Source organism: Chlamydotis macqueenii, chromosome 1 (genome assembly GCF_036417535.1).
Source record: "Chlamydotis macqueenii isolate bChlMac1 chromosome 1, bChlMac1.mat, whole genome shotgun sequence".
NCBI classification, from domain to species: domain Eukaryota; kingdom Metazoa; phylum Chordata; class Aves; order Otidiformes; family Otididae; genus Chlamydotis; species Chlamydotis macqueenii.
Genome location: NC_141556.1, coordinates 27258452 through 27546809, shown reverse-complemented (window position 1 = coordinate 27546809; position 288358 = coordinate 27258452). Strand labels below are relative to the sequence as shown.

Here is a 288358-nt window from a genome sequence, read left to right as displayed (position 1 = left end):
CCACTCCTGTGCCCTTTGTGCCACTTCTGTAGCTCCTCAGGACAGAGCATCCTTCCCTCCCCCAGGCCCCTGCTGCAAGCTGAGGGTGCTGGCCAGTTTGAAGGCCAGAAGGACTTATGTCAGAGATGGTTCTGCCATCCAAATATTTTGGACACCGCTGACGTGGGTACCAGATGAATGGCTAGGGCACAAAATCCAGAAACTCTGCTTCCTAGTGCCCAGGGTGAAGTACAGCAGAAAGACTGACTTGCTATGACATAGCTGAACCATTCAATTATCTTTTTTTTTTTAATTGGAACAAGTGGTTAAATTCCAACTTACTCCAAGCTGAAAAAGAGAAGGGAGATAAAAATGTTGTTAGTATTAGTCTAGCTTAACAATCATCTCATAAATATCCCTAATGTTACAAGGAAGTAAGCAAAGTTGGACTACTTTAAATAATTTTCAGCAAGGGCCTGCAATGGTGCTTGGTATGCTTGAAAGTTAAGTATACAGGAATAAATTGCCCCTTTGAACAAGCTTTTACTTATTAATCCTACAGATTTTAGATCTTTCTGATAAAGGACTTCCAACAGCACAGGCAGAATATTAAAATAAGATTAAAATAAGACAAAAAGAGATGTGTACATTTAGAAACAAACCATTTAAAAATATTTGATATATTTAATATATTTAGAAACAAACCATTTAAAAATATTTGAATGATGGAATGCTTCAAACTGGGAGAGAAACTGGAGAAAATGTGACTTAAAAGCATTTTAGTGCCAAGCTATCAAAATGCACAGTCAGTACACTTTGACTTCACATAAAATTCTCTGTATTGAGCCCCCAATCAGAAAAGATTACAGACTGAACCAAACCAACACATTCAATGGACTCCAAACCTCCAAGCTATCAGAATTCACATGTGATGCGTCTATGAGCTATTGTAGACATACATACTTGGTCTGAATATACAAATCCAGCAGAAATACTTACAAACAAAACCATTACTTCTTAACAATCCTTCACTATGAAAAACAATCCTAATTTTAGGCCAAAATTCAGTTCCAGTTAAAGCCATACAGCCACCTCCCAGGAAATGTTTGTTTTCCCTGCATTTAATAAAATGGAGATTATTGAAGTTATTTAAGTCATTCTCCTGAACAGCTTGGTCATTTTTCAGCCCAGTGTTGAAGAAATTATTTGTGAACAAGCCCTTTTTGTCTTTAATTTTGACTCACCAGCAATCAAATGTAGACATGCATAGTATTTCTCCAATAACTTATTTTAAAGCCTTTTTTTTTTTGCCTTGTGAGTCAGTGACTAATATGATTAGAAAGAACTCCGCAGTGTTTGCTCACTTTCATTCAGGAGTGCCACTATCTTTCATTAGAGTGTATTTGGGTACTTTTAGTAATTAACCCAGGACTAGATTACAGTTGTGCATGTGATGCTCTGGACTCCTGAAACGGGCAGGGAGGTTGGGCAGGATCTATAACACTGTTACAGGTAATACTTAGCAAGCTTGGAAGGTACGTTGTGTGCAATGTGTCAGTAAAGCAATGTCATTTTAATCACCCTGCCCTGAATTTTTTTCTCCATCTACTAACAGTTTGTTGGCACAACCTTCAAATCCACTCTGGTGGGTGCTTGCATTGCCAGCAGCCTCAGGGCAGACCCTCCACACTGACATCTGCATTTCAGAGTGTGGCCTGTCCCCACAGCTATTTTGTGCATTTCAAGCACTCCAGAGCATCCTTTCTCTATATAAGGGCAAAAGAAAGCCTATATGCCGTATTTTTTCAACATGTATGACAGATTTTTGTCCTGCTCATTGTATCTTCCGAAGCAAGCACAACAGAAAAGCATGAAGACAATGCCCTTTTGCTTTACTGACCGCAGGAAGGGCAACATGTTTCCTGAAGGAGCTGGAGCAAGTGTCCAAAGCAATTCAGAGAGCAGGAATTAATAAAAACTGGAAGCATCTGAGCTCTCTCCACCTTCTAAACCCAAGGCTGTACCTGCAGCTGCAGGATCTAAATACTTCAGTGGTGAATATCTCCTTCTGCAAAATCCCCATTACATAAATGGAAAGTAGTATGTAGACACATGTGGAGGTACATACCAGTAGAGAGGAACGATAAGCACTCACATCTGTGTTTGAAAATATTCCTCCTAACATTTTTTTCTGGATGCACAGATTATCAGGGAGTCAGTGCAATCATTTTCCCCAGAACAAACCATTTGACAGCTTCTACTGCATGTTGCAGTGGTGTACGTGCAGCTGTTATCATTGACCCTGGGTGTTTCCTCAAGAATGATGTTCACTGTATTGTTCGTAGTGAGTACCTCTGCTTACAAGAATTCTGGAAAAACCACAGTAGAAAGTGAGTAATCTTTTTTTTCCTGTGTTTGCTCTACAACAGGTTGTTGTGCATTTAAGTTAAATCAGGCCAGTTAATAAAATCAGGGAGTGCTGATGAGCAGAAAACTATGTTCTTGTAATTTGAATGTTAGGGATAAAATTAATGACTCTAGAAAACCAAGACATTTTAAAAGGGGCTTTAACCTTAACTGAAATGCCAAGAAATAGCAGAGAACAGCTGTAGTAACCATATTGCTTGAGTTCACCCTGGTGCTGTTTTCTGGATTTAGACATCCACATAGGCAGAGAGTGCTGTAGGATTACCGAATTAAGTATGCGCACACCCACCCCCAAATATGACAAATTAGACTGCACTTATTTAAAAAAAAAAACAAAACATATAATAGTGGATCCTCTGTTAAGCCTATAATTAGAGTTATATTCATGGATCACCCAGGTGCCATAAAATCGCTCAAAGCTAGTCTCTGTTTGTGAAGTGTAAACCTATGATGCACTGGCACAAGCCATTTTCTCTCCAAACCAGCCCCATATTTGCTTGAAAACCTCCACCAAGGAAAACCTCCACTTCCTCAAGGCTCCCTGAACAGCTGTGTACAGGCAAGGGGCTGCCCAGGACACCAACTTTCTAGGGAAAGCTCCAGCTGAACACTTTCTACAAAACTCAGGCAGCTTTAAAATGATTACTGGGAGGTCCTTTGAAGGGTGATTCCTACCAGCAGCTGCTCTGGACACAGCAACGTGATTTCCATGAAACTCAGCCGCTGCCCTCACCCCTCCAACAGCCCTGGGAATCCTGGCAGCTTCCTCATCTCCATGCAGCAGAGACCTGAGGAGCAAAATATAATTACAAATAACCATAAGTACTTAAAAGGTAGCAAAAGTATAAAATACAAGAAAAAGCACCTTGAAGATGAATGTTTCTTAGTGATGGGCAAAATGATTGCAGTGTATGAAGCCCATGAATCATTCTGAGATCTTCAGTCAGATGGATAAAATATTATTATTATTATTCCATGTAAGTTATTGCTACATTGCATTCGAAATGGGTTTGTAATTTCCTGTCTAATGCTACCCTTAGGTCTCTTCTATATTACTGCTTTCCAATTATCTTTTCTTTTTCTTCTTGAATATATATGTTTTGAGTTATTTTTTTCATCTGATGTATCATCCCACAGTTCTCTAGATTGAATCTTATTTTGTTATTTCCTGTCTGCATTTCTACAATTAGGAGTTTATTGCTTTGTAAAGCTCAAAAAAAACAGAAGAAAAAAGACCCCAAGAAAAAAAAATATAAAACATCATGTAAGGATGTTTGTCATATGTTTGTATTTATGTCTGAAAACACACAGCCCTTGCTACAAGAACTTCCTAAAAAAATCTTAGGGAGTTGCCCCACGTTTGCTATCATGCACACAGTCTGTCAGCTCAGATATTGAAAAAAAAAAAAAACCAAACAACAAAACAAATCCAAACTTAATAATCATATATTGCTGTCTAACCACCCTTTGAACTGCAAGGCATACTCATGCCAAAAGGAGGCGGGTAAAATCCAGCTCTGTCAGGCTAAAAGATGGAGAATGTCAAGCTCAGTGGCACTCCAGGAAAATTGTCCTAGCACTGTTGTTTACTCCTTGAAAAATGAAATCACACCATCTCAGAGCACCAACACAAAGCTACAGAGAGATGAATCCCTCTGAAACCCACCAGGTGAGGGCAAGGAACCCCTCAGGAGGAAGGTCAGGTAGAACATCCAGGCATGGAGCAGGCAAGCATCCCAGCCCTGGCAAAGGGACTGATGGAGCCTCATGGCCACCACCTCTCTGCATCTTCACAAGCAAAACTCCCCCTGAGTAACCACAGAGCCTCATCTGTGCTGAAGACTGCGAATTCAGAGCACCAGCGATTTCACCTGCTGCAACTCCCTTAGATGGGGGATAAATGACATTTATTGCATAGAAAAAACAGGAGCTTCCTTATTTCTACATGCAACACTTTTACCCAAACATCAGTGAGGTTGTACACAACCAAACCCAGTAACAAATCTTATGGGAACTTCTTCACAGCTTGGCACATTTAGCATTATCATCATCCTGTGCTACTTCCCTTCAGTCATTCTGCAGTCTGAGTTACACTGCTCATCTCAGCAGAAATGTTAATTAGTCTTTAAAAAAAGTCATTTAACTGATAGTAATTGAGGGTATAGTCCTAACTTAAACTTTACAAATGTTTCTGTTAGTGAAGAAGAGAAAACAATCAAAGAACAAAAAACATAATACTAAAGGCTCCAGAATTAAGATTTTTGCTATTTTCTCTGCAGGATGTATTTTCAGTTGGTTGTTTTTTAAAAATGGGGGGGGGGGGGAATGTTATAACTTTTATAGGGCTTTAAAAATCTATAATTAGCTTTTCTAAAATGGATGCCATTTGCAGGAAGATGGGTAAACAGTATTTAAAAGTAGAAAGTTGATTCAAACTCCTCAGGGGTTTTTTAACTGACTGTCACACTCCTGATTGTGCAAGAGATGACAAGACCTATATAGTGAATTGCTTTCAAGCCTGCTTCTCATTCATTTGAAGTCAACTGAGGGTGGGATGGGCTATTTGCCTTTCTCTGGTTTCTGTTTGCTTTGTTTTCATCAATCCAATGACTTCTGTGTATCTTCCATTTTCAAAGCCACAGATTCCCTAATGAAGTGTACTAATTTAGTAGCATCAGAAAGAATATGATGTTCTAAAATCTCCAACTGACTGTCCTGGGAATCACAGCAGCAGTTTAACAAGCCTCAGTCTTCTCTTACTAATCTAAAATAAGATTTGGCACATAGTATTTGCCAGCTGTTGTACATTTACTGGCTTAACTCCATTTTTTAATGTCGATGAAGCACCATGAAGGACCCACTCTTAGCCTTATTTGGATTAAACTTTACACCATGACATATCAGATCTTTTTTTCATTTGCATATCTTTTTACTTTGTTCACTTATTTTTATTGGACCCAGTGTCCTGTATTCCTTTAATTATTGCAGATCATTATATGTCTGGAAAGATAAGATTTAGTCCTCCTACAGTAGGAGATATTTTAGAATATTTGCAAGTCAAAATGCTGATGTGAGATTCTCTCTCCAGCCCAAAGGAATTGCAAATCTTGTTTGTAATCAGTTTTCATAACTCATGTTATATGAGTATAAAGCCTGCCATGGACCACAGCTCCAGGAGTTCTTAACTGGACATTATTTGGCTTTGCACGGGAAACTTGCAGCTGCCTATCAGTCACATTTTAGCTGCAAACAATATAACTGCTCAGATTTACAGTAGTTTAAATCTTCACCCCTTTCAGTGAGCTTATATAATGATTCTCTGCACATTTTCTCTCCCTGAAGTCCCTCACTGAAGAACGACGGTGGCCACCAATGCTGCAGCAGCAGCAGCATGGGGAGAAGCTCCCTCCCCATGCAAGGGCTGGGTGCCTGCTCATTCCTGGTCTGCAGCCATCAGTTGACGCTGACATCCTGCTTCTTGCGTGGAGAAGCGAGACTTCAGGCCTCTATCATGTCACTTGCCCTGAGCGATCTGCAGGAGGAGCTCAGGGGGACAGCGTGATGCTGGCTGTGTCCATGCCTTGTCCCCTGGGATGGCTCCTTCCTCGCCAGCAGCATCCTGGTGCTGCATGGCTCTCACTGGCACAGTGCAAGAAGAGCCTGGCATCCCTTTGCCTCACTTCTGCTGGTGCCTCAGAGACAAAGCCACTGCATTCGTGTCCCTCATCGTGTTTGTTAGAAATGCCTAAGCCAGCAAATCCACAGTGTCCTATAACTGGGAACATACTGATTTCATGCTGTAGAGCAGGAGGAAGAGGCTGATGTTATAGTGTTTGTAGACTCACAAACCCAAGATATAAATGATAGCAATTTAAATAAGGAATTGTAAATTCTCCTTTTCCCTTCTCTATTGAGCAGTAATAGTAGTTCTGTGCCTTTGATAACATTTGTGAGCAAGCAGATAATTCACCGGTGAGAGATTACACTGGTTTGAAGTAGAAACTACATCTCTAATAAGGCAGATTCAAATCTCAGACACCACTTCCCCCTGTGCAAAACGATTTGCCACTTAGACCTGTACCATCAGCATGATAGAGCAACTCCATCCAAAGTAACTCTTTCTTCCAAAGTATTATGCAACCTTCCCAAGATACTTTTTTGTGTAGTATCCTCCCCTTCTGGTTAACATAGACCAAAGGTTCAGAAAACGGACATTTGTTCTATAGTTGAAAAATGCTCATCTTAGTCAAAAAACTCTAATTGCTGCCTGCAAACTGATTGAAATCCCCTGTCCTTAGCTTGCTCGCTTCCCATTCACGTTCTTATTTCTGCTTCCAGTTTGATGTTCTTCACCTCACAACAAAATTTAGGATAGGATTTTGAAAGACAGTAAGAAAATATGAGAAATGTAAACCCCAGTTCTATATTCAAACCGACTGTAGAGCCTTACTACAAGAAATTTATTGCATATATTCACTTTTGAGGTTTTGACATGCACCTGCTATAGGCGGTTTGAATTGAGCTGTTCTCTCTCTAGCCTGTCTATGAATAAGAAGATATATAGTGTGTTCAGGTGACATTTTAGTTTATTTGGCAAAAAACATTTGCTGCATCTGCCAACACAGAGAGTACTGCTAACCATGGAGTCAAGTTTCAGACTTACACACTATTGATGTAGCAATAGGAAAAATATTTTCATCCTTGGAAATTGCCATTAGCTTTTTTCTTTTGCTTTAACCTTGTTAGAATGTTTTGTTTTCAAGATCATTTTGAATTCTTGCATTATAAATCCAGAGTCTTCTAGTATTTATAGGAAATGTGGCAGCCATACTCTACAGTAATATAATTAGTGCAAGAATCACTCAGTATTATTCATCTGTATGAATATCAATAGACAATGATATTTTCAAGTTGTTTTACACTGGCTTATTTCTAAGGTGAATGAAGAGATCTAAATCAGTGAGAGAACATGGGAATATTTACTGTATTTCCTTGTAGACTGGATTACACAGTAATTATATAGAAAACAGAATGGCTGAAAATCTCCATAGATTAAGATTGCAATGGCAATAGGAGCCAAATGTTAGTTTTAAAAATCCAAACTCCAATAGATCAGTCATTTTGTTTATGTAGCCTGGGAACTGGAAGGCAAAGGAAAATTAAAAGTGTTTTAAAAGTTCTTGGAATGGAAGATGTCCCTGAGAGATGCCTCCTAAACAGAGGGACCGACACAGAGAAGCTGTGTGGAGGGAATTTGGTCCTCTAGATCAGGAAAGCTAAGTGCAGATGAGGAGATATGTGGGCCATCTACCATTTTTAAGATGAACTTTTTCTGAAGTTCTAAATAGGGCAGAGTTTATGGGAAGAGAGAATATCTTTAATAAGTAATTGGTTGATTAAATGATTCTATATAACACCTGAGCTTTATTCTACTAAAAGGTATTCCCATGCTGCTTCTACCCTTGGAACATCACAACCATAGCAACTCTGCAATGATTTTTTTAAAGAAAAGGCAAAACAGTTTTGCAGGGTACTTGGTCAAACACCTGTGTCATCCCATACCCTGAGGAGCTGGCATCCTCTGTGCACGGGAGACACCTCCAAAGGGACAGGGAGGCCTCTGAGCCACATTCAGCTCTCAGACCATAGGGATCAAGGTGGTTTTTAATTTTAATTAATGCCAGCTGCTGTTTAACTAAAGAAGATATTTCTGTGATTGAAATGTAACTGTTTTGGAAACTCTTCTCAATTAAAAATGCTACTTTCTTTGCTATAGCTAAAGCATGTATTATATATATATTTTTTTTTTCAGATATATACCTGAAAACAGCACTTAGTAAGTTGTAGTTCATTATGAAACAGCAGAGGTTGTGCTCTGGGGTTGACTCACAGACTGGGTCAAACACAAGCGTATTAGCGCCTACATCTGTCCCACAACATGCAGTCCCATCCCATGACCACAACCTGCCCGGTGTCCCAGCAGGAGGGATTTTTTGACAAGCAAGTGCTCAGGCAGTGCTCTCTGTAGCTAAAAAGAGCATCATTTGCAGCCCTGACAGCAGCTGTTTTACCTGGCCCCCTTGCTATCAGGTCCGGTGAGATCTAAGAAGGCTGATGAGCAAGCAGGTAGGAAGTCCACTTGGCAGCCCACCAGTCGGGTTTTTTTGCTATTGCCAAATCTTCTCTCCTTGAAGTTTCCTTCAGGGAGTTCAAATGGGAGTTTTCAGAATCTGAAAAATCTCTAAATGACAATTTTCTGAATCAAGGCCTGGAAAAGCATCGACCTTTAGCATTGCTTATTCTTGGATGTGTTTTCCTCCTCCCTTTGCAAATGGTCTATGTGGGTATGTGAGAGATCTGTGGGAGATAAGTTTGGGAAGGTAAGATAAGCCTTTAGAAGGCAGGCTGTGAGACTCATGAAGTCTCATGTGTGAGAATCAAGTGGTTCTTTAAAATTGGCTCTTCCTAACACCAGCTATGATCTAACTGTGAAAAATGTAGAACAGAAACTATGTCATGTTGTCAAAGACTGTCTGAGAGCTAGTACTTTAAAAGTTCAGCAGTATCTCATCCTTAAAAAGTTCCAGCCTAGGATCCAAGCCCAAGGGCCCAATCTGATCCACTTTGGAGCACTGTACCGTGCAAACACTTCAAACTGACCCCTTTTCTGAAACTGAGGAATCTCAGACAGTTTAGGCAGTCTGTAAATGAATTGTCAGATAGCTCATCATTTTGCCAGGTGATAAAATGTCCCCTGACATAGCCTTGCTTTGTCCTTGTCTCTCTTTCCTCTTCCCTTTCATAGCCGTCACAGAATTCCAAGTGCGGTCCACGGTCACTTACAGGCAGGACTGCTCTGGGCTGGCTCTCATCTGCCTGTAGGAACAAGTACATGGAAGTGCTTTCCTGGATTTACTGGGGCAGAAAGAGAATAATGAGGAAATTGGTAGATCTGTACATTTTCAGTATTCACAGCGTTCACCAGTTGTAAGAAGATCACCTCCTGCCCAGTCCATCCTAGACACTTGCCCTGACCTTCTTCCTCCAGTCGAGCTTTTGTTCCATGGTAAACGTCACCCAGGTGGTTATCAGTCACAGTCTGACACTTGACACAAGCCAGAGCTGAAGATCTGCAGGGAAGGCAGAACAAGTTAGGCTAAGGAGAGGAAGAGGATGATGACTTTTTAAAGCAGAACAGCCACCAATGTATTAGAAACCTTTTCAGTTTTAGGAGGTTTTCCCTGCCCTCAACTGCTTCTTCCTCCTCTACCCTTCACTGCCCTGTTTAGGAATATCAAATGTCAAAGCATTTGGTGTAACTGGGTTCTCATGAGAGGGAGAATATTTTTACAGGGTTTTCAAGTCCATTAGCTGCTGTGCTGTGCTCACAAGAAAAAGCTACAGCCTTGGTCTGTACTGCCTCTGCAATTCAAGCAGAACAAACATGAGTTAACAGCTCACAAAAGTCTGGTCTTCTACTGGACCTGCAGGATTTTGTGACTTTGGCTTCACTGCCTTCCTTTGAAGGTCATATTACAGTGTCTATCTCATCTTCATACCACCCAAACAAGCCAAATTCTGAGTGGTTCGTATTCAGTTCTACCATATCTATGTTAGTACCTTCTTCAATGGATTCCTCTAGATCTCAATAACAGTCATTGTGCTTTCCCTTGGCCAACTTCAAGAGCAGAGCATGACTCCACCTCTCTGTTGGGAAAAGTATTTCGTTCATACACAGGAGCATCTTTACAATCTATTTCAATGAGCCAGAGGAACAATCATAAAGGGACGAAGATAGGAGAAAGATTTAGCCTTACCTGACACGCAAGTCAAAGACAGGGAAGAGTCCAGTGAAAATGGACAGGAACATCAATCTGGCAGTCATATGCTGCCACTATGAAGAGACCTAGAAAGCTGGATCTTGAGTTTGGTACCATGATTATCAAGAAACCCTGAGATCCCATATTGTGTTTAACTGTTAGTTCTCCTATGTTTGTTATAAGATATTTATTTATTTTTCATTATGTTTAATATTAGAAAAAAAAAAACCCCACTGATACTGGTCAAATTTCAGCAAAAGGGTTGGAGAGAAAAGGGCTGAAATATTTCTTGATAGTGCTGAAATGTTTCTATCTGGCTACCAGGGTGAGCATAGGTAGTTACACACTGCACTGTCTGCTTAGCTCCCTCATTCCCCCCAATAAGAAATACAATCAGTAGATGAAGCTTTGCAATTTTAGAAAATTATTTGTTTTTTTTTTTAAGATAAAGCAAATTCCTTTCTAAACACCTCTGATTATTATCTATAACATTCAGCAAATCTAAGCCTTGAGTACTGATGTTGCAGATTGGGGAATTCTCCAATTCCTGTGTCTTATAAAACATTTTTTCAGTTTATAGAGAGGATTGTGAAAACTGGTGCTGAAGAGTGAGTGTGAAGTAATGGATGGATGGCGTGGTGTCTGGCCGTGTCAGTGCTGTGCATGGCAGCATGGACACGTCAATGCCACCAGCTCATGTGGAACTGTTCCGGTCATCAGGGTACACTGAAAATACAGGGGGGTAGCCCACTTGAGTTCCTGTTTCCTATATAAGTGTAAAGAAGTATTGAAGTAAAAGCAGGGCAAAACCACACATGATAGACCAAATTTGCCAGATCTGAAGAGTTTTCTTAATTTACTGTACACAGGTGTTTATAATCCACAATTTGACTGGCTTGATACGCCTTTACTAATAACAGAATTTTTTATAGCCTTAAAACAGTACTTGCTTAAAAAAATACATGTTCTCATGTTCTACTCCTGTTGGCAAAACAGATGAGCAAAGATTAACAGTATAAAAAAAATATAATACACCATTAAAGGGTGTCTGCTGTATGTTCTGCCCCTCTTTGTGGAATATTTTTTTGGAAAGCAGCTTTAAACCTGGACTAATTAAGATTTGTAATAGCATCCCCTCAGCCAACGAGTTGTGCTTGCTACATGTAGTATCATGTATGCAAACACACATGAAACGAAACATGAAACCAACACATGAGGCTCTCCATCTGCAGTCTGGCTCTAATTTTTTCCGTGCTTCCTCAGTTCTGAGAAGGAAAGTGGAAAATCTCTGATCTGCTCCATCTGTTTGCTTTGTACGGTGCCACATGCCGATCCCTGCAGAGTGCAGGCTAAAGCACACCAATAAAACTGGCTCAAATGAGCTTGAGTGACTTTTGTTATAGAAAAAACAAGATAAGCTCTTTTAATTTTTCATTTATCTTCCAGCTCTCTAATAAAACTGGATAGGCTTTTTGTGGTTTCGGCAATGGCAAAAGAAAATGCAGCACAAAGAGAACTTTCATTTACTTGGAAACTCGTTTTGGCAGTTAATGGTCTTGGACAGCAAAGTAGCCTTCCTTTTTGTTCATTCACATGGCAATTCACAGCTCTAAGGATTGCTCATGATTTGTAGTGTATCCCAAAGAAATCAGAATTTCAGTTGGAGCAGCATCTTCCTTTAATCTCTGCTAGCACTAAACAAGCACCGTATTTTCACCCATGCTGATAGAGGGAGTTAAAGCAAAACTGGACTCTGTCATCTGTCCCATATTGTCCCTGTAGCATCCTGGAAAATGCCTGGGGCAAGCAGCTTGGGGAGACAGCCCACAGTCAGACCTCAGCCTGCCTGGGAAGGCTTCCTCCAAACCTTCTGGATCTGCTTATCTAAACTGCATCTGAGATCCTGTGCCAGGACCACTCTCACCCAACCAGTCAGCCACAGACAGTGCTTGGGAGGAGTATTTCAGCATTACAAGAGTGTAAGCAAATCACAGTAATGCAGGAAACTTTTGGGAGCTTTAAATAGAAAAATATATATTAGACCTGCTCTGATGCTACAGATGGAAGATTTTTTGTTTTATTTGCTTTTCCTGTCCTACCTTGGCAGGTTTGAAGGAAAGAGGCACTTTGTTCTTTGAAGTAGACAGATGTTGCTATTTCTGATAACACCACTTGGAGTCTTTGATATCTCGGTTTTTTTTATTTAACTAAACAGAATGAAAAACTAGTAATTCTGAGCTATTTAAGGGAAAAAAAAAACCAACAAAAACAAAGACAAAAAAAAATCCCACCAAAAACATTACATTCCCATCTGCTGCCATGGGAGTGTTTACAAGTGTGTGGTTAAAGTGAAGAGTGGTGTCCAGGCGCATTGCTTCTACTGACAAAACCTCCAGCCGCTAAAATTGTACTCGTCCTGGTGTAAACACATGCATATGCATTTAGCAAAGGCAAAGACATTACTCTTGGGTAGCACTGTGCTTTGAGAAGTGTGTCACAATCACAGAGATCACTAATTTTAAAGGAGAAGGAAGGAATTCTGTCCATGTACTTCTTAAAATGACAAGAAAGGATCTGTGTTCACAAATACACGTAGACAAAGGTACACACGCAAGTGATGAAATGCAGTTTATTCTTCCCTTACCCATTACTGGACTAAATAATCCTGATATGCTTGTTCCACAGTCAGAAAATTCTCATACATTATCTTAGCTTATTAATGATCACTTATTAAACTTGTTTAATACTTCAAATGAAATGCAACATGGTTCCTCCTTATTTGGCAGACACTTAGAAAGAGCTGGTAGAGAGCAAATAGCTATATATAATAGGTTTTTTACTTTATTTTGAGAGAAAACTGTAATTTTCCAATAATTGATACTTAAAATGCCAGTAAGTCAAAATATTAACACACAATGTGTGATCAGCTCTTTGTGTATTAGGGCTTTCAGTAAAGTTTATGCTTTTTTATTTCAGTCTACTTCACAGTAATGTTAGCTGTTTGCTTTCTCATCTAACAGAACTCAGCGTCACGCTATTGAACCTGGATCACTGACTCCCTTGGCATGACTCCTTATTAAGACTGGTGTAAAACAAAATCCCATTACCTATTTTTCACTGATTAGTTCACAAGACTATATTTTGCTTTCCTTCTGGAAGCTCATTGTGCAATCTTGCAGCTAAAGCCATTCTGCTGAGAAAATTATTTTCTCTGCACCAAATTCTTTGTATGATACCATTTGTATTGATTCCTTTGCTTTTAATCATTGATGACAGAGCATCTGAAATAAGATTCCCAAAAAGTCCATTGAGAGAAAGCCCTAGAATCTGGCATGGTGCACAGAGGGCAGCAGCTGGAGACGTGCAGAGCAGCTGTGCATTTTGCGTGGGCTCTGCAGTGACACCAGAGGAGCAAGCTGCTGTCACCACCTTCCCAGTGAAGTTTTCTGAAGAAGCCTCCTCTTCAAATAGTTTTGCTAGTCACAGCTGCTGAGGAAAGAAAGTTGAAAGTCAGCTCTAATAGACAGCATATCTCTACCAGAAGAGATGTTTCAAAGCTATGGACTCAACAGAGAGTTTCCCATTTGGAAAGTAATACATTAGAGTGACTAACAGTTGAAGTGGTTTATTTAGTCTGCTCTAATAAATGCAAAATATCCCATTATATAAAACCCTAAGGAGTTCTGGGAATATTTTACCATTGCTTTTAACTACGAAGTAGGAAGGAAGTAAATTCAGCAGCAGAATCCGTGGGCAATATTCTCAAACAAGCACTCTGAAGCAAAAAGCGTATGACTCACCTTTTCTGCTAAAAAAAATTTGTCCTTCCCTCGTGGAACATCACCACTGATGTTGTTACAGCTGCTTCCGTGTGGCACTTTCTGGACCATAGTTTCTCCTTTTTAGTTATATCTGTCGGGATAGTTCTGCTGTATTTGCGGTCAGGCTGACAGGAAATGCAAGCAGCAGAGAGGAGGCATTGCAAACTGTGTCATTCAGCCTGGGGCACCAAGAAGAATCCAGCCAGAGCACTTGGAAAGGCCTCGTTCATATCTGGGCTGGCAGTGGGAGTGTAGGAAGACTTCTCTCCAGGAGGAGGCTCCTGGCTCTTTTTGTCCTACACACTAGTTTTGAATCAAGCTCAGCAGGCTCAACAGAATTCTTCTCAGTTTCTCACCAAGAGATGCTTAAACTACTACATTTACTACTACATTTCTAGGTAGCAGACAGTGGAGAAAAGAATGGAGAATTTTGAAGCTGATTTGGAAGGCTATGGGTTAGGAATCAGTAAACTCTCCTGACTTAAACAATACAATGGAAGAAAAGAAATCCGCCTTTGTGAAACTTGAAATATTCGTGGAAATTTAAAATTAGTGGAAATATTGACAACTTCAGCAACTATATCACTTGATTTTTTAGATCTTTTCCCACTCTTTTCTTGGGGATACTAGCTGAAGGATTGATTTCCTGAAATGCAAAGGAATTCGTAGAAATAAGAATAGGAAGAAGCTTCACTCTTACAGAAAGAAAAAGGTTATTTGATTATCCATTCAGTACGATTTTGTTTGAAGTAGATAGGAATTAGAAGGATGAGAAATACTCTAAAAGTACTATTAAATTATTTTTCCATTATTTTTCCACACTCATGTCAATGATTTCACTGAGTGACTACAAAAGCTGCCTGGCAAGTTACAAACAAATTGAACAGGCTTTGGAACCATGGAGCTATAGAGTATTTTTTTGTCCAGTTGAAGAATACACACAGCAGGTACTGACTGTAACCAGTGTGAAAGTGATCAAAATAAATACATTGAAATTACAATCACAGAAATCTTTTTCTAGTTTTTTTTTTTCCTTGTGTTGGCTACGAAAGAAACATACTTGCAGCATGCACAGCCAGTGATCACAGAAGTGTCTCAAGTTGATTTTTACTTCTGTTCTCTTGACCACCACTTTATTGTGCAGAGTCTTACCAAGCTAGCGGATTTAGAAGATGGTTTATTTCATTTAGTTCCTACCAGAAATATTTGTAATACTACAGCTAACCAATCAGCTCCAGTGGTATAGAAGTAATTCACTACTTGTCCACTGTCTGGACATAGAATATAACTCTTAAGTGGCTATAAACTGCATTAACAAAAAAAAAAACAAAGAAAGAAAGAAAGAAAAGAAAAGAAAAAAAAAGTTGTATTTGGGACACTGCTAAAAAGAAACGCTTCAAAGTTCTTAATCATGTATTCAAAAAGAGCTTCAGCTCTGTGTAGAAAACTAATGTTTACTGTTCTTTATAAATTTTCTTGAAGATGGGAAGAAATGTTGCAGTTGTCTGATCTGGCTCCTGCTTATTATGAGCCGTAACATTTAATTTAATCAACTCCATCACTGACCTGGAAACTACTGTCTGAACTGTAACATACAATTGTGAGATGCAAGTTTAAACTTAAAGACTTCAGGTACAGAGAATCTATTAGCTAGCACCTCTAGTAAAATCCAGTAGTTCATTAACTGTATGACTTTATTACTGTTGTTGTTTCTTACCTAAATACAGACTTACAACTGTATATATTGGCATTTCAGTCCATAAATGAACAGGGTAAAAATTATCAAGACTGTTATCAAATATGCTTATGTTTAGGAAGATAATTAGCACTTTGTGGTACTTGCAGTTACTGTTCAGTTGGTCAGGAATACATTTTCCATGAATAATTATCAGAGTTAACTCAGTAATTACAAGATCCTCCAGCTGGTGCAAGCTAGCATAACTATAGGGGCTCCCTTGGCTTTGCAACTGTTGAAAACCCAACTTATTTTTCTGGAAGTTTCTTATATCCTGAAAGATAAAACCCTTGCTACAATGACAAAGAAAAAACCAAAGATTTAGGAGAAGCAAAGAATGCTCACATTTTTCTTCCTGTCTTGTCAAAATGTCTAGATGAAAAGATGTTTCATAGCTTTAGCTGCCATTCTTACAAGTTTTACTACTGTACCAGGAAGGCATACTACCACAAGATATTAGCACTCCTATTCCTGCAGCTAGTGCATGCTTTTTGATACCTTTTTTTTCTAAAGTGCATATTGGTCTTCCACTATTAAAAAGATACAGGCTTTCAAAAAGGGCAAATGATCAGCCATCTCACTTGGATTTGGATCCAATGTCATACAGCATGAGAAAAAAATGCATTTAGTAAACATACTGCTTTGTATATGACTGCATTGCTTTGATATAGTCTACAAGAAAGCAGATCTGATTAAAAGTTTCTATCCTGTGAGAGCAATTGCCACAGCACGAAAATGGATAGGACAATCTGAACACAGTCGAGACTTCTTCATTCTGACAAAGCATTTCTGCCCGGATGATCTGGTCTATGATGCTGAGTGCTCACTCTCTGCAAATCTGGAGCATTAAACCCACAAGCGACCAGCTTGCCAGCTGTGTCTTTCTTCTATTTGGGTGAGAGCCACAGTTCTACCTCATCAGCCACAGAATAAGTGACAAAGGGTCATTTCAGATCACCTACTGCAGAGTACCAAACCAAAGCAGAGATGCTGACCAAGTAAAGGATTTAGGGATAGACAGTCTGAATACAGTCCAAATGTCCACATCCAGTACATGGAACATTTAGCAAACTGTTGTTAGATGAGACCCTAAAGCAATCTTTAATCTCACAGAAGAAAACCTAAGAGAAAAAAATATTTCAACTACTAGCAGACAGCAGCAGCATACTAACCAAGAAGTTAGTATTAGACCAAAAATGTCAAATGCCACAAAATTGTTTAGTTCCTGACACAACTCCACTGACTTCAGCCTAAGCTGATGGCTTATCCAAGGACCTAAACTTCATTCCATGGCTTCTTTGAGCAACTTGACAGTATTAGAAGTCATAAATATTTTAGAGGATTGCTTCTAAATTGAGCCTCTGAAAAACAAACAGAGATCAGACTAACACTACTGCTATGCAAGGAGGAGGAGCGCAAAGGGGAAGGTTTCCAAGGAGGGCACAAGGCTTTCAAACCCCAGCTCTGCGTTTTGCAAGGGCATGTTACCTGTCACCATGAGTGAGGCTGGATTCCGCACCTTCAGGGTTTGCTTGCTGGCCACTTCAGATTAAAGTAAATTTTGGCTCAAAATCCTGAGTTTACTTCCTTTTACAGCTGAGATTCAAATGGAAATTAGATAAAAACTTCTAGATTTATTTAGGCTTTGTTCATTAAGATACTGAGCAACAGTTATTGATATTTTTTAAGATATACCTTCTGTGAAATGTTGCCAAAACAAATATATATGGCACACAAATGCAGGTAAATAACTCCATATTTTATCTTGCTGATAATCAAATTAGAAAGGATGTTTAAATAGTAGGTGTACCTAGATCAAATTACAATTATAGCAGCAGTGACATACAGAAGACTTTGGTTAGATGTAAAACTTGTTTTATTTGGTCCCTTATTTTCTGTTCTCCTCCAGCTAGAGTGGTGCTGCTTCAGGTTATGTGCAGGTCAAGAGATATAAACCAAAGAAATGATCAAATAAATGATCTATTAACTAAACTGAAAAAAAATCAAGGTCAGATATCTTGGGATTTTGTTCATTTTTTACGGTGCTGCTAAGTGATGGTTACTTACGTTATTTTATGGAAATCAGGCAACATTAATTGAATGACTGGAAAAGCATTACAATCTCTCCTGCAAAATTATTTTCTTCTCCTATTTACTGCATTAAAATCTAGAGACACCATACAAAGTCCCCTGAAAAGAACTGGACAACTTCAATTTACACATTTATGCATTTCTAGGAGCCACATCTAGGCGTTCCTATTCATTACAAATATGTTGAGACTTTTCCTGGTTACACATTCCAGTAAACAAGAGGGAATAGTTTTATATAATGTCACTTTGACCTTAACAGAAGACGAAGAATAAGAAGCAATTTTGAAAAAAAATAAAACAGCAGAAACAAATTATTACAAGTTTAGGAAACAGGTACATAAATTCTGCAGGAGTCACTAAATCGCAGGCAGAGGTTTGATGGCCTTACTTCATTTTCAGTCTCCCAGGTGGGGAAGGAGATGCTGCCTGTGCAGATTGCCCCCACAAGCAGCTTCATGGAGCCTGCTGGGCACTTCCGTGTGGCTGAGAATGAACGAACGGACTGGTGTAACCAAACCCTCACTGTTCACTTCCTGTTATTTCCCCTGCTAATTTTTACTTCTGATTTTAAGCTGAATTTCCAGTGTTGTCTGCAGTTTGCACATTGCTCAAGGCCAGGCAATGCTCTGCTAAAATAAAAAATATGTAACAACTATACTTTACTGCAGATGAATTGCTGGTCCCTAACCCCTGCCTTGTGCATGGAAAAGCTTCCAAGCCAAGGAGACAAACAAACAAACAGAGACTCAAGTAACATAAGCACAGTACACAGAAACATGTGGGTGGAGGCATCTGGAGCATTCAGCTATGAAACAGAGGGAAGGAGGATGGTAAAACCACAGCAAGGCTGCTTGAAACTGAACGGTGCGAGGAACCCTAGAGAAAAAAAGAGGGAGTGGACAAAGGTCTGTGACTTGGATTTGGCAATATTAATTTTGGTGCTTCACAAAGTAGTAATATTCCAGTGGAGTACAGTAGAAAATATTTTAGATAATTTGTGTATATATATATTCCATATTTATAGAGATAATATATTATATTTTTATATATTCACAGCATGCATGCATTTTCAGAAAATTACTTCCACTTTACTTTTCTGGATGACCAGAGAATCCAGGCAATATCTACCTACTCCAAGATCCCTTCATAAAGGATCCACCTGAGGGTACCATCTAGGGTGCAATGAATACCGCCAAATGTATTCTGGTACTTTCAGCACTGGATCTACAGAAGAGCACAGGCACCTGAAGTGGGAGTTAGAAGAGATTTCACCACCTCAGCCTGCTCAGGCTGTGCTCAGATGGCACTTTGCTTCGGGGTCACCCCTGCAGCCCCCTTTGACAGCAGAGTCCCTTAGGGGACTGCTTCTCCATGGTGCCTATGACAGCTGCAGCCTTTGCAGGGCTGAGCATCTCTGTGCGCATCACAAACCTAAGTTTGACTGGCACCCAGCCCAGGGAGGGACTCAGGTTCAACCTGGGGGAGATGTCAAAGCTTCCTATCTCATTCTGACAGCCTTTGAAACTAGAAAGCGAAAATGGCCATAGGTAGCAATTGGTTGTCGGTACTAAGAGATAGATCACATCTCCAAATGCAATTCAGGACAGCTGGCACTCACCAGTGAAGGTGTTCATAGCTATCACATGTGTGATTGGTAGCAGTTACTAGTCCAACTGACTTGAGTTTTTTCTGATTTATCACAGTTGTTCTTGCTGGAAAGAGAAAAAAAAATGAATGAAGAATAAGAGTAAACAAAAATAGGCTCAGAAAAGAGAAGCTCTGTAAGGTGATGGAGCACAGTGAGATCCCGCAGGGAGCATACACAAGGGGTGGGCACCCACCCCAAGCCTCAGCCTCAAGAACAAGCTCTCCGTCCACCGATGGATGAGCTGCCAGCCCTGATGCAGGGAGCAGGAGCCGCTTCCCCTCCCTTCGACGGAGGGTGGAAGGACCTAGTTCGGTGGCTGGCCACAGGCAGAGGGTCCTCCAGGGTCAGGGAGAAGACCATATATTGCAACTCCTTTGCCCTGCACCATTCATTTTCATTTATCTCCCTCAGCCTGCATGGTGGGGATCCTCCACAAGGACCTGAGGCCTCCAGGTACCCTACAGAGCTGGGCTCCCAGAAGCAGCTCAGCAGGCTGGACACCCAAAAGACAGCCACGGCTTAGCAGGACTAGCGTGCCAGATGCAAACAGAAGACAAGATACAACATCCTGCTGACAAAAAAAAAAGAGGCAGAAGAGAGAAAAACAGATGCAGTGAGCTCCGCTTTTGGCCGTGCTCATACTCAGAGCTAGCTGCTGGCTCCTCTTGGTGGTCCAGAGGCAAGGGCCTGGAGAGGAACACCATGCCAGCCAGGCCCTTCTAGTAGCAGCATCAAAAAGTAGAAAAAATGAAAAAAAAATTTAAAATGTCCCAACAAACAAGGGTGAGGAACTGAAGAAAAGAGGAGTAACTTGAGTCTGTAAATAGAACGTTCGGTGGGGAAAGCTCAGAAGTGTAAACAGTTAAAAGACACTGAGAATTTTAGTTGGGCTTTTCTTTTGTGTAAGAGTTGGCATCTCAATAAAGCCATAAACTTCACGGTAGCTCCGTAATGTCCCTGTTTTGCTTATCACTTTTATTCTGCACTCTTCGTTCATGCCAGTGATCCTCTGAGGGCGCAACACATGAAAGCTTCACTCATCTCTGCATAGCCATTAAGCTTCAAAGGGTTGGCTCTGTGTACAATTTAAAATCACTTTCTGTAGTAAAGCGCTGTTATTAGCTCAAGCAAAGGGGATGAACATTCAGGGAAAAAAAGCAGCCCTCTAATGTGGGCTTAGAATCAGCAGGTTAATTTCCCTTTGTGTGGCTTTTTTTTTTTTTTCCCCAAATATTTTAGGGATGTTGATGTTTTCACTAAGCTTTTCATTTGGAGTGACTCATAGCTGTGGCTTCCTATAACAGAAGGGATTCCTATTTGGGCTCCCTACAAGGCACCTCCTTTCTATTTACATATAAATCAGATGCAGGAAGAGATTAGCAGGCTGATTCCAGTAAATACAAGCAATCTAGGTCCTCCAACATTCACATTTAGCAGATTTGCAAAGAACTATGCTATGAGGCATACAAAAGACTCGGGCAGGGGAAAGGCAGTTTGTTTTCCTCTTCCAGTAAAAAAAAAAGAACTGTTACTTGAGCAAGGGATTATGACTGAAAAACCCAGTGGAAATCCCAGAAACAAAAGCAAACCTGTACTGACTTGAAATGCAACTGTGTTAGAGGTATTGGGTGTTTCTGAATTTTCTGCTTTGGATACAAAGAAAAAAAAATGAAGCCAATCTCCCAGGCTTTGATGGGAATGAGCAGCCCTATTAAAGGAGCAATTTAAACCCAATAAAAGCCACTGAACCGCATGAACCAGGGTCATGCTGTTAAGAATCTGGATGAGAAGGTAAACAGAGCATTAATTCAGCATGGAGCTGATCAGAGTGCTGTGAAAACGGGGAAATAACCTACAGGGACCAAGAGATGAAAATGGATGGGGAATCAGATTGAATTTAGAGTAATGTGGACTATTATGTCCAGATTAAAATATCAGAGATGTTTGAAGTGCAGCCACAATCTCCTCCAGCCTGGCTGGAATGGATTTGGCTCAAGGGCAGAAAAATGGGTTCATTCAGTCAGGGCCTAGCAGAGGCAGCTACCCCCTCCAAGAGAAGAGCAACCAGTAGTCCGTGGGAGCTCTGTGTGCACAAATCATGTGGAATAATGTAATTCTGCCAAGAGCAGAGGGGGCCATGGGGTTGTGCAGCCAGGCCCTGACCACGGGACCACGAGTATGTGCACCACTCAGGAAAAAGGGCGAAAAGTCCTCAGCACACTGCTCCCCTGTCCCATTAATCTTAGCCTGGAGTCAAACTTACATTATTAGTAACTCTGGCAGAAGTGAGCTTCCCCACCAGATGAAAATGGTGGGCTCTGAGCAACCTGATCTGGTTGGAGATGTACCTGCTCCTTGCAGGGGGGTTGGACTAGATGGCTTTTAAAGGTCCCTTCCAACCCAAACCATTCTATGATTCTATGAATGTGTGTATAGGTGCTTCACCCGTATGGATATATGATCTCTCTACATAAATTATATATACTGCATACACACAGAGAGTATTATATAAATGCCTAATTAAATATATACGTTGAGTATTATATGACTGTATCTTGACCTTTTTTTTCTCCCTATTCCAGGTCCTCAGGGAATGGCTGTGATCCCACTTCCACTGACGCTCTTCTGGAGCCAGCAGTTACACCAATGCAAAATTGGTATAAATTTGCATTAGAATGAAGCTATTACAAACTGTCCCCACTGAAATATGTGTTTATATCTGATGTCCTGCAAGTTTTTATCAGGAAACTAGTGAAAAGCAAAAAAGCTCTTTCAAAACAATTCCATTTGAAAAGCCTCCAAGTTATACACTCCAGCACTGTAAACAAGGTTCTCTTATGAAAGTGAATTTAAATGTCTTTCCATGAGATTAACATTTAATACAGGTGAATTTGCCATTCAGACTTTCCTTAACAGATTTTATTGTCAGCATAAACATTTATAAGGCAGATTTCTAAGGCATTTTGTCTGTTTAGGGGCTGAGCCTGAAAGAACTTGACAGAGACTGTGTCTATATTACGGTAATTTTTCTTAGATCATTTTCTTATAAGGTGATAGGAAAGATAAAGGGACAAAAAAGTCAAGCTTGTGGTTATAGTTGTCTATTTGGGAGTTTTTTAGACTTCTTGTAGGGTTCCCAAATGCCATCTCTGTGTTTGCATTTCCCTTCTTTAAAATCAGGGTAATACTACTCTCCTACGTACCAATTAAGTTGCTCTCATGATGTGCATTTCTTCCCAGTGGCCTATCCCAGGAAGCAGTACTACTTCACATGCAGGGGCTTAGGGAGGTGAGAAGAGACTGCAGAAGTGATGGAGATGCTCCACAGAAAAAAAAAACAAAAAAAAACAAAAAAAAACCATGGAAACTGAGAGGGGAAAAAAGCAAGAGACTGAAAGGACAGAAGAGCAAAAAGCTGCTGAGCTGATGCTGGGAAACAGAGGGTCACCAATGTCAAAAATCTCACTTGATTTTCTAAAAAATATTATTTCTTGAAAAATTTAAATTGAACAGCATCTGTGTAAAATGCATAATCCTTCCATTTAAAATTTTTACAATACTCTTTCTCTTTATTCTGCTAAAGCAAAGCCACACATCAAATCACTCTACCTGGTTGATGTTATTATCGAATAACAAAGTAATTATCCAGCGCTTGGTTATCTCTAATTTTGACATTTTAAAATCACACTCTTTAAAAAGTGATTTAGATTTTTGGCATTGCTTGATATGATCATGACTGTTCATGCCAACAGTGTTCCAGAACAGTTACCAGAAAATCAAACAGCAGCAGTTTAAATGTATTTATATGCAAATCATTGATTTGCAGGAGGCAGATGTCAAAAGCAGAAAGAAGTGAAGGCTTAGTCATGGTTTACTTCTCATTCTGCGTGTTGTTGCATCCAGAGCATTTTAGATACAAAATAATTTTTTAGGTTATTAATAATGAACAAACAATTGGAAAAATAGAAGACTAAATAAGTGAAAGAAAGAAATATACCAAGATGCCAAAGCATGATACTACTCTACTGGTAAAAATGCAGATATGACATTTGTTTAGTTTTCTGCCACAAATCAGGAAAATAGAACACTGCATAGTTAAGCCATGGAGAAGGAATTGTTTTTAATTACAATAGCACATAGCATTACATTAGTAAATAACAGAAAAACAACCACAGAATCATAGAATCATATAACATTTTGGGTTAGAAAGGACCTTAAAGATCATCTAGTCCAACCACCCTGCTCTGGACAGGAAGACCTTCCACTAGACCAGTGCTCAGAGCCCCATCCAGCCTGACCTTGAACACTTCCAGGGTCAGGGCACCACATCTTTTTATGCAAATCATACATAGCCAAGCTGGATATTTTTTGTTTTTGTAACATGAAAAGGAAATGGTAGCAAATATCCAAGCTAATACCCTTCCTGCAGCCAAACTATGCCTATTCAGGAACCATGCAATCGGATACGATATAATATCATCATTCATCATCTAAGACATTCAATACAACTTCACCCATATCACAAGGTCATTTCTTCCAATGGTCATTTAAGAAAAACATAATTTTGTAGTCCAAAAATATTTATGCTGGCTTCAGCAAAAAAGTGTCTGATTGAAACAGTCCAAAGAGGTCATGGTATCTTGAGGATGCTCAAGTTCGTGACATTTCTCACTGCTGTCCCATGTGAATACAAGGACTTCACAGAGAATCTTCAGACAGTTATGTTCACAATTTCTTCTTCCTTTTCATCAAGGTCAAAGAGATCTGAAGGTGCTCAGGAACTCACTGAAGCAGGATCTTTATTTATAATCTTCTCAGTGCCAGAATGAGTGTCAGCTGATCTTCAGTCCTGTAAGTAGAAAGATCTCCCCATGCTCTCATTAATAAGGGCTGGGAACTACCATTTTTCCTGGCCCTGTGCCTTTCTGAATCAGAAAGAGCCCCAGGCTCGGCACCTACCTCTGTGGTCCCTGGAGACATAAGCTCAAAATATAACAGATAATACAGGCTGACATTGCAAAACAACATCAAATTCTCAGCATTAAGTTTTTATTATTTATTAAACATTATTTTAAAGGTACAGATTTTTTCCCTCTATCCATCTTGAGGTTCCATCCAGGTGTTAAGACATGCTCTGTTTTTTCAGTATTAACAGTTGACTGTGGATGATGTTCAGGGTATACACCACGGATGCAGGACCAGATTCTCCTCTCTCTTTGGCTACGTGGAGGTAGAGGGAAGTAAAGACTATACCTGTAAAGACAAGCCCTAAAAGTTAAAGCTTGCAGTCCCTAGAGGAGAAGAGTAGGATGCAATCCTCATTTGGGTGGGACAGCACATTTTGAAAGTGATTGCATCAGGAACAGGAGAGCACTTGTGTGCAGAAAAAAAATGTCTTACTCTCCTCAAGAACAAAAGGAGGAAATACCATCAGTCCTTCCTTTGGATGTATTTTGTCAGCATCAGATGGAGTTTTGTACAAGTGCATGCACACATGCACAAACACATACAGACATTCAAGATTAAAGTTGCTCAGTGCTCTGGACTAATCACAAAATCACAGTATCTCCTGTGCTGCTTCACTCTGATGAGGAAGATAGAACAGAAGGGAAGGACAAGGATGAAGAAAAGAATAGTAACCTCAGCGAAAGACAGCCTTTTGCTACTTTATTCCCTCTTCTTTTCTTCAAAAGGAGTTTCTGTTACCTCATTAATTTATGATTCTGTTACCTCATTAATTAAGATTCAGCCCTCTCTGTTTTGGAAGAAGCATGCAAGTGTTTTCTCTCTTCCTTGCCTTAGCACTGCCCTTTAATGGCAGTCCAGAGGCTTATTACATTTCTTATCTCTGAAAAATGTTTAATATCGTTGGACATTCTCATGAAAAAAAAAATAACTTAACTCATTAGTCATCTCCTGTTTTCTTATCATGGCTGTTATTCATAACTTTTACTAATTTGCTAAATGGGCCAAAATGGACATATGTCTTCCACTGAGAGTGCTGATGTTTCCAGAAGAGCAGGCACATTGCAGACTTCATTAGTGGCACCAAGTCATCCATATTAATCCAAAACCACAGGTTATGGTATTGCTCAGAAAATACATTACTCATTTAGAGGAAATTCTTAGACTCTGATGCCCACTTCCCAAGCTGTTTACATATTCACTCTTCATCAGAGAACAGAAGCCAAGATTCCCTATTCCTAATACAGCACCAGCCACACGGGAGCCCTCTTGTCTACCTTTTCTTTGGGTTCACGATTTCTTTATCTGAGCTATCGGTAGCCTATCTGCAATAGGAAGGATGGAGTGTGACCCCATCCCAGCCTAGCTTAGAGACTGGGAAATGGGAGGGGGCTGGGACTTCCTCAGGATGTGGAGGAAACTGAATCAGATCTTCCACTTCCCAGGCAAGTGCTTTCCCCCAGGGTCACCAGAACAACATGGCCACTGCCTTTCCCTCTTCCTTGGGCAGTGTATCGATACCCCTTGCTGAACCGGGAGTGCTCAGACCACTTTAGCAAATCAAGCCCTTTCAGAGAGAAGCACTGAACTGGTTAATTTAGCCAAAAACTCTGGCCACATTATGTGTAGCAATGCCATTAAAGGTACCTAAGTAAGCTTTTGGGTCTGAGACAAGTGTCTGAGCACCTATGCTGCTCAGGCAGGCGTTATGTTAATTGCCCAAGGAAGTCTAGTTCCTAAAATTGGGCTTATAAAGAAATGTAGGTGCCTGAATTCTGAGATTAATTGTGAGAAAGAATTGTGAGATTAATTGGCCATTAATCTCTCTGACTTTGTATATATGCTGTGCAAAAACATGAGCCTGAGCACATACTGAAGTCCAGGCTCAGACACAGCTTTAAGGAAACCTTTGGAGAATGCTAGAGGAGAAGAAGGGAAACCCTGAGCAAAATGCATCTACAATGTGAATATTAACACATTACCTTTTGCTTTCACTTGATCACACCTAGGGTAAAGCCTCTGCCATGCTCCAGCCTTGCTGCGAGGATCAGCGAAGAGGCAGTACCTCCACCATTAATGCTAGTGGCTGGTTGACCTTTCACAGAAAGCTAAAAGCATCCATAAAGTGAACTCTCTTGTGATAATTTTCTACAATTTATGTCATTTGGCACTTGCCCCAAAGTAAATGCTAATACAGGTTTCTGCGCTTACAAGGCTTAATTTCTAACGGCACAATATAACAGTTTCTCTAAAAAACCAACATTTGTATCAAGAAGTCACAGAGTTACATCACTTTCAAGATAGGATAATATAATTGCATGGATGTCAAATCCAAGAGAAAGAAGTCAAGAATAAGGAGTTTTATTTATTGAAACTAACTTTTCATTCTTACCGCCTTGCAGGTTTTTACTTGAGATTAAAAACCAAGATTGGGTGGAAGTTCAGAATATGCTAGCTCTTCTTAACCTGGCTCTTCTTAACACTCTGCATTAGTAAATATTTTGAGGCGAGACCTGCACTTTCCTTCTGTAAAATAAAAATAAATCACCTAAAACTAAATATCAAAGATCCACTTTTTCTCCTCTGCATTTGATGAAACAATGGAAAATATAAAATTTTCCTTCATGGCAATGTTTGGGGTTTTTTTTAAACGCTAGTTGAGTAGAGCTGCTGAAGAGGTAGTGAATAGAACAAAGTGAATGGAACAACAAGCAGGATGAAAATCTGGAAGCTAGTCTGGCTTCCATTAGCAGTTTCAACTGAATATAAATCTTCTCAGATATTTTTCAATATCATTAGATCATATTTTCTAATGGAAAATTGTTCTTCTAGAAAATTTCAGTTCATTCCTAATCAGAACAAAGTAGATGATGAGTAACGTCTCAATTGTTCTTTAAACAAGAGCTAGAAATCTAATTGATAATAAATTTACAATTCCATTAAAAATTAAATAGTTTCTTCTTTGACTGTTTAACAAAAATCCTGCTAGGGACCCTTATTACTTTTTAATGATTCAGGGCTTGCAGGACATTATATTTCATTTTTAAAAAGATGACTTAGTGTAAAAAACATTGACTCATAGTGTTTTGTCCTCTTCGTGGGGTAATAAAACACTTCTTACTGCCTTAGACATGGAGACTATTCCAAGATAATGTGCTAAAAGCAAAGGATTTTGACTGTATACCACTGAAGTCGTTAGTTTTGTCACCGACTTCACTAAGAGAAGGACTGGAAACAGAATGAGAATCTTTAAACATAATTCTGTGAAGACCATATATTTAGAATCCATTTAATTTCCATCAAGTCTTTCCTTCCTTATATCCTTGCCACGCACAGTGCTGTTTAGGCCAAGCACCATTAGAAATTTAGTGAATAGGTGTGAACTATGTGCTGTACTCTGAATTTTTAATATTTAAAACAGAATGCCCTGTTCCCAAAGACCAATAAAAATGTCTGCATCCTAAGGGCATTTTATATTTGCTTTTGGAAAATATTCCTGTCTTCACAGCTGCTACCCAGCCAAAAAAACAATGTGTGAGCACAGCCAACAACTTGGAGTGGAAAGGAGCTATTTATTTCCTTGCTATGGTCCAAGGTGTTTTCAGGATTGCTGAATATAGCTTCCTGTTTTTTAGGCAGTTCTTAAAAGTGGACCTTTGGGGAAGCAAATTGTTCTGAAAGTTGCACTAACTTCAGAGTAATCTCATTGATTTCCCTAAATTAGTCCTGGTTTATGTCACTCTGGCTCAGTTTATTTTGTATTTTATGAAATAACACAATATAACTCACCACACGTTCAAGTATAGACATATCCATACCTTTGATATCTAATACTGGCTTCAGTTTTGTGAAGTATTTGTAGTGATCAGGGCAACTGTAGATGACATCTGAGCTATAACCAGGTGTCCAAACATATGTCTTTATCTTTTGCATTGCTCTATTTCATGACAAGAAAGCAGTATTTATTGCCAGGCGTGTGTGCTCCTTTTGCCTTACTGCAGCACAGCTTTCAGTAGGCTATCAGCAGGCTCTTGCAAGCCAAGCAATTTATTATAGACTTTTTATTGATAGCCCATTAATTTATTGATAGTCCGTTAGTCACTTCTACAGAGCAGCTTTCTCAAAATATATCTCAGGAAATGTTAGGAGTTCTGGCACTTTGCAGAGCACAAGTCCCTTTGAGCTGAATCAGAGACAAATTTGAATCTATTGCCATATTACAGTGTTTTATATATTTTTCTGGAGGAAATTACACAGTATGAAATAATCCTAAATTATTAGGTTATATTGATACTCATATACTCCGTTCTCTTCAAATGTAACACAGAGTTATTACATCCCTTTCCATCTTGTTTGCACGATCATTTATTACCCTGCAACATGGTCTTGCCCTGGGCTGAGGTTTCTGCTGGTGGAGAAAAACAAAATTTGATTTCCATACTAAAACAACACATTTTTTTCAGGATCTATGCAATTCAGGGCTAAGTATAGCTCCAGCTGGGCACTGACAAGCCTCTTCTTGATATTTTTCAACACGGCAGCCTTATTTGTGGTATCACATACCTGCTGTCAGCCTTGGTTTGTTACAAAAGCAGGATGGCATCCTTGCAGACTTGGCACTATAACAGGACTATAGTCCATCTTTCTCTCTGCAACTTGTACCTGAATTAGATTTTGAATTCTTGTGGCCTCAGTACTTCCCAAAATTTGCATAACTTGAGTCGTAGTATGCCTAATCATTAATAATGACAGTTATAGTAAACATAAACTAAGCATAGTTCAGTATATTAAATTAAACAAATTATATTTAATAAAGATTGAGTTTAAATGTCACTAGACCCAGGGGAATCCCTGTCTTGTAAGCTTTACTGGTGAATTAGTTTGATTCCTGTGTTTGGGACACTCACTCGTGTCTTTATCTAGAAAACCATCCACAGAAATGTATTCAGTAGGTCAACATTTATCTTATAAGGTAAATATTTTAAGACCAAACAGGGACTGCTAATCAGATGCAGTATTTTTAAAAATACAATCCAATGAAAGATTTTCTTGAAAGATGTTGGCTTGCCTCTTTTACTCTTCAGGATGTGTAAATTCATGCGTAATTCAAGTTTTACCTTTCCTGGAGGATTTCCTAGCATTTACAGAATCAGTAAAATTATCAGATTATAAAGAACTACAGAGCAAAAACTCATTAAATTACAGTAGCTTTAACTATTTTTAATACTATGTTGCTTCCTTCTGTTAATGCTCAATATCTCGTGGACATCTAAGGATAGTGCTGTCCCTTCTACGGATTCACTTGTCCCCTCTTCTCAGCTTACTTGTGCAAGTTTATCATCCTCAACCCTGAGGACCTGAGACTGTCCTTCTATTTACAGAACCAGAGTCAGAACCAGAGTGCAGACTGGAACTCTGAAAAAGATGACCAAAAGGTGATGTTCAGCATTTCTCATGTTCACTATTTTTCTGAAGTAAAATATATAAAACAAATATGCATATAATTTGAAATATATACTAGTGGAGAAAGAGTTTACTGTAGTAGTTTCTATATTTGAGAAAAGTGCACATTGTGGAAGAGCTGAGTGTATAGAGCAAGAAAAACTTGAAAAATTCACCACTAAAATGAATTAATGGAGAAGTTACTGATTGAACAACTACGTCACTTTAGCTACTAACAGATTGGAGACAATTTTACAGTTCTCTATATAAATTTTAATTATGTTTTTTTTCTTTTCAAACACGAATTTACTAATCACACAAACTGATAGAGAAATCTGTCTAATCTATGAATGCTACACAACATTTTACGGCACCTGGAGTGGAAAATGTATTTCTGCATATGTACTAATAATCATCATCAATACCCAATAGAGATTCCACTACTTTAGTAATACTGCTTTATTATTATTAGCGATGCTTAATATTCTGCAATTATATTCTCAAAATATCATCCTAATGATTTCTCAGCCCACTTGCAGTAAAAATGATCTCTACTGCTGGAGTGATTCTTACAATGTAGAAAACAATTATGTTACTGAGGAAAAACTAAAAAGTCAGGAAAAGCAGTGCAATAAATAACACTAAAACCACAACATATTTTTATAAGGAATGATTGTTTTATTTTTCTTTTTATTCTACCAATCTGCAGTTTTAAGAAAAAAGGCTACACGGCACATATTCTGAGGAAATGATAGAACTTCCTGTTCTCTCACATCTGGAACATTAGCAAGCTCAACCTCCAAAAAAATAGTGGCTAAATAATTTACCACGCTGTTTATTTCAAAGATCTCCTTCCAGAATTAAAGGAAATCTATTTGCATGTTTCTAAAGGCATTGTTCCTTCAGTCTGTGATGTTCATCAGTCAGGTTTGCTGCTTTTGTTTTTGTAATCTAAATAAATTTAGTTCAATGGTTTGGAACTCCATGGTTATCCCAGTGGATTCCTCTATATCTATTGTGTAAGGCAGAACTAGGGGAAGCAAAGGATGACTAATTTTGTGAACATGAGATGATGGAAGTAGGTGGAAATCTCTACATTCTGCTACAATCTGACACTTTTTAAGAATCTCGAAAAGCCTAATGATCCAATAGCTTCTGAATCTCTTACAGTTCACTCCGTATATTCCATTTCCACTAATTAATTCTACAATTTTCTTTGACTAATTAGTTTATTAGGTATTTCTAGACACTTAGTAAAACACCTAATGTTTGCTAGTGTTAGGTATGTGCACAAAGGCACCTACCAAACAACTACTGGGTATAAATCGACACTTAGTTTGCAATAATATGTTCACAAAATCATGGCCTAAGTGAGAAACAAGTGTTGAGATAAAAGTGAAACAACCACTGAAAAACAGTGGTTGAAGAGTGAAAGACAAGGGAAACGCAACACAATATGCTAGATCAGGGTGATGAAACAATGGCACAGGTGGCCCAGAGAGGTGGTAGATGCTCCATCCCTGGAAGCATTCAAGGTCAGGTTGGATGGGGCTTTGAGCAACCTGATCTGGCTGGAGATTTCCCTGCTCCTTGCAGGGGGGGGTTGGACTAGATGACCTTTAAAGATCTCTTCCAACCCAAACTATTCTATGATTGTATGCTGACAGAAGGAGTTAAAATAGCATTTTTTTTTTCTGGTATTCTTTAACTTTAAGAAATATTTTTAAGATCAGGAAAGTTCTGCAAAGCAGTTACAGATTACCTAAAGTAAACTATACCAAATTCTGTGCAGTCCTTATTTGTCAATGGTTTTCACAGTAAAGCAAACATCTGAGAAGTTTTATACCTTGAGTAGAGCTTTACAGGAATGATATTTTCCATTTTGTGGAAAATTATACAAAATATGTTTATAACTCTAAATAAATAATTTAAAAATTTCCTGTTATTTCCTATGAATCAGGATGTTCCTGTATTTCCTACCAAAATAGCATTAAAAATGACTTACACTTGCTGAATGTCTCAATTTTTGCAAAACACAGGAAAAAAGATAATTAAGAAATGTTGGTTGGTACAACCTGGATTATGGCACAAAACCAGTACCTGTTCTTCCACTGAAATCAAGGTGACTGTAGGCAGGAACACACAGTGCACAATGCAGGACTGAGCCCAAGACTATACAGACAAAACCATGGAAGTCAATGCATAACTAACACCACCTGTACAACAGCTGAATTTTATTCTAAGCCTGTCCCTTACACTGTCTACAGTCAAGGGAGAGAAACTGGCTCTTAGGCAAATGAAATTGGCTCCTACGGCATTTTAGCCTAAATATAAAACACACATCTAAAATAACTAGCCAAATCACCTTCTGAAGAGCCTCTCCTTCTGCTAACCATAGAAGAACTAGATTAGGCCAAACATCTAAACTATAGGATTTCCAGTTTTAAGACGGTTAAATTTGAAAAACAGAAATATTTAAGTATTATATGTTTTATTATTGACTTGAGATGGCCACAATTTCACTCAATCTTTTTGGCTATTGATGTTTAAATATGTAGCTACTGCCACCGAGAGAACCTTAGAGGTTCATAATACCACTGAAGACCAAATTCTTCCAGGGATCTTCAGAAGATGTCTAGAGTTCATTACCATCACCACACTCTTGCCTGAAAATCATATCTGGAAGATAATATTCAGAGATACCTTGGGGAACTGTTTCTCACAATGGTGCCTAATGCAACATTTGTAGTTCATGAGAACTTTTATTCCCAATTAATAATGTGAAATGTGGTAGCCATTTGTCCCCTTTGAACATCATGAATAGATTAATTAAAACTTAGTCAAACTCATTGTCACAGAGCAGACATTGTATTTCAGCTTATAGATGAAAGGTTTGGAAGACAAAGAGCAAATTTTGAATTGTCCTTAAAACTGTATAGAAGGCCAGTGCAAAGTGGCTGAGGAGAAGGGTGGGACATTTCCATTTCCTTGAGTAAGTCCATGATTTAGCCACTGAACTTTGGACACTGAGAAGCTATGAGACTTAAGTGCACAGAAGTGGCAGCAGGAGTAGTTAAGATGGGAAGTGATTAAGGCATGAACAATGTGAGGCTGGAAAGTACTGCAACAGGCTGTTGGGAAATAATTATTACAGTATCAGAACTGAACTCCCAAATGTGTTTTCTACTAACCGAAGTGGGACCCACAATTTCTTTGTTGCAAAGCACAGCATTGCTAAAAATGAAATCTTTGTCTTAATCAGTGAATGAAATCTAAATAAAGTGGTGTTACCTCCCATCTTCTTGGTGGACACATTTGTGCTATAGGTGGTCGTGGACAGCAGCTCATCAGTGCTGGATTAGTCAGCAGCCCATGTACCTCAGAGTGATTTTCCTAGTGCATGGTGAAGTGTTGCCCAAACGGTTAGAAAACAAGACAGCGTACCTTAGCAACATGTTTCAAGAAGCACACTGAAAATTCACTGGCAAAACACTATATTTTTATAAAAAGGGAATCACTCAAGTGGACCTTTCTCAAGACCAGAGTTTGTGCAATCTAAAACTTGGAAAGATGTTTTGACTAGACTGAGAAATCTGTTGACCTTTCAGAGACATGCTCTTGGTAAATTCATGTGTACCAAAGGTACTGGAGCTGATTTACTATGAAGCAAGGCAATGTCTGCTCAAGGAATGCCTCAATTTCACGAAGAACATAAATTTGCTATTTTTACAGGACCCTGAAAAAGTTATGCAGCCATCTTATATTGTAGAACCCTAAAGCTCTTCCCTATCAAACTATTAAAAACATCTTCATAGATAAAAATTAGCATCACAGATGCTAAAATAGTGCCGGCATTCACTCAGTGAAAATCTTGTAAGCAAAATGTTAAGCATATGCTTATAGGGAACGCTGGGGCTGGAGGGCTCTCCATGTCATAATTCTCCAGCAACTTCAAAAGTGGTTTCATACAGACAGACACACACTCTGCAATTAAGGCCTTTGGAGAAAGCTTTCTACTTCCTTCTGTAAATTGAATTTATCTTTCATTTTCTCACTAGAAGATAATTTTTAAGCTACTGTTCACACTCTGGCATTCACCAGTTCAGTATTTTACTTTGATGTTGTCATGTCAATAAAAATATTCCCAGATGTAGCTACATGCATTCATAGATAATTTATCACCACTTAAAAATGCTTTCTCATTATTCAGTTGTCTCTAAATAGAATCTAAATCATAGAATCATAGAATCATTTAGGTTGGAAAAGACCTTTAAGATCATCAAGTCCAACCATAAACTTAACACTACCAAGTCCACCACTAAGCCATGTACTTGTCACATCTACACATTTTTAAAATACCTCCAGAGAAGGTGACTCAACCACTTCCCTGGGCAGCCTCTTCCAATGCTTGATAACCCTTTTGGTGAAGAAATTTCTCCCAATATCCAATCTAAACCTCCCCTGGTGCAACTTGAGGCCATTTCCTCTTATCTCTTGTTACTGGGGAGAAGAGACCAACACCCGCTTCCCTACAATCCCTTTCAGACCGTTGTAGAGAGCAATGGGGTCTCCCATGAGCCTCTTTTCCTCTAGGCTAAACAATCCCAGCTCCCTCAGCTGCTCCTCATAAGACTTGTTCTCCAGACCCTTCACCACCTTCATTGCTCTTCTTTGGACACGCTCCAGCACCTCAACGTCTTTCTTGTAGTAAGAGGCCCAAAACTGAACACAGTATTCGAGGTGCAGCCTCACCAGTGCTGTGTACAGGGGCACAATCACTTCCCTACTCCTGCTGGCCACACTATTCCTCATAAAAGCCAGGATGCTATTGGCTTCTTGGCCACCTGGGCACACTGCTGGCACATATTCAGCTGGCTGTCAACCAACACCCCCAGGTTCTTTTCTGCCAGGCAGCTTTCCAGCCACTCTTCCCCAAGCCTGTAGCGTTGCATGGAGTTGTTGTGACCCCAGTGCAGAACCCAGCACTTGGCCTTGTTGAACCTCATACAGTTCACCTCAGCCCATCAGTCCAGCCTGTCTAGATCCCTCTGTAGAGCCTTCCTACCCTCAAGGAGATCAACTCTCCCACCCAGTTTGGTGTCATCTGCAAACTTACTGAGGGAGCACTTGATCCCCTCATCCAGATCATGGATAAAGATATGAAGCAGAACTGGCCCCATTACTGATCCCTGGGGACCACCACTTGTGACCAGACACCAAATAACAACAGATGAGGAGCAGTCCCTGTGTTTACTTCAATGCAGGAACCACAATTCAAGTCACCCCTGTTGTAGCATATGTGGGACGGATACCTTTTCACTCTGCACCAGCACCACCTCCCATATCAAGTCCTGTCGCATCCAGCTCACAAGGGTTATTCCTCACCCATGGGAGCTGGAAGGGCTTCTGAGTTGCAGGACCCACAGGCCCAGTCCATGCTCGAGAGCGTGCTGGAGCTGCCCTGTCTCCCTCCCCATCGTGATGTGGCTCCCACGGGAAGGCAGCCTAGCTAAGCCGGCTGGACGGGGGCTGCAGCACATTCCTGTCAGATCCAAGATATAAGACGCATAAACAGGCAGTATAGCCCTTGTTCTATTCTCAGTTATCCAGACATTAAACAACCACCAGACTTCTATTGTGCAGGGACTGTATCTTGATGGGTAGAAGAACAAAGAAATGTGTCAAAACATACAGGAATATTTCTCCCCACGTGTTCGCATTTTCCTAAATGTTAATTAAATAAGCTCAGGTGCCTTTCCCTGATTGTTTACACTTGAACTTTTCATCAGCTTTAATATTCCATAAACCTGAGCACACATGCTATTCATTCATGGATTTTTAAAAAAGGGGGCATTTTGTTTCACGATGCAAATGTTAGTATAATACAGTACTAACATCTCTCAGTACGAATAAACAGGAATCTCTGTTTATGCACGATACAGAGAATTGTGTAGGGAGTTCTCCTCATTAAAATGGTAAACCAAACCCAGCTTAATTACAGCTTGAAAGCCAAACGGAAGTATGTTACTATCTTATCCTGCAGGACACAAGGTAATTTTAAAAAACAGTGGCATGCTAGGGATAATGTAAACAGAAACATAAAATCAAACTAGACAGTAGCATTTGGCATGCTTCATACCTAGAGAGATCCATTTTCATTTCCAGGGGTGATTTGCCGGCTTGGCTACTTATAAAAAAAAAAAAAAAAAAAAAATCAGTTTTTAAAAGCTGTCCTGAAGTACTTTCCATATATAATACTGTAAAATGAAATTAAATATACATAACATACTTTTTTACTCTGAGACAATTTATGTGGGTTCTAGATTAGTGCTCTGCAATGAAACAGAGAGAAAGCACTCAGAAAGACAATTACATTTTCTTCCTTCTAACAAGGAATTAGGAGCAATAAGCTGTCTCTGTTTCCTTTTCTGATGACAAAAGACTGTAAACCAAGAGATTAAGAAACTGAGCCAAAAAGAAATCCAAGCACCAGGATGTAATAATGATAGTACTGAAGACTCCGCTGATGCTGTGAAAGGCAGCATTTTGGACAAATACTTGGTTTCCTTCATTTTTTAATGGATTTTTTTTCTGAAGGTTGTTCCAAAAGGAGCTGAGCACAGTTGGTCTCCCTTGTTGTTTAGCAGCAAGACAAATTCACAGCCTAAACAAATCCCCCTGCTAAATTTTTAAGCTAGAAGTACAGTAAGCTGTCCTTGTAAGTCGAAATAGTGCATCATAACACTAGACTACTTTTGGCATCTAGCTTCTGCTATTCATTTATTCTCACTTAAAAGAAGAATTATTTTCTAGTTGAGTTGAGCTTATGTATCTCCACCTAAAATATGTGCAATTTGCAAAGTAGATGTCCTTGCAGTCAGCGTGTATTAATACCTTTGAGACCAGAACAGCCTGTGGTGCTCTCTACCTTTGCACAATATCATTGTGATTACCAGAACCACCCTATAAATAAGCTTTGGGTTCTGTGTTCTCAGCTTTTTCAGTCTCAAGAGGCTGGAAATTAGAGCCTGCAAATCACAGGGAAGTGCCCTCACCAGCCAACTCGGGGGAAGAAGTAGGATATTGTGGTTTTTACTAGCACACAATACAAGTAATCTAACTGTTCCCATCTCGCTGAAAATTTTTAAAAGACCTGTTTTTATCAAAACTATATAAGATGCCAGTTTTTCAGCTAAAATGGCTCAGCCAAATAAAAGCATGAAGTTAACACCAGAACACCACCCAAGAAGCCTATGAATACAGCAGTCTATCAAACTTTGCATGAACCAAACTTTAGATGTGGATAGTGTCACACAACTGCATGAAAAAAAAAAAATTACAAACATTTTCACATTCCACAAATTGAAACTGTACCCCCCACTGCTAAAAATAAGGGTTTCCTTTAAACGAGTGCAGAGGAACCAGGAACCACAACAGCCGCCCCAGACGCTGCCGCTCTTTGTTCTCCTGGCAGCGGATAAACATTTCTGTTACGTCCCTGGCATTAGCTCCGATTAATAACCATGCTGCAGGTCGGCGCGTGGCCAGCTCCCGTCAAACAATATTTATGTCTCTCTTATCTGGTCATATATTGTCGAACCTGATCTTCTGGCGTACCCAAAACAATTACCTGCCTGTCATAAAAGCATGCGGTGTGTTGCTGGAGGCATAAAAGAGCTTCTCTCATGTTTTCAAACTTGTGCTGGTAGACAAAGTTGGTAGACAGAGAGGTCATCATTCCTGAACGAATAGATGAAATCCTCGATCTTTAATTCTGATGTGGCAAAAGGAATTAAAATACTTAACCAACCACCCAAATAGATGTTAGCATAGTCGTTATAAAACCCGACCTGCTCCCAGAGCTCTTCAAAAACCTCCAGTATCCCTTAGCAGTGAGAACAGTTACTAGCAAGGGAACTGGACTTTGATGGATCACTAATTACAAAGTTCATCTGCTTAACATAGGTGGGCACACTTAAGCACATTTTAACAAAAAAAAAATGATTAAATATTATATGGGTGGTGACAAATATTATTTCTCCTTCATCTTACTGTCCAAAATCAGAATTTAGGGATCAGTGTTTCTCTTGTAATACTCACTGCTGCCTTGCGCCCAGCAAGCAACTTGGCTCCAGTTTCTGCTTTAGTTACCGTACATGTGTCCCCCGTTCTCCTCTGTTCAGATGGCAGAGAGGTGCTGTGCAGGAACAGGTCTTCAGTGATCCTGACTGATGTGCTGGCAGAGCTGACATCCTGCTTTGAAAGTTAGTGTGCCTATAAGAATCTTCAAATAATTATTTTAACATTTTATTTTCACTATCAAACTCTTTGACCATTAATAGAGCAACAAACATTGTTTCAGCAGTTAACCTCAATTACTGCATTATACAACTCATAAACCACAAATTTCTTTTTTCCCAGAGAGTCTTTACTATATGGATTTCTACTTCAGTATCTTTCAAATCCTCCTCACAGAGAAATCAGACCAAATAAGTCTGTCTCATACAGCAAAGAACAGGGGTAGGTGCTCTCAGCCTTTCAACCTCTCCATTCCTCAGGCTTTCAAAAGATGGAGCCATCCTGATTTTCACCTGCAAAAGGGCAGCCCCAGAATGTGAACAATTTATTTGTACTGAATCTTTCTTTGCTTTCGCTGAACTTGAGTTGACATGAAGTATTTGGCTGAGCCCTGTGTGGACTCCAAAGGCCAAGCCCCGTTCTCTCTGCCAGGCATGCTGAGATAAAAACACGAATGAGATTTGTTGTTCCTGTAACTTCTGCACCTGGGAAACATAAAACCTGGGCAACACTCGGTTTCTTTTGGACACTGTGTGTAAAAGCCACTAGACCCAGAGCACACAAGAGGCAAAATTTCTCTCCATCTAGGTGATGTTCTATAAATTCCTGCTATACATATTATTAATGGAGATTTGTGTCATGTTCAAAGGCAAAAAATAGTGCTGCTTTGATATTGGGCTTTTTTGCCATCCCTTTCTTTCCTTTTTACCCCTTCTCTACCACTGCAGCTTGAGTTGTGCTGCTTACCTGCTTTTACCACAGCGTCTGCTTTCTTGCAGCCATCAGGGTGTGAATGCCCAGAGCACACGCGCTGCCAGGGCAGATACGAGAAAGCAAGTTTATCAGTGGGAAGGATGGCATAGCCAGTACTGTATTCTTCTGATTCTTTATTTGTTAGTCATAGTTTGCAGATGTTACAGGAAAAAAAACAAACTTTGCAGTATCTTCAAACGTTGCACGCAGTGGAGGCATGTGGCACTTCTCTGCAAATGCAGGAATGTTTGGCCAGCCTTCCCCACTGCCCAATTGACTTGTACAGAGCACATAGAAGGAAAAGCAAAAGATTTCAGCTGCTGAGAACATACTAATTACAAAAACATGCTTCTGTTAATCATGTCAGGCTTCAGCTCTGCTCCTGATTTTTCTTTAGATTTTTCCTCTCCACCTGCTCCTTGGTGAGCTCTAGGTAAATGCTCAGATTGTCTACTGTTAATATTCCTTGCCTACACAATGATGGTTGGGTTTTGATCAGTGTCTGAACAAAACCACCTTTGCGGGATGGATCATGAGATAGGGTGGAATTTATGAGGCATTTTTCTCCAGATTATATTGCCTTCAGCTATGTTCTGTCAGAGACACTCTGTAATACTCTGTAAATACATGTTCTTTCATGTCACAGTGATCTGGAAACAATGTATCAGAATGGAACAAAACAGAAAGAAAAGACATTTTCTCACAGGCCTGTCTTAAAATGGTATTTTAAGAAAATATCAGAATAACCTGTATCCTACATATGACAGGCAAAGATGAGTTTTTTTTTCTTTTGACATCTGTTAGAGGGACCATTAGACTGCACAGCCCTTGCATTGCAACTGCAGTCTCATTTATTTTTTAAAGATCCGTCCTAGCCAGCCTCTCACAGGAGGCCTTCCCTGGCAGATTGAGTATTTTCAGTAATATACCTGCTGGTCAACCTGCAGAATGCCTAGCCCTAAAGGCTGCACTGCTATTTCTTGTGGCAACAGTTCTGGGAAGGATTGTGCTTCATCCTCTGCACTCATTGAGGGCAGCAATGGACCCTTGTGGGTCCCTTTGCACCTCAGCTTTCCTCCTAGCATTAACAAAGATCATCACAAGCAACAACACAATGGTGAAACCAGTCACCTGTTTTCTAACCATGGGATGGGCAGGCAGCAAGCTAGGAAAAGAGTGGTATTTTTTTTTTACCCTACCCATACCATTGACATGATCTACTGCACGGACTGGGCAAAATATATCTCCGCTGGAACAAGACAAGAACCACTAAATACGGTTACCAGTAAAAACCTGATATGTTACTCTTTCATCAGACTTTGTGGTAATCCCAGACTTGAGTCCTTATTGTATTTTCAAACTCACTGTGAAGGTGCATGTTGCATCCATCATTATAACACATAACAGGCAGAGTCTATTTAAAACAGCTTTCACGTTCCTAATAGCTTTCCCTACCAAGTATGCTGAACAGTATGTTTCCTTATTGCAAATCGGTTCAAGAAGCAAAGGCTATACCAATGAGGCAAACTGACAGAAAAGATTTTGTATACTGTTTCTGAGAATTTGGGTACAGTGTCACCAGGATGTGAGGATGTGGACTATAAAATCAATTGGAGAGAAAAGGGGAATTTGCCAGAAAGTTTTGAATTTTCATGATGGAAGTTTTGTATACAGTATCGTGCAGCACACACTAACGGGTTTCTAAATGTCACACTGGGTCCGTATGGGGTGCAAATAGGTTCATAGGATTAATAAACATAAGCCTGACAAAACTGCATTTCATTCCCACAGAATGAAATGGTAATGAGTCACACAGATAAAGACAGTATAGCACAAAAAGCACAGATGTCTTGCCAGAAGTTATACAGAGAGAAAAACAAAGCCCTGGTCTATCAGCCCTCAGTGTTCAGATGACCATACTGGAGCTTTCATATTCATGTCAGAAGGTCTTCAGAAGCTGTGTTCTCCTGTCTTTTGCTTCTCTTCTACTAAAAAAAAAAAAAAAAAAAATTGAAGTAAACTTGAAAGCCTACAATGAAAAGAGTTAAACAAATCTAAAATACTTGGTTAAGGCACCAAAATAAACCTGGAGCTGCTGAAATGGAAAACAGAATGAGTCATAATCCAAGAAATGCCTCAAGCTTGCCATGCTCTCGGTATAATATGTCAATATTATCTAATAAATGTGATATTCAAAGATTCAGAGTGCCCAGGATATGTTTTAGATAGTCACCAAAACAAAGTATAGATATATGTGCACAATCGTTACTTTGGGGGATGACAGATGCTTCCCGGGTGCTTCCTCAGAAGAGTCAGAGCACGGCCTGGCCCAGCATGAGCAGGATTTTTAAGGAACCAGAGCTCAGGTCGAGGGAAAACTGCCTCAAAGGGCAAGACGGGGCTAAGTCTCAGGAGTAGCCTAGAATTCAGAGTATTGCCTCAGTTGTTTTACCATATATAGCCTGGATACAGTCCTCCAGTACTTGACATGCAAGTCTCTGATTCTGCCCTTATTCCCAAAGGTTCTGCTGGAAAAGCTGGAGCTCTGGCTTTTATTTCAGCTGCAGGACTAACAGGTTTCTTGCTGGAGGATGGGGTTCTTTACATAGAATTCTTTGTCAAAGCGGAAAAGAAGAAAGTTATGAAAAAGTGATAAATACCATCAACGAAGGAAGAAGAGCACACATACACATATTAAAAAAATTACAAAATCTCAGCTATAAATTGAAGCAGTCCACAAAAAGTAAAAAGGGCAGACCTTCAGCTGGCATAAATGGAAGCAAAGGAATCCAAGCATTTATTCTGATTAATCTTAAAGCTATAATGCCTGAGAGAGCTCATACTGAAAAAAAAAAAAAACGTTTTTGTAGTTTTTTGTTTGCAATACAAACAAAACAGTTTTGAGCTGTTCTCACAAACACAACATGACAAAAAGAAGAGAGGTGAAAATCTATCTGTAGATGACCTTACTCTCTGTGTGCCTGCCAGGAATTTTACATGCAGTTATAGCCATCTGACTACCAGAAAGACCGAGGGAGAAAATGGAAAGAGTCCAGAAAACAGCAAAAATGATCAGAGAGCCGGAGAGGCTGATACATAGTGAGTGACTAAAATAGAACTGGATTTTTAAGACCTTGGCTCTATGACAATTAAAGAGATACAGCAATCTACAGTTTGAAAGGCATGAATATAAGAGAGAAACTTCTATAGAAAAAGAGGAAGGGCAACTAAATAAGAAAAGCAAAATGTATGCTAGACTTCCAAAATAGAATAAGTAGTCTCCCAAGCATGGAATGTGTAAAAGATCTGCTAGTCTGGGACTAACAAAGTTTTCTTCTCCCAGCCCTGTCTACGGTAGGTCTCTTAAAAATGTCTTATTCCTGTTCTTATTAGTTCTTCTCCACAATTCAGTGTTCCTTGCTACTAAGACAGCATAGCTGGCATTTCATTCAAGGATCATCTAGCTCTGGTCAAAACAGTTTCGGAGAACAAACTGGCCCCTAACCTAGTCGCTGTTCTCTGCTGTGTCTCCTAGCACTGCTGCCACAAACATGAACATTGAAGGACATTTTAAGATGCTAGCATCCCATTTATACAATTTCTTTCAGCATTTGTTGAACTCACTGGGTGCTGCTGATTCATTTAGGCAAGAGTTTCCTTATTACATCTGGATTTAATAGAAAGCTAAGTGACAGACAGGAAGAGAAAAAGCACGTAGCCTTGGGAGGGAACGGCCTGGAGGGGAAAAACCCCAGAAGTGACCAATTGAAGGTTAATCACAGTTTGTCAGACTTTGACTACTGATCTTGTACATTCAGAAAGTAACCTTGCACTCTACCTGCTCCTCTCTCCTTTCTTTGGGTAAGCTGGACAGAGTAAAATACTGTAATAGATAGATACTTGTACATATAATGTATGCAATCCAATCATCTTCAAGAATGGGAAAAACTACACTTATTTGACTCAAAATAGTTAGCAAAAATAACAATAGCTCACACAGGCACTTGTCTTCTATTTTCTCCTCATCTCTCTTCTCAGTGGAGTTTTCAAAGTAGGTATTTTTAAACTGTATGCCCTTTGAAAAGTATTCTGCAAATTCTTTTTGCAAAGCAGCATCCATTTTCATAAAGGAAGGTTTTAACTTCAAAAATTACTTAATTTATCTAAAGAAGTCAAGATTCAACCAAGCTATCAGATTATAAAAAGATAAATAAAGCATACATTAAGAAAAAAACAACAGTGTTTGTGAATCACTCCTTGCGCAAGTAAAAGTCAGACCCTTATGAACTCTAAGTGTAGGAATGGACAATGCCTTGTAAATTAAAAACTCATCACTCTGTACGCAGTTGACCTATATATATTACTGACTTTCCAATAAGCCATTCTAAAACTATATTATAAATAAGAATGGAAAATATTTTTTTCTATATTTTAGCAAAAAAAAAAAAAGGTTTTGTTGCTTCTCCAAGGTTGGATTAATTTATCGTTGAGAATGTCCCGAATTCCTTGGAGACTTTCTGGCTCATCAACACATTGCAAACAGACCAAAAATGCATTCTTAGGATAAGTAGTTTATCAGATTGTAAGTATTTTTTTAAAGGAACTGCACAAAAGAATGACCTAATTTCAAGCATAACATTCTCAGTATTCTCCTTCCATATCCAAACCATGAGAAGAGCAGAAACTTGTGAGAAGATCAAAGAGATTTCAACATAGAAAGCTGTTAAACAGCAAGTTGCAGAAATCATCTGGAAAACTTAGTGAGAGTAAACGTCTGAAGTGTGGTTTAGAAATGCAAACTAAACCATGCTAGTCTCCATCAAGTGACTGTCACATTTAAAGTCAGATTCCAGATGGACAGCTTTCATAAACAGATTTGAGACATATTTGATCCAGCTGCTGAATGGATAGGAGTCTGCATCTTCAGAAATAATCTACCAGGGTTTGTTTGGGTCTTTTTTTTAATGTGTCCCAAGCACCTAAGCTTGTGGCAGATATTGAAGAGTTGAAGTGTTTTATTTTAATTTTTTAAAAAGTCATCCATCAATGACAGCGCCCTGCTTCATATCCCCAGTCACATCACCTGCTTCTCACTGCACATTAGCGTCCTGCAAAGTGACACTCCATCAGCAGTGGAGTGTCAACAACCACTAGAAGAGACCTAATTAAATCAGAGCATTTAGCAATCTCCAGCAAACATGGTGTGACCCACACTAAAAAGCAAGACTCTCCATCACAACAGCTAATCACAGAAAGTTTGCAGCAGAGTGCAGCCAAGCACAGTTACCGCTTTTATAATGATTTTCCATCAGAATCTGGTTTAACTGTTAGATGCTCATGGAGAAATCACCTGGTCCTTTCTGCAGATCCTACCAGCACCAGAGTTGTTGGCATGTCTCCTCCACAGTTTCCCTTTTCTTTTTTAATTTCAGTGGATGAACAGCACAAGCTCTGAAGTTCTGATCAGCATTCAGCTTCTGGCTTCATGATACACCAAACTTTAATGCCTTTCTTTGCTCTGCTTATATGAATAAACAGTCAAAAACACCTGGGTCACCACATTTTAAGGAGCTACCACCGGTCAGCAGAGCAGCAGCAGGTGGCTGTTTGACCACCGTGCTGCAAGGTTAAAGCAGATGATTTGCAGATGGTTTTTCTCCCCAGCTCCAGCTGGCCTGGAGCACGAACAGGCTCATGAGCTGCCCTCCGGAGCTGAATAACTCTCCATACCCTACATCCCTTTCCCAACATTTCACAATGTGCAGCTGGCCCACTTAGCAGGAATCTGTCTTAAATACTTTCCCAAACCCCATTAGAGTTCCTTGTAATCTTTAACATGCCTAAACACGCAGAAAACATCGATTATAACAGTCCCTATACTGCTGTAAACTTTGGAGTACAAATCCACGTGCTGTCAGCCCCCAAATCCCAACCTGGGACTTTTTTTCACCAGACCATCACTTATTTCAGCACTTGAATACAGGTCCCACTAACTCATTGTGAGTTTTAGCTGGTAACATATGCTGACACATTCATAACAGCTGTGCTGATACATCCTATACATTGCAGTGATTAGCAAAAATTGAAAAAAAAAATTAGACGAGAATGAAATATGAAAACACACTGAAAACATTTCCAGACTTCTACTGATTGAAGACAAGAAAAAAAAGAAATATCTAAAAATATCTAAGCCCAGCCTCTTTGCTGTTCCCCAAGCTCTCCATCTGCTCACAAGGAGCTCTATTCCCATTGTCAGTATTAAACAGCAAATTCTCTCACCCCCTCACTGGAGACCATTTGAGCACTAACTGGTAAATCATCAAAACAGTAACTCAGGAGACCTCATGGGAGCACTTTCTTTCTTCCTTTCTCATATTAGAAATCAGAGCCTCTGCTGAAAGCTACTATAAACATCTCTATTACCACTAGCCTAGCTTGGCTGAAAGAGATCCAGAAAATCCTAAAATCATTTCTGCAAAAAGTTTTTGACCTGAACTCATTTATCATGTCATGTCTACTCTGACCTTCTAAGCAGCTTTCACCCTGACACACAGAAAACCAGTCTTCATAGAAGCTTCTGGCTTAAATTCAGCTGCATTGAATATAATTTGGCAAAATAAATATCAATGTTTAGCTGTGGTTTACATTTGTTGACATTGATTGATCACCAAAACCAGTGAATTTTACAGTCCACAGGGCAGAAAACTACAAGAAAAGCAACCGAGAGCATGGGAGTTTTTGCAGCTTAAACCTCTCTATATATGTGAAATCTGAATATTTAATCTGTCCACTTTGAAAACAGGAAAATCTAGATTCTAATCCATAAATTTAATCTCCAAGATCCTTCAGGTTTTGCCTCATTTTAACGCATGTTGCATATCCCTGAATGCCACGCTAATTTCTCAGTGTACTACATACGCCTCCTTCTTACAGATTTACACCCAGGAATGCATTTATCAGAAGGAAAATTGGGAAAAGGGGTTGTAACCTCTCCACGAACACTGCCTGGTTCACTTCCTGAATTCTTAGCTCTGCAGTTGCCTCTCCCTTCCACCCTCACTTCACAGCCAGCTGAGGGCTGAAGCCAGCATTTTCACACCTCACTCCTAATGTACATAAATATTTAGAGCCCAGCTGACATTTTGTATCCCAGTAGTCCACCTGTGAAATGGTAGCAACATATAAAATTCCCCAGATACATCATAGAGATATGAGGATAAAATAAAAGACTCTTCTCACAGCTCCTCTGAAATCATTAATATAATATTCAATATTGATCTTGAAAAGAAAAAAAAAACACATTTGAAGCACACTCCAATGAAATTGGAGTTAAAACTCCAATGAAATTACAAGATAAATTAATAGGATTCCTTGTCCTTTATCTTTTTGAAAATGTAAATTGCTATGTATATGATAATCATTATGTGATAACTTTAGATCAGGTTAGAAATAATTTATAAAACGGAGAGGGGAAAGAGGAAAAGAACATCCTGACAATCAAACTCATCCAGACAAGAAAAATAGAATAGATGAGGCCCAACTGGCCATTATCCACGCTCCTGTTGCAAATACTGGGGAGCTTTCTCAAATGCAAAGTGTAATTGTGAAAGCTTTTGCTAAAAGTCATATAACTGACATCCTTGCCATGGCCAAAAAAGACAAGTTTCTATCTGTATATAAATCACTGCAATAATCAAAGTAGCGCTCAGAGCTTAAACAGGAGCATCCTTATAAAACAGATGTTGAACGGACTACACATTTCTCAATAAAATTACAAATTGGTTAGAGTCTGAATATAACTGCCTTAACCCATCCTTTGCCACTGACAAATACGAAAACTTCTTTGCTGAAAACTTTCCTTTTCCAAAAATCTGCATGTGAGCTGAGATGTTTCCCCTTACGCTGCACTTCACACCTCAGAGGAATTGCTGTGGACATGCAAGATGCATCCTCATAATCCTTCTCGAAACAAGTTCTTAAAATTCCCTTTCCAATATAATGTGTGAGAAAACACAGTAATAAAACTACTGAGCTTATCACAGCCTTGCTTGTTTCCTGGGATGGCCCATCTTTATGTCCGCATCCTTCAGTCATGCCAGGGCCTATAATCTTGACTCAAACTCCTTGAGAGACCACTTCTCGTTCAATCGTTGTGCGCTCTATGCCGCAATAGCTCTGAGAGACTTCTAATAAAAAGAAGTTGTAATAATGAACAATTTCACCTTTCCACTTTTTAAAAATACAGCAGCAAAGTGCGTAAAGCTTAGAAAATTGAAACACGTTATAGCTCCTCAGTAGCTGATGGGACCTGCAAGTGTAAGTTTAGCACCATAAAGAACTACATCTGGGTCACAGTGTGGAAGCACTCACACATACACAGTCATTTTGCATCACATTATATGATTCTTCGACTGCTACCTACACAGAGATTTTTAAAAAAGAAATTTATCCAAAGGATGTTACAGAACATTATGTAAAACTGGAGAAGATTTCCACCCTGGTTGTGGTCATTGCTCTCTACTCTTACTTTTGTCCTACAAACTGTCTGTCCAGCCATGCTGGCAGAAAGCGGAGCCTGGCAGTCCTGGAGAGGGAAACTGGAAAAATCCCCGCTACTGAACACTGTGTATGCCTCCTCATTTTCTGAACATTTGCCAGAAAAATCAAGGATCAGAGCTTGACACTGCTCAGGCTTTGCCATTAATCTTACATGATAATTCATACACAAATAATTTCCAAAATAACTACCAAAGTTATTGAAAATAGCATATTTTAAGGGGTTCTTAATAAACAACATCCCAAATCACCTGTAGCCTTGAGCTTTTACTGCTTTTAAACAGGCTTTTCATGAAAAATATTACTCTTTCAGGAGCAATTGCATCACCACTTTATTTCAAATCCTCAGAGACTACAAAGGAAAATTCTTCATTTTCCACAGTGCTGTCTTGACAGACATCAATATTTATCAGCTATTACATTAGCAGATTTCAAATAAACAGATGGACATAAACAAAAAGTACTATTTGTTTTTTTACAAAGGGGGGCTGATACTGCAAGACCACTCCCCAGTGGCAGGCTGTGATTTGGGCGATGTTGCAAGAACCATTCTCTAGCTTTTAGCAAAGCTGGAGCTGAGCACTTGGAGCTACAGACTCGCTGCTCCAGCTGGTTGGTAGAGTGAGATGCAGCAGGAGCGGCTGAGAAATGGGTAGAGCTGTTCAAAAGCAGCTTCCTGGTTGTTGCACATGCACTCCGGTCCATGCCTCCAGTGAGGGGGAAGGTAGAAAGTAGTTGGTACAAACCAGTGTGGTCTGACTTCAGTACAAGAGACTCATTTGGGAATCTCTGCTGGTTGCTCCTACCTTACTTTTCAGCAGCTCCAAACCCAAATTCCTGTGCCTGACCCAAGCAGCCACCAGAAGCCTGTTGAATGCCTTTGGGTGGCACTCAGCCTCCCATATCTACAGGCTAAAAAATATCAGTTGCTGCACAGAAGCACCCTGAAAGGTGGGTCTGAACCTCAAGTTCATCAATTGGCCTTTTTATCCCTCCCATTCATGGAGAAAAGAGGAATTGGAAATGCAGCCCATAAATATGTCCTGAGTCATCACACTGGTTCTTTGCTTGCATTTGAACCTGTTGTAAACTTCTATTTGCAGGTTTTTATACTTAATGACCCCACAAACACATTGCTGGATCCAAATCATTTACGTGACACCAGTAACACTAAACTCATCAGCGCTGGAGCAAAAAGCACCGATGTGAGTTACACACAGATGTGAAGCTTTTCTGCAGAAGTTATCCGGTCAAGAACAATGGTCCACAGCATTGTATTAGGTGATCTGCTACGCAAATCTGGCGTAGTTATTTTTATATCACTTTCCTGTGAGCTTTTCAAAGCTTAAAGCTATCCTTAATTTAATGCAGTGGTGAAAATTAAAGAAAGTTACATGTTACTTTTAATTTAACAAGCCTGGACCGTTGATTAGTAATATCCCTTCTCTTTCTGAGAGTGGCGGGTGACCGTGGTTACTGAATGCAGCAAGAATGTGCTCCTGACAGCTCATGAGCTCATGCTGTGTGCCAGTATTATCAAACACTTTTAGCAATTTGCTCACTTTTATATAGAACACTCTCAGGCATAAACCACATTCTGAAATAAAACAGAGAAATTTGTACAGACTGAAGCTAAAACCCAAGGCAGGCATGGCGATAGTTTGTAATGATGGATGCAGTATTTCATTGTGGCAACAATCGGGCAGTTTAGGGCCTATGATCCCGGTAACGTTGGAGTGTGACAGGCTGGTGGGGCTGCACATCAGAACCTCGGCGGGCAGCGGCAACTCGCTTTTCTTTTCCTCTTCTTTTCATTTACCCGCTATGGCTGCAAAGAGGGCAGCAGGTCCACCCCAATACGGCCTAATGCACAACCGCTTCAACTTTTTTTTACTTTTTTTTTCTTTTTTTTTTTTTCCCCCCTGCTGCCGGTTGCCGCAGGGCCACAAACGCCTGCTCCTACAAATCCCAGCCACGCGTGAGGCCGCAGGGTGGGCAGCATGGGACGGGGACGGGGGGGCGGGGAGTGCTGCCGGCCAGGGAGCTCAGAGGGACGGGGAAATCGGACGGGGGTGGAAGGGAGTCCCGACCCGCAAAGCGGCCGCCGAGCTGAGGGGCTGGGGTGCGTAGGGGTGCGAGGTTCTGTCTGCCCCGCGGCGCCCGAACCGAGGCCTGATCCGGCGCGGCTCGGCTCCGGCGCGGGGCGTGTCCCGGGCAGCCCCGCTCCGCCCCAGCCCGGCTGGGCCGCGGCCGCCGCGGACGGGGCAGGGCAGGACCGGGGCCGGGCCGGGCGGGGAGCGGCGGAGCGGCGGGCAGCGCCATGGGGCTGGAGACGGAGAAGGCGGACACCCGCATCTTCATGGACGACGACAGCTTCCCGCGGAGCGGCGGCCCCGCGCTGCCGGAGGCGGAGAAGGGAGCGGAGGCCGAGGAGGACCGCGACCCCCGCGGGCTGAACGCCCACCTGCAGGTGGGGACCCGGCCCGGCAGCTGCTGCGGGGGGCGGGCGGGACGGGACGGGGCCTCGCGGCCGGGCCGGGCCCTCGGCGGGGCGGGCGGGATGGGAGTACCCGGTAGCGTCCCCTCGTCCCCTTTCCGCGTAACGGCAGTGCCACTTCTTCTTCCAGCTGGGGTTCGAGGATGTGATCGCGGAGCCGGAGCTGACCCACTCCTTCGACAAAGTCTGGATCTGCAGCCACGCTCTCTTCGAGCTCAGCAAGTACGTGATCTACAAGATCCTGACTCTGGTCCTCGCCATCCCGCTGGCCCTGGTCGTGGGAATCGTCTTTGCGGTGCTCAGCTGCCTGCACATCTGGTAAGCGGGATTCGCTGCTCCCCGGTGCGTGGGCTGCGTGGGCTGCGCAGACAGCCCCGCACAAGGCAGCACTGCTGCCTGACCGCGGATAGCTGTCTTTGCAACCGGTAGTCAGGTCGAGTTACGTTATCTGCTTTATTTTTAAAGGGAGATAAATGAAAACAATGCTTGCGTTGCAATTCAGTTCCCTGCCTTGCTTTTACCAGCAGCCCGTTGTGTCTGTGTAAGCTTCTTGGGGCAGAGAGCCTGTTTTGCCATTTGTGTAGAATCATAGACTGGTTTGAGTTGGAAGGGACCTTTAAAGGTCCCTTCTAGTCCAACCCCTCTGCCATGGGCAGGGACATCAGGAAACAGATCAGGTTGGTCAGAGCCCCGTCCAACCTGGCCTTGAATGTTTCCCGCGATGAGGCATCTATCACCTCCCTGGGCAACCTGTTCCAGTGTTCCACCACCCTCACCGTAAAAAAAAAAAAATTCCTAATGTCCAGTCTGAATCTGCCTCTATTCTATTTTGAAACCATTACCCCTTGTCCTGTCACAGCAGGCCCTGCTGAAGAGTTTGTCCCCCTTTAGGTACTGGAAGGCCACTATAAGATCTCCCTGGAGCCTTCTCTTCTCCAGGCTGAGCAGCCCAAACTCTCTCAGCCTGTCCTCATAGGAGAGGTATGGCACCTACTGCCGTACATTCCAGCCTTACCTGCCTTCTGGAGTAATAATAATGATTGCTTGGGTTTTTTTAAACTGCTTGTTTTTTAAACGTGTCTATTTGAAATTAAAGCCCTGGGCAGAAGTGTTACTTACACCTGACACCTTCTCAGTACAGTTACCTCTTTCACTTTTGTCCTCACAGACTGAAGAAAGCTTTTGAGGGCCCAGCTGACTTTTTCTTTGCTACTGCCACAAAATCTGCTGTCACTGCCTTGCATCTGGTACGTGGCCACCTCCAGATGCAGTGCCTCAAAGCATTTCCACTGCAGCAGAGAACCCCTGCTGAGCTCAGGAAAGCTGCTTCTGGCCATGACTCAGGTTCACAGGCAAATACAGTAGCCCTCCAAGTCACAGCAAACCTGGTGTACTTTAAAGAGAATATACAGGTAAAATATCAGGGAAGAGCACCTTGAGACCAGAAAGGCAGATGACTGTGGAAAAGGAAGAAAGGCAGGGAAAATAATGAGGTTGAGGAAAGAACTGAGAATCCAGCAGGCTACAGAGGAAGGGGTAAATGCAGATTATCAACATCACTCCTGTGAACCAGGATTTTCCGTATTTATGGGTTTTGGGCAGTCTTGTTTGACTTGGGTAACACTGGAATGATGATGAAGTTTTCAAGGAAACCAAAACACAATCCAGAAACTGAGAAACAAGCTCAAAGCAATAGGAATACATTGATTGTTTGAGCCTGATTGGATGAAGATTACAGTTTCCAAAAGTGGAATGGAAGTTTGAGTTGATGCCATTGTCATGAGCCACTTCAAAAGATTATTAACTTGAATTTCAGAGCATAAAGTTTGCATAATACCTGAAGGAGTTGCAATGTAGTTTAAGCTGCCCACCTGCTACTCCCCAGATTATGATGAGCATTGTATAGTGTGCTGAGACTTTCAGGTCTGTCAGCTGTCACCGTGCGGCACTGTACCATGTTACTGCAAAAGTGTTTGGTGAGCATATAGATTTCCAGTAGTGAAATATCTATGGAAGAATTCATTGATGCCCAATTTATTAAGACTAATAAGTTTTTGTGCTTCAGAATGATCTTGTATCAGGATTTCACAGTCTGGATACACAGACATGAGTTTCACTGAACCAGGACTCAGAAGTCAGTTTCTATTTATGCAAGTAGTCCCTAGTGACTTTCTCAGGAACTGTGGGTTCCCAGTACATCTGAAATAGGACTGTTTGCACATGGCACTTCATTTGAAAAGTTTCCCTTGACTTTCTGTGAACACCCTTGCTTCCCCAGCAACTGATTTTCTTTCCCTACATTCATTATCACTACACAAGTGATCTTCCATTTTGATCTTGCTTGCACCTGGGATGGGTGTGAAAAAATCCTGTAACTCAGTAGCACTATCTGCACTCCCTCGGACCCCATCCAGTGCCACCATCCAAAGCTAGTGCTGTCTTGTCTTCCCACAGCCGCAAGCTGGATTTGTTCCAGCACCACAGTGGAGCACACTGAGATTAAGTTAGCTTCTCTGCAGCCCTCTGTGTTCCAGATTTCCTGGCAGTAAGGAGCTCAAAGCTGCTGCGTTTGAGAGGGTAGCGCAGGAGCAGTGCGGGTATAGGGACTCTAAACATGGTACTGGCTCCCGTGTAGCCCCGTCGGGTCTGAAAAAAATAGTAACTCCTTGTTTTGTGGGTGAGAGGAAGGGAATTCCATTATAACTCTGTCTTCAGCTGTTGAAACATCATGGGAAAACCCTGGGCACACCCTCCCACATGGCTGCCTGCAGGAGGTCTTATCGGAGCTCCCACGCATCACTTTCATCATCCCAACCACTGAGATGGTGATGTTGATCTGCTGTAGAGGAGCCTTTCCTGAGGCCAAATTCAAAGGTGTTTCAACAGCTTCGGAAGTGCTCAGGCACAAAGCTCTGTTGATTGTTACACATGTCGTTGCAGTTTTGCCAGCATGCTAAAAACCCACAGAATTCTGACTCAGCATTCCTCGTGCATCAAGGGCCCCTCATGAGTTGCACCCCTCATACCTGATAGTAGGTGTTGTTGCTCACCAGCAAAAAGATTGCTGAAGAAGAAAGTAAACATGTGAGACCTCATGGAAAGCTAAAAGAAAGCTGAATAAGAATTATATAATAATACATGTTAATTTTCATTTTTGCCTCTGAAGAAGGAACATATTCTGGTTCTGTTCTCAAACTAGCTGCTTGAGCCTTAGTCCAGTTTTACACTACCTGATAAAAGATAACAACAGGCTGAAACTGTGCCAGCTAGCAGGTTGGTGACCTACATACAAGCCGGTTCAAGGAAGGCTAATTCTTCACATTCCTTCTCCTTTACTGATGGCTGTCATTCTCACCACAGAACCACAGATTGCAGAAGTTGTCAAGACTGAGTTTTAACATCTTTCTCTGAATATCTGAGCAACCTTTAAAATGTGTCCTTAGATTGAGGCTGTTAAGGTTATTGTTTTTTTAACACGAGCAGAACACTGCTGGTTTTCCAGGCAGCACATGCAAAATCATGATATTTATTATAGATCAGGAACTGATTCTTGTTCTAAGCCACATTTGCCACCTCTTGGAAATTAACACTTGAATCTCATACATGTTTTGTTGTAGTCTTATCTGAATAATGTTCTGGTATGTTGCATATTTATGCTAAAAATCAGTGGTTCCTCTGGGGATCCCTAACTCCAGTCTTGGATCTGAGATGGGCTCCAAAGCACAAGGACTCAGCCAGCTTTATGCTCTTGTCATCAGCTGGAGCAGTAGGTACTTAGAGCTCCTCTTAGCTTGAGCTTCCAGTCACAGTGCTAGGATGTCACCAGGGACTTATACGCAGAGAAGTAGATATGAACATGCATCCCTTTTTTTACCTTTTTCTCCGCAACTCCATTTACATAACTTATTGCTGTCATACTCAGCCTCAAAGCCTCCTCCCTACTGGCTGTCTGAAATCAAAAGAAATTACCATACAGCTATGCCATGAAGACCCACCTTACGATTTGGTGTTGCTTTGATGCCTCTTCATTCATGTCCAGTATATATCCTTTGACTTCTGAAGAGAAAGTAGGTTGATGTTGTCTTGCTTCCTTTTTTAGTTTTATCTTTTCCAATCTATCCAGGTGCTAGGATATATCATGTTTGGTTTTAATGCACTTCAGATACTATATATGGGTCCTGGAAGGCTTTGTTGGTTATCTCTTGCTCATTCGTAAATATCCCAAGAATCAATGGGACCTGACAAGAAGCTCTGCAACTGCTAGGTAATAGTTATCTGTGTGTTCACAATGCTTGCTTGTATTGTAAAGCCATGCAAGACTTTTTATTCAAAATCATGATGGAGTACATGGGAATACTTGGAATTAGGCAAGTTAACCACTGAATGCTGTAGCATTTGAAAAATAGCATGAGGACATGTCTAAGGTTCCATTTTGAAAAACTTTACAGGAGAAGATGTGATTCTTCACTTTGAAGCAATAATCTGAACTAATATTGAGTGACTACTCCAACCGCATCGCCCAATTCTGTGAAATGTTGAGCTGCTTTGAACTGAAAATACCCTTATCAGTGGGAACTAAATTGTGCTCTGCCATTTCCAAGAGGGGTTTGGTTCTCAACAATGTTCCCTCAGGGATTAGCAGAAAAAAAAAGTAATGTGAGAAAAAGTGAGAAACGTTGATGGGTATAATTTTGTAGATGTCATGCCTTGAACAGAAAGAAGGTAAAATAGGATAGGATGGAAAAAAAAATGGAGTAATTTGCTCTTTTTAGTTCAGCAGTTCCCAAAAGAGGTCATTCCTTCTACTTAGTGAAAGGATGGGTATTTTATTACATATTTACATAGAAAAATTCAATGAGGGTCATATAGGTAGTTGAAATACCTTGGCTATGCTTCAGCTCAGATGCCACATTCGAAAGAGCTTTGATTTTCTTCCCAGTGCTGTGCCATGTGGTCACACTAGTAGTACCAATATTGCAGTAAATGTTGATATCCTTGGGATACGCCGACTTTACTTCCACTCAAGTTAGGCGTTACTCAAGCCATCAGTTACCGTCTCTGTGAATGGAAGTGCAGACTGGGGTAAAACCAGAACACTGGGAGTAAAGGATGTATACATTAAAGTTTATTTAGGTCACTAAAATAAATACATAACTTCTAATGGTGCTTGGTTATTTGTTTTTAAAGTGTGTCTAGTCACTCCACAGAAGACACATTGCACCCTCTGATGATTTGGAAACACTGCACAGTAGGATAATATATCCTATGCAGAACAGGATGCGTACTTATATACATGTAGATGCATATATAGACACACTCACATTTTTTAAACTTGGAAGGTAATGACCTCTACAGCAGTTGCAAGCAATATGATCACTGCTTTTCCAGCCTTCTTCCCTAATGACATCCTGGTGATTCACTACATTTTTATGTGAAACTTTTGCACAGTGTGATATTTGTTTAGTTTGTATTTTGTATGATCCTGTTGACAGAGGGTCCAATAGAACTGTCGGCTTTTCTGCTTCCATACAATTCAGTTAGATTTTTTTTTTTAAAGTGCAGGCTAAATTAATTTTAGATGGCAGCAAAGGAGCAGTGACATAGCCTTTACAAACTAAATGAATGAAAAGGGGTGAAGTCAACACAAGCTGAGTAGCCATTTCTGGTGTTTTCCCTGTGTTGCTTGGAGAAATACCTTTTTTTTTTTCTTTTTGCCCTTCCATTACTGGTGTTTCTCAACTGTATTCTAACATGTGAAGCCCTTATTTTATTCTCTAGAAATTATCTGTTCTACATGCAGTGATACTATAGGTGGTTATCAAACACATAGTTTACTGAGTTCCATTTAAAGCTAGATAGACGTTATCCCAGTAACGCTCACAGTTCTATATGGTCTGTATATTACTAGCTGTTTCAGCAGAGACAAAAGAAGAGAAGGCTTTAGAAAAACTATTCTCATTTAAATCCATCTGGGTTAGCTTAGAGTGCAGCATAGATGTACTCGTATATGGCCTGCATTGTATGATAAAAGCTGAGAATCTGGTTAGACAAACACTGAAAATAATTCATTTTGACTCTTTACATTTCTAAGCTTCAACTTTTTAAAATGTACAATGTGCTTTTCTACTTTGTTTTTCTGAGTGGTATTGGAAATACACAATACTTACATATTTTTCAGACTTATGATGAAACAGTAAATTAAATATTTCCTGGCATTCCAAGCAAAGTCAATGAGAGTTCTGCAATGGAATTATGTGGACACAAGACTGGGATCTTAAATTTTGAATGCACCAGCAAACTAGAACAGAGTTTATTTTCTTTGTCAAGAGAATCCTTATCAAGAGTTACAAAATCACAGAGATTTTTCTAAAACCTTGCTTTAGTGCCACTTCAGTATTACATAGATTATTTATTCATTTAATTTGTCTGCACCAAAATAAGAACACCCAGCTTAGTGAAATCACCAGGGGCTTTGGCCAGTAAATGATTAAATCAAGAGAATCACTTAAAATAGTGTGGTCAGTCATCATGTACCCACTGGCCCTCGTGAGCCGCCCGTATGTGTCCTGCTGGCTCGTCTCCCTTGTTACTGTGCTTGGCTTAAGCCACCGCTAATGACATTGCTTTGGAATTGGGACATATGGGGAGCATCCCCAGATGGTTACTGGTGCTCAGGAGATGAAAGCACAATATTTTCAAGTGTGCACCCTTGGTGGATAAAATGATCTTTCCTCCCACCAGGACTTTTGACCTTATTCTATGTTAGTATCTCACCCACAAATGAAAAACTTTACAGTACCAGCAAGATCCCATTTTTCTGAGGTTCAGCATATGTCTGTGCTATAGTAATCCAATTAAACTGCATATTGCTTTACTGTTTCTGTTTTATTGTAGCAGCTTGTACCAGCGATGTTAGATTGCTAGGAATGAGACATGAATAGCCATGTACATGTGTGCCTGTGCATTTGCGGGGGGGGGTAAAAGAAAGCCCCAAAGAGACAGCAGAGCAACAGCAGAGCAAGAACAGATCCCAAAGAGCACTGTCCCCATGCAAGCAAACTGGCGAACGTGGTGTTTCTGTTAATCTCCGAAGTCCCACGCTCAGATATGCCTACCATGCAAATCAGTCCTTGGCAGATGACTTTGCTCCTCAGCCACAGTGGTGGCATCAGGGCTGCAGCATATCACACACACCAGCCCTTCCAGCAGCAGGGAGAGAGCAGAAAAATTCACTCCTATAAAAGGCATGTCCAAAAGTTAGCTCAGCTTTGGCAATTAAGATGAAGCAGAGACATGATGACAAGAAAACAGGCGCCTCTTGTCCCCTGTGTTGCACTTGAATGATCCTGGCCAGAGGACCATGTGCATCATGGTGCTTCTGCATGTCCAGATGTGAGGCTCTGAGTGAACAAAATTGATGGAGAATGAGTGCAAGAGTGTAAAATCGACTTGTTTAGAGATTTAGAGTTACAAAATCACTTCGTCTTCCATAAGATCTCACTCTTGTGTTTGCTTATCCTGATTTCCCCATGCTATAGCCACAGTGATCTTCAAATCTTCCATTTTCTCTTTTACAGGATTGTGGTGCCTTTTGTGAAAACCTGTCTCATGGTCTTGCCTTCAGTGCAAACTATATGGAAGAGCCTGACAGATGTTTTCGTCGTACCATTCTTTCAGAGCATAGGCCGATGCTTTGCCATGGTTAATGTACGCCTGGACCAAGGGTAAACGTCAGGGATGCGACACTGCTGTAACTGTAGCTGGTGTTATACCTCTTTGCTACCCTAACATAGAAGCACTTACCATTCATTCCAAACTGTTAAATTCCAATGGCTGGTTTAAGTGGGAAGATGCTATTTTTTCTAAAACTCATTTATCGTCAGGGAGATCAGTTTAAGAATAAATAGGCGGTTTTTATGGCTCACTATTTTAACAACAGAGCAAACATGGAGTACATTGGCAACACTTTATTTTAATGGTACATCGATTTCTAGATTGCAGGAGAATTTTCATGGAGGTTCAAGAGTCACCACAGCAATAATGATTTGCATTATTACTATAAATATTTAAATAGGCTGTGATACCTTAGATGAAACTGGTCTCTAGGGCTTCCCATTGATGTGACTACAAGTCCACCGGGGATCATTTTTGGCTCTCGCTATGCAGAATGATAAACTTGGTCCTTTATTATCAGCAGTCAAAATGAATGTGACTCACTGCATAAGAGACAGAGAAAGGAACTGTTGTGTGATTCTTCTATATTGGGGAGGAAAAGCCCCCTGGAGGTTTATCCCTTAAAATAAGGTGTTAGCTAATGACTTGGAACATCAGCTAATCTGTATATTTTATTTAATGAGAGGTTAACTTTGCTGTGTATTTTGTACCTTTGTAAATGGCACTCAATCGGTTTTCTTGGAAGCATTATATCTATAGTGTTTGAATTCTGACCAACTTACTAGGCAGCAGGAGTGAGACACTGCAAAAAAAAATACTTCAGATAACTAAAATTTGGGTTCATAAATTATGTAGAATTTTAAGTGTTGCCGTGCAATTCTAGTATATTCATTATATACGGTTGTGTGTAAAAGCAAAGATTGTAAGTGTTTTCACACAAGACCATGCAAGAGTTGGAAAGAACTTTATAAGTTTATAAGAAATGTTTGTTATTAAAAATGGGGTGTAGTAAATGCAACCCTGCCTATTTCTGTGTATTATCTATGTGAAGATTGTGATATTTAAAAGGATAGACATTATGCTGGCACTTTAACTGGGTAGCAAGCTCTTATAGAAGGCAAGTAAGTGTAATTGGTATCCTTGACTAATTCTCCTCACCTGTTGACTTGACTTTCCATGTTGCTTGTTTGCTACTTTAAGGCCTAACCCATAAAAAAGCCTTTCTTCCTTCTGCACCCAATATGGCTTTGTAAACCAGAATAACAGAACGTATGCAGAGGTACATTAAAATTACATTAGCCTTCTGATGGGCTCATGCTGCTCTTTTTTTTTAAATACAGATGATAAGTTGCAATTGTAAAATGTTTGTATCATTTAGAATCTTATTTTCTAAAATTATATCACAGATTTCTTATCAAACAGGAGATATATAATAAAATAATAAAACATCGGCTTTTTCCTATTTTCGATTTCATTTTTTTCAGGTTTTTCTACTTCATTGTTTCAGGTTTTTCAAGTTTTTAAAAAGCTCTTAAAATGCTAGACAGCATAGAATACTATGCAGTTCTTCCAAACTATGGGAGAGGGAAAATAAGTGAATGAGCATCAACACAGTTCCACTATTATCAACTGCATTTAACTTATTTATAGTAGAAAATTATGTATCTCTGCATGTGATTAAGCCCATACAGAATGATTGTTTTCTCTGAAGCAGGTCTCAAGGTGCGTTATTTTGGCTACATTAAAAAAAAACGCTTAATTCTTTTTACAGGCGCATGCTTTATTTGCAGATGAGCTGCCAGATTTTCCTTTTCTTGCTTATTGACCTACAGAAGCAAGCTGACACTGTATATTCTTTTTACATTGAGAATATCTTTGTACATTAAAATATTTTTACCATTTGTGCCATTTAGAGAGGGATTCATATGGCTTTTCAAAACTGGATCTTAATTATTAGTGCCCATGGAAACGTCTCTGGAGTTTTATTCTTTTGCAAGAAGTTAGCTCGCTGTTCAGATGTGCTCTTCGAGATACCTTTCTTATGTTAAAAATGGAAATATCTCTTTTGAAAATAAAAATTGGTCAGGCTAGGCTTGAATTATTTTGAGAGTTATTTTCTTTTACAATATCCAAGGATTTTTACAGATATTTTCCATGGAAAAATGTCCCCTTGATGAATTAACTTAAATAAAAATAATAATATAAATCAATCAGCACTAGTCCTTGTGTCTAAAAGGAGCCCTACAAAAGCCTAAGCTTTGAGGGAACTCAGGTCTGGATCCGAACTTTGAGAATGAGGCCATTCCCTGGAGAAAAAGGCATCATTTTAGGTCATGCACTCCTGGATATATTCATTCTTAAATAGCTTACTGAAGTCGTCCGGCTCTAGCTACCACAGACCATCAAGTAGAACAGTTTGGTGTGTTCTTACTTTGATTTACTTTTCAACATTTCTCTAGCTGTTACAAGACTCAAGCACCTTGTAATTAAATAATTAAAGCTGTTAGTTTCTTACATATTTGACAGCAACATCTTTCTCTGGAGCAAATGTGCTTTTACTACAAGAAAATACCAAATGGACTGTTAGGCTTAGGGTAAAATATTAGATGCTTGGCAAATAGGCTTACTTCATCCATGAAAGGAGGGGAAGGAGGCGTGAATGTACACAGAGTCTCCAACACTTAGGTGTGAATTTGCCCTGGGCAACTCTGGCTGGCAAGTATTATCTGGATTTTATGAATTTGACAGTTGTGACAGATGCCCCAAAGCTCTGCCACAACTGATACTGTCAATAGCTGACAGCACTGTTGGACGACAGGGACTGAACGGGCTCTGGAACTGAACTGTAATCTTCGATGTCGGGGTAGGTTCCTTAAGTTCGTCTCAAATTTGTTTGAAATGTAGACAAACTATCCCAGCTGATCCCTTAACAGCAACTTACAAATGAGAATTTGGCCAAGAAGGCAAGTCTGGAAACTTAGTCTCATTGTCTGCAACAAATGTAAGAAAATCTACGCCGAATTCAGGTGATCTACTTTGATGCATTTTCTTCCCCTCTATGGAATGGAGAAAATGTTATTGCCCTTAATAAGAGTAGACTTTCTGAGTTTTGAGAATAAATAAATAAAAACTGTGAGATTCCAGCCTGCCTCTAGTACTGCAGTCCTTAGATAAATAATCATGAACTGGAGATTCAGTTCTGTCATGCAAAATATTTCAGCATCTTACTTTTCATGAAGATCACAACTAACATACAGAACTAACACCGGATTTGTGTTTACAGACATTTTTCTTTTAATTAACAAAGAATTTTAACCTGCCTCCTTGTGACAGCTATTTCATAAAATCCTTCTCATCTGACTCGAGAACTTTTATATTTATATCTTTTATTTGCCCACCCTACTTGTTCATCACAAGGACTGGAATAAATTCTTAACAGAATCTTTGACATATTAGTAAATGAGGAGCCTTTTCCCACCTATCCAAAAAGCTCACTTAGGCATACACAGACTGAAAAGTTCAGAACATCCCTGCAGCTCTGGGACCTCAGACCACACACTCATATTTAGTGGAAGCCAAAGAATGGGAAGTTAATTATTTTTACAGGGTGTGATAGTTCCCCCACCTGCAGAGATAAAACCATTGCTGTTAAGTTGTATTAAATCTCTTTTAAAAATACGTGGAAAAATACATGTGTTTGGGGTTTTTTAAATAAAAATGCAAATGGAACAAGGTCAACCACCAGACACTTTACCAGCATTGTCTGGTCGTACACCGTGCTCATGATAATTAGAGCTGAAGACCTCCAGTGAGTATACTGAACGAGCAGTTATGCATTAAAAACTGAGGTGCTTTCTTCATGCAGGGATTTACAACTGAGGGGAGAATTAATAAAGGCTAATTTTAGCCTGGTGACACTAATCTTCCTAAGCTTATTGCAAGAAAAAGAAAATGTATTCTGCAGGGGCACTTCAGAGCAGCTAAGATAGGTTCCTGCTCTGAATCATCCAGAGAAGACTCTGCAGTGATTCATGCAAAATGTTTGGCTTGTGGCTCCTTTCCTCCACTACATAAAAAGTTGAATTTGCTGCAGAAATTGGATAGGCCCTATGGCAGCAACTACAGTTTCTTGTAAGTAGTGGGGCAGGTTCTTCTCTACGTGCTTCTCTCAAAACTTGAGGCCAGGGGTGAGTGTCACCTGTGTTAGGTGATTGGTTTTGTCTGTTCCTTGGCTTCCCTCTCCAACTGCACGTGGGAGAAAAAAGGACCCCTTCACAGGGCACTGAATCAGATCCTACTTTAGACACTTAAATGGAATAAAAAGTTGAGATTCACACTTCTATGTCAAACTTTGAGGAAAGCTTGTCTATTTTTTCAACTGCCTCGGTTTAATAAGAGATACTTTTGCACCCCAGGTACCTACCACACCTTGCTTTTTACTTCATGCTGTCAGAGCTATCACAGTGCTACAACTATGATTCTATGATTCTATAAGCTAGGGTTGGCCAAGACATACTTAGACAGTAAAGTCCAGTGACAAAAAGTCCCATCCTATGTAAGCCTCAAGGAGCAGGTGTTTAGGTTCCATTAATGAGACTAGTTCTCACAGTCTGATAGTTCTGTAAGACACCTGAACAGCTAATATGTTGGAACTGGCAGAATGGTACAGAATGGTGTTGACAATGATCAGTGTTCATGGTCCAGCTCGGTATTTGTCAAGGAATTGGATATTGAAAAGGGTTAAGAGTGACTTGAATGCACAAGGTCTGGCAGAATTAAAGCTTTCAATCTCTTTGCCTCTCCAGCCAAGACGGTTACGAGCTATCTTGATTGAGACCTACAGGGACTAGCTCTAATAAAAGGTGTACACACCTACCGCAGAATTGAGAGGAGAGTCAGGAATTTAAATCCAAATTAATAATCTCTGCCCAGCTGCCACCCAACCAGGAGCATGTCTAAACTCAGGAGGCACCTCCCATTCACGTAACCTCCCCTCAGTACCTACAGTTTTACTTTGGTCATGCCCAGAACTGCCCTTGTTTGAGCAACTTGGCATCTTACTCGCATCTGAGACCAGTCAGAATCCCAAAAGAAGGGAAGAGATTGTCTCGGACCCCTCAGAATAGACTTACCGCACATCAGCAGAATGGGGCACTTCTCAAAATATGCTTTCCCAGGAGTGAGTCCAAATGCATTAGTACACCTCAGACAGGCAAATACTGATTTCGGGTCTCTGAAGTGTTGCATTACTTCTTCTAGCCCTCAGGCTATTGTGAAATGTGTTATGGCAGCAGTGCTTCCATATGAAAGGAAATCACTCCTAGCTAGAAGTTATGAGAAGGAAGGGATGTGAGGGGATCTCACCGTCTCTTTGACGCAAGGAACAGGCCAAATAACAAATGCGTACATGAAAATGGGGTCCTATGTACTGGTGGTGAGAGGCACCCATCTCAGTGGAAAAGTTATGATTCAGTGACTTACAATTTGAAACACAGAAATTCTCCAGAGACTGGGGACAGGATGACCACCAGGAATCCTCCAGGACCTCAATCATGGAATAAGCAAAACATTGGCCTACATGTTAAACCCGTCCCAATTCTTCTTATCACACAGTGGGGTGAGGACAGTGAAGCGGCCAATAAAAGCTCACTACCAACAGTTCTGGCAGCTCAGGCTTTCGTCCAGTGAAACATCCAAAAATGCACATAAAAGGATGTACTTAAGCAGTTCAACAGAAGACACTAAAAAAAAGCAGAGGTCTTCCTTTCCTAAGCCTCAGGTTTTTAAGTGCTCTGCATAAGGCAGGCTTCTCGCTGACAGCCCCTGCTATCTGGCAGCCTCACCGCTGTTGAAACGATACATAAAGAACACAGTTTCCCACAGCTGATTCTGATCTTGCTGACACTGGAATATATCAGGAGTATTGCTAATACCATAATTGGAATAATTACAAAAGTTTTTTTTTAAAAAAAAAAAAGGAGGAGGGGGTGTTTGATACCAGACAAAGACACGCAGCGAGCAGTCATGCACATTCAGTTCATTTTCATGACTCATTTTCTGACAGTTTTTTGAGGAATTTTGTCCAGTCCTTTTTTTCTTTTTTTTGCACTGGTTTCTAGGAAGATGTGTTTCCTACACATCCCAAAACCTTTTCGCTTCTCAAAATGGGCAGCTCATACCTTGCACACACTTTGCTCCATGTTTAGAGCAAGTTCTCAATTAAGATAATCCTGAGGTTTGAAAGGTCAGTTAAAGCAAGACCTTGAAGCACAAAAAAAAAACTTTTTAAAATTAGGCATGAAATCCCTAAGGCTAGTGTGATGGAGAAAGAAGAAAGGCAGTGAGGTGGTCAACTAAGGTGGCACATAGTCCTGCTTAACAGCTGACCTGGGCTACTAAAGATGCAGCAGAGCTCAATAAGAAGACAGTTTGAGTGGTGTTTCCAAGGCTAGCTTGGGTGTCTAAACCCCTGGCAATTTTAGGTCACCCCTGGATAATTTATTCAAAGTGAATGAGAGGGGACCATAACCTTCACAGTTTCAGAAGATGCCTGCAAGCCTCTACCTGGCCCTTTCCATCTGAGCCTCCATATGCGACGGGAGCTCCTCGCAGAGCTCCTGCACATGTCCATGCCAAGTCTCTAGCTGTTAAGTTTGTGTGCATTTCTCACACAACAGGCCTTGAGGCAATGGGCCGTGGTTCTATCCCTATCCATCTCTGCAGATGGAATTTCCTCCCTCTCACAACTTGGTAGCACCCATGCCATTCTCTCTGTAGGTTGTCTTCTTGGTATTTAAGCTCAAGTAAGCACCTCTAAGGTTCGTCAGATGGGATGGTTCATGTCAGTTCATAGCAGCCTATTCTAGGATTCATCTAATAAAGTTTACAAATTCAGCCAGCTTCCAATATTCTTCTAGCTGCAGTACTGTTTTGTGATTCAGAATTTTTTTTAAGCGGGCTGTGGTTCTGCAGAAACCATTCCAGGACCAATTCAGCATTTCAAATTAGTAAATATATCTCTTTTTTTTAGTCATCCTTGAGATATGCTGACTAATGGGTTAAAATCTTCTGATTTATGTGTGGGACACTGACTAATTGAAAAACTTTCCTAGGTGTGAAAAGAAAGAACTTTCTTGTAGGGTTTTTTTCAGATGGGTTGAAAAATTGCAGAGACTACGTCCTTCAACCCACCCATTTGACCCTGTGCGCACACTGAAATGCTTGGACAGCCAGATATTTTAATGATGGTCTAAGTGAACTGTTGCATCAATAAAAAAAGTTACTTTTAAAAATTACAACTTGGAAAGTTGGAAAACATCCATCCAAGGCATTTGTTCTAAAGTTTATGAGCAATATAAACTCATAAAGTTCAGCACTAACTGATGACCGTACCAGTGATACGTGTCCATGCGGACCGCATTTTCAACAGGTGCAGTTATTTACATCTGTGGAGGCTGCATCCATCTCAGCCAGTGATGGCTTTTCAAGGTCACTTCTGTGTTGAATTGCCAAAGCCAAATATATTGCAGTCAAGAATTTTCTACTTCTCTTGCTGCAATTCTGTGCTAAATGGCATAACACCAAGGTCACAATTTTTCTGTTAATGTCATAAATCTTTCAGCATGCTCTGATTTCCTAACAGAAAAGTGATGGCTGCAAACATCAGGGGAAAAAAATAGGGTAAAATATAATTCATAGTTTGTAGACGTATAGTGCCATTGCAACCCTAACTTGGACCATTTTGAGTACAGTGATGAATCCTTACGGCTTTTGCACCGACATATGTCCCTAAGCTTACGAAGGACCAGAGAACAGAGCATGGCAAAACACTGGTGTCCCACCATTCCTCTTAAAAAGTAAATCCCGGCGGTTAATATGCACGGCAGACATACATGGGTCACTCTCTTCCCGGGAAAAAAATATAGTGCAGTTGAAGTGCAGGACTGTTAAATATTTGCATAGTTTTGAAATGAACCAGTTGAGAAAAATCTCTTCTTCTTCATCCCGAGGATGTCCAAGTTTCCACAATTGTTCCTGGGGCAGCGATGAGTATGTGTAAACTACTGTCCATGCCGAGGGGAGGAAGGGGGGGAGGCCTACAAGCGCCTCGCTCGCTCTGGACGTGAAACACAACCAAAGTTTTCCATCCCCTCATTGCTTCCTTGCCCCCCCTCCCACGTTCCTCCCGCCCCCCAGGCGGCCAGGACAGGGAGGGCGGCGCGGGGTTGGAGCGGGGGGGGGGAAGGCAGGCACCCTCTCCTGGTCCCTCTCGTGTCTCCGTCCCCGCTCGGCTTGGTCCGAGCATCCGGCACCGGGTCCGGCCGCTTCCAGGTTGCCGGGCAGGGGCTGCTTTCCCCTCCCACCCCCGGCGGCTCCCGGACGGGCCCTGCCACCGCCATCATCCACCCCGGGCAGAGGCAGGGAGCAGCTCCTGGCCGGCGCCCAGCCCCTCTCTCCCTCCCAGCCACCTCCCCGCCGGGCCGGATCCTCCTGCCTCCGGTCCTACGAGTTACAGCGCAGAGAAACGCGCCCGCAGAGCCGGCAGCCAGCCCGGGGCAGCATGTCCGGTACCAAATACGTAGATTCGGAGGTAGGAACCCCCCTCGGGCGACGAAGCCGGGACGCTGCCGGCTTCCCGTCGCCCACGCACCCGACACCGAGTACCTGCAGCGGCTTGGTCCCCTCACCGCCCACCGGCCCAGCGGAGGAGCGGGACCGGGCGGGAGAGGGGGGCAACTCGACGGCGGGGAGGGCGGACAGCTGGACACCTGCGGGCAGGGACGGCGACGGGGACCGCGGGACCCGGGGGTGGGGGGGGGGGGGGGCGGAGAGACGACACTCGTCCTCTGCGGTAGGGACCAGAGTCCCAGTGAGAGCGCCGGGGTGGCGGTCGTGCGGGGTGGACTCTACGGCGTGAGGCGACGGGCGGGAAGGGGGGTACGGTGAGGGCCGTACGGTGAGGGCCGTGCGGGGAGGGCGGTGTAGTGAGGGCAGGACGGGGAGGGCGGCGGGGTGGAGGGGGGGCAGAGTGAGGTGTGAGGGCGGTGTGGGGATCCCCGGCCGCTCCCCGCGCCGCCCGTGGGGGCCGCGGCTGCGCCCTCCCCCCGCCGAGGGGCGGCTGCGCTCCGCCCCGGGGGCAACGCCTAGGGCGCGGAGCCGGGCGCGGAGCCGGGTGCGGGGCGCGGAGGGGCCGGGGACGCCTGGCGGCAGGATCGGGATCCGGATCGGTTTGAGGAACCAGCACACTGTCCGGTGCGGCGGGGGTGTGGTGTGCGCCCCGCCACCGCCCTTAAATAGCCGGAGCGAGAGCCGCCCCGCAGCGAGGTTCCCGCCGCTCTGCGGGACGCGGGGCCGCCTCCCCCCCCGCCCCCCCCAGCCCGCCCCCTTGCCCTCCCCGGCTGGGCTCCGCTCTCCCCTCCCGCCCGCTCTCCCGCTCCCTCCCCGCAGGGCTTTCTGTACACGGCGCCCATCAGGGAGCAGGGCAACATCTACAAACCCAACAACAAGATGATGGCAGACGAGCTGAGCGAAAAACCGGTGCACGACGTGCACACCAAAGAGATCGACCTGGTCAACCGAGACCCCAAGCACCTCAACGATGACGTGGTCAAGGTGAGAGGTGGGGCGGGGGGCTTGAGGCGGGACGGGGCGGGGGGGCGATAAGGCGACAGCAGCCCGCCAGGCGCTTCCCTCCACCTGCTGACAGGGGGAAGGCGCCGGGGGGGGGGGGGGGGCAGTGTAATGTCTTTGTTTTTCTTTAATTTTTTTTTTAAAGAAAAGGGAGAGGTGTAGGTGCGGCTGCCCCTGACTGGGGCGCTGACCGGGGCGGGGGTTTGGGCAGCCCACTCGGGGAAAAGGCTGTGGGTCTATGTGCCCAGCGGGTCAGTCCTGTGGCCGGGACATCCCTCCCGGCACCGGGGATGCGGTGGGGGGGGGGGGCGGGGGAAAGTTGCGTGACACTTGTGTAACTGTAACACCGGCTGAGGGATTTTGCCTTCCCTCGGGCACCGAACCCGTGCAGGCTGAGGTGGCTGTGCAGACCCTCCCGTGGGTGCAGAATCAGAGGTCCTGGTGGGCGCTTGGGTTTGTTTCCTTGTTTTGTTTTCCTTGGTGTTTTTCCTTCCTTCGAGAAAGTGGAAACAAGCTAAGCAAAATCTAACTGTGCCCTCGTTTAGAATTTTTTTTCGTTCAGTTTTTAATTCAGAGTTCAGCTGTTTTGACAAATCAAGGTCGATGGAGATTTTTGCTTGAAGTCACTTTAGTCAGAAAAATCAGAGAGATTATCTTTCTCTTAGCAGAAGAATTTTATACTATACATGTGAAAATTGAGGATGCTATCATCTGGGCTCATCAGAACCTAGGAAAAACAGGAGTTGCCCAGCTGTAGTGGGTGACTAAGCCACTAACTGGCTTATTTAGTGTCCTGCAGAGTCAGAGTGTGTGCAGTTCACCATGTTTGTTGGTCAGGAAAACCTGTTATTGAAAAAGAGAAATATTGCATTGTTTCCAGAGAATGAAAAGGTTGGACTCCGGTTCCTGAATGTATGTCAGTTAAAATGATTCATGCTATGTGCAGACAATATAGCAAGGTCCCAAGTAACCTCAAATTCCACTGACTTCAACACAAGTTGAAGGTGATGAATATGACCAGCCACTGTGCTGGATCAACAGTAAGAATTATCCCTCAGAGCAGGCAGAAGTGTTTTTAAGGAGCTGTTGTCAGCTTTGCAATCTAGAAAGAAAAGGCATAAAGTTTTAATTTGTTTAGAAAAACATAATCTGTGTACCTAATGGTACAAAACTTCCATTAAAATGGTTGGTTTTAAAAAGGAGAGAGCAATTCTTTTTTCTTCTACCCACGGAGGAGCAGCTGAGTAGACAGGGAATGCAAGAGCTGAAGAATGAGACTGCATCATGGCTTGTTGCGTACATCAACAGAAGAAGTCCCCAAAGCAACCAAACCTTCTGAGGATGAGTCACAGCCCCCAGGCTGTCGGAATCCGGGTGTCCACATACTTAACTAGGGAAAGAAAGATCCTGCTGGGAAAAGAGGGAGACCACTGACGGAAAAAAACTCCTAATGGACTTGAAAGAAACTGAAGCGTACGGAGCCCATCCTGCCTCTCTGCCTCCCACAGGGGCAATGATTAAGAAAGTTTGTTACGTTCAATCATCTGAAAGAAAGTTGAAAAATAAGAATTATAGGAATGAAAAAAACAAGCTTTTCAGTTTATCCTTTTGAAATAATCATGGACCAACACATTCACTGAAAACCAGCAAACAGCCAGAATACTGGTACTGCCCCTGTGTCAGCAAGTGAGCTCCTGGTAGTGCACGTAGTCACATCAAGACACAGGAGTGAATGTATCAACATGAATTTGATGTCAATCAGACAGCATCCATTTTGCATCATAAAAACAACAGCATTTGTAAAAAATGTGGGCATCGTAAAATAACATTTTTCTGTTTTGTTACAAGGATAAGGAAGAATTGCTTTGTTTTTTGGATTTTGTATTTCATGGATAGGTCCAACCTGAAAAGTAGAGAGAGGAATTTTGCCAAAATTTGAGTTTATTCGGGCACTACTCTCAGGTTCAGCTTTTAGAAGTAGCCATAAAATTCAGAACCAGTACCTAAGGCATGGACTCAGATTGGAGTGAAGATACACAGATTCAGTTACTTAGCTGTCAGTCTGTGGTCCCCTTCCGTCATGTAGCTGCCTTTACTTCAGTTGTAAATCATCCAGGTAGAGTGTAAAAAATGTGCTTGTATAGCAGAAGGAGTCCCCAGTCTCGGTCGGGTACTGAAAGACAGAGAAAAAAAAATGTTCGGTGATATTGTAAACCAGAAGTATGGTTCAGGCTTAGCTCAGTTTTGTTTAGAGCCATAGCATTTTTTCTAGATTCAGAACCTTCTGCTTTTTACCCAGCATTTAATGCATTTCTTCCCACTTGACTATGAGGCACAATAGCATAGAAACTGGGGACAGATCAGTCAGCCATGAAACAGAAATGATTAGACAGAGAATGAGGAATCTGCTCTGTAAGCAGCTCTCTAAAAGGCCTCAGTGTTGTCTGCATTCAAATACTTCCCATAGCACATTTTAAAAATAACCCTTGCTTGTGAGAAGCGGGAGACATGTTCCCTTGATGTGCCACACATGGCATCTGCAGAGCTTCCCCTGCAGCAGATACACGGTGCGGGCAGCAATAGAGTAGGGGATCCGGGCAAGAAGGAGAGAAGCGGGCCAGATCCTTGGGTAAGAACTCAACACACGGAGCAGCTTCATACCGAAGTTACTGGTGGCCTCAACGTTGCTTACGGTTTATCTTCAGATTAGCTATCAAGTGGAAACTAAGTGCTGGGAGGTTTCCAGAAAAGTAGGGCAAATGACTGGATTTCTGTTCAGAGAGGGATGGAAATGAGGCCTTACCAAACCTGAAGTCTGCAGACAACGGAGTTGGCAGCTCTGGGCTCAACAGAGCACAATCTAGTAAAATCACCAGAATTTCCTTCCTGTTCCAATTCCTTCAGTGGGGAGCAGAAAGGGAGGAGTTTCTTCCTCCTAGGACTGCCCTCATGTCACCTCAGCAAGGGGAGAACGTGCAAGGGTGGTCCCATGCCTTGAGACTTTGGCTTGTGAAGTTGCCTAGTGATGCAGGAGGCAAAGGAGGGAATCTAGCGAGGGAGGAACAGCCTCTGTGCACCTGGGATCTCCTTACGAGTCATTCTGATGATTCTACAGCTGTTTTGCCTCACGGTGGTATCTATTTCATATGTCCTTCACTGGATAATTCTACTCTTGGACTTGTGTCCCACAGGTTTTATTTAAGTGTGATAAGTCGCAACAAACAGGATAGAAAGCTGATCGTTTTTTTTTTCTCTCATTCACTCGTTGGTGATGCAGGATTCACACGAAGGTGCGTGGAGCTCAGCTTTTGCTCTTCCTCTTTCCCAGCACAATATTTATGTTTTCCAGAATATGGCTAAATTACAGCCTTCCAACTCTCTGGAGTTCAAAGTTTCTCAAAGTGTCTGTGGTCAAGTCTGCACAAAGTTTACTGAATTTGGAAGAAGCAGAGGAGGGAAACAGGGTTCCTGCAGCTTGTGCTTCTCGGTACTTCCTTGCTGAGGATGGGATCGGACCTTGCAGCCAACCCTGCAAAGTCTGCCCCTTTGGGACTAGCGAGGACCAAGCATGCAGTCACATCTGCAGCCAGATCACAGTTTTTTCCTACAGTGGTGTGCCAGGAAGAAAGGCCTGCGCCTGGTCTACCATCCAGAACATAATTATTATTTTGTTTTAAACAAGTGGTGTCTATCTGCTGTTTGTTGCATAAGAGTCCTTTTCTCTCTGGAAAAAGAAAAAACCCAGTACTTGGCCACACATGTAAGGATGCGGAGCTTTTGTACCAAGCTTTAAACAGTTACGTATTCGTGCCTTCTACTTAAAGCTAATGCAGTTAAGGGCAATTCAGCTCACTGCAAGGGAAAATCTGGAATTTTTAGTCAGAGGTTGACAAATACCATAACACCCTTATACAGGCATTAGGGAGGAAAGCATTACTCAGCCATTTTAAAGCCATTTACAATTTCTGCTGCTTTCTAATAAAAAGAGAGGCTTTTTTATAAAGCAATTTGCCATTTTATTGAATCCTTCATAATTACAGTCCCTACCTGTTGCTCTGAGCACAGTATAATGCTCAGAGTGATGGCTGGGCAGAGCAGCTCCCATCTCCGCACCTGAGAACCTCCTGGAAGGAAAGCAGGTGTCATCCTCCACCCTTTTTGGATGGGAGGGCTAAGGCGTTCAGGGCTGTCACTCTGATACAACAGCAAGCGTCAGCCTGGGGGGAACAGAGTTCTGCTCTTCAACATGGAACAATGAGAGAAAAGCAGAGCTCAGTCAGGTGCTTTTTCTGAAACAAGGAATTACATATAATGCAGATCCTTTTTCTTTGTTTTCGGATATTGTTTAAAGTCCTGTGAAAATAGACATATACTTTTAAATACGTCAATATAAATATGTAAGTTTAATTGCATTAATATATAAATATAAATGTGTGTATGCTCTAATCCAAGCTTGTCATCTGAGCTCTTGCTGTTGGCAGTGGTGGCAGTTAGATGCCTCTGAAGGCAGATTCCCATCACAGAGTTTAGGCCTAACTGTAGGACGGAACGAGCAGTGCTCCCAAACTGTGTATTTCTCTCCATTGACGATAACATAGCTTAGACACAAACTTTACTTTTACACATCTGCATTTAAATGAAATTATTCTGAAACTTTGTGTCATATTAATATCCAGCTGTGGGGTTTAGAATTAAAATGCAAGAATATTCAATGGTTGACTTTGTCTCTCCGCAAGATACAATTCTGTTTCAAATGTTTCTTCCAAGGCTAGTCTAGGAGTGAGATATTAAAAACTCGAGCCGTTATGAATGTCAGTTTATACGAGGACTGAACAAGGTCTTAAGAGTTCTGAAAAACAGTTTTCTTGCACATTAATTAGGAGTTTCCAGACATGGAATTTCTGAATGTCCATAAGATTACAGATAATAATGGCATTTGTTCTAATGAAAGCTTCTTTCTCAAAAAAAATGTGTTTGCGTTTGAGCTCATAGTATTATTAAAGCCTTATGCACTGCTTTCCTGCTTAGTATGATGAACATGACTCATAACTCCATAGGAAAATGTTCATTTGATGGCCATGGGGACAGAGCCAACGATTCAGCATGGACGTTCCTTTTGTTAGAATTTTTGGACACTATCACAGATTCAGAGGAGATAAATACTTTTAGTTTCTGATAAATTCAACAAAATTTAGATTATATGTTAGAAAATTTTAAGAACAATTTGAATTAATTTTAGAATTTTTAGCCCACTATATGTTGCAGAGTGTATCAATGTAAAAAAAAATATGGAAATCCAAAACTCTCCAGGGGGAGGAAGGAAAATGTGTATAATAGAGTGATCTGCTCATGAAGGCCCCAGAGAAAATTTCATTTTTGTATTTTAGGCAACAGAGAGAAGAAAATACAAATGAACTTGGATGGTTCCCTAAAACTTGTGATCTCTGGAAAACTGAAGAGATATAGTTCTGAACTAAGATAAGCTTGTATCTCCCACAGCTCTCAAACACTCTTGTAATAAACAATCAGTGGGATGAAATCTACACTGGCAATTTATTTTTTGAGCTTTTTGATCCAGAACATCCATCTCTCTTTTCTTTTCCAGACAAACAACAGTAATAAAAACCATCTTGGACTAAAAAGGATTTGTTATCTTGAAGATGAAAGAAAAGATATGCCATTTAATTTCATTTATTGGGGAGGCAGGTTTAACTTTGTAACTCCTTTTGTATTTTTCTGGTAGCTTTCTTATGAAAATGTCTTTTGTTCGTTTCAAAAGAAACTTTGAATTTTATGCAGTATTGCTCTTGCCAGAAATTATGTCATCAGATTAGCATTCAATAGGACAGATATTTTCAGTACCACTGTCCCCACTCTAATGAGCATACTTGCAGCCCAGAAGGTCAACTGCATCCTGGGCTGCATCAAAAGAAGCGTGGCCAGCAGGTCAAGGGAGGGGATTCTTCCCCTCTACTCCTCTCTGGTGAGACCCCACATGGAGTACTGTGTCCAGTTCTGGAGCCCCCAACATCAGCATGTGGACCTGCTGGAGAGAGTCCAGAGGAGGGCCACGAAAATGATCAGAGGGCTGGAGCACCTCTCCTATGATGACAGGCTGAGAGAGTTGGGGCTGTTCAGCCTGGAGAAGAGAAGGCTCCGGGGAGATCTTATAGCATCCTTCCAGTACCTAAAGGGGGCCTACAGGAAAGATGGGGAGAAACTCTTTAGCAGGGCCTGTTGTGATAGGATGAGGGGTAATGGTTTTAAATTAGGAGAAGGTAGATTCAGATTAGACATCAGGAAAAAATTTTGTAGACAGTGAGGGTGGTGGAACACTGGCACAGGTTGGTTGCCCAGAGAGGTGGTGGATGCCCCATCCCTGGAAATATTCAAGGCCAGGTTGGACAGGGCTCTGAGCAACCTAATCTGGTTGGAGATGTCCCTGCTCCTTGCAGGGGAGTTGGTCTAGATGACCTTTAAAGGTCCCTTCCAACCCAAACTATGCTATGATTCTATAATTTGTACCTGATTTTGTTCAAAATAGTCAAGGAGCTGTGCTATAGATGTTAGTGGGGCTGTACAAGAACAGGGTTTGTCCATACTCTTCTACTTATCTGGCCTGCATACTTTATTTTCAAATAAATGGTAACCATAAATTCAGCTTTGTAGATAAGAAGTGAGAAGATACTGTCACAGCTGAAGCAAGCATCACATTCCCTGTCCAGACTCCTGCTGTGCTGAATTTGTACTCTGAGTTCCAAAAAAGCCTAAGGGAGTCTCATAGATTGCAACACTTCCTTTGTCAACTTTGAAATCCCTTCTCGGAATTCAAACAAATGCTACCAAAAAAAATATCATTTTTCCTTCCAGATCAGGTTAATATCTCCTGTAGACCTCAGTTGTAAAGTCTCCTGTTGTTTTATGAAGTCCAAGTTCATATATCTCTGTTCTAGTGCAGTTTATTACAAGACCAGAACTGAAGAATAATGATATATTGATTTTTATGAAATACTAAAGAAACAGTTACCTTGTATTTAAGGATAAGTAACTTAAGGTCTCCCATAAGAAAGGCAACCTTCTAACAGGAGGAATGCAGAGGCAATTTTTTTTTAAGAAATGGAAAGGCAGCTGAGCATCACTGTGCACTCACTGTCAGCAATAAGCATATTCAGGTAGAAATGAAGGGAAAGGGCAGAATGAGTTATACGGATTTGCTGAAAAGAATTGCAGCAGTAAACAGGAATGTGTTTGCGGGTAGTATACCTGGTTAAGTCTCCTCTCCTTAGACTCCCTTTACAAATGATAAAGAGAAAAAAGGGGTTTCCAGATCCAAAGCACCCTCCAAAGGTGCCTGTCTCTCTCCATGAACAACTAAAGAGTCTAAGGTCACTATATTTCCATTTCCCATTAGTGCCTAAATTTAGGAGGGATGAAGCTACATCAAGTTCTAAAAAGTCATACTTAATAGCAGTTTATTACCTTAATAACAGGTTTGTAAACCTGCACTGCAGGCAATATAATAATATAATATACATATTTTATATAATATGTATAATAAATTAAAACATAGTATAAAAATCTGTTTACATAGTATCTTTACTTTTATTAATGTTTCTGGATTCTAATTAACTGCAGACCCTACTGGACTCAGTAAAAGAATTCCCATTATCTTTAGTGTAGTCAAAACTTCACCCTAGCCTTCATGTTGATGAATCTGTCTCTTTAAACATACAAAGAGACAGACAGATAGACATATTTGGTCACACATACACGCAGATGTTTGTGGAAGATGAAAGAAATAATAAAATGAAGAAAGCTTCTTAATTTTCTCTTTGGGAAAACTGCAGTAGTTTCTCAGTAGCGCAGTAGGGAGGAAAATAGCCACTTTAATTTCTGACTGCTTACTCCGACAGTATCAATGTATTTTCTGAGGAACTGGCTGACATGATATCCCCACCTGCACAGGGAGTTTGGCCGTGTTTCAGCGGAGGGCAGATGTCTCCTTGAAGCTGCTGGTCTTTGCTTCTGCTGGGCTTTATTGAGACAGGACAGGCAAGCGCTTCAGGAGGAGATCTCTGGAGAATGGCTGGTTACTGCAAATGCTGACCCATTGGCATCAGTTGCATTTTTCTCATGAGTACTTCTGCAGATTTCAGTGAGCCTGCCCTGCAGATTTCGATGAGTCTGATAAAACAAAGCCCATCACCAGGGCTTTTCTGGTGTGTAGTCAGTAATTCAGCACAGGCAGGGAGCAGGAGGTTGTGCTCTCAGTTATTAGTAGCAAATTATTTTTTGGCCATTTCCATTGATTCTTGCTTTGTGGAATGGTGACCTGCAATCACAACCTTTTTCTGAATCATGATGTTCTTTAAAATTGTCCACAATCTATTTGAATATTGTTATGTATGCAGTAGGAGTCACTCCTGACCAGACTGGTTTTCTTCTCTGACTAGAAGAGTGTAGTCCTTCAAATCTGTTTTCCAATATGAATATCCTTGCTTGTTAAAGCATTGTTCGATTTTCTGGCATACTCTATGGTACTTAGGAAAGACTCATGATTTCCATTAAGAGATCTGCCAGCAGAAAACTCTTTTTATGCCGTATTATGGAAAGCAGGCACAGGGAGACAGGGCCTGTAAGACAAATTTATTGGTCAGTTTGAACAAGTAACTGGGGTGGAACAGTTCTACTTGCTTGTTTAGGGTTTCATTTGCCTAGGAATTACTTGTTTGTCATTTTTCTTCATTTAACCAGCTTTACACAAAAGCTGTGGTCCTAGCCATCTGCACTCGTGGCATCTCTCATTTTGTGCAAAGGAATGAGTCTCGAGCCCGCTGATCTGGCCAGTTCCCACAACAGCAATATGCTTTAAGATGGAATTAAAGGTTGACAGGCAGACCCTAATCTTGCTGCAATCCAGCCTAGAGGGGCTCTTGGGGTTCCCTTGTTAGGTGCTTGCCACCATACCCAGAGTCATAGAATCATAGAATCACTAAGGTTGGAAAAGACCTCTAAGATCATCAAGTCCAACCATCAACACACCACCACCATGCCTACTACACCATGTCCCAAAGTGCCATGTCTACATGTTTTTTTAACACCTCCAGGGATGGTGACTCCACGAGGTGATTTCTTGTCTAGGTGATTTCTTGTCTTGTGATGCAACTTACCCATCTCTGAACACTGCTGGATGTTCATGTTTTGTAATCACCCATGCTGTAGCCTAAGGCTCCTACAGAATAGAATGAGTTTTACCTTTATAACACACCTCATGATACCTAATGTTTGCTGTTGAAAACAGTGATTAGTGAGGAAGTGGAGAAGGCATCATGAAGGTGTATGTTTTCAGGAACAAAGTACCAGTTTCTCTGCATAACTGCAGGTAAACTTTTGCCAAGTGAAGATTACACAATGCTCTTAAAAGGATTTTTTAGAGTAGAAACAAGTGAAGACACTGTTCAAGTTCTGTAATCCCATGCAACCAAGGCATGGATGCGCATCCTCAGGGAGAGAATTGGACCCCTTTGCAATGCTGACAGCCAAACGTTCTCCTGCATCTCTTTCATGTAGCCTTGCAGCCATGAAGTGCTGCCATGTGCTACACCCTACATCTTCAAAATGGTGAAATCTGGTGTTTGAGAGGTGAGGGAAGGGAGAAGTGCAGCTTTACGTCTATGAGTCCCAGCACCTTCCATACTCTTTCCCTTGGCTTCAGTAGGAAAAACCTAATATGCTTTTTCATAATTTTCTGATAAACTGTGGTAGTGGTCAGGAAGACAAGCACCAGTAGATATAGAAATATGATATTTCAAAGAGTCAAGGAAACATTTAAATGTTTAGCTGATATCACTGATTTAACAGAATGATTTTGGAGCTTATTGCTTAGTGGTCTTTTTGCTTCTGCTGTAATGCCTTTGTTTTCCAAGCACTGTAACTGTCAATTTTTAAGATTCAAATAGTATGTGGATGTACAAAAACTAAGAATGATTTCATGTGCTCATGCATTTTCTAATTTTTAGTAACATATATCACAAACTTCTCTGAAGTTAGTAGCGCTGTCCTGAACATGACTTCCCAAATGTGACTCATGATCCTTTATACATTTTCTTTTGATGCATGTTTCTTTAAAGGACATTGAATGCATTGGGAAATTTTACAAATTGCATTTATCACAACAGTAAAAAAAATAAAAAGATAATATCTGCTTTTTATTTACATGTCTGTTTCAAGTCTTACAAGGACATGCTATAATCTGGTGAAACAATATTATACTTACAGTCTTGGTATCAGGGAAAAGCCTGTTTAAAAACAGCACAAGGTAAACCGTAAAGATGGCTTCCATATCCTCCGCTAAAAATGTAAAGAAAACTAGCTTGTGACTCTTTCTTGTATGAATATATATTCAGACTTGACCATAGCCCTGCTCTGGCAGAGCCTGTAAGCATATTGGCATCAGTGGGACAGTTCACACTTTTCAGGTTGTATGGTTTGCCTGGCTGGAGTTACTAGTGATCAATCAAGAGAGATCCAGTGAGGATCTGCGCATCCTTTCGCTAACTTCAAAAGGTACTGGTGGCACTCAAAAATGTGGGCATCCTCAGTGCTTGTTTGGGTTCCTCCTCAGTGGAGCAGGGGTGGTGCCTGTCTAAGCAAGCACGGTAGCAGCACACAGCTACTACACATGAAGATCTGAATAATTATAATTACAATTACAGTAACAGAAATAGAGATTAGGTCAAAGCCCCCATAAAATACTGATGGCTTTAATAATGTTGTTCTGATAGACCAGCACAGTAAATTTTTCTGTGTCATGGATATTATGTACCTCAAAGAACAAACTTTTGAGGAGAAACCCAGGTGTTAAGTAGGCAATTTAAGGTTGGCATTTCAACACACCTTTCCAGCCTGCTAGGTTTTAATACTTAGGGGCTAAAGTGGCAAGGTCAACAGGCCAACTGTTTTCATATGTAAAGCTTATATTCTTGAGTCATCTGAGGTTTTTTAGGAAAAAAAAAAGTAACTTCACGTTGCTAAGCTTTTTTAGTGAAGCTTTTTTCTTTAAACAGACTTTGAAAATAAAAGACAAATTCCCCATACCATTTCCCTTTCTTGTAAATAAATCTCTTAGAATCAAAGCAGGTGCCTTAATTTCCTGGGAAAAGTTTAATAAACATATGCAGAGCAAAAGAAGCTGTGGTAATTCTCATAGCAGAATTAGACAAAACCTTCAAGCAATGTAAAATCTGGCTTTACCAAACTGAATAGTAGGAAACAAAGAATAGCTGAAGTCAGGAAGTGTATTGTAGGCATGGAACTGGAGTTGATAGTGTTTAATAGCTTTGGCTGGAACAGAAGGCTGTAGCAAGTTGTTAGCATCCTTTAGAGGGTCAAAACAAATTTCCTTTACTTCTCTCCTTGTCACAAGTAAACATGCCTGTATTTCCATTAGCTTGGCAAATAATTCACCCTGATTTCACAGCACACCCTGGCAGCTCTAGAGGAACAAGCTGTACACTGAACTTTCAGTCTCCCAAACAAGACCTGTGCCTAACCTAAGCATGCCTTTATGTAGATAAAACAGAGTTCTTTGCAGACTTACATCCACGTGATGCTTTGTCAAAAGTAGCCTCAAGAACAATACCCAAAAAAAAGATATAAAGATATCTTATCCTTGCAAGCAAGTTAGGTTTATTTCCAGAAATTAGAGTGTTTTTCTTCTCTAGGATCATATTTCTGGCCACTTCTCTTTCTCCTGTCAGTCCTATTTTTACTTTACTCAGTTCAGTTGGACTCCCGTTATCAGTCCAATGACACTCACCGTCACTGAGTGCTACCGAACTGAAAACCAGAGGACAGCAGGAGATGAGACTGAGGAGCGAGTAATCCAAGTGATGCAAATGTAACCCACAGCAAGGCAAAATGCATCCAGTCACCTATTCCTCCTGCTGCCTGGGGAGGACTGATCTCCGAATTAAAAACAGGATTTTTCATGGGAGTGGCTCAGTGCAGGAAGAATCGGGGTGAAATCTCAGTTCCTGCAGTGTGAGGACTTATCTGTACTGCCTGAGCAGTGAAACAAATGGAGTGTTTCCCTGCCAGTGGATCTGTATGTGATCTGTTGCGAAGCAGAAGAGCCCAGATTACCTCAGCTCTTTGCCTATCTTTCTTTAGACTGTGCACTGCTGTGGGTAAGTCTGGGTTTGGACAGCACCGCAGAGGTTTGCGTTCCGGTCATAGCTGGAGTTTCTTGCCATGTACATAATTTCATATCGTTCTTATGGCATTCAGGGAGATAACAGCTTCATTTTAATACTGTATTCAGCTGAGAGTTTTTAGAGTGTTTCTGTCTTTTCACTCTCAAGTTCAGTTTGATATCTCCCTTATACAAAGGGGAACATGGGTCTTGAGGGATCATGCCTGATCTAGTTGAAGATGTCCCTGCTCCTTACAGGGGGGTTGGGCTAGATGACCTTTGAAGGTCCCTTCCAACCCTAACAATTCTATGATTCTATGAAATGGGAAGGATATGATAGTGAGACATCAGCTATGGTTCCTACAGCACCATCTATTGAGTATGCGTTGGTAGAAACATTCCTACAGCTGTTAAAATTACTCTGAGAACGTAACCTCTTGACAACTTTTAGTGGCACAAATACATCGCTATTACCTTCTTGCAGACAGATTGATTCTGAGTACTTTTAGGACAACTGTGTATGACTTGAGCTGGGAAATCCTGGCCAAAGATATAGCATAAGTGTTCTAATATTAGCATCATATTCTGGAATGAAGGGCTGTCCATCTGGAAATGTTACATGGCATGATTCTTCTGTCAGCTCCCCAGGATTAACTCCATGGATGTCTTGGAGCACACTACAGGCTAAAAACATTAGTTTCTGAGAATCACAGTTACAGAAAGTTTACTGTTTGGTTTGAAAACCAATGAGCTTACTGGCTTCAATTTTTCAGGAAAGCATTAATTGTAAAGATTTTTTTTTAAAAATAATGAAATTACAGGCCAGTCTTACTAATTATTCTAAAAGTTCTAGGAAGTTCACATTAACCTATGGTTTCTTTCTGCATGCCAAAAAAAAAAGTGCTTTGCTGTTAAAATTAAATTCCATTTAGCTAAATTAAAGATGTAACCATGAAAAGGCTGATGGAGTTCAATGCAAACTTGCTTTCCTGTTGAGATTTAAGCTTTCCTGTATGGGCCAGTTGAAAAAATACAGGATAGACTCCACCACAACTGAACTGAACTGAATAAAAAGACTTTAGGTGTGATGCTGAATAGTCCTCAATGCACTGAACTGTAGGGTAATGGCTGTGTGCACAAACCGGCTCTGCCAATGTTTACATCGGCTGGCAGGGAGCATGCAATAAATTGCCAGAAGTTTTAGAATAAGAGGACTACACTTAACCTATGAGAAAAAAAAATAGTCTTCATGTAGTAGAATTTTTTAAAAAGCAACTTTTTTTTTTTCTGTGATCATCTTGGGGTTTGCCATCACGTGCATATTTTTATTACCTGATTTCAAGGCAGGTGTTAATGATAAGCTAAGAACATACATTCACTTTGAAAATGAGCTAATATAGGACATGGGCTACAACAAAAAAATTTGGTTTTGAATAGCCACAGAAACAGATACTATAAATATGCTTGCTTGTGTATTCCAAAAAGAAAAAAAAATATATATATAGGCCCAGTAATCTGCTGAATTAAGCCAGCTTGATATTAGACATTCAAGATATTTGGTATCACAGCTGATTCAGAAATGTCCTCCCAAGGAGTTTCAAGCCCTTCAAGTAAATGGCACCTAGACTGTCAAGTTTTGCTTTAGAATTCTCTTTTTTTTAAAAAAAAAAAAGAAACTGGAAAGTCCAGCAGTTTTATAGTATTTCCCCCTTTGTTGGTAATTTCTGTTTGGAGGCGACTGAAGATTCAACAGGAGAGAGGGAGGAGTTCTTTCCAATTATTATATATATTTTAGAGTAAAAGAAGTTATTGTGAGCCTTTTCCTACAGTATAAGCAATACTTACACTGAGTGTATGCATATTTACCTCCTTCGGACATGCTAAGCTACTGTTGCCTGAGTTTCTGAGGCTGCTGGCCTGTATTGTACTTACCCTACTCCTGTAAATCTTTGCTTACGGCAGCATTACGGCAGCACTTTGAGATCCAGTCCCAGGAATGCAATTTATCTTTTTTCTTTCTTCTGATTTAAACAGTCATTTTGTTTCTTGCAGAGCAGTAGCATTGTGATGTTCTCTCCCTGTTGAATGCAGTACCTATACAATTGGCTGTGCTAACTAAGTGAAATATAGAATCATAGCATAGTTTGGGTTGGAAGAGACCTTTAAAGGTTGTCTAGTCCAACCCCCCTGCAAGGAGCAGATCTGTAGATCCTGTATTGTGGGTTATTTCAAACACGTTTGTATGACATAGAATTGAACTATCATCACAATTCTGTTAATTTTCTAATAGAAATGTTATGACAATTAAGCTTCCTGAATAGCTCAGTATTTCAACAGAGCACGGTAAAATATGCCTGTTGGAATGCACTGTTTCTTAGGTGACTTTTTGAACGACTTATGAATAGTCAAAACTATGACGTACGTGGAAGAGTGTGTTCCTTCTAAATATTAATATGTTAGCCAGGCCATGTCTTTCATGGATAAAGTGTTACCACACAAACAGGATAGGCTAGAACAAAACGGCTCTAATGTGAAGATCCTCCTTCTGTTTAATAAGATGAAAGAGCTCCCTAACCCTTTCAGATTAAGGAGGAGCTCCACCTGATGCAGATCTAAATCCAGCCTTTTATTTTTCAGTCTACTAAGAACTATCTATGCCTGTTTCAAAGTATATATTTAAATAGCTACCCTCACCTTTTATTTACTGTCAAAATTCAGCAAGGGTATAGAAGGAAGGATGGGAAAATTTGGACAAATAAAACCATTTTGTTGATGCATGCTTGAGGTGTGTAAAAAGTCAAAGTAGTGACTGCATTTATTCCATTCATAAAGACATGAAACAGTTAAGTTAGGCCATGACAGCATGATGATTCTGTTCCCCTGGTTTGTCCCTTAAGTAGACTTCAAGGGCACTGCATACCCTTAGGGCAGTAGGAGATGAGAAAAATATATTCCATTTTGTGGACTAGAAGTTAATTGTCTAATTTTGAGCTAATCATCCAGGCTCCCAGATACTCACTGGAAAAAGATAGTTACTGAAGATTCATGGCTTAAAATGATGTGTTAAAATGGGTTGAGTCATGTTGGGATGTAGGAAGTACATGCCTCGATGTGTCGTTGCAGGGGACCATTGCTCTCCAAGAAGGGTGTTTCTGGACTCCATCCTTGATGCAAACATCTGACTGACCTGACTTTGTGTTCTTTGCTGCAGATTGATTTTGAAGATGTGATTGCTGAGCCAGAGGGAACACACAGCTTTGATGGGATTTGGAAGGCCAGTTTTACCACCTTCACTGTAACGAAATACTGGTTTTATCGTTTACTGTCAGCACTCTTTGGCATTCCTATGGCTCTCATCTGGGGCATCTACTTTGCTATTTTGTCATTCCTGCACATCTGGGCGGTGGTGCCGTGCATAAGGAGCTACCTGATTGAGATCCAGTGCATTAGCCGCGTCTATTCGATCTGCATCCACACATTCTGCGACCCGCTATTTGAGGCCATAGGCAAAATGTTCAGCAACATCCGAGCCACAGTACAGAAGGAGATTTGAGGGACATTTCAAGGAGAGCCATCAGCCTAGGAAGGGGGCGGGGGTTTTGTGTTGTTTGGAGTGTTTTGGTGCCAGTTTCATGTTTCCCAAAGCAACATACAGCAACTGGTGGTGGATATACTGGCCCAAAACAAAGAATCACTTGCTCAGTTTCTTTTTCTACTGTTTGTTCTTACTGGACTACTTGATTCTTCTTTCTTTTTTTTTTTTTCCTTCCCTTTGTTTTCTTTTTCTTTTTTTCATTTTTTTTTCTTTCAGTCTGCATTTCAAACTAACCTTAAATGGGTATTCTTCCATGCCAGCTGCATATCATTTTGCTGGCTCTTCAATTCAGAGACTGAAGTGTTGTTGGATGCCTTTTTATCTCCCTCTTCATTCCTTGTGAGATAAATCCACAGTGATACTGAAGAACGACAAAAATGCTTTCCAGCACTATAAAGCCATTCATTTTATTGTGGCCAAAGAGCACAGAGCTGTTGCAGCAGAATGAACGTGACCAGCTGGCAGATTTTAGCAGAATGTTCTTTTTCAATTGGATTGTCAGTTGACTGCAGCTATTTACAGTCATGGTCAGATATGGTGCACTATGAATAAATTAGTTAAGTAAACAAATTACTGAACTAATATATGTCCTAAAAGTCTAACACTTTATCAGGTTGGAGACATTGACACATGAAAGCTTTTCATGCGCATGAAAAGCTTCGGTCAGTGCCTTTCTGTCTCATTCTCCCTTGGAAGTTTGCATCCAGTCGTTTCTCAACCTTTGCTAGGATTGCAGAAGCAAACTGCAGTTGAGAACTAAAACTGGTCATTATGGAAATGTTTTCCTGACTGTGACTTATGACACATCCCTTAGCAAGCATTTAGGTGCTTATCTGATAGGCTTCTTTTTTTTTTTTTTTTGCAAAGCATTCATATAAATACGTATCACAGGTATGCCAGAGATAACCCTGAGTTAACAAGAAGAATGAAGGTGTGCCAAATACAAGCCACATTAGGCCAAGGAGGAGCTGCCCCTAGGAGAAACTTCTCTATCAGCTTTCAAAACTTCCCTCTCAGCAGAAGTCAGCATGCCACTAGCACACAGATTATTTTCAGGAGAGTTGATGCTTCACTGAGTCTAAACTGATCCATCACAAGAGATGGTTTAGAAACTTTGCGTTTGTGGGTTGGTTTGTTCATTTTTAGCTGAGCTGCAACATCAGCAAGTCTTAAACGGAGGGTGTTGTGTGAAACTACCGTGTCGCAAAGTGCAAGGCCTAGAAAGCAAAGCCTTTGCGACGTGTTCTGATGCTGTGACCTGCAGGAGCTTTTTGCCCTCGTGACAGTACTGTGTTCAGAGATGCTCTCTGCATCCACATATGGTTTGCATGAAGCATCTGTAAAAACAGTTGTGAGGCTAATCAGCTTTATTGTAAACCAACTTGGGGCTTGAGCTTGCTCCAGTTGGGACCTCCAGCAAACTGCTTCTTGACCTCGGAGAGTGCAAGATTTGGCCCTTGGGATGAGCATGGAGCTCTCTGGTACACCTACAGCTTTTTTTTATTTAGCGCTGATATTTCACATACTGCTTTACCTAACACGAGAGTGCCTTCGGTTCAATTTCTGCCAAAGCATTGAAAACTTTAGAAAATGCTGCATTTTTTAATGGGGGTGGGGGGAGGAGGGCAGAGGGGAGAGGGTGCACAAAAAAAATTACAAAGCTATTAACTACTATTGTTTGCATTTAAAACAGACACTGGTATGGATATAGTTTTATGTTTTTCTATGTACATAATGGAGAGTGTACTATTATAGATTTTTTCAGAATTAAAACGAAGTGAGATTGTAAACAAGAAATATTTTATCTTTTTATGAGGAAAATCACTCTGAAGAAAACCTTCTTGATTTACCATATAAACTGTATATCCTGAAAGATGTCTGTTCACTTAATTAGTCCCTAATCCAAATACATTGCTGATCCAAGACATTTACATTGTTGTTATACGCTTACAGATATAACTGACACTTTTTTAAATTCTGCATGTACATTAAAGACTACAATAAAAAGATGTGTAATGGTAGCTCCTGTCTGACTTCTTTTTCCCTGAAAGTCATGTGAACGAATCTCTGAAAAGCCCAGTATTTCTTGATAAAGAAACAGAAAGCGATGTCATCTGTTTCTCAAGAAAGAATGCGCGAAACCGTCTCAATTTGTGGTTCAGGATCTGTCTCAGGAAGGTTCTTCCCAAAAAAAAAAAAAAAGACATTTTTTTCCACCAAGTAAATATTTTCTACTGCTGAATGAGTAGGCAGTAGGACTAGTGAGTACAGCATTGAATAGGGAGCCTAAGCTGGTTTAAATGCATGATGTTCCTCAGTTTCCCTACATTTCAAATTAGGATAATGTTGTTTACTTGAGACAATTTTAATATAAAAGAATAAACAGAATTATATCATAATATAATGAGTTGTTTATAGTTCATTTTATGTAAAAGACTTTGGACATCCAAAATTCAGTCCTGGATTGTCCTGATGACAGCTCTTCAGCTAAAATTGTTTAAAGCTTTCTTTTTCAGTCCAGTGGAAACAGGATTGTTCCTATTAAAAGCTCATTAGTGTAAGCATTTAATGTATGGAAATAGGGGAATGACAGCTTTTATCCAGCTGTGTATAGACCTAACTTGTGACAGAACCGTTCTTTTCTGTGGAGTTATTGCACAATACCTGACACACCATTAAACCAGTACACAAAAGTCCAACAAAACAAGCTTAATAGTCTGTTTTGGCCTACAAATCCATTAACAGTATTTTAATGTTCAAATGGCAGATACCAGCTTAAGGTAGTCTGCAATATGTTTCCCAATAGCAGCATGGTGTATTTAATGGCAGTTAATAGTCCAATGGTAGCAAATAGTATGTTGAATTGGACTATGTGAGATAATTTAAAATATTTTAAAAGGTAGAGGGGAGGTTTTAATGTGAAAGTAAAGCAAATGAGCCTTCTGGTATTCAAAAACATCTTGTTTTGGCAAAGAGCCTGATAGATTCAGGACAGGCACATCTATTCATCTTAACCACTTAAAATATCACGTCTCCAAGACTCTTCATGGGAGAGACGGGCAGATTCACCCTACGATTGCACTGCCCCTGGCACTTCACTGGGCAGCGGTCACAGGGCTGTGCTTGGGTGAATCTCATACCCGTGCTTCCGCCAGGCTCTCAATGCAATAACACTGATGACCAATCCCACAGCCGTGATACATCCCATAGCATGATCTAGGTCTGTCTGACGGGGGACTAGACATTAGCTGGTAGACAACGGGATCAGGCAATCTTCTTCCATGGCTGTAAATGTGGTGCAGACAGTCTTACACTGCTAGATATGAAAGTCAGTGTCATAAGCTGCCTCAGGACCAGGTGCGCTCAACACCACTTTTTGCTCCTACCAGAAAACTTTATTAGCTGTCACTGGTCACTCTTCTCATCCTCTGAGCCACCAGTTCTTAAATTGTGCCATGTAGCTTGAACTGTTTTCTTTTCAATACCCTGAGATAAAGGATGAGGGAGCTGGACACTCCAATTAAAATCAACTGGAGCACTCAAGTTTTGAGAAATGAAAGAGTGTGAACTGCTTGGTTGTGTGGTTGCTCCCTCTGAATTTGATAATTTAAGAACAAACTAAATACAGAATTTTTTTTAAAATGTATTTATTGGAATGAAGTTGCGACAAGATATAATGACAAACCACAGGCTTTTATTAACAATGGAGAATTTCCACAGCTGCACCCAAGCTACCTTTTGAGCCTCTCTTAGGTTAAACTAGAACTGTTCTCTTTTCACTTGTTTGCTTTCATTGCCTTGTGCATCTGCTGCATCCTTTTCCTTTTTTTTTCCTTATCTCCTGAGAAGGGGGAAAGAAGTACAGAAAAAAAAAGTCTTTGCTAAGCTAGAACACTTTTGTTTTCTTCATTTATGTCTTACAAACCTTGATTTTTTCATTTCATGTTATCTGACAATGGGACACCACATGATAAAAGTTATATTATTTCCATCTTGCTTTCTTCTGTCAAACTTTTTAAAATTTCAATTGCATAGTACAACTATTAGATCCTGTCTTCAAGATGCTTTTCTCTGTTATGGCCTTCTGAAGGCACAGTGGTAAAGTGTTGTACATTTGACAACTGACAATATATAAATGGATAGTATTTTCACTAGATTTGTAACTGCTTTTACTAAGGATGTCAAAAGTGGGAAGAGAATGGTTAGACTCAATACAAGCTTGTGTCCTCCCTCAGAGTCAAGACACATTTTAGTGTTGATTTGAGACACAATCCACAAAGGACCACAGGCTTTGTGTCAGTAGGTACTTTGCTTCTGTTCTGAGAATAGGAATTTACACAACCCTGCAGACACCTGAATATTCTTGACACATAATTGTTAGTAAAACTCTCCAAAAAGCTGCCCAGCTCACTCCTACACACTGCTGGGACGTACAAATGAGATGTTCCTGTGGATGCCACCTTCTCCTGCAGGAACTGGAGATGATAGGTATTCTCAAGGATCGCTAACAAGAGCTGGGAAATTATGCCTCTCTGAGGTATCTCACTCCTTGAGATAGAGAAGACTTAAAACTCCTCTCACTGCACTCCCAGGTGTAAACTTAAGCCCCTCATTGGTCAGTACGCAGACTAGTATGGACCAAATTTTTATAAGACCAATTCTCCTTGTGTGCTGTGCAGGAACTAACTATAGATCTCTGATGTGGGATGGCGGCTTCCAATAGGTGCCAGGTCACCTTAAAGGCACTGCCTGAGCTTTGTGACTCCATTGTTGATCTAAAGTCTTCAGAATGCAGATTTTCCCTTCCATCAAGCGGTCATCAGTGCAGAGGGGAATAAAGGCATTATGGGCTCCAGTTCTACCACTTCTAGAGATAATTCTCTTTTCCAGCTTAAAACACTAGGGATCTAGGCTGAAGGTTCTTCTATTTTCTGCAGACTAACAGTAGCTCTCAGGGGTTGTTTTGGCACCCAGGGATTAACTTCAGCTTAAGGCTGTCATAGCTGCAACATTCTCAGCTGATTATATCTCTGAACATTTATCCAGGATATGGAGTACCCCTACAGCACAGCTAGGCATTAACAATCTTTTCCTGACTAGTTATGCTGAGCTACAAAATGCTTTACACCAGAGGATCAGATCAGAGGAACCTTAAAGGACCAAGGGATCTGTAGTTGTGTAACTTCTTGGCAACTGTCAGAATATAGGCGTTCATCTGTGACTATTACTCATTGAAACATTCAGCCTGCTGGTTTCCAGCAACCAGAGCTCCAGATGTAGCTTGCCAGATGTACATGTTGCCAGAAATCCTACTGGCAGAAAATCCCAAGTGGAAAAAGTGACATGGAAACTAAATAGTTGGTGCTAAGAAAAAAAAAAAGAAGAAGAACGTAATCAAAAGTAGCAGGTGTATTAGAATCATAGAATGGTTTGTGTTGGAAGGGACCTTTAAAGGCTATCTAGTCCAACCCCCGTGCAAGGAGCAGGGACATCTCCAACCACATCAGGTTACTCAGAGCCCCATCCTGCCTGGCCTTGAATGTTTCCAAGAATGGGGCACCTACCACCTCTCTGGGCAACCTGTTCCAGTGCTCCACCACCCTCAGTGTAAAAAAAATTTTCCTTATATCAAGTCTAAATATGCCTCCTTCTATTTTAAAACCATTACCCCTCATCCTATTGCAACAGGTCCTGCTGAAGAGTTTCTCCTCATCTTTCCTATAAGCCCTCTTTAGGTACTGGAAGGCCGCTATAAGGTCTCCCTGAAATCTTCTCTTCTCCAAACTGAACAGCCCCAGCTCTCTCAGCCTGTCTCCACAGGAGAGGTGCTCCAGCCTTCTGATCATCTTTGTGACCCTATATTCTATAGAGAGAACAAGAGGATGAGAAAATCTCAGGAGTCTGCCTTTCATACTCAAGGAATGAGGATAAGCTATGCACAGCAGGCACATTCCCATCTGGAAGTGACAGATGGAGACTTTTGAAAGGAAAAAAGGAGAAAGATGACTCTTCATACCTTTTTTTTCAGCTCCCACTTGTAACGTTTTGCAGGTAAATTCTGAACCAAAAGAGAATAATACAGGAGATCAGATATGAAAAGTGCAGTGACAGGCATCAAAAGAGACAGCAATAACCAAGGCATTAATGTATTATCAAGATGTGCAAAGTCCTACTTAAATGTGAGTTTTCTTGAAGGGGAATGACCATAGGTATGTTTAGACAGAGATAGGTTTAAATGCACTGACAAGTCAGCTCAGAACTTGCCTTGGATGTGGTATTTATGACCAGATTCACACAACAGGAGCCTGGCTGGGCAGACAACCAGGTCTGGAAGTTATTTCCCATCCTGGAGAAGCACACTGGGAAGCAGGCTGGGAAATCACCCTATGCTGCCAGCATCAGTCACACTCATGCAAGAAAACTGTCTGCTTGCAATCCCAAAGCCCAACCCAAATGTGCTGGTGGGCAATGCTTAGCCTGTGTTCCTTGCGATAAGCATATGCTGCCTTGCCAGACCACTCATTTTATAGATATGCTCTATCTCACCGACAGAAATCCTCTGATGTAGTTGAAATTCCTTGTAGGACAGTAAATATCCCAAGAATAGGCACTGACAACTGAATAGAGCATATGAGTTCTTGTACGTTTAGACAAGTGCCTTTGACGTTTGTTCATACTTTGTCATCTCCTGACTTTTAATCTTCTGGCTTCTACAGTATTTTATCTCTTTATTTCATGATGTGTAGACTCTGATTCAACTGTTGAAGACATCTGTCAATTCAGCTGTTTTCTCTTAACAAGAGCAGGTGTTGTTACTCCCTATTAGACAATGATTCAACTACATTTGGAAGCAGCTAAAATTCTGCCTGTTTTGTCTGCACCAAGTTTCTGAAACAGTTCAAAGAACTTCTTAGGGACAGAGAGCTGGAGCTGGTTTTGTCAGATTTTAGCACGACTGGATCTTTTGGTCTGAATTTTAGTGTCTTTGGAGCATCGTTTCTATAGTTAAAACAATTCCTTTGTGTATCCCTAACAAGCATCCTTTGAGGAAGGCCAAGGATAATACAGATTTACTTCTATAGGTTGCAGAATTGTCTGACCAAATACCAGTATTCAGCACAGAGAGGTCAAAGCCAGCGCTGTCCAGCTCTTCAGTGGGGTGGGGAAAGCCTTTCTGTAGTATTCTCCAAAAACTTGGACCATTCCACGTATCTTTTTCCTCCTTCCTGGCTGAGAGACTGAAAATGTTACAGTTGAAACTATCCTGTTGGTGGATAGTCATCCAAAATAAGAAAAAAAAAATCTTCATTATCTGTGACCTGTTGAATCACGGATTACTGAGGACTGAAATTCAAAGCAACCCTATTGCTGATGGCAATGAGAACCGGGCTTAAATGCAGAGGGATTCCTCTTAGCACTAGCAAAAGCCTCCAGTTTGAATTCTCACCTTGAGTCCTGAGGATGCTGAACCCTGACTCTCTTGATAACCAATATTTCTCACTTAGAAGATTAAGCCTATACAGAGACAAGGGAAAGTAAAATAACTTGGGAAGAATTAACAATTAATCATATATTTGTATTAACATCGATTAAAGGCGCATGGTGTACTTCTTTGCACTGAACTTTTTACTCAGTTTCACAGCCACAACCATAGTGCTTGTCTCAGCTATTACCCTTTTGTGGTCACCACTGTCATTTCAGACAGCCCTATTTCACTGTCAGTGGTTACATCGCTACGATGTCCACGAACTCCTTCATCCACACAGACATGTCGCTAGCTCATAGGGATGCTCAGCCCTACCTCACTTATTTTTAAGAGACTTACAGGGAATTCACAGAGGTGCTCTGCTCAGTAGCTTCAGCTCAAAGGTGTTTGTTTCCCTCCAAAGTCACCTCCACATTAGCTCATCACAATGTCTGCAGAAGGTCTACAACTTGTAGGAGTCTTAAAGAAAGTCCTTGCCCTGATTCTGTTCTGATCTCTGTTCTACTCTGCCTCTATTTCAGCATGAGCTTCCAGCAGTTATGTAGATGATTCTGGATAGAAAGCTTATGTAAATAAAATCACTCTCTAACTGCCCTTCTTCCCATTCAATAGTATTTCATAACCTTCTCCTGGGTGGAGCTTATGTTCTTCTTTGTCTCTGTTTACAAACACCACCTAGAAGCAAAAAGCCTTTACTCCTTTAAGGAAACCACATTGGAAGTGGTTAAAATCTACTAGATAACCATTTTGTTGCTTTCCTTTTAGTCCTAGTACTATTGTTGTGGTTTTGTTTAGTGAGGGGGGGGCTAAGGTGGTAGCTTCTGTAGGAAACTGCTAGAAGTTGCTCCCCTTTGTTCAGTGGACTCGGACAGGCCTAGGGCGGACCTGCTGCTGGCCAAGGCCAAGCCGATTGGTAGCAGAATGTTCCCGTGATAACGCCTCTGCGATAACATATTTAAGAAGGGGAAAACAGAAAAAAGAAAAGAATAGAAGATGTGAAGAAGCTGAGAGGGGGCAGAGGTGCAGAGGAGGAAGCGCAGGCCTCATGGGCCTTGCAGGCCTCACCCTCTGGCCTCTCGCCAGGTGGCCGACTGGGCCCAGCCTGGCTGCACGAAGCGGAGAGGAGATGAGATGGATGATGTGAAGAGATTCTGAGAGGTGTCTGCCAGCCTGTTGTGAAGAACATTTCTTGTGAGCTGCAGACGCCAAGGTCAGTTCAGAAGGAGGGGGAGGAGTAATGCGACTCCTGGCCAAGATTCCCCTGAACCTGTGGTGATGACCATGGTGGAGCAGGTTGTCCCGCTGCAGCCCATGGAGGTCCACGGAGGGGCAGAGATCCATCTGGAGCCCATGAAGGACCCCACACTGGGGGAGGTGGATGCCTGAAGGTGGCTGTGGTCCATGGAGGGCCCGCTGGGACAGCCATTTTGGAGAGACTGCACCCCGTGGAAGAGATGACCCATGCCGGAGCAGTTTCACGAAGGACTGTGGGCCGTGGGAGGGATCTCACAATGGAGCAGGGGAGGAATGTGAGGAGTTCTTCCCCCAGTGATGACACAGTGTGATGAACCGACTGCAACCCCCATTCCCACTTCCCCACCCTGTGCCACTCGGGGGCAGGCAAGGTAGTAGAGATAATGTTAAGCTTGGGAAGAGGGATGGGTGGGGAGAGGTTATCTTGTTCTCTGTCTCATTATCCTGCTGGTTTTAGTAATAAATTAATAGTTTTCCCCAAGTCAAGTCTGTTTTGCCCGTAACGGTGACTTTAAGGATTTCTCCCCGTCCTTATCTCAAACCTCGAGCCATTTTTCTTATATTATCTCCCCCTATTCTCTTGGAGCGTGAGGGGAGTGAGACAGAGACTGCGTAGTCTGGTCCCGATCGGGGCTGAACTATGACAACTATGTTTCCAAATGCCCATCAGATAACGACCAATGTCATCAGATAATACCAATGTCATCAGACAATACTGATGTAATCAGACAATACCGATGTGACCAAATGATACCAATGTATTAGATCCAGTTCTTTCAATACATGATGCTGCTTGCCATGGCCCCGTGAACATGGACTATGTCAAATGCAAATTTTAAATTGCTCCCCAAAACTAAGCTGTCCTGCTGGGTTACCAAACACTGCAATTGATGAAAGTCTGTTAAGAAATGACACTTTTATCTTAAGAAATGACAGTTTATCTATCGACCAAGGATTATGTGGGTGGTTGCAGTCCAGACGAGCAGCCATGTTGATCCCTTTTCATGGCATATGCTATCAAATTTCAGTATGTTTAAACACTAAATTATTTTCTAAGGCAGAACGTAAGTCCCTTAGGAGCTTTACAGTCAGCAACTTAATTCTGCATAAAGAATGTAACAGGTGCAAATAGTTGGCATAAAACATGTCTGAATATTTCTAAAGACAGTTCAATAGTCTTGGAAAAGGGCATGAAATGGAATAGTTCGCACAAAACAAGTTGTCTATTTCCAGAATAAATATTGGTACACACAACAGACATAAAAATGCCTTCATAGTGCCCTGCAGAAATGTCCAACCCGCGTCTCCTCAAAAAACTGGTTCTCGTAGTAAAGAAATAAGCTGCAGCATTTTTTAGTTCTTACCTCTTCCAACACTGATGCTGTTGTTCTGGTAATTTCTGTGTTGTGTGGACCTCAGACAGAAACTGGAATCACTTCTGCCATGCAAACCCTTCCATAGCCAGAGAGTAGTGATGTGACCACGGTGAATGTGATGTGAATTTAAACTCTGTACTCTGTGGTTCTCTAGCGTGTGGCACTTCTCACAGCAATAAGCTCTGTTTATATCATTAAAGTTACACTGATTTATTTTGCATTTCTTTTACTGGCAACTTATTTGCAGTTAAACACCAAAAAAAAAAACCACAGAAAAGTATAAGTGTAATCTAAAAAGTTTGACTGAAAAATTTGTATAAGATACATCTAGTTCAAGGATGCTAATCCATGTTGTAACCACATCTACTGTACAAAAATCTCGGGCTTGGTTTCTAACAGAAATATTGCAGCAAGCCACAAAGTCACATGGAGCTTGTACAGTGCAAGTGTAAATCATCAGCTAACAAAATATCTCCCGACCAAAATGGTAATCCAGCCTGACCGTAAGTCTGTCTTAATCAAGTATGGTCTCATATAATTTCCTGGGAAAACATATGTATTTGACACCATGTAAAAGCCTTGCTGGAAATGAGTCTGATTCATAGAAACGTTTTGTCACAGTGCTGTTACCGTTCTGTAATGAATTCTACATGGAAACTGAAGGTGGAAACTGGGACCAGAGCAAATGTCACCTCTTCACTAGTGGATGCCTTGAGGCAACACGGAATAGCTTTGAGTCGAATGGAGAACACAGAGCTCTTGAAGAAGTCAAAGGCAAGCCCAAAGTAGGAGATTAGGCCCCTTGCTACTCCCGCACAGCTCTATAAAGCGCCCAAGATGGGGATGAGAGCTCCCCAGGACAGCTGATGGGAAGGGAGCCAGCGCCTTGCTGAGAACAGTGTCGCTGTGTCAGAGCTATGCATAGCTGATAGACCCCAGTAATTTGTGTTCACCACTGCTATTCCACAGCCACATGTGTTGACTGGTCCCAAGCAGGGGTTGAACACCCTCACAGAGACCTAAAAATACTGCTGGCGTGCTGATTAACCTCCATAGTGAAATATAGTATAATTTAGGATGAATTTTTCTGGCTCCCATGACATCAGAACCCTTCTGCTGTTGTATATAATTATAAAAATGTCCCTCTGACTTCTTGTTGCTGAAAATACCCAGGCTGTTTTGTTTTCAAAAAAACAACATGTTCTCTCCCTCTTGTTTTTCTATTTTTGGCAGGTTCTACCAAGAAAACTGTGGCGATTACTACAGCTGAAAGCTCGAGCAAGACTTAAGATTGCACCCTGTGTGATGGAGCTTTACAAAGGTACCTACTCTTTAGCTTCCCTCCCAGGACTGATACTGGGTCTTTTTTATCTGTATAGTGCTCCTAAGCAGAAGATGAAACACACTGCTTGTTTGTACCTGGTGCTGTCTAAGACCTTACCAGCCTTAACCACAGAGTAAACCGTCCCTGCAGAGGGAGAAGCGCAGTGGCAGAAAGGGAGTGGGCACTGAAATACACCATGCAGGAGCCTGAGTAATGGGCAAAAAATGGGAGTGTAACCCTATGACCATATTTAGTTTCCACATGTGAATCTTGGCTGGCTGAAACCTACCCCGAATGCCAGTTGAAGCCTGAGAAGCTGGAAATCTTTTGCTCTGTGCATACAAGCAGAGTCATGACTCACACAGAAGAGAAACAGTTTTCTTTTGCGAGAGGAACATTTTTCCTTATTGACCAGGGAGACACTCGAAAATAGCTTTGCTTTCTGAGTGATTCTGTCAGTTTACAGCAATGCTGTGGAGGTATGAAAACCAAAGAAGCATTTACAGCTCCAGGAATTTGCTAATAAGATGTAGAAATCTCTGTTTAAGGACAGCCAGCCAAATTTGCTATATTAGTCAACTCTTTGACAGCAATGCATTAAACCGAGACTAACTTGGACTAGTCAATAAATACCAAATATCAACAAAAGAAATGAAATGAAGGACCAAATAATATTAATGCAAGGCATTTTAAATGTTGTGCAATTTAATCTCTTTGAGTAGGGAGCTCAGTGCATAATCTCATTTGCACCGGGCTTTATTTTTGATGCAATGCATTTTCAGCATCAAAAGTGAAGAAGCATTAAACTTCTGTGAAAGATAGAGCACTCTTGATCGCAAAAGGATGATGTTTCCTGGAAAGGAAGGACACTTCTGGGAATCCCAGATTATTGGAGTTTATTTCCACCAAAGCTGCTGGAATTTTCCGAGTTACTTCAATGGAAACTGAAGTGAGCCAAGGAAAATCCCACCCCGTACTGGAGAACATCATTAAAAGGTGTCTGCAATCACAGCAAGGCAAACAGGACTTTTTTTTCTGCCTGATTCGCTCCAGTGACCCTTTTCTTCTAACATTTATGAGTGACACTGATCCAAACCAGGTGAAAATTGGGCCCTCGTCAACCAGACAGAGCTCACCAAGCCTCACACGTCTCCCACTTCACCACCATCCCGCTCTCCCCAAAGTGCTGCACTTTATCCGCGACAGCGGGAGCAGCCCCAGGGAGCACTCCCGAGGCCAGTCCCCTGAAAATACGCCCCCCTCCCTTTTTTTTTTCTTTAAACCCATGACAACACTCAGTAGGCGATATTTTATTTGTACACTTCGGGAAGGGAGAATTTCCACTGGGAATGGGAGCGGCAGAGCAGGCGCGGTGCGGGGAGCCGGGCATCGCCGTGCCGAGGCTGCCACCTCCCGGCTGCTCCCCCGGCAGGAAAACCGGCGGTAAACGCTCGTTTGGAGCCCAAAAAGGAAATTCATTTCATCCCGCTTCAGCCCGGCATTTGTTTATCATAACACCCCAAAGCACATCTAGCAACAGGGCTCTCCTACACTGCCTCTGACTTACCGAGGGGTTAAGGATGCAGTTAAAATTATTCATCAGTTTACATGATGTCTGCGATAACATTCCTTCAGTAAGGAATATTCTAATATTCAGAGGCAAGATCCTAACATGAGAAGGAAGCCTAAATACAAGAAATCAGAATAATCAGACTGCAGACACTGGCTGCAGGAACCAACTTTGTAAAAGCACATTAGTGAGGTTACTTCCACTTCCACTTCATCTGGTGAAACAAATTGTCAACCACTTTATCTGTGGAAATGTACGCTCTACCTTCATTCTCATAGCAGTGTTTCAGAAAATAATCTATTACTGTAAGTGTGGAGGGGAGAGTAATTGAATAAAGCCCTCCCTTGAGGACAGCAAAAACGGATCCTGCAGGATTCTGCTTTGACTGAAATCAGCACTGGGCTTTTCGCACCAGGAAAGTGCAATCAAAAAGAAGCCAGGGAAAGCACAAAACCAGACAAGCAGACCTCCCACCTGCTAATCATTGACAGCAGAGGGATCAAGCCAGAGCAAGCTTGAAAATATATTTTTATTTGGGTTTTTTTTCTGCTCTTTTCCCTGGAAATTTTGGCTGAGGTTGAGCTGAGCCAGGGGGTCCAGAAACACCAGGCAATGCTGTAGTGATGGCAATGCACCAGGTGAACCTGCTTCAGTCCTGTGCTGTGCTTGCCAGCACAGCACAACGCAGCCACCCTATGAGTCCTACAGAGTAAGTAAAATACATTCCCTGAGGGAAATGACAGTTTTACCTGTAACTGCTATTTTTTTTGCCAAAATAAGTGATCCTCAAGGGGAATAAGTGTGTTTTGAGAAGCCCAGCCCTCTCTGTCAGAAGCAACAGTGCTGCTGGCAGGCAAGCTTAGGCAGCACCACGGTTGCTCGAGTTTTAGAGGAATAACAGGCAGGATAACACTGAGCTTGAGTTGTTGCTGATGAACATCTGGCTGTTTCATGTTCCTTCCAATATCACGAAGCAGCCCTAGGCCTCGGCTCGCCGGCTGGGTTGAATCAAGTAGGCAGATCCTCTGTTTTCAGTGCTGCAGCAGGCACCAAGAGCAGATTGGTGACTCTGGCACAACATTTATTAATAAATAAAAGCATCGGGCTTCGCATTTGAATAGCCCCTTTTCTCTGGCAGATCTCAAAGTAATTTCTAAAGAAGGGCAAATGTTATTATCTCCATTATGGGGGTAGGTTTTATGACAAGCTCACAGTCGGGGACCAGGCAAGATCTTGGCTCCACAGAAAGCAACAGCTGCTCTCTGTCGTTAAATGCCGCACACCAGCAGCCCCGAAAGTTGTCAGGTCCTGGCCAAGTGCACAAAGCCCCTTAGCCAGATGGGCAAGAGCAAGCGCTAGAAAGTTGGTCCCGTTACCCAGTCAGTTCTTGAGGTAACTAAAACTTCACAGAAGACTTGTCCAGCATCACAAAACAAGCAGCAATAGTTTTTAACACAACCTGCCTTTCATTCAGCTTCTTTTGCTTTCCTGTATTCAGTTTTGTAATAGTCCTTACTTTTCTTTAGGCAGGGACCCAAACTTACCTGCTGCAGGGAAGAAATAGTCTTTTTTTTTTATTTGAAAATGTCCTGTTGGGGAAAGTTTTGAACCTGTTTCTATTTTGTGGGTTTGCTACAGGCTTTTGGATACTCCTACAACTCTTGAAAACATGGCATTCTTGCAGAAATTCTGCTTCACATGCTTTGTATGTAAACACCATATATAAACATCATAGGTGGTGGTTGAGGTATTGGATCATGTTATATGTTAAATGAAGGACTTAGCACATTAAATGAAGGACTTAGAACACTCATTTCGGATTCTTAGTCAAGTTGTCAAGCTGGCATCTCTCCTGGATCCCTTTGCAAAATATAAATAAAATTTATTTCCAGTTAATAGTTCATGAAATTGCTTTGACACATACACATTCACTTGGCCTTCTAGCTAGTGAGTCAGAGCAATGCAAACTCTGGTTTGCCAACCACAGCGCAGGGTAATACGCACCTTTCCGTGAGCCGTTCTGTGCATTCGCCACCAAAGAGCAGAAAGCTGCTTCCCGGTGCAGGGGCAATTTGGAAGTTACATGTGCATGGCACAAACACATACATATGATGAAAACAGGCTCCTGCCGTTGGATACTGGCATTCATTGCCATCTGACAGCTGCTCTGAACCAGATGGGAAGCAGCCCTTCCAGTTCTGCCCTAAGCCACATCCCAACACCAGCATCACAGCAGACTCCCAGGCTGGCATCTTAAACAACAGGCAGCAGGGCAAGTGGGCAAAGGAGCTAAATCTCCTCCCGCTGCCAATGCCATCCCTCCAGGAAAGGACTGAGGTGTATTTGGTGTGGAGGGGAGAGAAACAGGGAGCAATGTGCTTTCAGATGCTGCACTTGGAAAGCTACGGCCACAATCATTCTGTACACAGAGAACGTCTGGGTCCAGTGCTGACAATCTGGCAGTGACTGAGAACTGTCGAGTTAGCTCAGACGTGATAAACGGAAGAAAAAAAAAGTAACAAGTCATCACCAAAAGCAGTAGTTCCCAATCCATGAGTCAAGCCAATCTAGTGAGACATGACAGCATTAAAGATAAGATACAGAAGAGAGAGCAGAGGTGCTGCTGAGACTGAAGAACAGAAGAGAGAGAACTGTTGAGTTTATTGTGTTTCTTCATTCTCTTTTTCACTCCCAGGTTCAAATCTCAGAGAAAAAGAACGTGCTGCTTGGTGGTAAGGAACTATAGTGCTATAGATCTCTGAAGGCAGGGACCCCAAGGAGTCATGGGTCGTGGGGTGATAGAGGAGAGGAGGAAAAGAGAAGATAATGAAAAGCTACAGCTGTGAGGCATGCTTAAGACAGATTTGGTATTACTGCTCTTAAAAAAAAAAAAAAGTATTAATCCAAAGCATTTCCATATTTAGAATAGTAAAAACAGCCAAATCTGAAACATTCTTATTAAAACACGTCCTCTTTTGGTGAGGGTAAAACCTATTCCACTGAATAACAAACATCTTGTAGTTTTGCTTAGTTCAAATCTGTGTCTGTTTTATGTCTTAATGGCTACAAAATGGCCAAAATGCACCAGGTTTTGCATTGGAATTCTATCTTTCCTTTCACAAATACTACAGGGGAAATCATAAAAAAAATTGGGTGTTAATTGTTCATTGCCTGGACCCTATTTTTTTTTACTCAGCATCTTCATGCTCCTTTGGGGATAGCTGCTTTAAATTCCACGTCAGGCTTAACAGTGCTGTAGCACTGATGTCCTGTTTGTCTGCCCAGCAGTTCCAGCACAATATAAATGTTAGCTCTTGGCCCTGCCCCTGTACTAAAAAATCAGGTGATTTGCAAGATAATCATCATTCACCTGTAGGATCAGATGCAAGCCCATAAATTCAAGGGGATTTTTTCATTGACTTTGGGGTTAGTCACGCATCTGCAGTTCCTCTATCGAAGCTGCCCTCCAGGATCCATACTGTTAAATGCCTGTGTTGTTTATAGTTCACATATTCTAGTCCACTCCTTTTAATGCCTTTCATCCAGTGTGGGCCATGTCTAGTCTTGAAAAACCTGCTTGCAAGGAAAATTGTGGTCATGAAACACATAAAGAGAAAGAATGCTACGTTCAGTTCGGCTATTTTTGCTCTTATGGGGTCCCGGGACTCACCTCATCAGATAAAGAGGTGAGTAAAGCTCTCCTCCTACATTAGCAAAGCAAAAGCCAGCAAGCTTCAATGACCTACTACAAACACCCATCCCTGGACAGCTGTCCTCCCAACTGCTTTAGGCATCTCTTGTAGGGTGGGATGTCTGTGGACGGAGTCTCTAGAACTGTGTTTTTTTCACTGACTACAGAAAGAGCCAAGATTATAAACTTGGACTAGCCTGACTTTACTATGGTCAATCACAGGTGAGATGGATCCCAGCCACTGGATCCAGAGATGTTCTTCACTATGTTGGGAGTGCTCCCGATCCGAGTAAATAGTTCAGTCAGGTGAAATACTTTTTTTTTCCCTTTCATAATGGTGGTGGAATATTATCTTGAATTCATTTCCAAAAATCAAAACCTGAAATAAATGTTCTCCACTGGGAAGCAGTGCTGCCTTCCTTACCTGACGTATGATTCAAATGGCAGACTGCTGAGAAGTATTAACATGCAGATAGAGACATACTGCATGCAGAAGAACAAAACACAGCATTAGCTCATCTTAGTGTCACATGGACAGGAACATGCTGCACATATATGAAGAGACAAATACATTAACCTGCTTGCATGCACACAGGCACACACACCTTGCTTGTTCAAGGATAAATTATATTATCCTCCATATGTAAACAAATACACACAAAATTAAGGTGCAGCCCAGACAGGAATTAACAATTAATATAAATGGCCTGAACCCATACTCATACACGCAGAAGGCACATACATAAATAGTAATAATCCATAATCCTTTCAAATGCTAATGACTAAAAAAACTGTACTCAGACACAGAAAATAGCCAGTGAAATTTTCTGTGCCCTGGTGACCGATGCGGCAACAGTTTGGGTCCCAGCAGGTGGAATTAGAAAGGAGAAATCAACAAATGGCATAGGAAAATGCACTTGTCGAAGGTATCACTTTGATATGTATTAGGCAAAATGAGACATGACAGCCATGCACTGACCGAAAACCTTGGGAGGCTCCTTCTGCCTCAGAAGTCATAAGACCAAAAAGGGCACTGGAATGGCAGCCCTGGCAGGTTGGAGGCACCGAGCGAGCTTCCCTGGGCCATGGCTGGGTCACGGGGCTTGCGACAGGTACAAAAATTATTACTTACACCGCTGGAACTGTCAGATACAAGGACTAGAGACATCAAGTACCAGGCAGAAAAACAAAATTGAAAAATCCTTAGCCGTGATAATCAGCCCCAACTTCTGGGGCAGGTGCAGATGTTGGGTCCCTCTGCACCGTTCCCCACTGCTGGGGTGAGTTCAGCTCTCACAGCGCTGCAAGGACGGGGGTGAGGGTGATAAAATCAAGGGTCCTAAAATCAGAAAGTGAAGCTGTGCGCAGCAATCTCTGCTGTCAATTAACTTTCCTCTGGAAAATATGCACACATGGGTGGAGCAGACGGCAGGGCTGCTGTGCTCTCAGGAAGGATGCTCGGCCTGGGGCAGTACTGCTGCAGGGAACACAGCAGGGTCCCTGGTGGGGGTGGTCCCCAAAGCCGCAGGAAACCACACTGGTCTGAGAAGAGGAGTGAACTCAGTAAGCTGTATTCGCACAATATGATTGTATTCAAAAGTTAGATGTGGAGGAAGTGCCACAAGCCAGTGTTATTTCAACTACTTGAGGGTGGTGCAACACTGGCACAGGTTGCCCAGAGAGGTGGTGGATGCCCCATCGCTGGAAACATTCAAGGCCAGGCTGGATGGGGTTCTGAGCAACCTGATCTAGTGGGGGATGTCCCTGCTCCTTGCAGGGGAGTTGGACTAGATGGCCTTTAAAGGTCCCTTCCAACCCAAACTATTCTATGATTCTGTGTGGAATAAAACCTGGATCCCTCAAAATAACCATGGATGGGATTTCTAGGCCCAAAACAAGGAAGACTTAAGGATATTTATCAAGGAAAAGTGATAGATGTTTGTGGACTGAAAAGCAATGGAGAAGTAATATTTTCCATATCAATAATAAAGACAATTTACTCTGTGCTTTTACCTGAGCGGATCAATAAAGGTTACAAATGTTCCGGATGAAGCAATATATTCTAGCCTGGGTTCACTGTTCAAAATGCCAAGAGTTTAGGCAGAGAGCCAGGTTTCATAAAAATGAAATAGAAGCCATGGTTTGACTAAATCATTCTTTTGGATTTGTAGACAACGTTATAAAGTGTTAGTGGCTATAGTAAAGAGCATTTCAAGGGCGTGATTCATGGCTGTTTTACTGTGGTTGTACACTGGCCGAACATCCCTGGACTCAATAAACTCCTCAGTGAATCAGACATGAAAGCTGTTAAGAAAAATGAAATGCAAAATGCAATTATCTTTATCACTAATTATCATAATACATGGATCTTGAAGTCGTGATGGAGGACTTTTGTGTCAGGCACATTGTTACCAGTCTTGAGCTTTGATTGCAATTTTTGTTTTCTTTGTCGATCTTCCTTAAGCTCCCAGGTGCTTGAGTCACACGATTAAAGAAAAACTAGTGAGTTTGTGTTCTTATTTTTTTTAAAGAGACTCTCTGGCCCTCATAGGGCTGCTAGCAAAACCTGAAAAATAAAGTTCAGAACTGCAAGAGACAAATAAAAAGCAACAATGGTTTTACTGTCCCTGTTTGCAAACCCTTCTGATTTTAAGCCACTGTAATCCTGGAAGGCCTTGATACAACATTTCGTAGAGCACTACACTGGAGCACTCACTGATCTGGCATATATGTGGTCAAGTTTTAATATTTCAGAGTTAGATGTCGCTTGTTAGACTCTGAAACAGTTAAAGTTAAGGAAGCATGACCTAAAGAAAGCTATCAGTCCATCAGACATGGAAAACAACAAGACAAACCAGTAGCACAGATCTACCTTGATGATTTAAAACCTCACTTTGCTGGATTTATTGCTGAGGCCATTAACTGCTATGCCCAACTACAGAAACTAATGAGACCATTAAGGGGAAAACTAAGGAAAGACAGAGACAACTTGACTTCTTTTGTAACTTACTGCTTGTAAGTAGATTGTTAAATTGTTAACATTGCCATTTAGTATGCATTTACTGGATTTAGGTAACCTCGCTGCCTGGACTCTGGAGCTATTAATACAAGGTAATGGAGGGATCTCCTAGTTAACATGGCAGAGAGCTCAGTCTGCTGGGGAGAAATAAGAATCATGCTAAAGGCCATGATTCCCATGTTGCAAGAAATTGTAGGAAACGTTTGGCTAATTAAATTTGGATCAGTGGGCTACGAACAGAAAGTTTTGGAAGTTGCTTGCTGTTAAGTGTAAAACACTGATTCATGATGCAATCTGCAGCTTGTGACCAGCCCTTTTTCTTGTATCTAACTCACCTTCCCAAGGTAGAAGATGTTCTGCAATATCCTGAAAGAGTTCAGTGCAAAGTGTAGTTTCCAGGACGGGTTCATGCTCAGAGGCTTTTCACTGATGTTGTCTGTAAGAAGTCTGCTTGGGACACCAGCAGCCCAGGGACCTGAAGACTGGATGAAGACTGCAGATGCTTTAAGAGCCTGGTGATCCTAAAAAGATTTGCAAAATGGGTGCTACAGAGGGTAAACAATTTTATTTTATTCATTTAATTCAGTTACACAACCAGCGATATATTCAGTGCAAACACTGTACACTCAGCAGACGCATTTCTAGGTGTGTGTGAATCGGCGTCAGTATTCCCACTTGACGCTGGATAGCAGTTTTAATGCACTCTTATATGTTTTTCAGATTAATTTTCAAGCCAATCTTCAGTCCACAGTGATGCCTGTATGCTTCAGATGAGATTCATTTTGGACTCATTGGCAGCAAAAAGTGACAGTAAGTAGTTCTGTGCTGGGTTTGCTCTTTTGCTGATTAGTTATCAGTGAGGTTTGGAAATGTTACAGTGGAGCTTCCAAATCATCAGGTGTGTAATGGCTCTTTTCAACTAAGCCAAAATGGGAGCTTGTGCTGCAAGGATGTTATCATCACAGAAGAACTTATCACAAAAATGTAGATGTTGAAGAGTGGAGGAGCAGGCATGGACCTGTGGTAAGCCTTCTCTAGCACATCCAGATGTTCATGCCTGGTCAGAAGACTGCAGTTTAGATGGTTGCCCACCAGTGCAGCCAGCAGTGTACGACAGCAGTCTGCACGGTTCTGTGTTCCTTCACACAGCCAAATCCATCAGTGCTATTCTGGTTGTTAAAGCAGTACAATGTGCCTAGTAAAAACGTAATCTTGCCTGTAAATTTTTTTGGACCAGCCAGCAAAAATTCATCCATGAGCTTACAGATTGTCAACAGGAAAGCTACCAAAATAGAAGTAATATCACTTGGTGACTTTCCATGTTTGAGAAGAACGAACATCTCTACCCTTTTTGAGTATACCAGTGAGAAAGGTCTAGCACCTCCTAGCAGCGAGTGCATCTATCAGACACATTCATGCTATGACTCCAATTTTTTTTAAGAAGTGAACCCCAAATTCTTGTCCCAATGGCATAAAGGCATTTTTTGTATCCTCTATGGCATATAGGGAGAAGCAATGAAATGGCCAGGCTCTGACAGACACTCAGAAGACATCTTCCCCAGATCTTCTCTACAGTGAGCTTCTCTCCTTGAGCTGCAGAGAAGATAGGAGGTGACAGGAGCAGCTGTCACTTTTGTTTGACAGTGCTTTGCCAGGTCAGCAGCTTCCAACTCACGGGGGAGCACTCAGGCTCTGCAGGTGCCGTGGGCGAAGTCGAGGCCCTTCACTGTCTCATTCCATCTTTTCAGTAGAGCAGGGTTCAGCTGCTCTGGTGGAGATTTTGCTGCATCCAGATGACCGTTCACATACTTTTAAGGGTACTTCCACTTCTAGGTGTCAGTGGGAACTGTAGGCCTCCTGTAGCCAATGGGAGCATCTTTCCTTGCAATTGTGCCATGGCTGTGTTACAAGGGTCATCAACGTGATCGTAGTTTCTGGGGCGTACACATCTTATTTTTAACTTCTGTTAAACACAATCCAGTGTTGTTTTGCTGTTGATACAGTTGGCAGACCTTCAAAAAGTATTGTGTAAAATGGAAAGCTTGCAAGAAAAGTTCCTTTCCATGTTCATGAGGCTCACAAAGGAACATTTTGTTTCTGTGTTTCATTAAAAGTCAAAGGTCCAGAAAGTCATCCATATAGCTGGGAAAAGCCTTACGTACTTTAGAGACAAGAGCAGGAGAAGTTTCGAAAAGAAGGGTTGCTTGCTTACCAACTGTATCCCCACAGCTGACTGGGGAGGAGTGCACTGTTTGATCTTTAATGCTCCACTATTTGTAAGTTTGTAGATGTCCCTTATGGTCAGTTACCTTCTTTTGGTCATTGTAGTAGAAATTCACAGCTTTCAATCTCTCCAGAAAAAAAAAAAAAAAAGGGATCTCTAGGCCAACTCTGGCCCTCTGGCCTACATTTTAAAATGTCATAGCATTCAGTAGGTCAATAGCAAAGCAAGTGGTCTCCTTAGGACCTCAATATTTTTCATAAAGCGGCAACATCATTGTTACTTATTACTTTCAGAGTTCTTGAAAGCTATTTCAGGTTAACAGGTAACAGATTTGTACATTAAGTTAGGAAAACTGCAGTTTATCAGCCGTGCTCCACATACAGACTTCTAGCAAATGTAGCCTTCACTTCATTCTGGACAGGGTATGGGTGGAGGGGGTGCAGCTCGCTTCCAGTGGATATCAAGCACCTATGTTTAAAACTGATTTTTTGTCTTTCAAGTATGTATACCTTATGGCTGTACAATAAACCTGTAAAGCTGAGCCTGCTTGCCTTTTTGAAGAGCTAAGATTTGTTTTTCCAAGCAATTAATGAAGGAAACATCACTGGGCAGTCACAATGTTCTTTCTGCCACACAATATCCTCTGGTAAATTGCTGATCATCCCCTTTCTACTGCAAAAACTGATTATGTGGGGTTGAGGAAAATCTATAGTGAGGTGTTTTATTTACATATAAACAGGAGCCTTTGTATATATTTATATAAATATTAATATAATTTATACAAATGTAGGTGCTGTATAGCACCTAAATCCTACATTAGGTGCCTGTATTTGCAGGCTGTCTTTCCTAGGCACCCTGCCAGGGGGAGGAAGGCTCCACTGGACGACCGTGCAATGCACTCAAGCTGAACTTTCCTTCTGAACCACTGGCTGCATTACCTGTACCCAGCAAAGACTCCTCAAAAAAAAAGATTTTTTTTTTTAAGAAAGGGTGTACAATGTCAAATAGTGTTGCAAATAACCAGCAGGATTCAGTATTCCAATTGCAATTGTATTTTTTTCTGTTGGAATCAGAGTTTCAGGCAGATCAAAATATTCTGTGGCAACTTTTAAATTTCATTGGAATTGTAAATTGAAAAGCTAGCTGCAAATTAATTTCTGCACTGTTGAAACAATTCACTGTTATCATTTCAGCTTTTCTGTTTCATATAACATGCATTCTGAAATGTTTCACTATGATCATTAAACTAAAAATATAGGAATTCCTACAGGGCAGGACTTCACTTTTCCAGTCTGCTTTAGAGCTGGCTCTAAAAATGTGCAGGACAGAGAAGAAATCTTTGCACATGTCCCTCTCTCCAGAGGGAACCCTGTGTAAACAAATCTAACATTTATTAGACAGTCCTAGGACTGAAAACAGAGAAAAAAAAGACCTGGAATATAGTGTATAACAATGTGTTTTATGTATTTATGAAATCCTGATTGCCATAATTCCACCAGCTTTGACTGGAGCAGGTTTAAACTTTATCTGAGCATATGCAGTCTGTACCTCATGGCCAGCTTTGCAGAACTGAGCATCCTCCACGAGGCACTAAGCACTACCCACAGGGATCCTTTTCAAGAAAAGTTGAGGGTGTCCTGAAAAAAAAACACTTGAATCTGCCTGGAAGTAACTTCACTTCTGAAAATGCAGATAGTTCTTTGGAAAACTTAAGTAATGTAGCAAATCTTTTAAATTTCCAAAATTCAGAAGAGGGCAAACCCTAGTTCCTGTCTGTGTCCATGCATTAGTAATTAGACTGGCTTTTCATTGCCTTGTGAGGGAAAATTATTGTGTATCACAGCACATCTGCCACACTGCACCCTGCCCTCATGCCTTCTCTACAGGCACACTGATGTCTGGTGTCCCATGCTCACCAGGTCCCAGCTGAGCCACTCATAGATGCTATGGGAGGTGAGATTAAGGTCTCATGCTAAATGCTTCTGGTCAACACCTGACTCATATAGATGCATCTGGACCATTTCAGGAGTTGCTGGAAATAGAATCATAGAATAGTTTGGGTTGGAAGGAACCCCTGAAGTTCATCTAGTCCAATTCCCCTGCAAGGAGCAGGGACATCTCCGACTAGATCAGGTTGCTCAGAGCCCCGTCCAACCTGGCCTCGGATGTTTCCAGGGATGAGGCATCTACCACCTCTCTGGGCAACCTGTTCCACTGTTCCATCACCCTCATTGTAAAAAAATTTTTCCTAATATCTAATCTAAATCTACCTCCCTCTATTTTAAAACCATTACCCCTCATCCTATCACAACAGGCCCTGTTAAAGAGTTTCTCCCTATCTTTCCTGTAGGCTCCCTTTAGGTACTCAAAGGCCCCTACAAGATCTCCCCAGAGCCTTCTCTTCTCCAGGCTGAACAGCCCCAACTCTCTCAGCCTGTCCTCATAAGAGAGGTGCAGTAAGCCTCCTAACTGAGGCTGAAGACAGTAGAAACTCCAAGCTCTATTATTAGGAAAGGTTTATATCACAGGGACTGGGGAGGGTAGCTTGTCAACGAATGGCTGCTCTCTCAGAAATTATTAAATTACTGTGGAAAGCTGCTGGCAGTGCTGTGTACTGAGATGGATAAAAATCAGAGCTGGGATGTGTCATAAAGAATTTAATTACAAAATCTCTGACTATCAGTGTCAGAATTTTGATTGGCTTGTCAATGGAAAAATTAATGTTATTGCTGTAGAATTAATGCTGTTTTAATTAGAAATAATGCTTTAATTAAAAATGATGATAAATTTCTCATTGTAAAGGTGCCATGGTTGTTACACTCCATCAAAATATTTTTTGTTTGAAAGTGAATAATATTATAATAATACCTGTATTTTACCTTTTATCAGTAGATCTCATTAGTGTGACCCACTACGAACAGGATGATCTTACAAAAGCATTTGAAAGTGTTTATGAAACATTAATGAGTTCTGTCCACAACAGAACCCTTGGGGGGAGAAACGTGCTCTTATAACAATTTAACAGTTGGATAAACTAAGGCAGGTGGTTTATGCAAATTATTAGAGGTCAAGGCAGAAAAATAGCACCTTTTGCATCCTGAATGCTCGTCCTCAGCAAACAGCTCCTGTACTCTTTGTATGTATATTTATTCTATTTAATTACAGTTTAAAAGACTCTTCTAAAAGGCTGCTGCCATAGCTGTAGGCAAGGTAGTATCTGGAAAAATACACAGTAATACCCTGATTAAATATGAATACATTCAAACAGGTAAAATGCTAAGCAGACACGATTCTGTAAGAAGTCCATCTTCAGAGCCACTGGAGGTGACACACAGGCTTTAAAGCAGAAAGGGGAATCAGCTGGTGATAAAAACAAACTTCAGTTCCACATCCACCTCCTTATTTCATCCCATATTCCTCCTTTTGTTGTTTGTATTTAAAAAAAAAATAATGGACAAGAATAATTTGTCACCTGAGTTTAAATGGGAATGGATTAGTGATAATCTGCTGCCTAATCTATTGCATCTGGGATCTGATTGTATGTCAGAGCCACGGGCAGTTATTCCATTTTGCTGTTGTACAACAATTCAGGTAGAAAGGACTTTTCGGATTATTTTTTTTTATAAATAGGAAGAGGTTGAGTGTGTGGATACCTACATATTTATCTAACGAAAAGAAAGCCTCCCCGAGGAGCAGCTCATTGGGGTGTTGTCACGCACGGCAGGGACACGGAGGGGCTGTGGTGGGGGAATCGCGCAGGGTCCTCTTCTGAGTGGCACCGCTGCTCCTCCTGGTTTTTCTGAGAGCACCCCTGTGCCTGGCAGCTTGTTTAATGGTTTGTAAAATCACCCTGACAGAAATTTAAAGTCTCTTCTGATGGGTAAATGAAGTTATACCTTCGGAGCTGCTATTTAAGCTGAGCTAACAAGCTGTGTTGCTATCGGCCGGCTTGTAAATGTGTTGAAGAGCCATTTGACAAGCAGGAGTGATGACATTTCTGAAAGATTGTCACAACATTAGTTATTTAATACTGTACTGAAGTCAAAGACACTTGCCTGTGCAGGGACATGTTTCTATTACAGATGCAGCATACTAAATACTGGGTATTGACTGGATTACTAACAGTTGCAGGTAAGAACTAATTTAAGTAGAAGTCTAGAAAGAAAATCTTTGTGGTATTTTGTTGAACATTCTTTCATAGATGCTAAGCCTAGAACATAACCAGGAAGTGACTGAAAACATAAATACTGTTCAATTATAGTCTCAGTAGTTATGTTCTCTGGTTATTTTTAAATCTGCTGTAGCATTAAAGATACATGTTGTGATTTTAAAAAACACCGTTCAATTAAACATAAATTGATTAATTTTAATCTTTAAGAAGCTTTAGGTAATTGTTTTGAAAAGATAAAATAAACATGTAAAATACCTAGAGGTTTGCAATCACTGCAGTCCTCTTCTCAGGGAAGCAAGCATCAACATTCATATCTATGTTGGACAGAACAAACTAATAAATTAAAAGCATCTGAAAGGTTAATTTGTTCTCCAAACTGCATCTGCACAGCAACTAATTTTTTTATTCAGAAGGTGCTGTGGTCAATTTAGTAGATGGATGCCTGCTTATTTTCTAATCACGACATGCATTCACTACTCTACCATGCGTGGTTCTGCAGAGCCATGATAGGCACCTAAAGAGATACCCAACCGCATCTGCCTCTGGTGATGTAGGAGCTCCAGCACCCTCAGATAGGTTACAGAGGCAGAATCCCTACAGCTGACATGAGTCAGGGAGAAGCAAGCTGGACTTGCCCATGCAGATGAAACACCTCTAGGTCTTTAGAAAAATAGTGTCTTTGAATTTGAGATTTTGGTCATGTCCCAAACAGTTAGCAAACATGGGAGCTAACACTGCAATTCAGACACTCACATTTTAGAGTAGGACTGTCAGTTTGGTTATCTCCCCTCAGCCAATTCAAGCTCTTTGAATCAAAGGTAGATCTTGCATGATACAGTCGCTTATAACAAAGGAAGCCAGACTGACTGCGTGATCAGTAAACTAAGAAGTTTACCTATCAGGTTAGCAATCAAAATAAATATTGTAGAAGAGCAGCCTCCAGAAATATCCTGAAGGCATTTTTGTCCTGGCCACAATATAATTACATAATACCACTGTGAGAAAGACAATTGTTGTATTAAAATTATCCTGGCAGCTGTAGGTTTTGCTACAGTAGCTTTATTAAGGCAACCAGAAAATAGTATACCAAGTCATCTTGAGAGTTCATAGCCCAATTTGGCCGTGGCTTTCATCCAATTGACATCACAGGAATCACTGAATCGTGTCTGCTCCATCAGTCTCACAGGAGTAGGAGAAGGGGCAAACAAAAGACATAAGGTATCTTGGAAGACACAATGATTTGTCTTCACGATAAAATCAACTAACATGCCTAAATCCTGTCAGTTTTCTGTGAATTCGCTGTTCCTCAGTGCTTGTTACCTTTAAAATAGTAGAGAAGTCCTTAATTGGCCTGAAACTCTAAAAATTTTACACTTGATTTCTACTAAAGAACTCTTTTTTTTTTTTTTTTTTTTTTTTTCCTGCTCTGTGGTTAAAAGGTGAGAGGGAATAGGGGTAGAAAAAAATGACCACAGAGAAGCTAGGAAATGAGAATACTTCACCAAGCAGTTTGGTTGACATGAAAAACACAAAATTAACAGAGATCATACATGCACAAAGCATTTTAGACAAAGCCAGAAGGCCCAGCAAATAATTTTATTACAGATGGAAAATCTTTGATTCTCACAAAGAAAGAAAAGTTGGCACTAAGCATACCATAAAAGAATGGATTTTAAATCCACAGCATGGATAGAAGGAAACCTTTCCCCAATTTGTTCTTTTTAGCATTGCAAAACCTGGCTGAGGTAGCCCATAGCAACAAAAAGGAGGAAAATCCTTAGTGATGAACTCAGGTAACTCAGAAATCGATGACAAAGTGCACAAAAGTATGAGAAAGTCCCATGTGTGTAAACAGCAACGTGAGGGACTTGAAGAGCTGGCTGAAACAGGGAGAGGAATGTGTTTGAGAACATAACAACAGGATCTGCTGCTGCCACAGGGCAGCCAAAACAACAGGCCAGGTTCTGAGTTAAAAATACAATATATTTATTTTTTTTAAATCTAAGACCATACAGCAAGAATGAGAACAGAGACAGGAAAATAGATGACAAGAGGCAGTCATGCCAAGCCTTAACAAAATAGTACCCAAGCAGGTTAAGAAAACCTCCCATGGTCCAAATACCTTCTGGTCCAAATACCTGGAAAATCAATCCGAAATTGTTTGAAAGCAGTTGTGGCTAATGTAAAATGCTCCGTATTTTCTGGCAGTAAAGTGCTTAGCCTATAGGTTCATTATGGAGCAGAAGAGTGATCACCCAAATGCAGGTGGTCATTTCACATTTTCCAGTTTCCATTGTGTTCAGTACTTTGCATATGTAGGCCTCAAATGCAGCCATTTGTAATATCATCAAGTGTAAGTCTTCTAAACCTTCCTCTGGTGTGGCACAGACCAGCTCTCCGACAGCATTATTCCTCAAAAAAGAAAACCAGTTAATAATATGCAAACTCTTTTTATGACAAGTTTTCAGCTAAATTAACTTCTTGGTGAGAACTATCCATTTCCTGGACAAAATTTCTTGTTTTTCAAAAAGTAGATTACCAGAAATCTAAATTAGTTTTTTTTTTCTTTTTTTTTTCCTTAAAGCAGATAACCAGAAATGTAAATAATATTTTTCTTTTCTTTTTTTTTTTTCCTTAAAAAATCAAAACATTTCAGGATTGTCCCTGTGGTGGTTCATGAAAGATGTAGCTGTCTCCAGTCCCCTCTGTTGCCCAGGTTTTCTAGCTGGACTAGATATCATATAATGAGTCCTACAGCCGGGAACTCATACAGGAGGTCAAGGGAGGAGCAGTTTGTTTAAGAAGCCCACACAGCTGAAGGTTTTGCAGTATGAAGCATGCAGACTACTGCTCCCATGAGACGCCTGAGGTATCAAAACAAAATCATTCTCAATTGAAAACATGAGCTTCATTTTTCATCGTAAAGCATAATTTTCATTAAGAAAAATAATTTCTGAGCTGCTCCAAAAACAACAGTCCAGTGGCATACACAGTTCAATGGCTTATTAAAACTGAAGTGGGGAATTTGCATGTTATGAAATTGGTGCGTGGCCAGGATATTCTCAGAAAAAAAAGAACCAGGGGACGTTTGCTAATCATTAACAGTCACGGATGCCAGTGATAACACCTCGTCCAAAACCTGTTACCTCCAAAGTGCTGCACCTCCCTAGGGCCCTGTGAAGAAGGTAATCAGGAAGGATTCAGGGGAAACTTAGCAACTAATAAATGCCTATTTTTGCCAAAGCTGAGTAAAACTCCTTTCTTTTGCCAACAAGTGAATGATTCAACATGTGTACCTCTTTCTCCGTCCGTATTAAGATGGAATAGTCTTTCCTACATTTGATTGCTGGTATTATTAGAAATAATAAATCAACAGACAAGATGCATATTAGCAAGAAAAGCATCTGACATTTTCAGCACAAACTGAAGCAGCTTCCCCAAGTGCATGTTTGAAAACCCAACAGAGTGCGGCACAGAACATCAAAGCACATTAAGATTACTAAAAAGCTCTTGTTCCCTCAACATCAGAGTTGTTTACCATTGTGGGATTTACTGGCAGCCGTGAACTTGTAAAGGCTCTCGGAAAGCGGGCACTACCTTAGAGTCATATTGCAACATCTTAATGAAGTTTTTCCAGCAAAATATTTGCTACCCAATGGCTCTAACAGTGAGGACCTTTCTTTTCTCTCAAAGATTTTTTGGGACTCTCTGAGAGTATGTGAGGGGCAGGATAAGAGGAAACGACACAGCCCTGAAGAGCGTCATCAGAAGGTGGGTGACTGTCTCGGTAGCAATCTTCAGCCTCCAGCCTCACAGGCTCGCACCCTGCCCAAGCACTGCCTTCGGCGGAGGAGTGTGAAGGACAGGCAACCAGGACGGACAGGCAGCCACGAAGCAGCCACGGAGTCTGTCCATAATTGCTACAGGACTCCTAATATTTCAGCAGCCCTGGGATGGAGAAAGACTGACTGAGGTACATTAAGGAAGGGTTAGATAACAAAGGCGGTAGCTTGCCAAGAGTAGAAGCCCAGTCCAAAGAGGAAAGCCTATAATAGCTGCTCAAATCCATATAATAGGTCAAAAATCTGCAGGAAAAATCCCCCATTAAAAGATTATAGTTGCAGAGTTGTGTAAAAGAGGGGAATACTTGAGCCTTCCTACATTGCCATTCACTATAAACTTCCTATTACTTTTTCTGGCCCATTCAAACTTTCAAGACAGATTTTTTTTTATGCAAGTTCTGTACTTACAGAAACAAAATGAAAAAAGATGCAAGAAAAAGGTTAAAACGATGAATGGTTCATTGCCAAGCTGTCTAGTGTTTGCTGAGTTGCATTTTTTAAGTAGAATTTACAAATAGATTACTATATTTATAGTTCATGTGTTTATGTTTATCTTTCTGTATTCATTCTACCTTGGACTCTAAAAGATGTGTTGGAGTCAAATTCCTTTCCTAAAAATTATATTTCTTCACTGATTTACATTTCCAGTGTTCCTTCAGGTAAGGGAAAGTCCTGAAATACAACCTTCTCTTCCCCAAAAGCTACATTAAAAGTATATCTGCATACTATTCTCTAAATTCCACTTGTAAGTGTTCAGTCCTTTAATGTAATTATTTGCTGATAGGTGAGAAAAACATCAAACTTCACACTGTTTATGAATTCATAAGCTAGTGCTTGACCTCTTCTTATGCCACGAGATTAAGACAGGCTTGCAGACAAGCATAAGGACATTAAGCCTCATGTCATGCTCTCCATCCATGGATGGATGCTTTCCATACGTATCTATGCCTATTAGTTTCACTCAAAGCACCCATGCTTAAGGCAACCCATGAATAAGCTTTATCCATAGACCCGTCCGTGCTTATCTATTCAGGTCACCCAAGAGGGCACAGGTACCAAGGCAGTGACCCGACCCAAGCTTTTCTCCCCCAGATATATGCCAAATATCCATCTGAACCCACAGCAAAGCACATGCCTGCTCATAAACAACATGGAGGCTAGGCTTGAGCAAGGGCTTGAAACTAAAATAGCAGGTTGGACATGTCAAAGGAGCTGCTTCTATACATGGCTGCAGCAGTGTATTGCATGTCACTCGTCCATGCCCACAATTATTTCCTCAAGAAAGAGCAGGACTCTGTAAAATTCACTTTATTTGCAAATGTATATGAAGAAGATCAGTCAGGCACAGTAAAGAAAAGTACTACTTGGATGCAAACTGTGCTGCTTGTATCTGTCTGTAACAAAAATTAAAAATGCAACACTTATGTGAAATTGCTGACTCCCTAGTCTTTTGGTTTTAAAATATAATATTGATATTGACTTTAGATCTTGCCTGATTTACTTTGATTTGAGCCGGGCCTCTACAGAAACCTGTTGCCTAGGTAACAAATGCTGTGCACCATAATAAGGCAAATTGCTGTTGAAATAAATAGTAATTATGGCCCTGGTTTCAAAAGTATTGTCTTTCTCTTTCTTTTAAACTATCCTTGGGTAAAGCTGTAAGCACCGGCTTTGTTCGCTCGCATCATCTCATTGCGCAGCGGCTGGGAGCAGGGAGAGCACACACTCACCTCCTCCCTCCGCTCCCCTGGCAGCACTAAACGTGTAGGTATAGGTATTTTCAAGCAGTGTTTAATTCCTCAAGGGTGCATCAATACAAAGTGTAAAATTCTCATCAGGAAAGAGCAGGAGTTGACGTTATCCCTGTTCAGCATCTTTTATAAGAATTGCTTACATATGAGTGCTGTCTCGCAGTCTTTTCCACACACCCAGCAGAGTCCTGCCCTGACCTGCGGCCTTGCATACCCGTTCATATCCATCAGGTGCCGGATTTGTTCAGCATATATGGCTCTTCGTCCAATAGTTTGGTGATTCACAGACAAGTATGAGCTCGAAGGAGTGAATAACAATATCATGCCTAACATTCATCTATTTGTACTCATGAAGTATTTGCACTGGAAAAACAAATATGGAAGGGAATATGGATGGCTGCTTTCACTTTTCCCCTTATTCATCAGTTTTTGGTCAAGTGTGGTGGTCTCAGCTCTTCTAATGTACAATGAGCAGATGTAGTGTCGTTGCCCCATGGGTGCCCCAGGTTAGCCACAAAGGAGCACTGACTGCAGGGAGCACTTGTTCACATGCTGCCTGGGGCTCCTGCCACAGCCCACCACAGCACACAACCCAGCCGAAGTCCCACATTCCAGCTTCCTCCGTAGTAATCAGGCCCCAGAGCAAGGAAAACTACTACCAAGTAGGTATGTGAGAAGTAAACCTCAATGAGACCACATGAGAGACTGTAACCCCATCACACATGGGAGCCATCAGCCAACACATCTGCAGGAAGGAAGCATACAGCCTGTCTCCCTGCTTGGTCCTACCACCCACGCTGTACAAGAGGGATGCTCAGGTTTTCACTCCACACATCGGCTCCTCTACAATCTGCTGATGGGAACTGATGTTCCCCATGTTTCCCTCTGCAGGGATTGGGGTGCGCAAGGCAAACCTACTTGGCTGTAGAAGATACCTGTCTGGAAAGAGTGGCAGTAAGCCTATCCCTAGGTATACTTTGTCCTGACACCAGATTCAAGGGGTGCAAAGAATTAAAAAAGCTAAGCTGTGGTCCTCCCAGGCTGATAGACCTCTTGAGTGGTGGCGCTACCTTTAAAACATTCTTCATCTTCATGATTTTCTTGTGATTTCCCTGGTGTTTCTACCCCTGTCATAAGTTTGCTTCCCAGAGTTTTTCAGGTGTTCTGCGTGATAAACTACCATGGATCCCAATTTAATAATACTGACTTGACAGCAGCCAGGGAAGCGAGAGGGTATGAATAAATGTTCAAAATGACATTTTGCTCAGGAAGGTATTTTCTTTACATTAGGAGGAGCTAAATCCTGAGTTGAGGGCAGCCTTGGATTCAGGCAGAAGGTGTGAGGCCCATCCTCCTCTTGGCTTCTCTTCCAGTCTTGGAAAGAGCTGCAGCCCATGGGGACACCCCTGCAAAATCACATCCTTGCATCAGTTTTTTCCAGCATGGCTCAGTTTTGGTCAAGGCTCCTTTCAAATGGGGCCAGGACTACATTGCGGTTGTCCTTGTACGCCTATTCCTGGTAAGCTTTGCACATATCTCTGGAAATTCAAGAAGAGTTTTGAAAGTAAATCGAGCCGAAGTGGTAGTTGTTGTGGTGTAAGCTCTGGGACGCTGCCCAGGCAATGGGTGCTTAGTCAGGCTTTAAATGCTCCATGCTGAAAATAAAATGATCAGCCATGGAAAGTGCATTTTCACCTACTTTGGCTACTTTTTGAGACTTCCAAAAATGTGCAGAGCAAGGATTCATTGCCCCATTGAGAAAGAATGACATTTGCTAGAGCTATCAGCCCAGCTTATTTAATGAGCCCTGAAACCACTTTAAAAGTGTGTGTATGTGCATGCATGCATGCGTGTACTGGAGGGCAGGGAGGCAGAGGGAATTAGAGACGCTTTATCGGAAAACATGATCTGTTCTTTACGGAGGTTGACACACACAATCTTATCTAATTATTCAGAACATTTAACATCACCTAACTCCAGATAAAAATCTCTTTCCTCCTCCCCTGCCCACTCCTTGCTGAAACTTAATACATGCAGACTAATACGGCACAAAACCCACTCATTGAGTGAGCTTTAAGATGTAAGACGACAACTCGTGACCTTTGCCATTGATTGCCAGCCAAGTTACATACGTCTCAGAGCCTCAGCAGGCCACCATTTGTCACTGCGCTGACAGTGAAATATGGCTCAGCCTATTGTTCTGCAGAAGTAACCTCAGCCCGGGTCGGTGGCAATGAGGGGCTGTTTGCAGGACCTTGTGCTGCGTTCCCCAGGAGACCTTGTTGTGCTGTGTACCCTGGATAATCCGTGGGGTTTGGGAGAGGCCACAGCCATCGGGGCGATGAGAGAGCTGTTCCTTGGAACAGCTTTGGAAACCAGGAGTGCCAGCATTGCCAGCCCAGAAAGGGTGAACAAACATCATGCTTTGGGAAAGATCGTTATCGCTTGGATGAAAAAAGGTTTCCTCATCAGCACAGTGTATTTCTGCAGTAAACTGCTGTTTGTGAATCCTGTGCTCTCCAAATTGGGGGTTGCTGAGTCCCTTCTATGCACATTTCATTTTAGCAAAGGAAAGAAACTCTGAATCAGACTGTTTACTTGGGTGTAGCTGCCCTTCCACTGTGCTGGCCAAATTTGCCTTGTAGGCTTAGAAACATAGCTAAAGGCCAAGCAGGCTGTCAGACAGCTATTCTTTAGCATTTGGTGCCCACAACTGAACAGGCACAACTGCTAGGACGCTTCACATTATGTGAAAGAGGCATGCACACAGTCCAAGCAACTAGGTGCTTAATCTGACTTCTGCTGCATGGGAAAGACCTTTGCCTCCAATTGCTATCCTTACAACAGGATCTGAGTCTCCTGTCTGACTCCTGAAGGCCCAAATTAAGGTCCTTCAAACATTTAACACTAGAGATCATAGAATCATACAATAGTTTGTGTTGGAAGGGATCTTTAAAGGTCACCTAGTCCAACTCCCCTGCAAGGAGCAGGGACATCTCCAACTAAATCAGGTTGCTCAGAGCCCCGTCCAGCCTGACCTTGGATACACATCAAAAAACTTCCTGACTTTCTGCATTTCTGCAGATGAGTGTACCAGAACCACCTACATTTTGGCAACACTGAACTGTCTGAACACGGTCCAGTGCCACTGGTGTTCTCCCCAGCAGAGACAGTCTCTAACCTTCCAACTCTACCAACTGGACTGCTGGATCATCTAAATAAAGGTTCTCTCAGTTATTCCCAGCTGAGGATGCTTCTGATCACATGTGTAAAATATTCAGAGGAGGCAGAGACTGTCTCTCCTACAGCCTATGTTAAAGTTCTAATTGCTGCTCTTAGAATGCTCAATATTTATGCAAAGCTGAACAGAAACAAAAGCACAAGAGAAGATGGCCAGAAACACCTTGGAAATGGGAGATGTGGAATCCCATCCCCACAAGCAGTGGAAGGATTTTGGTGCTGATCCCCCTCAACTCAGCTGAGTACCCAGACTGCCAAGCTACCAAACAAAAAGAGAAGGAAAGCTCTCCAGATTGGTTAAGAGAAACAAGATGGGGGGACCCCAGCTCCTAACTTAGCTAAGGTTTCCAAGCTCCCAGCCCTCAGAGTAGTAGTACCCTGAATGTGGTACCTTCCTATCTTTTAGCATCCTAGGCTGCCAAGATTATCTCACATGTGATTCTATATTTTAAAATGTACAAGCTCATACGCTTTGGTAAAAGAATAAAAGCCTTAATTCTAACTGCAAATATTTGTACTTCTGCTTCTAAGCACTATGGTATTTGACACTGCTCAAATTAAAGCCCCAAATGTTAATCCGAGGCTCTAGTAGCAGCAGCATGAATACAAGCTTTCTTCTTTGTTTTCCCAGTGACCTTAACCATTTTCTCTAGAAACAAAAACTCTTCCCTGGGATGCCTCCATGATTTCTAGCTCGTCAAAGGAGTATTGCTGTGATAAATCCAGTAGGAACTCTCCTGTCACATGTAAAAAGACTGACCATTTCTCTTTCTTGTGTTTAGCCATATATCATTGCAGAGCAAGAAGGATGGGAGTTTGGTGGGGTTTTTTCTCTCTTTTGGTCATTGATCTTTTACTAGGGAAAAACCCTCATAATTATTAATTATGTTGGGTTTTGTTATTCATGTTAGTATTTTCAGACTCTAAAAAATAATTAGATTAGTGTCGTGGTTTTGTTAGTGAGGGGGGGCCTAAGGTGGTAGCTTCTGTAGGAAACTGCTAGAAGTTGCTCCCCTTTGTTCAGTGGACTCGGCCGGGCCTAGGGTGGACTTGCTGCTGGCCAAGGCCGAGCCGATTGGTAGCAGAATGTTCCGTGATAACGCCTCTGCGATAACGTATTTAAGAAGGGGAAAACAGAAAAAAAAAAAAGAGGAGAGAAGATGTGAAGAAGCTGAGCGGGGGCAGAGGTGCAGAGGGGGAGGCGCAGGCCTCATGGGCCTTGCAGGCCTCACCCTCTGGCCTCTTGCCAGGCGGCCGACTGGGCCCAACTCGGTCTGGCCCGGCTGCAAGAAGTGGAGAGGAGATGAGAAGTGAATAAGATGTAAAAAAGATCCTGAGAGACATCTACCAGCCTGTTGTGAGGAATGGCTGCAGATGCCAAGGTCAGTTCAGAAGGAGGGGGAGGAGTAATGCGACTCCTGGCCAAGATTCCCCTGCAGCCTGTGGTGACGACCATGGTGGAGCAGGTTGTCCCCCTGCAGCCCATGGAGCAATCAGAAGAATATAATAAAGGCTGCACCATGTCAGATGGATAGGTCCACACAGCCCAGTAGTCTATCTGACAGCAAGCTAACACCAGAGGCCTATGAAAGGGTGTTGAAACAAGGTGTTGTAATACACCCTCAGCATCCAACAATTTGCAGCTGCTGAGCTTCAGTTTGCACATAATAAACCTTGGTGGGTTTTTCTTCCTTGGGTTTTTCAGGAGAGAAAAGTCATGCATAAGACTGGAAAATACACTGAGGAAATGAGATAAATATCAGAACTCTGCTAAAGTCAATAGATTTACATTTGAATAAAGCTGGTAGTAGAGAAAAAAATAAAGGTACATTTTAAAATAGACTATGGATAGGCAGAAGAAATTGTCTTGACTGGAATCAACAGGAATATGTCATGGTATTTTTTTATCCATCTTCAAGCTGACTCCCAGCTTCATAATATAAAATCCAAGTACTCTATAGTTTTCCTACATACAATTGTACATCTGCACTCTTCCATCTGATCTAATCTCAGTGTCTTTGGGGTGGTTTTATCACATAAATAGTAAGATCTATAGAAGTACAATTTGCATTTTCATTTCTGTTTTAAATGAAGCTAGTACCTCTTGGATATAATGCACATCCTACAAAAAAAAAATAATAATACTGCCATTCACGTGCATTGTAGGTAGAATCATAGAATCATAGAATAGTTCGGTTGGAAAGGATCTTTAAAGGTCACCTAGTCCAAGTCCCCTACAAGGAGCAGGGACATTTCCAACCAGGGCAGGTTGCTCAGCGTCTCGTCCAACCTGGCCTTGAATGTTTCCAGGGATGGGGCATCTACCACCTCTCTGGGCAACCTGTTCCACCACCCTCAGTGTAAAAAATTTTTTCCTGGTATCTAATCTGAACAGAGGTTATATTAGAAAAGTCAAACCATCTCAAATAAGGTAATCAACTGACTTCTGTCTCCTCTACGCACAGAGATGCACCAGTGGTGTGCAACACCCCTAACCAGGTGGGCTGGCCACTTCTGAAAACTGAGTGTGATGGCCCCACCATCTGCACCCTCCATTCCCTGTTCTCAGAAAGTAGGGAAGCAGTGAGTGTGCATGGCTTCTAACTTAGCCTTGGGTGCACTGCAGAAGTTCAGAGGAGCAGGCAAGAAGCCTGGCAGCCAGGGATGGGACAATCTGGAAAGTGACCATGCAGTACTGGCTAGGTTTCTGCCAGCTCCTGTGCCAGGAATCTCTGGAGGATTATCTACAATCTGCCTCCTTCTGAAGATAGAACAGTTTGTTGTCTTACCCTTTCTCTCAAGAATTATGCAAGGCACAGCTGTATCAGCAAGAATGGAGGGTCGTATTATGATGGATATGACATAGAGATGTATACTTTTACTATCACAGTACAAAACCAAACTGTGCTGTCCTCCTAAAAGTCCTTGGATATGCATGTGTCGAGCTAAAAAAAAATTCTGAGAAAGGAGAAGATTTTAAGTGTTTCCAGTCCTGAGAGATGTTTCCAAGTTAGTTTTAGCTTAGTTATACTGACTACTGACAATAACAGAGCTAAGGAGGCATGGACTATAACAGGTCAAAATACTTAAATTCCTGGCAATTTTACAGTTCGTAATGAAGCTCATTACCAGAAGGGCAGTTCCTTATTGCCAAGAACACTGATCATTAGGTTGTGTTGTGTAAAACATGAAGAAAAGGTTCAGTCCTGGGTATAGCCATCCATCAACTTCTGTCTTCTGAAACCATTTCAAGAGTCATAACCCAGTTTGAAGTGAACATGTTCAGGCCACGGAAACACTGTCACACCTTCTATCTCACCACATCTCCCTTGAGCAGCTCCAGAGGAGCCGTCCTTTTGCTCTGAGAAATCGTTCCTCTGTCAGAGCATCACAGTTCATTGGTGCAACAGTGTTAGGCAGAATGTGATTATGTTCTTTAGAAAGAAAGGAAAATTCAGACTTACAGTGACATTTCTCCAGGGAGTAAAATTTTTAAAAGATGCTCCCTGTTTCAAGACTATAAATAACTCAAATTTCTAAACTTCTTATGCTGTAACTGCCTGAAATAATATGTGTTCATCTCCCATGTTTCTTAAAGTAACAAGAGCAATGTTTCTGTGCAAAGAAAGACAGGATAGCCAGTAGAAGACAAAGTCTTATCCATTAACTTAATTGCATCATTACAGTTGAAATACAATCAGAATTTTTGCTATACAGAAAGCAAATAAATAACTGCAGAGTTATATTAGGTATCTATATAACATAAGAGGTTCTCTAGCCTTCACATTCAAGCAAAGTCAGATTACTTAAGCAGCCATCTACTGCATACCATTCTGTTCATCAGGAAAAAAAAAAGAAGTGTGTATAAATATATATATTTTTATATATTTATGCTAACCATAAAGGTAATTTCAAATAAAGAGACACTGGTATGTACATGTGCGGATGACAGTCCCTCTGGTCCCAAGCTGTGTCTTACAACACTCTCTGTGAACTATTTTATGGAATACCTGTGTTCAGGTCTCTTGGTGCTGTTTCAGAGGAACTCAGATAAAAAGAGGTTCTTTTTAAACAGAGATGTCTTTCCTGTGATAAAGGAAAGATTGGATTCATTGGTGAGTATAATGGTGGCCCTTCATGCAGGTGCCTTGAAAGAGAAGATGTGCAGGTAGTTCTGTCCCTTAGCATTGTACATTATAGACCATTTACAACTCACACTGCATAATTTCATTCAGTGTGTGTTTTCCTATATTTTCTAAAGCACGAGTTAGAATGTATTATGGAAGGTGTTGGTTATAAACGCATAATTATTACCTGGAACTTCTTTCTAAAACAGAACATCAAAATGGCAGGATCAGACTTGAGATGACAGTAATCACACTTGTTCTTAAACTGTAGTATTTATTTAAAGTATCAAGAAATCAACTAATACTTAGGCTAATTAAAAAAAAAATGAGCAGTGACAAGCTCAAGGTATCCATTGTTATAATACTTGCATCATCCTTACAGAAAACAATATTCTTTTTAAGATATCAGGGAAGTTTATTTGGGAGACAGTATACTTTCCTCCAGAAAACAGTTGTTTCTATACAGAAAGGTAAGTCACAAAAAAAACTGCTAAATCATTCTTCAACACTCACTTTCAAAAATATTCTATTTATCCAAATTTGCAAATTTCCTTTCTAAAATGAAGTATTGCAAAGTATAACAAAACCCATGAAGCTGACTTCCATGAAGCAAGATGATTAAATCTCTTTCTAACACCCTTCCAAAATTATTTCCAGCTCTCAGATTTCTCCAAACTACTGTTTTAAACCCAGTTCTCTATCAGGAAAAATTTTGTTATCAAACTCTGCAACAAACTAGTTTTATGGTTGTCTGATCACATAAGTCCTCACTACTTCTGTCAAAAACATTGTACCTCTGTAAATAGTTCATTACAGTTGTAAGATTCAAAATATTCTCACAGATATTACAGTTTGGTTTGGCTTCCACTTTTGCCTGCAGTGTTCTATTTATTTTCTTAGTTTCCTTTTGTGTTTTTGACCTGCAAGGTTCTTTCTGGAATTCATGGTGTCATCTTGCCTCCACACAGACTTTTATAGCATCTTTCAATTCTCTGAAGTATTATGGTAGTTTCTTCAGTTTATGTGAAGCATTGCATTAACCGGTGTTTTTCTATCTTGCAGTGCTGGGAGTCAGTCTTGAGACAAGAGCCACTGCCCTAAGGAGAGGTTAGCCTCACAAAGACCATTTCATTTATCATGAAGCCTTGCCTCGCAGCACAGCCGTGCAACCTGTGAGCGCCCTGGACCAAACCTGCTTGTTGAGAGGTAAGGTGTGGCCCTGGAGGAAGGCAGTGAAGGCTGGAGTCTTCTGAGGATGCTGCACCTCACTTCGTCCTGCCTCAGAACTCAGCTATGCCAGAGCACACGTTCACACATCCACCTGCAGAGCTGCCGGGAAGTAAATACATACCAGTTCTGAGAAATGCCGAAGGAAAGCTGAAGCTGCAAGACAGCTATGTACAATGTCCAGTACTTGCTTTCTGGGAATCATTGCTGACTTATCTTTTTAATTTACATCTTCTGGGTTGTACCTTTTTTTAAGACTTTGAGATACGACCATTCTTCCACTCTTAAACTTTGCACTTCAAGTGAGGAGTGCAATTACAAACTAACTCCAGCTTCCTTGAGAATAATGAGACCAGCTAGGTTACGTGTCAAGTTTCCCCTTAGATTTCTCATTTGGTGTAATCTTGTCCTCTTTACAAGCAAGTTTGTTTTCCATTGAAGTATCAGTCCACGATGGCTCTCAGTATGGAAATCACCTAGCATCAATACTAACTTTCTAAGAAGTCAACTCTACAGTTGCTGTTTGGGCTGCTGAGGGCACGGTAGAGGTGAAGTCTGAAGTAGGTAGAATGGTTGCTATCCATATGGATCCATCTTTCTTCATTGCCTACAGAAAGGATTCAACTAGTTTACATTACATGCCAGGCTTTCGCACTCTCAAAATTAGGTGAGGTGAATCTAATTTTCAGCAATTATAGCAGCTTGAGCTTTACATTTTGAATTCTGAGGTGATGAGCTCTTGTGCAAAGCAGCTCATCAACAAAATCCAGGGGCCTACATCAGCTTACCAGCTCTGGTGGGTATCAACAGGAGGCAGATCCAAGCACTTGTTTTTTTTCTGAACCCCTTGCTCGGTACAGAGGTGTTGACCACCACCCTTTGTCTTTGCTCCAGGTTTTAATCCAATTCTGGGCAATTTTGTCACTATAACTATTTCAACAAATACCAAGCACAGGAAGGGCAATAATAGCAGAAGGTTAGTAAAAATCTTCACCGGAATAGCCTGTGAAGACACAGCAGTATAAACCCAAGCTCTTATTCAAATTTTAACCCTAAAGTCCACCTACACACAAAAATAAAAAAAAAATTACTCTCCTTTGGAAATACCTTGAGAGCAAGTAAATTAATCCACTGCAGACTACAGTTAGACTCGTATTGTTTTTAACCTGGTATTTTGCAGCGAGGATGCTGACTAACAGTCGAAAGCTGATAGTCTGCCAGTACTTTCCCATAATTTCCCTTGAGGGATAAACAGATTCTCCCCAAATTGACTGAGGAAGCACAAGGGCTAGAAATTACACAGCCAGATACATGCAATAAATTGTAAAAAACAATGAAAAAAACAGTTGTGCACATGTGGGTGTGCAGTTCACAACCAGCTTGCATTAATCTGGCTTCTGGGACCTGAGTGATGAACTCTTGGTCCAACTTTGAAAACACACTCCAAGAAAACCCTATATACTCTCAAAATCTGAAATGTTGTATTATTATTATGGAAAGTTTATTGATTTGGAAAATATTTGTTTTCATGGGCTTCTGAGACTGTCATTAAAACACAGTGGAACTAGAAAAAGGTTTTGAATACAGTGATAAGGATGGTGTTGAAAAAAAGACTAAATTGATTAGGACTTGCCAGCTTGGAAAAGTGACAATGAAGGGAAAATGTAAGAGTTAGTTACAAAAAAAAAAGTGAAAGTAGCACAGAGAAAAACAATGTAAGGAAAAAAAATTCAGTATTTCTAAAAATACAGGAGAAGAGATCAGACAAAATGATAAGGCAGAGGGGTTAAAACATACAGGAGGAGGTGCTGGAGGTTTTTTTCCACACAGATTCTAGTTAAATGGTAGAACTCATGGGCAGAGCACACTGAAGGCCAGAAGTATACACAAATACAAAATGTGATAGGAAAAAAGGATGCAAGAAGTGTCCATCAGGAACAATGAAAAAAAAGCCCGAGGAGCCAACAGCTGGCTCAGGAAGTCCTCCAACAGATAGTTGGAAGCTGGGCGGAAAAACTGAGGAAAATGTCCCTGTATGTTTGCCTTGGTCTTGCACTTCTTCATATGCTGTGGGTGACTGGCAGAAGTTTGATGAGGTTTTTGGACTTTTGTCCTGATCCGGAATAGCGATTTTTATATACTTCTGTAGTTGATGTCTCTCCCTGGATCTCTCTTACCTTACTATGGCTATAAATATTTTCTGAAGTTTCCCAGTGTAACTTCAAGAGCATTTTGTCAAAGCTGGTGAATTTTCTAGTATTTCCCAAGTCCATTCTTCTTAAGGTATCTATCAGGCCTTTGTCTCCACAAATTCACTAACTTTGTCATACTGAGGACTCTGATCTATATTTCTCAATACAAGCTTTGGGATACAATGAGACTTCCTCTTCACATGTGTTCTGCCTTAAATCTTGTCAAAACAAAATGAATATTTTTTTTGTGAGAAAAGTCAGAAAAATGTATTTAGTGATATTCTTGCCAATATTAAACAACCAAACTGCAGTAGTGAGTAAGGATGTTATGAATACCAAGTAAGGCAAAAGCAACGATTAAAATAAATAAACAGAAAACTCCTTTCAGCAATTTGAGGACCATATTTGATGCAATGCATTTGTTTAACTAGCCAGCAGAAGTGTGAGTATGAGTAAGATGCAAGAGCTAAAACCAAAACAATAAGCCAGTGTTCAGACTTACAGAAGAAGGAAGTATGAGCAACCTAAAAAGCAACTCAGAACTGGTAAATAGAGAAAATAATAAATGCAGATAAACCACAGCTGCAGAGGGAATTACAGAAAGTTAAATGTTTGATGATGTGAAATCTAAGTAGTTTAATTCTAAGTGTTAATTATTTCAAGTGCCTTTTGCAGCAAGCTGAGTCTAGTGAAACAGTATGAATCACTGTCTAGCCTTAAACTGGAATTGTAATGGAGTTTATGCCAGTGATGGTGTCTGTTTTCCCATTTTTGTACTAAAGTAATCTCCAGGCACTGTTTATTTAAGGGGTTTAATGCCCTTTCCCTAGCTTCTGGTTTGTCTTTGTACAGCACAACTACTTTTCTTTCACAAATGTCTTCATAGCTGACTTTTAAATATGCAGAAGTGCTATTTTTCATTCCCCTAAAGGGAAGAGCTGTCTAGATACAAATATTGATATCACTGGTTTATTACAGCTGCCAATAGTTTGGTCTCAGAAGGGATTCATGCTGCACATCAAGCTGCAGCAATGTTTTTACAAGAAGCTCTGCTTCAGACGTTGATTCCCACACGTATGGGATTTGGGCATCCTGGTGCTGTTCTCGGTAAACTCAAAAAGCAAAACCAGCACTGAAGTTGTTGTAATATCTGGGTTTTCTCCTCATGCCTTCATTCAATAGGCAGTCACTGATCTGCTGAAGGAAAGGTTCAGATCCTTCAGAAAAAAAAAAAAAAAAAAAAGAAATTCCTTTGCTTTTTTCCCTTTTTCTTTATTCACTGTGTCCAATAGAATAGAGCATTTCTCAGTCCACGTTATTTATACACCAGAATACCAGAGATGAAAGGAATCCTAAGTGCACATACCCCAGACTTTCTCAGAGGTGTATTATGAAATTCAGTTTATATTACAATGAACAATTACACATGGAGAAGGCTTTTATTCCTTATATTAGCAACCTTCAACAATTTTAGAAGAATTGCATCCCAGGCACAATTTGCAAAAATTACTGCATCTCAGTGTAGCATTAGCTTTTGTGGATGCTATGGAGGAACTAAGTGGCAAGTTTAGACTGACATTGGTTTTAAAGCACTGCTTCTGTGAGAATGTACCTCCTAACTTTAAAACAGAAAGGAAGTGTTAGGAACTTCTCTTAAGCAGTTGCTTACATAAATCATAGTATGATGTTCATCTGTATCATTAGAAGCTTACATGTTTACAAGAATATGGATTCTATATTTCAAAATTCTGTGGGTAAGAAATGAGCTATCATTTGGCCATGAAGTGTGGCAGACATTTACGCCACTATGTAAATAGTGATGGTAAAATATGATCTAGATATTATCTCAGAATCCACGAGGTGGCAGTGTCATAGTTTTCTTAGTATCACACCCTGAAATGTTCATTTTGTTTTAAAATATCTAAATGTCATTGCGATATTTATCACCTCAGTTTTGAAAAATTTAGGGAAGTATTTCATTTCCAAAACCTGACAATGAAAAATTATTTTCCTAACAAAAGGCAGAAACTGTTGTATAAAGATGAGGAGCCGGCTTCCCGTGAAGCATCTGTCATGCTCATGGGTGTTCGGTGCTGGGGTGCCTACGGAGGCTTGTGAAGGATGCAGAATTCAGACGTGATCATGTCCTGCAGAGAAATCAGAACATCGCACCCTGAAATCAGCCAGTCCTCAAAAACTACTTTCATTTACAGTAGTAAAAGTAAAATTAAAAATTAATTGCAATTTCTCCTTGTTTCAGATTTATTTAGAAAGCCTTGACTTTGTTATCTAGCAAAAATACTGAAATGTTAGGCCTATGTTAGCTTAGATCTCTTTCATTAAAAGTTCTTTATTTAGAAAGTAGAATACAAAATATGCCACTGTGTTCATTAAAATACAACTTCATTTTATGTTTAAAAATACTAACCAAGACAGAACTACTAAGAATGTCTAAAGGGAGAAATACCCTTGTCCTATTCTGGTCTTCCCTAGGAAACACAACATCGCTGTTGCAAATGAAGGAAAAGGTCATGTAAAATTTAACAAGTGGTTTCATTTGAATTCCCTGGCTGCTGTTGCCTTCGCACCCACTGTAAGGCTGCTCGTGGGCTGTCTTGCTGTCTCCCGATGGCTGGGGTTGTGGCCATCACCCTGGCTGCTGGCTCTGTGCCGAGGCAGAGCTGGGTGGCCCACGCAGAGTTGTTGTCACATTGAGAACCTTAATGCAATTGGATAGATTGCCTCTATCAGGAGGGTGAGTAATTAACGTAATCTTATTCAAACACAATATATCAATTCCAAACTTTTCTACATCCAACATGAGCTTTCCTCCCTTACTCTAGCAAGTCCTTCAATAGACCAGAGCCCCCAACATAAGAAGGACTTGGACCTGTTGGAGAGAATCCAGAGGAGGGCCGTGAAGATGATCAGAGGGCTGGAGCACCTCTCCTATGACGACAGGCTGAGAGAGTTGGGGCTGTTCAGCCCGGAGAAGAGAAGGCTCCAGGGAGATCTTATGGCAGCCTACCAGTATCTAAAGGGGGCTTACACAAAAGATAAGGGGAAAATCTGTTGCAATAGGAGGAGAGGTAATGATTTTAAAATACAGGGAAGTAGATTCAGATCAGATATCAGGAAAAAAATTTTTACAATGAGGGTAGTGGAACACTGGAACAGGTTGCCCAGAGAGGTGGTGGATGCCTCATCCCTGGAAACGTTCAAGGCCAGGTTGGATGAGGCTTTGAACAACCTGATCTGGTTGGAGATGTCCCTGCTCCTTGCAGGGGGGTTGGACTAGATGACCTTTGAAGGTCCCTTCCAACCTAAACTCTCCTATGATTCTATGAAATACCAGGGATGTGAGGCTATGAACGTGCAAATTGGGTTGTTCTCAGCAGAGCCAGGACTGTGATTTTCTATCTGCCTCTCAGAGCAAGAGCTGCACTGTCAGCTAGCTCAACCTGTCAGCTCCTTCCAAAATGACCAGCTAGGCTCCATGGCAGCTACAGTCCTCTTTTTGAAAACTCACATCTGTGACTGTACCTTTTCCTTCTCTCCTGACCACTCCTAAGGGTGATCTTCTCCTCTTTCCTTTTCCAGCTTTCCACATGGCTCTCCCTCTTAATCCTCTTCTCTGGTCTTTCTCCCAGAGTAATCTCGCCCACACACATCTCAGCTGTGATCCTAGCTCTATTGCCATTCCAGACTAGACCTTAACTTAGTGATGAAGACACCCACCTGGAGGTACCTGCTTGCAGATGTCTGCATGTGAGCTGGGTGCTCAGGCCACACTGTATGGAGGTGTCAGCCAGTTCAGGAAAGATTCAGACACCTAAAATGAGTCTCATCATATGCAAGACATATCCCTCTGTCCAAGTCAGCCTTTCAGCTTCTCTGTGGACATCTCCCATCTCCAGCAGCTTAGGCTAAACCTGGTTAAGACACAGCTTTCAGCCTTCCTCTGTCACATGTGTCCTGCTGCAAGCCCAAGGCATGCCACCACCATGTGCCGTGCCCACGATCAGCCTCCAGATGCTCGGACCTGCCTCCAGATGCTCACACCTGGCCTGTCTCTAAATTGCAGGTTCAGTTTGAGTGAGATCTCTGTAGCCTTTTGAACGCATCCATAGGTCCTCAGAGCAGCAGTGCTCAGCTCTAAGACCAGGCAGGGGTATCAGGACAAGTAGAACCTGCTTTGGATCCCTGCAAAAGCCACAGAGCCTGCTTCCCATCCAGGAAAGAGGTATGTGAAGCTTACACCCAAGCCAGTGAAAAAACATCAAGGTTTGATTAGGAAATCTCTTACTGGAAACTTTCAAATTTAAAAATGCCAACCTGCTCCACATAAACTAAATGTTGATCAGACTGTTGTAAGTGCCACGATATGAACAGTGGAAGAGAAACAACATGGTCCATGAGACAAAATCTCTGCCATCTCTTGGTGTCCGTTTAAGGGCTATCTCCAAAACTACCATGGCAGAAGCAGATTGGTAGTCCAAGTGTATCTCATTAGCCATGCCTTTAATGAAAATTTAATGACATTGTTAATTATCACAACTAGTAAATTTATCCCTGTATTTTTTTCTACCTCTTTAATCTTAAAAAAAAAAAAAGAGAGAGAACTCTACAGTGAGGTCTAATTTTACCTTTAATAATAAGAATAAAACATTAGCAGTCTTGGACTAATAAATCTAGGAGAAATTGAGGAAGTGTTGGGGTTTTATGTTTTATGTTTTCATCTGTGGATTTTGTCTGCTTTCTCCCTCAAAACAAAAATGACCTGCTTCAAATCAAAATTACCTGCTTAGACAATACTGGAGAAAACAAAACTTAGCTGGAATATTTCCACTCAGACTGTCCTGGTTTTGGCAGGGATGGAGTTAATTTTTTTATCAGAATTAATTGGTTTTGAAACTTCCATCTCTTGTATTTGCCTCAGTGCTTCCATGGTAGCATGCAGGTGGAAACGCTGGGTTCTTCTTGCCTGACTACCTGTCTGTAACTGAGACCCAGGTAAGAAGCATTGGATGTCCTGCATCTGGTATGTAGTATACAAAGAAAATTAAAGCAATTCATGTATTAGATGCATTGAATTACATTCTCAGGTATTTTTCTCTGTGCTGCTCTTTACTATAAAAGGAGATCAGACTGACAAGATCCCCAGCTTGGGCATCTCAAGAGACATGTGAAGTGAGCTGGGCCTTGACCAGGTAAGGGGAGAGGCTGCCAGCAGAGGCGAACCCACCTCTAACACAGAGGTCACCCCACGGCGGGGTGACAGAGCTGGAGACCTTCCTTTCCTTCCTAAAAAGGAGCAGCCTTTCCTTTTTATCTCCAGCCACACCTCCACCCCACCCACTCCCCTGACATGTTTGGGTTGAGATTAGGCCTCTTCCCTGATTAATGCCAATAGGATGTGTGCAATGAGACACATCGCAGCCTTCTAAGATAATGTTAACAGTTATTACATCATTATTGTCATTAAAGAGCACTAACACATACCAGCAAAATGTTTGCAATACATTTTATCTCTGAGAAAAGCATTAACAACTACTTTAAGATGTAAAAGATCTGTCTAGGCTTGCACATTCAGAGGAAATTGAAAACCCCCCAACAAATGGCCAATCTTTCTGCATTGCCCTCAGTGTAACTTCTGAGAGTTTTGCAGAACAGTTTCTTTATTTCTCAGGGGACTCAGAGGACTGGCTAAAGTGACCTGGATGCTTCAAAGTGGCAAACTGACCTCACAAGCTGACTTGACCAAGGCGACCGAGGTGACCTCCTTCATCTGGTGACCAGGATGCTCAAGATAGATGATCCAAATAACTCTGATTTCTTCCCTGTTTCTCAAGAAACAGTTGCATACAAAAATCCCTGGATTTCACAAACAAGCAGTTATGTGAGCAGCCAGCTATGAAAACAGGTTCCTTGTAATTTATATTAATGTATATATTAACAACAAAGCATTGTCAAAAGAAATATTTTCAGAATTATCTTCATAACTCAAGGTCCCGAATTCAAAGTTGGCTTTTAATTTTTATTTTCACATGAGGCTTACCTCCCTGACCTATTTAGGCATCCAAAAAAAATGTTCCCTTTAGGATTATTGGACCTTCAGAAAGATGATTCTATATTAGACCTACTTTCCTCCCTCTGCCTCTCTAGAGGTTTCCTTCCTGTCTTACCTTAGACAAGACAGTGGTTTTCTCTGTTCATCAGTCCCTTGTCAGTAAAATGAAGCTAATAGCACTTCTCAGCAATGGGTTTTGGGGAGGATTAAGATAGCAGGTGTTTGAGATGTTCTTCAGTACATTAACATGGGAGACAGCTATAAGGGGGAAGAGCATACGTAAGAAAGAAGAAAGAAAGGGTAAAATCTTTCTTGCCTCGTAGCTGGGAGTCAAACTTTGGGAGCTAATGTGGGAGTCAATCAGAGCTGGATTTGTCCTGATGGTAATTGCAGCTTTTATAGGATCATTTAAATTGTCTGTCAAAGGAAAATATTTCTGTATAATGAGCATGCTATTAAAAACACCCCTGCCAAACTGAGGGCAGACACAGTCACCATACCTATGAGGGACTGGCACAGATGTGCAGGTACCACCGAGCCAGGTAAAGAGCAGCACAAAATGCCTGAGCCTTCCCCAACCCTCTGCAAGTGGGCTGGGCAGGTTGGCAGGGTGACTGCTGCAATTTAATTTGGAAAAAAAAGCATCACCTTCCAGTTCCTCACTTCTGATGTACTCATTATATGGTTAAATCTTCTGAGCTGGATGGGTTTTTTCCTACTGGTCCCCTCTTTCCTGCTGCCCAGTTCTTGGCGGGATGCTTTTGCTCCTTCTTAGAGATAAAATTAAACCTATGAAAGCAGCCAAAATCAGAAGGGTGTTCTTACAAAACCCACATTTTAACTTTGAATTTTGCCTTGAGACCACTTTGATAACAGTTAGAGGAAAATGAAACATTAAATTACAGTGCTGAAGTAATCACTTTTGGTTTGGCTCAGTATTACCTAGAAACTTCTTTTTTCATTTGATTTGAAAATGTTCCCAAACTCAAAGTTAAACTTTAAACTCGCCTGAGTCCTTGCTGGTATGTTGAACGTGCCTGTCCTCTGAATGTTGCGCAGCCGTGTTACTAGCTCCCAAAGGAATAAAAAACGTAATATTTTAATAATAATACAAGGATTCTCTGATTTTTGCTTTTTTTTTTTTATGAAGAAACATATTGCTATCAGTATAGATGTATTGTTAAGGGCACAAATATTTCCTGGCTACACATTCTGGGTGTGCTCCTGCCTAATTTAAAATAATGGGATTTTAACATTGACTTCATTCTCCATAGTATTAGATTCATAATCAGCACATGTATCTAATTAAATTATGAAAGTTATTGAAAGGAATAATGTCCTATCAAGATTCTTACGAGTTGGGCTGTATCCTAAACCAGTCTTATGAAATACGGCTGTTGGCAAATACCATATACTTACATCACTATAGAATCAACAATGTTATTCTAAAGTCAACTCTAAAATGCACATTTTTTTATGATAATGAACCAAATCCAGCCCTGACTTACAACAAATTGGCTTGGTGACAGAACATGTTTCTTTATTTTTAAAAATGTATCAAAACAGGTATTGTACATAAAATGCAACACACTCTAAATCACATCTGGGAAATAGCTCATATTTAACAACATTAAGTAAAAAGCCACTATGAGTTTTTAGAACAGTGTTCCTCTTCATGGCCATGTAGAAGACAAATTTGATACACTCATGTGTTCATAAAGGAGCTGGATTTCCAAATCAACAAGTAATTCTGTGTATAAGCCCCTAGAGGTGGTGAAAAGATGATGAGGATGAAACACTGACACAGTTCTTCCGAACTAAGCATGCCAGGCAAATTCTCACTATAAACTACACCAGTCTGAGGTTTTGCCAAAGACCTCAATTTTGGTAGTTATGGGGAGCTAAGACGCAAGCTCCCAAGTCTGCAAACACTTATGTATGCAACTGATTTCATTACCAAACATGTTCTGTAATGCCTCTCCTTTCTTTCCACTTGACACCTGGTCAACACTATGCCAGGGAAATATAGGTCGATGCAGGATCTATTTTCCCCTGTACTCCTTGGCATTTTGTGGAAGTTTTACAAGGATGATTTCTGGTTTTAAAATGCTTTCCTCTCTTTCACATGTTGAAAAAAATTATTGAGGAAAAATCTTTGAGTTAATCTGATAACTGGCAGAGTGCTATAAGTGCAAGGAGTAAGTAAGCAGAAAATAGAGGGTTTGTTGCTTTTTTTTCTCAAATCTCTCTCCATTTCACTCCTCTGAAATAGAGCTTACAGCGGCATTACCTTAGAAAGTACCATTCTGAGATGCTTCCAGACAAAGGAGAAATCTGAAGGTGATGGTTCTCCTTCAACTTGCAGGAGCTCACCAACGCTTGTGCGAATGGCGCACTGCAGACCTGCGTCGTGACCTACAGCGGTGGGCCCAACCACAGGAACCAGGCTGCAAACCCCCTTGGTGCTCAGCGTCACCAGCCTTAGGTATGTGCTTAACTTCAGGCATCCAATTATCTCTAGTGAGCCTTATGTCCTTCGAAAGTAGGCTGAATCAGGACTGTGTTTGCTCAAGCGCGCTCACACGTATGTTAGTAGAGTCACACCCTTCCCCTGCTCACCAGGTGCACGCATAGCTGGAGGCAGGGTTTGTCCCTGGGCTCTTAAACAGGCAGATTTTCTACTTCCAATGATCTGGCTGCTATGACCTTTGTAAACACAAATAGCAAACCGAAGGAAAACAAGGGCTGCACCTGAGTCACGGAAATTGGACTGAGAAGAGACTTTTGGAAACTTTCTGGCGGTTGTTCCAAAAATAATCCTGGAAATGTCATAACCAAAGTGATTTTACTACATAACAAATGCAACATGTTTACTGTCAAAATAAGGGGAGAAAATGCTTTTAAAATGTACTGAGAAGACTATGAAGATGCAGTTACGCTTATCAGACCATTTTAAGACAACTAAATGTGCAATACCAGCGAACATATGAGTACAATATACAGTAAATTCCCCACTTTGCAAACATTTGACTTTTGAATATCATCGGGCTCATTTCCAGTTATACAAACAAATCTACTGTGCCAAAGTGGCATGTATGTGATAACTGGGTTTGGGTTTTGCCGCTGTGCTTTGCTCAAAGCAGTTCAGGATGAGCTCTGCTACAGCAGTCCCCTGCACTCTGTGCTGGAAAGCCCTTGCTTCTGTTGTGTGAGCTCGGCGAGCACACTGAGGGCTGCTATACTTGTATCCATTTCAGAGGCGTGAGCCTAAAATCATAGACTGTCCAGCTTTCCACCCCTGAAATTATTGCTGGGTTTTGTACGTTCAGAGAGAGTCATTCAGGGATTTAACGCATCTCAATGCTGGTAGGAAGGCAGGCGAGGCAAAAGTGGGGAGCCATGCTGCAATCCAGTCCATCTCCCCCCAGTTCCTCTGCTGCTTTCCAGAGAGTGAGGTGCCTCCTTGATTTAAACTAACGTAAATCTCGGCTGCTGCAAGCCCACCCTCCTCCTCAGTCTCTGACCTCGTCCTTTTGCAGGCACTAGCACTCATGTTACTGCATGGCAGATGGATTTGAAGAGCTGGTCTGTCTGTAAACTAATCTTCGTTCTTCTGAGCGATTAATTTTTACTGGATTCCTGAACTTCACATACCAGCTTCCCACCTGGTCACGGAGGCGCTGGGGCTGGCACAACAGGAACATGGACCCACTGCAATCCAGACTTCAGATGCACTAACCCCATCCATATTATCCTCCGTTTTCAAGCAATCCACTAAGTAGGTGCCTGCACCATTCAGATTTTGAAATCGCTCTTTGCGATGCTCGGCTACAACCAGAAAGACAAATAAGGAGAAAACCACTGTCAAGTTCAACAAAGGGCTTCTCTTTGCTTAGTCAAGAAATAGAGAAAAGAAAGCACCTGTAATACAGAGCGCAATTAGTGGAAGCACGTTTGGTTACCATCTGTGTTTCCGTACAAACGGAGAACAGCCCAAGGTAGCTCAGTGGTTAGAGATCAGGATTTCTAGCTGGCGATTTCTATTTCTGGCTTTGCAAGGGGCTTTTGCAACCTTTAGCCACGGGCTGAAATTTCTCCTAGTGCCATTGTTGACCCTCTTACAAACAAACGGAAAGTACTTATTTAGCTTGCAGAATCTACGGGCTTAGTTAATAAATGCCTAGATAATTAATAAATAGCCATAAAGCGCAGTGATGATCAAATCTTTGGAGCCTACAGTTCTAAGCAGCAATTGTGGTTATTTACCCTGGTTTCCAGAGGCAGAACAACCATCACAGGCATGCTTTCTCCAGAGCCCAGTTCCCCAGTCCACATTGCCTGTCTCTGCCCACCATATGTTTTTTGAGCCAGGGGAAAACAGAAGTGAAAGATGGATTATGTCAGAGTGACTTCCAGGGACAAAACAGCCACAGGGAACTGTGCCTCAGGCACAGCCCCTTCCCCGAGCCACTCCTGGCATTTGCAGCCAGGCTGCCTTCCAGTAAACAAGGGTCTACAGGAATTGTAGATGCCCCATCCCTGGAAACATTCAAGGCCAGGTTGGACGGGGCTCTGAGCAACCTGATCTGGTTGGAGATGTCCCTGCTTACTGCAGGGGGATTGGATTAGATGACCTTTAAAGGTCCCTTCCAACCCAAAACATTCTATGATTCTAATTACAGTTACACATTACCCGAGAAGGCTATCGCACTAGTATTTTACCTTTGGGTCACAGGTCTGTAAGACAGTTGGGTTGAGTGGATTCATCTAAGGCTCTTTTTTAGCATATCACCCTGCAGGGAAAGTCAGCCTGAGCTTCTTCCTGCCAGTCCACGTTGTGGGGTACCACGGCAGGAGGGTACCTGATAACCACCACCGCTAAACTCAGGTCTGAAGATCTTTGTCTCACGTGTTCTTAAGCATTAAAATAATTCCTTTCCACTGTCTTGCTCCTTGTGAAATCATTTACTCATGAGTAAGCTCCACTAAGTGAGAAGTCTCTGGAGTCTCACAATGACATCTGCATTTTATATCTGCTCCCAAAGGTGTGAATGAGTGCAGCAAAGGACAAAGAGCAAATCCACTGATGGCAATATATGGCTGTGGTGCCATATAGTATAGTGTGGTCCTATAGAAAGGCTGTTTTTTATTTTGCAGGTTTAAAAAAGGCAGCTAGATCCCGATTCACAGAGATATTTAAGTATCTTCACCTTATTGAAATTAAATAGGAGTTGGGTACCTAGCTGAATCGGGTCTTCGGACTCCATTTGCTACCTGTAGTTATGATAAACCATTCCTTAGGCTCTGAACAGAAGTCACAATCAAGCCTATGGGACTGAACTGGGCTCCTTCATGTATTGTGGGTGCACTACTGCCAATACAGAGAAATATAAATAATCTTGCATTTTCATTTCTCATCTTTACTTTTGAAAGTTCAACCTAAACATAGGCTTGCAACTCATTTTTCTAAGTGTGTCTTTGTATTCCTGGACCAGTGATAGTGTTTGCTCATCAGCTCCCTATCTTGAAACACGTCAGGGCTGGGATGCACATGTCAATACTCTCCCCAGTCTGTTCCCGTTCTCTCAGTGAACTCTCCTGTACAGTTTTGAATCGTTTTTTCCAGTGCCGTCAGCTTTCTAAAATGTGCATACTATCACATTTATGCCAGATGTCTCAAAGGTGTGCAGAGGACCAGCTCCTTTTGGACAGGAGAGAGAAGGAAATGGTATAAGAAAAAAAAAAAAAGAAGGTCATAGTTTCTTTTTCACCAGTTCCTGCACCTTAAAGGTTCCTCAAGCATCTGAGAAGCTGTTCATGGTGCATAGACATCACTGCAAGCACGGTGAAGTGAGTATCTGAGGATTATCAAAGCCCTGCTGCAGTGTAGTTGTCTCATACAGCTGACCTAAAATAACATGGCATTGGCATGGTCAAAATGAAAAGGAAACATCTGTTTCTCCTTTTTATGTTAGTGACAATCCATTTGTTAGCTTTAGAATAGCAGAGGCTGTCCCACTGATAACGGCTCGGGCGCTGGCTGTTCAGCCCGGGCAGGTGCACGGGGAGCTGAGGAGCAGACTAAGAACAGATAACATGGGGCTGTCCTTCAGAGGATCAACACCAGACTGAAATCTTTTTCGTTATCCCTTTATTTCAAAACTAATGAGGAAGATGCTTCCAGATCTGGTGGAACTGTATGGGTGCACACTGATTAACTGTTCGCTAGAGGAAGCCCAGTTACCAGCATGATTTAACCATGACCATGCTTTTCCATCTAGGGGCTGGCACTGGGCGTGTTGCTCCTCAGTCTTCCTTTTCTAACTCCTGTTAATTGAAGTAAAGATCATTGAAGTAAACAGACAGATTTTCAGGGACTTCAAACAAATGAGCTCAGATCAGTCAGAACATCTGTAATTGCTGGCTAGTTTTTAGCAATTTCATCTTTCAGGGAGCAGGGACTGGTTTTATTTTCATTTTGTCTAATTTTTAGTGTGTTGCTAATGCGCATGAAGCGAGAGGGCAGTAAGTATAACCCCACCTGTAGCCGTCGTACACTTCCCTTATAGAAACAGGCTGTCTTTTTTGCTGTCCGCTGCCAGTAAAAGATACTGCTGAATGAGAATTTCGCAAGTTGGACACATAAAAGGTTACGTGCTGCCTCGATCACACATTTGTTTTTTGCAGAGAATTGGTTTGTAGCAAGGTTAGATGTTTTTATCGCTAGTGCCAAAAAGCCCATAGGAAAGAAGAGACAGATAAACAAATTGTGAAAGTGCTGCTGATGCAGATTAGTGGAGGGCTGGCTAACTGCTTTTTAAAAGCATTTTGTTCTGATGTACAGCTTTGTCTATATGTACATCACAGTGACATCCCAGGCCTGAACCAAACACATACAGTACTTTATTTAATTTTCCCCTCGAAATGTTTTGATGTAAGGTCTGACATTTTTCCCATGGTTAATCCTGAAAGTGGGCAGTGCTTCTTACAGTTCCTCGTACTTTACTCGTGCAAAACATTCATCCGTTTAACTGGTATGATTAAGGGGAGCAGAGCTGGGGCCAAAAAAGGAAGCATGCAACAGGAAAATAGATGTCTCCAATAACTTCTATTGGAATATGGAGCCTTTCACTTAAAATCTGGTTTAAATCATCAGCTGCTGAAACTCATTACCACAAAAAAAAGATGGGTCCTCTGGTGCAGGCCCTGGTGCTGAGACTTTCAGTATCCCAGCGGCCCCACCAATGTACATGGCATCGCTCAGCACCTCAGTTTCCCAGCGCCTCTGAAAGAGAAAGCCGCTGTCTGCCTTATGAACATCGCAAGGGAGAGACCTCAACCCTTGCTGGGTTGCACCCTGTAGGATGCCAATATAGAGGGAGATGATGGTCTAGATGAAGTGAGATAATTTACTCCAAATTAGACCTTTAGATCTTCAGAGCACAGCCAGCACTGTCACTATGACAGGGGCAATACCGGCTGGATTTGTTCTCCACTACACTGCCTGGGGAGGGGGGGACTGGGTCGGGGGACCAGCCTGGATGTGCCAAAATCCTGCCCACTCAGGGTAAGGCTTCAGCATCACTCCAGGGCAGGCACCTGACGGTGCCCAGTGGCCCGGAGCGCGGAGGGAGGGAGGCTCTGCCCGCACGCCTCGCTCTCCGCTCGGCATGAAAACGCCCGGGTGCGGGGTAAGGGGCCACCGAGAGCGGCCGCGGCGGGCACCCTCGCGGCTTTGCCGGTTTGTGGAGTGACAGCCACCCCTCCTGCCCCCAGGCCGGGGGAGCCTGGCCGGGAGGGATGCGAGGGAAGGAGGGACGGAGGGAGGGGAGATGGAGGGAGGGGGCGCCTCCTTCCCTCCCTCCATCCCTCCCTCCTTCCCCCCGGCGCGCAACCGGGCTCCGGCGATGTGGTGAGTCACAGGCAGGTCAGGACCGCGAGGGAGGGGCGGAGGGAGCCGAGGGGACCGGCTGATTTACCGCCGGGCAGCCGCCACCGGCGCGGCGGAGGCTCTGGAGGGGAGGGCGCAGAGAGCCGCCCCGCAGCCCAGGTGCCCGAGGGGAGGGGAAGAGAGGGGAGGGTCCGGCCCTGCCCGCCGGGGCGTGCAGCCCCCGCCGCCCGCAGGTAGGGACGGCAGCGCGGGGCCGGGGGGGGTCAAGCCCGCGGGGGCTGCGGGGAGCGGGCAGGGCGGCGGAGGTGCGGCGGACTGCGCCCCGCTCCGCTCCGCCCCGCCCGGGCTGGGCTGGGCTGGGCTGAGTGCCGGGCGAGGAGCACAGAGCCAGCTCGCCGGGGTGCAGTGGTCGCCCCTCCGGTGGCGGCGGCGGCGGCGCGCAGCCCGCTTCGCTCCGGTAAGGACCGGCAGCGCGGGGAGGACGGGGCAAGCCGGGGGACGCGAGGAGCGGGATGAGCCGGGAGCTTGGGAAGGACGTGGAGCGGCCCGGGTGCTGCGCTGCGCCGCGCCGTGCTGTGCCCCACCCGGGAACTTGGCGGGAGCGCGGTGCCCGGGGCCGCTGCTGCCCTCCCCGGGCCGCGCAACCTCCGCGCCGGGCGGCCCCCGCGGGGGCAGGTGAGCGGCGGTGCGGGGCCGCCGGCTCCGGCCCGCCCCTGCCCGGCTGCGCTCCGCAGGGCGCCGGGACCGCAGGGCGCCCGCGAAGTGGCCGCCGCGGGCAGGGCAGGGCGGGCAGCGCTCCCCGGGCTGCTCCCCGTCCCCCACCCCGCCCCGCCGCCCCTTCCCGCTCCGCGGGCGCGGAGCGGAGCTGAGGCGGCAGCACTGCCCGCAAGCCCGACGTGGAACTTCCAGCTCGGAAACGGTGGCTCCGACGTTGCAGGGGGGTAGGGGGTTTGTGGTGACCGGTGCGGCCGCCTCCCGTGGGGCTGAGGGCTCGGGGCGAGCCCGTGGGATTCCCTCCACGCGCTGGGGATTTGTAGTTCGTGGTTGTACGGCGTTCGCAGCCCTCCTTGCACTCGTATTGCAGTTTGGGATTTTTTTTTTTTTCATTTTTAAAAGCAGAATGTATTTGAAATGGCAAATAATTCACATCATTTAATGGCATTCCACCACTGTTTCCCTGCCAGCATTAAATTAGGTGGTCTTTGGCTTTATAAATACTAAATGCGCTTCTTAGAAATTGGAAGTTTCACACGCATCTCTTAAAACAGGGATCAATAATCAAGTAGCAGTGATATTTAACAAACTGTGTGTTTGTAACCTGTAGGAGGCTATTCAAGCTGGCAGTTCATTTGCTTTCATCCTACAGGTGCTTTTTGCATTGTCCACCAGCGAAAAGAGGATGGTGTCTTTTTTTTCCTTTTTTTTTTTTCTTTTTTTTTTTTTTCAATCTGAGAGGTTTGGTTTCATAGTCAGGCAAGATAAAGCATCTCCCATGTTTCTCTAAGAGCTGATTAAATGTTTACAGATCATACACTGGCAGAGCAAAAAGCTAGCCTTTGGCAGGAGCTGCATGTTGAAAACAAAGTAAGTTAGAGAATGACTGTACCGCTTGTTCTTTGTGTGCCCTAATCCTTCTTCAGCACTGTATGATTCTTTTTCTGACTGTCTTCTAATACAAACTGAATCATTTGGAGAAAGGAATATTTGGGAAAACATTCATCTCTCTATTTACAGAAAAGAGAGTCAGATTTTTTGCCTTTCTGGTGGGGAGGGAATGAATTGTCTGTCTTTATTATCCTATAGGGCTTTTTTTTTTTCTTTTTTTTTTCTTTTTTTTTTTTTTTCCCAAAGCATAACCACTGCATAGCAGTTCTTTACTGGTAAACTAAACTGCACGTGTTGTGGCTGGAGAGTGGCTGGTGGAGGTGTTGTTTGCTGAGGGGAGATGGCAGTGCAGCCTGTAGATGGATGGGAGCACACTGAGTCAGGGCCAAAACTCAGCAGAGGCTCAATGAACAGCTCATAAATGCAAAACTGAGCAGCAAACGTTGTCTTCCCAGGATTGCCTTTCCCATCCTGATTTTCCCAGATTTTTTGGTTTTCTGGTATCTTAGCTGAGGACGTGTAACCACTTCCTGCTAGTCCAATGCAACTGAAGGGGCAAACACACCTACTCTCGTTCTTCTATGACCTGCAAGGCTGTTCTGTATTTTGCAACTCGGAAGAGATGCTGCTGCCTCCCAAATGTGGTTTCCAGGACTCCAGAGAGCACAGCTGGCTGCAGTGCAAGAGCATCAGCCTTGCCTTCACAGCCACAAAGGGAGCCTGATGCCGGCAGCATGCTATGCTGGGGCAGCTGGAAGGCCTGAGCTGCAGCAGTGGGAGTCCTGTACCTCTGGATGATCTGCTTTGTACCACGATTACTTCATAGCGGTGATGCGCCTAGACTATTCACTTCAGGCAGAAGGCAAGGAGGGGTTCTGCATCTCCATATGTGATTGTGGAGTACCTAGTGTCAGGGAAATCCTGCTTAGGCTCTCTCAGCGCTACAGAAACACACCTCATTTCTTGAATGAGAAAGTGATGGCGGAATAGAGTTCTTTGAAACTACAGGAACATAAACCCCGAAGCAAGTTACAGGATTTGTTCCATGCAAAAGAGAAGAAACAGGTTGCAGTGTGTAATACTCCAGACAAACCTTCCTAAGATGCTGGGTGGCAGCCACACCTTTGTGGCCGGTTCCTGTGAAACTCTTGTGTCCAGGCTTCCCACTTCCCCACTGCTGCCTCGCTGGCCTGCCTTCGCCACAATTTCATGTTTCATTAGGCTGTTACCATGAGCTGCAGCATCAACCCGTGCATCTTGTCCGCCATGGCCACAGCCTGTGATTGCCTCCCACTCAAAGTTTGTACCCAGCAATTAAGCCCGTGGTCATGCCATGGCAGCTGCCACAGGGTGCCAAGCAGCGCGTCATCACTGAGGAGGCAGGACCACGGCTCTGCTGAAGATGCCGGCGGATGGCACCTCTTTGCCTTTCCCTCCCCACGCAGCCAAGCCAGGAAGGTTTCTGTTGTTTTCTCCTTGTAAAAATGTTGCGTTTTTCTTGGCGATGGTTTTAACAAATCTGTATCTCATACCTAGTGACTGGTGCGAGCATGTTAGCAGAAGCCATTTTTAAATCAGTTTCCTTACCCAGGGGAAATGTAGTATAGACAGGGCCTTCAGGAAACGAATAATTAGGTGACCTTTTTCCCCCCAGAATATCAGGTCTGTTTTATGTAGAGCTGTTTGAAGTCACACAAATTTTCATTACTCTCCAAATCTCTAACCTTGCCTTGTTTAAGATACCTTTTAGGAAATCAAATCAGTGTTTCAATCTAATTTGCAAAGGCATTCAAACACATGGTATGTGTGCTAACTTGTTTCCTCTAGCATTAACAAATCTAGCAAATTGCCAAGCTATTTGCCTTCAGGAAAACTGTGGTGTTGTATGAGAAGATAAAGTATCTTTTTCCTCCAATTTTAAACATAAGAAAAATAATGAAGAGGTAAAGTTATCAGACCAAACTGATCTAGGATATAACTCCTTTGAAGGAAACGGTGTTCCCAAGTAGATTGCCACTTTTATTTGATCTCTTCTGAGACTTTTTAGTTGTGCTGTGATCTTTTTCAGACACTTGATGTGGCTGGATGGTGACTTCTTTTTCTTTTCAGACACCTCGTGGCTGAGGTGGACCTTCCTTGAATTAGTTGCGATTGAGTACACCAAGTATCAGAGTGGAAAATAGAAGTGGAGATAACGAATATGAGGGGTTTATAACCCTCACATTTTAAGGATTTTATAACCCTAATGTTTTAAGGAGAGGCTATGTGCATGACCCAGGTGCAGGGCACATGTGGTGCAAACACTGAGGTGGTGGATGCCCTGAAACCCTTCTCCTCTGCCTTTCCCCCCGGCACACCGGTCTCCAGGGAAGCAAATGCCTTGGAGCATTTCATTTTTCAAGCAGGTGTCAATAACAGAAGAGTTTCTGTAATGCTGAGGAGTTTAATAAGCTCAAAATACTTAAATAAAATAATTTTTTGGCCCATCCTACAGCTCCATGAGAGTCTCTTCTGCTTATCCCAAGACCATGAACATACACTTGTCCTTTTGTGTGGAAGACAGTAGAAGGGATCTCATTTGAATTCATGATAAATTTGGTTGCAAATGCATGTGAAAGGAAAATTGCCGAATGCTTTCAGAAGATTTTCATTTTGCTCAAGTGTTCACACCACGGCCATCGCCATGGTACTTGATAGCTATCCATTTTGTTGTGTACCTTGAAGCTTTAACCTCTCTTTGAAGGGTCACGTTGGCGTATCTTTTTCCCTGTAGTCACAGAGAAATAACAATTTATATGTAAGTTGCTTTCCCCTACTGTAGCTCCTTCATTTTGACGTTTATCCAACTAAGCAGTATCAGAATCTTTTTGACATGTACGGGTATCATTTCTGCGAAGGATCAGTGACCTAGCTTGATAAATTTAAACATCAGCACTATAACTAAATATGTGACATTTATTGAAATTCATTCTTTGCCGTGGAGCTACTTTCTTTCAAAAATATTGAGAATAGTAAGGGATTGCAGCTGCAATTTGATTAAATCTACAGTTGTTACCATTTGCCTTCTGAAAATTGATTCCCTCCCCTCCCTGTCCCCCAGTTTGACATGCTTATTGATTAAAAACTCTGCGCTGGCCTAAGCCAGCATAGATTTGTTAGTGTTTGTGTGCTTCCCATGCAAGTTTGGACAGGCTTTCCACCGTGGAAGCCGACTCTACTCCTCAGCTGTTGGAAATGGTAAGGTTCCTTAGCAATTGTTTCAAGCTATATGATGACACATCTTTGAACCCCATTGTACGAAGGAAAAATACCTTCTGACTGGAGAGAGATTTCCTGTTTATGTGTGTGTTTGCTGGAATTAAGCCTTCCCCTGTGTGTTGGCCGAGTATTTTATTTTTTGTAATCCAAAATGGCAACATGGCAAGTCACCTCCAGAGTTTATTTTTTGGACAGGATACAGGTCTTTTATTTTCAAAATAGCATGGCTCTGGAGTTGATGAAGAAGCGTAGGGGCCTCTCAGTTACACTTCTACAAGCAGACTCAGTTAATTGAGGCTGCACAGTTATAGAGACAGCTAGATTTAGGGAATAAGTAATTAACTTTTATTGACAATTTTATACAATGTGAGTTGTTCACTTCCCACACAGGATGTTTTTGGCTTCAGGCAGATGTTCTTTCAGCATAAGGATATGAAATTTGCCAAATGTATAATTTATTTTATAAAATGTTTAGTATCATAGCTTTGGTTGGGACTGAAGAGAGTGCCGTAAAATCTTCTGATTCTTTTTGTAGAGCAAAGAATGGCCCAACAGGTGGCCTCCAGGCGAGGACCCAACTGCTGGAGGATTGCATGCGGTACCTGAAGGGCTTCCAGCTGTGTAGACATGGGCAGGTGACCAGAAAATAAAGCATATATAACGATCCTGCCTCTGGCTATCTGGAGTGCCTATATTTGGGACCTTCTAGCCTGCCTCTGCACCCTACATGCCATAGCTGAACCCCCTTCAGAGAGGAGAGTTGGTGTCAGGAGACTCAAAACAGGCATTTTGCCTATAACAGTAATGAGGCTGGACCACCCTGAATTTAGGCAGCAAAGTTATAGTTATTTATTAAATACAGTGTTAAGGTTTCTGGTTTGCTTCAAATGATGCTCATTTTAAACAACTGTCTGGGACTGGGAGAAACCTGGACTAATGCACTGATTACGCCGAGCGTTTGTCAGAGCTGAGCGCCACATGGCCCCGGTGTGGGATGTCCGCGCCCAGCCCCAGCTGCGTCGGCTGCTGCCCCTGCCCACATCTGGTAGAACATTGGCCTCAGCTGAATTCCAGTCCCTCTGTCACGCACCACAGAGGCTCGGACCTACGACACACGTGGGTCTTAAGTGACTTGCTTTTCAAACCTCCTTTTGTGGTTGAGCTACTTGCCTGGTAGGAACCATGAGCAAGACTGTGGCCTTATGGTCATCAGTTGGAGCTTTGCCACTGACTCTTCATGGACACTGGGTTTTGCTCTGCCTTTGTGCATGTTTGCACAGTATTTGCAAAATTAATTTCCTCTCTGTCGGCTTAAATAGAAGATTGAGGTATCTTTTTCCACATGAATTTTTTTCTCATTAATATTTGTACAAATTGACCGTTCCTGCAGGAGCTATTTACTTTTGTATAAATTTTGTGGAAACAGAAATCCTTTCTGAGCATGTCTAATGAGCAGATGAAAACAATTACCAGCTACAGTTAGAATTCCAAACTTACTTATTTTACCCTTATTTCAGGAGATATTACGTCTTTTGTTTCTCAGTTTATTTTTTAATTTCTTTGAGCTGGATGCTGAACCTCACCTTTTATTTACATTGTTTTTTCCATATTGCAGGTGTTCTAGCTAGCATGGTTTCAAGCTTGGTAGAGGTCTATTGTGCCATGTGAATACCTAGAGATGCACATTGGGTTGGTTTTTTTTTTGTCTTTAGCATTATCATGATTAACAAGGCTTTTTGGATTGCTTGGCCCAAACTAAATCACCAGCATTTCAGGATCATTAGAGATATTTATTAAGACATTAGGATTTGCTCCTCACCTCCTCACACCCACCCCATTGATGATCTTATGAGGATAAAGGTAGCAGGTTTCTGAGTGACCCCAGCCTTTGAGCAAATTCCCAGATCTGTGGGTTGTCCCAAATGCATGACTAGAAAAGTACATTTTTTTCTCTGTAAAACTGAAATAAATTCACAAGCTTCAGACATGTGGTGGGGTAAGTGGTGCTTGTATTTTTCTCTGTCTTTAAGACTGTTACACAGCCAACATTGTATTAGGATTTCTGTTATGGGAATTACAGATCCTTTTATCTGTTATTATATATCCTTCTATCTGTTATGGGTATTATTGTATAATTTTCATGTGTCTTCATGACCTGTGTCTTTTTATTAAAAAATAGCAGATTGTATTGGTTAGGTCTGAGGAAGCACGATAAAGCAGAGAGGCAACTTTACTGGAGACAATGAAAGGTGTTGGTAGTTGAATTCATGTCAAAAGTTGATTAATTCCTCCTTCCTAATGTCATTGAAAATGTTAAATGAATTACTGGAGTTATATCCAGTTTTCCTGTCTACTTCTAGAAAGTGGGTACTAATTTTAAATGTTATATCTTACTGTCCTGCCAAACCTTTGCTTAAACTCTGTAGGTTTATTCCTTTTGCTTTTTGGATTAAAGGCTAATATTTTTCCTAGGGAAAAATGTTTCATGTTAATCCTGGGTATTTGATATCATTCTTACAAGTTCCCAAAGCTGCAGTAAAAAAAAAAATACAATCGCACTATTAATAATGCCTTAAAAAGAAGGCAGAATGCAAACAGTATTGGACTCCAGTGAGGCAGTGAGCCAGTGTGAAGCTCGCTATGTGATTAAGTACTTTGCATCAGAGGATATAATCCAAATTTGAACCTGAAAAATGTGTTTACCATCCATTCAAAACAGTGGAAAATGCTGTGCATGTTTGAGGATGCAATTTAGCCCACAGTAGCTGACTGAAAACTTTATCTTAACTGCTGTTTAACCCTTCTGATGAAGGCAAACTTTGGCATCCACTTTGCTGTTGCCTTCCCGTATGTGTTCAAGGACAGAGTGCTGCCTGATAATGAGCGTTATCCTTGCTTGTGTTTGCAGTGCTTCCAAATAGTAAATGGGGGTGTTCCCGCAGCCAGGATGTAGGTGCCTGAGGTTAAACTCTGTATAAGTACATTCCATCACCTTCAGTGGAAACTGTGCAAGTGCTGAGAAGGAGTAGAGGACCCACACTTGTACTATGGCTTTATTTCTATGCTTTGCTTTGTTTTCCCCATTTCCTAGTATTTAGTGTTTATTAAGTATATTGTAGTCAGAAGCTGAAATTCCCAAATGTCTGTTTTTCCTGGTATTGCAAACGCTGGCCTTACATATGAATCACCAGAGAACATGGCATGGTGGCAGCAATTCACTGTGTCCTCTGCCTTCTCAGAGGATTACATAGCTCCTTGTCTGGGGATGTCCTCTCCTGTGACATTCTCCAGATCTTGCCAGTTCTCTACCTTGGCTAATCAGTCAGATCTGCACAATGGGAAAATCCTGTTGAATTGGCCCAACATGGGAGCCTTCCTGTAAGGTTTTGAACTATTCTATGAAATTTATTATCAATTCTGTTCATGCTTCAGAACTGCGATATGTTAAAACCCCGTTACATTTCATCTTCCATTAAATCCCATAGAATTCAGTTCCTCTTCTTTGTATCAAATTCCATTGGATTTTTGTCCTTATTATCCCAACCTTATGTATACAAAAGAGATGGATTGCAAGGCATGTCCATTTGTGAGAAAGGGATGGTTCCCTCCCTTTCCTGGTTATATTCAGAAAGACCTGTCCGACAACAGTTATCTTTTTTCCTGGATAACTGTGGCAGGCTACGTGAGAGGAGGAGCTCTGAATGCAGAGCATCCTAACAGAAGGTGGGAGAGATGAGAGCCAGGCAGGAGGTAGGTAAAGTCAGCACAGAATGCATGAAATCACAAAAATCATTAATGACCTTCTAATTGCAGAACTGAATCCCGTGTTTTTTCTGCAGGGCTGAAAAGGGAATACACTGTGCATGGTTATTATCAGTCAGGAGGACTATTTGCCAATTCTTTGGAGTTTTCTTTCCTTCTGAAAACACATTTACAAAAATAAGTATGTGTTTGTTCTTCTTCAGATGTAAGCTGCCATGATAAAATCAGCTTGGGGAGAGCTCAGAGACATCTTTGCTGCTTCCTGAAAATTGCTATGTGGGATTTTTTTTGTTTGTTTGCTTTCAAATTTAGAGGTTTTCGTATAACATGCTTTGAAATAACTCCTTTTATGCAAATAATACCACATTTCTCTCGTAAACTAAACATAGGCTGGGCCAACCTCTGCCTCCAGATAAGCACGCATGGCTTCCAAAGTTCCCCTGACTGCAGCGGGAGGGCTTCCTGCTTATCTGAGAGGAGAGTCCTCGCCTGGAATCCCTGCAGGGCACAAAAATAAGGTAACAACCAGTGAATTGTTTTCACAGTACAAAAAAGACTTTCAGGAAGCAGCAAGGAGCAATAAGAGGTGGCTGAAGGATAAGAAAGTACCCCCTTCCCTTCTGGAAAAGGCAAATGTGAAGGTAGGTTATTTACCGAGACCTCCGTTGCATGCTATTAATAGGGGTGAAAGCCCATCAGTCAAATATTTGAGTAGGCATGGTTTATAGGGATTTCAAAGACATGTGAAAAGATAATGCCTGTGTCCATTAGCTAGTTACTTGGAAATGCAATGTAGGTTAATTCAGTCTTTCTTTAAAGAGTAATGATTATCTTCATTAAGAATATATAAGATTTTTAAAGATTTACTCTTCTGCACCTATCATCCCCATAAGTTATGCCTTCTGCATCTCAGTATTTACCCTGTATCATCTATTGCTCATTTTAAATGAGGTAATATTGAGATTCTGTCATGTCAACAGATCTTCTGCCTTTTAGGCTGTTTTAAGCACCCCATTTTCTAGTCCTTAGTCAGCTCAACTATCACAGGAATCGATGAGAATATTGTTTGCATAAAGACTGCGGAGTCAAGCCACCTTGGAAAAGGTGGTGGCTTCACAGTAAAAGAATGTAACTTACCCTGACAAACTTTAGGTCTGAAACCAGGCTTTCATGTGAAAATCCAGGTGTGTAAGAATTTAGATCTCTCCCATCATCACCCCCAACAGCTGTATCTTGCTCAAATTTAAATTGCTCAAGTGAGTAATTATTAATCAGATAAGCAGTCCATTTTTTTTTATTTGAACATGACGTACATGGTGCTAGTAAGCAATATAATATAAGTTGAATATTTGAAGTGGGAGCAGGAATTTAAGAGAAAATGCTCTCGTTAAATGAGTGACCTTAGGTCAGTGCCTGAAGTATTGTATTCAGTGCTACCAACTACTTAACAAAACCTCATGCTTAGGAGCAATTGTTGTAATATAAAGTCCTAAATTAAAAACATACATTAACTGACATTTCCAATTTTCCTGCTGCCGTTTTATTTTCCTTTTGGATAAGCAGACCAAGCTTAAAACTATGGGTAAGATGCCGAGAGGCTACTTTGGCATCTAAAATAGGGTTTAGGGTGAGTTCAGGGCCTAAGTCCAAGAAGGGGAGCCAGAAAACTAACACTCACTGGGCACAGAGTTCTCAGGTCCCTCAGTTAACCGGTGCCTGTGGTTCATGCTGAGTATGCCCTGGATCTCCCCTGAGCTTCAGCTCCACAGGAGAAGGAATCACATGGAGCAGTAAGAGGCCCTCGGTCCTGGCTGGGTTACAGCTCCCAGCTAAGCTCCTTTGCAGTCTCCAGACAAGATGGAGCCGGGCACTGCAGACAGGTCCTGCTGCTGACAGGCAGCCTCCAGTCCCAGCCGAAATCCTTGCTCTTCTTCCTGGCCCAATCAGCTCCGAAGCGCGAGGACTGCTTTGCCTGGGAGGATTCACATCCGTGCCTTCCACTGTCTGCATCTTCCCATGAGGACAGAAGGAGGAGGACGAGGAACAGCTGTCAGGGTGGGATGCTGGATCTCTTAGGGCAGAAGGGCAGGTGGCAGAGAGGGGCAGAGCCAAGCCCTAGTCCCAGATTTAGACTTTTGGCCAACCTGTTCATTCAGGGATGAAGACCACAGTTTTCAATCAATTCCTTTATGGCGGGCATCATCCTATAGCTCAGCCTGGCTGTGCTGTGCCTGTTGTAAACACCAGCATTAAGCTCTTCATATTTTGGAGGTGTTTTGTAAGAATGAGCTAATTTATCCTCATGTCACCCCTATGAGAAAGGTAAATATTCTCTGCAGTTTGGAAACAACCTCTTTGCTTATCTCACAAACTCCTTGAATCTGGCTCCAGATTTCCAAAGGAGACACTCCAGGATCTGAACAACTCCAAAACCTGGTACCAGACCCTGTGTAAACAAGAACCCCTGAGAGCAGGGGCTGCACATTTAAGCTTCCCAGGTCTCCTCACAATGAGGGGAAAGGCTGAAAGCAAGTAAATGAAGCAGCTGGAAAATGCATTGGGGGAAAAAAAAAAAAAAAACAAACTTCATTAGCAAGAAAAAACTTAGACAGCTCAGCCATCCCTGAACACCTTCTTCAAACTATTGAGCTTTTCAGCATCTTCTGAAGGTCAGCACAATATTTCAGAATAAAAGCTGTGGCTGACAGACCCTTGCTGAGGGAGATCTGCCAAAAACCAGGAGCTGAGGCTGCTCCAGATCAGCCACTCTACTGATTGCAGCTGTGACACTGTTGCCTCTGGTGAGAGCCAGGATGTCAGATAGGCTGGTCCCAGGCCATTTTGGGATTTATGAGCACCAATACCGTAAAGTCCTTGGAAGCATATCATGAATCACAGGTTCGCAGCAAGGCAGCAGTCATGCCAATGAGCCATCATTAACTCAGCTTCTAAACTGAGTGAAAGTAGGGCATCAGTTAAAGTGCATTGCAATAACATAAACTTGCAGTGACAAAAGCGAGGTCAGCATTAAAAAAAAAAGGTCATAACCTCCTAACCAAACACAGATGGGAAATGAACACTATCCTTGACATTGCTCCTGTTTGATTATCAAAAAGCTGCTATGAAGCTAAGTAGACCATCAGGTTATTAACTTTGGTACCAGATAAAGGATGTGTTCTACTAAGCTGAGACATAAATACAGACTTCATTACTTTCACTAGGTGCTTTACAAACACAGCCAATTCAGTTTTCTCTGTAGCTGTCCTGAGGGTCTGCACCACATTTTTTTTCATGAGGCAAAGAATTAGTTTTGCATAGAGGCAGTTTGTGTTTGGCAGGGCTGGTTATCTCAGATACAACATTACACAAGCATGGTTATACTGCTTGTGGAGCCAGCCTGGGCATGGAAGAAGTGCAGTCTGCTTTCCAGCACTAAATATAATGCATATGGACAAATCGCAGTATCAGCCCAACGGGCTGTGCCAGGCCACGCTGGTTCAGCAGCCTCACGAAGGCTGCTAGATGCAAGGAGCTCGCTCTTACAGATGTGCTGATCTCGCTGAGACCCTGCACAGAGTCTGGCCATGACATCTCAGCCTGATGAGCTGTGTATCAAGCAAGGCATCAGCAACCTAGTGGAAATCCTTGACCCTAGGTTTTGTCACTGATTTGCCTTGTGGCCCTCGGAGACACACTGACTGAGAAGGGTGAAGTTACGGCACCCAGTGGCATGCTTTATGTGTGCCTGCGGAGCAGAAAAGCCGCTGCCTGACACCGTCCTGCCAGCTCTTTCAGAGGAAAGAACAGAGCCAGCACAACTCCTTTTGCTTGGTATCCTAGGTATTTGTACCACACCTTGGAGGAATTCAGGGACTTGCTGGGTTTTAGTTGCTGTTATTATTATTATATTTATTACATTTACTATGACATCAAAAGGAAACTGAGTAACTTGGTATGCATGTAGATCCTTTGGTACAATTTTCATATAATATACTTTATCATCGCTATCTATTGATGTACAGAATTTTTTTTTTTCTTAAAGAGACTAATGCTTGGCTATGAAGGTTTATTGTCTCAAGGACTCCTAAGAACCATTAGCACCAAATGACAGTTAAACTGCAGGAAATGCCCTGCATCAAGATCCTTCATAATTGCTGTTAGAACGTTTAGATCCAATCTGTATGCTGTCTTGGTTACTCATGGCTATCTGCCTTTTAATCTTTTTCATTTTATGACCCATGCCATTCCTTTAATTATCACAGTATGGAAGGCTGTTAGCTTGACAAGACAGGAAAGGCTTCCAAAATCTGCTCTGCATATCAATACAAGAATTCAGGTAGATAAATGTTATAACCATAAAGCATAAAGCAGAAAAATCTCAGTAAGTTCTGAGAGTAGTTAAGGGAATCGAGCTAAAACTGTGTTTGCAGCCAGGTTTGCCAACTTGGCTCTTTTAGAAAGGAGGAACTACATTCCAAGGAAATTACACTGTCCCTGTTCTGTACAGACAACCACAAAATGCTCAGACTCATGCAAAAAGCTGATCAACAGGATCAACTCAGAAATACAAGAAAACTGCTTTCTCCTAATGAAAGGTAGTTTTTATACGCACTGGAAAAGACTTGCATCTTTACCTGAGCTAGTGTGACTTCCTTGGTGAACCAGGGCACATTTCTGCATTTACCTCTACTGGCTAGAGTCAATAAAGGTCTTTGCTTTGCGAAGGCAGTGAAAATACATTAAGATATTCATTGGTCTGTCCAAACACGTGAAAAATTGGGAGTGAAACCCAGATATCTCCATATTCACTCACCTGAAAGAGAAGACCAACCTTACCCTGTGTTATTGGGGGTGACGTACAATAATCAACATAACGTAGTATTCAACACCACACACAGCTCCTTTTCTCCTTGGACTGAACACTTGGACTGAGTAAGATTTTCACATGCCAGTTGTCGGGCTGAATCATTTGCTGTAGATACCTACCTTAAGTCTGTGCTAGAACCGGATTTATTTTACTGCCAGTGTAGTGGTGAAGAGCCACAACAGCATCACAGGTATTTTCTTACTGAAGCTCCACTATTTTTGGCTTGCATTTCAGGTTAATGGAGTGGATCAACAGTGCTGTGTTGTTCAAAGTTTGCTTTCTATTTTCCTGCTATTTCTAAGCAATATAATAATTTTTTTAAAAAATCCTCCCATCCTTATGCATCCAGATGTGGAAAGCTGTCCTCCTGTATTTAAAGATCCAAATCCATCTGGAAATATAAGCATAAACAAACAACAAAGGACCTACCTTACTGTGGGTATTTCCTTCTTTTCTAGTTCCTGTTCTTCGTGGAATTGATTCCTCAGCCCTCAGAATGAGTACTATTTCCTCACACGAGAAATTTCCCTGAATCCCAACAAATGCTGTATACCACCTTTTAAATTAGTCTTTTTGAGCAATGTATAGCTCTTGATCTGCTCCATTCATTCGTAATATATCAGTGAATGTTTGCTGCGGTTTGTTATGAAAGAGCCTGTAGTGCCATTGCAGCCCATCACAACAAAACGTGATTAAAAAAATCCGTTTGTGCTACAGACCCAAGACATGAGTTGGCTTTAGGATGTTAAGATCTGAAGCAAATTTCAGAGAAAACACTCTACACTTTATTGCACTGTAGGAAACCTACAAAAATAATGGTAAATGAGTATAAGAACAACATTTTCTCCACTGTAAAGGACAGATTAGTGTCCTTGTGTTTTAATGCCTGATAAAAATAAACCTAGCAGACAACAAAAATGCTTCTATTGATAGCTGCTGTGAATTACAATGGTATACTGGACTCAGTAATGGACCATGTATATTAAGGAGTATATTTTATGCTGGGAGAATTTAGATTCTTTTTTTTTTTTATTTGCATACTGTAAGAAAAGACTTACGGATCAGTTGAACGTGCTAATGAAAGCAATTTCTTCTGACACACACGACTGCACTGGATATGTAGAGGATTTAGTTAATGGTAGATCCTCCAGCAAGTGCCTAAGCTGTTCCCAGCCCAGCAGTTCCTCACCATCAGCCATCTGCATGCACACACACCTCTTGGGAGTACCATAGAAACCTCCCAGCTCTGTTATGAATGAATTTATGACCTAAATCACCACTGCTAAGTCCTGTGACTCCATGCACTGGGAAAATGCATCATGTTAGTGTACATACCATGCTGCAGGAAAGTTATATTCCCATCCTAGTCAGGATGAGTAACCTAAACTACAGTTAAAATAGTGCTGAAGACAGGGGAACATGGATTTTAACTCCGATTAGCCATTTTAATTCAACTTGGGTATTATTTGTATGTTTGTTACTGACTTACTTTCTCAAATTTCCATGTTCTCTCTGTTACTTTAACTCAAGGGAGCTAATTCAGGTCAGCAATTCTGATTTACAAGCATTTTTAATCTGTGGACATAGAAAATAGATTAACCTCAATAAGTGTTTCACATATAACCAATCTTGTCTACAGATGCAAATGGTTAGTTGAAAAGTCTGATGAAGACACGTCCGCTGTGAGCTTAGTCTGGTGAAGCGGTTGCCAGTGCTGTGACAGATTTGCAATAACAGATTAAAGTTGGATGGATGGAGCTGTTACCATCTCCCCCTCTCAGTTGCCCTGTCCCATTAAATGATGCTGCTGTCTCCATGGCAGGGCATCTGACCCACAGGGAATCAGGTCCTGAACTGGCACAGATTTTCGTCCAGGACAGTAAAGCAAACTGAACTCTCAGGAGCAGTAATCACTATTGTTATCCTATAGAAATTTGTCACCACGAGTCTGTCAGAGCCCATACTAACAAGATGTACCATCCCACTGGAAAAAATATAAAACTATACTATGAAATATTTCCTTAAAGAAGGGAAAAGGCTACCATTTACTGACAATAGAGTTTGCGAAATATGAATTAACATGGCTCTGCTATTACCTAACCTGGAATAACCAGGTTCTTGTACAAACACGCTCTATGTGGGATATGCAGGACCCTGTCATTTCCTTTCCTGTAATAAAGCAAGGAAAAATGAGATACACCAATCCACCTACAAAATGCTTGCTTTCGTGTCAGCATGTTGTCTTAGCTTGTGCAGCTCCATGGAGTGCTTTTTAATCAGAGTTACATGGGACCTGAGTTGTTGAAATGAGGGCTAGGAAAGCACGCATGACTGTGTTTTCTGGCTTCCTTGCATATGACAGCTTGAATATTATTCCACAATAAGGCCAGGCCTGACTTGTCACTACAATGGCAAACAGTGTGAAGAAGAGACATGATGTTCAACATTTACAAATTACCACCCAGGCCATAATTAGGGAGAATGAAACTTGTAGGAAAAAGATTGCCATTGGGAAGCTGTTAATGGTACACAAACACTCAAGACCAAGCCTGGTGAGAAGCATCAGCCATAGCACTTGAGGTTGCCAGGCACACTAATATGACACATCATTACTAGCCACTTGCAACGGTCAACCAAAACCCAGTTACGCAAGCTAGTGTCTGCTGAGGGGTGGAAAAATGAGCGCATCATGACACAGGCTTTGAAAATATCTCTTACAGAAGAAATAATCCATCCACAACTATTGCTTGCTGATAGCTATCACAAGCCAAAGCTTACAAGTCTTGTGTAGACACATGAAAGGCACCCTGACACACGAGTCATGGGAAGGTCACAAAAGAATGAACAGCATCCAACATTCAAACCAAGTACAGAAACAAAGGGATTACTTGTTTTCCTTTTGCAACTGATAGGCAGCAACCAGTTCTTTGACCTCTATTTAAAAAGCGTATCTATAGCCCAAGTATTTTGCTTCTAATTCAGCAAAACTCTTTTAAGTGCTTAAGTTCAATTGAAATTACGTTTGAGTATGTGCTAAGGAGAACTGGGACTATTGGACCTTTGGAGAGAGATGGGACTGAATTTTTAATTCTCTGAAGTTTCCCTGCTTCTTCAGGATGTATTCAAGTGAAGCCTGTTTGCAATGACCTGGGCTGGAGGTTACAAAAAAAGCAACTCCATGCTGGAGGCTGCAGCAGTGGTATAGAGAAAGACTCTGGGTCAAATATAGCTAAAAAGAGGCACCAAGCATCACAGGAGTCTCGCTGAGGAACAGTGGAGTGTGAAAAAACAAATAGCTAAGAAAAGGAGTTGCACACTGTGCTCTTCACATAACTCCTGTGTCCTCCCTAAGCTATAAATGTCTCACAGCTGAGCATGTGTCTTCTGATTTCAGGCATCTTGAGGAAAAATACGCAGTGTGCTGGAGACATGCATTGTGGGGAATCGTCTTCCCTAGAGCTGCCCATGAGCCTGAGCTTCCCATAGATGGGAATCAGCAGATTTCTATCCGGGAGGATGCTTGAAACACCTCAAAAGCATACAAAGGAAGACACAATGATGGAGCTCGGATATGAGAGTAAAGATGACTTGGTTTTCATCTATTGCTCTTATTTTCCTTCCTGTTGTAGTGAAATACAGTACCTATTATTCCTGGCATCTTTTGCATGACACTGAATCCTACCCTTACTCTTGTTGTTAAGCTCTTTGCTTCGGATTTTGTTTGCTAACAAGGAGTGGAGTCTAAGGACAAATTTTCTGTCTCCAGAGCATGGGTTCAAACCAGCGCTGTTTCACCAGCTGCATGTAGGCAGAGTAGCCTATCCGAGGACAGTGGCCTCACATCCAAGATGTGGTTTGAGGGAAAGAATAAGTCAGACAGCATTTATGGCTCTAAATCCCTCTGCAGTACACACTGGTATTTACTGTTGAATAGCAAGGGATCCTCTTTTTCACACACTGGAAGAACGAGGAGGATTGTAAACTGAAGACTGAGGGACGTACTGGGTGGGAAATCTGGCAACGTGTTAAAACAAAAACATGGCACAAAATATACTGCAACAAAGTAGGTGCCTGTCAAGTAACCTTGCATCTTTTTTCCTGTATTGGTAGTCGATCATCCTCATCCTCATCTAACTATTGTCCCACCTATTGTTTTCTCCTTCCACTGCAGTGCCACCTCTGTTGTGTGGGTTTAAACTTGTTGCAGTAAACACTACCTGCCTCTGCGTTGTGTTAGAAATAGAGCACTTTTGGAATTTGCTGCTTAATCTAGTATTTGTCAGAACACGTTGACTCGTCAGAAGGGAATCTGCAGGAATGTATCAGTTTTAGCAGTTTCTTGGGTGGAAGAGCTGGCTGAGAGGAGGCAGTCAGTCAGACCAGGCTCCCACTCCTCCCATTGCGGGGACCTTTGCTTGGCGCTGGCAAGGCAGGGACGTGGAAATGGTTGTTCTTGGATCGGGTGTGACTTCTGGGTGTTCCACACAAACTTTGGAAGCTCTTGGTTTCGTCCCAGCACAGAGCAGGAAAAATTCTGTAAGAGTAAGAAGTTTCAGAGGATGAGAGAACAGTTTCCTGCCCTATACAATATAGAAATCAGCACTCTGCATACTGGGGGTATTTTCTAATTATAGCAATATCCCTGCTCTTTTTCTTTTCTTTTTCTTTTAAACTTAAATCCATGTTTGATTTGTTTCCAGGATTCTGTTATCACTAATTAATATTAAAAAAGAATGTTGTTGGTTTGAAGAAAGATCTTAATTTCTTGATACCAGAGGTGTAACTTGTTCTTACCAGCTAATACTTGCAAATAGCCTGTGTTTCTGACTTGTATCCCCAGCTCTCGATCATGATTCTTATCAGATAACAGGGAGGAAGAACAATTCTTTGTTTCCAAAACCTATTATTTTGTGTAATTAATGAAGTAAGCCACAGAAAGAGTTCAGTGGATGCTGAAATAAAATGTCACAAGGAATGCAAGAGAATTATTGATGGATTGTTTTAACCAATCTAGTGAAAACACTGAATTTATTCACAGCTGAAACAGTTCTGGTCTATAGTCATCTTTCCATTCTGCTTAAAGTCTTAATGAAATAAAAAATCAATACCGAGCTCCTGGTTCCTATTATTAGTTTGTAATTTTCAAGGTTTTCTATGTAAAATCCTTTCATTTCTCTATTAGCAACGATTGCTTAACTATAGACAAACTATAAGTATTTTCCCAACGTATGTGATCATATTGCTGTTAGAATGCATAATTGTTTTCTCCATGAAGAAGCTAAATTTGGGTAACAACAGTGTCATGGCATTAACAGAAAATGTCTGGTGTGACAGGGCATAGCGTAGACACTGCACTGAAACGCTCATAACCACAGTTCGTTCAATTGATCTTCCGAGGGGGTGAAATATCACACTCGTCATCTGCCTTTGGTTTTTCAAGCCACATCAAACAATTGTGTGGAGAAGTAAAAAAAAAAGAAAAGTGCTAGGTTTTTTTATTTCATCAGTTAATGGCTGTAGGTCACTTGATAGCCCTTTGTTGACAACACACTGATACGCCTGTATCTTGTAAAGGTTCACCAGAGTGACTTACTGCTGTGGTACAGGGCCTAAAATAAAACTTGCACATGCCAGGCACCACATGATGCAGAAAATATTCTAGCAATATATTACAAAACCTTGTCAACACTAGCGAAAATTAGTATTCCAAGAAGTAGAACTGGCTGGAAAAAAATGTTCTTTTTCCAAAAACGGGCTTTTATGAAAGACAATGATTTGGGGAGCTGGAGGGAGGGAAAGAAATTTCTTCCTTTGGTCTTGTGGAGAAAAGTCTCTTCCTTGGTTAATCAAAAATGTCAAAGGAATAAAAGAGAAGCCCATTTCCAGCTCAGATCTTTACATTATTTCATTACTTTCCTATTTCTTATTTTTGAGCAGCTGTGCTAAGAACCAGCTCAGCCCCTCGAGGTACTTGCCAAATATCTTCTGTCCACACACTGAAGCACTACAACTGCTTTGTGTGCAGTTCTGTCCTGAGTCTCCTGAGCAGATTTGCTTTCACCTACCTGTGTGCCATCCTCTTCTAAACCGTATCAGTCAGCTGGTGTAACGCCAATGTGGAAGGAGTCATCTCTTTTCTGTTGCTGTACGACACACCAAGGGGTGTTGCAAAATTCAACATAAGAAAATCCATCTACGAATTGTTCTGAAAGCAGTGAAATGGGTACCAACAAAGAGCAGTAATCATAGCAGTTTCTAGCACAAAATTAATAATGACACTAAGCAAGATTATGACACTTCTTAAATGGAAATAGTTCAGCTAATGCATGCAGCCTAGGAACAAATTTCTGTTGACTGATAAACTGATGTTTTAGTATATGAAATGTAACCGCTCTTTCCTTTACATATATTTTGACAGATTAGATCTCTGACAATGAAGCCTTTTACTGCATATCCTTCTGGGTTTATCGTATTCCTGTTTGCCTTGCTGCAGAGGAGCCATGGACAATGCAAAGAAGCAGCTAAAAAATCAGAGATGGATTTGAGTGTAAAATATGATCTTCCTAACTTCGTCGCGGAAACACCGATTCAGAATGTAGTTTTATACAAGCATCATGTTTATATTGGAGCAGTCAACAAGATTTATGTATTAAATGAAACTCTCCAGAACATTTCTGTGTACAAGACTGGGCCCGTTTTGGAGAACCCTGACTGCGCACCATGCGAAGACTGCAAAGATAAAGCCAATTTATCTAACAGCGTGTGGAAAGATAATATCAACATGGCACTGCTCTTAGAAACTTATTATGATGATCAGCTCATCAGCTGTGGTAGCGTGTCTGGAGGCATCTGCCACCGTCACATCATTCACCCTGACAACCCTGCTGACATCGAAAGCGAGGTGCACTGCATGTATTCACCCCGGGCGGACGGAGAAGCAGATAATTGTCCTGACTGTGTCGTAAGCACTTTAGGAACCAAAGTTTTGGTGACTGAAAAGGACAGGTTTGTCAACTTCTTTGTTGGAAATACTGTGACATCTACATTTCAGCCTCCTCATGTGCTGCATTCAATATCCGTTAGAAGGTTAAAAGAAACACAGGATGGTTTTGAATTTCTCACAGATCAGTCTTATATAGATATCCTCCCTCAGTTCCGTGACTCATATCCCATTAGGTATGTCCATGCCTTTGAAAATGATCACTTTGTCTATTTTCTGACTGTCCAGAGAGAATCTCTTGACTCCCAAGCTTTTCACACCAGAATTATCCGCTTCTGCACTTTAGACTCAGAGATGCGTTCTTACATGGAAATGCCACTTGAGTGTATTTTTACTGAAAAGCGGAGGAAGAGGGCCATCCGAAAGGAGGTATTCAACATTTTGCAAGCTGCCTACGTAAGCAAGCCAGGTGCAGCTCTAGCCCACGAAATGGGCCTTGGGTTGAATGATGATATTCTCTACGGCGTTTTTGCACAAAGCAAACCAGACTCTTCCGAACCAACCAACAGATCTGCTGTCTGTGCTGTATCCGTGCGAACCATCAACGAGTTCTTCAACAAGATTGTCGACAAGCAGAACATGAAATGTCTCCAGCACTTTTATGGGAAAGAGAGCAAATACTGCTTGAATAGGGTAAGTGACAAATAATTTGTTACATTTTGGGACTTTTGTTCTCTCTCTGACTACTCCACTGCCAGGTAGCTGTCCCTTAGTTTCAGTTACAAAATGTAAGTCCCTGATCCTTTCAGATTACTTAGCATTGCTGATGATTCATCTCTGTAAGGATTAGTTCCTGTAAATTGACTGTTAAAATTGCTGAGGTCCTTATGGTGTTAACAAAGTATTAGTGGAACTGGAAAAAAAAATCCTTTTTTTCTTATAATTTGTAAGTAATTATTTTTTGTGTGTGCTTGAGAGACTGTGATGCAGATAAATGGAACATGTAGGCAGTTATTTCTTTCACTGTCTTTAAAAGGTATTCATTAACATTCGTATCCGTGTGCACTGAGGAGTCCCTGAAAATATCACTCATATTTTAAACTGTGTTAATGCTGAATCACTGCCCTCTTTAGAAAAAAATGAAAGAGCTCGTTTGGAACACGCCATGAAGAGCCAGATTGTAATACAATTACTCATACTCGATACATAAATGGTCCCACTGAAATCAGTTTTCTTAATGAAAGAAGTGTCTATTAAAAGTGTATCTGAATGAGGATACCAGCAGTCTTAGACGGGAGGGTTGCCTCTCTGTACACTGTGTGTTCAGGTGGTTGCTGCCTTCCAACCATCTGAAATATTGCGAGTGAAGGAAGTACAGAAGTTATTTCTTCCCTTCTGGTGTCTGTGCCACTGTCAGGTCTTGAAAAGGAAATACAGAATCTGGGAATCCAGTACTTTTAACATTTATTTTGAAATACAAAATGCTAGAGCTTTGAATTGTACCTGCTTATCCAGCAGGGTCTTAAACGTCCTCTCTGGGGAGCTTTCTCATCTCAAATAAAAGAAAATTGGAGCTCAGCGGTGGTACATTGTCCTCTACCAGAGGGCAGGGCCAGAGCCATTTTGATGGGGCTCTGCTGGGCCTCGTGAGCCAGGATGAGGCCTGTGTGAGGGCAGAGCAACAGCTCACCCTGCATTTGGGGCTGAATGGGATCCATCATGTCCCATTCTTGGGCTGGCTTGGGGTGAGGGTGGGAACTGCAGGCCCCAATACCACCAGAGTCCTCCTCAACATGGCTGCCCAGCACAGAGCATGACAACAGGGTGGTATGGGGAGAAGGATCTGTTACAGAGCCACTGTGGCTTCTCCCCAGTAGCAGGAATGTGCTTAGAGTGGGGGTCTGACCCAGTCCGAGCATCATCACAGCCACCTTGGCATTTGGGGGACAACTGCTTATCACAGGCTGCAGGTGTTCAACATAAACGCAGTCATTGCTGGATGATGCTGATAACAGCAACCACAACAGATGGAGCATTTTATTCCCTTTTTTTGAGGGGAAGGCAATTTTCAGGAACTAAGAGCAAGTTAGCAAACATTCAGCACAGTAACTTTTGATCTTTCTTCACTGTGTTATTGCTGTCCTAATTTTTCATTTCAGGTCTTAATATCCTTTTTTTTTTTCATTTTTAGTTCATTTTTAACAATGAACATTGTTCTTCTCTGAAAGTACCTTTTTTCCTTATTCCTGGGGTATTTTATTTGTGAGCGACTGTCTTTAAAGCTCGTAGCCTTTAACTTATCTCGTTCTGTTCTTGCCTATACACCTGTTTCATAAGGCGATCTTTTCATAGCAAAGTATACCATTAAAATATTGACAGAATAATTTGCCACTTTTCACATGCTGGGAAGTATTTTCCTGTTTCAAAAGCTTTTCCAGAGTCTGCTGCTGCTTTGCATATCAGAACTGAATGTCTTATACTGCAGACGGGTTATTATAGTTGCCCATTTTCAAGAAATGTCATCAGAACTCTGATTTCTGCTACATTAAATTGATAAAGGGAAAAATGTTTCTGTGATTTCTTGTGGTTTCTTTAAATAGCGTGAAGGCAGTCAGAAATTTTTGTCCTGATTGTTTGCTTAACACTGAAATATGAAGACTGTCAAGTTTTGCCATTCCATTTCCTTTGCTTTATTCCAGAGGACTCATTAAGGCTCCACTGAAAAGTGTCCTGTGAGTTTTTTGTGGTTTCAATTGGCCAAAAAGATTGGCAAGAATTTACCAGGCATCCTTTATACACTTGTTTTTCTCAGGTGTGTAAAATGGACCTGCAAGGTTGGAAGGTGAAGGAAGGCAAGGAGCAGGCAGGAGGAAAGCCCATTATATCTTATGCTTATGCTTCTGTCAGGAATGCCAAATCTGGTCTTCCTGGATTTTGCTTGAGATAAAATAATTGCAAAAAGAATCCCAACCCTACAACTCTTCTTAGGCCCTTTTTGTACATTATAAAAACATATATGAGGGCATAACCTGTTTTTTCCCCTTTGTAAGTCACCTTCAACTTAAAAGAAAGCTGTTATAAACTGTAAGAGTTTGTCACAGTTTCTTTTGGCAAAATTCAGAACTTGCTTTTTGTAATGTAGCCAGGATGATCTTTCTCTTTGATGTTGAAAGAATGAAACCACAGACCACTGATGCAAGTGAAAGGCACTGACCACTGTGAGATTAAGTCATAGGACAGTGAAAAGAGTGCAGCAGTGAATATGGTATACCACTAACTTCAACATTAAAAAGAAAAATGATCCTTTAGCAATGTTTGCAAGGGAGTGCTATGTGATAATTTACAGTTAGAGTCTGATTGATGAAGGCCATTTTATGCTATCAAAAAAAGTCCCACAAGACAACTGTACATAATTTTGTTGGACTTTGGGTAGTCCATCTTTTTAAGTGGCTGTCCCTCAGGACTGTTTAGTCTGAGGCTGCTAGAGGTAGAATTAGACCAAAATAAATCAGAATAAAACATCCAAAACACTTCCCCAACCCATTCTTCTCATATTTTAAGCATTTAAAAAAAAAACCCTTCAACTCATCTTGATGTAGTTGACAAAATTTGATAGTTTTTAGCCTTGTTTTCTGTTAGTTTTCCTGATAACTTTAACAATAAGAAATCTTAAAGATGTGAATCCAAGTGTGAATCCAGAGACACATCCAATATACACGCAGGCTGTGGAAAGCAATGAAGTGTAAGGAGCCACTTTTTAAACATCGGAAGGACTCACAGGGACCAAAGCAGGTATTGCTCACCCATGGGAAAAGTCCATCAGAGCTTAGTTGGACAGCAAAGTCAACCAACCACAAGGTATAAATCCAGACGCAACTGTGCTTCACTTATTTCAGTGCTCATGGAAAACTTTATAAAATCAAAATTAAACATTTCCAGTCTTGTTTAAGTGAAATACATTATAAGCCAAAGAGCCTGGACTCACTGAAGTCAGTGTTAGGAAGAGTGAATCCGATGGCGCATCTGCTTGGTATCAGATGTACTTCAGCAGAGCTGTGACCAGTTAGCACTTCCTAATAATTTCCTTCAGTGAAGAGCCGACTGTCACTTCAATGACAGCAGGGAGGAAACAGAACTGGCTTTGCATTAAAAGTCATAGTAAAGGAGTTTTATTGCCCAAGTCAGACCAAGGATATCTGAAAGGTAGCTGCTGCAGAAGGTTTTGAATCACTGTTCAGGAATCTCCTCACCCACAATTAAGAGAAAACTGGATGTAGGCTTTTAGCAGAGTTTATTTGATCACAGTTAGTCACTATCAGCCCTGGTGTGCCACTTCTTAAAGTGGAGGAGTAGTTAGATGAGGAGACAAATGCTGCTTACTTCATTTGCAGAGATGGTCTAGTAGTGCGCACCATGGATTAAATGTGATTCTCCAAGTGAGGAAGATGAGTTGAGTTTAGCCTTGACAATCTCAACTGTACATTTCAATTGTCATTAGTTAAAGCACGATCTTACGGGCTTTGTTTAGCTTTTCTGTATGTCTTATGTGCTAAACAATTGTGAGCTCAGTTCTCCTCTGATACCCAACTTCGATCACTATTGATTTCCATGGAAAATCACCTCTAAAAATTAAATCCAAATTCAGCTCTGCACAGATCCTAAGGCTTTGTTTCTTCTACAGATAAGTTCAGGTGAAAGACTAAAGTACTCCATTCACCTTACAGGAAAAGAGAAACCACAGAATTTTGCCACCATGTTCCCAACAAATGTCCTAAAGCAAGACAAACTGGTCACCACTCCCGTCAAATGAAAGTCACACACAGTTGGAAGAATGTGAAATGGAAACAGAAGAACACCAAAACAAAAGATAAAGTGACAGTAAAATAAACACATGGTGATGCTTCTTTATTACCATTACACATATGATAGATGAGTAAAATTGGGTTATGCTTATATTGTAATGGAAGAAAATAATTACTGCCTTCTATCAGAAAACCGCAAAGGCACTTATTGATCTGTCATCCTAAGGATATGTCTAAGAATATTTAATAAAATAAACAGAGACAAATAACTCTTTTGGGGCCCTGTAACCGTAATATCCCACACCATTTGGCTTAAATTTTTTTGGCAGGTTTAAAAATAACACCACATCTCTCTGATTAGGAAGGGCTGATGTGGCTTATTTAGATAATCTCACAGCATGGAGGAAATGTTTATATTGCAAGTAGAATGTGCCTGAATATTTTCTCTCAGTGTCAGGCACCAGAATCTGTCGGATGGGTTCATTTATTCCTCTAGAAATGCTGTATCAAATGGCATACGGCACTCTGCCTGGGCACAAAGCCTGCTCCCATCCATACAGATTTTGTGTAAGCTTCTCTATGGGTTCTGATGTCTCAGAAGAATAAACAAAGAAGGACTGGGTAATGGGCAATGTGTACTGACACCTTTTAAAACAGGCTTAAGCCATAGTAGTAGGGTGTCAGTCTGCATCCATGTTCCTGTTCTGTGCTCACTGCCTGTCCGGTGAAAGCCCAGGTGGTACCTTGAGGATGCACGTTGTGGCCAGTATGGTAGAGTGCAAGGCAGGATGTGCTCACCACCCAGCTCCCCTCCACCGTTAGGTACGTGGACATCCACCTACCTGGCCATGCAAGACCTGACTGGGGCAAATAGCATGGCCTAAGGGATTGCAGGAAGAGTCTGAACTCCCGTTACGCTGCATATGAGAGAGGCATGGGTATAGGTATGGGTATGTGGGGTAGGGTATGGATGTAGGTATAGATACAGGTATGGGTGTGGTTATCTCAGGCTGGGCCAGATTCAGCAGACAAGTAGAGGTAAGGGCTGTTCTGTCCCTGAGACCGGCCACCTGGATGCCATCACAAGGTAGTTCCCAAGAAAAAGGCAATGCAGGGGAAAAGGCAGGTCAGGGAGTTTCTTTGGGAAGTACCGCGCTGCCCCGAGTTGTGGGCATCTTTGTGTACTCTTCTGAGTCCCAGGAGCTATGGGTTTTAGCTGTTAGTCCTCAAGTGCTGCAAAAACTACAGGGAGTTTTCCTTCTGCTCTCCTCTTAGGGGCTTGTCTCTGTTTGCCTCCCAGTGCCGCTGCTTGGTGTTTTATCATTTTCTCGATGAAAGCTGGATTTCTGTATGAAAAAGCAGTATCTGTTAAACTACCTTTTTTTTTTTTTGCAAAGGGCACTGCTTTATCAGCCAAAGTTACTAACAAAGTTCAATTTCCAGAGTTTTTAATCAAATTCTTCCATCGAAGGCAGGGTTCCCTATTGGTTATTAATGTGGAAGAGTGACTCTCCTGCCTTTCTCTGGAATTGCACAGAAATAATTTTAGGCAGAAAGTAACTTTTATTTTTTAACACTGATATCTGGATTCTCTGCTCATGTGTTTTTTCCTGTGTCAGAGTTTCTGAAGGCCCTTAAATGACTCCAAAGACTAGAACTGGACACAGAATGATTTTCTTATCCTATGTAACTTTGCAAATTTGGAAAACTTTACAGTCCCACAAGAAGAGGTGTCCAAAATGTAGACTAACATGTATGCAGCATTAAAGACACTCACTAAAGACGTGTAATATTCAGATCTAGGACTATTTCCTGGGTTCAAATTCTAAGGCTCCTTTGCCCCAGTTTAAGTTCCTGTCTAGTCTGCTGATGGCTATTCTGCAACAGGACTGTGGCAGCCGCTCCTGAAAGATGTGCTTGGATTTCTTTATAAACAATTCCATCTTCCAGAGAAAGAGAAGCTGATTCTGCAGCGCACTGCATGCATATCTAAGTCCTGGATTCATCCCACCTGGCTTTGGTAGGTAATTGAGATATCTAAGCAAGCAATGAATTTTCCTCAGGGTCTGCTGCCAAACAAGAGAGACACACAAATAAGTCCTGACAAAGCAGACATCTGCCTTTCAGCTCACTCAGCACCAACCTTACCTCAGCAGTTTCTCTACTTACTCTACTTGATCTGACTCAGGACCACATATTGCCGTCATTATTGCTCACTAAAGCAGCAGTAGGTAATTATTATCCAGGAGACTGTTGTGTTACTTGGACTTTCTAGGTGGCATGTGGGTTTCTGATCTCAGACAGCTTTTGCATCAGGATGAAATTACTCCTCATTTCCATACATATAAGTAAAATCGGAGTCAAATCCCACAGTAAATTAAAAAAAAAAAATCCAACCCTACTGCTAAGGAAGAACATCTGTGGCATAAATGGTTCAGAAAGCAAGTGTAGGTCGCAAAGAAATATTACTTGCACTGTCTATGGAGTGAGTGAAAACAATGAAATGTTAGAGGAAGAATCTTGAGGGAAATAGTAATGTGAGCTTCATTTTCTTAAGGCACATGTTACCCTGCTTTTAGACACAGCTTGTGGAAATTAGAGCAAATTGCATGATTTTCTACTTTCTGGACTCCTTTCTATCCCACACATCTCTTACACCACTGTTTTGGCTAGACATGCAGTTGTTGTGCAATGTTGTCTTGGAATAAGAGTCTCGACACTCAGCATTATCTTAGGATAACTGGTCTACTTGGAATCCACAGCTTTTCTATTTCATCACAGCTTCCACGTAAATAAGGACTTCTATGAAAAATGCACCTGATGTGCAGTACAAATGCACAGCCAAACTGCTTTTATCAACACATCATCTGCAACGCATTACTTCATTTCTTCAAAATGTGCAATTAGTCAACACTTCTCCTCTGGTAATCTGTATACTGAGTTAAATGTTAAATTAATACAAGGGAAATCAGCAAAATACAAAGATTACTTAGGTCCATTTTATCTGCTGAATCAATAGGATTTACTTAGCGCTAACGCACTAAGCAGATTATGAGAACTAATGCAGTGCTGCTCAATGACAAAAGCAAATAACTCTTTGAATGGTCTTGACAATAGAACATGTAATCATCTTAATTTGTATTAACTAATTACATTTAACATGGATGTCTTTTTGCCTATTACCTTAAGTGGAGCATCAGTACAATAACTTCCTTCCTCTCTCATTTTAGCAGTGAAGTAGATCAAAGCAACAAGTATTAAGAGTTACTGGGATGCTGCTATGTAAAATTTTACATCAATGGAGTTCTTGAAAAATTTCTCTTTCTCTAGGGGTCATAACAATTTGTGTAGTCTTTTCATAAACTAAACTGAGTTCTAGATCAAGTCCTTGAAGTTGAAAGTGTAGCTTAAAGGTAATTAATCCTTCAGTAATTCCCTCTGAATTGTTTCTTATTTTGCAACAAGTATTTTGAAGGGTTGGTTTCCTGTGGAACCAGGGGCAGTAGCAATACCAGTGGCCACTGAGTAGTTAGGATTGCTTGATTGTTTCCCTTTTAAATGACTGTTTCAAATTCCTTGCTTTTCCTTCAAGTCTCCTGCTTTGCAGTTGAGATTTGAAAAGTTTATTCTCAGAAAGGAAACATACTTCTGTATTTTATAAAAAAAAACCCTTTGAATTGCTTTCAAATACATGAGGAATAATGGGAAGAGGAGGAAGGAAGAGGGAAACAATTCTTTGTTTAAAACAGAAAGAGGAAAAAACTCTTTTACCTTTTAAAGTAGACTTCAGTGCCTCAGTAGAAATTCTTAGAAACAGGAGAACTCAGTCCCCTGTCCCAGACATGTTCAGTTCTCCGTGACCACTGGACTGAGTTCACAGCACATACACTCTCAATGTGTTTTTCGGTAGTCAAGAAGAAACCAGAAGCACAGTGGATCTGCTTCTATGGGAACTGTTTAGCACATAAATTTGTGCCCATTGGCAACACTGAGTCTTTGTACCACTTCTTCTTCTTTGCCTTCCTTAGGATTACAAGAAGGGCTTGGTAATGATGTCTGGTACTACTGTGCAGAAATCTGTTTAACAGAGCACATAGCATTTTGAAAACTGCGTTGTCAAATACTCTTCTTCTGTGATGTGACTTCTGAGTGATTTCTATTCCACTTCCCAAGAACATGGAGTCCTTGGGAAGAACAAGTTAGTTGTTTGATAAAATAGTGCTTGAAGAAGAAAGAGAAATTACAGCATACCTAGTACCTGTCATGGCCACATTAACATGGAAATTAGCTGTCTTTCTGTGCTGTGAGAGCAGCAGACTGCTCTAGTCTAGCTTCCGTGTAGTCTTTACGGCAAATAGTAGCTGACTCATCCATTTGAGATAGCTCTTTCTGAGCACTTACTGACCCTATCAGTACAAATATGCGCAATAGTTTAACATGAAAGACTCAATCTCTTAATTGATAATATTTGATAAAGGGAGTGAAATGGGAGAATATGAATGTAGTGCAGTCTTGGTGCCAATAAGGAACACTGTTCATGTGCATTTGGCCTGCTATCAAACAATACCCATGACTAGTACTGATCTATGGCCATCTCTGTTTACTTACCTGCAGTTGCTTCCCTTGGAAATGCAGCAGCAAGTTTTGGGAAGTCACACTGCTCTCATGCTGACCTAGGGGGTGAGGAGTCTCGCTGTGGATTTGCAGCTGATCATGTTGGCAAAAGCCAACGTGCTACATCCAAAGGATTTCTGTTTCTCATATTCCTCAATTCTGGCTGGCTTCTCTTCTGCCTGTTGTACAGCACTGGAGTTTGTTCACAAAAGATTCTTTTCTGGTCACTTACTTCCAAAAAAATAAATGTGTCCATATTTTTTCCATGTATCATCATTGAATGTGCTCATAACTGTAAAGGATCATACACCCCATGACAGTTATGTGTAGTGAGAACAATAAATGTGACTATGACTTTTTAGAATTGTTAGTAGTAAAATTTTGTCCTTTTCACAAACTTTCTGTCTTGCAAATTGCAGAGGAAAAATATTGCTTTGTGGCATCAGAGTAGAAAGCTATTTATATATTTCTCCTCCATTACGCTTTATTCACTCTGGCCAACTATGGCATGAAACCGTGTGGGAAAGGAGAAGGGAGATAGTCCTTTGCCAAGGGAACTGACGGAAGAAGACATGAAGGGAATAGTCTGTAAATGTGCCAGAAGCCAGAAAGATTGTCTTGGTTATTTTTCTCCTCTCCCCATTTTGTCAAAGAGCTGCAAGTACAAGGATCTTAGTAGTCATCTCTATCTGAGTCCAGGATTAAAAAGACCATTATGTGATGGCTGGGAATATTTATGAAGTTTATGAAATTTAAGGAGTAATTCCTTTCAAATATAACAATGACAGACAGGCCACATTTATAATGTCCCTCACTTTTATTTACATGGGACTGGGAAACAGACAATACAGGTTCTAACTCCAGCCCTTTAACAGACCTCCAGCATGATGATGATCAAGTCACTCATCCTCTTCAGGCAATACACTGGCTTCACTGAGTTACTGGGGCAAGAATTTCGCTTCTTGTATTTCACATGGAGAGAAGCAGTGGTCAGATGCATTTGTCACCTGAAGAGACATACTGCAAACTACACAGAAAATTTAAATGTATTACAGAAAAGCAAAACTGTGTTGGCTGAAAACACACAAGAAAATTTAGAGAGGAAAATCTGATCAGGTTCTTCTGTGTTCCTCCTCTGTTCAAAGTCTGCTGTACACATAAATTCTTCACCATTATGTGCTTGATTCCAATAGGACACACTTCTGAAAACTGTAGTTTTATTATTCATCTTAATTAACTGACCTCCACAACAGGAGAGATAAGCAACTCATACACCTCCATTTTTAATTGGCATGGGGATCAATTTGTTATGTAGACTTATCTATTCATTCACTCTACAGCAGTTTCTTTGAAATAGGATTTTTTGCCATTTGCAGATAGCAGGATCCAGTTCATTCAGCTGTAGCTCATTTTCCCCTGTTCCATGTTATGCCATAGTAACGCTCAAAAGAGAAACATCATCGGCATTTGTTGGTGCTAACTTCTCTTGAGGGAGAGTCCTAGGATCCATAGCAGAAAACAGAAGTTGATACTTGGGAATTTGATGCCTGACAGCCAACAAGTTAAAAGTCATATAAAGAAGCCAGTAGGAAATAAGACTCCTGCCTATTCCCACATTTACTTGAGTTTCCCTTCATAACGGTAATATTTTACAATTGACAGTAAGAAATTTTTTCTAGTTACTTTCAAACCATTTCTTCAATTTCCCAAATTAAATTTTAATTTTAACGATGTCCTCTAAGCCGCTCGCAAGACAGTATGAGATGTTCTGCAGTGATTAAGTCATTAATTTCTAGTTTATTCAAGACATTAAACATAATATCAAGACATTACACATAATATCACTTCTAATTGAGCACTACACTTAACTAAGAAGAACAAGTTTTAGCTAGTTCTAGGAGGATGAGCCTGGAGGACTGTTTCTCCAAACTGCAGTCACTGCAAATAATAGAAAAGCTACAAAAAAATCTTTGGTTAAAATTTTGATACTTTTTTTTTTTTTCCTCAGTCTAGCTACTAACTAGACTAGAGACTAGCCTCTATGATTAGTTCTGAAACCGACCTAACTGGGTATTTTTTTTGAGATTTCTATTAGTGGCTTTAAGATTTCCTCCCGACTTAGCACTTTGGCTTCAAATATGCAACTCTGTCTGAAATTTTATTTTTATGCTCACTGAATATGATCAGCTGCTAATCATCAGTTAACAGCCAAACAGCAACAGCACCTGATAGCCCAGCTCAACAAAGTCTAGAGACTTTTTTGGTGTGTTCTTCTTCTGTGGACCGAATCCAGGGTAAATTCCAAAACACCACAACTTCCCCTATGAACAAACAAGATACCGTTGGTTATCTTCTACTCTTGTGGACAGGGCCGAAAGGCAGGACTTGCCAACACCTCATTGCATTCCAGTGGCACACCTACACCAGCTTCACAAAACCTATGAATCACACACAGTTGGCACCTCTCCTACAAGAGAAGCAATATAGCCCAACCCAAGCACTTACTCGCTCTCTAATCGTCCATTTCAATAGTTGTGTGATTTGTCACTGGAACTTGGCATAATATCCAGAGTGCATCATCTGACATCAGTTATTTTTCCACATTGACAGCCAAATGGATACTTATGTGTATACTGGGAGGGAGGGAGGGAGGGAGAGATTCAGGCTTCAAAGAGTTAATTTAAAGCAGCTTCTTTGCTGAAGTTTTCTGTGTTATCAATCTTCCTTTAGTTTTTCTCAGCAGCCTTTTAATCTCTGCATTTCTATTCAAAGATCAAAGCCTTCCTATTTCTTAAACCACTAACTTTACATTATGGTTAATCCATGAAGTGCCAAGTTTTGTAAGAGGGCCATATGTGGAACAATCTGCAGGTTCTTGGGCAGATACCCAAAATTACGACATCTCTGAGGAAGGCTGAGCTGACTTTGTGGCTGAACTGACTTCAGGGAAGCTAGAAAAGGTGTCAGGGCAAGCAGGAAAATCTAGCCACTTTTTAAAAAGAGCTTGAACAGAATTTCATGAGGCATCTCAGGATGTTCAAATTGTGTTGAGATGGCTACATAGTAGGAAGTACTTTTTTAAGGTTAGCACAGAAACATCGCTCCCCAAAGTTGTTCACTTATGGGAAAAAAAAAAAAGGAGTTACAGTAAAGACCACAGACCCTGAGTTGGGGGAGGGTAAATTCAGAAATCTGCCTTATTTCAAAAAGCATGAAAACTGTACATCGTTCTGCACTTGAACTATTCATACTCATTGTATGAGTAATCTTTGCACAGATGTTTCAGAAATACTTTTAGACTGGATAGGATATGAGTGCAAAAGAATAAAGCTTTTAGCTTGTTTGGTGGCCAAAGCAAAGGAAAGTTAATTTTATTCCTTGCTGATGATTTAATCCAGTCAAATACTGGGTTAAAATATTTAAAATGTATTCAATGAATGTTCAGTGCCTAGTGGAATGTGTTAGTTCAGTTCCTGCTGAGCAGAATACGCATACTTTAATAGTTAATACCAAAACTAATACATCAAACGGTTTAGCATGTGGATTATCAAACTGTTGTGTGTCAGATCTAATCTGAAAGCCTTCTTTCTGTATCATTAGGCAGTGCACAGAGATTTCAGTTGCTCTTGTTTGGTCTTACACAGGTTTTTACCTAAATCATAGAGTAAATTGACAGGGCATCTGGAGAAAAGCTGGCACCACTGCTGACTGCAGCTCCTAGGGATCATAGAAACTTCACTCACCAGTGCTGTTGCTGTGCACAGTTCAGAAGCATTGCAATTCAACAGCAAAGGACTGAACTGTTAGGTTGAACATTTTGTTAACAGCATTTTCAATGTCTTGGGTTTTTTCCAGAATTAACCAGAGTCAAGCCAGCAAGAAATTCTTGGTTCATTTCTTGCTTTCTCATAGTACTTTGAAGGAAAAACATCTGAATCTAGAAAATAAGAAAAGAAAATTTTACTTCTACTTGCTCTTTAAGGGTATGATCCAGATCTATTGAATTTAGTGGAAAGACTCTGACTGTCTTTAAAAGGTTTAATTCAAGCTTATAAAAAGATTTTTTAAGAACATGTTTGTAACTACAACAAATCAATTAAAAAATTAGGAAAAATGAAGTTCTCTATTGATTTCAACAGAGGGAACCATCATATGATCCTTTCCGTTTCCTTACATGTTTATTCATAAAGTATGTCACAGTGGGAACATGCTAGATGACTTCCAAATTTAAACTGGTTACAGATCCTTTAGGGGGTTCCTTGTTATAATCTGTAGGATCTCACCAAAACAGATGATGTGGTATCAATGGTAATGGAATTATCAGTTAATAGGTTACTATTGAATTGTCAGGACAGCAGGTTATATTCTTCTCGAGAGATAACTTAAAGTGGACTGTTCAAGAATTTTTCCAATGAAAATTAAAAACATGTAATCTCTATTCCCAAACTGAAATAGAAAATCCTGCAAATGCAGCAACTATTATAGCACACACGAGGCATATAGAGATTGGACAAAACAGTGCATGAGCAATAGACGATCAATGCAATAGCCTAATTATAAAAACCAGAATTCTCCATAGTTTCATTTAAATATACAATCAGAAACATTTTTCCTGGCTTACCTCCTTTTTCTGCTTCTCCATCTTTTTCTCCTCTTTTCTGTCCTATCACTGAAAAAGGTGGTGAAAAAAGATTAGAAAGAGAAGAATACCGAACATCGTTATTTTAATGCAAAAAAGGTTAAAAAATTTGCAGTGTTTTTAGGAATTAATTTTCTAGGAATCTTTGTTTTAGAAACAGGTGTGTCTGTGGGCAGGCTCTGCAGTCAAGGAATTCTGAGACCCTTGAAAAAGAAACAGGATGGAAGTCACAAAGAGAAAGGATACCTTGATATATGTGCTTATATAAATATCATCTGGTTAAATAAAGACCCTGTAGTCTTCTTCCCAACAGACAGAATTTTTAAAAAGTTAAAAGAAACATTCCCATAACATTAAGAAGTCATTGCCTTCCTCATGGAACATCGTAACTGATGAAGCAATTAAGTTTGAAACATTTTAAAATACTTTTGGTCAAATGCATTTGTGCTAAATGACTTCACTCTGACAAAGATCTATTCCTCCTCATAAAGACAGTGCTCATCTGTACTTCATTTTCTAACAGGCTTTTTCAAGAAATGCTTCCTACTGCAGAGCACAAGATGATGAATATCGCTTAGAAGTTACGACTCCTTTGCAGAGGGTTGACTTGTTCATGGGCCAGTTCAACAGTGTCCTGTTGACTTCGATATCTGTCTTCACCAAAGGGAACCTTACCATTGCTAATCTCGGAACTTCAGAGGGCCGCTTCATGCAGGTAAATATTACTACGACACCTTCACAATTAAAAAATCTACTGGAGTTTAGCAGGATGGTGGAAAGTGAGGAGCAGTATTACTCCAGTTTAACAAGCCATTAGAAAATTGAAGTTGCTGAGTAAAATAGAGCTTCTGGAATAGAAACAAAGTGCCTAATAGAGCATTCAGCATTTTGAGTGTTTACATGGGCTTTGTGGTTTGGAGCAATGGTTTTAGAACAAATTCCACCATGATCTCCACTTAGTCCAGCTGGTTCAGTTCACAGAGCAGTTTTGGTCCATACAAACTAGATTTCTTTCAAAGGAAAGAAATTTTCTTTCAAACTGAAAGCTCTGTCTTGAATACACATCAAATATGCTCCAACCCCAGCTGGGGCAGAAAAGTCCAAAACAGTAATTGATTTTTCAAACAGCTTCAGATATACACTTCAAATGGTCATTTGGTCTAGAGGATCAGATTAAACCTAGTCCAAAGTAAAATGCCAAGACATTTTGTAGTGTAAAAGCAGGAGCCTTGGCATTACTTGTTTCTGTATACTGATCCACTCCTCTGCCACCAAATTACTTGCTAATGTACCCATAGCCTATGACTCACAGCTGTAGAATTGAGATTAGCTCCTTCTCCACCTACTTCTAAGTCTCTCTGAGTGCATCTTAGATTTTTGGACTCTTGCTCATTCTCTTCTTTCTCTGTTCTTTTGAACAGCAATTCTTCCTGTCCTAAATCAAGTTTTCCATAATAAGTGGTAAATCACACCCCTGAGAAGCCTGTCTCCCTCCACTGAGTACGTAACTAATCTAGACAGGTAGATTACACTACATGACTTCTTCTTAGATGACTAACAAAATAAATCTAATCCACAGGGCCAACAGTCTTAAAAACTTGGCAGGCAAAATCAAACATCAGAAGACAAAATACTTTGAAAGCATTGCTTTATTCACCCATCTTATTTCAAGATGTCATCCTGCAATGACTACCTTTGAAAGTTGGCTTCTCCAGATTCCATAGGGTCCAGCCTGGATATGCATCTCAGCCTGGATCCCTCTTGCACCCAAGGACCTCTGTTCTTTTACTCTGCCAGTATTTTTTGTATTCTAGTGGGCTTCCTTGAAGTACTGGCAGTCTTCGGCCCTTCTTGCTCTGTAGGCTGCAGAGCGTCATCCAAGTTAGTAGTGTTGTCCCCCAATCATCATTAACAGAAACCTGATGAGATTTGCACCCTTCCACTTTTCCCATTTCCCAAAACTTTTCATTCAGGCAGTTGCATCTTTTCATAAAAATCTTTTGTCTGGTGTAAGTCATCAGATAAGATTACATAACAAGCTTTCCTTTTCTTCTTTCCCTTCTTCTTATTCTCTGTCCTTGTCACATATAGTAAGTAGGCTTACATATTGTCTCCAGTATTTGTTAACCCACTATTGGCACCCTTTTTGGACAAAGCAAATCCTATGTCTCCATCTCTGTCTTCTGCATAGAGTGGACGTGGAACCTGCCTCATAATGCAAAATCTGTAATGCTCCTACAGGGAGGTCAAAGGATTTACTAGAAAGAACAGGTGAAGAACTGGAGAAAATCATGTTTCTCTTTACCCCTAAAAGATAGGAGTTTAACAAAATGTTAAGCCTACTGGTTTTACCTGAACTTCCCATGATGACCTTGTTATCTTTAAGCTGCAGTCAGTCTTCAGCGCAGGAAAGGCAAATGCTAAGAGCTACACGCTGCACACAGGAGCAACCTACACTCTGTTCTTAAATGTAGATACTGGTTCACACAGCAAACATGAGCAATTTGTTAACCTTTCTGAAGCCATTTCCTTATCTACAAAATACAGTTAATAACAACTACTGTCTTACTCATGGCATTTCTTCTGGGCTGTCACAAAGCTTTTAGGGAGGTTTGGTGAAAAGCGCAAGGCAGTATTATTTTTATTTGTAACATTCTTTAAATTATTCATTGAAGTCCTGCACCACACACTTCATTCAGACATTTGTCCAATTCATGGAACAATTAAAATATTTCCAGAATACGTTTCCCATTGCAGTTTCGGTTACAAATCAAAAGAAAGGCTATTGTGTAAACTGCACATTGCCATTAGCAGAAATATTCTCATCATTGAATTAGATTGGCTTGAGTTAGAGGGGGAGGTCAGCATTGGGCTCATATTGTAGTAAGTAGGAGCTCTTTCTCTGAGGGTTTGGTACAATCAGCAGGAGATTAAGCATACTGACGGCCTGTAGTGACTCTACCTCCAAATAAAAAGGTTCGTATATGGAATGATGCCTTTAAATGATCTTGGAAGGGATACTAGGTCTGTAGGATACAGCAGACACAGCTTTTTGCAGAATTTAATGTTCACTTACATTAAATAATTTTTTTCTTTTTTTTTTCATTAATAGCTATCTAGGAAGTGCTTTCAAACATGTTCATTAGCAAATGCCCAACTAAAGCAGATTTGCAGTGTTTCTATGGAAATATAGCTATTAACTGCAATAAGATGGAGATCATTAAAAATTGAGCTATTAAATGACCATTACTGAAGTAAAATGGGTTTAAAAAAATCAGGATAATCTAACAATTACTTAATTTATCAAAAACGTATCCCCAAACACTTCCCCACATTTCTTTAGCAAAGAAATATAATTACATTCTTTTTTGTTTAATTCACAAATCTACTGGGACATATTACAAAGAATCCTCAGTTTTTCACTTATTATGTGCCTCACTTTTGCACAGTAATTTGCACTCATATTTTTAGCTCTTTGTACATGCAAATATTGAATTTTTGTGTGCAATCCCCTTGTAGCTATTCAGAGCTGACTATATTCCTTCAGAGGTAGGTATGCTTTCAGAGACAATTAGTTGCAAAATTCTACCTGTCGGGGAACCTGTTTTAAAACTGGTTATATTGTATTAATACCTTGCAAACATATTTTCATGACAACTATTTAAAAGCAAAAGAAAAAATCATATATAGGTTTCTAAAATAAGAATATAATTTCGGCCTTTGCAGTGAATCCAGTTCATCTTGTATCCTCTCTGAAATACCAAACATTACCATATTTAGACAATTCTGTTTGTGACATAAATTTCAGCACTAGCACTCATCCATGAGATTAAAAGAAGCAGTAGTACAGTACCTCTGTCTCTGACAACTGCACCCTGAAGTGCCCAAATATGAAACAGCTTGGTGAAAGTAATGAACATTTAATTCACAGTTTGCTGTATTACTTTAGGGTTTCCTTTAATTGTTCTGAAACATTTTGTGGGGGAAAAAAAATATTTAAAACATAATGATCGTATCACCTAAATTCGGTTGAAGTTCCAAGCCTGGGCTGGGGAAGCCAGTAAGTGCAGCAGCAAGCTACTGATGCTCAACCCAAGAGAAATTTATTTCAGAATGTTTCTCATATTCTCCCAGTATACTTGCTTATACTTGATCAGCAGCCAACCACTTGATTCTCCTTCTTTTTTTTTTTTTTCCCCTTTTCATGCTGTCTTTCATCTCCTTTTGCACTTTCTTCTGCTCATCACTTTCTGCATTCTGGCCAACCCCTCATCTCTGACTGTTTCCATCTCCATCCATTTTTCTCTCTTTACCACATGACTATAGCACAGCATTGCTGCAGAATTCAACAGAAGGTTTAACCTGTACTTTCTGAGAACAAAGTTTTTTCTTCTGCAGATGATGGCTGCCTGATTCTGAGGTTTTTATGTATTTAGAGCTGTATCACAATGAATGGTTCCTGTCTTTACAAGTGAGACCACTGAAGCTGATGGCTTTAACCATCAAAATTGTGCTAATGACTGAACCAGAATATAGCCCGTATTTTGCTTATTTTTTTTTTAAAAGTCATCTAAGGAGCCAGTAATATTCAGAATGCAAAAGCAGGCAGGTTCATCCAAACAAGGAGTAGTCACCTGTTGTTGTCTGCTTGTGCTTTTAGTTCAATTAAATAGAATTATTCACTTAAACAGCTCTGGAAGGTACTAATACTGGAAAGCAAATGCAGCCTCCTTCACTAAATGGTTGTTGGTTTTTTTTTCTAGCCAAAATCTAAAGCTAAAATCAAATCAACCTGAATGGTCCAAATACAGAAGATTCATGAGTTCTTTTAAGGAGGATAATTGGGGCCAGGAGGTGAATTCCAAAGCTCTCCTGGAGAGTAATTGCAGCCCATTGACATACTGAGCATGTTTTGGCTGCATCAGAAATGTGAAATCTGTATTTGGCCATGAAGAGATTGGAGTTTGTAGTGTACCAAATATTGTGGAGTTTCTGTTACAAAACAGAGCAGTAATAATTTTTCTAAGACAGCTGACATGCATGAGATGGAAAAGAAAAATGGTTTTACTTCCTTCCTAAGCTGGAGCCTGACAACAAGCTTTTTTTCTCTCCCCCTTTTTTTTTTTTTTGTTGTTGAGAAGTTGCAGCTGTTTCGGGCTTTCTTATTGTGCTTGTTTTCAGAGTGTGACCGGGAATGCAGGCTGAAAGTACAGCTGTTGGGTGCAAAGTGAATCAGGTATTTCACAGTGGTTATTTGATTAGAAAACAGGACCCAGTCACACTGCTATAGTTGAGGAATCAGATTTTCAGCTGGTGTAAAGCAAACAGCCTTACTCTGCTCAAGCCAAAGAAGGTATGCTGAGAATACGACTCACAACTGGAAAAGACAGTTTCATATGCTTTTGGAAAATATTTTTTGAAATTACAGTTTGTCAAAAAAAAAAACAAAACCATGATATATTGAGATATATTTTTCCCAAGTTCCAAGTGATTTTTTTATTATTTTTTTTTAATCTAGAGCTTGGTATTATTTCAGAGAGTGACTTTTGAGTGATGAAGAAAAGAGCAAAGTTCTTCAGGAAGAGGAAATCTTTCTGATAGCTCTAAGGAGAGTGGGATATGGGAAAGTTTTACAAGATTTATTCTGAAAAGCTCACATTTGGTCTGGTTTTAACAATGAACAAGAGACCGATGCCTTTGACATATGCAGAGGCTATTTTTTGGCATAACACTGTTTGGAAGCAGAATACTTCATGTGCTTCCTCCACCTGAAGCTGTCCTTACCGAGGTAAAGCCCAAGCAAATGCCCTGCTTGGTGGTGACCTGCTTGAGGAAGAGAGGGACAGGAGAATTTTCACTGTACGTTTTACAATTACCATGGGCAACCACTGTCTTTAGATGCAATTTTGGCAACAGGGCCATCTTGACTATACCAGTGAAACTCAGTGCACAGTGGGGCAACACTGGGCTATGTGCGGAGTGAGGAGGTCCCTCATGTGCCCTCTCATCTTCACAGGGTAGTAAGACATCCATCCTGTAGCTTCTGGAGGTGAGGAAAGGGTCTTCCCATGGGTATACGTACACCCTGAGTCAGCCACATGCTGGCTGCAGCCCTGTCCAATCTAGCTGGACATCAGCCAGATCTAGCTGAGAAGCCAAGCGTTAGCAAAACATGGTCACACACTGTCGTGTCTGAACAGATTCTGGACTGAAAATGGCTTAGGGCACGAGAACCAAAGCATGATGGCACAGATAGGCCTCATTGGAGTAGAGCATGTCACACAATAGGCCACTCACCCTCCTCAGGGCCTCTCTGCACTTGTTAGACATGAAACAATACACAATAATAATAAGCCTTATTCTAGGGACCCATTATATCCCAGTATTTTTAACCAGATTTTTAACTAAGAAAAGATGTATGGGGTTAGAATAAAGGTTCAAGGAGTGGAGTTTCCTATCTCTGGCTGGGGCTAAGATGCATGAGGGACAGGTATGAGGCAAGTAAAAGCACATAGTGATACCTCTCCCAGTACCATCCTGCTTCTGGCACTCAGTGGCCCAGAGATTCCCAGAGCTGGAAATCGCACCCATATCTGGCTTTTAATAGCCCTCTATGAACTTCTTTTCCATCAATTTTGCTTATTGTTTTTTGAAATTATTTGTTGTTTTGTCCTCCATGATACGCTGTGACAATGACTTCTATAATTTTGTTCTGCTTTGAACGATGAAGAGCTTCCTCTGGGGTTTCCTTATCATTTCACATTTGGAGCCCCTGATTCTGTCTGATGAGGAGTAGGGATGGGGCTCTCACAGAGCAATAGTTTGGGAAATTTTCACACGCTGAGCATGAACCTGTTGGCTTTCACATCCAAGCAGAAAGAACACTTGATAGTCACACTCATTTCCCAGGAATACTTATGATTAAAAACAAACACCACCACCACCACCCAGCTTTAACACACATCTCATTTCCCTGAAAAGAGAAAAATTAGCATGTGTCATAGCTGCTTTCCTAGATTACATGCCAGGGAACATAATGCATGCTACAGAAATTAGTATAGACAAAAATTATCACATCTGCTTTTTATTTGTAACTGCAGTCAAGGCTTGGAAAAATTTTTCCCAGAATTCAGCAAGAAGAGAGCCAAGCCTTCAACATTGCTCTCCGCTTGCAAACATCAAAGTGGCAAGGCCTTGCCACACCAGGAATCGAGGCTCAAAGCCATGATGCCTATCAGCAAAATGAGTTGACACAGAGCAACGAAGTGCAGAGCTTTGCATTTTTCAGCATGGTCATTCAAATCCAGTTTTTACCATAGTCTACGGAAAGCCATTTCTACCTTTGAGTTGATCAGACTTCTTTTGATCTAGTTCCTGTCCCACTAGACAAAGGTAGTCGTAACAAAACCCACCAGTGCAAGTGGTAAACCATGTTAGAAGCAAGTGCGAGGAGGTCAAGAAATACTTGGCATGGACTTTAAACCATATAGAGCCAAATGGAGGAAAGAGTGATGGGATGGCTATGGAGTCATTGCAAAGGCTGTCCGCAGTGCCCGCTGCTGTCCTGCCTGTGTGATCCAACAATTCACCTGGCTTTTCAGTGCTGGCAGTCTGACCCGTTTAAAGCTAAATGCAGACTATGCACACATGCATTTGTAGGAATGCGAATAGTTGCAGTCTTTCACATTTCATCATTTTTAAACCAACAGAAAACTGTGGCAAACTCTAGATAAGTAACACCTATCGCTCAACTTTTAAAAGTTTTATAATAGCAGTTCCTTCTGTGGTAAAGAATGTATCTTGATGCTCTCAGAAAAAAAAAAACATAAAATATTGCATAATGCAAAATCCATGTAGTCAAATTAAAATTAGCACCTGGTGCCAAATAACTGTTTTGAGAGCACACATGTTTTAATATTCAGTTTAAGTAGAAAAGCTCACACCCTTCAGAGGAGATCCATTTTACTCTCCGTGGATTAGAATGATGTACAGCATTTAGAGAGCTACATATGTGCCCTTTGCAAGGCTACGCTGCATATCCCAGGGCATTTGAGGCGTTACACAATAAAGTTAACCCTGAGCCTATCTCTGCTGGGTAATGGCCCACACCTGCCAGACATCTAGGGGAAAAATAACAATATGATACTTAGATGGGATTGCTTTTAGAAGGCCTCTCATTTTTGCAGAAGATATTTCAACGTGCAGACAGTAATATTTGTAATTCAATCCTGCTGACTAGTAGAACTGAGCAACAGAATGATTTTTAAACAAAGCTGTTGCGTACTGTTTTTCAACTCAAGTTATCAGTCTTAATTTGACATATTATGCATAAATGAACCTAGAGTCTTCTTACTTACCATTAATAATAGATTATGGCAATGAAAGAATATTTAAATGAATTATTTTAATGTTCATGGACCTAAGTGATGACTGACTTCCAGTATAAAGGATATATTAATTAATATATTCATTAATTAATTAACTGTTGGCTGTTATCTTCATGGAAGTACTCTGAGCTGTGCGGAAAGACCACATACTTTTCTGTTTTTCTCTTAAATAGAGGGACATAAATATTGTGTTTGCTTTGAGGAGGATGTCTGCGGTTGTAGTTACTGATAACGACTGTGATTCTCGGAAGGGTTATTTGTAAGAACATCAGAAGAGCCACATGAGTTTAAACGAAGGGTGCATCTAGTTCAGTGCTCTGTCTCCAGCGCTGGTGACAAGTGGATGCCTAGGGACCCAGGCAACATAGGTAATACCTTCTGCTTCAGGCCTCCAACTATTTTCCATTCTGGGGATTTCCTGAGCTACTGGGTTTTGTCTGTTTAGCTCTTTCCATGTACATGTCGAGTTTCCCTTTGAATGTGTATTCCTCTTGCATTCACATCCTTGAGTAAGGATTCCCATAGGTCATCACATATTGCTAGGAAGTCTTTCTCTTTTGTTTGCTTTGAACCTGACTCTCACTTTTGTCTTTTCATTATGTTTAGTACTTTTATTAGAAGAGAGTAAATATTCGGTCTCTTCCCACTCAAGATTCTGTATGTCTTTTTCACAGGGTTTTCACACCTATCCTACTCAGTCATTGTTCATTACAGCCTCTTAACCATCTTTCTTACCCTTGTCTGAACCTTTTCCCATTTTAACTTACTTTTTTTTGTCATAAAGAAAACAGAACTGCACAGAGAATTCAAGGTTCAGGCAAGCCATGAATTTGTATGACATCAGGATAGTTTCTGATTTGTTCTCTAATCGTTTTCTAATAATGCCTCAGTTCTTATTTGAGTTTTTGACTGCTACTGAGCAGTGAGATGATGTTTTCATGGAACTATCTATCATATATCACTTTAAATTCATCATCTTTGTTGTATTTCACCTGCCATTTTATTGCCTTGACGTGCTGTCTTGTAAAGTCCTTCTGCCATCCTTCATAGTCTGTCCTCATCCTTATCACCTTGAATACCTTCAGAACATCAGAAAACTTTGTCACTGGACTGCACAACCACTTTTCCAACTCATTTATGGGTATGTTGAATAGTATGGATCCCAGCACAGACACTTTGCAGAACATCTCTTGTGACTTCTCACTGTTGCGAGGACTGACCATTTGCTGCTAACACCTGTTCGTTCTCTTTTAGTCAATTATTTGTCTGTGCAAGACCTTCCCTCTCTCCTAACTGCTTGAGTGCAGGCGCATAGATATACTTTAATTTCTCTTATGCTCTGGAGAAATGCTTGGTTATTAAATAAATTATTAAAAAACCCCAACAGCCCCTCCTCCAAAAAAAAAAAGAAAAAACAAACCAGCACTTTATATTTTCTGTAAGGAGAAATCCTTCTGCAGTATTGAACTATTTTCATGGTAGAAGTGGCCCCTGTACGGTGATGTGTCCACAGTAGATTAAAGCCACACTGTACGCATACCAGCCCAGTCTCAAGCAATAAAAATCAGAGGTTTCTGATGCATGACACTGGAGTCCTAAGTAGCCTCTTCTTCCTGCTGTAGAAGCTGTCTTCAGATTGCCTTTTTCTTCAGGATTATGTTGGATAAGGGTGAGATAGAATTTCAAGGACGGGGCTGATGCATGCAAAAACTGCACAGTTATATAGACCAAAAAGAGCAACTTTGCATCTAGCATCTGCTACAGCAGCACTGTAGGCTGGTAGATTAATTCTAAGCAAACTCCAAACTTTTATTCCATAGTCCCAAGTGAGTTAGGAGGCATAATTTGAGTTCCATGTATGTCACGAGGTCAAAGTCTATTCATGTGGGCTTAGAGCAGGTGAGTTGATTGTCAGCCTCAGTAAAATAAAGGTTGGTCAGTGTTTAAAGTACTGAATAACTTTTCCAAGATTGTAGATATGGCATCCAAATTTTCATGTATTGCTCTGAGGTTGCAATGCACGTGTGTTTAAAGGGTTAACACTGTGGCTCAATCAGAACAAATGCTTGGCAATAGGAGGAAGCCTGGATTAATGATAGAAAAGAATTCTTAGCATTTTATAGCAGTGGGTATTCGAGATGAGACATGGCTAATGATCAACTAAAAAGGTATTTGCAGCTGCGGTGCTACCTCTCCCCATAATGCCAACATTAATCAAGCTTTTTCATGCAGCTTTGCAGTCCATTCTATTTTTCATTGTCCTGAATATAAGAACAGAGCTCATGCCCTAATACACTGAGTCAGAGACCATGCTTCTGTGTCACCGAAAATGATCAGACCTTATCGATTTCAAAATGCTGCACTTTCTGTACTGTGGAACAAGCCCATAGCAAAGTCTTCAACAAAGCCAGTTTCATTTTAAAGAAAAAAAAAAAGCCTCTTGTTACCCCAAACTGTAAATACCTCTGGGATGTGAAGCACTTATCACCATGAATTAACTGCTCATATATTTTATTTAAGTCTTGAATTACAATAAAACATCAGCTGTAATTACAGCAGCTCTAAGTCTAGTTTTGGAGTCGGCCATCTTGTTGAAAGACCTTGGCAGTGTGAAAAGGCGGTGAAATCGTGTAAGTCAATGTTCTAGCTGTTCTGATGCTGCCTTCGGAGTCAGAAGAAAAGCTTCATTATAGTGAAAAATTAAACATTTGACATACAAGTTATTTTCAGAATGGCTTCAATCTTTTTTAAATAATGAACCCCATTGAATCTCAACTTCTCAGCAAATGTTGATTATCTAAATTCCTTAAGTAAACTACACGTGATGCAGCTTTTGAAACATGAACATGATCTTCCCTTGTGTAAACAATCCTCTGCCTTTGTTGCCTGATGCTATCTATCATATTTGGGCGCACATCCCTCTGGACTGTAGACCCAAGCCTATAAAATCTCGCTATCGAATATCCACCCCAATCTGCAGATGCTTTATGCCTGTGCTTAACAGCCATGACTCATCCCATTAAAGTCAACAAAGTTACAGTAGTAAAGTTAAGCGTGTGTTTGCAGGAATAGACCCAAATTCTCAGAAGTATTTAGGTAACTGAAGATGCAGAGAGATGACTAGTGGGGGAATTTCATACTGGTGTGACTAATCTTCCTAAGATCTCCTAAAATCAAGAGAGAGAGAGAGAGAGAGAGAGCAATAGAAGGGGGGGCTCTTGCAAAGGGGCTTTAAGACAACTAAATTAGGCTCCTGCTTTGGAACGTCTTCCAGAGAAGCCTCCAGCTCTGCCTGTCATTTAAGAGGTGCTTTGAGGGCTCTGTCCTGGACACCCGACTCCTGCAGAAATCATCAGGAGCCAGATCTGGAGGTGCCCAGCCACATCTTGCAAAGAGCTTGTCTGTAGCAGGGGCCACCTTGCCGGCTCTGGGAACAGAGGTCTGGGTACCAGTGGCTTTGCAGAGCTGCTCGCAGTGCAACCTGCGCTTGCCATAGCTTTGCACTCCAGTGGTCCCACGTGCACCAAGACCAGGTACTGCTGACACAGGGTAAAGTTTACTTTTCAAGCTGAGGGACCAAAGTGAAAATAAATGGAAGTATCTTTGACTTCTGAAGGCCTGGAGTTTTAAGATTCTTTTAAATAGACACTGTAGGTAAAATCCTTCTTAAATGTACAGGGCTGACTCAATGACCCATCTCCATTTTTTACGCTTGGTTTACAAATACCTGAAATTAAAGGACTAGAAAACATGCAATGACTCCTTCATATTTTAATAAATACAATGTATTTTGAGGATCCTCCAACAGCCATGATTTTGCTGTGTTAAATAAAGTAGATTTTGTAGCGCTTTAATCAGATCATGATGGAACATTATGCAAAATATTATGCACTGTAATGCAAAGTAATTAATGCAAGCAGGCAAGTGGTAGGAACATGAGACTGCTTGAGCAGCATGCATTTGTGTCACACACTGCCTGCTGATCTTCCCCATTTCTTTCTTTCTTAGATAGTGGTTTCCCGTTCAGAGCCCACAGCTCCACATGTCAGCTTCCAGCTAGACTCCCAGCCCGTCTCTCCCCAGGTTGTTGTCGAGAATTCGTTAGCCGATGATGGCTACACCCTGGTAGTGACTGGGAAAAAGGTGAGTGGTTCATAATCTAATCCTTCTGTGTACTGTGTAAACCTGCCTTCAGAGCAGCAGCTTTCAGCAGGAGCAACTATTCACACTGCTGCTCTATGCTCTGCATCCTCCCAGCCTTGCCATTCCCTTGGGAATGTCGGAGGGGCAAGTTTCCTCCAAGATTTTTTTCCCCCCCAATAAACAAACTGACAGTCTAATATTGAGTAATGTTTAAATAACGTAAGAGCTGTGATATAAACCAACAAAAGCCAGGAAATGCAAATTTTAAGGCTGAAACCCTGTCCTTAATTCAAGCGCTTGCAAAGAAAAAAACACACAATGGCTTAAGGAAAGAATGGTGCTCACAGTTTCCTGGCTTTTGTCATTTGTGTCATAACATTATAACTTTTTAAGGAAGGGTGTGTGTGCAAGAGTTAGGTGGGTGTGTTTAAAATTGGGAGTCAGTGTTGATAGTAAGGTTTGAACGTTGCTTTAGCATCTAGTCTGCAAAGGGTTAATAAAAGATGAAGAGCTGTCATAAATATGCTATTGTCATAAGTAGATATGCATTGTAGAATGGGTTTAAAACATCAGCAGATAATATTACAGATAATCCTAAATCATAATCGTAAGCAATAATTTGACCCCTTGAGTTCTGTAAGAATTTACAGAAATACATCAGCCATTACTAAAGATGGTTATTAATCATTTACTAGAAATGTATGAGATATTTATAAGAGTAATCATAAAAAAAATGTCCAAAATAGATTTAAGAAAGGTACTGAAGTGTAAAGAAGTATGATGTACTTATATAGTAATGTAATTATATACTAATTTTAATATTTTGATTAAAACATATTCTTATATATTTAGAGTGACTATTATCGTAACTATCTTGACATTTTAAATAATATAAATTTTAATTCATATTTTAGATACAAGGTTTTTTATGATCAATGTTAAAAAACAAGTACATGGGCAGCCACGTGCTGTAAGTGTGTCACAGATATTAATAAAGGCTCGCCAAAGTTGAAATAGCCATCATGCCTATTTTTACGAATGCATGAACTAAGACATACTGAGATACACTGTTTTTTCCAAGAACTAGTGCAGAATTGGAAGAAGCACACTGCTGTTTTCTTTTTCCATCAGCAAAAAATGCTATCTTGCTGTAAACACCAGATGCTGGCAGTAACCATATATAACATTAAGATGCCTTTAGGGTTTCTCCCTAGTGAATTTAAAATCATGTCAGTTAAATTACTTATAAGATCCTATAATTACTGAGCTAAAGAGAAGTCGAACCGCAGCTTGCACATCTGAAATCTGAGTGGCACCGCAGCACGCTGCATAAATAGAGGCTCTCCTTGCTGCTCAGTGTATGTATTAAAAGGGTCTGTGTGTCATGCCTTTCCACTGACAGATAACGAAGATCCCGCTGAACGGGCCGGGCTGCCATCACTTCAGGTCCTGCAGCCAGTGCCTGCTGGCACCTCCCTTCATGCGGTGCGGCTGGTGCAGTCAGCGGTGCCTCCGGTCTCCAGAGTGCCCCGGCGGCACCTGGACCCAGGAGACCTGCTCACCGACAGTTTATGAGGTAAACCCATGGATTTCTCGTATTTATCTCTGAGGGGAGAATGCAGTCTGCGCTCTGTGGACATTGTCTGTTTATTTTTATGCAATTACAGTAAATGAAGCGTCTGCTCTCCTTGACTTCCCCTCAGCCTCAGCGTCCATAAAGTCTCCAGCTGGATGCACATGGTCTCCCTGAATGCTGTGACTCAGGTGCCATGGGTGGACAGGTCTGTCTGATCATCCTGGCCTGTCACGGGAGGGCCTTGGCCCTGCCATGCACTCATGATGGGTAAACAACATGGGTCTGAGCCAGCCTGGCAGGGGCCTGACGGAAAGGCCGGTCACAAAAAGGAGCACCCTTCCTCTCAGACCTGTCTCAAAGGGAGGAGGTGGAGGAAAGCACTTCCCACCCACAGCTGACACAGCCTGACCCAACACAGGAGATCTCCAGCCCCCGCTCCTCAGCCGTTGCCGTGTTGGCTCCAGCCCAGGGGGAAAGGGTTGTGTTTCCCTGTGGGGAAAAGTCCCTCTTTCCCCTACCTAAGCTCTGCAACGGTCAGCCCAACACCATCCTGGGGGAAGATGTTTTTTCTATCGTCCCTCCCTGGCTCCTTGTTCCCATGGGTCCACTCACCACCAAGGGGGACGAGCCTACAGCTGCACGCCTCCCTGGGACAGGGGACAGCCGGAGGCTGCTGCCAGCCAGCTAAAGCCCGTCAAAGGGCGTGAGAGAACGAAACCCCACGGAAGAGCAGAGCACGGCATTAGCACATTTCTGTTTTAATTTAGCTATGGTTGCCGCAGGATTCACACTGGTTGGTTGTACGTGTAACCGAATCATCCCCTCTGAAGTGTGACATAGCTGTGAAGGTGGAGGTTTATAGGGCAGTTAACAGACTAGAAAACTGAGGAAAGAGCAAGCATAAAACTTTCTGATAGTACTTATACCCATTTACTTTTGTTCGTACATTTAAACTACACCATGTAGCTAAAAATACAGTTTCCCTCATGGGCATACAGCTTATCAACGGAGATGAAAATGTGACATGTTAAACTCTCAGACAGAAAGGGAGACAAAAGAGTTTTTTTAATAAATAATGTATTTCTTTCAACCAGGCAGATGATTTCATGTACAACAACTTTTTAAAGAGTAGACAGGCAAAACTGCTAATAATCTAGAAGCAAATCTAGAAACACATGTTTACAGGGTGTTTTTTTTTCTTTTTCATGTTCACCTTTCAGGTACAAAATTTAAGACTAACACAGGCAAAATTCAATGAACAACTAATGAAGCATTATAGGGATCAAACCCGAAAGGGGTGTGTTTGTGTGTTTGCCTTGCCTTCTGTCGCCATTTACCTTTGGACAAAGGAGATGTAAAAAAATTGCTGATGCAGAATGTGAATAGTTTACTTTCCCTTTATACAAAACCACATTTATTTCAAAAAGGCTGTATTAGATGATCAAATAGTCTTTTCTGGCCTCAGTTTGTGTGAGACCATGAATCACCAATTCAAAGGGATGCATTGAGAATTAGTCCTGATACCTCTGCAGGCCCAAGCTGCTCACCTATCCTGCACAGCTTGTTTTGCCTTTCCTAGAGTTCAAGCATTCGTAGCATCCCTGAATGTTTTCTTTTTCTTGGCAAAACTTTCCAGCAGTGGTTGTGTATTGCTATGCCTCCAAAAAAGATTTCTAAGGCTTTGAACTGCTTAGTTTCTGATTTTCAGAGATGCTGAGCTCATATAGCCCTCTTTAATTTCAATTATGAGTCTGTGCACTCAGCAGTTTTAAGAACCAAGTGCCTGGAGCCCATGCAGAGACGCTTAGGCTGAGAAGTGCATCCCCACCTCTGCCATCCTTATGAAGTCACTGGGAGGACTCTTCTCCAGTGGACTGGGGGGGTGGGAGCAGGCATGGGGCTGGCTAGGTGCTCCCCTTCCCCATTCGGCTCAGCCCTGCCTGCTCAGCACAAGCCCTATCTACCCCTGTAATGAATATGGATCTGTGGCACTGATGGATCTTAAAGTGAATCTCGAATTACAGCATGCCCATGCTGGTAGAAGTTGCTTCTAGAAGGCTTGTAAGGAAAAAAGTGCATCTGAGTACTTAAATCCCTTTGGATTGCTAGCTGTTAAGACAGATTTCATGCTCTACTGGACCATGACATTTAACATTATTACTGAAAAAAAATATAAAACAGATTATTCATCATCTTCTGATCTGTCTTTAAACCCATATGCATAAAATATGAGAAACAAGCTTGTTTTGTTCCTAACAAACAGAGGATGACCTGCTTTGCATAGTATTTGAAATTCAGTCTGAACTCCCCCTAATATTTTGCAGCTTTCAGAGGGACAGACTGCTGGAGAGATGTCATACGATCCCTTTAACCTGGGGGGAATGCAAAGCTTCTCCGAGGGTCCGGTCCAGGGGATGTTAGCTAGCGAAGTCTTCAGCAAAGTTTTCCCAGGTTATTACGCAGAGTGGTGCACAATGGGGGAAAAAAAAAAAAAAGCCATAGGATTTTCCTCTCAGGAGGGATGGCAGAGAAAAAACCCAGTGTTTTCCCATGGAATCCTGCACATCCTTTGTCTCTCTGCCCTGCTTTAAGCACTTTTCCTCGGAGCTGCCCTGCATTCTCCCTGCTACAGACAGCGTAGGAGGGCTGGCACCAGCACAGGTCCCCACCGCAGCCCAGCTCCCACCCCGTGCACGCCTCAGCACCATACCCCGCTCCCATCCACCGCCCCTGCCAATACGAGGAGTGTTTTGTCAGCCTGGACAAGTGGTGCTGGAGGAAAGCCGAGCGACTCGAGGGAGTGTCCTCAGAGATCGGTTGGTGCTGGAACAAATTGCAGGCATCTGCGTGCAGCGTTCGGGTCACGCTGAAAGGTGAACGGCGTAAAAGAAGAAATAAATTGGTCTCCCTTTTGATTCTTTGTTGTGGGTTAAAACCTGACATGGTTTGCTGTTGTTTTTGAAGTAAGTCATTTTAGCTGGCTTTTGTCTCAGATGTATCAAGGACATCAGGCCTTCTGCTGCCTATTTAGGTTGGAAGTTTTGCTGGGAATATCACATGTGGCCTGTACATGTTCTTGCCTCTTAATTAAAATGATTCGGCCCTTGAAACTTTAATAAATAGATACTTTCTTCTAACAATTTATAAAGTATGTGAGTGGATATTAGCATAATGTCTGTCAACATAAACAAAAGGAAAACACAATGCTTTAAATTTTTCCAAAAATAAAAAGTTAACTTTCTCTCCCTTAACCCGAAGTCCTGAGAGCAGCAGGGACAAGCAGAATGGCAGGCCTTGCAGCAGGACTTGCTCCCTGTTATCTGTTTCCTTGCTGTAGAAAACTGAATCCTGAATTTCATAGCATTTATGCTTGGGTTTTGCTTACTTCCTGTAACTACCTGCTCGATGTAAGTACACAGAAGATGCCTACGTATACCTCAGTTCAAAGTCCAGAAGGTTCACTGTTCATTCCCCTCGACTCTCCCAAGAACAAGTCTGGGAAACCACATTTGACTTTCAGAGGTTTCATGATACAGAACAAATGGAAAAAAACCAAAGATGAATAAAAACACTCTAGAAGCACTTGTGCAGAACTTAAATACAAAAGTTTAAGATTTGCTTTATTTTTTGCTGTCTACTTAGAAGTCTTGCCTCCTAAATTTGCTGGCAGAATGTAGTAAATACTTTTACTCTCCCTCAATTAAGGCACATGGGCTGCTATCACAAGTCTCTTTTGGCAGACAAGATCAACTCAAAACCAGTCAAGTGCCTTTGGTTTTCCCTCTGTATGGCTTTGTGAAGCCTGATTTTAACACCCTTATTTTGCTGACTTATGGATTACATTTCAAACTCTTCAAATGCCAGACATCAATGCATTATTGTACAAAACATCAAGACATCCTGTACCCCCACAGAGCAATTTCAGTTTCTGCTAGGGTTTTGTTACTCCAAAAATAGTGCGCTGAGATATTAAGCAGAGTGGGAAACTAGGATCAGAAGTCAATCCAGATTTCGGACAAAAAAAAAACAAAGAGATAAGAGAAAGTTAAACCTGGGAATAGCACAGGCTCCACAGGGTACAGTACTGCTCCACAATCTTAGGTGCAGTGTTGTATGTCAGGGGGCTGTGAAAGCATCACCCTTTTTTCACAGGATTTGTGCAAAAGTACCATTCCTGCATAGGTTCCCTCTTCTTTGCTCATTGAGAGCTGATTCAAAGCTCATTAAAACAGGAAAGATTCCTACTGGCTTCAGTGCATTTTAGATCAGACTCTTTGTCTGATTTCTAATGGGGGCAGTAAATTTCCTTATATAGAATATATGGTATAATTCTTTTGAAGTATTCTTCAACTGCCTTTCTATCTACAATAGTTCATTTGTGAGAGTCTTGAAGCACAGTTACAAGAAAGCTGAAAAGAAATGTGCTGTCTTACTGGATTTCCAGATGAAATAGTAGCCAAGTATCTCTCAAACACTTTCCTTTCAGCTTGAAAATTAAGTAGAGTCCTTTGAAAGGCACAGCTGTATTGCATTTTAGGGGCAAAATTACTATCGCTAAAGCATTAAGTCTAAGACATTTAGGCACTATGACCACAAGTGTAAATTCAGTCTTTCGTTCTCTGTTGTTTGTCCAGTGGTACTGGTATGTTTGAGAATTATGCAGTATTCTTAAAAGCCCCCATAAACCCTGAACCAATGTCTTTTTTTTTTTTTTTAACTAGCAGTACTGATCAGTACTTTTACTGAGTTTTGTAAGCTTTCTATAGTGTTTCTACGTTTTTCCCACCATTGTTATATTTTACAGGACAATTTACAATATACTGAAAAAAAAACATTTCCTTTGTAGATTGTCTCTGTGTTTCTGAGGGGTAGTTTATTTTTAACTCGGAATTAGAGGTGACCAAATGTAAAAGAATTAAAGAAAGAATAGCAGAAGTCACGTTGACTTTATCACAGCCAACGCGATATCGGATTATGGTGTCTTTGAAGCTACTTCACTCTGAACCTGACTTTCATGGAGCTGACAAAAAAAATGGTCATTTTGGGGCTCTTTTGTGTTCAGCATTCAGCTTCTAACAAAACAAGTACATTGTAAGTTTAACATGCCAGAAATAAGATGTGAAAGACAAGAACGGCAGGACTTAAAAGTCTATTACAATGCACAGCTTGTTCAGTGCCCCTAAACACTATCCTTCAAAGCTTTCTAGTATAGGTTTTGTTATTTATTTCTACTGTCAGAGAAAGCTCATAATGTGACAAATGAAAGGTGAAGAACAATTAAGATGAATGGCAGGACATAGTCTACCAGAAGAAATGCTTTTCTAAAATTATTCCTTTGCACATTCTTTAACTCCATTTGAAGTTTAAGGAAACCTGATGTAACTAGCACAATATTTTTTTAACAGATTCTCCCAAGCAGCGCTCCCTTAGAAGGCGGGACAAAACTAACACTGTGTGGATGGGACTTTGGATTCAGCAAAAACAATAGATTTGAGTTAAAAAATACAGTAGTCCATATCGGAGGACAAATTTGTGCTCTGGAAGCAAAATCTAGCAACAAAAACAAGTAAGAAACCTAAAATATTAATTTCCTTTTATACATATGTTCTTTATGTGGTATAAATTTTTTTTACAATATAAACATTCAATCTGTAAGTGTCATGTCACATTCTGAAATTTTAAACAGGAAACAATCCCTTGGTTTGATAAGTTCCCCAAGAAAAAAAGTGCTCGAAATGGAGATCAGATAAATCTAGTTAATGCCGACAGCTCCTGCAGCAGCTTTTTTCTGGCTTGTCTGCAAAATGCTGTTCAACATCTGTGGGAGCTGGCAAGAACAAAACTATTCAAGGGTTTGAAAAGGAGGCAGGTTCCTTTGGCCAGGATCCTGCTGGGCTCAGTTATGTCACCTCCGTCTTCCTGATCTGTGAAGCTGCTGGAGAGAAATGTGAGAAGATGCGGGTATTTCGTCATCCAAAGGCTTATGACCTTCAGCTGCACCTCTCCTCCTCCTCCTCAGAAATAAGTATTTGAGACAGTGGGATAATGGTGTGACTTTAACGCAGAGGTTATTCCACTTGTTATCTCGGAGAAATAGGAAGCTCAATGAATATCCTGTCTCAGTTCAAAGCATATGACTATCTGCTACCAAAGCAATGTGCATATCACGGCACAGCTTCCCTATTCATATATCTAGCAGCAAAAAGATCACCCTCCAGAAGTTCTAAGCACTCTCCTAACTGCTATTCTGAACAGTCTTAATGCAAACACAATGAGACTAGCTCATATATGAGACTGTGTAAACGTAATGTCATACATTGACATATGCTGCCACAAAAGTTCAAGTTTAATTTTTGATAATATTTAAACTTATACAACAAACTTGTGTATATGATGCATTTTTTTCTAATCCTAATGTCTGACAAAATATGGCACTAAAGGAAAATTCCAAAAATCAACTCAGCCATTGAATGGGAGGTATTTGTTTTCTCTAGCTTGCTTCTTTTTTTCTGAAATTTATTTGATTTACTAAAATTATTTTCTCTGACCAAGTATAAACACCACAGTGTTTGTATTTAGTATTAAAGAAGATGACCACAGCTGTTATTTCTGAAATGTCCTTGGCGTGCATAGATTGATGATTTGTTTAGTATGGATCCTCCATTATTATGAGTTTGAAGTGGTTCTATTTTAATACAAAAATTCAAGCCAGAAAAAAAATGTAATCCCATCTTTTTCCTTGTTTTACAAAGGCTGGAATGCACAGTTCCTGCAGCAAAAAATTCAAGTTTTAATATATCCAGTAGTGTTTCTGTCGGACATGGCAAAACAGCATTCAATACATTTTCGTATGTGGTAAGCACTATGATTAAAGCTTTATTGTCAAAATTATCTTCAATGTTAATTGGAAGGAAATTCCTCAGGAGTCCAATCCAGCATGGCAATTCGGTATTCCTGTTTGCTTTATTATTACTTCACATAAATGCTAATAAATGTTTTAAGATACTTCCTCCTCACATTTTGAAAATAATTTAAAAATCCACTGTTCTTATTTTTACCCCCTCCTCAGAATCCTGTAATAACAAGTATCTCTCCTACCTATGGCCCCAAATCTGGAGGAACATTGCTAACTGTATCTGGGAAATACCTAAACAGTGGAAAATCTAGAAGGATTTTTGTCGGTGAGAAGCCGTGCACCTTGAAAAGGTAATAATGTACTTACTAAAAAGTGATGCCTGTAATATTGAAATTCTTGGAGTTAAAAAAAAAAAAACCCACAAATGTGCATTGCTCTCCTTTCCTCATGTTACATATCAGAGAACTGATACTGCAATAAACATTCAGTTCTGGATTCCATCCTGAGCTTAGGGTGTCTGAAAGGTTCCTAGAAGGGACTATGGTTCCCTAGAAGACTTGTTTATTCTGTAATGCCTTCATTAACCTCATTAAAAGGTTGCATAACGAAGCAGCAAATCAGCTTCTAATGGACTAGAAACTGTCGATTTCCCATCATTTTTGTCACACTGACCCCCCCAGTTCTCTCTCTTATATTAGCAAGAGCTGCTGTTCATGCAGCAGGTCCCAGGGAGTGTCCAGTGGGTGCAGGTTACCGTTTCCTACTGGGTTTTTTTGGTGGAAACCTGACCAGTGTGGGAATGTGTATCCTTTGCACAGGAGCAGCTATTTCTGTGATACTAGGCTGGAGAACCTCTCCTATGAGGACAAGCTGAGAGAGTTGGGGCTGTTCAGCCTGCAGAAGATAAGACTCCAGGGAGACCTTAGTGTGGCCTTCCAGTACCTAAAGGGGGCCTATAAGAAAGATGGGGACAAACTCTTCAGCAGGGCCCGTTGTGATAGGACAAGGGGTAATGGCTTTAAAATAGAGGGAGGCAGATTCAGACTACATATAAAGAAAAAAATTTTACAATGAGAGTGGTGAAACACTGGAACAGGTTGCCCAGAGAAGTGTTGGATGCCCCATCCCTGGAAACATTCAAGGCCAGGTTGGACAGAGCTCTGAGCAACCTGATCTGATTGGAGATATCACTGCTCCTTGCAGGGGGGTTGGACTAGATGACCTTTAAAGGTCCCTTCCAACCTAAACCATGCTATGATTCCATGATTCTGCTATCAGTGAACAGCCTCCAAACCAGAGGCAGCATCTGTTTGGGACTTTTCCTGGTATATCTAAAATTGTTTTGAGGATTAAGCCGGAATTTCTTGTGGCTCTGTACTGGATCCAGGAGGAGCTCAGTCAAGAAACTTTGACATGCTCTGTGTGGAAATGCCTTCAGTCCCAGCTGAATATAAATGTTAAATACCAAGCACAGATTCTCTGCTATAGGTAGACAAGCATTCTGAATTTGGTAGCCATTCTACCATGGCGCAATTCTTTCTTAGTCCTAGTTTCAGGTATCGTAGGGTTGCTCCCACTGGAGTGAACAGAATTGTCACCTCTGCAGCCAGAGGCAGAATCTGGCCCATTGTGTTCCAGGATCAGGATGTCCAGCAATTCCTTTAAAATTTGAGTCTGTCCTAATGATTATGGAAAGTTGTAGTGGTGAAACATCACACTTGCAGAGAACATAGCGATGCAATAGCCTATTAGTTAATGTCAGACTCAAATTTTATTCTTTGCTGTTAAATGATTTATTTCATGCTTTTGATCAAATCAGCTAAGTCTGACTAAATCAAGAAAGAGATTTAGGTATTCAAGTCTGATATTTAATCACTACAAAGATCTTCAGCACTTCTTTTTAGTGGTAAGTTAATAGTTTAGGGTGGCATTTAGTGATGTCATAATCTCAACTGGTCAACTAATGAACAAATATATAAACCTTTCGGGAATGATTCATCTGATCCATTTGAGACACCTACTGTGGTGGTGAGATGACAGCCAGCTCAGAGACAGACATCTGCTTTACTCAGGTGGACCTCTAGGTATCGAACCGCAGTTGGGGCTTGTCAAGCAAGCATCCCCAATACCCCTCTTTCTCACCAGCCAAGTTGTCTGGTGACTTCTACACAGGCCTTAGCCAGATTCTCAGGGCTGGTATTTCACTGCCTAAACCAGCAGCTTTCCTCAGTTCTGAGGACAGCTGGACTGAAGGTTTATTTTTTCCTTTAAAAGATGGTAAAAAGCTTCCAGATACATATTAAGAAATCACTAACCCCTACAGCATACAGTGAACCCCAACTTCCTGGAAAGCTTCAGAAGCAGCAGCAAACACCCCTTTTGTCTCATTTGGAGACAATCTCTCAGATTCTTTGAGAATGGCCTCACTTGGAGGGCTTCTGGATGTGGTTGGGTCCAAGTCACTGAAACCAGCTGGTAGAGTTACATTTACTTCTCCAGTCAGTTGTTACCCTTGCCTCTGATGTGCCCTGGTCCCTGCGGCCACACTTCACATGCTTCAGGTTTCTGGATCCTTCACCCCTCTGCTGCCACTCAGCTACTGAGCTCGATACAGGAAGAGGACTTCCAGGGCCAAGGATGAGAGAGCAATGGAAAGATGAATACCCTAGAGACTCTGCTGCTGTGCTGAATTAAGCCAGCTCTTCCTGAATTTTCACCTTCTTCTCCCTTCTCTTTGCCCCCCACCTGCCCCTCAGCAGCGCCTGGAGTCAGCAGGTGCCCCCCAGGGCAGGACATCTCTAACATGCTGGTGCATTCTCCACCAGCACCTTTTCTTGAGGTTTTTAACACAGGGTACATCCTGTGGATTGGAAAGAGAAATCTGTTATCCCTTGGTTACAGCAGAACAAGCCATTCTCCTTAAATCCAGAGCATGCTGTCATTTTCCAGGCTGGAAGCTGCCTTTGCATGGTACAGGGGCTGAGGTGGCTGTGGCCAGCACTGGGGAAACACCTTCCAGCAGGCGAGGTGCAAGTCAACCAAACGAAGATGAATTTTGAGCCAAAGCAGTAGTGTTGCTGTTTCTACCTCATGCCATGCTTGTGTGTTGCAATATGATCATCCAGTGTGGGAATCAATGATGTGTTTTCACAAGCGAATCCTTAGGCGGGGTTGGAGCTCGCTGATGGACAGTGTTTTAAACCAAGTACATGTTCTACAGTGCTGACAAGCGAGCCTTTTTCTGTCCATCCAGTGTATCGGTGAGCTCTGTGGAGTGCTACACTCCGGCACAACGAATTCCCCAGGAATATCGTGTCAGTCTGGGAATCGACGAAGCTATTCGAGACGCGAGCGGTCATTTCACATACAGAGAAGACCCTGTTGTTTTAAAAATTCATCCAGCCAAATCTTTTCTTAGGTGAGTAAAAGTTTCTTATAGAAATAAGAAAAGTAATGAATGAAAGAAGAATGGCTACACTGCGCAGCAATCTATCAAAAGAAATTGCATTTTTATCTCTATCTGCCATGCCAATTGCTTCTATTATGGTGCCGTTGCAGAGGGCAGATCATTTCCTTTCAGAGGTGAAGGAGAAGGGAGAAGGGCCCCTCTTTTCTTTCTGTGATTTAGCTCCTAGCTGCTGCTGAGCGTACCTGTGATGTCCTGCTCAGATACCTACTCTACAGCTAAGTGTGTCTGCTGCATCTGGGCATTGCACTGATTAGTGAGGGAAATCATTTAATGTGACAAGTCAGTGGTACTCAGGAGAGCAAATGGATTTTAAAATAGTCTAAATCCAGCGCTACATAAATATTATGAATATATGTGTATGGTAGCATGTGTGTGTTTTTAAGTGACATATTTATGGTCTCAGTAGCTCTAATCCAAGCCATCTGCCTTTGCCAAAAAAATGTCAGCAGTAAAAAAGACACCTTTTTCAGCATCACTGAAAGCAATAAGTTAAGTAAGTTAGCAAATGCTAAGTACAAGCATACAGCCTCCTTTAAAATGTATGCATTTGTTTGATATCCTGGCATACCGCAATTTTTAAAATTATTTTTCTTTTCTTATACTTGATTAGTTGTTACAGCAAGTGTAAAATTTGTTTCCCAGAAAAATAATCTCACTGCTCAGAGCTATGTATTTGCATTCATCTCACATATCCCTAATTCTGGTTTTATGTTGTCATTTACAGTAAAATATAATTTGTAATTAAGATTAACATAGCAGATGTATCATTATCCTACTCATCTTTCTTTTTTTTAAATTATTTTTTAATTTTTCCTAGTGGTGGAAGTACAATCACAGCTCAGGGAATCAACTTGAACTCAGTGTGCTTTCCTCAGATGGTGATTACTGTGCCTAAACTGGGAATGAACTTCTCTGTGGTGAGTCAGTCTTGGAGAAGACAATCTGTTTTCTTGTCATCTTCATGTGGTGAATGGCACGGAATTTTCAATCAAAATACTTTGATTTTTGCCTTGAAACTTTGGGGCTTCCACCAACATTTTGGTGTTTTCTGCACAGATTGTTTCCACTGCATAGGCAAAACTCAACAACAAATTTGAAATTAAGCTGGGGGTAGAACAACAGTTTCCAAGGAACCTCTTCCAAATAAATAAGGCTGTTACAGTATCTGATAACAAGACTTTTATATTGCAACTTAACAATGCAAATTCAGTGACTAAACACAGAACAATGCAATACAGGTAAGTCAGATTGCATGGCAAGTTCAAGTGCTACTGTGATAGGTAGGAAATATATTCAAATGCTCACTGTGGATATAAAAGAAAATGGAACAAGCATCAAAGAAAGAGTAAAAGTAAACGTAAAATCAAAAGCAAATATTTTTTTTAAAAGTTTCTGATTGCCAAATTACCTACTCGGACAAATCTTTCCTAACTTATCAAAGTTCACCAACTAAGTTTTAAGAGAGGTTTGGATTTTTGCAGTTGGGTGCCTCTGCATAAACAGGTCAGTGAGGGATCTGAGCTTCTTTTGTTGCCTGAGCTGATAATACACAGTGTCTAAATCTAAAAAAAGGTGTTCAGATATGAATATGTTATCTACTTTCATTTTTATAAGGCAAATATGACATTTATTGGCTAGTTGTAATGGAACTGTTTCCTTTAAGCTTTTGCCTACACATCTGTCGTGCATTTTCTTATCCTGTAAGGTCTGTTTAGCCTAACTGAAGCTAAACTGACCTACACTCTTTATGACATGCTGCGTTACTGCTCATATTCTCAGCTTCTTTCTGATGATCATCATACACTATTTCCTGAATTGAATTCTAAGTATTAGACCTAGGTGTGCTCAAAGCATTTTAAACAGTATGTCTGCAAATTTGCAGTCCTTTATGGCTTCAAGGTCATAATATTCTTCATTATTCTAATTTGTACATTATGGGTGTCGGGACCTGATTTTCAGCTGGGTGTAGTCATGACTTGTAATTTAATGGGTTCAGATTTTAATCTGAAAATCAGTACCCCTGCAATGAAACATGGTGTTCAATGTTCTCAAAAAGACACTTTACCCATGAGTCGGAAAGCAAAACATTTCAGTGAAATCAACCAAACTAAAAATTTATTAGAGTTTGAGTAATGGGGGCATAATTATTTCTAAGTACAAAGGATTTCCAAATAAAAGACCATTGCTGCAATCAGCTCTTTAGATTTTGCTTTGTATGGATTTGAACAGTCTTTCTTTCGAAGTAAAGATCATTTGCATACTTTCTCTGTTCCCTGGGAGAACATGCAACATTGCTTCTCTTCAGGCCCTAATTCTGCATACCTTTCTTGTCAAATATTCAGGACTTCCTCAGAATTTGAGTAGATTTGAAAGGATCGGAAGTTTTAAAGAACTAAATCCACGGTCCAAAAGTGACTGGCAACTCCAGGCAATGAACACTGTGGAGTTTACTCTCTCCCCCAAATATTGGGCAGCAGCTTCTCCTTTGAGCAGAGGTTTGCTGCTATCCTGCCTTTTAACCTGCTGTTGAAAAAAGACATGGACATAGACAGTCAGAATTATCGCCCTTATTCTTTTCCTTTTCATACCTTGCAGTGTGTGTGATATTTGCCAGCACACAAGAAGCGGCAGGTCTGACCCTCCTTTTCCTTGAGGACATCTGTCCCTTGCCACTGCTGATCTCTAAGAATCTGCCCCAGTGTAAAAGCAACTGTACACAAGTTCATTCTCCCTGCACAAAGGGTGGAATATAACATCAAACAGATTATAAACCAGAGTGTTTTATACTTTGACACTGCCCAAGCAATATATTTTGGTCTACTGAAATTAAAGGCTTTTGGCACTCAGTGGCTTTCCCTGCCTCTGTGGCCGGGCAGCTCTGCTCACCATTTGTTCTGCCACTAGTCTTTACCTCAAGCTTATTTCTCAAGGAAGGATATTAGTTCTCAGGGAGAAGGGGAAGATTTATAAGTGTCAAAACAAGATTGCACTGTGTAACTGAGGAAAGTGCTGGCAGAGGATGCCTATGGCTGCAGCCTGCCCCATCCTGCGCTGGAGATTCTGGGCCCTATGCATGAGCGATATGCCAAAAAAACAAACTTTCATCCAGTCTTTACAAAAATACACAACAATGAGGAACTATTTCCAGCAGGGATTCAGAGCACTGCAATGACCAGCTATCTTGTTTATAAAGAAGAAAACAGGTTGTGTTCTGAGTAGACCAAATCCAGACAAATCATACAATACAAACCAAAATGATCAGGACGTCCCATAGCTGAGGTTATATATCCTTTTGCTTCCTTAGTTTGGGAGAGGAGAGCTAACTGAGTCATTTTTTTAAATTGTTATTTAAGCCCTTTTTCTTTTCACTTTTCTCTCACCAGCCTCCTCCAAGAAGCTGCTTCTGTCAGCATTCAGAAACTCTGGCTCTTGGGAAAACCAAAGCCAGCCCTGAAACACATCCCAGAGCATCAAAGGAAAGTACAGCTGGGAGGGACCACAAAGACCTAGCCTGGCCCGCTTCCCTGCGGCAGGAGCAAATGTACCCAGACCGCTGCCTGACAGATATTTGTCTAGGCTGTTATTAAAGCTCCTTGTGAAAGAAATTTCACAACTTTTCTTAAGCAAGCTTTGGAGAGAGCTGCTCTACCTGCTTACCTAGTGGTTTGGAAATACTTCTGTCTAATAATTAACCCAAATCCTGGCTGCTAATTAGCTGTCTTCTTATTTAACCCTCAGTGGAGACAAACAACAGATTACCAGTCTCTCCTGCTAATTTTACATATTTGCAGTACGTTATGATTCAGCCTTTTTCTTTTCCAGTTAAAACAAACCAAACCGCTCCAAATTCTCCGGAGAAGTGTTGTTTCCTAGGGCTCTGTTTATTCTTTCTGTGACCTCCCAGATCTTCTCCCATTTGCCTAAAACTGGTCGTGCCCAGTTTAAAAGCGATCACACCTTTTCCAGTCTGCTATCTGCCCCCAGACCCTTAATTCACTCCCTGAGGCTTAATTGTGGCCTAGAGCCCTGATGGAGTCACAGTGTGAGTGGAGGGTCACTTCTGTAAGCAGCAGGAGCTGTTGGGGATGCTCTGCATCCCAAAGCCTCAGGGAGCAGAGCCAGCAGATGCGCCCTGGGGCATTTGCTCTCCTCTCCCTTTTTCTTTCCATCCAGGTGGAAGTGATGAGAAGTACAATTGGTAAAAGAGTTTTTTCTGGAACAACTCTGCATAAGAAATGCAGTTTCACTGAGACTGAAAAGTCCTGGGGGCAATATGCCAGCCTCCTATAGAAGAAACATTGAAGCTGAGCTTTTCAGCTTTCATGTTTGAGATTCAGTATTTCTGAAACTTTTTCTTCTATAAGGCAGAAATGCCTTGCTTCAATTTTATAATTTTCATTTCATATTTATGTAAATTTCCTTAAAATTATTCAATACTGTGTTCATACTAGTTGTGTTTATATTACATTCTATATTAACACTATCAAAATAATATATTTTGCCTTCTTTGAATTTGGTATTTCAACAACTGAAAAAAACATTCTAGAGTTATTGAATCACATGTTTCAATATTTGCAATGTGTTTCTTTTTCATTTCTATTTCATGAGTTCTTTTGACCATTTGTTCTGACTAGAAACGAAAAATAAGAATTTAGGCAGTGCTGCATAAATTCCTGACAGCTCTAGATAAAGCATAAGGATACGCAAACCCTCTCACTTCTGCTCACACATCCAGTTCCTATGTCAGGTGCACAAGGAGAGAAGCAGCTCATTCCTTCCTTTCATTTGCATTGTGCCTGTAAAAAAGCTTTGCACAGTTTGGAATGGTGTTTCATCAGGAGCTTGATTACAAAATAAGTGTCTTCTAACCTCTCCTATAAGTTGTGCTAGATGATTCTTCTGTTTCTAAAGCACTTGAAGCCAATATTTTATCTTTGAAAGCCTGTACCTTGCATTAATTGCCCAATAGAGAACAAGTGGTTATTTGTAGATTCTTTGCTGTAGTAGTTTTAATATTCCATCCATTAACTAATTTGTGTGTATATTCGCACTGCTTAATATCTTCTAACCATCAATGTCCCAAGATATGCAAGGTTGCAAAATTAGGGAGAAGCACCTTTTAATGGATGACCTTCAACAACTGACCCTGTAGCTATGAAGGATCATCTGTTTCCACAGACTTTTAACTTTCTCTTCAGTAAGTAGTGTCTTGAATGATCTTTAGCATTTCTTAATTGTTACCTGCTAGATGTCATTTCCTGCTGTGTTACAGGAGAATTTTAAAATACCCTGAAGTTCTTTCGGCGTTTACAAGTCCGTGAACAATCCATACTCAAAATACCTAGAATTCACCTGTGAGTGTCTACCTTAGATTTATTAAATAATAGAAGAAATTCCCTGGAAATTGTGGATGGTGAGCATGTGATTATCGAAGATACTCCTGACTACCTATCCAAAGACACTCAGAGTTGGATCCTCTATCTGTGTTGACTCTGTGGCAAAAAGCTGCCACAGAAGCCCAACAAAGAGTTTCCCTCATGAAGGGGAACCAGTGGCCTTTCTTTCTGTGCTGGATCTGTAGCTCATGCATATCTCCTCCCAAGGAAAGAGTGCAGCAGGAGGTGTCACAGAAAAGCTCACGCTGTGAAATCACCAGAATGCCAGGGATGTGGTTCTAGTGGGTACACTGACCATCCCAAGCCCAGGGAGGAATTTAGACTGCCAGTCAGTATTGGTCATGTTGTGTGAAGGGCTGGCTCTCAGTCCCAGGAGCAGGAGATGTTTTACTGTACCTTCTATTCCAATGATCTGATAGACTGAAAGTATCATCTCCCATGCCTTAATCCAAGAAGATAACTAGAATAAAAATGCTACCGATCCATTAGGGCCATTCATTGCACTGCCTGAAATGGCAGCAAAAGCCAATGAGTTCTCCGAAAAATCTTCAAGATACCCTGCTTGAATGTCACTGCTCAGTTTCTCATCTACACAGAAAAGCCTTCTGAATGAGCTTTTCCCAAGTCAGACCTGAATTCTCATCTCTTTCAATTGAGAAATCATCCTTTGGCAAAGATGATTAGGGAGTCTCCCAGTCTGTCTTTAACCTCATTCATCTTTCATTCCTCACTGTAACTCCAAAAGTTTACTTTTTATGAAAGGACAAAATGGCCCTTTTCTCTCTTCTGACTGCTACAGATCCTGTAATACACATCCAACAGTCCCTCTCTTATCTGGGTCAGCTGCTGGGAGACCTCTTGGGGCTCAGAGATCCTCCCTCAGACTTTTCCTGTTGTTCTGTCAGATGAAAAAAAAATTGAATTGGGCACCGAAGTTCAAATTCTGTATAGGTCAGGTTTGAAATAATTGCCTCAGGGATCATATTTTACAAATGAAACAAGAATACATACCTTTAAGTGGTGAGTCATATGCATTGTATAATGGATTATTATTCCCTTTGGGGTATAGTATTTACTTATGCTTGTGAAATGCTCCATAATTTTTACATCTTTTCTTCCTTATTGTCTTCAGATGTAGATTATAGTCACAAGAATAATGTAGGCTTAGCTTTTAAAGTGAATGTACTTTAAAGCCTAATTAAATAAAAGTTAAAGGTGCTGGGTGATAGGCAGTATCTTAATTGAGAAGGCAATAGATTGAATTAGGGTTTTTTCTTATAGATCCTCAATCCAATATTTCTTGAAAACTAAACCGTCATATTCTTCAATTGCTAAAACCAATTTCAAGGTAAAAATGTCATGTCAAATCATGTACCAATAAGGGCATTGCAAATAAGATTTTTCTTGACCTTACCAATCAGTCACATTGCATCCTCTCCAAAGAGTATTATTAGATTTTTATCATTTTCTGAAAGCTTCCTCTTCAGAGACGAGCCTGATAAAGTAAAGTATCTGATTCTAATAGATAGCCACAAACAAAGTTACGAATACCACTGCTATTCATTTAAGGGACATCACTGCTCTACAGTAGATAAAAAGTCTAATGAATTTACATTAATCAAATAAATATAATGATTACTTGGGACATATTTGTTTTTATAATTATATATATTTTAGTAATCCCTTTTAAAATCTACACAATATGATAGATAACCTCACGAATATTCATATATCATGGAAAATTATGGCTTGATCATCTGTTATACTAATGATGCGTCTTATTATTATCACACTGATTCAAATGAATTTCTAGATCCGTGTGATATAACAAAGCCTGAGATACAGTCAATGGTGTATAAAAAGGTATTCAAAAGAGGAAGAACAGTCGAATACTGTAAGCAAATGGAGCAAAATTCTGCCTTGTCTTGTGTCCCACAGTTTACATTGTTGTAATGGGGGTTGCACAAATATTTCTGAATTTGTGCTAGGAATCTAAATGAACTGTTAGATACATGGGTGCAAGTCCCATTAGCATCACTGAGAGCTGCACCAAGTTATTTAACTGAGTGCCGAACTCACAGCTCACAGACATGTAACCCTTATAGTAGAGCTCTAAAACTCAGGTTCAGAGCCTTGAAAATGTTTCCACTGTCAGATCTGTGATATTATGCACAGAAATATGAATTGTTGTGGTGATAAGAAAAAGTTCTGATTTGTAGATAGCTAATTTAATCTCACTTTTCAGCTAATGTGAGTATGTAACTGATATAGCTTGAACGGTTATGTCACTGATTTGAAACAGCAAAATTACATTGCATTAATTTAGCATATTAGAGACAAATTTAAACTAATTTCACAGCTCCTTCAGGCAGCATTTTGTAATGAGAATCAACTTAATTTGAAAAACAAAACAGAAAAATATATATTTTTGGCCTTCTCTAGATGCACAAAGGTATTCAACAGCACTGTTGGTTTTACAGGGAAATTTCTTGTAGAACAAATGTGAGATTTATGATGACTAGGAGCCAGGTTCCATTTATACCAGGGCACATGTCAGCCACTCTATTTATTATTTAAAAAAAAAAAAGTGTAATCTCTGCTGTCAGAGCATAATGTACAGAGAACAACTTACAGAAGGTTTATACAGTTGGAAGAGAAATACTTCTGTGGAGCTGCTGTTTGTGCTAGAAGTCCTTCAAGGCAGTGTGGAAGGGAAGCACGGTGAAGGGAGTACACGACAGAGTCACAAACAAGCCACTCTGCCGTTTGCGTGATGCTGCCCAGCACCCACTGTGCCTCCCATCGATGCCTGTAGATGTGCTGCTGACATGATAATAAAATTAGTCATGTAGAAACCTTCACAGTCAAGAGAGAGAAGTTGACCCTTATAGAGCACCGTTAATCGAATTAAAGCTGTTATCTAAAATGGATCAGATTAATCCCACTCCAGGTCAGCCTGTTTCCCTCTGTTGCCTGTAAAGGCAGTTTGTACAACTCCAGCGCAGGTGTTTGGATGCAGGCTGGATGAATCGCATCTGCAAGGATTCATATAGTCCCTGCAAATTGCTTAAACTCAGCTTCAGATCAGGCTGCCTGCAAGTCCCCCTGTCCTTGCTTGCAACACAGCCATCATTTCAGGAAGGACCTGAGTCCGTCTTGCCTGTTACATGAGTCCTGCGTCAAGGCGGTATCAGAGAGGGGGAAGCACCCTGGCCAGACATTTCATGCTGGATCACACTCCCACAGCACAAAGCATGCTCTGGCAGGTCTTCTGGAGTGTGGGATGCGCTATCAGCTTTCCCCCAGGAAGCACCTCCAGAGCAGATCCTCACAAGGAGTAACGAGAGAGTGAGGGGCAAGTGTGGCTTCAGGCCTGTTGTCAGGCAGCTCCAGCATTTCAGTGAGAGGCAAACATCTCATCCTCGTTGGTCCAAGATACAGCGTGATGTCCCACAGTCAACACTCCCAGGAGGGACTTGCTTGACACGTCAGCACCGAATACCACACATCTGGGGCCTTACACATCCATTTTTAGAAAGAAGACACACTTTGCTGAGTTTTCTTGGCCTGGAATCGCATGGTGGTTTTGCTCTAAAGTGCTTTCTCACAGTGCATCCGTAGTGCCTCTCTGGAAACATAGCGAGTTAGCTACGCTGTGTGTAAACGGTGCTTTACTTCTGGTTTCCCGTGTTTCAGTCAGATTCACTGGCCCTGCTTTTACCTTCTCCTTTGGTCCCTTGCTATTGCTTTGGTCGTAAAAAAGGAAGAGAAATCCATGTGGCAGTTACTCTGACATAGGCTGGGTAAGCTGAACTATGGCTGCTCAGTACATCAGACTAGCCTGCTGATGGTCCTTGGCTTTGGAAACAATTTTCCATTAATTATCTGCAAAATATTTACTTTAAAAATGCTGTGAACAATCGGGCCAGGAAGCTTGTTTACTTGAACATTTCCTCAACAAGAGTGCAAACACCATTGACACGAAGTTTTTATACTTTTCTCCCAGCTCTAAATAAATGCAGTATAGCACTGATCAGGATTTTGCTTTGGGTAAAGAAGAACGAGACCGCTGGTGTTTATTTTTTCAATATATGTGTATTGTTAAAGAACAGTCACGTTCATCAGTGACTTCCTATGCACATACTTACTCCAATTACTTCTTTCTTTCTTTCTTTCTTTCTTATAGGCATGTAGCCACCGCTCTAGCTCAGAGATAATCTGCTGTACAACTCCTTCACTGAAAGCCTTCAATCTTCAACCACCCTTTGTAACCAAAGTGTTCTTTATTTTTGATGGTGTCAGCTCTTTGTACTTTGATTTTGATTATGTGAATAATCCTGTATTTAAGCATTTTGAAAAGCCAGTGTTCATGTCAAGAGGCAACCAAAACGTTCTGGAAATTAAGGTAAGAAATGTTGAAGTAAATTTTTCAATTATTTGCAAGCGCACATCAGCAGCGTAGCATGGAACAGACATTTTGATGAAATAAAAGAAGCCCCAAGGAAGGGAGGGCAGAGACAGCAGTGTGTTCAGTACTGCATTCACCTGAGCCTCCAGGTGTCACAACTTAAAAGATGCAGAGCTGAAAACAAAGATATACCAGGGTGGTTGTTAGCATGAGGTGCGGTGGGAGAGGGGCTTTCCTCATGCTCGTGGCAGGACCACGCTGCGTCAGCTTCCAATTGTGATGAGCTGCGTCACCAGTTCAGGATTAAACATGGCCAGCAGCCCAGAAACTGAAGTGTACAATCTGCGCTTGAGTCTCAGCTCTTACTTTTTTGTGTGTGTGTGTCCTTGCTCACAAAAGATGTGGCATTGCCTTTAGAAAGTGGCCTAGCGGCTTTGGCTCTCTGGAGCTGAGGTAAACGCTGGCCTGTGCTCAAAGTCACTCATGAGGATCAGCCACCACTGTAGCATAAATATTTACAGATCCATGAGAAATGCAAAGTTGATGCTGAGTGCCTGTTAAAGGAGCACTGAGAATAGCCTCCACAGCACCAAGAAACATCTCTTCAGAATTCAGGGCCCTTGCAGGCACAGGCCACTCTCTACTAGAGTGCTGTAGAAAAAGTTAAATCCATTCTGCAAGAGACAGATTTCTTGAAATCTAGTGCTTTTCTGAGTTAGAGTATCAAATAGAAAGAGTATAAATACACATACTTCTAATTTACAATTAAGTTTATGAAAATTTATTATTATGTACATGTAATTTGTATAGAATATCTATAATTTATATAGAATATAATCTATTAAAAATGCTTTATGGAAGAGAATCAGCCCTAATGCTGGGGTCATCTCTTTGTGTAGCTGCTGCATAGCTCTGTAAGCCAAAACTCCTTTTCCCTGTGACAGCTATGAAATCTGGAAGCCCTGAGGTCTTTGACTCCAAGATGGTCCAGTGGGCTAGCTCCTGAGCTGCAGGAAATCAGAGGGAGTTACCTCAGAGCCTCTGTCAGCCATGCTGGCTTCCAGTCAAACTCTCTGAGTATTGATGTGTCTCCACAAAGTGTTTTAGGAAAATTCCAGAGAATAATCAATCTGGGATTTTTTTGTTTGTTTGTTTCGTTTTTCTACTAGGAACTTGTGACCATACAATCACCCCTTCCTCAATGCAGAGCAATTCTCCTGTTTAGTTATGGAGAAATGCTAGAAAGAGTTCTGATGTGTAGGTCAACTGAGAACTGGGAATATATAGCTGCTGCATGGCTCAGTGCCTCTGTGCAGTTACAGCAGTGTTTTCCAGTGTTTTCTAGGTCATGCGTATCAACCAGTTGGAAAGAAGACCAATTTGAGAAGAACCATGGAATAACTTAGATTGCAAGGAACCTCTGGAGGTCTTTGTAGTCTTATCCCCTTGCTCAAAACAGAGCTAAGATAAAAATTAGGTCAGGTTGCCTATGGCCTTTTCTAGATGAGTTTTAAAAACCTTAAAGAATGGAGATTTTACAGCTTAGAAAAAATCAGCTCCACTGGTCCTGCATTGTGCATCCTGTGCTTCAGCTCTCTTCCTAGCTCAGTGGCCCTCTGCTGTACTTCATCCAGTTTGTAAGTATCTCTCTTGTTCTGTGGGGTTCAAAACTCAACACAGTTCTCCAGGCAGGATCTCACAAGTGCTGAGCAGAGGAGAGCAACACCTTCGATCTACTGGCTTTGCTGATGCAAAAGTATGTGCTGAACCTTCATCACTACGACACACTGCTGTCTCATTTCACCTTGTGGTCCAGTATATCAGTCATTTTCCTAAATTTGTCATCTGAAAGCGCAAGGACGGTGCATCCTATCCCTTTGTCCAGGTTGTCAATAAAAGTTGTAAGCAGTATTTGTCCCAGTATCAGCCACTGATGGATTCCACTTGTTAGGCTTCTAAGATCTGAGCTGATAGCCAGTCAATTTTTCATCCACCTTATAGTCCACTTGTCCAGTCCATATCATCCCAATTTGCTTTCATTGCTAGGAGAGATTGTATTGTAAATCTTGCTAAAATTAAGGTAAATATTGTCCAGTGCTCTCTCTTCATCTACAGAGCCAGTCATCTCTGCACAGAAGGTAATCAAGCTGCTCAGGCAAAATCTACCCTTGGGAAACCTGTGGTGGTTGTTCCCAATTGCATTCTTGTCCTTCCTCTGCCTGGAAATGCTTCCATGAAGACTTGCTCCATAATCTTCTCAGACACTGAGGGTTAAATACTAGTTGGTTTTTTTACTTTCTTCTACTCTTGAACCTTTTATTCTCTCTGAAGGAGAATTCCCTAGTGCTGTTTATCACTGGGAAGAAGCCATTCAGATGAGAAACGCTGGCTGAGGACTGTCCCACTGACAACTGACCAAAGTCACAATTTTGTAGTATTGATGTCACCTGTAGTCACGGCACCCAAGGCAGATGTCTACCTAAGCCTAATGCTCTGGTTATTTCCTCACAAGCAGCTGAAGAATAATATTAGTGAAAGCTGGCCTCCTAGAACAAAGCATGAACAAGCACCAATTTAACATCTTCCTCTAAATAGAATTAGTTATAGTGGGATGCTTCTATCAAAACACTGAGGCGACTTCCAGAAATTATAGTCGGGAGCCAAAAGATCATTACAAGCCATATTGGCAACACTTTTCCCTCGCCCCGTACCCGCATTCGAAAATACACACACACAAGTTTACATGCCTCATGGTCATATTTTGTGCAGTAATTAAGCAAGCTCAGCATGAAATTAAATGGCAGCTTGCTTCAGTGAACAGTCTGTTCTACCAAACCAAAGTTCTTTTATTTTTTTCTTAATTAGTTTCAGAAGGGCGGAGGGACCTTTTATCACAAGTTTTTCAATCAAACTAATCTAGTGTGACATATTTGGCTTTCATCAAATGATGGAGGGTACCAATTGAAAGGTTCTGTTTCGTTTCCCCTGATGACCATAAGATGTTTTTGTAAGAAAATGTTACTCACAAGAAAACATTAAGTCTTCTGTCTAAAACACATTCAGGGCACTGTGTGCCATGAATGCCAGCCCTTTTGTCTCCCACACTACCGAGCCTCTCAAGGTCCCACATCATCACTGTCCTCCTCTGCCAAGTATGTGGCTCTCTGAAGTCTCTCAGTGCCCACCATGCCGCAGTCAGAAAGGTCATGGCAGAGTGGCTTGAGGCACTTCTCTGCTTCAGCACCGTGAAGACAGAAGCGTTTGCAGAAGTGCTGTTGTCTCCTGCCAACATGGGAAGCTCTCAGGGCAGGAGAAATTCTGATGTTTCACTGTTGGGAATGACCAAAGACCTGAGTCTGCTTAAGAGGACAGAATCCACTCACTGCCTCCCGCAGGAGCCGCTGACCCAGATCTGCGAGCTGGCCTGCTGACAGCCCAGTGTGTCCTAGCTGTGAAAAAAAAAAACCGAAATAAATAAGGAAAGAAACAGCTTCTTACCTCAGTCAGCCTGGAGGCCTGGCCTGGTCAGGGGTTGTGTTCATGTACCAAGTCGGTGCACAGTCTCTGTGTGTGCTTCCAGAAGAGGCCTAGGAATAGGCCGGTAGGTGACTAAAGTGTATTTCCCACTAGAGAAATAAGCAGCACAATTGTCATTTCATGTTAAACATCACATCTCAGATCTTGGCTGTCCTGTGGCACATCTGTCCTAAAACTAAGAGCAGGACAAGACTTACTAAACTGCCTACTCTATTCCTAAGCCAGTACAGAACATTCTTTATGAGACAATCTTAAGGAACACTTCTTGTCTATTTATGAGTCACTCTATTTTCAGCCTTCCTCCACATCACATAGAAAATTGTTTCTCTCAATGTCTGGTCCAAGAGAGTGCAATATGGAAACTCTGGTATTTCTGAGCAAGCTGAAGTGGAAGCTCTGCAGCTGCAGTAACTCCTTATTCTTCCCAAGTCAACCTGCTCTGCTTAGGAACCTCAAAAACTCTTCTGATACCAATCTTAAAACTTCCATGACTTGGTTTGTGGTGCTTCTACGGCTTCTAAACTTTCACTGAAATGATTCCCATCTCTCTGAAGTTGTGAGGTAGTAGATCTAGCAGATTGGTTTGCCGCAGCTACTCAGTCCAGTAACAAGCTTTTCCAGCTTGCATGCAAGGGCATTGCTCAAGAAGGTGGGTCATACACACTTTAAATAGGAAATATTGTTTCCCAGTTCTCACAGGAATCAGTTTCCTCCTTTTCTTAGGCAAATGTTGTGGTCCTTAGAAAAGCAAAACTGCCACTGAAAGAGTTCTAAAACTCTTTATATATTGAGGTATTATACTGACTATATTAATTGCAATGTAATGGTAATTGTAGTAAGTGAAAAATGCTGTCTTCATTATAACTGGCTACGGACCACCTTAGAAAATGTCAATATATTTTTTTTCTTTTGGTTAAGCATCAGTTTTGGTGGACAAAAATTCTAAGATTTGGTCTAGAAAAAAAAGAGGCCACTCACCCACACTCTCCAGGATAGTATATTTATCCTGAAAATGAAAGGCTCAAATTCAAGTCTCTGAGGTACTTCATTCAAAGGAAAGATTTGAACAGGAATGGCTCACAACCTGCAGCAAGCCTCCATACTAATAAGCAATAAGCAGTCAATCACATGCTCCCTGGCCCATTGAATGTTTACTTAATTAACACCAAACAGAATGGCTCCAAGCAGACAGAAGACAGAGTGCAAAATTGGCTTTTTTGGCCAGCAATTAAAGAGCCCTCACCTGGTGCGTGGCTTTGCCAGTGAAAATAAGTCGTTAAACTGGCTCTCCTATATGTTTATTAAAATTTTCCCAGGACTTAGTCTGATTCTGCAGCAGACCTAAAATGTATTCCAAAGATTTTTTTTCTCCTCAGACTGGGATTCTCATTTTCTTTCCGGTACACAAGGCCTCACAGCAGTGTCAGCCATGATGCCTTCCTCCCTTCTTGTGAAAAACTCCCAGATTCAGCCTGCATAAAGAGCCTGTATTAATGTTACTCCTCATCCTCCCTTCTCCCCTTTAAATCCCGCTTAATATGCCCATTCCTTCATCTTAAACTGGGCTGTACACAGGGTAGGGCAGCTTCTTAAATGCTGCACTCCTGCGCACAAAGCATCCTGAACTGGGCCTTTGGACACTACTATCACAATACCAGAAGGAATAATGTTTCTTCCAAGTGTGGGATGTGAAAGCAGGTTTTCTGAGTGCACTTTTCGTGCTGTCATCTCTACCAGGGTTTGTTCCTTTTTGGTCTGTGGAACACAATTTTAACAGATTTGTGTGGTTTTATGAAATTAATTAATTAGTTCATTTCGAAAGCTTCATTCTTGCTACCATAACCACTTGCAAAACAAAATGTTTGAGATGCCTTTAGTTTGTGGATAATATAATGCCAGTTTTGTATAAACAACAAGGTCACATAATGCTTCCTTTCTTGTGCAAATTATGCAAAAATCAAACAAGACCAACAGGATTTATCCCCTGGACATTTACATTTTTAGAAGTCTGTATGGGCTCTATGAGTATTAGTGACAGCACGTTTTATCTGTAAACTTTATCATCCCTCTCTGGCCTGTCTGTCAAACTCCCATTTATGTGAAGAAAACTGATATATGCATATTGACAGGGCAATGTAAATTTGCATTAGTCTTTTATTTCACAATTGTTTTTCCATTAAAAACATTTTCCAAGGTAATAAAGGGACTTCTCCTTAACTTTTATGAGATGGTTATGTAATATTAATTTTTTTTTCCAAGGGAAATTATATTGATTCAGAAGCTGTTAAAGGAGAGGTGCTAAAAGTTGGAAATAAAAGCTGCGAAAACCTCCTCCTGCAGTCGGAATCAATTCTGTGTACGGTTCCCAGTGATCTTCTGAAATCCAACAGCGAGCTAAATATAGAGGTGAGGCAGCTACACCACCACACATGAGATATTAATGCCTTTTTAATTATCACTAGTCACTAGTGAACCTATAAACTTTAAATGTAAGCCTAAGCTTGTGTTTACAGAGATATCTCTATCCCTGTTTGTTTTGGATGGAAATTCAAATAATATTGACTATTTTAAAAGAAATATTATCATCGTTCTTGTTATTACCTGTTTGTACAGAGACTTTCTGGAGCCTTAGGCACAAAGTGGGACATAAACTAAGCACAGAAATAAAATGGTAGTTATTAATCCAAACACAAGAGGAAACATGGGGAAGAACGGGAAGCTATAATGGAGTAGGTTTACTTTGGAGCTCACAAGTCCTTTTTTCAGCAAAATAAAATCTGCAGTCAAGAGAATCAGATCCTTTCTGAAAGAGTTTTTTGTCTGTTTTTTTATAATTTCATTTCAATTATTTTTGTAAGATGCAGACACTTAAGAGAAATGTTTGAGTTCTGCTAAGGTTCTAAAGGTGGTCTCACTAGAGTCATTCAGAGTGCTACTAAAAATTTAGACAGTTTTGACCTACTGATTCATGGAATAAGACACAAATCTTTCAGTATCTTTGTATTTTTTTAAATATAAAAGAAGAAAAATTACAGCAGAAGGGGATTACCTTTAAACTATGAAATTTGCTGATTGTGGACTCTGATTCGCTGAAAACAGTGGAAACTTTGCCAGTGATGTAAGTGTGACTAGGATCAATGTCTATGTAAGCTCTTTGGAGAACGAACCATCTGGGTTTTTTATGTCTTTACGGCATTCATCCTCAGTAGAATCCTGGGCCATGAATAGTATTCCTATGTGCTGCTGCAACGTAAGTAAATAGTAATAACTACTTTGCTTTATTAATACAGTAAATATTAATTTATTTTAATATTGCTTTGTTTTGAAAAGTACAAGTTAAATTTCTTGGATGTATCAGGCAAACTGTAAAATTAAATGCAGCTCTTCTTTTGGTGTGTCTGTTTCCCAGAGCTGTAAATGCCTAGTTTTATATACTGAGCATGTGTTGCATTCTGTACCTGTTCATACTTTTACATATGCAACCAGAACTGGCATTACATTAAATCAGTTCTACTATGTGATATTTCCTTAACTTCTAAGAAACAGATATTTGTGACGTGTTTTGCACGTAGAAAAGAACACAACATAAAGGGGTTAAATAAGGTTTCTGCTTGTTTACTGGCAAGGAGCCTCAGAAATTGCAGTCTGCCCAGCGAAGAAGAAAATTTGCTCTTTTGACGGGCAAATCCATCATTACAGTACCCAGAGGAATGAATTCCACAGGAGGAAGAGAAAGGATGGCCAAATGCATTCCAACTGACTGAGCTAGTGCCGTGTGACCTAAAACAGTTTTTCCCTGTTAGCTGCTTGGCGTTTGTTTGGTTGTTGATTTTGGGGGTTGCTTTTTTGTTTTGTTTTGTTTCTTTAAACTGTCGACAAGCTAGAAGCTGGCAAGGGACAGGCTCACGTGACCTTGGGAACTAAAATGCAGGCACGCTGTCAACAGAGAGTTTGATGTTACAGTGTATTTATGCCAGAAGGGAACATATTAAAGACATTTGGGCTAGTTTGTTGGTTTTTTTAACATATGTCTCAATCCATATATCCATAGGCCCATACATTTCCCTGCATCATTTGAGTAAAAGTATGAATTTAGCATTTTGAAATAACACCTGGCAGCACTGGGACCCTGTTACCCAGAGCGCGTGTGTGAGTGCGTGCTGTGTGCGTGGTGCAGCACATACATAGCTGTGTCACTACCAGAGCTCCTGAAGGCATGTAATGAATCATAAAAATGTAGGTCTCCTGCGTACACCAATATAATAATTTCTCCACTCCCAGTGTCTTATCGCAGTACAGAATCATAAAGTCAAGATTTAATACATATGGGACATATCAGCTTATACTTTAGTACTAATAATTTACTTCTTACTTGTCTTTTGAAATCAACACACTTTTTTTTCTTTGTTTTTTTTCAGTGGAAGCAAGAAGTTTTGTCAACAGTTATAGGAAAAGTGCTGATTCGGCAGGATCAGAATTTCACAGGACTAATTGCTGGAGTTGTTTCAACATCAGTTCTAGTTTTGATCTTTTTGGTGTTTTTCATCTGGAGAAGGAAGAAGAAACAAATTAAAGGTCCATTATAGTCATTGCCATCCAATAACTCTGTTATTGTATCTTAGATTTTAAAAACTGACATCAATTTATGGTTTGCTTAACTGCCATGCAATGCCCTGTTGTAACCTGTCAGCAGATGTTTCACAATCAAGTCCAATGTTCTGTTGCATTTCAGCCCTTGGCTCTTGCCTGAGCTGGGTGAAGGGCCATCCAGCTATGCCTAAAGGAGAAGGATTTCAGAGGAACTCTGAGCTATTAGGAAAACTTAGTAACTTCTCTTCCCTAGTCAGCCTTGGAAGAGGGGATGAATATATGGCATGCGTGGAATCTTGAGTACTTCAGCTTCATCCAGTTGCCTTGTAGTCCTCCAGGCTACGCCTAGGTTGTGCAAGACACAGAATGCTGCGGTGTTCTGGTCTCCTGTTCACCCAAATCAAGAACTTGGCCAGAGTGTGCCTCCTCTTTGGCCCCCATGTTTGAGTTTCCTTTCACTGCACTACATAAGGGGGAGGGAGGAGGGAAACTAGTATTGTTCTGGTGTGGTATCACAGACAGATCATGAAGCTGGCTCCAGAGGCTTCAAAGCTCTCTTGGATCTTCCACTGTGGCGAAGAGGAGGGCTTTAACACAAGTTACAGCAAATCTTGTGCTGTTCAAGTAGTTGAAGTTCAGGTCCTGCATGCATCTGCCTCAGCAACAATCTGACCCTCCTCCCAGCACAGCGGAACACCTTAAACTTAAATAAATACCTACGTGAATGTTGGCGCACAGTAAACATGAGAATTTTCCAATATTTCTTTCTTCTCCCTCTTCAGATCTGGGAAGCGACCTGGTGCGCTATGATGGCAGAGTGCACACTCCTCACCTGGACAGGCTGGTGAGTGCAAGGAGTGTGAGTCCAACGACAGAAATGGTTTCAAGTGAATCTGTAGACTACAGATCAACTTTTCTAGAAGGTACGCCTCTATTATGAGTCTGTATGGATGATACTGTTTTATGCATCTTGCTTTTCATTTCTTCAGATTATAGCTATTTTGATCAGTATCTTAATTTCACTTTTTCATCTGGTTTGTCTGTCTCCATTGTTTAGGACTTTCATGTGTTCACAGATTTGCTATTTGAACTGACCTGCTCAGGTGCTTCCCAAGATTAAGATGCAAAGGATTTTTATTTTTACTCAGGTTGGAGGAATATACAAAATACTATTAGTAGAAAATCACTGTAAGTATGCTCCACAATTAACTAGGAGCTGGTGGATATCATGATTTTGAGTTATCAAGAGGTTCATCACACCATGCACAAATCCACTCTGGAAAAGTGATTTTAAGGATAGCACCAAGCAGCTGTAGGTTTAGTATGTCTCAGTGACTTCATGCAGTCATTACAAAGCTGTTCTGTCAGCCCAACATGGGACATGAAGTTTAGTAAACTGATATTCTTTTGTCTGTCCATGCATTTCCTATAAAATGTCATGTTGCATGATGCAGAAATGTTAATTTTCAAAATTACGCTAAAGAGATGTGAAAACAGTGACAGATTGAGTGGAGGTCCATGTGTGCTGGGATATCAGGCTCAGAAAACATGCTGTTCACTTTCAGAGGTGTGGACACAAGGGAATAATAACCCTACGCTGAATATAATTTTGTGCCTTGTAACACCATTTTAGAGTAGGTATTCTCTGCCACACTTATCATGCGACTTTAGGCTGAACATGTCCTTTAAGACGTGTGGAGCACATGTACTGTGATTAATATCAAAGAGTCTTTAACTATTAAGAGTTATCATATTATGATATTTGAGATACCACAGATACTTGTTAGTCTTGGTATAGACATAGTCTTGCACTATTTCAGGTGCTGCCATATACAACTCAATAGAAATCACTTCGTATCCTTATTCCACCTTTGTAATTCCCAGTCGTGGAGCTTTTTGAGGGCCAGGCCTGTTCCCAGTTTCCTTTATGATTCTTTAATTGCTGCCACTAGCTTGCACAGGAAGTTTCTTGATTGAAAGATTCCCAAAGGAAAAGGAAAGCCTGTGCCACTGCTTAGAAGGGAAAGTGGTACACGAGACAAAACTATGCAAAGATCCTTGCTGGAAGGTAAATCTGCAGTGGTCCTGGGGCCACTGTGCCCTGGCAACGCACAGCAGACAGGATATCAAAGAAGGAGGTGCATTCACTTAATGTTCCTATAGGAATGTTCAATTACCATCAAAGAATAAAATGATGGGAGCATTAGAAAACATGCAGGTTTACATGTATCGGCTGTAAAAATTATTTTGCAAACATGGCTAGAGTATTTTACCGTGATTATTAAATAGATATTTGCCCTTGGTAACATAAATGTGGCTTTGTAAATGGAAGAGTTAGTATTTTTCCTTCTAGATAGAGCAGCACTGAGTTTTTCTCAGCACCTAAACAGGTAATAGCACTATATGAACAATTCCCAGGTTTTATACATAAATATATAAAGTATGTCTGTGCAACACCTTTTTTTCTTTGTGATAAAATATCTGATATTTTCTGTTCTTAAATTTATTCCTTTTTTTTTCTTTTTGACCTTGGGATAAATTCTGCTTATTCACTCCACTGTAATCATTCCAGACTGAAATTGGTGTCAATTAAACTTAATTCCATGATTCTATTACACCAAATACTAGAAAAAAAATCTTTTAAACAACAGCTATTTTAAATACCTGAAAAACGTGCTGTTGACAAAAATAATTTTCTCAAATAAATACTCTTGACTTGACTGAAACATTTTAATTTCTGCTATTTTAAATCAGCTGGCTCATGTTATTTTCATGAGTAGCACCAACTGTATTATCTTCAGCAGTTACAGGATATGAATCACCTCTAGGCATTTCCCTGGTTGAATATTTACCGTTGGATAAATATAGCTGGTCACCAGCAGTTTGGAAACCTTCATGAAATTTAAAATTCCCTACCAAATTAGAACACGAAAATAATAAAGGATTTCATGTTTTTAATTGTTCACTACTTCCTCCTCCCTTATCGCTGTCATTTTTCCATTTGCTCTTGTTACTCCCAATTACTAGAAATGCTATGACCTACACTTGGCAAGAAGTGACAAGAGTTCATTCGATCCTCTCAGAAAAGTGGAAGTTTTGCTGTTTACTTTCATAGAAGTAGAGCTGAGACAAGCACAAATTTCTAGTGGCATGGTTTTCCTGGAGTTTGGCAGATTAGCAATGCATATTTTCATTTTCCCTTTGTGACCAAAACTTCTGCAGAGCCAAGCCACTTCCAAGCTGATAAACTCAAATCATGCTTACCAATGAAATAAAGCTCTTCATTTTCCAAGGTGAAGTCTGAATAGATTGTAACAGGTTCTGTTCCTCTTGCAGATCAATTTCCAAGCATGTCTCAGAATGGATCGTGCAGACCTGCCCAGTATCCTCACTCTGACCTTTCCCCAATTCTGTCTAGTGGAGACTCAGATTTAGCGAGTCCGCTTCTCCAAACTAATGTCCACATTGACATCAGTGCCTTAAATCCCGACCTGGTCAAAGAAGTGCAGCATGTGGTTATTGGTCCTGACAGTCTGATTGTGCACTTCAGCGAAGTAATAGGAAGAGGTAGGTACCGCGGCTCTTACCTTGCAAACTGCTATTCTTTTTGCACATCCATCCATTATAAACCATTCTGAATAAGATGTGTACATGGAGGTTTTTCAAACTTTTTGTCTCTTAGATCACTGCATCCCATGCACCAAATCAAGGGGAGAACCAAGGGGCTCTCCTTTGAAGTTAGATGAAGGGTTGTGCATTTGCTCAGTTGGAGAAGACAGCAGAGAGGGGAAGGAGTCTGCCAATTAATGGGGCTCCTTTGAACTCAAAGACTTGCTGGATCCCCCTCAGCCACCTCACTCTCACCCTTTTCTGAGCCATGGAAAGGCTCAGGCAGGGCCTGTGATCCACAAGGCTGCGGAGCAGGAGGGAGGCTGCCACAGAACATTGTGCGAGCCTAAGACAGATGCCTAAGTGGCAAGGGATGCCGAGGCAAGGGCACCAGCAACTTTAAACTTGGAGCCTGAGAGCTGTCAGGATTGCTACATGACACTGAAGACTCCTTCAGTCACTACTGCATTCAGTAGAAGTCCCCATGGGCCAGGTGAAATGCACACACCCCTTTTTGCTCCACATGTTTCCCCCAGCTCTGAGGAATTCCCTGTTTGTTTCCTCCCTCCAGAGTCTCTCTGTTCACCCTCATTCCTCTCTCCCAGCTGCAGCAATGCGTAGCTCCTGATTCACTTCCCCTTATTTTTGTCCCTGATATGGCAAGTCCCCTATTTTTCTGACTTTCTCCCATGACCCCTTTTCCTCTACATCTCTGTAAGCAGGTTCTCTCCTTCTTTCATAGCCCAAGCCAGCATTTCTACGACAGGGGCTATCGAGTACCAAGTAGAAACTGGATTTTCAGTTCTTCTGCTGATCATGCATGAGAAGTCTCTTGCTAAATATCAGAATACTGATAAAAATTTGGCTATAAGTGATATTCCTAATGCCTTTTCTGCAGGAAAATAGCCACAAATCAAACAGTCAGTGTGCTTCCCTTCCATGTCTTACACTTCATCATTCCCAAAGCAAGGGTGGGCCTTTTTCTTTTCTTTCTTGATTCAGAAAAGGCCAAGTATTTTCCTTTTTTTTTAATGTTGAAAAATATCAGGAATGACACCAATATAATTAACCTTTTTAAAATTTTCTCCTCTGTAACTAGAAATGGGCCAAAACCAAAAATATTTCAGACACACCCGATCCGAGCTTTAGGATTTCTGCCCAGGCTCCAAACAAGCTGTGGTCTGATGGGATTTTAGTTGCTTTTATAAAACAAACTTTATATTAATTTTATCCCAAGCCAAAATCAAAGCCAACTGGGCTCTCACCAGCACATAGGACTGGAACCTAGTAGAATTAATCAGATAGTCTTGTTCTCTCTGCAGAACTCACATTTGACAAAAAGCTATTTTGCTTTCTCACTGCAAATATTAATATTTTAAAAGTACTCAGTAAACACTATATCTGTGAAGGAAAGTCACCATTATGTGCACATAATTTGATTCGGATAAATTAATGCACATGCCTGGAGCTCAGAGTTCTCTGTTTCCCATACAGGTAAACCTGACTTCTCATAGTAGATTTCCCCACTCTGCAGACTATTTGCTTGATGGGAAAGCACAGGATCAGGAAAGATTTCTGTGTCACTGGCAGTTTATTTCACTGCTTAGACCACCAGCAAGAAGGCAGATTTCACTGATCATCTTTTAGTGATATTTTGCACTAGGAACTAAGCCACAACAGAGACCGTAGACTGCCGCTTAGTGATGTGGTCAGTCTGTAATCAGCAGAGCGACTCCCAGACCATTCATGGCTCTACACCACTGTTAATACTCAACATTTTCCATGGAATAGCAAGACCTGAGACAGTAAGCCTACAGTGACCCTCCTTATGCAAGATTCCACCGAAGGTGCATCAAGGCTGTACAGTCCTGTGGACCACTTAGCATGGGCTTGCAGACCACTGGGAACCACCGATCCAGTGGTCACAGCAGCTCCTTCTAATTGCTTCCCTGTGCCTTTCAGTGCCCTCCTTGGGTATATACGGGAGAGCATGGCGGGAATGGGCTGACATGGTTTTTGTGTGCATAGTCATCACAAGACTATGAAGCAGTTGTGGCACCAGCTTTGTCATTATTTATACTCTCCATCTAGGTAAAGAAATATCAATTATGCTGCAAATAGAGTTTTTATTTTATGTAATGATGGTTTTATGTAATGGTGGTTTATTGTAACAATCATTTTATGTGTTAGTTATGAAGTATACATTAGAAGTATTGGGAATTGGACAGAAATGGAGTGTGATCACTTTCTTAAATCATAATTGCGACCCAGTGGAAAATACCAGAAAGCTAATTGTACTTATTAAAGCTAATCTTGCTCATTTTTTACACAGGACATTTTGGGTGTGTGTACCATGGGACACTGCTGGGTAATGATGGCAGGAAAATTCATTGTGCTGTGAAGTCACTGAATAGTAAGTTACATGTTTAATAGTGAGACAGTACCATAATTCCAAAGATAATCGGAGTGAACTAATTAACTACAGTGAAGTATACTTTCACAAATAAAGATTCTTAGTTGCAGCTGGATCAGATTTATTTCTGGAGCAATTCCAATAACTTTAGATTACCATGAGGCATTGGTATATATTTGTGCGTCAAATGAAATGCCCATGTATTTCCTCTACAAAGAAAAGGACAATGAAAAATGAGGGAAAGGCAGTGTCATTTTTTATTCTTCTGACTACTGAAGATTTGTGTTTGGAAATTAAATTGCTAAAGAGTGGACAAAGCTGCTGGAAAAATAGGAAAAGATTATAACAACATTTATTAAAGATTTTATTCAAGTGTTATTGTTGTAAATAATTCATAATAAGAAAAGGAGAAGTTGAATTAAAGTCACCAACAAACTGTATTTAGTCATTGTAAGAAAAACTATGTACGTAACCTAGTTGTAATGTGGGAGGTGGGGATCATGTCTGTAGCTTCTCGTTAACACTTTGTTGTGCAATGACATGCTGTACAGAAATGAACTGTAGTTTGTTTGGGGTTTTTTTAATGATTTCATTTTATTACTGGATTTCTAGGGATTACAGACCTGGAAGAAGTAGCTCAGTTTCTGAAAGAAGGAATAATCATGAAAGATTTCACTCATCCAAATGTTTTGTCACTCCTGGGAATCTGTTTGCCCAATGAAGGCTCCCCCTTAGTCGTTCTTCCATACATGAAACACGGAGATCTTCGAAACTTCATTAGGAATGAAACTCATGTAAGTACATGGTGAGGTCCGCAAAATGGTAATGCAAGCCTAGCCATGCCCCGCTCCAACACTGCAGGTTATGAGCTCTGATAATTACATTACATCTATAACTTGCTGCTGTTACTACACCTTAACCTTTAGCACTTGCTTAGGCTGGCACCAAGCCTGACCACAGGGCTGCCACTCCCTCCCTTCCCCCTCAAATTCCTCTCTAGAATGTTTCCCAGAAATTATCAGCAATAAGTATTTCTCATTTCCCATCCATAAGCCTCTTTATAAACAAATGTGTTTATGAGATCTAAGTCAAGGGGCCCAACCATCTGCTGGTTTAAACTGGCATATCTCTGTTGACTTCAGCACAGCTGTGCCAGTCGTCACCATCTGCTCTTGCAACTCCTAGGTAAGGGATCTTCATGTCCAGCTAGAGAATGTCACAGCTTCGTTATTATCAATATTTTTTCTTTTTATCTTAAGAGAGAAAAACAGCAATTGTTATATGAACTATGAGTACTCTCTTATCAGAGATTTTCTCAATTTTCATTGAAAGACTGCAGACTTCTCAAATGTGCCTCACTGCTTTCTCTCAAGTATGAGATCACAGATCTTGCCTCAGGCAATGTAAGCCCACTTTATACTGTAGGATTTCACCCATTTCACAGTGCTAAGACAATGTAAAGTGACTTCTGAGGCAATGGGATTTCACCTCTGCCTCTGTGGCAATCAACAATAGACAGTGAAGCAAAAAAAAAGTGTATATGGAAAAATTATTGGGGGAGTTAAGCTTTCTGAGGTTCTTTCATTTCTTTTGAGCTTCTTTCATTCTACAAGCATCAGGGAATCTGTGAATACTGTCATGGTCCTTCCTGAAATGAACGGAATAATGCCACAGTTGAGCAGGATTGTTCCACAGAAGAAAATTACACAGAGCAATGGCAACAACACAAAAATCTGTTGGGCCATACTATTACATAACAAGACATGATATGAGCTAAAAGTATTACAGTTTTATGCTTATATTTATTTCCATATTTAACATTTTCAGTAAGGTCTCACCTTGTAGACCAGCAGAGGAAGTTACCAATCTCTGCAGAAAATGTTGCTCAGGTAACTGCTAAGGTCTCATTTGCCTTTTCCATAGCATCCTATTGATGATAGCTTGCACTTATTTTGCCCCGAATAGGACTCTAGTTTCTTGGTCATTTCCAGATTATGAGCTCCAAGTGCACAGTTAGCACCTTTTACAGAGTGTACTTATACTCTAAGTTCACAAATGTGAATTTTGTGTATCAGCTGTGATGCTGAGGTTTCAGCATACTGTTCTACTTCCCAGCCCATGTCATGCTCCTTATGCTGCAAACTGCACTCTTCTGGAGTCTGTCAGTGTTTTTTTTATTTCTTAGAGTGTATTTCCTCACTGGAGGTAAGAACTTGACCTAAACTTATGCCAGTTTTACTACAAGCACCAACCTGTCTTGATCATTCTGGTGGCAAAATAGGTGTGTCAAAACCTGAGAGTCACAGTAAAAAACAGTCTGCTCCTTGGGCTTCTGCATTCATTGTATCACAAGTGTTTGTATTTTACAGAACCCAACAGTAAAAGATTTGATTGGATTTGGCCTTCAGGTTGCAAAAGGGATGAAATACCTTGCAAGCAAAAAGTTTGTCCATCGAGACTTGGCAGCAAGAAACTGTATGTAAGTATAAACATCTAATTCCAGACATGCTATCACACTCTTTTCTGCAAGACAGTGAGATGAGGTAAACAAAAGTTTCCAGGATTCTCCTTTTTTAGTCAAAATAGGGTGTTTATTTCATTGTTCCATAATTATACTGACGTTTGTCTTGCATACTGATGAGCTACTCAGCTTGCTAAGGGCTCACTTCTTACACATAAGCCTTTTTTGAGTGTGGGAAATAAGAAAAGCTGAGGTGAAAATGTAGTCTTTCAAAATCATTGGTTAGAGCATTTAAAAGGCATCTCCTAAGGGAAGTTAAACTGTTGTTGTCTCAACTTGCTGTGCTTCCACCCAGCCTCTTCAGAAGCAGCACATCTCTGCTGCCGCACCTAGCAAGAGGGAGAGGAACACAGGGGCACTTTGTGAGAAAAACAGGAACACAAAGAAACACCAGTGAGACCTCTTGACAGTAATCTTTCATTACATGAGTATGAGCTTACTTTGGCTCAATTGTGCACACAGATTAACATTAAAAAGTCAGAGCATGCAAAGAATCTTACTAGTGTCTGGGTAGCCAACAGTTCAGTTCACACAAAGACTAACTGATACAGGAGTTGTCATTATCATTGCGTATGTTGTGAATTAATGAGTTACAGGATTAAGTGTTAGAGTTTATTTTTAGCACATTCATAATCTGGAACTCTAGCTGCAAAAAAGTTATACACCTGTAACATCAGATTTCTTATTCTTTTTGTTGTTCATAGAATCATAGAATAGTTTGGGTTGGAAGGGACCTTTAAAGGTCATCTAGTCCAACCCCCCTGCAAGAAGCAGGGACATCTCCAACCAGATCAGGTTGCTGAGAGCCCCATCCAACCTGGCCTTGAATGTTTCCAGGAACAGGGCATTTACTACCTCTCCAGGCAACCTGTTCCATTGTCTCACCACTCTCATAATAAAAAAAATTCTTCCTTATATCTAATCTAAATCTACCTCCTTCTATTTTAAAATCATCACCCCTACAGGCCCTGCTAAAAAGTTTGTCCCCATCTTTCTTATAAGCCCCCTTTAGGTACTGAAAGGTTGCAGGAAGGTCTCCCCGGAGCCTTCTCTTCTTCTGGCTTAACAGCTCCAACTCTCTCAGCTCTTCTTCATGGGAGAGGTGCTCCAGCCCTCTGACCATTTTTGTGACCCTTCTCTGGCCTTGCTCCAATGCATCCGTGTCTTTCCTGTACTGAGGGCTCCAGAGCTGGATGCAGTACTCCAGGTGGGGTCTCTCTCACCAGAGCGGAGTAGAGAGGGAGACAGGATGCACAGTCATGCAGCTGAACAGCCTCTGAAAAAGAACATTTTCATACAGCTGCTGTTTTTTTTAAGGGAGGAAAAAAGACACAAGCAACATGATTTTCAGGTTTCCTAAGAAGAAAGGAATTGGGTTAGAAGTCCTGGTTCATCTAATCAAAGTTCATCTAATCAATAGTGGCAACAAGACATGCCCTCTGGCCAACTGGCTCTTCCATGGGTGAGGAGGGAATAGCTATCAGGATGTCTCACATTGCCAACTGAATGGCTGCTTTTGTACTTCTCTATGGCTCAGCACCTCAAAGCCTGAAGAGCTGCTGCCACCCAAGAGGAAGATGTAGGGCTGAAGATTCACATGCCCCAGTGACCATGTGTACTCCAGCACTCAGAAGCAGAGCCCTTGCCACAATGGCAATGCCCATCAGAAAGGAGGACAGGATGCAAATACAGTCCTCGTGGACTCTTGACTCTATTCCAATATCCTAGAAGAGGTGCAAGAAGCTGCTATGGCATAAACTGTCCCCTGTTGACCCACAAAGTTCCCTCCCCCACCCTTCATTGATAGTGGTTTAGTTATTACATCAGTAAATACAGCAGATGGTTGTGTGTCATTCAGAAGGACTTCAACAGATCAGACAGTCTCCCAGATACAAATCTCATAAATTCAAGACAGGGAAATGCAACATGTAGAGGCTGAAAGATGGGATTGGCTGGAGAAGGCTCAGGGAGATCTTACTCGTGTATAAATACCTGATATGGTGGAGTAAAGAAGATGAAGCCAGATATTCTTAGTGGTGCCCAGGGACAGGTCAAGAGACAGTGGGCATAAATCAAAATAGAGAAAATTGCATTTAAACATTGGAAGAGATGCTTTTATTGTAAGAATGACTGAACACTGGCACAGGTTGCCCGGACAGGCTGTGGAATATCCATCCTTGGAGATATTCAAAACCCAACTGGTCATAGTGCTGGACAACCTGCAGCTGGTGACCCTGCTTTGAGCTGGGGAGGTGGTGGTGAACTAGATAATCTTCAGAGGTCCCTTCCAACCTCACCTGTTCTGTGTGTGATTCTGTAAAGAAGCGCAAAAGCAGGTGTTTGCTGTGGCTAGCTCTGCACATATAATGAAGGATAGGCTTAAGCATGCCAACACCCATGTTCTATCTGTTTTCTTATAATGATAACGCTTACCAGGACAAACACTGAGCCTAGGAGGTGCAAAGCTAGGGAGATCTTATTGTATGGCTGAACTGTAACTCCAGCAGAACTCTTCTTATGCCACCATTCTTTCCCAGTACAGACACCAAACACACCCTTAGTTACAGGACTACATTATTATATACAGGCAGTCACTGAGATAATGACGAGTCCTTCCTTATCCAAATTGAGAGTGAATAGGAAAGGTGATGCTTTGACTTTGAAATTAAAATGAGGGGTTTCTAAAGTTATGGAAGAAGAAAGCTGTGGAAGAAATTACGTAACAGTCAATCAGGATGTTTAGGCTATTAGCAAAGATCTTATTATACAGAGCAATTGTTTTAAAAGAACTGTAATTCAAATTATATTATCAAAACAATATCAGTAATTTCCTGAGTTCATTCACTGTATTAAATGGATGTCAAATATACTATGCTGCACTTTTTGTTTCACTGTTACATTAGTTAATAGGTCCGAGATAAAGTACTGCCTTCCAAAGTCATGGTCTCAAAAATGCAAATCACTCATAACCCACCATCACTGTAAATCTTGCCTGCTCAGTTGCAGATAATACTTTTTGTCATTTCTCTAGGTTGGATGAAAAATTCACTGTCAAGGTTGCTGATTTTGGTCTTGCCAGAGATGTCTATGATAAAGAATACTATAGTGTGCATAATAAAACAGGAGCTAAACTGCCAGTGAAATGGATGGCTTTAGAAAGTTTACAAACTCAGAAGTTCACAACAAAGTCAGATGTGGTAATGTACAAACACATTTGTATCACCTATTAATTTCTCTTATGTTGCCTGAGGCATCTCTCTAGTATTTAATGAATGGACTAACTCCAAACCAAAACTTATATTTGAATCTAACTTTAGTTCACGTAAGAACAAGAGACTGTTTCTACATCCAGGAAGGCTATTTGTCCCAATCCCAAAACAACTAGTTGTTGACCTGATTAGCTGTTACTGCTCAGGAAAGAATTAGGAGTTTAATCCCACTCCAAGGGAAACTAAGGACATTCCAAGAAGCCAAGCTGGAGTTCAACCCTGCTATAGGAGAGGCTCTGGAAAGCTTGACAAAACAGGTTAACTTTGACACTCCTAATATTTAATAGTTCTCAAAAACTTTATTTGCTTTATAAATACTTACTGACTGCCTACAGCAATCTCAAGTACTACCTGGACATTTATGAAGAAAAAAATCATAAGATGAAGTCATTAGTTGTATCACTTTGTATTTTAGCTCTCCTTTCAATCCAGATTCAAATTAGCCTGTGATGCATAGAATTTTCACCACATATATTCTCTTCAGTATCTATTTACGCAGAGTTAGTCAGATCAGCAGCTCATGTGAATTGGCAGAGCTCCATTAACCTCAAAAGAGGTCTTCCAATTTATACTAGCTAAGTAGCAGCCCTATAAGCTTTTATTTTCTTTCATTTACTTAGTTGAGTTTCTAATTTAAGTGGCTCCTCAAGTCCCTACAGTATTTATTAGCCCACTTGAAAGGAACCTGAATGCAGTAAAATAACTTTTCAAAGGCAAAATCCATGCATTTGAATGCTTAAATCTGTCAAACCATCTTCTAAAACTGGACTGTAAAGCCCTCCAACCCTATCACTTATTATTTCTTTGTTTTCTTAGTGGTCCTTTGGTGTGTTGTTATGGGAACTTATGACAAGAGGGGCACCACCTTATCCTGATGTAAATTCTTTTGATATAACTGTTTACTTATTACAAGGAAGAAGGCTGCTACAACCTGAATACTGCCCCGACCCACTGTAAGTAAATAGTTTGCAAAGCCTTCTGCAAATGCTTTTAATTCTGATATTATAGTAAGTGAAACTGTGGGAGCAGAGGGTTTTTTTTTCTTTTTACATGATTTCATAATTGAACATTTCTTTTATTTAAATTGCAGGTATGAAGTTATGCTGAAGTGCTGGCATCCAAAACCTGAGATGCGTCCAGCATTTTCTGAACTTGTTTCAAAAATATCAACGATCTTCTCCACTTTTGTTGGGGAACACTATGTTCATGTCAACGCTACTTACGTCAACGTGAAGTGCATTGCTCCTTATCCTTCTCTTTTATCATCCCAAGACAACACAGACATGGATGTTGACACATGACGAGTATGTCTGAAATAGAGGAAAATCCATTCCTGGTTGTATGAACAAAAAGTGAAACATTTTGTCCACTAGTTTTTACTGCCCGGTCTTTGTGAGAACACTGTTGCACATGTTTATGTTGTTGCCCAAGTTGCACTAGTACAAGGACACGATATCATATCATTTAAGGCGATGGGGTTCCATAAACCATCAGAGTAATTTCCAAGTATTTGAACAACTGCATCAGTTTACCAAATGGAATCGTTGTGTGCTACCATCCAGAGCTAGTTCACACTAGCCCTCATTAATGTGTGCTCAGACCCAAGAATGAAGATGCATCATTAATGCCTGGAAGGAGCAAGCAGAATACCAATCAGTATGGCTGGAAGGACTGTTACTGTTGCATGTACGTTAGGATAATGAGCAGTGCAGAAATGGTTTTCACACAAAAGCCTAAGACAAATGCTGACAGTTTCAAGAGTTTAAAATGTATTTTCCTCCCGCACAACCCAAACTTTGTATTTTTGCACTACATCCATAAGGTTTCTTAGAACATAGACAGCCAAGAGAACCAGCTTTAGGTAAATATCTTAACAGAAATCAACATCAAAAAATGGTGTGCAGTAAAATAAGTGTGTCAGCCTAGCCAGTCCTCTGGTGTACTCACATGGTACATAAAATGAAGGGAAAATCGTCTAGCTTAAAGCATTCCTAGTGTCAACTTTATTCCAACATTCAAAGTTCTTTGAGTCAAACAGCCTATATCAACAGATCTCTTGCTGAAAAATGCGAAACCTCAATTTCTTTCAATAAAGAACTAACCACTCTTTGAGAATAAAAACTTGAAGGCATCCATATTAAATGGCAGGCTAATCCCTGGGATGTAGTAATATGGGCTGCATTATTCTTGAGAGGAATAGGAGACAGGCAGGCTGGCAGCCTTATGGAGCTGCTGTCTGGTGAGTCACACAGCAAGTAGCTCAAACTCTGCCACCTACCCTGGGGTGGAGCTGCCGCCAAAGGTGAGTAAAAAGCAGAGGCGTTGCAGCAGCCCTGACCTAAAAAGACACTGCCATAGCAGGAATGTTGATAACTTCTTTGTGCCAACCCTAAAGAGCTGAGAACACTGATCAAAAGAAGAAATAGCTTTAGGTCTCCCTAGCCTCTTCTTAGATCACACAGCCCAGTGAATAATGACACCTACTTTTATTTCTAAATTATGACCAGAAAAACAATTTTGAAAAGAGATAGTAAATCAAACTTTCATTCTTTAGAGAAGAGTACTATAGCTTTAGGGCAAGCATCACATGTCATTTCTGTTCCTGTGGAATTCTGTGCATACTACTGTATAGCTTGTTTAGTATAGGATAGAACTGGGTTTGTTGGTGTAAACACATAAAGTATTCTATTTTTATATTAAAAAAAAAAGTTTATTTTTAATGACATTTACAAAGTTTGGTTAGGCCACAAAATACTGCACTGTGAACATTTCAGAAAATGTATGTCAACCTACATGATTCATAAATTGTAGCAACCTTAAAAAAATACTGTGTAAATATTAAAAAGGAAAAGAACTGACTGTAAACACACTCCACCCTAAGTATAATATTTCTGTTGCTGCGAGCCAACCATTTTAAGATCTTCAAAGAGGTAGTGCAGATAAAGAACTGATATATTGTTCTTGGGAGACAGCGTTATAACTGAAAGATTTATAATGGGGGCAGAGTGTGTAGGCAAACTATGAGCAGATAATATTGTATTGTGTTTCATCACCACTTTCATTTCAGAAATGAACTTTCATGTCTGCTGAGAGCAATACTAATTGTAGATTGCTCAAGGACAAAAGGTTTTGCTGCAGGCAAAAAAAATCATCTCTATGGTTGTTAAAACAGCTAAGGAAGTTTATGACACACAGATTTGGAGAAGAATCTCCAAAACTTGTACATACATGCTTGAGGAACGCTGCAATGTGAAACAGAGGACATTTTTACTATTTATGAACTTTTGCTTAATAAAGTTAATGTTGTGTCTGGGACACCTGTAAGAATACGTGATTCTGATAAAGACTTGATGTTAGTAAGTTCATATATCTGAAAAAAAAGCTGAATGGTACTTATGTTTATAGTTGTTGTTATGACCTAATAAACATGTTATTAAAATGAATTATTGTAATACTTTACACTTCTAGTGCTGTAATTACTGTTAACATTTGACTGTTAAGCTGATAAAAGTCAGTACACTTTTTCTGACTAACACGGGAAGAGCAACTTGTGGAACTGTGTGAGAAAGAGGAAACAACTTAGAAACACAAAAAATATGGAGAGTGCCCCAATAAATCAAACACGCAGTTCATCAGCCTCCTACCCATTAATAGATGCCTCAGCGAAAAGTGCAGAATATTTTGTTGTGAACAATCATAGCATAGTCCATTTGGTTAGCAAACCTCTTCCCTAACCTCAGCTGCACTGATGTAGAGCCTTAAAATTCTTCATGCCCATAGTGTTGGGAGTGACATTGGAAGCTCATAAAGAGCTCATAAAGAGGCATCATAAAGAGTCGGTTTGGCCCAATAAGGATCCCAGCACTTGCATTTGGCACCCAAGCTCCCTAATCAGTCATGATCCACAAGAAGGTTCAAGCACCTGAACCCATGTCCCATGGTCATCCATCACGCATTTCTTCTCTGCAAGGTGCTGTGGCACCTGAACAGAGAAGGCATTGCAGTCCCCAGGGGTCTTGGTTCTTCTCGGGGAATGGGAGCCATCCCGCTCCTCTGCCACGTGTTTCCTCCTAGTTACATTAGATGCCTCCCACTGAATTCACAAGTTCACTTCTGTGAAGTGTATTTTAAACGGGTACCCCACAAACACTGCAATATGCACTGTCCTGTGCCACTCCTGTGCCAGACAATTCTAAAAGCTCATTTCTTCAGCAGCTTACCTTAGGGGGACATTTCATACTTAACTCACTCAGAAATATTTTAATGCATGACGTTTCAGCCTATTAAAAACAGCATTTATACACTCTTGTAATTTCAAAATATCAAGCAAACTAACATGAAAACCCATTTTCTCCAGACACGTTTACTTCTTAACAGAAAATGTATATGCTCAGTTTCAACTCAAAGTGTATTTTGGGGAAAAAAAAGGCATTGAAAATAGCAGGAAAGGATGAAAACATTTTTCTGTTGTGTCACAAGCCCAGTCTCGCTAAAAGAGGTGACTTTTTTATTCTAATTATTTACATCTAATGTATTTTCCAAGACATTCTCAAGATTTCCCGAAAAGTCAGTAAAAAAACTCCAAGGTTTTACTGCAGTCTGCTATTAATACCAGGGTCTTCAAATCTAAACCAGCATCATATAGAGCCAAATGATGGTCTGAACCTAAATACCAGATTTGTAACACATTCCTCTGATTACTTCTCATGATTTCTAAGGGATGGCTATATATTGCCTTTTTGAAAGGGTCAACAGAATCACAAGCTTCCCATGCTCAGTTTTTCGTCCTGGTAACTTTGTTTATACCAGGTACGCACTGCAGCAGATCTTCAGCTGACTTACACTGGCAGCCTTCTCCCAGCATGCACATTAACAGTGGACGTGGCCCATGGTCAAAAAAATTGCATAACAGATACCCTACACAAAAGCCAAGAGGTTAAAAAATAGGGAGGGATATCCTCACCCCATAGAAATTTTCCTGTTGATTTCACACACACTTTTTTAGTGCACTACTAGCTCAGCCATTTTAAATAATTTGCTCAAATTAAGGAAGATCCTTAATACATCCAACAATATTAAAGGTTTCTAAAAACCAAGGAAAACTGTACACTGGGTTGCTAAGAGTTTGCATATTGCTAATTTCCTGTCTCTCTTTTTAAGTTCAGTCATGAAGAACAGACCTAAATGCCATATGTAAATAAACGAAGAGGAAAGGTACGTTGCAATCGTTACGGTGGCAGAAGCAATACGGGTGAGCAGCTGCAAAAGGGCATCAAAATAACTTTAAACCTAAACATGAAACTCTCCCTTCAGAAATTTCATTTCTGGAATTCAGCCATAACACTATATCACAGGAAAAGGTCACAGCAGATAAATGAAATACAAATCCTAATGGGTTTTTTACTCACTAAACAAAACATCTATTCCTAAGAGATTCCAATTTCCATTATTTTTAACAAACAGGTCATGAACTGAGTATTCCGAGCATCGAAGAAAGACACAGGAAATCTTAGGATTTTGCCAGACTGATTAGTAAAAACATTTACAAGAAACTGTGATCTCACAGACAGCAGGGAGAATTCAGAGCAACTTGATTGACTCCACGGAAACCAGCCCAGAGGAGATCAAGTCCCTCACCATGGAACTGGAACTATGTGCCCTGACATTAAACCTGAATTTGCCTTTTGAAATCCCCACCCACCTGCTAACACTGAAGGTGTAATCCCTTCCAAAGAAGATGCCGACAGACTCTTTTTCTGGTTAAGGTCAAGCACTTGTAGCCACTCCGCGATCTCCTGGGGAACAGAGAAAAGGTTGCTGTTTTGTAAGGAACACTGCTTCCCTGGCTGGTGTCACTATTAACTTTGGTGCTTTCCTGTCCAGAGCTGGCAGCCTCCTCACAACACACCACGCTTGGGGAGAGACCCTCAGCCGAGGGTAAATCCCTGCCAGGGTCAGCCCAGGACGATCCTCCAGGCTGCAAAGCAATCGGGGGCAGACCAGCTGAATCAGGCTTAAACGGGAGACTCTGACATGCACACCAGGCTGGGCTTTTAGTTTTTCAGTCGATAGCTTATTTAGGCTTACAGGAGGAGGAGAGGTATGTTTAGATTTCTTTTCCCCCTGCTATCACCTCATTCCTTCCTCCCTAGGTCTGGAGTTGGCACAGAAAGCCTTGAGGCAGCAGACTGACCTTCTGGGTCTGCACCCTTATGAGGCTCCTGAGTTAAACAAAGGAGCATGGCTCTAGTTAGGGATTTAGAATCATAGATCCATCAAATAATTTGGTTGGTAGGGACCTTTAAAGGTCATCTAGTCCAACCTCCCTGCAAGGAGCAGGGACATCTCCAACCAGATCAGGTTGCTCAGAGCCCCATTCAACCTGGCCTTGAATGTTTCCAGGGATGGTGCATCCACCACCTCTCTGGGCAACCTGTTCCAGTGTTCCACCACCCTCACTGTAAAAAATTTTTTCCTAATGTCTAATCTGAATCTACCTCCCTCTATTTTAAAATGATTACCCCTCATTCTATCACAACAGGCCCTGCTGAAGAGTTTGTCCCCATCTTTCTTATAAGCCCCCTTTAGGTACTGAAGGCCACTATAAGGTTTCCCCAGAGCCTTCTCTCCTGCAGGCTGAACAGCCTCAACTTTCTCAGCCTGTCCTTATAGGAATTTATTTAAGTGAACATAGCCAGAAACTGTAGGTCCAGTGTGATAGGATTTCATGTGCACAATCCAATGTAAAACACCAAAGAACAATGATGTATTTAATCTGGTTTCCGTGGTTTCTGCTTTTCCCTTTCAGTAGTAAGTATTTTGCCACAGCCTGGAGTTGTTTAGAGGTTCATCAGTATCTGCTGAACACCTTCTCTCGTTCATTATTACAATTTAACAGGGAAGTCATCCTCACTCAGGCCTCTGAGGCCCTGTGCGTTTCTACAAACACTATTTATTAACACTTGCCAAAGTTCTAATTACCAAGCACACGTTGAGACCCTCTCTGGTACAAATGACAGCTGAATAGCCTCCTTTAGGATGTGAGGAGTGTTATTGCCAAAAACTTTAGGGTGCATGACCAAACATGGACACCTCAGCTGCCATGAGGTTGCAGCTCACTAGGGCAGTTGGCATGCTTTGCAAGTGCAACAAAACTGAACTCAAACGCTAAAAATACAGTGTAAGCTTCAATTAGGCCTTCAGACAACAGTGGTATATTCCCTATGTTTTGTGCAGCTCAGAAAAAAAATAAAGGCAATTTTAAAAAGACAGCAGAGCTGCAACCTGTTGGAGCTCATGGTGCAGACTTTATGGCAAACACGGGAGATGACGTGACAACACGTATACCCTAGTCAGTAAGTGGTTCATAACAAGGAGTGAGTCACATCCAACTCCAATTGTATGTTAATGGTTTTCTTAAGAAACATTCTTTCTTAGAAGAGGTCACTCCTACAGGAAGGACAACCATCTTCAGAAGTCAGAAACACTCTCACCATGTAACTTCTGTGTTTTGTTGACAAATATAATTATCTGAATAACTTCTTCATTCATTTTCAGTTACTGGAAACATATCTATTGAAATCAGCTTGTCAGTTAAATTACTAGCCACGTCTATGTAACACACTTGCCATCTGGCCACAAGAGCCGTAATAGCATTCAAAGTATTTGCCTCAAAAATGAACAGCTCAATAATTCTAAAAACATTCCAGCACTGCTTGGGTTCTCCGTACACCTCTGAGCACCAAATTGTTGCAGCTATTGGCAGAACTTTTGAACCGCCACTCTGAATCGGATGGGAAGAGGGTAAAAGTTTGGCAGGCCCACGCAGTGTGGAATCGTTTCACTGAAGTTATGAAAACAAACTCACCTCGTTGACAAGTGTAAACCTGGGCTGCTGCATCAAATGCAGGTCAATAAAGGACATCTATGTCAGCACTATTTCTACTTCTTTTTGTGAATATTAAGTTTACTCAAAAATATCCTGGAAAAATACTTGTACATCTGCAACAACAATGATAAAATACATTTGCTAAGTATCTTGATATTAATTTATACCAGGAGGATTTCCTTAAGACCATCACAAAAATACAAAGTACATTATTTTAAAATACATTTAAGTCTATGTCAAATGTCCAGGAGAATTAATGCCTTCAAAATACATCTGCACACCTATTTGGATAAATTAAAAGAATTGTCTTCTGTTAGTCATTCTGGACATCTTGAAATAGGTTTTGCTTCTTCTCAAAGCTGAGTTGGTTGGAGAGCAGTCTAGGGAAACTGACTTTGGATTATTTGGCAGAAACTAGAGTTCTCTGCAGTACTTGAGAGTTGTTCTGTCTGCCAGAACTGATTTACCAAATACTTTGTCCTTTCTCTTGTCTCTAGTACCTTCACACTGCCAGAAGACATCACAATATGGAGGTCCTGTGTGCAAACCTAATATTCTATGGAATATTCTTTTCTGTAGATAATCCTGAATCGGAAGATAATGTCTGGGTGGTGATGATCAATATGAGCAAATTCTTATTGCTGCGCTGCACAAATCGCTATCAACACAGCATTTTTCCCTTGCACCTCCTTCCGAAGTCTCTATAGTACTTACTATGACTGCATTAAAATTTATGTAGTCCTATATTTTACTGCATAAAACCCTGAATGGTATTAAAATAGTAACTTCATTGCAGGGAAACTGGTGTCCATGAAGGCTAACAGCCCATACCGAAAGCCAATAACAAATGTCCTTCCCTAATGAAATGTTTGGTTTAGATCATATTTGCCATACTGTACTTACGCACTAGTCTGTCAAGCAGATATTATAATAACAGAGTCATTTATAAAGTACAATATACAGTAGCAACACTGTGGTATTTTCAATCTGAATTCAGACTAACAAGGTCACATGGAGGTAGATTCAGACTGGATATAAAGAAAAAATTTTTCACACTGAGGGTGGTGGAACACTGAAACAGGTTGCCCAGGAAGGTGGTGGATGCCCCATCCCCGGAAACATTCAAGGCCAGGTTGGACTGGGCTCTGAGCAACCTGATCTGGTTGGAGATGTCCCTGCTCCCTGCAGGGGGTTGGACTATATGACCTTTAAAGGTCCCTTCCAACCCAAACCATTGTATGATTCCATGATTCCAGTGAAAACTAAAAAACAAACAACTTCCTTTACCACTTGAATGAGAATACAGAAACTTTATCCATCATTCATATATTCAGCCACAATCGGGAAATTAGAGACTGCAATGAGATCAAAGGATTTTACTGCTCAAGGTACCCAACACTATTTTCTACAAGTTGAATATCACTCTTCCCCAGCCCCCTTACTCAGTTATATACTACTCCTAACAGCTAGGTCAAATTTTATGAGAAGCATTTCTGAAAGATGGAAGAACTTTCTCTGGAAAGAAGCCATCTGTTTGAAGCATTCAGCTCCTTCAAGATCTGAAATGCTTCCCAGTGTTTTTTCGCTTCCCAGATATATTGCAAGTTCCAAATATCTAAGCAGAAAGTGACAGACTTGCACAGTTGCAAGGGAACCTCTATCTAGTGGTAAAGCACAACTGAGAGGTAAGCTGTGTCACTCAGATATAGGGGATCTGAATGAGGAGGGCTGCTGCTTTGGCTTATCTATGTTTTGCAATGCCAGTGTTGTATTTTTCATGTACGTGAAAGGTATCCACAACTTCAGAAGCTTATGTTGCGGAGTGGGTTTTCTTTAAATACGGACTGCATCCATAATACTTTTTCTCACAGAGCCAAGCTACATTTAGAGAACAGGAGAGATGTTCCTCAGCCTACAATAATTTATAGCTCAAGACAAGGGAAAACTGATAAAAGGTGGCTGAAAAAGAGGCAAATCCATCCTACCTCTGTGATTAGCTGAGATAACATCAATACATTGTCCAACATTAAGGCATTATCCAGTAACAGGGACCAGAGCACACAGCTCAAAAATCAATCACTCTAAGGAGGACTGGTTAAGGAAATTAATACCAAAATTACTCATAATTAGGAAATACTGAAACACTGGGAGATTTTCCTAATAGAAATGTCATCGTAAAAACCTTCTTGTTTCCTTTCTTGATGCTTCTAATCAAACACTCCTCTGTTTAAACAGCCAGTGACTATTTCAGCCTGCTATGATAATGCCTAGTGCGAAGGCCTGGGGAGGAAAGCTGATCAGAGAATGAGCAGAAAGAACCAATTTTGGAGATAAGAGTTTTCCTTTATAACTACACCAAGAAGAAGTATAGTGAATAGTACTACCCAGTTTGGAGATAGTGCTTTCCATCAATAAATTTCAAAGCATTTGCATAGAAATATAGGGCTGGAAGAAATGTCAGGAGATCATTTGGTCCATCCCATGTCACTACGATAGGGTGAATGCACCTAAGCTGCCTTGACAAACATTTGTCTAATGTTTTCTTTAAAAAAACCACCTGTACAAGATACAAGGATTTCAAGGCTTCATTCTTTCTATAGTGCTAAACTCTTCCTGGGTTTCTTCTCTAAATCTTCTTTGCTGCAGCATGAGACCCACCCCCCTTCTTTTTGCCTCAATGCTGGCTACATAGCCAGCAAATAACTGTCATGTTATTTACAGAAAAAAAATTAAGCAAAGATATCCCATCTTAGTCTCATCTTTTCTAAGCTAAAAAGTTTTTTCCAACTCTTAGTCATATCCTTTATTTTCTAAACATCTTAACTTTCTTATTGCTGGTTCTTCCCAGCCTATCCACATTTCTTAAGAGTGGTGCCAAGGATGAACTCGGTACTCTCAAAATGTACTACTTTGTAGAGTGATTAGGTCAGCAGCTCTGTTGCTCATGGCTAAAGAAAGCCACTAGTAAACTGGATTGTAAACCCAAGTTCTCTGGAAAAGCAAGGGACTACAGCACATTACACACTTTGAGGTTTTGTCCACAAACAGATGTAAATGGAGAACCATGGCTCTAGGTTCTAACAAGGCAAATTAATAACTTGTTTGAGGATCTTTCTGGTTATACAAGTTAGATGGGCCTGCAATTCTCTAAGTTTTCTCTTCATTAAGTATGTATACTACATTTGTCTCGGGACAATGTCCCTTCCCCAACTAATTATTTTGTGGTTACCTTAGCTGAACCACTGTGGTCAGGAAAGATGTCTCACCAGGAGGACAGCTTTCACCCGAAGAGCTACAGCAAAGTCAGGAGCAGGAACTCAAGTTAGTTGGAGCCCCAGTCCTTCAATCCCTTAGCTCGCATTACCTGACCAAATTCGCTTAAAAGAATGATAACTTTTTATATTTTTGATGCAGATGTATTCTGTTGCTTCACTTTACTTTGTGTCTATTTTAACTAACTTTGATCAGTTAACTTGGAATAACTTGCATAATCCAGCCAGGCAGTGCCAGAGAACTAGAGATCTCTGGCTTTATTCATGAGATGGATCAGGCAGAAACCAGGCCAAATCCGTGGAGCAGAGCAAAGCTAAGAGCACAAAAGAGACATTGTTTGCAGTGCAATAGGAAGTTATGATATTTTGAAAGATGGAAACATCAGACTTCAGCAGGTAAGGGGGGAGGTGCACTGAGGCTTCGTGTTTGCAATGTTATACGAACACTATTGCCAGTTTCTCCTTCATGTCAAACCTGATGCATGGAAAAATGCCCAGGGGCCTCAAGAGGTGCCTCTTTCTAACAAGTGCTCTCTAAGGCCACTTCCCCTGCCAGAGGGTTCTGTCATGACTGCAGCCGGTGGGCACAGACGCAGAGGTATCCCCCTCAAACCGGTGAGAGAAGAGATTTATTCCATAGTGCTTACACATGCACTGGGAATGGCTCATACTGCGCTAAGACTGGCATGGCAGTAAAAACTCACACCCGCACTCATTGAACATCAGCTCCCTCTACTGTAAATACACCACCTCCCAAAACAGTCTATTTTGATAGAAGTACTATTCTGAAGCACTAAGATTACTGGAAAAATGCATCCTGCAGAACCAACAGACAGAAAGACAGCACAGATTTTTCTTTTCAGTTCTTGTGGTTATGGTAATTGAGTTTTCAATCTTCTTGTATGCTGCAAATATCCATCTCTAGTTTGTCTGAAAACTGGAATAAATTTAATGATCTTGCTCTAATATCTTACAAACAGCTGTAGACTACGGTCTACAGAGCAGTCTGCTGCAGTAACTGCAGTCTCGCCTTTATTAGTCACAATATTCATTTCTGACAGAAAATGTAACGGCATGGACCCTAACCTCTGCTGATTATTATCCTGCTTATGATGCTTTGTCTTCCTGCAAAGGTTAAAAATCTGACAAGTCTCAATAGCTAACGGCTGTGCCCATCCATACTGAGGGCTATTCTTGGTTCCAGCAGAAACCAGAGACGTTTGCAGCACAGCTCAGTAACACAGCCCCATTAACTGATAAGATTTACTCAAAAGCACGACTCAAAAGGACAGAAATTGTTCTTCAGTTCAGATTGAATTCAACTAATAGTTTAAGCCCAAAAAGACGAGAGGCTGGCTTTTTTTTCAGAGAAAGGGAAATATTTTTTGTTTTGAAATTGACCTTATTCTTTCAATGTTAGACTAAACAAAAGTTTAATTTCAGATTAAACCAGTGCTTATGGTTGTACTTGGCATGAAATCCAATTAAATGATCAAAGTATTAAAACTGGGCCAAGAGATCAAGAAAGATGAGGGTAGCAGAGAAGCTCTGAGACTTCCCCAAGAATGGATAGATTTTCTAGTGAAATTTCAATGTAATGGAAAGTACAGACACTAGATCAGAAAGAATCCAGACACCTGGAGAAGTGATCAATAGCCTATCCATGAAAATGGCCCATTTACTGATTGTAAAAAAAGAAGCAGGAAGATGTTAAAGTCATAAAACAGGGATGGAGAACTGAGTGTTGAAACTGTAATTTGCCTGAATGTTGAAGAACAGGGGCAAGGACGAAGATGAAAGAGAGAAAATGGATGAAAATATGATCAAGAAAGGTCAGCTTAGGGGACAAGGAAGCATCCAGGGGACAGGCTGAAAGCACTAGAAGTATTGAGCTAGCAAGTATCTCCAAGTAAGGAACCTGAGAGATGGACATAGCTGCTTGAGACAGCAGGAGAGAGGGAAGGGAGGCCAGACATCAGTGTGCCCCACACACATGGGTTGGGGGAGAGATTTCAGAATCCCCCAGCTTCTTACAGTATCCTATACCCTGTAGAGCTGCTGTAGAGAGGGTCACATCTCATCCTTAGCTGTGGGCCCTCCAGAGCCCCTGAGGACAGATAATGAGAGAAAAGGGATGAAAAGCAGAAAGTGAGTTTGATCAATTTAGTGTTGACTTTGCGCCATTCCTTTGATAGGAACAGAATAGTCAAAGCAAATAAAGCTGCTTTGAAATAGGAATTGACAGGAAAAAATATAGCAAGTACATGAGAGGAACTTGATCAGAATTATGCCACAACTCATTAATCTGTATCACAGTAATAATGTTGCTTTAAAGTTAACACCAGTATTTCAAAGCAGAAGGTCTTCTGGATCTCTAGCAACTCACTGCAAACCCTTTACAGCTAATCAGTATCAGTGCTTCAAAAAAAATTAAACTGTCTCCACCCAGTAACTCTACTGGCATTTGATCTACAATTGGCTTGAAGTTAAAAATTAATTACCCTTCCAACATATTGATTACATGACTATAAACATAAAAGCAGCAGCCTAGAACAATGTACACTGACCCTCTGTTGAAACAGCATGTTTGTTTTCAAAAGGAAGCTAATTAAGACAAGTTCCCTAGAAGAGGAAGACTGCAGTAAAACTAAAACCAACAGTGCCATCTAGTGCATCACTGTGCTCAAAGAGTACCATACAGAATCTCTCACACCATTCTTTATTTCAGCTATTTCCTAATTCTACCGAAAAAGGACTGAGAAGTTACTATCACACACCATCTACCTGAAGTCTCAAGTCTTACCATCGGGGAATACATGACTTCCAGACGAAGAAAGTCTTACATCATAGTTACATTTGTATAATTAATAAAACTCTAAAGATAAATCTACTTGATTAGTAGATTCAACTCCTAACAGTGAATTAACTGAAATAAATAAAAGTTCTACATTGACAGTAACTCTCAGGCTTCTAAACTGTTCTGTTTCAAAACAGCTACACTGGAACATCTCTGTTTAGATGGTATCTCTTTAATATGCAATAAAATACATGAGTTAAGAATCTCTGGATATCTTTCATGGCTTTTTATTAGATGTATATGTATACACACCAGTGAGCAAAAATAGAAAGCAGAAAAGGACATTACCATTTTATTTTTTGTAGTAGAGTAGTATCTGTTTAGGGTCTGATAAATTTACCCCTTGCTAATGAATGCTCATCATTTTTATCAGAAAAGTGTAAGCCATTAAACGTTTTTTTGCCCATATGTCACTGACAAAGCATGTAGGGCTTGCTTCTAGACCCTCTTCCCTAGAAGAGCCAGGGTCCAGTTCACGTGAGGACCCCTTGCAGAAGTCACGATTCCTCATAATTGCTCTCCCATTTTGTTGCCCCCCATTTTTGCTTCTCTCTGGCTGCTTTAATGTCCTCTATTATTACATGTTCCCTTTCAGGAACACTGAATACTGACTTAGCTTCCTTTTCCCAAAACCCTGTAGAGTCCTTCCACTGCACCTAGCATCATAGTTGGCCCTCTCCACTAGATTAATGTACATTCATTGTCAGCTCTTAACACAGATTGCCTTCAACTACAAAGGGGAGCCTAAAATAAAGGCTGTATATCCTGCAGCAGGAAAATAAAGATTACAATCTCTATGCCAATTGCCTTGGATTCCTTTCTACCCCAAGGACTCATATTTCACTGGGGTTTTTGCACCCATAGCCTGGTATCACTAATCTTTAATCCATACGAAACAGTGTCAGGCACGTCTCAGATGACATTGGGCGCACAGATGTGTGCAGCACGCACAGAAGTCAAGCACACGTCCTTCAGATTTTGCAGCTTAGACAAGAAAGACTGAAATTCCTTTCTATCTTCTTCATCAGCTCCTTTGCTGACATCAGGGGAACTAGTCCATTGACACCCACTGAAACTCCTTGACTATTTGTTTTGGTTTCCCTTTTGTTTTGTTTTGCTTGGCTAACAGAAATTCTTGCAGATGTTAAAACACAAAACAAAACCCTGTGTCTGCCTGTGTCTCGCCACCTCCTGCCTACTATAGTTCTGTCTAGGTCTTTCACAGGTTACCAAAGTCTCACATCCTGCCACCATTACATTTTCAAGAAAACTCTTTGTCTTCCCCTGTGTTTCACTTGAAACATACACAAAGGCTCCTTGCTGCTCTCCTTTGCCTCTTTCCCTAAAAATGTCTTTTGAGTCTAGGGCCACAAAAATTTGAAAAAGAATAGTGAGAAGAGAGACCTCTCTCCATCACACTAGATGGTGTTACCTTACATATCTGGATACCCCACTTCTGTTTCTATCTCTTTGTCATCTCATCCTACTCATCACAGCAGGGATGAGACTCCTTTTGCTGTATATCCTGATTTGACATAGGAGACTAAAACCAGAAGTTCAAAATCTTCTGCTGAGGAAGGAAGTGGAGCACAGTATTTGCACTAACTTTCCACAGACTGCGAAAGCCTGAGCTTACCATCTGGAAAGAAAGTACGTGAGGCTTTCTGTCAGATTAATGATTGTATCAGTCAGGGATATCATTATAACAGCAGCAACAGGAGATAAAATGGGCTCGGATACATAGCAAATGCAATTCTCTGATAATTAGAAAACTGGTTAAAACACATGTGGAATAAAACTTTGTTCCCTGTCCAGGATCAAAAGCATTTTCTTTGGTTCAAAATAGTTCATCTAGATATTTAAATTATTTAGTGAGTTATTAATTACTACCAAAATACAGTTCTGGTTTTAATATTTTCCACTCCAAATTAGTTCACACAAAATGCCTACTAAAGAGCATAAAGAGGAAAATGGCAGCATTTTTTTTTTCAGAATAAGCATAACGTTTTAATCCTCTCTGTGTTTCTTGAACATGGAGAAATGAAAGTAGTATAATCTGACCTTTAATCTTTGTGTTACTTTTGTTCTGAGTTGTTCTACTTAACCAAAAGATTACCTCTTGGGGGAGCATTATGGTGGGATGCATTTCCTCTGGGTTTGCATTACACTTTTGTCAGTTGTCTTCCACGCCAGTTGAGGGAGAATTTGACCAACCATCCCTATATCTCAATTTACTGCAACAAAAAAAAAAAAAAAAAAAAAGCCATATTTTTTCCCTTTTTACAAACTTCTTAGGAACAGAGAGAACTGCTAACCTAATCAAAATCCCATTCCCATAGAGATAATCAATAGCAGAAATGCTTGGGGGAGGGGTGGGGATTCTTCTGTCTAAACCATTGAATAAAGGGGTGCCAATATGAAGCTGATCATAGCAAAGTACAAAACAAGCATGAAATATAACAATGGGTAATTCCTGCATCAAGCTTTGTTACACTTCTGATACTAATTCTGCTCTTTGCAACAGACCTCCGTACCATTATATAACCCAATTAAGTGTAAAATTGAGGCCTCAAAATAAGAAAATGGGGGTTTTTTTTAAGTCAAACAAGATAAATGCCATCTTGAGAAAATGTATAGACATGTAAAACTTGGTATTCCCTTCCACAGGCACACTGCTCATTTGTCTGCAATCTCTTCTCTTGATTCTCAGTCATTTAATCTTAACTGAAAATGCCCATGGTCATCATCAACTTCAGAATCCAAATGGGTGAAATCCTGGCTGTCTTGTAGTCAGACAGAGACCTAATAATTTCTAGAGCACTATAAAATTATGAAAAATGCAATTATTACAGTCATATATAGGACTATTAGTGCTAAAGGAAAATGGACCAGACTGGCAGTGGTTTGGTGCAGGCTCTGGAGGAGGTAAAGGCCTGAGCCATAGCTGGGCCAAGAACTCCTCTAGTTTCAAGCTGTTCTCGGAAAACTCGCAAAGGAGCAGAGTGGCACAGTGAGCATTGAGCCATATAAGCTTGGAACATCAATCGTGCGATTGACACATGAATAGCTGGTGGCTTTCCCGCTCATTTATCAAGGAACAAAGCAAGTTGTGGGTACAAGGAGTCTCATGCATACCCTTCCCCATCACATGTAATTTGACTACGAGCCAACCACTTTATTCCATAAATATGGCAGCCCAAGAGGGCCTTCTGAGAGCTCTCCCTACTAGGCAACATGGCTACATAGTGGTGATCTCCCCTGGAGCTGGGATATCCCTCAAGGTTGCTCCTCGAGGCAGAGAGACCTTTCACCAGTGGCAGATCTTTGGTAAGCGACAGGTATCGCATATAACCCTGTAACAGGATAACTATGACACCTTGGTAACTTTGATTGCATGCTGCAATGATGCTGAACAGTGCAATGTTACACAAACTCTGTATAAGTAATCCCTAGGCACAAACGGTTGACCACATCTAAGGCCAAGTCTGGACGTAGCCACACCTAGACTCCTGTCTGAGAAGGACTTTGGAAAGCAAGAGGGTCCACTCTGAACCACTGACTCAATGGGAGGGCCCTTCCTACTCTCTGCATCTTCAGTCTCTCTCTCTGAATTGTTCTAACTCAAGTGTAACTCAATTTTCCATTGTATGCTTTTCCATGCAGACTGAAACTTGCCATTGAATTTTATTAGGTTGCACTTTTACAATATCATATTAAAACCACTTTTGTTAATACCTTTAATAGTGGTTCTTTAAGTGTTTAAATCACCCATTCACAACAAATAGGCATAGTTGGCAGGATCCTAAATCTCCCATTTGCGATAATCTCCCAGTGAAGCAGATCTTGGGCTCTAAGACCACAGGTGAGTTCTGCAGGATGGAGTTTACATGACTGCTACAGGCAAATTGCACCACCATCTGTGCTAGTCTTCCATTAAACAGTGGAGAACAAAAAAAAAAAAAAAACACAACCCTATTTTAAGATATTAATGTGATCTATCAATACACAACATGGCAACTGCTTCAAAAGTAGATGACTGAAGTTACGTTCCCACATAAACATTCAGACAATGTCCCAATTTTCACAAGTATTTAATTCAGGACTTTTAGTGAAGTCAGAAGCAAGTGTACTCAAGTACTAATTTTGTGCACCATTCCAGAGCCAAACAACCAAAAATAAAATCACATTACTTCAAAATCCTAACTCCTCTTCCTCCTGTTTCTTCTAATACATGACACAAGGTCAAAAATTAACAACTACTGTTATGCAGCATGAAGTACCACTGCTTCTGAGGCATTTTTCTCTACACAGGCACAGAAATTCTCAGCCCTTCAGTCACATCTGCTTGTATGGTTTACCTTTATTGAGATTTTATCTTCATAAGACATTCAGTTCTACAGAAAGCAACAGAAGAAGGAATTTGGACTCCTCCAGTGAATCTCAACTTCATTAAACAAATCAGCACATTTGCCATTTCCTGTTGAAAAATAAAATTGGCAAACAATGTCCCTTTTAAAATGAAAGTAAATAAATCTAGCTAGAAGACTACACTTTCCTTTTTGAGAAGGGTATAACTAAAAATATAAACAGGAACTAGGCTCAGTGAGAGGGAAGGAAAGGAATTTTTGTGTTTTCTTATGGAGCTTTTCAAAATCAGGTGGCTGCTCCATTCCTATGAGTAAATGCTCTGTTCCTGTAACAAGCTAATGGCTGGGGAGAGCAGTGCTCCAGCTCCTTTGCTTTCCTCAGTTTTACTTGCTTCCTTCTAGCACTGTTGCTGGTTTCTCCTGGTCCTCCTCTCTCTTCCTAACATATTCCGGTACGGAGCAAAGGCAAACAAATGATGTATGCCAAAGGAGAGCTAGACTGGATCAGGCTGGAGAAGTCTCAGAGCTATTGTAAGGCACACACTCATTTTAAAGGCCCTCTTCAGCCATTATGGTGTGCAGAACCCTTACACTTTGATTCTTCCCCGCTTCTTCATCCTCAGCCTGTCCTCTCCCTTTGTTAATCCTAATCCTGCTCTATCTCTGTATTATCAATAGCTATTGATACAGCATTCCTGACATCCGAGTAGGAGCTGCAATAAAAGCAGCACAGAAGTACAGCCCTCTTAGTACAAAGTCCTTTGTGGATAAGCGTGTGATTTACCTCCCTGAGTACAGGTTCCCAGAGGAGCACAGAGCAATGCTTAATTACAAGTGTAATCTTTTCTCCCTTCCCTGAGCCTTGTAACTTCAACTATCCTTTGCATTCTTCCCTTAGCCCTTGTCCCCCTTCCTTGGTCCTTCACCTTCTTGTTCTTTGATCTTCTAATACTGAAAGGAGATTTGGCTGTCATAACACAGGCACCTAATATTTAGACAGCTGGGCCTGAACTAGCCACCTCATTAAAGCCAATAATCTTATTTTAAGACAGACGTCTTAAGTAGGTCAGACGAATTTCACCCTTGGAGAGCTTATTTCTCCCTGTTGATGTAATGGGAGCCGAGGGTCATCAGCTCAGACTCAGCTGTTTATAAGTTAAGTATCAAAAACAGTCCACAAATAATCCCGTTTCAAATACTCTGCTAAACCTTTTTACAGACCTCCTATTTGACCCTGGTCTTCCCTGTTTCATTAATATCCACCATAACCTCAGTAATATTCCTGGTACTTTTTCTTTGCTCTCCTTTAAAATCCAGATCTCCTTCTGTACTCCATCCTTGCTGGCTCCAGTTCATCACACTCCAATTACACTCCCTCTTCTTTGGCTCTTCCACGAAACCACCTCCATTCTCACTTGGGTTTCTCTCCATCAGTGGCTGAACAGGAAAAGGGCTCAGAGAATCACGTCATACAACACCAGACAGGATTGCTTCAGGATCTTTCTTGCTACCTTCTTCTGCAACACAGGCCATAAGACTCCTTAAGTCCTTCCTGAACTGTAGAACACACGTTTTAGAAAAACAGTTAAGTCTTTACTCTAAAATTGCTAGTGCCAATGTTGCCTTGGTTAAATTGTTCCAGTAGTCAACTACTCTGGCAATCAATACTAAGCTTATTTATTAATACTAAGTTTATTTTTAGCCTGAATTTATCCTGTTTTAACTTCTGGCCATGAATCCTGTCATATCCTAATACATCAGAACACCCTATTAACAATTTTCTGATCTCCCAAAAAGTACTCACAAACCTTTAAGCTTTTTGCTCATAAAGTAACCAGATTGGATTGCTCACATTTTCCAGTCCCTGATTATTCTTTGAACTCTTTGCAATTCATAAATATTCTTCTTGAAACCCTCTAGCTGTACCTGTCTATAGCTAATTTATTTATCTTTGAAAAACAGGCTGTAAAATAAGACATGCTAATACTTTTCTTCCCAAAGCACTGCCACAGCATGACTATGATATGATTTATTAATAAAATATTTATCACTGTAGCACAGACTAATGTTTCAGTTTTCCACAGACACTGTAAACAATGCTAGAGAAAACTTTTCCAGTTGTCCTATTTTTTCCTGAAAACTTGAGTTCTGTAATTTAAACCCCTAAATTTGCTCAGTATTGTCAATCTATCATGCACTTCTAACTGCAAGTGTACTTTTAGAATGCACTTTTACTACGGTATTGTTCCTTACATTGCATCAGAATTTTAAAAAATTACCACTGAGAGAAGATATTCTGTAATGAAAGATGTTTTATAATCAGTCACTAATCTTCTTTGCTTGACTACTTAATTTTACTTTTCAGAAGGAAAATACAATTCTTTCATAAGAGAATTTTGGATTAAGTGCTTTTGCAAGTCTGACAATTTTATTAAACAATACACTCAAGAAGCCAAAGGGCAAGTAAAAAAAAAGTTGTCAGGTAGAGACAACATTTTAAAAGGTAACGCTGTGGCTGTTAAATAGTTAACATACTCAGATAGCAAAGATAACAAACATGTTAGGAGAAACCTACTGATACATTCCCCATGTATGAAGATTACAGGCTTCAGAATCAGTGGAACATAAAATTTTTTGGCATCTCTGAAAAATCTGTACATAATTTGGATTATATAAGCATTGCTCCTCTCAAAAGATAGCTTGGGACTGCTAGAACCAAAAGTAGATGTTTCAGTATGCAGCACTTCATCCTTATCATGATCTTGCCTTCAGCTCTCTGCAGATGCTGCTGCACTACTGCCTGTTGTCTTCAAAGACCTGCAACCTCCTTATCTCTGCTGGAGCAAGAGTAGCAGCCAACAAGACTTAGATGTATTTCCTTCCTTTGGTTGCCTTCCTCTAAAATGCTCAACACTTGCTCTTTTTCACTCTACTTTTGCACATTCCCATCCCTGAATAAAAATTTTCTGTCACAAATAAATAATCCCACTCTTAGTTCTTAAAAGAGCGCATCTGCTTCGAGGCACCTCAGTTTATGGAAGAACTAAATCTTCTTGTAACCAGTGAAGTACTGTGACTGTGACTACAGTACAGTGACTGCTTGCCTGCATTTTCAGATAAATCTAAGAAACAACATGGGTATCTAATTCCTAAAACATAGACATGTCAAAAGAAAGGCAAATGCAATACTCGGAATTTGAATTACATAAGGCAAGATATAAAGCTGACTATTCTTGAAGGGGATGGGGTGGAGAAAGAAGCCAAGAAAACTCCCAAGAATAGAAACAGAGTAGGAAGTTACAGAGTAAGGCTGGATTGCTGAATGCAATTCCTAAGAGGAACCTAAAAAGAGCTTCTAGGGTAAATGTGGTAATAAAGGCCCTTAAAATTGACCCCAAAAAAATCCACTCTAAATATCGAGTTCATCATCTAAATAATTATGACATGCATAGTCTCCATGGAAAACATAGAATATAATGCAAAATTAATAAAATTTGTAAAAATATTATGGTTGTGAAGCACAAAGAATGTTGTGACAATCTTAAAAATGCCACACTGAGCAAGACCATGAACCTGATGAGCAAAGAAACCAAAGGATAGTAAATTCTAAGGTATCAACAAAAATCTTGATATAAGAAAGACATTTTTTGCAGTGCAAACAATCATTAACTTGAACTCTCCAGGAAAGTGGTAGAGTCTTCGTCACTGGAGGTTTTCAAGATGCAGCTGGTCAGGGTACTAGATAAACTCACCTACACTCCCTTTCCCACAAAAGGCTGGACCAGATGATCTTTTAAGGTCCCTTCCAACCTGAGCCGTTCTATGACTCCAAGTGGGATCTCCACAGTAAGTGAAGGGCTACTGAGTCATTCTCTTGAATGCCTGTTGTGGCCTAAAAGATCCTAAGTGTTATCTAAGAAGGAAGCTCAGTCTCAAGTTTGCTCTACAGTTGCACTTTATTATAGTTTTCTTCCCATAACAGCTTTCTTTCCAACACTGTTGTAAGGATTTAACATTCAGCTTCTCTAGAACAAACCTATTTGCTTTCGCCGCGAAGGTTCTACAACATACAAAGAGCAAATTGCGAGGTTTGCAAACACCAACTCCCCCAAAATACAGACACAAATTGGCAGGAAATTCCCAAGGCCCTATAATGTGATACGTATTTGGGAATCTTTGGAACTGGAGTATGCCTCCCACCAACCTGCAGGAATGTGAGGATTTATACAAACAGGTATCAGGATGCAGGGAGACGCTTCCCACAGAAAGAAGCAGGAGCACGGACACAGCCTGCCACACCTTTCTGGGCACTCCTTCTGTCCCACTGCCAGCAGCACCATATGAGCAGGGCTCAGAGCTTGGCCAGAGTCCACCTTTGTCCTAGGTGTAGCACATCCTCCACATTAAACAAGTAGGCACCAAATATACCTGTCATCAATTTGTCCTCTGAACAGCTGCAATAGGTCAAATGTCAATAACCTGTCTTGAATAAGAAGAACAAAAATGTAATTTTTTTTTTCTGTATCGTTTATCTCAATCTTTAGGGCCAGTGCAGATGGACAGAGGAATTGTGCTGTGCTAACCCCTACGTCCCACTGCTTCCTCACTTGTCTTCAAGAGTTAGCACAGAAACTGCACTTCTCTCAAGCCATTTTGACAGCCCTGCAAGTACACCTTGCAGGAGGGATTGCTGTGCCCGTCCTCCCAATGTTACTCAAGGGCCAGGAACATTGGCCCTTGCTATATACTATAGTTCACCGAGAAAACATTTCCTAAGTCACTTCTTAATCTGGACATCATTAAGGCTCACATCCTGAAATTTGTTCTGCATCTTCCGGATTATTTTAGTCCTCCTTTAAAATCCCTCTGAAATTTCCATATTCTTCATGAAAAGACACACAAGCACTCCAAAACACTGAGTCACAAGCCAAGCACAGTACTTATTTCTGCATGATTATTCATTTCCCATCAAGTCCTATGGTCAGAGTTAAGCACCTGCCAGGGTACTACGCAGAAGGTTCCCATTAGTATCTATGATGACTGCACAGTCCTCCTCTGAATCATTCACTTGATCATGTTAATTTCAGCAAACTTTAAGAAAAAACCTGGTGTAAACACAGTACATCCAACAGATAGACATATTAACTTATGAAAAAACTATTCAAGTTTATCTGGTAGGATCTACCTTTTTCAACTATCCTCTTAATACATACTCAATAAAGCAACACCCATGGCAATATCCCCTAGGTGGAAAATGCCAAGGTCTGTCAAAAATTAACAGAGGCATTTCACAGACCTCCTCAGCTAGTTACTCTTAAGACTCCTGGGTGGAAGTTATAAAGCCCTGTTGCGTGAAACTGAATGTTGCACAATGCTTTCTCCTGCTACAGACCATTATCTTTTATTATTGAGTCCAAATCACATATACGAGATGCTCCAAAACCAAACATCCTTTAGATATACCTTCTCTGCTCTACGCTTCACCACTCTGCATCTAGCAATGGCCTTATCAAACATTAGGTTTGGTTGTCCTTTATTTTGTTCCTGACGTGGATAAGCTACTGTCCATTACATTTATCCTCCATGGCTACAGGTATTTTAAATCTCTTGTTTACTTCCCTGAATTGGTCATATTGTTCAACTTGTACATTCATTATTTTGACTTCTTTTCATTTTCATCCTTTGTTCATATATTGATTTTCAGTGCCATTGTCATTTCCATGTATCCATTTGACTGTAACAACTTCTTGTTCAGTATCACTTTCATTTCCACGCAACAGTCCTGTTAGGTCACATAGAATGCTAGCCTTGAAAAAATCTACAGATACTGGCAATATTTTGCTATACTGCATGTGACAGTATTAATCATTGTGTACAAACACTTATGCAAGAAAGATAGATATTGATGAACTCTATAGCATAACAAGATCCTTTAGCTGGAAGCTGACTACATGCATACCACTAACCATGACTGATTTAGATCTTGACACCCGTAATTTTCCAGTCAATGATCAGCTTTTCCTTGTCTGCCGTAACTGGGGTGAAGTACACTATGCTGGACATTAAGAAAATGTGTTTTTTACATGTTACCAAAGAGTTATCACTGGACATACAATTTCTCCATCATACTTCCTTCAGTTTGAAGTAACAATAAAAACTTTATTCTTTCCACACATTAGGAACAGACCATTAAGAAGTTCAACTTATTCTCTAGCATCAGGTGGTTAATGGAAGACCATATTTCATTTAATTATTTAGAACTTTAACTTATAAATAACTAAGTTCTTATTCTTCTGAAACTTCTCTGATTTTGAAACAGCTAATGGCCACTCTGGCATAATACACCAGCCTTTTCACCTTTTCCATCCTAAAGAACAAGGTCTAATCATCAATTTCAATGTCATACAAGACGATAGCTTTGTTATACTATCATACAATCTTTCTCAAGCTCCAAATTGTCTTACATATTTGAGCTTTCTAACATTAATAGGCAGACATTAATAAACTGAAAGACACACAAATGTTACATTGTTTGGAAAAGGTATTTACTTCATAATTCTTTAGCGTTGTCCTTTTGTAAAATATGGAATGAGGATATTTATTTTGTTTTCTCAGCTGCCCTTGCTCTTGTATCATCCAGAAAACTGGCACCCATATTAATGAGATGAAGCCTACAGACACCCGATTTTATTCAGATTTTATCCCAGTGTTCCACAAAACCCAAACACTCTACTTGGCTAACACCAGTATTTCCCATGTTCTTTCTACTTTTTGATCAAGGAAGAGGAAGTATTTATCAAAAACGTGATCTGAGTCTCCTGGTTTCCTTTTTAGGCCTCTGCAGTTTTTCACCTTCTGCAGAACAGAGTCTGTGACTGTCTCTCTGCTGCTGGAACAGATCATTATCAAAGCAGCTTCTCCTGCTTATCTGTTTTCCCAATCTGATTTTGCTCCTGGAAGAAAACAAAACTTCCCACTGTCTACCTGACCCTTGAAGAACAGTTCAACATTCTTTGTTAGAAGGAAGTCACTGAGGAGGAAGACCATCTTCTACACCACAGCTGCCAGCGAGGAAGCATTCCCAGGAAGTGCCAACACATACTGCCTTGTTCTCTCACCACTCCCATCACCCGGGGATTTACCTGAGTCACTGTTGGAAGAGGATATAGAATTTCACTAGTTTGAGCTACACAAATGTTTTCTTTCCTCTATTACAGCTTTTCTTAAACTTCTATTGTCTTCTTCCAGGCAATCTTTGCAAGCTGCCATATCAAATGCTTCTCTGTGCACCTGCAATGTCACACTGCTGGAAGAAAGCCTTCACATTTTCTTATTCTTGTGGTAAAAAAAATTTCCAATCCATTTATTTTTCTTTTTCTTCCAGTCTTCCAGTTCACCACATTCCTTTTTCCATGTTCAATCTTCTAGAGTTCCAACCATCTCACACAATCTATTTCCTCAGTCTCTGTTACAGTAACAGAGATCTCTACCATCTCTCTGGGCTCCGCCGCCCTCCGGCACTCAAATCCGCTAACCCGCATTTGGGTGCACAGCCAAGGGGATGCCTGAAACCTGGCAATTCTCAGTTCTGCTTGCCCAGATTTCCAGTGATCTTACTTAAATAACTCCTTTTGCTATTAAAACACAGATGGGAACCCCTACTGCTCAATATGAAGATGCCCTAAGGGGCACAGCGGGCCCTGACACCCTGCTTCCCCCCCCGTTCCCTCTGCCACAATACTCAGCCACCGGCTGAAGCTCCCTACTTCCCCTGAGCACCACGACAGGGACCATCTCGTGAACATGGACATGGACATGGGCACACACGACACCCCCACCCCTCCAACTGCCACACAGCACTATCCCCGCCACCCCTGGCCTGCGCATGCGCAGAGACGCCACCTCCCCAGCGAGCCGCGCAACGAGCCGGGGGGCCCCGCCCTTCCTGCCTGGGAGGGAGGAGACGGGGGCGGCGGCGGCCGGAGCCGGACGGGAAGATGGCGGACCTGGAGGAGCAGCTGTCTGACGAGGAGAAGGTAGCGGGGGGGTGGGGGTGCTGCGCCGGGCCAGGCAGCTCTTTTGTCCCCCCGGCCCTCTGAGCCGGGAGGCCGCGGAGCGAGGTCGGCTTTCACCGTGCGGTTCGTGGTTTTGTCGTCGCCCTGCAGCCGGGCCCGTCGGTCGGGGGGCCGGGAGGAGGGTCGGCGGGGAGGCCAGAGGGGAGGGCTGGCCCCACCGCCGCGCCGGGCCCGGCGCATCTCCCGCCGCTCCTTGTACGGTGCGGGCCCGGCGGGGGGCGGGGCCCGGTGTCCGGTGGAGGAGACAGCGGCCGCCGCCGCTCTGCCGGTGGGCACGGCCCCTGCTTGCCGCCCCCCCCTCCCGGTGTGCGCTGGGGGGGCGGTGAGCGGAGGGCGGTAGGGAGAGGCAGAAGAGGCGCGGAGGGACTCTCTCTTCCCCTTCCCCCACCTCCACTTCCCGTTTCCGAGGCGCCTTGCCCGTGCCAGCCGGCTGCCCCGGAGCACCGGCCCCGTCCTCCCGAAGAGGGGCTCCGTGCCGCGGCCCTGGCCACAGAGCAGGGCCGGCCTTGGCCATCGCCTCCCCTTTCACAACCCCGCAGGCTCCGGGAGGAGATGGGTTACGGGAGATTAGGGAGAGGAGGGAGGGTAGGGAAATGAGGAGGGCCATTTTACTTCCTATTAGAAGACAATAATTGGGGAAGTGTAAGGTCAAGGAGCAGAGGGTCTGTGTTACTGAGATGTACATGTCATCTCTTTTTATGTAAGGTGGAAACTTCTTACGTTTAGGACAGATTTTTCCAGAAAAATCTCACAAGAAGCAGAGTGTCTTGCAAGACCTCAGTATCAGTACTCCTTGTCTTCTTCTGTTGGATCTAGCTTCATAGGAGCGGCCTGTTTCAGAGCTGGGGTGTGGTGTTTTGTGTAAATGGTGCTGGTGCACTGCTCATGTCTTTATGTAATACATGGTATTATTAATTTCCAACTTGAAAAATTGAGGCTTTTCTGGCTGTGGAAGCTGTGAGATGGCTTAAATGTGGGAGATATCAAATAAATTATGTGTCATGCTTATCTGAAGTTAGAGGAAGGAAGTCTTAAAAACAGCTAAGTAGTTACAATAAGGCAGATTTTCTGCATGTTTGAGATTAATAGGACCATTTTGCAGAACTAGAGATGCACTGATACACAATGAGATCCGTAGCACTATGGGACCTCACTGTCTTTTTCCAGGAGGCTTTAAGTGTGTCTTCCTCTCCTTAATTCACGTTCAAATACTGCCTATCTGTTGGTACAAGTAGTAATGGAATCAAGAAGCATATGTGGTAATCCATGATTCTTTCAGGCCCTTATAGAAAACACAGGTAGCGCTAATCCAGTATGTTGTTCGTAGAGGGTATGCTTGAAAATACCTAGACTACAAGTTATCAACCACAGAATGGTTGAAGTTGGAAGAGACATCTGGAGGTCATTTTGTCCAACCCCCTTTGTTAAGCAGGGTCATCTAGAGCAGGCTGCCCAGGACCATGTGCAGATGGCTTTTGAAAATTTCCAAGGATGGAGACTCTACAACCTCGCTGGGCAATCTGTGCCCATGCTTGGTCACCTGCGCAGTAAAAATGTGTTTCCTTATTCTCGGATGGCTCCTCTTGTGTTTAATTTTGTGCCCATTGCCTCTTGTCCTGTCATATAAAGAATAAAAGATACGATGACAGTTTTAATTTGCCTCTATTTGATCTGAGAGGTAGTGTCTGTGCTTTTGTGACTGATGGAGTTAAGTTCTGACTTTTTTTTCTATCCATTAATTCCAGTTTTTCTTTTCTGCCAAAATGGATGCAGAGGTGCTTCTTGCCTCAGTACAAGTGAATAGAATCAGTGCTCTTCCATTGTAAATTTAAATTAATTCCTTTATCCACTTCAGTCACGTATAAATTTGATTATCATATATGAGCGGAATTTTCCAAGCCTGGCAATGTATTTTATCATCTGATAAAGTGAAGATGGGTAACACTACAAACTCTTGGAAAAGTAGGCAAATATCCATGCAGATCTTGTGATGCCTCAAGATTTTCATTCTGATGTGTTTTAGTTGTGCTATCATTTTACAGTAAAAATGTGTACAACTTAAAAGCTTTAATAATTTTCTGGTGGTATTAAACTAAGATCTAGATACTTGTGCACTCCAAGTGGATTAAATAGCTGATAAGTACTCAGTTTAGGGTAAAATATTTTGGGGAGGTATAAGTTACTGTGATTTTAAGTAGATAGATTTGCGCTCTAGTGAGTTACTAAATGAATTCTGTGTAAGGAATTAAATTTAGAAGTGCAAGTTCTCAATACATGTGGAGATTTTGAACTTAATTTCTTCAGCTTTGATTAAGTTCTAATGTCTCCATGGATGTTTGTTTTGAAAGATTTCTGCAAGTATTTTTGAAGTTAAAGCTTGTGTAATTCCATAAAAATGTTTTCTCAAACATTGAGTTTTACTGAGCTAAAAAAAAATCAGCTGGATAACATTTGAAAAGCACACCCTTCTCGCCCATCCAGTTGGGACTATAAATAAGTGTAGGAGTAGGGGCAGATGGACAAACATTCATTTGCATGGTGATAAATCACATTGCTCCTTTATATACTCTTCTCCTGTGATATGGAACTGATAGTGTCGAAGGCTGGTGCGGGGGGTGGTGGTGGTATAGTTTTGTAGGTAATTTCAATAGAGGCATGACTAGAACACTGGCCAAAACTGCTGAAATTCAAGGAGGGAAGAAGGTAGACAAAATTAACAGAACTCTTTTGTACCAAGCTCCTAATAATGCTGTAAAAGCATAAGTAAATAGGAGATCAAGTGATGTAGTGATATGGCAAGTTCTGAAAGGTCTTTGATTCATGTCTGTCTTTGTGTATAGTCAGTAGATTTAGGAGTTGCAGAGGTAATAAGCAATTCTGCTTGCAGCGGCTATGCCTTCCTGTTGCTGTCTAGTAGTCAGTTTAAGATGGCTGTATTTAACTGTAACATAATTCAGGTTTAAAACTTGCAGTGTTTAGCATAATTGAGAATACAGAAAGAGCATGAATTGGAATAATGGCAAAGCAGAGAGTTACAGTTCCAGTAAAGAAGCTCTAAAACCAAGGAAGTAGAAGAGCCCATTGCCAGAAAGAACATAATTTCAATATGCAAGATTGCATAAGTGGTTTTGAACTCAGTCTTGTTCCTTAGGTTCACATTTTAGCATGAGATTTCTGAAGCCTTGCTTATCACTCAGGGGTGATAGTAAGTGTGAGGATAAATTTGAAAAAGCTTTTTTTAAAAAAAATCTGATAATTATTTATAGTAAATACGCTAAGATTTGTGTACATCCAAAGATCTGAAGTTGGGCCATTGCCAATGAATGTTACTGGCTTTAGTAGACAGTACCAGGGATTTTCCAGTGCTAAAACCAGCTTTTGTGAGACAATGTTTTGTAGTTGCTTTATTCATGTAAGTCACTGAAAGCTTGAAAGCTTCTAGATAGGTGGAAAAAAAAGTTTGTCTGCTTCAGTCTGTAAATAAAAATGAGGTGTGAGAGGTGGAAATCTTGAAACTCTGAACTCTTAAGGGAGATAGCAATGAGAAGTCATCACTTCTGTCCCTTTCCTATGGGTAATGCATCCTCACTTAACAAGTTTTGAATACAAAACCTATTTATTTATCCAGCGTATTTGAAGCAGTTTGTTAAAGTCTAGTAACCTTTTTTTTGCAGTTTAATTTTATTCCAGTTTCTGTAGAAATTGTTTTCCTACCTGTGGCTATGTCGAACAGAGAAGCGTAAATTAAAATGTTTTTAATGAGCATATTAGTGTGAATATAAAAGCTACAATTTATCTACATGAATATAGACAATGATTAATGGAACTTACTGTTTTTACTGTAAAAATTATGTTTAGTAATGCAAATATTCATTAACAAATAATAGCGCAAATGCAAAACAAGACTAAAACTATTTAAATCATAAAACTAGTGTTCTGCAGTCCATTTTTGTGACTTGAAGGGATGTATTTACTGTGGAGTTGGTTTTGGTGGTTTGGTTTTTTTTATGCGTATCTTTTTCCGTACAAGGCACAGGAGTTAAATAGCTGTGTTGATATCAAGATAAAGCCTGAGGAAGTCAGAGTGCCTTCAGGGAGGAAAGGGGAGAATCCTTGTAGGAAAGGACAACACATCACATTTTTTAAATGCAAAATTAGCTCCTGCATTCCATAAAGTTCTGCAAATATTAATATGGGAGGTGTCAAACATTATTCTAGAAAAGGAACCACACCTCTCAGTGAGGTTATGTCTCAGTGGTTCCACTTGTTCAGGGAGGCTTACTGGCTAAGGTGGGGTTTAACAGTAGGTCAGCTTGCTGTATGTAATTAGAACAAAACTTCTCTTCTGATAAGGAAGTAGTCCCATTTGTGAAAATGAGCCAGCATAGCTTCCAGGTATTTCCTGATGCATTGGGTAACTTTGTAACTTCTTAAATTAATTGCAAAACCTGCAAATGTAAGTAATAAGAGTGAGTGTCTTACACCGATAAAATTCTGCAGTGTATTTTTGTCAGATTGTTTAAGGAAAACTTGTTTCTTCAGTCAGTGCTCTGAGATGAAAAGTCTATGCCAGTAAAATGCGTTCTCTCATGTGTGTATCTTGGTCTTTAAAACATAATACATTGACAGCAGATCTCACTTGTGTGTACAAGCCTACCAGTGCAGGAGGTTCAGGTGTTTCCTTAATGCAAACATAAACCTTTTTCCTGAAACTGCTTTGGAAGCATTAGCAGATTTTTTTTTTTTACAAAGAAACTGTTACTTTAAAAAAAAAACGTTGTGTGTTTAAAACAATACATGTGCTCTAAATCATTCAATTTGGAAGGATCTTGAATTCTGACTTTCGAAATTGCCCTGAATGAGACTTGGAGACCAAAGATGATTAGAAGCCAAATGTGTTGGAGCAGAACCAGGATTTGAATAGCCTTTTCTGGGTATACTTGCGCTGTAATCTGTAAGGTAAACTTAAGGTAAAGTTTTGCAAGTGTCCTTAATGTTCTTTCTTTATATTCATGAGTGTGTGCTTTGTTTTATATTTAAAAGTGGATCTTTGCTAAAGTGTCTAGCAGGAGGACCTTGTGAGGTCTCTGGTTCCTGTTTATATTTGCATTCTGAATGGAACTAGAAATGCTGTAGCATGTTCCTATGACAGGTTGAAAAACCTTTAATACTTAAATGTGAAATAACTCAGTCACTGTTTAAGCGTATCTTCTGTTTAGCTTACTGCATTATCAGAGTTGGGAGAGTTAACATTTTTGTACAAGTGAAATGTAACAGAAGTTGTGTGGAGGAAATTCTTTAATAAGAATGATGAAGTTGGGAGTGCTTCTCGGCCTGACATGTAATTCTGAATATAGCAGTCCTTCCAAGACTGAGGTTTGTATGTGCATCCTGAGATATCATAGTGTGTGGCCTTGAGTTAGGAATTAATTTTTTAAAAAATGTGTTAATACCCTTGAGATTGAAGGACAGAATAGAAATTTTAATCACTTTAGGAAATTACAGAAGTGTTCAACGCTGTCTGAAAGAAATGATCATATACTGTATGTATAACTGCAAATAATAACTTCATTTATTTGTAGAGTCATGCAGGCTGGAAGAAACTTCTGGAGGTGACCCAAATGCTGCTTGGTGAAAGCGGGCCAACTTAGATCAGGTTGCTAAGGGACTTGCACTTTGAGTTTTGGATATCTCCAAGGATGGAGACACAGGCTCTTTGGGTGACATGTTGCAATGTTTGACTACACCCATAGTCATAAACTTTTCTTAATATTTAATTGTTGCAACTTGTATCCAATGCTGCTTGTCTTTTCACTGTGCATCTCCACATAAAGTTATTATGCAAAGCAAAATTGTCTGCATTTTTGACAAGTTAAAAATAATTTTCTGAAGCCTGACAATGAATACAAATGAAACCTGTTAATCTAAATATAAGATCAGTGATTTCTAAAACTGCAGTTCCTGTATTCTTTTGTTCATGGTAGTTTGAAGAAATTAGGTACTTTTTGTGGATTATGACTTACCACGTCATGGAGTATTTATAATGCAGTAGCACCTCAGGACCATCAAAAGCCCCGTTCTTGCTGCCTTTGTGCTCACAGAACTCTTGCAGAAGCTTGCTGATTTCCTCTTACCATTTAAGTAGATAAGAGGAACAAATTGAATCAAAAATAGAGGAGGGTAATAGAACAAATTATTGACAAATACAGTAATGAAATCAGAGACAATAATTTGTGATATAACAGATAAGGTTCTGTTGCCCACCATCACAGTCATCTACCTGCAGTTCTGCTGTGAAATACCATCTTTGGTTTATTTCAGTTTTTGGTGGTCAAAGAGGAGTAGGATAAGGATTTTAGCCGCATCATTTAGCCAAACCGGTGTATTTTTCTCAGGCAGCTTGGTGTAAAATTCGCTTCCAATTTCTGAAAGCAGAGTGTAAAGGAATTTGAACTGCTTATGCAGAAATGAGGGGTAATGATTTTAAAATAGAGGGAGGTAGATTCAGATTAAACATTAGAAAAAAAAAAATTTACAATGAGGGTGGTGGAACACTGGAACGGTTGCCCCGAGAGGTGGTGAATGCACCATCCCTGGAAATGTTCAAGGCCAGGTTGGATGAGGCTCTGAGCAACTTGATCTGGTTGGAGATATCCCTGCTCCTTGCAGGGGATTTGGACTAGATGACCTTTAAAGGTCCCTTCCAACCCTAACTGTTCTATGATTCTAAATAAAAGCACATTTGTCAGCATATGGAAATTACTTTTTAACTTTGAGTAAAAAGCTTCTGAAATGTAAAACACTTCAAATACTTTCTTAACTTGACAGAGGGCATTAAAACTTTTGAACAATTAGGTAGAGTAGAGAATTTTAAGACACAGGTGCATACAGTTAAGGTGGCACCTTATTCTATGACGTTTAATAAAGACATTTTTCATACAGCAAGCTCTGATCTTGTTCCTTTTCTCTCCCTGCTGCTATTGAATCCAGGCTTGGTGTCCTTGGAGTATCTAATTATAAATAATGAAGTTGGAGTAGTAGGAAGGATCACTTTAAAAATTTAGGCTTTGTGGTGGAAGAATGCTGTGCAAATGTGAACCAAGTGCTTTTTATGTTACAGTAGATACCCCTCTGTAAAGACTGCTGAGGAAGAGGGGTGTGGTTGCTGCAGCTGAGGAGCACCTGGGCTGAGTATGCTGGGCTGACAGAACGTCTTGATTCTCTATGTGGGAGATGATGCTATTGCCTTCTTTGTTTGTGAAGTCTTTGTTGGCTGCTTCTTACACCGTTCACTTTTCAAACAAAAGTTAATGCTTTTGCTTTCCACTAAATGTAAAATTGTACTGCTTTTCCAGTTTGCAAATGACTTTTGCAAGGAAATGCTGAGATTTTTTTTTTTAATGCTTATTATCTGTTGTCTATCTGATCCATAAGCAAAGTATGCAATTGCTCATCTTCTAAAGGTTTTATGGATAGGATTTACTCATAAATTTACATTGGACCGATGACTGCACTAGACCTTTGTCAAATCATATGAGATTTCCATTTAGCAAAGGGAGTGCTAGCCTCTGGCATGCTTCCCAAAGTAATATTTTGCTTCTTGTGTTGGTTACATATGCCGAGACTTGAACCTGCAGTTAAATGGAAGTACCTAAGAATCATAATTTGAGATACTTATGTTTTAAAGCACCCAATATATAGTCTTCTGAGACTGGAACTTAATGCTGCTTTATTGGACACACCTATTCATCCTTTTTTTGGGTTGGCTTTTTTTTTTTTTTGTTAAGTTGGTTTTTTCTTTGCTTTTGTTCTCAGAAAGTCCTTTGGAAGTTACTGAAAGCAACTTTTGTCTGAATTGTGAACCTGAGATGTTTTTAATTCCCTCTTACCTTGTTGCTCATATTATGAGCTTTCGTGTACATATCTGGAAAAAGGACTACTACATTAGAGATAAAAACTTGCAGTAAAGACACTGCAGGAAGAGTCTTCTGTATAACAAATTTGGGACATGTAGTGCTATCACTAATTTTAGAATCACTTTTGCATGTATGTAGTTTTCTCAGCTTATTTGTTTTTCAGACATCTACTGAGAAGGCATAGGCTTTCAGAGAAATACAGATGTGGGGAAAAATAATACAATGTACTCTACTGTCTGTATTAATAATAAGAAGGAATTTTTTTTCAGTTCGGAGCTTTTGGGAATTGATGGTGATAGCTGAAGCTGAAGTTTCAGGTTGATCTTGCTCCTTTAACATCTGCAAACATAACATATTTCTTTCACTAATTTGAGACCAGTACAGTTCTTTTAATATGTTTATGAACTAAAATATGGGAAATGCGTGACGTAAAAATGTGTCCAGTTAGGCATAGTTAGGAATAGTAAAAGTAACTGCAAAATGACATGGGGCAGATTTATCTACTCTAATTTTTTTTTTCTAGTTCAACCTGTGTGTCACCCAAGTAGCCTACATTGCTTTTGTATTCCTCTTTGCTATCTGTACCTGATACAAGGTTTGGGTTGTTTTTTTAATCTTTCATCTTAATGTAATGTGATGTGTAAAGTGATTTTTAAGATGGAGACTTTAATATTTAGATACACTGCTGTTGAAAGGCCCTACAGTGAAACAATCATCACCTTTCAAAGTGGTTCTTTTTGTGAAAATAAATCTCACTATCCAAGTCACTTCTTCCGGTAGAAAGAATGCAGCTAGACTACCTCACACTGTGTAAGATTTACTTTTTGCACCACTATTAAGTGCTGGTACTGTTACATACTCTTAAATACTTGTGTTTTAAAAATAATTGAGGAAGACGCACGTTCTGGAAATGCAATGCAGCTTCAGGCATTACTATGAAGGAAATGTCTGTTCAGTCAAAGCCATAGGCGTGGAATGTGCCCCTCCTTTCCTGTGCCACAAAACCACATTTTTGCAGTGTTTTCTTCCTCAGCTCTCCCAGAAGCAGAAGTGAATTGAATACTACAGTGCATTTTTCAGTTGAGCTTGGTAGGAAAGCAGTTGCAACAGTACATCTTACATTAATTCCCTCTCTACCAGAGTCACTGCCTTTGCTCCCTGTTTGTGTGAGGTGCTGCATGTTTCGGGATGCTTCTTCGCTATTGGAAATTATACCCACAGGTATAGGTGAGGTTTCATGAGATGCTGAGAAGACAACTTGCTGCTGACATGGGGTACTGCCTTTCTCACATACATGTTCTCAGTGCTTATCTGGCCATTTGAAGGCTTATTTACCTCGCAAAACTGTTAGCAGCAAGAAGCAATATTTCTTTAAAGCTCTCTTAATAAGTATATTGGTTGCTATGTTCTTGCCACCTTCTGAAGCTGTTCTTTAGCTGGATCAATTTGCTTCTCGGGATGTTCACATAAATAGATGAGCACTGGTGATACAAAGGAGTTTGTAAGAAGGAACCACAGGGCTTATTTGGGAAGAGAGGCAGGGAGATTAGTCCTTTCGGTGGTTGCAGCAGAATGGTATTAGGTCAGTTTATGCCACTTATGAAACACTCTTAGCTCTTTTTTTTTATTGTAAAAGCTGTATTGTAGTTGCTGGTGTAACATCCTGGGAAGTATCTAACCTAAGAATTTAATGAGTAATTGGAGCCCGTAATACCGAGTATCTACCTGTTCAAAGGAGAAGCCGGTTGTTTGGTTGTTTTTGTTTTTTTTTTTTTAAACATTGAAGCGTTTGCAAACTCACAAACTATGTTGATGCTTGCAGTACTGACACATTATCAGGCATTGTGTCTTGAAAAATGACTGAACCTTAGACTGTGTTCCTTGCTGTGCTAGATGTGTCAATGCAAAACTAATTTTGACTGTTAGAAGATGTCAGAGCAGTTTGTTCATTAGAAAGTGTACATATTGAAAAATAATGGCTCAGCTGAACTCAAAACATGAGTCTGAATCAAACTCAGAACTCAATAAAACTGAGAAGTCTTTTGTCTGGTATCACTCCAGGTGGTACAAGAAGGATCCCTGAACGACTTGCATGTTATTCTGAGTGTGAATTGCAGGGTCTTGAGAGAATTTGAACTTTTGTTCAGTTTGAATCAGCTTAACTGTGTTAATATTTCTGTAGCTGCAGGCTAATTGTGAAAAACCCCTGTAGCTACCTGTAAATAGAGTTCAGTGGGTCAAGACAAAGCCGTTTGCTAAGTTGCCTGCAGAAAGCCATCGTGAACCAGCAAGAGCTACGGCAGAAGGCATAACACTGGCAATAGGACTCTTCGGACTCTTTACTGTTCCTAGAGCAGAAGCAAAGAGCTGCCTTCTCCCAGATGTGATGTATATCTCATCTAATTTTTTGTCAAACATAGGTTCCTGTGAGTGGAAGATTTGGTTGTTTTGTAAGGAAGTAAGGGTGCGTTTAGGAATTGGGAATATAAATGCACGATATACAACACCTTACTCCTTCTGTAGTACTTTCTGTAATCACCGATAAAAGTAACTGCTGGAAACTCTCTCTCTTCTCTCCACACACCACACCACCCCCCCCCCCACCCCCCCCCCCCCCGTGATTAGCAACAAAGTTGTCTTTGAGTGGAAATGTATCAGAGGTCTTCTGTTACTTTTTCATCCCTCCGCCTCCAAATTTTAGTGTATTTTTAAGGTGAAAAGGGCTTTTAATAACTACTTCACTATTTTTATTGCTCTGGAGCAGTAAACTTTAACCTGTTATGAGTGTAGAGGAAGGGTGGGTCTCCCTGCTGCAAGGACTTCACAGCTGAACTTGAAATAAGTGATGTGTAGGAAAGAGTAAGGGCAAAGTATGTGGTTTCACAGCATCTTGCTTACCAGTGTGTTTTTTCCTGCACAGCGTGGCTGATGATTGAAGGAGTGAGCTGTCAGAGTGCCTTGGCAAATACAGCTGTATTTCAGTTAAATTTAAAAAGGGAAAAGAAAAGGGGAAAGGGAGGGGAAAAGAGAAAAGCTAACTGACGTTTTAATACCTCTTTTATTGTTAGGTGTACCCTAGCTGATTATCAGGAATGAGCATATCTTAGTGGAGCTGACAGTGGCACGGCGTTGCAGGAGCCCCTGCACTGCTGCGAGCACGTATTCATGACCATATATAGGCACATACAGTGCAGAAGGTCAGGCTTTTTCAACCAGTGTCAGTTCCGATGTGCCAGGAACAGGAAGAGTGGTTTGGGGGCATTTGAAGTTGCTACATATAACTTCTTCGAAATAAAACAAACTTCAGAATGTCTCAGTATGGGGAAGGTAGAAAAGTAGGATTTCTCTATGTATGTCATGGGTGTAATGCCTTGAGATAATAGATTGCCTTGTTTTCATATTTTTCCCATTGTTTCACAGATTTAGCATCACTGATGCCATCCTGTACATTACTACCTCTGTGCCTGTGTAATCTGAAAACTGCAAGTGGACAGTGTAGGCATTTGTTGATAGACCAGTTGTTTTAATCTATAGCAGAATGAAGAATTAGGCATTATTATGCCTAATATCCATGCTCACTGCATACAAAAACCTGTCCTTTTCTCTTTCACTAAGCTTCTCTAGTCTGAATTTTTACCTTAACTGAAATAGTTTACTTTATAAAATCAAAAAGCTTGTAACTGATGTGATGGGTAGCATTTGGCTTCGCTTGAATTGAGAAAGTAAATCTCACTAGCTCTTTCCTATCAGACTTCCATTTAAGCGAGAATTGATGACTGTGACTGGTGTTTATATGAAAATTGGATAGAGAACACACCTGCAGTGGGAAATGCTTCCCTTCTCAATGTTTCATGCTTTTTGTGAACCACTGATGATCAGATGTTCTGGATTAGTGAACTCTGATGTTTATAGTTTCTTGCAAATTACTCTGCAGACACGTAACTGAAAACAGTGGCTGTAAATCTGATCTTGGAAGCTACGACAATAAAACACTGTCTTAAACTTCAGGTGGTGTTTTGGGAGTAACTATGGTAATAAGTGGAAAAACATCAGGTGATTTCTCGGTCTTAGTTTTTGAGTTTCCTAAAGGAATACTAAACTAACCTACTTTTTTGTTACTTCCTGATATGTGTATAAGGCTCTTGTACTGTGTGTGAAGGTGCAGTTCTCTTGACTGAAGAAGGTCTTATCATTTAGATTTTTTTTAAATGTTATGTTGTTTCTGTTTTAACTTGTTCAAATCAATTCTAATCCATTTTTTAAAGTCTGAATGTATTGAATAACCAGCATTGGTTTCAACTGTAAATGCATCTGATTGAAGTGTTTTCTTAAATAGTTGTCAGCAAAAATAACTTTGTATCTCAACCGGACTATATTGCAGTTGAGTTTTTTGCCTGTTGCTTCATATTACAAGTAATACATCTCCTGTTATATGTGCATTTTATTTTTTTTAATTTGCCCATAAACAGCACATTTTCTAAGGACTATTCTTCTGTTTAAATTATGCTTCCTCAAGTGATAGCTGAGCCATTTGCTTTTTACTGCCAAAAGGGGGAGATCATCTCATTGAGACTCATGAAAGTGTGTTCATTTATCCTTCAGTATCAGTCTGGTTTTCGAAAACAGAAAAACAACCCTTAGAGCACTTATTTCTGGAAGAACTCAGTGGCAATAAAGAGGCTGTAAGTGCTTTTCAGTTTTAATGTGTTAAGTGAGACTACTGGATTTAATTTTTATATGGGCTTCTTGTATGTGTGAGTCAGGGAAATACGGCTTTTTCAGATACTCGTCTCCATACATAATTTGGTTTAATTGCTGGAGAAAAGTGAATTAGTTTTAAACGGGCTTCACAGAGGCAGATCAGCAAAATACAGTGCATGTCTTAGCTGGCAGACTCTCAGCTTCTGAAGACGCATTAGTTTTCTTGCTTCTGTAAGCATGAATATACTTCTTGATGCGATGTTCATTGCAAATTTGCATGATTGTGTTTGTCTGTCCTGTAAAAAGTGGCCTCTATTCTGAATTATCACACCGAAAAAAAAAATATCATTAAGGAATTGAATTTACTAGTAAAATGTTCATTAAAAGCAATGTTTAGGCTGGTCTGTCCTGAGGAAACATCTGTAACTGAATTCTTCTGAAGGGATATTACTCGTACTATAGCTAACCAGACTGATAGAGTAGTTCTTATTGATAACAAAAAAAAAAGAAGCAAAACCAGTTTTACATTACCAAAACAGCTGAAAATGAGGTATCATTCCAGTTTTAGTACAGACTAAATATCTTACTTTACAGATACTACCAGTTTAAAGCACATGGTCATTCAGAGTGCAATTTGGGCACCCAAGTTTTGCTTAATTTTGCTCATTTAAATAAGTCTTGTTTCTTCTCTTGCCCAGAGCTAGCCTGGCCTTGGCAGGGGTGGGTAGGTAGTTCTGTTCATGTCCTGAAATTGAATCAGAACTGAGAAGCGGCGTTCCTTCATCTAACTTTGAGCTGGGAGTCAGCCTGATAGTCATGCTGAAAGCACAACTAAATTCCTGCTCTGAAGTGTGACGCCTAAATTCCAGTCTGATCCCAGACTTTGTTAATTGGTCATTTGATAAAATCTCCTGGTAACAGAGCCTTGGAATCTGTCTTGCCCTTCTCATTCATGAGTGCTTTAATAGTACTGTAGCTTAGCTATATTTCGCGTCCTTTAGATAGCTTTGGATTGAGTTGTGTACAGAGTGCCCTGACTTCAGCAGGAGATCTGCAGAGTATGTGCCAGTGTATAGACTGGTGGTTGGGGTGATCTCTGGCTAATGCAGATGAGTTTACATTCTTTTGGGTCAAAGGAGACAATCCAAGTCATGCTTTCTTAGCTGGGCAAGTGCTGTAGTAAGCTGCTGTAGAAGATGATGCTCTTGTCTCTGTGTGTCTCGTTTGAGAAGAGTAAACCTTGTGGCGTTTATCTCAGAATAATGCAAATTTATGTTTACGTGGAAAGAGGAGTTCTGATTTAGGTATTTGAGGCAGCAGATAAAAGCTGTCTGCAATCCAGAAAGTAGTATTCCATTTAGAAATTTGGGAACTTGACAGCCTTAAAATTTCCATTAGCCAGGGTGTGCTGACTGTTAGTGAGCAGAAAGCTGCCTGGGCTAGTCATTTGGGATCTCATTGAGGTTTGAACACTGCTAATGAGGCAGCTAAGTGGGCTCTCAAGGCACTCTAAGGTTGAGCCACCTCTCCTAGAGACAATTGTCTGAAACTTGGGCCCAGTTAAGAACCAGAGGCCCGAACTGGCTGTATTGCTACCCTCAACTGTAAAAGCTATTTACAAGTCAGTTCAACAGCTGTAGACAGTTCTTTTATAGTTTCAAATATATACAAATGTGTAAGTGTAAAGCATTCTTTGGTTATTTTTAGGTATTTGTTAATGGAGGATGTGCTTCTCAAACACCTTAATTTCAAGCAGGAAGCCCAGAGAGTGCAGACACTGAATCTCCCAGTTTTGATAGAAACAAATGAATGTGTTAGAAATGAGAACTATGATTGAGGTAGTATCCTGTGTTTGAACAACGACATTGTACCAAGGATGCAAGAGAGCTTTGAATGTCTCCTGAACTTAGATTACTGTAGAGTGTGACAGATAGGAACTTTTGTCAGGCTAAGTTAGGAAACCAGCATCCATTTATTTACGTTTAGAATAGGTGCCCTTAACAATTTAAGGGAGAAAGAAGAGTGAATGAAAGCAAGTCTGCTGAGTGACATTCTACAAATAAGGTAATAGTTGAAAAATTTTAAGGTTGCTTCACATTAAAAAAAAAAAAAAATGTTTCGTTTGCAAGCAGATGTGTCTGCAGCTGTGCATTGAACCAATTCAGGGAACTAGTCTGGAGAAAAAAAAAACAACCTTTCTAATTTTGCTCACTGGGCAGTTGTACAAGTGCTTGTGCAAGCAGAAGGATGGGGAAAGCCAGGGCAGGTGCACATACTTTTAGTGGAAGCACTGGTTTATACTGCGTTTTGTCTGCAAGAAATTAAGCTGAAGAAAATTGTTGGAGGACTTACATTAAAGTAGTTGTTAAGGTGTTGTTTTTTTTAAACTTTATCTGCTGATACTGTGTTACTAAGCGGCCTTACAGGTAGACGCAGATGAAATTACATGCTTTAGTGTCTGCACAAGTATTTTCAAGCTTATGTAATCCATTGATTACTGTCTAGCTGTGGGCCTTTTGGAAAGTTTAGAACCATGGAATGTGTAGTTAAAAGAGAGGAGAAGCTTTGAAGATCTCCTGCTCCTTGCAGAGGGGTTGGACTAGATGACCTTTGAAGGTCCCTTCCAACCCTAGTGATTCTGTGATTCTAAGATTGGTCTTCATCATAATTTTTGGCTCTCTTGGAATGTGTTTTGATACTCAGGCATCCATGGACTGAAAGTTGACATAGATTGTGAATGTGTTATTGATCTTATTTGTTACATCTTTTCTTTTTTTTTTTTTTTTTTTTCTCTGGCAGTAATACAAAACATGAGTGGCTCAATATCTGCTTCCATCACATATAATCTTCTCTATTCTGTTTTAAGAGGTGTAACTTTATATTCTGTGTTTCTGACAGAGTAGTTTAATGTAAACAAATATGAAGCAGTGGGAGTTGTACGATTTCATGTCTGGGTATTAAAGCTGTACAATGCATCTTTGGTTTGAATAGGAATGAGTAAAAGTGTGTACAACCACATAATTGTTTTTGTATTTAAGGTGCGTATAGCAGCAAAATTCATAATTCATGCTCCTCCTGGGGAATTCAATGAGGTGTTCAATGGTGAGTCTGTCTGTTCTGTCCTTTCTTTTAAGGTATCTGTATCTAAAATTGTATTGCTGATTACTTTCCTGAATTTCATGTAGCTTGTATTTTAGTAGCTCACTTGCTGTGAGAGCTCGTTTTGTAGCTTGGCATAATAAGCTTTGCAGTCACAAGAGAACTTGGAGCTTAAATGCAAAAGGGGGGAAATACCACTTGGCTTTGGGATGTGAGAATGAGCTTTCTTTCTGTTTTTAATTGGTCATTAATTAGCAGTTGCTAGGGTTTTCTTTTAGAAGACACATGTTTGGTTTTTTTCCCCCAGTCTTTGATAGACTATTACATTTTTCAACAGAAGTTAAACTAGCTGAAATTAAAATGGTCTTTTTTTTTTAAGAAGGAATATGATTACAAAAACTTAACCTTGAATATACAAAGTACTACTGATTGATGCCAGTTGTGGAAAGAATATTAATCATCAAACATTTTTAACCCTTAAATTCTGGACACAGCTCATTTTACTGAGTGTACTGGTAAGCTGAAAGGAAATCTTAAATTAGCTTCTGAACTTTACCTAAGATGTTATTTTTCTTCTAAATTGTTTAAATTTTCTTTTAAAATTGTTGTATTTGTCTTGCATTAAGATATATGGGCATATGTATCACATAGGAGGGCCTGCATTTCGTAACTGTAGCTTACAGATAGCTCTGATGCTATTTAAGTAAAGAGGTATGTTTAGTACACTAAACTTTTAGTCAGTGTCAAGCTGGAGAAAGCTTAAATTTGTTAAAGGATGTAATGTTTTTAGAAGTACCTTTTTCTTCAGTTAAACTGTGACAAGGTGATTATTATTTAAACTTAGCTTGTGCTGCATTTGTGAAATGAACTGTTGGTGAGCAGCTCATTAAACCAGCTCCCTGAAGGTTAATACCATGTCTTACAGCAGTACTGCTGTAAACGTTATTGTTACACTAGTTCATAGTTGCAACTACCTGCTCAGTAACAGAGTATAATGTGTTTGAATACACATAAAAAAACATTTGATCATAAATGTGCGACCAATGTTCAATGAGATTCAGACTGACTTCTTAAAAAAAGAGAGAGAGAGCTTTAAATTCCAATTTTATAAATTGTGATTTTATTCATTTTGGTGTGGGTTTTTTGGGGTTTGTAGGGTTTCTTTCCATTTGAGGTGTTTTATTGTTTTGTAATGTGGCTTTATTTTTGTTAGGGGGGAGGTGTTGCTTGGGTGGGTGTTTTTTGTTGTTTTTTGTTTGGTTGGTTTGGGTTTTTTTTAAGGAAAAAATACTTCAAATATATTCCAGTTTATTTTTTCACTTGCATGATATCTTGGGAATCTTCAGAAGAGTTTCAAATGTTATAGCGAGATTAATGATCAATTAGTTAATGATCAGTGCATTAAATTGTTATTAAAATAGTGCCTAGTAAATAATAAGCTGGTAAGTCAAGTGCATAAATAACACAGTAAGAAGTCATTCTAAGGAGAGTATTAACTTTATTCTATATTTATACGTTTCTTGTATGGTGGTAGAATAAATGATATTGTGCTCTAAGTGTCATTAAGGAACGAGAGCAAAAATAGTAAGGTTTAAAAAAATAAGTACAACACATACCATGTTAGTGTAGTCAAAATACAGTAATCACTACCATCGATACAGCGTGAGGAACTTGGTAGTTTACATCTTAAAAGTGAACTCATTTGAATCCTATGCTGTTCTCATTCAGAACTTCTCTAAAAACTAGTGTGACAGCCTGTATAATATGGCTTATATCTGCTTACCATATTGTGTTGGAAGGGATCCATTTCCATACTCCTCCCATTTTATTCAGTCAGAATTACAAAATGTGAAGCAATAAATTTTCTACCTAGTAGTCTGTATGGATATGTTGGGTTTTTTGTTTTGTGGAGTCTGATATTTGTTATGTGACTGAAGCAAGTCTCTGAGTTAACTGTGCTTTTATCTTGTAAATATCTCCTTTCAGATGTTCGATTGCTGCTTAATAATGACAATCTTCTCAGGGAAGGAGCAGCTCAGTAAGTACCAGATGCCACATACTTAGTTGCATAAAAGCAAGATGTCTTTCAGTAAGACTTTCACTGTCAGTGATTTTTTTAAAAAGATGTGTGCCTGGCAAATAAAGCTCTGTTATGTGCGTTGTGCATCTTTGATCAAGATTTAATTCTTGGCAGAGGAGAGATCTATATTGTATCCTAATGATTAGAGCAACTGTTTTGGAAATGGATGACCTGGATTTTGGAACTAGTCTCCACCTTTTTGGATTTCATTTTCTGCTTCTTGGTAGATGTTACAGGCACTGAACATCTGGAAGATACTGCTTCCTTAGACCCTACTTTAATATCAAAACATTATGCCTATTGTATTTTATGCCAAAATTAGTTTCATCTGTAAGAATGGAAATGTCTGGCTTAGTAGGTTGGATCCCTGTGGAATTTAAACTTTATCTGTTCCTCCAATTTCTATGGGTTACTGTAAAGCTTATATGATTGTCTATGTCAGTTTGCTTTTGAACACAAATTTTTCTGTAATGGTGGTTGGAATCTATATAATATGAGCACTGAATGAACCAAGGTGATTCCAAGAATTTGAGCCTGCTAGATACTGAAGCATTGATAGCATTTTTTAATGCATCACTGCCCAGATTATCAGCTATTATTTAAATCTTTTACAGCTATTAAGGAAAAAGATTGTGCTTGGCACAAGCTTTTGATTATTTTTTCCTCTCTTGTAGTGCATTTGCACAGTACAACTTGGACCAGTTTACTCCAGTGAAAATTGACGGTTACGATGAACAGGTATGAATACAGTGAAATACTTGCAATGTTCATTAAACAGTTAACAAAGTTCTGGTGTTGGAACATTATCTTGGCAAGAAAATGAAAGGAAATGGTAAAATATAGAGATTATGGCCCTCCAGGAGCACCAGTTCCATAAGTTAAACATTAGGACATCTAAAGAGGTTGAAATTTAATTCTGTGTTGTCGTCCTGAATTCAGTCAGACCTAACTGGAAGCTGTAGAAACAATTTGCTCCGTCTTTAGTACTAGAAGACCTGAATTTCTGTATTGCATTCTTTGTTGCAGTAAGAGAGTAAAATGCAGGATTTTTATTGCAAGTCAGTGTGTTATGTCAGTCTCATCCTCCTTGCTATATGCATATTTTGTTTAAACTATGAGTCTTTGGATATGAGTAAGCTCCAGTTAAATGTAGAATATAATTAGATTTGACATGTTTTTTTGTTTGTTTGGTTGGGGTTTTTTTTGTTTAATTCAATAGCAAGTGTTATTAACTAAAAATTTATCATACAGGTTTTGATAACAGAACATGGTGATTTGGGAAATGGAAAGTTTTTGGATCCAAAGAACAAGATTTCTTTTAAATTTGATCATTTAAGAAAGGAGGCTACTGATCCTAGACCCCACGAAGTTGAAAATGCCATAGAATCCTGGAGAAATTCAGTTGAAACAGCAATGAAAGCATATGTGAAAGAACACTACCCAAATGGTGTCTGCACAGTAAGTACTAAATTATATAATGGTACCACTATAGATAGAAAGATAGAATAAAAGTGTAACCCTTTGTAAACCAGGCAATTTCAACTGTAAAGAATTCAGTCCTGCCAAGGATTCATCCAAGGAAATGAGGGAAAGCTTCAACAGTTCAGCTATTGGATTAGTAGTGGGTGGTTACTGCAGGTCACAGTGAAGATTTAACTCTCAGTTCTGAAGAACTTTTGTTTTAAATTTCTTAAAGCATTCTGTAAACTGTTACAGGTTCATCCCATTGATCCTCGCTACTTGGCTGGTTACTTTTAAAATAAATAAATAAAAATCCATAAGATACAAATGTCTGTCTTGACTCGGTTTACTGACAAAACTGTCAGTAAAGCAAACTGTTTTTTTCTCCATCACATCTCCTATATATCAGTGCTATATTCTTACCACCAGAATCAGTGGATTCTGATTGCTTCTTAAAAAAAAAAACTCTCCCTCTGGTCCAAAGTAGCTGTTAGGAGCCCTATGACTATTCAAAGTTCAGCAAACTGATCTAATGATAACTGTCCTGTGCTTTGTATTAACCTTATGGAAAAATTAAATAGAGGGAAAAAAAAAATCAGTTACTGAGTTAACAAGTTGAATTGGATCCTCAGGTAGTCAGATAAGTTCCAGATTCTGTAAAGGAAACCAGATTGCATGTTCACTGAAATAATTTTTAGTAGTATTTGATTTTAAGGAGATAAAGCAGAACAGAGGACCAAAACCACAGATGCAGAAACTTTAACTCTGTTGGTTTGTGTTTTTTGTTGTTGTTTTTTTTTTTTCTCATTTCAAATTAAGGTGTATGGTAAAACAATTGATGGACAACAGACCATTATTGCATGCATAGAGAGCCATCAGTTTCAAGCAAAAAATTTTTGGTAAGTTTCTGCATGGATACAAATACAGTAAAATACAGCAAACAGAATAACTGCACTAGTGCCATTACACCGAAAATCTTTAGATCAGAGAAGGAGATGCATACACATCTTGCATGTGACTCTTTTCTCCCTCCACTTCACCTCAAGTTTTTCTGCCAGAACTATGCAGAAATCTCTTCCTTTACGGTAAGTAAAATGGCAGACTGCACGTCTGCATCTCCTTTGCAGAACTTCAGGAACTTCATAATATTTCTTATGACTCTTCCAGTTTATCACACTGGCACCAATACCCATGCCTGTGTTCTCTAATACAGTCACTTCTGCTTGCATTGCTTCCATTGTGACTGATAGAGTAAAACCAGCTCCTTCTAGTTTGCATGTCTCAGAGAAAGAAAGTGAACTAAGTTTATTGTAGGACTGTAATCATTCATTTTTGAGTCAGGTAGATACACATGATCTTGGATGAAATGAACTCTTATAAACTGCAACTTGACTTTTTTGTGAACTTGGTTGAAAGATATTTTCCACAGCCTGGAGTGAACTTTGGATAGCTCCTTGCAGGAATCTGGCCACAGCTGAAATAAGTGTCACAGCATTGGAATTGAGTTAAGGAAGTACCTCCTAAAGATAGCCAATATATGCAGTTGTGTGAAGAAATTTATTTCATTATTATTTTATTTGCTGTTCTCCATGTGCTTGAAATTGTATTTAGTAATTCCACACATAATGAATGGAAGTACAGAAACCTTTGGTTTCTGAAGCTGAATATTACATGTGCATATCAATTTCAGTGTATGTCTGCATCAGTTAAATGATTTGCCCAGTATACTGTTCCATAGATTTTAAATTAATTGGAATCTACAGCTAACATTAGTAGCACTGGAACTCGTAGCATCAACTTTTTTTCCTTCTTTAACTGCAAACAAAGGAGGAACCGAGAGGCAACTGTAGTGCATTCTTAATATAGCTCTAATGTACTAACCTTCTAATCCACTAACCTCATAACTAAATAAGAAAACATCTAGTCTACAGGAAAGAAATCAGGTGAAACTACAATCTCTCTGTACTATTTTCCAGACGTTTGAAACTCCCTTTAAGCGATTTGGCAAGAATATTGAATTTGTGGAAGGAAACTGGAAGGAAAGAGTTGTCCTGGAACAGAAATGCTAGAAGAGCTGAAAGGCCTAGTTAGCTCAGCATAGTGGAAAGTCTTGCTACTTTAATGTTCCTTCCATTCAAGTTTTTCATAGCCTGATGTGAAGTGTGACTTTGATCCAGCAAGTTGTCCAGGGCGTGGAAACAAAATATTGACTATGTATGCCTAGTTAATAGTAAAGGAGGAAAAGAACATACCTAATTTTCAGAAGTTAAGTCCTATTGTTAAAAGGTCCTCAGTAATAAATCTTCTTGGTCGACATCCAGAAATTAGGGTAAATATTTTGGGAAACTGTTCCCTTCTTAACTGATCATGGGGGTCAATCTTAAGGGAAAGATTTTGTGCATGTGTAGTTGCACAGCATATTTAATTCTCTATTTTCCTTTGACTATCAGTTGTATGTTGGATGTTTTCCTTAACCAGTGGGGTGACATCTGATTTTCTATTTTATTTTCTTAAAGGAATGGCCGTTGGAGGTCAGAATGGAAGTTTACAATCACCCCTTCAACCACTCAGGTGGCTGGCATCTTGAAAATTCAGGTATGCTTATCTCAAACTGTGTCCTGATCAGTAGTCTCCAGTTATTATCAAGGGAGACTCAGGCCAGTATATTAAATATTCTAAGAGAATTTAGGGACCCAATAAGCAAAGCAGAGATGTCCATTCACTTAAGTGTTAGCAACTTAATTGCATATTTACGTAATCCTTACAAACACAAAATATGGGTTTAATGGAATGATTCAAAAGACTTCAGAAGGTATATTCACCTCAGGTAGGCATATATCTCTTCAATTTCCTGTTTCTTGAATTTGCAGTGGCACAAGCCTTTCCTGTGGGTAGACCCTTTCTGAAGTAGAACCTTTTTTTAAGTGATAACAGGAGTATTTTTTCATGTCACCCACCTTGTTGTTCAGAAAGGTAGGAACCTTTGTTTTCAGTCATTCCACCATCTGAAATTTTTTTAATCTAAATCTCCTTCATTCAGAATTTGCCTTTCCTGTTCACTTTAGGGCATTCAGAAAGGAGATACTGTCCAAGCAGGAATGCAGAAATCTTGAGACCAATGGAAGTCTGACTGTCATGTGGTAGGCAGGGGGACGTGACTTCCTGGACTGGTTCCCTGGAATGTGTTCCCTGGAATGTGTACACATATTTTGGAATAGTTTATTAAAACAATTCTGGGATCAGGGACTAGAATCTTAGTGCAGTCTGGCTTTCAGTGTAGGACTTGATTCTATGTCTTGTAAAAAGCTAATAAAGTTCCTTTTTCCTGCTCTTTTTGTGCCCGCATGACTTTTGCACTTCCTTACTGCTCAGTGACTTGACTTCAGAAAGAAGAGGCAATGGAATGTTTTTCTAGCCATAGCCTGAGGCTAAGATGTTATTTGAGGATGTGGTAGCTGTGTTTAGGTATACGCAAGCAGGGGGCCTGAATCTGACTTCCCATTCTAGGGCAAATTCTATAATAACTGGAATGATAGTAAAAATGTGGACATTATTATGCTGTCAGATCAAGATGGTCATCGTAAGCACCTTAAGTAACTTCTAGGCTTCTCAAGACTTTGGGAGATTCTAACTAAACTGTCACTTAAATCCATCTTGCAGCAAAACAGGCATTTTCTCCACAGCATGCAGTTCTGGTTAAATGTATTAAGAGATTTTCCAGAACAAGCAGACAGGTGTCTAGCCTGGTAGCCTAGAAAATACCCTGACTAGGGAATTTAGTAAGGTTTTAATCTGCATCTCAGTTTGGGCACCAGCTGATTTTGTCTTTTATTACTATTTCACATAATTAATCAAGACATTATTTGCATTCATTAAAGTCTGTGTTTTGGGGAGTGATGAGAAGTTTTTCTTTTTTTGCTTGTATAGGAACTACTTGTTTCACCAAGAAATTCTGAACTCAGTTTCAAATTTTCAGAAATTGTGTACTATTTTTTAAATATATGTGGGAGTGCTCCCTCTTCCCCTCTCCAAACAAAGAAAGTGTTTTAATTGTTTTTAAGAAGCAAAATGATCTTTCAGAATATGAACTGACTACAACATTAGTGAAACTTCACGGTACTGAAATTTCAGTGTTATTGCAGAATCTTTGACAGCAATACAGCCACTGCCCTGTTTCTGATAAGACCTTTTATGAATACGTTGAGGAAAATTCCAGTATCACCTGCTGTGTTCAGGTGTCTTCAGTATTTTTGTTGCTTGCACAATTTTAAATTATATTAATAAAGTCTAATATAGGGGATTCTCAACTATCTTAATCTCTTCCATTATTTAATTTTCTTTTAATTACATGTAAGGGGAAAGCTGCAACAGCAGAGTCTTTTACTACAACTAAGTCTCTGTGGGCTTGGCATGCTCCAGCTGTGCATGGAAAACAACTAAGTGTACTGGTTACTAACTTTATCTCTTAGATAATTTGTTATTCTCATCCCTTCTTAGTTAACCTTTCCAAGAGGTTCTGTTCATAAACATCATCTTTCTTGTAGTCTCCTGAACCCAGACCTAGCATTCTAGAAGGATGTCAGCAGTGAGGTATAGTACAGAACAGTTATTTCTCCTATTTTCTTTGAGATATAACACACCTCAGAACTAGATTTGACTCTTCATCCCATTGAAATTTTTAGGCCCTGAGTGTTTGGCAAGGATGTGACTCAATGAGACAGATAAGGTGTTCATGCTGATCTTGGCCTCAGAGCACAGGGGAGGTTTAGGCCCTCTGCACTGGGTTGTGATGGAGAACGGGGGAGATTTATACTTCTCTGGATTCTGCTGTTTCATTGGGCAGTCTCACAGTTTTGCACTGAGTAAGCACTTCTCATCTTACAGGAACAGGATTGAAAAAGGCTGGCAGTAGTTTCTTTCTTGAAAAGAAGCTTATTTTATGGTTAGGATGATACCTTTTGTTGAAAACCAAGTATTTGACAATAAGTAAAATAATAATGTAAGATGAATCATAGGAAATAATGTTTTTCTCATATAGGAAACCTTTCTTTTACTTAGGCATTATAGCTGTTTTATTCTGTGTCATATTTTCTCTGTTGTTGTTTATAAAATTGAGGGTCTCTTGCACACATTATTATAATATTATATATGAAACTGTAGTATTGTGAATTAATCTCCAAATTAAAATGTTATCTTGCCTAATAGGATGAGATTCCTTATTCTACAGGACTATGTTGACTTTATCAAAATTCTAAAAAATCTTTAGATACATGTGTAAAAGTCAATGAGCTGCATCAGTTAATGCAGCTCATATTAAATGTTATCAGTTAATGTTACATGTTGTCATTCACAATATATATGCTTCCAATTTTTTATGTTTTCCAGCAGTTGCATTAGAAACTGAATGCTTTCAGATCCTTCCAAACTGAATTTAAAAGTATTAAAGTTAGCTTGGGTAGAGTTTTACGGATCATCTCTTCCTGCAAAATAATCAAGGAAGCTGTTCTGCACATATAACATTTCAAGAGTAAATAGATTTCATTCTGCTTTGCTATCTAACCTTGGCAAACTTTGTCCCAAAGAGTTCCTTTGTCTAGATAAATACCAGCTTTTGTTATGAGCCATATCTAATAGAGGCAGATATCAAAACCAGGCAGATCTAGAAAGGGAAGCTTACTGTTGCACTGTCCCTAGAAAACAATTTGGGTGAGGCAAAAAACAACTTCACAGTATACCGAAGCCGTCCCAGAACTATTCCTATTTTAAAGATATATTCACCGTTTCAAGAGTTTCTAGTAAGGTCACATAGATAGTATGTCGTCGTCTTCATGGTGTTAATCAAAACCCTGATTTAGTGGTGGACTTGGCAGTGTTAGGTATTCGGTTGGACTCCATGATCTTAAAGGTCTTTTCCAACCTAAATGATTCTATGATTCTGAACTTCTTTGCATGAAATACTACTTAAGACATGTCAACACAAAAATGTTTCCAGAGTAGCTTCTTTACTATTTCCCCTCAAAAATATTTACATTCTACGATGTGTTTTGGTTTTCCTATTTGTTTTTGTTGTTCTGTAAAATTTTGTGTGTTTGATTCCTATAGGTTTGTTATTATCACAAATACTACAACACTTCAATTTTCCTTTCTGTGGGTGGTCTGTAACATTAATATGAGGTTCTTTGTTTAATTTTTTTGTAGGTTCACTATTATGAAGATGGTAATGTTCAACTGGTGAGCCATAAAGACATACAAGATTCTCTAACAGTGTCTGTAAGTGAACTTTAAAGACCTTAGTGTGTGTATTGAAGTGACTTTTTAATTTAAAAAGAGAAGCAAGCTTAAAAAAACTCAGAAGTTTGGAGGCTAGTTTGCTCTTCTGCATGAATGGGAATTATTCTAATTTATAAATATTTTGTATGTAGTATTTACTATTTTATCTAACATGTAGTTACTGTTCTTTTAAAAAATAAGAAAGAAATGCATGCTTGCCTGTGGCTTATATAAGCTAAATTAACTTTGATTGTAAATCTTTAGTTTGCTATCAGTCTTCCTGCACTTCTGTTGTATTTAAACTTTGGTCTGCAGAGTGACCTACAGAAATAATTTTTTAATATAAAGGAGGTTTGAGTTTTAATAACCCACTTAAGTAGTATAGTCTGTAGGAGATTGCCTCCCTTGCTCACTGGGAGAAGACTAGAGTGTTAAAAAGAGTAAACAAACGCTACTAGTTGAGAAGCAGTAGTGGGTATTCTCCCTTCATTTCCTCCCTGTCTGTAACTGGTGCTGTCAGCCTCTTACTTTTCTGTACAAAAAGCCCTTTCAGAGATGCTTTGGCTTGAGAAGCATAACATACTTTATATTTAAAGCATAATTTTATTCAACTTCTTTCTGAATGGATCATTATAATAATGAGGAGCAGACAGTAGAAATAGAAATTGTTTGTTTGGAAATAGTGCCAGCTGTATCCTTTAAGAGTTGTTAATGTTGCAACATGAATAACAACTGCTTTTGAAATAATGCTGCTCTTCCCTCCTGGAGGTTGTGTTTATGAACAGTAAGATTTTCTGTTGAAGTGTTCTTTAGTAAAACTTAAGCCAGTGCAGTTAAACTGGCAAAGGGAAACTGTGAAAGTGAACAGGAGAAGTGTTTTAATGATAATGACAAGTAGTGACCAGTTTGGCTCAAAAGCTCGGTTCATAAATAAGAACATTGTTTGTTAATATAAAGCAAGGCTTGTTGGCTTTTCAGTTGCAATAGCACGATAAAGAATGGGAGAGTGTGATCCCAACTGATAACGCTTCTGAAGCTTTAGATATAAAATTACTTTTGACCCCCTAAGCGAAGGGATCTGTTTAGTCTTTCATTCAACTAAGAGTTGCTTCAGAGAAGATTCTGTGGAAGAAGTTGTCATTTCAATAGCTTTTGCTTCACTTTCTATTGGGAAGAAATGTAATCCTGTTCTGCAATTCAGTAATGCGGCAGAAGACTAATGCGTAGAAAAACATCTTTTACATAACTTTCCTACCTCCTTCTAGAACAAAAGCAAATATGTTGCTGGTTACCAATTTTTAGCGTTTACTTTGAGCTTCATACAGGGCAGAGGCTGTACAGGTTCTTCACAGAGAACAAATGGTAGGTAGATTAAAAAGAGCCCAAATGACTCCTCTCTTTTGTTGTTTGGCAGAGAAACAATCGTGTACCAATTAATGGGCACAATTGAAATAAATGATTTAAGAATTCTCTTGTTGCTAGAGCTATGAATAATTTTGCTGAAGGTTACGTTCTTATCCCTAATTTCTCTCTGAGCCAAATAAGACCTCATACCCCCGAATTCTTCCTTTCATTAGCAGAGCCTTTGAAGTCATTGCCTCAGTTCGCTAAAAAGTCAAAACTCTTTCATTTGTTCTACTTGGTTTCTGCCTCCTCCTTCATCTCTTTCTGCTGTGTCCAGGAGCACTTGCACAGCTGCTAGGTGCAGTTTCACTGAAGTTTTGAACCAATTGTAGTTGAAGCTGCTGTAGCTTTCCCCAGTCTTTGCCTTTGTCGGAACATGGGATCACGTGGAGCAAGAACACTCCTGTCTTTCAGCAGCTTCTGGAAAAGCACCCTTAGGAATGTCTCCAACGTTAAGTTGGAAGTTTTAAAATTCAGGAACCCTTGCTTCCTTCTCGAGACTTCTTTATAGCACTTCAGCTAATTTGTCTCCAGATTGACTGATGGGTCCCTTTCTATTTTTGAAACAAATACACACTTGCATATTTAAGGATGAGGCCCAAAGCCAAGAGACTGTTTATCAGTCATGGTGACATCTGGACATTGTGGTGTGTTGCACTCCCATTTTTGCATGATGTACTTGGGGATGTTTTTAGAAGATCAGATTTATAAAGTGTAGTGTTTGCCTCAGCTTAGTCTTCAGAGTCAGAATGTTTAGAAGTGAACAAATTTGATTTGGTTTTCTCGTTGTGTTCTGCATAATTCTGGGTTAGCTGATGCTCTTTTAAGTTTTTGTGAATTTGTACTGAAAACTTAACATTGATAATGTTAAATTATATCCATACTTTGCATGGTTTTAGACACGTGTGTGCATTGTCATATTTCCAAATGCTATTCTGTTCATATGTCTTTTTATCATACCATAGAATTCTAGATCAAAATATTTTAATGAGCTGCATGGTGATCTTAACGCTTGTTGCAGCTGGACTGGCTTTAATTTTTTAATATAAAAATACAGTCATAATGTGGCATATGCCTTCTGGATGAAAGTTTTGTTCCGTTTTGGCTTAGACTCCATGAGAACACATGATAACTTAGTGGCTATCTGACATATCTCATAACTATAGGAAAAAGCATAATCCAACTGGCCTTAGAATCATGCTGTACATGCTGACCTGATTCAAATGTTTTGGTTTCTTTTTTTTTTTTTTTTCCTAGAATGAAGCCCAGACAGCGAAGGAATTTATAAAAATCGTAGAGGCTGCAGAAAATGAATATCAGGTATGTTGGACATAAAGACTATATTCTTACTGACATGTATAACGTTACCATATTCTTAACTAAAGCTAGTATTCCATAATTAGCAAGCTTTTGATATTATGATGCAGTTCCATACAAATATAAAGAGATTACACGCTGCTGTTAACTATATCCTCCCTTTTCATACCTTCTGGTATTTGCACTCACCTACTTAACGTTACATTAGAAGTCATTTTTGAGAGCAGAAAAGTCCCTGGTGTGATCAAATATCAGCAATTCTGATCTCTTTCAGTATTAGTGCATTCCTGAAGTGGAATTTTTTTAGATTCTGTTCAGAGGCTACTCTGTTAGATAGCTTTGCTAAATACGACTATAAGCATTATCCATTTCAATTAGTCATTTTGAAGTTAGAAAAAGTATAACTTTCTAGATGTGCTCTGTAGAAGTGGATTCATGTTCATTTAGGTCTGGAACAGAAGGTAAATATTAGACACCCTGTTCTGTCAGTTTTTTAAAAAAAATGCTCTTTAACAAAAATTTACTAAGTATGTATCGTGTGCATTATACCCAAGTTGTGGGCTGACTCTACCATCCCCGCAGGAAAAACAGTGCAAGACTTTGGTATCTGAAATTAATTATTTTCCCTCCTTAATTTAGCACTTTATTCATGCTGCTGATTAACCATACTGTAGTATGCTGAAACACCTAGGCTACAGCCAGGTTTTTATTGCATCTGTCTCACTAATTTTCTTCACATAGGTTCACTCTAGATCTAACAGCTTTCCTTCATGAAGTATTATTTTAATTTAGCATATTTTTAAGCCTGTTCAGGAGGTAACAGACTAGTCAATCATTTAACTTTTTATATAACATCCTAGTTCTGTTCTTCATGTGTCTTTGTTTTGTATGACTTTCTGTTTAATAGACTGCTATCAGTGAGAATTACCAGACTATGTCGGACACTACTTTCAAGGCCTTACGTCGACAATTGCCAGTGACGCGCACCAAAATTGACTGGAACAAGATCCTTAGCTATAAGATTGGAAAAGAGATGCAGAATGCTTAAAGTGAACGTTGCATGACTGGATCATTTTAGTGTCCTTGTATACAAATAAAAAATATTACAAAAAATATTTGGAACTGTCAGATCACCCAGTCAGCATGGGCTTTTGCCATTGAAAATCACTGTAAGTAGTTTGGTTAGAGCACAAAGCTTAGCTAATTGACTTTTTTTCCTTTTTCTTTCTTTTCAGAGGGTTGCAACTTCAGTATAGCTGAATATCTTCCTTTAGAGTTTCTGTTGTACCTTTATTTTTTTATAATGAAGAGACTATGCCTTTAGTTTTCAATTACACATTAAGAACAGTTTGAAAAATATTTTTGCATATGATAACCCTTTCTCTTGCTTTCATGTGAAATGGACAACTCCCAAAATTTGCTAGATTCCTTGCCAAGATCAGTAATGTGCATTTCTAGATCAAGGTCAACATGGAGTTAGCCATAGGTGCTGGTTTTGAAATATCTATCCTTTCATTGTATGTAAAATTGGGAAAAGCATTTTCTGTATTGTTTAAACCTTTCAGAATACTTATTTAGCTAGCTCTGTGGCAACTAAATTTTTTTAAAAGAAAAGGCCAGGGTCTAACACTGTTTTAAGATTTTGAAATTAAATAAAAGTACTTATTTCAGAAATGCATTTAATGCTTTGTTCCTGGTAATTGCTTACGTGAGCTCAAACTCCATGTGCCCTTGAGGTTTTTAATCATAAAGCCACAAATGTATTATAATAAGGCATATTGTAATATATATAACCCTGTACTCATTACTATTGTCTGTTAGTTTATTTTTTTTCTTGGATTGAAATGTACTAAAGTTCAATGTGACATTAAAATGCAAATTTTCTATTTATCTGAGTATCAGATTGCTTCCTGATATAGCCTATTTTTGGTGTTTATATATATTTTTAAAATACTGCTTAAAATAGCCCCAAACTTTATGGCCCATTTGCTGTTCTTGGTGTATTTGGAGATTGTTGTAATATCATCATCCATTGTTTCCATCTGCATTTAAACATGTACATATGGAAATCTGCTTAAAACAGTCATCTTTTTAGCTTCATATTTGCTACAGAGGATGGAAAAAAATTACAAGACCAAAAATAGCACATTTGTCTGGAGAATACTTTCCCTGTCTGATGTATCTCATATTGAAACTGGACATCAGGTATCTGAAAACACAGACTTCATTAAGAATGCTGTCTAACACTTCTGTGAAACACATAGATTCATTTTTAATTGGATGAAAACATGTTTTAAAATATGCTACCTAATTATAAGCTCATGATGGAAAACTAAACAGCTTTTTTTTGAAGGCAGATATTTATGCACACTCCTAAAACAGTAAAGCTTACACAAAGGTTTTATATCTTTGTTTACAGCATGATTCAATTAATTACCTTAAACTGTTAAGTTACAGCATAGCAAGAGAAAGAGTCTGGACTTGTACAGAGTATAAAAATGTACATACAAAGCAGTTTACTGTTTGAGTTGTAATGGCAATACCCCTATTTTCTGTTCTTCAGTGATTTCTTATAAAGGGGTATAGAATTAACTGAAGTTCTTTAAATTGCTGCTACTTTACAGTACTAAACTGTATAGTAGAAGAGTGGGATTTCTTCTACCACAGTCTTCCTGGAGAGTTGCCCACTTAATTGTCTTCATAGATCAGCTATTGAACTGTGTTGTTCTTTAAAAGAAGGCTGATAAAAGCTTCATGTGAGCTAATAACAGATGCTGAGTCACTGTCAAGTTGTTCTGTCAATCTTAACTAAGACCTAACTGCAAAGCTTGTTTGAAGAATTTCTTCAACTTATTTAAGAACAAGCTAAAAATAAGATAGTGAGTGGACAGTCAGGAGAATTGTTAAGGGGCAACAATGGTGCAAATAACTTTTCTAGCTGTTAGAATATTGTGTATGACCAGGATCAGCACTGGCTGAAAGTCAGAATGCTATCTTTCTTACCTGTAATAAAAAGGTAGTTTTAAATATATTCCTAATAAAGAGGTATTTTACTGTGATGTACTCTGTTGCTGTGTTTCCCTCTCTGTTTATTCAGTCCCAGGACAGTCTTAATTCCTTATCTTCAAAGAATAGCATCCTACAGGTTCAGTTCTACCAGCAGGGTGACATAAGTAGATTTGTATTACTTATATTTTTCCTGTTGTGTTAATTTTTAGTCTGTGAGATAATTTTACACCTTGAACATCAAATTTATTAAGTTATAGCTTCAATAAAGCAATTTGTAAGTAAAGCAACTATTGTTACTTTTTCAAAATGTTATACTGTATCATATTTAGGGATAATGACTCCCTAGATGAAGCTGACCGGGGGCACCTTCATCTGAGGCACGTTGTACACTTGGAGTTATTGATTTCTCTCAAAATTTTGGATGTCACTTGCACTTTTCTGTTTCTACCCCTACTCCTTTTAAATTGGAGAACTTTAGAGCTTGCTTGGTAGACTTTAGAGTATATTGTGTAGGTAAAGCACTTTCTGAAAAATTCTGCTGTGGCAATTGTCTCAATGTGAATTACTATTTGTTTATATTCTATTTTTAAATATAAATACAGGCTTTGTATTGTGGAATGTTGATGTACTAGACATTATAGCTTGTAATATGGACTTGTAAAATGCTTGCATTTATGAAGTGTATTACATCTTATGCATCTGGGTGCCCCTTCATACATAGGAATTATTAACTTAGGCAAGAAAGCAATTGTTCTTTCTGAACATCTGCAATAGGAGTGACAATTCTGCTTTCAAGTTCTTCTGAGCAGCCTTTTTTGTATGCCTGTCTTAATTCATACTGCAGGTAGAATGAGACTTTAAAATCATTGTCATTTTGGTTACATTGCTACTGCTTCTTATGCTCTACGTGCTGAAAGCAATTCTGCCGACTGGTTCAGTTGGGAACACTGCAGCAGAGTTCCTTAATAAATGATAATTCAGCCCAGGGTTAAAAGTATTATATGAGACTGAACATCCTAATAGATGTGTCATCTTTATGGGATGACTCCAGCCTCATCTCTAGCAGTGATGTAGTTTGTGCAGTTTGGGAGTAAATTCTTCTCTCATCCCCACTTGCCACATACTGGTTTGGCTGACAAAGCAGTTTTGGTGCTCTAGGGTTTACTCCCTTTGAGAGAAATCTAAGCTAGGAACTGCATGTGCACCAAATGCCCTCCAGCTCCTAATGGTGATGCAAGTACGTAGCAGTGGCTTCTTTCAAGGCAGCTTGAAACCACCTGTGCATTGAGGATGTCTGGAGGATCAGACCAAACCTGGCCTTCAAATTTCCAGACTGTGCATGTTGCCCAGAGAGGTGGTGGATGCCCCATCCCTGGAAACATTTAAGGCCAGGTTGGATGAGATTCTGAGCAACCTGATCTGGTTGGAGTTGTCCCTGCTCCTTGCAGGGGGGATTGGACCAGATGACCTTTAAAGGTCCCTTCCAACCCAAACTTTTCTATGATTCTACATACTGTACGTACAGAGGTTGAATATTAACTGTTTGATTCTATGGCTTCACTGCTATCGTACTGAATTACTTGCTGACACAGACATAGCTTCTGCTGCATTCGTTTACTGGAAAGACTGAAACTGTTCTTCCTCTGATGCAACTGTAAACTAGGTTTAGATTAAACTTAGTTTGTTCATAACCTTGAAGTGTCAATTTTTGTGTGACAGCGTGAACTCTGATTTTTTTTTTTTTTTTTTTTTGAAAGGGGAAAATTTGTATCAGATTTAAACCAAAAAAAAAGTTTGGTTTTGTTTTTTTTTTTTTTCTTCATAGCTAAAGGGAGGAAGCTGTGAATGCGTACTTTATTTCCTCTGCGAAAATGAATGCTTAATACCTGGTAGGTTTTCTTATTAGCCTATTTTCCTCTGCTGCTGTGATTAGCTTACCTGTAACAAATATTGCTTAGCATGATACTATCCATGTGCTCATCACAAGAGAGGACAAAGATGGTAATTGTTGCCTTAAAGGATACAGTCTGTAAACATGTTTAGATTTTTCTGTGCATCTTTTCCTTGCAAATCAGTAAAGCTGGGCAGGGGCAAATATCTTAGGTTTTTCCTCTTAAGTCAACAGGAGCATGTAGGGACTTTTGCCTGACTAGCTGTAGTTTGAAATAACCTCAGCTTACAGGGTTGTAAATGTGCCTGCTAAAAGTAGTATTTGGTTGGTTGGTTTGGGGGGGACAGCACCATGTGCTAATAATGACTTGTAGTAAATACTCATTTCAGTTTTGTATTTAAATGTGTTTAATATTTTTCAGTATCAAGTATATACTGAGTACAACTACTGTAGGCATCAGTGGAAGAATTGAGAGTACTTCCTTTAATAAATAGTTTCCCAGTGTGCAGCT

The 288358-nt window shown here is 40.6% G+C and overlaps 4 protein-coding genes and 1 long non-coding RNA gene across 8 annotated transcripts; all 5 read left to right on the top strand.

The window, feature by feature from the left end:
- The first annotated feature begins 49594 nt into the window (after window positions 1-49594).
- CAV2 (caveolin 2) lies at window positions 49595-61450 on the top strand. Its single transcript, XM_086747570.1, has 3 exons — window positions 49595-50005; window positions 50163-50350; window positions 57610-61450. Exons 1-3 carry the CDS (start codon window positions 49856-49858, stop codon window positions 57758-57760), a joined length of 489 nt encoding a protein of 162 aa, XP_086603696.1. The 5' UTR covers window positions 49595-49855; the 3' UTR covers window positions 57761-61450.
- Window positions 61451-66111: 4661 nt separating this feature from the next.
- CAV1 (caveolin 1) lies at window positions 66112-85145 on the top strand. Its single transcript, XM_086747559.1, has 3 exons — window positions 66112-66296; window positions 67154-67318; window positions 82741-85145. The coding sequence occupies exons 1-3, from the start codon at window positions 66267-66269 to the stop codon at window positions 83080-83082; spliced, it is 537 nt and encodes a 178-aa protein (XP_086603685.1). The 5' UTR covers window positions 66112-66266; the 3' UTR covers window positions 83083-85145.
- A 9374-nt stretch (window positions 85146-94519) lies between these two features.
- On the top strand, window positions 94520-123429 carry LOC147601991 (uncharacterized). The gene is made up of 3 exons (XR_015257558.1): window positions 94520-94561; window positions 103565-103654; window positions 123262-123429. It is a non-coding gene; the product is annotated as an uncharacterized LOC147601991 (long non-coding RNA).
- A 36073-nt stretch (window positions 123430-159502) lies between these two features.
- MET (MET proto-oncogene, receptor tyrosine kinase) lies at window positions 159503-230148 on the top strand. 2 transcript variants are annotated; one of them, XM_010120554.2, is made up of 20 exons: window positions 159503-160704; window positions 174590-174781; window positions 186462-186596; window positions 187999-188172; window positions 193578-193738; window positions 194925-195027; window positions 195242-195378; window positions 198282-198446; window positions 199315-199414; window positions 208080-208298; window positions 214098-214244; window positions 216257-216413; window positions 217211-217351; window positions 219765-219995; window positions 222370-222450; window positions 223063-223244; window positions 224820-224929; window positions 228003-228168; window positions 229057-229193; window positions 229331-230148. In XM_010120554.2, the coding sequence occupies exons 1-20, from the start codon at window positions 159505-159507 to the stop codon at window positions 229539-229541; spliced, it is 4149 nt and encodes a 1382-aa protein (XP_010118856.2). In that variant the 5' UTR covers window positions 159503-159504; the 3' UTR covers window positions 229542-230148. The 2 variants fall into 2 exon arrangements, with proteins under 2 accessions (XP_010118856.2, XP_086603666.1); XM_086747540.1 differs by lacking the exon at window positions 214098-214244.
- A 24400-nt stretch (window positions 230149-254548) lies between these two features.
- CAPZA2 (capping actin protein of muscle Z-line subunit alpha 2) lies at window positions 254549-287647 on the top strand. Of its 3 annotated transcripts, none has more exons than XM_086747518.1 (10): window positions 254549-254660; window positions 270355-270418; window positions 272402-272453; window positions 273170-273233; window positions 273747-273953; window positions 274776-274855; window positions 276473-276551; window positions 280155-280226; window positions 282888-282950; window positions 283855-287647. In XM_086747518.1, exons 1-10 carry the CDS (start codon window positions 254622-254624, stop codon window positions 283993-283995), a joined length of 861 nt encoding a protein of 286 aa, XP_086603644.1. In that variant the 5' UTR covers window positions 254549-254621; the 3' UTR covers window positions 283996-287647. The 3 variants fall into 3 exon arrangements, with proteins under 3 accessions (XP_086603644.1, XP_086603631.1, XP_010120927.1); XM_086747505.1 differs by lacking the exon at window positions 254549-254660 and adding an exon at window positions 257325-257402; XM_010122625.2 differs by lacking the exon at window positions 254549-254660 and having other exon boundaries at window positions 270310-270418.
- The last annotated feature ends 711 nt before the right edge of the window (window positions 287648-288358 follow it).

Bases quoted from the DNA above. Each gene is read 5' to 3' on its own strand.
- MET (XM_010120554.2), top strand. From the start codon at position 159,505: ATGAAGCCTTTTACTGCATATCCTTCTGGGTTTATCGTATTCCTGTTT. The intron at 193,739-194,924 runs GTAAGAAACCTA...TGTTTTACAAAG, and splicing joins AAATCTAGCAACAAAAACAA to GCTGGAATGCACAGTTCCTG. The intron at 222,451-223,062 runs GTAAGTTACATG...CTGGATTTCTAG, and splicing joins TGCTGTGAAGTCACTGAATA to GGATTACAGACCTGGAAGAA.
- CAPZA2 (XM_086747505.1), top strand. From the start codon at position 257,355: ATGACTAGAACACTGGCCAAAACTGCTGAAATTCAAGGAGGGAAGAAG. The intron at 257,403-270,354 runs GTAGACAAAATT...TTTGTATTTAAG, and splicing joins AAATTCAAGGAGGGAAGAAG to GTGCGTATAGCAGCAAAATT. The intron at 274,856-276,472 runs GTAAGTTTCTGC...ATTTTCTTAAAG, and splicing joins TTTCAAGCAAAAAATTTTTG to GAATGGCCGTTGGAGGTCAG.
- CAV1 (XM_086747559.1), top strand. From the start codon at position 66,267: ATGTCCGGTACCAAATACGTAGATTCGGAG. The intron at 66,297-67,153 runs GTAGGAACCCCC...CCCTCCCCGCAG, and splicing joins CCAAATACGTAGATTCGGAG to GGCTTTCTGTACACGGCGCC. The intron at 67,319-82,740 runs GTGAGAGGTGGG...TCTTTGCTGCAG, and splicing joins TCAACGATGACGTGGTCAAG to ATTGATTTTGAAGATGTGAT.
- CAV2 (XM_086747570.1), top strand. From the start codon at position 49,856: ATGGGGCTGGAGACGGAGAAGGCGGACACCCGCATCTTCATGGACGAC. The intron at 50,006-50,162 runs GTGGGGACCCGG...TTCTTCTTCCAG, and splicing joins GGCTGAACGCCCACCTGCAG to CTGGGGTTCGAGGATGTGAT. The intron at 50,351-57,609 runs GTAAGCGGGATT...TCTCTTTTACAG, and splicing joins CTCAGCTGCCTGCACATCTG to GATTGTGGTGCCTTTTGTGA.